Raw genomic sequence first — 288,358 nt, 5'->3', positions numbered from 1 at the left:
ATAGAAAACAGGGAAAATTCAACAGTGCTTAGCATGGCATCGTGTGTTATTTAATACTTGGCAGTAGTAATAATGTTCGTTGGTGTTTATTGAGGCCTTATTATGTGTCAGTCATTAAGTTAAGCATACGGAGTACATTTTCCTTATTAAAACTAAAAAACAAACAAAAAAAATGTTAGGCTCATTTTTACCCCCAATTTCATATAACGGTTAAAACTATGGGCCTTAGTGCCAAACCATCAGAATCCATGTGGTTGTATGACTTCTGGCAACTTCTCTAACCTCTCGGGGCCTCAGCTCTTTTACTCTTTTTCTCTGACGCAAATGGCTTCCTGTGGAAAGAAAATCAGGGTGTGAGTGGGTGGGGTGGAAGGCAGAGATTTTAGATTTTCTTACTCAGTTGTTAGGGGAGACAACAAAAGATTGGATGAGGCGTGAGAGGAAAAGACTCTGCTCATTATTAGAAAGCTGTGTATTGTGGTAAATCAGAGCACAGACCCAGACACTCGGTGTTCAAATCCCCACCCTGCCATTCATTTCCCAGCTGCTTCAACCTTGGGCAAGTTTCTTAGAGACTCCCTGCCTCTGTTTCCTCATCTGTAGAGTGAGATCCTCGTAGGGTTGTTGGGGAGTGTCGTAAAGGGATAGGTATGAACTCTATTACACATGCGTGTGTACTGTGAGTGAGAGTTACCCTATGATCAGAGCCTGCAGTGATCAAAGTGATGCTAGGGCCCCTGACCTCCACCTGCACCAGGTCTGTGTTGCCCAGTCCCCAGTGCATAGAATATTGTACTCAACCTTTGCTCTCACACTTCTCCCCCCAGATGGAGGAGCACCTATATTTCTACCCAGGACATGACCCATTTCATGCAGCCATTTCATGAGACAGGTCCTGTCCTATGCCAGGCCTGCAGAAATGACCTCGCTTGCACCATGACAATTCGTTTTCTCCACTCAAGGGCAGAGTGGGACAAGCAATGACTGACTGGTGGGGCAGAGGGGGTGGGGAGTGGGGCGTGTTTAAAAGCCTGGGACTCGTCAGGCTTGAACAGTAAAGTCTTCTGAAAGGCAGTTTTTGTCCAGCATTCTGTTTCCATTCTAACTCCTTTCATAAATGCCTCCAAAAACATGCTCTGGGCCCTGCTGGGGAGAGGGCTGGCTGCAATACAGAGAGCCTGGTTCCCTGAGGACAATGATCGCAAGCAGATGTCCTAACACTTTCTGAGCAGCAGTGACTTAATTCTTGCCAAATGATGGTGTGCAAAACAACAGCTTAGGGATGGAGGCACTAGGAGTAATTTCTTGCAGGTGACAAACAGAAAGAAAATTATTTTTCTTGAGGAAGGAAACTACCTTTGGAGGGGTGCTAGGCCAGAAGAGGGGAGATCTGCAGAAAATGTGAGACAGAGCCCCGCATCTGGCATCTGAAGACCTAGGTTGGAATCCTGGATCTCCTATGTACTATGGGACAGTATGGAACAGTGGCCAGAACTTTTCTCTCATCTGTGAAATAGGAACCCTACTAATACCTTCCTTGCTTACTCACAGGGTTGTGGAGAGAAAGTAAGTTATAGGAAAACTTGCTGGAAAACTCCATCCATGATTCTGACTCCTCCCGGGGCCTCTTGTTTCTTTTGCTGTGTGTTAAAATGTGTGTGTAAGTTTCCTATGACTTCTGTAACAAATTACCACAAACTTGGTAATTACCACAAACTTAATTCAATACAAATTTATTATTTCACAGTTCTGGTGGCCAGAAGTCCGAAATCAGTTTCACTGGTTCAAAATCAAAGTGTCAGCAGGGCTACATGCTCTCTTGAGGCTCAAGGGAAGAATCCATTTCCTTGCCTTTTACAGCTTCTGGAGCTGCTCTTCTTGAATTCCTTGGCCTGGGCCCCAGTCCTTCATCTTCTGACCCAGCAACATAGCATCTTACTTCTGTTGTGACATCTCCTTCTCCTCTTCTGAGTCAAATGTCCTTCCAACTCCCTCTTATAAGGACCCTTGCGATTACCTTGGGTCCACCATGATAATCCAGAATAATCTTCCCATCTCAAGAGCTTTAACCTATTTAGCATCTGCAAAGTCTCTTTTTGCCAAATGAGAGAGCTTTTACAGGATCCAGAGATTAGCATACAGACATCTTCAAGGACCGTTATTCAGCAGATCACACCTTGTGTGTCCCATAGGATACAGGATGCGAAAAGAGGAGCCAAACTGAAATAGGAAGGGGACAGATAGGCCATATTTCAAATCAAACCCAACCCAATGCCTCTCAGAAGTCCCTCTGTGTACACATAGAGGATAGGCAAGATGGCAGTTGGGTGACAGTTATCCACTCAGATCTGAACCTTAGACCTGTGGTTCCCAAAGTGTGGTTTCCTAACCTGCAGCATCAGCACATTTGGGGACTTGATAGAAATGCAAAATTTTGGACCACATCCCAGACCTACTGAATCAGAATCCCTATGTAGCTTAACAAACGCTCCAGGGGACTCTGATGTTTGCTCTCATTAGCTCAAGTTTAAGCCAGAGTCTTGAGAAGGAAGGTAAGACTAGGCCTGGGGGTGGGGGGCGGTGTTGGATTCTGCAGCAGAGGTTCTCACCACCACCACACTTTAAAATCACTTGGGAGCTTTTTAAAAAATAACATAGGACTCAGAACTTCTGGGAGTGAAATTCAGGCAGGGGTTGTTTTTTAAGTTCCCAAGTGATTCTAATGTGCAATCAAATTGGAACCACTTATAGTGAATGATCACTACCCCACAACTTGGCTTAGGGGAGAAGAGTTAGGAGTCCCTAAATTAGTGGTTCTCAGACTTGGGTGAGCAACAGAATCCCCTGGAGGGCTTATTAGGAAACAGATTCCTGGGCTCACCCCCACCTGCTGATGGCACAGGTCTCAGGTGGAGACCAAGAATGTGCCCTTCTAACACATTCTCAGGCAATGCCAATACTGCTGATCCAGGAACACCACTTGCAGAATCACTGCATTGATATATGCTTCTAACACCAGTAGTCCACTCAAAATACCTTTCCTAATTCCTGTTAAAAACAGTCTGAGAGCATCGAAGTTAATTTGTTAGATTTCACCCAACCCCCCCCCCCCCCACACACACACACACTGTACCCAGTTTTATTATTTTAGGGCAAATGCCAATAGAACTTAATTATTGAGATTATGGTATTGTGGCTTGTAGAAGATGTAAAAAATATCATAGAAATAAAGTTTGAGGGGAAAATAAAGGGAAAAAGACATTAAAAACAAGTAGGATGGGGAAAGAAAACCAAAAATGACGCTAGCTTGCTTCACAAGTTGGTCAAGATCCAACCATGGCATGTGTATGTATGTCTGTGTGTGTGTGTGATTGTGTGTTTGTGTAATAAGGAATAGCACTGATTCAGAGCAGGCTCTTGACTTAGTGAAAATCCTCAACGATCAGAGGCAGTTCTCAACTTCTAATTATTAAGGAATAATTTTCATATTGAGTCAATAATTTAAAACAGTATCTGCCCATACATTGTCTTGGGGTCCTGTCATCTTGATATCTAGGTCCCATCACCCTGAAACCCTCTATTCCAGACAATTCAGCGTCCCTTGAAGGCTCCTGTTAGTATCTGGGGAACCTAAGTAATTGTAGATCCTTAAAATGGCTGAAGAGCATTGACTTCCTTCATTCTTTTTTTTTTAACCCCAACGCAGCCCCTTCACGAGTTTCCTATTAAAAATTTAAAAATTCACTCCCACCAAAAATTTTACAACTCAGAAGTCTTTCCTGAAGACTTGAGGGTAGAGGAAGCTTTCTCCTGATTCATTGTAATTTTCCTGCAGCCATTCCCTTGACTTTCCTAGCCTTCTCTCACCCACTTCTTGCTCTGAGCCTTCTCTGGAACAGAGCATATCCTCATGCAAAACATATCAGTCTCCTTATCTCTCTCCTTCGGAACATGGAGGCTCACCCTCGATTCCAAAGGCACTTATTCAAAGCAGTTCGTTCAAACAAAGTGTTACATTTCTGATGCAATTCAGAGGAATTCTAGTGAACAAAAATTTTCCTTATCTCAGTATAAATATTAGCTATATTCATCTATTCTATTTGAAATAAACTGCATATTTTAGAATAAAATTTGTAGTAAGTTGCAAAGCTAATGCAGAGAGTTGTCATATCCCACACATCCAGTTCCCTGTTGTTAATGTTTTACATTACTGTGGTACATCTGTCACAATTAATGCACCAACAGTGATGGATGATAATTGTTAACTAAGTTGATGCTTTATTCGGATATCCTTAGTTTTTACATAATGTTCTTTTCCTGTCCTGAAATTGTATCCAGGTCGATAGGTTACACTGAATCATCATGTCTCATTAGGTTCCTAGAGAGTGTGATAAGTTCTCAGACTTTCTTTGTTGTTAATGAGTTGTCTAAAGGTGGAACAAAGGTACAGTGAAGGTATCTTAAGACCTAAATACAAACAACATGGATTGTAACAGAATTTATTGTAGAACTTACCTATAGGGATAGACTTGAAGCAAAAGATGACCCTACAGTCTTCACAGCTAATCTCTACTGCTAGACAGCTGTTACTTTATATGTTTAATAGTGTAGCTGAGGTCCTAATGATTGACAAGACAAAGAGACAAAGAATGCTGCATGAGCCAGGAACCTACCCTCTGGTGGCTTTATGATGGATAATTGCTTAGGATTGACACAACTACCTAGTGTGTGTTATATTTATCTCAGTTGCTATGCCATTCTGGCCATTGCTGATGGGAATCTTTATGGTTATATAGTGTAGGCTTATAGGAGACAGCTCATCACTAATTATGAGGCTTTGGTGCTAGCTGAGACCAGTTAGATGAGTTCACAGCATGAAATATCAAAGAGAAAAGAAATGGGGGGGGGGTGCGGTGTAAAGATAGAGTTAGTCTTATTTACATCAACATCTGTATGTGAACTTTTCGGTTGTGAGTAGAACTGGTCAGGTATTTTGCAGACAATCTCTCAATTTAGGTTTGTGTGGTGTTTTTCTAATGATTAGAGTGGGATTATGAGATTTAGGAAGGAAGAGCACAAGAGTGAAATGGCTTTCTTGTCACATCAAGTCAAGGGTACATGCTATCAGCATGATTTATCTTCGATGATGTTGACTATGACCACCTGAGGCAGTGTCTGTCAGTCTTCTCTGCTATAAAGTTGATTCCTTCACCCCCACACACCTTTGTCCATACCGTACCCTATGGAAGGATGTCAGTAAACTCAACCTACACGTGATGGTAGGAGTTGTACTCTACCTCCTTGAGAGGAGGTGGGTATACATAAATTATTTGGAATTCTGCAAAGGAGATGTGTCTATTCCTTCCCCCATTTATTTATTCAATCATTTATTTAAGTATGGACACTTGGATATTATTTTATAATTTGGGTTATGATCCACCATTACATAATTTTGTTGCTCAAATTGTTCTAGCTTTGGCATTTGGGAGTTCTTTCAGTTGCTTCCTGTGTTCTTTTGACATAACCACATCATTTTGTTCTTTGAATTCTCCTTTATTTTCTGACACTACAAGATGTCCAGTTTCGTTTCCAGGTATATTCCCTGCATCATCCTAGACTCAGCCATTTCCAAGGAGCCCTTTTTCCTTTTAGTAAAGAATGGAATTAGAAACCAAATCTGAGCACCATGTGTGCTCACTGTTGCTAGAGTGTCATTGCTTCTAGGCCCTCTTGGTAGACAGAGCTTGGAAATATGAGTGTATATTTACCACTGTGTGTACACATATCCATAATTATTTCTATATTTATCCATCTGCATCTACATCAAGTTAAACATGAGTCCATACTAATGTCTTAGACTGACTCTCTAGAGCACCATATGTTTTCTTCTAGGCTTCCGCCTTGCTTCCCTGTAAACTTCTACTCCAACAGTGAGAGGCCTGGCTCCCACCATCTACCATCTTTCAGTAATTCTGTGAATCAAAGTATGCATGTACAGCAATGTCAGAATTGTTAACCCCTACACCTTTAAGAAACAATTTTATCAATTAGAGTTCAAATGTTTATGTACAGTTTCTTTTGTGTTCAGTCTTACCAACTCCACTCATTCCCACAGTTACTCAGGATGGCATCTTTTCTCTCACCTTCTTCAGTGAGGTATGTCATGCATTTGTAACACAGAGCCTCTTGTCAGTCTGCATTGCACCTTGCAATCTCCTAACCTACTAATTAATTTTTTATTATCTGCCCACATTAAGGTTTACTCTAAGGTACTCTAAGACTCCATGGGTTTTAATGAAATCAAAGAGTCATGTTCCCACAACTAGTGTCATACAAAACAGTGTCTCAGCCCTAAAAAGATTCTATGTGCTTCCTCTAATTCAACCGTTTTCCTCACCCTGGCAACTACCAATCTTTTTCCCATCTCTGTAGTTTTTCCTTTACTAGAATGTCATATAATTGAAATCATAGTTTATACAGCCTTTCCAAGATAGCTTCTTTCACTTAGCATAATGTGTTTATATGTAGCATAATTCAGTGTCTATCCATGTTGTTGAGTGGATTAATAGTTTCTTCCTTTTCAATATCTGAGCCATATTTCATTATGTGGGCGTACCACAGTTTATTTATCCTTTCACCAACTGAAGGACATCTTGCTTACATCCAGGTTTTTGCAATTATGAATGAAGCTGCTATAAGAGTCGCACATAGGTTTCTGAGTTAACATAAGTTTTCAAAACAATAGGGTAAATACCTGAGTATAATTTCTGGATCATATGGTAAGAGTATGGTTAGCTTTGAAGAAATTGTCAGACTATCTTCCAAAGTGGCTGCATCATTTTGCATTCCCACAAGCAATGAATGAGAGTTCCAGTTGCTTCCTATCTGTGTCAGAAATTGCGATTGTCAGTTTTTTTGGGGGGTTAGCCATTCTAAAAGTGGGTCCTGGTATCTTATTGTTCATTCCATTTTTTTTTCCTCATCCGTGTTGGAACATGGCCATTTGAAGAACGAAACAATTTTTCACTAGCCCTGGACTTTACATTCATTTTTCAAGATAGGATTTCAGCCAGGCCAAAGGGTTCAGTAAAAAGCAGCATCACCTAGTCCCTCAGCTGTCCCTAGACCTGTGGAATTTGTTACTGTGTAAACAGAAGCATCAGCTTGTTTAAGGGGAATCTGAATATAGAACAGGGGGAGAAAGTGACCAGAGAATAGAATAGAATGCAAGATCATCTTGGCCAGGGTGAAAGAAAAGTTTGAAAGACTTTATTAAAATATTTATGGTTAAGAAAAATGCAAGTAAAGAGGTAAAAATCGGGTATACAGGAGACAATAGTTGAGAGAAGTTTTCAGTGTATAGTATTATTTGTTCATGAACAAAAACCCGAAAGGTAGAAATCTATCCCTCATGAAATATTTCACAATTACAACGCTCTCTTCATTTTTCTGAGTTAGAAGTGCCTTTATGCTGGGAGCAGCTGGTCAGATGGGGACTGGGAACATGGCTTTTGCCAAAATCACTCTCACTTGGCTGGTACGTGACAACCCTTTAACTCATCAGGTCCTCATCTTGTCTAGTTCTTCCATCAGCCCATGTGGGGCCAGACTAAGGGAAAATGACATCATAGGTGGATGAACAGCATGGTGCCAGGTTGTGCTTTTGTTTACACTGTGTCTGATTTTCAGTTGTGCCTGATGAATTATCAAGGAGCTCTGTTCTGAAGGCATGAGCTATTCTATTTCAGACAAGTTCTTTCTGTTTTGCAGTGGTCTCTGCCTTACTTGGCTCCCCTCCCTCCTTCCTTACATTCCAGGCACAGATCTGTTTACACAACTGTGCTTCATGTCTCAGAGAACTTTCTCTGCTAGAAAAGAGGAAGAGCAAACTCCTGCAGCTAGCCGGTCCCCTCTGCCTTTTCTCTCGCCTGCCCCTCTCCTTCACCCCTTTTCTATACCCTTCTTCCTCATTTCCTTACTGTTATTGTTACTCAAATCTTTGGGAGTCTGGAATCAGTACTGGAATCAGATTCTGCAGCTCATACCAAGATCACAGATCTCTGAGGAGACACCATTGTATCCTCTGCTGACCTCAAAAATCTTTCCGAAATATTTTAAAAGCCAAGAATATTTTTTCTGTTCCAAAATGATCAATTCTAATCTTTTGAATTTTACCTAAAATGACATGAATGAATTTCCAAATATTATGTTGTATAAAAGAAGTCAAATATTAAAAATTACATTACATTGTATAATTCTATTTTATACAAAGTTCAAGAACAGGCAAAACTAAATTATGGTGTGTAAGTCACAATAGTAGCTAGTTTGGGAAAATTGACTGGAAAAGGTACAGAGGAGTATTCTAGATGTAGGAAATACTCCATATCTCTTGATCAGGATGGTGATTGTGTGTTTGTGTGTGTGTGTGTGTGTGTGTGTGTGCGCGCGCGCGCACGCGTGTGCGTGTGTATGTGTTTGTACTTGTATATATGTAAAAGTCATTTTATGGACTACATACAATTCTCCAAAATTCATAAGTTGAAACCCTAACCTCCAATGTGATTATATTTGGAGACGGGGCCTTTGGGAGGTGATTATGTCATAAGAATGGAGCCCTCCAGAATGGAACTAGGACCTAGTTTCCTGTCTGTCTACTCTGCTATGAGGACACAACCAGATGACAGCCATTGATGAAACAGGAAGCTGGCTCTCACCAAACACCAAATTTCTCAGCACTTTGATCTTGAACTTCCCAGTCTCTAGAACTGTGAGAAATAAATGTATGTTTCTTAAGCCACCCAGTCTATGACATTTTTGTTTTAGCAGCCCAAACTAAAATAGTTATTAAGTTGTATACTTTATACTTTTGTGCTTTATGTAAATTATAACTCAATAAAGTATAGGAAAAAAATTTTCCCTAAAACAAATGAACTAACTTGTGAACACTGAGTGCAAAATATTGATCGAAGCTCCCTAGAACATTTCATTTAATAGAAACCTAGAGAGGTTACGTGGCTTGCCTGTAGACACACAGCCAGTTAGGGCCAGACTTTGATAGAGGCACAGAATATGCTAGCTACTTAACTATGGTTTGAAATAATTAACCCTATGCAGGTTTTCTTTATTTTCAAAGATATTTTGTTATTGGAAGAGATTGATCCTATAACAACATCTGGGGCCAATCGACCCCATGAGATCAAGGTAAGAGTATGTCGAACCTCTGATTCTACAATCTGTGGACACCCACACCATCCCCCAGATTTCTGCAGGAAAAAGGGGTGGTAGAGCGATATCAGGACTTAGTCTTACTTCCTCGGTTCATACGTTGTCAGTCCCATGTCTCTGTTCTCCCTTGATCCAGGCAAAAAATACTGCTTCTTTCCTGTTTTCCACTCAGAGTCACAGAGGGGATGTCTTTTGTTCGTTTGGCCTAGCCTTCCTAGATTTGAGACCTCCTACACCTTTTGAGTCTTTGTGAAGCTTATTCACTTTACCAGCCTCTCTGTGTCTGGACTCAGGCAAGTTTCCCAGATCAGCAATCAGATCCTGAATCTGAGGCAGAAATGCCGGCAAAGGTGGTGGCAGCTACAGCCAAATTTCAGAGAGAGCAGTGGCGAGGTCCTAGGGCAAGGCCCTTAGGAGAACTCATGTTCACAGTTCATTTTCTGGCTACACAGAAACATTTCCCTCGTAATTTTAGAGCAAATTCTTAAAATTTTATAAACTTACTCTCCTCTTTACAAATCTAAAAGATCACATGTTTTTCCTTTCTTCCTGAATATTATGTAAGGTTTCAAATAGGTGCTTCTTCATTTTTCAAATATAAAACTATAATATTGTGTATAAATGTATGCATTCTCTCCCTTCCTAAGACTCAGACATGCTACCATAGGCTATGGCCTACTTTGAGAATCACTAGGGTAATATCTTTATTTTTGAATCAAATATGGCATTATCATGCTTGATCGCCTGACTTTCTCACCAAAGTTATGAAGAATTGTTCGTTGATTCCAAAAATAAAAACATCCTCAAGGATGGAGATTTGTTAACAATGGAAATTAACCCTACTTCAAAATGTGAAGCAGTGGCTAAAGTCAGTTTTCCTAAAGGAGGTAACTAGAATAAATGCTCAGTCTTTTAGTGACCATTCTGAAGGAGACAATATTCATTGGTTAAAAAAAAAAAAAAAAAGTCTGTCATATTATTACTTTCTAGCCACATTTTTATTCAGGCCCACAGCTGAGCTCCGCTCCAGGGCAGACTTTTGCTGGAAAAAAGAAGTGACATCTCTGTGAACAAGAAAATACTTTCCCTCTGGTTCTAGGGGGACAATATGCCAAGTGTTTCCAATTTCAGATAATTCAAAGCAGTGAATGGTGGTTTATTATGAAGTTAAAGTCAGGCTTTAAAACAATTTAGATCTAGTTTATAGCCAGAGGAGTGTGTGTGTGTGTGTGTGTGTGTGTGTGTGTGTGTGTGTGTGTGTCAGAGAGAGAGAGAGAGAGAGAGAGAGAGAGAGAGAGAGAGAGAGAGAGAAACATAACAAGTAAGAAAGATCTTCCCTCCCACAGCATCTCCCTCCTCCAGTCTCATCCTATACCCCAGGAAGGAGAGAATAGGGAAAGGAAACTGGATCTAGAAATACAGCTTCAAGTAAGAAGAGCTTAATAAAGTACCATTATGAGCTAAATGTGGGCTCCATGAATCATCATTAACTCAGGGAACCCTTTTTTACTCCATGTCTTCAATGAAGGCATGTGCCATGAGCCCCTGGGATCCCAAACTTCACATGTTCCAAGACACCTCCAAGACAGGTGGGGACTCAGGTACTTGCCTGCCAAGGGCAACAGAACAGCCCAGGCTGGGGAATGAGACACGATACCAGAGGGATCTCCTCAATGTGACTTACGTTGATGAAGGACCAGGAGGGAGCATACATCTCTCTGCATATTTTTAAAATCTGCTTTTTACCTTGAAAGAGAATGTAGAAAGTCTTACTCTGAGCCAGGAGTACAGCCAGGTTTCAGCTGTGGAAACTAAAGAGTAACCTCATTTTCATTTGAAATCGTAATTATTTCTCTCCTCCCATCTACTCTCCAACTTTGGACAAACTTAGCTTGTTTTAGAGTGTTCAGTCCCAAGTTTGCACTCATAGGTCGGTGACTTGAATGATTCGATTGGGTAAAAGGATAACCTAACTTCAGATGAGAAAACATTTGCTCCCAGCTTTGTCATAATTCTTCACAGGAAAGAATGTAAGAAGTGGGTCCTTGCTGCTGCTCAGACACTGGTTCAGGCAAAAAGAAACTTGGAACTGCAATTACAGTGCCATTCCTCTTTCAGGGCTGGGATCTCAAGCTTAATCAAGAATATTGATAATGAGCAGAAAAGCTTCCTGACAAATTCTCAGCTCTAGCGAGAACTAGATTTCATGTGGAAAAGTTTACCAGCTCCTCTGAGGTGGTTGTAAGAAATGCAGCAATGGTAGTAGCCAATATCATGGTAGGAAACCATGGTAGGCAGAAAAATGGCCTCCAAAGAAGTCCATATCCTAATCCTGGAATATGTGAATATACTAGGTTAAGTGGGAAAGTGGTGTTAAGGTTGCAGATGGAATTAAGCTTGCTAATCAACTGACCTTGAGCTGGAGGGACTATTCTGGATATGTGGCGGAATTACATCTACATTTATTTTTTGACCCAGCAATCCTACTTCTAGGAATTTATGCTGAAAATACACCTCTACCAATAGAAAACAATATACTTACATGGGTTTTCATTATACAATTAAATTTAAGAGCAAAATATCGGTAATGACCTAAATATCCTCCTTTAAAAGACTGAGCGAATAAGTGAGAGTACATCTACATAAAAGAATGCTCTGTGGCTCCAAAAGCTGAGAGCCAAAGAGCTTTTCAAACCAAGAGGAAATGATTTTTAAATATATTAAATGAACACAATGAGATGTGAAATGTAAAGAAATGAACAAAGCGAGATGTGAAATGTAAATGAGATGCTATACTTTGTGTGTAAAAGAAGGGGAAATAAGTAAATAGTTTGGATTTTCTCCAAAAAGAACCACAGGAAGATGAAATCAGAAACTAGTGTAACTTAGGGTTTGATAGCATCAGGGAATAAGGGATAATATTACTTTTTCTATAATTTTGGCTTTTGAATTATGTAAATTTTTTACATAATTCAAAAGTAAAATTATATTAAAAGGTTTTTTAAAGCGTTCTAATGCTGTATAAACATAAATACATGATTATACTGCATACCTAATTGGTAACAGAAGAAAATGTTTAGCTTAAGTAACCCAAACATGGTACCCCAAGCATACACGCTTAGTGAGACTTGCTCTCAGGGCAAAACAGTCTGCAAAGAATTCTTCACTGAGTAGTTCTGTTGTTGGCTGTGGTGCTGACATTATGATTCTGAAATGTTTTGAGTATATCGCAGAATAGAGCAAATGGGTAAATACAATGACCTTCTAGAATTCTCATGTGGAAGAAGGGAGATAGAAACATTAGAAAATACTGAGGAAGACCTCCATGGTGTTAAATTTATATAAATTGAACATACCAGTGTGTGTCTGTGATTTTGAAAAAATATGCTATTTACCTGTCTCTATCAAAAGGATTGAGAAGCAATGATGCCTCAGTAACAATGAGTACACCTGGTAGCCACATTTTAGTTTCTAAGTATTTTTCTCCATTAAGAGAAACAAGGAGTCCTTGGGGAAAGGGCTGATTTGGGTCTAGAGCAGGAAAAATAGGAGGTGAGCCCGAAAGTGCTCGCAGACCACTGGTGACTTGCAAAATTTCCTCCCCTAGTAAAATCAGGTCTTCAAAGGCCAAATCCAGCAATTCTTTTGATTTAACTGCAATGTATTTTCCACCATAAAATCTGTACTCTACAGAATCTGTATTTGAGTGCCGCTTTTAAATATCAGAATTTCATCAAAGTGGTGTCTTTCTCATTTTATTTCCTTCTTCTTTAATACAAACAAGTCTTTTAAAAGCCAATCACTAGCCCACCAGAGCATTAAGGATTGAGAGCCTGAGCTGTATCTATATTGTTAAGCCTACAAAACTCCCCTGCTGTAATGGCTCTGCATGTCCAGACCCAGAGAAGTGTCCAGAGCTGACCTAGAAATGCGTCCTCTGTGACATGCCCTTCAGGTTGAGTACGGGTTCTGTTCCTCCACTTAGTTACCCTGGTTCTTTTCCTGGGGAGGAGCAGACAAGCAAAGAGGAAAGAGATTGAAAAGGAGCAGAAGGAGGGTAAAAAATACACTTTCTTCAACAAACATTCAATCTTTTATAGAAAGCTTTGGGAAGCACACACTGAGTTGTATTCCTGACACAGGATGGGGAAGCTCCTTCACAAGTAACTATCAAGTGCACAAAACAAAAAGCAGTCCGTTCTCCCTTCCCGCCCCTGCTGTTACTCCCCACCCCAGATTTTCCTTCCATTCTTAGGAGGCTCCTGGCTCTGTGAAACAAATAGTTGTCAGGGGGCCCTTTTCTGGGTTCACTGCTGTGCAGGGAACTGGGCACTGAGATTTGTTATCACCACACCATTAATTTCCACACACATCTGCTCAAGGATTTCTCCCTGCCTTCGTGGAACATTTGTCTCCATCCAATTCGCATTTTATTGGCCTTGTCTCAATGCTAGCAAGCATTATCAAGCCCTGGAAACACTTGGGAACTGTGTGAGGTAGCCAGTAGGCCCTTGGCCCACTGCCTGTGTGGTCAAGGCGCTGCTCACAGCTTCCATTTCCAGTCAGCTGTAATTCAGGACCACAAACGGCCAGGCTGAAAGGGCTCACTCACTTCTGAGAAGCGTCTCACCTATAGCTCCTCATTTACTGAGTGCACACAGCTCTGCCTTACTGGGGAGGGAAAAAAAGCCGATGACCTTATCTCTGCTTTTTTTGGGTACCCTGGGTCATGGAACATCTAAGTCTACACTTGAGGATGGCTGTTGTTCTATTTCCCAGGGGACCTGGCAGGAGTCCCAAAGGGCAATTTCCCACCCATGCTTTGCGGGGAGGCCCTGAGTAACCTCTGTGGAAACCAGCCCTGCAGGGCTTCCAGCCGGGGCTTCTGAATTGCAGGAAGGGCAGAAAACAATGGTGCACAGATGAGGGTGCAACTCAAAGGATCCTCTTTGAACAGCACCGCATGAAAAACTAGAATTTCATTCTGTGTAAATGTCCTTTAATTACAAACTAGACCTGCAGAGTTCTGTCTGCATAACTGGGATAATTTAGAATGTGCCTGCAGCCCTGGCACAGCTAGGGAATGGATTTTGGCCTTATTTTTAGAATTGTTCTGCAAAGGGTTATAAAAGAATTCTCACTCATACTTCTCATTCCACCTCCCAGCCCCACCTCTCCTTCGTGGTAACTGTATCACACCTCGCCCTTGCTGCCTAGAAATTTTTTGGTCCTCACAACCAATTCCTGAGCCTGTTGGGACTCCTCTGGGTTTGGGCAGAGAGGCAAGAGAGGTCACAGGTTCATCCAGGGTCAGAGGAGTAAGAACCACAAAGCTGGGCTATATGCATTGCCGTGTCAGCATAATGCGGGACAAGGCCAATTTCCCCAGGGGGGAGAAGAGCAAGCCCTGCACCAAGAGAAGAAGAGGGTCCTTTTGCAGAGAGTTTGGAAAGAATTCAACACCCACGGCAAAGTTAGTCAAAGAGAAAGTTTATTAGAAAAGAGAAAATACTCCAGAGTGGGGTCTCCTCTCAGAGGCAAAGAGTGAGCGGGACAGTGAGAGAGACAATGAGAGACAGAGTAAAGGCACTGAGAGGGACCCTGAGTGTTCAGGAAATTGAGTTTATATAATATTCTTTAGAACCTGTGAGTTATAGTTTAAAACTGTTTAACCCATTTTCTTTGATATGGACATACAGTGAGAAAGGGGAAGAGTAGATTGCATGAAAAGGTAAGAATATGCAGAGTGAAAGACCCACTGGCAGGTCTCAGCCTTTAATCCACAGGTTCCCCATGGTTTTAGCCATAGGGAGTGACTGTTGGTTCCTGTTTCCCCTTTAAGGTTGTGAGGAATGGGTTGTTAGCAATCCCAGCAGAAATCTTCCTTTGTTCTGCAGGTGTTCTGGCCTGGCTGCAGGGCTGATCAGCACAATGCAGTCTCTGAATGTGGCTTGAACAACATTTTAATTCTCTTGGCTTCTCCTTACATTAAGCAGATCAAAGAAGCCAACTTCAGGAGTATCATATGATTCAACCTAGAGAAAACTGCAAGCTGACCCAGAACCTAGGATTTTTCTCTCATAGAATGATTTTTCCCTTCTGCTGAGATACTTTCATAACAAAGTTTGGTTTGTTAAATAAATCATGGGGTATAAATTACTATGTACCCATTAAAGTCAGGTTTTAAGGGCATGTGAGAAATAGGTTCCCACCCTTTTTTAAGGAAAGTACAAAACTAGTATCACAGAATTTTTACTTATTTGATTTTTTATTTGTTTCTTTTTTATCAAATATAAATATAAGGTATTTGGGGGAAAGTCAAGCTTTTCTCCCTATTATCCTCACCTTTTCTCTCCTATCTCCTAAAGATAAGTCACTATATTCATTATATGATCTGACCCTGCCTGACCCTGCCTGACCATTTCCTACTCCAACAAGTTAGTTCCTGACTGCACCCCCTTCCCCAGGACTCTCTGACTGATGCAGCAGTCTGAAAACCCACTTAAATTATTAAGCCAGTTTCCTTATAGTTTGGCAGCCAATCAATGTTTTCCTCATGTTCTCCTTCCTTAAATGGAATATCTATGGCTGTGTAGGAATGTGGAAGTACAAGATGGTATAAAACTGCTCACCATGTTACAATTGGGGCTCGACCTTTGGATAAGAATCCACTGAGCTGGTGCTTCCTATTTATAGCCTCGGTGTCCCATATCTCTGTTTGAGAATCCTGTAACATTTCTGGATGCTCATCCCCGATACAGAGACGGTGGTTTTTTGCCTCCCCTGTCTTTGGGGTCTGGCCCCCGGGATGCTGAGAGAAACGGACTTCACCTGGTGTGCCAGCGGTTCTATTTTCTGTAGGGGAAGACGATTCTTCCAGCAAACCCGGGCAGTGGCTCTGAGAACACAATGGAACCCAGAGAGGTGCAGGAATGAGTCCAAGAGCACTGCCCAACTGAGTGGTAAGGACCCGTGTCTCAGGAACAGCCCGTCCGCTAGAGGACAGAAGGGGAATCTGATCAACTCCTGAGGCCACTGGAGTACTCTACATTTGTTAGAGGAAACCATAACCTCTTGGGTTACATAGGATGGAGGATGGAATGTATTTGGTGAGTGGTTGTGTATGACTGAGACATGGCCTATTCTACGAAGTGAGAGTTGAACCTCTATCCATGGTTTCGTGGTTCTGTGGTGAACCTCATATGGCTTAGCGTGGTGTCACTGGATCTCCTTGAAGAGTCTACTCCAGTGATCCGAGTTGGGGTTTTATACTGACTCGCCAATTGCTAAGAGGCACCTGAAAGATCCCCACAAGGGGAGTGACCGGGGCAAAGCAAATCTCTGAGTGTATGTGCGTCACCAATCATGGGTGGAAGATGGGTGGACAAAAGAGAAAACAAACACCTTTAGGTTATATGCTTAAGAATTTCAAAAAGGGTCGATCAGGTTATTATGGAGTTAAACTAAGAGAGAGATCAAGAAGGCATGAAACCATTAGATTGACTTGCCCTCTTTTGGCATTGGATGGCCAGCAGCGGGGACTCTTGATAGATAAGTCATTGCAAAGGTCTCTCAAGTCATTACCAGTCAAACTGGCCACCCAGACCAATTCTCTTACATCGATTTTTGGAAGGCAATAGTTTGCACCTAACCCCTTGGTTGAGAATCTGCCTAGAGGAAAATCGTAGGGTCCTCCTAGCCCAGACCTTGGCACTCTCCCAAGGTCAGTTGAAAAAAAAGAAGTCTGTGTTGCCAGCATTGGGCCAGACCAGCTCCATTCTTCTAGGCCCCCAGGAGCCTATGGTTCAAATGATAGTCAGAGGCCAACTTATTGACTTTATGATTGACACTAAAGCTGAACACTCAGTTATAACTTGGCCTGTGAACCCCCTTTCTCAAAGACAAGCTGCTATTATGGGTGCAACTGTGGGATAAGTCCATCACCCCTTCTTGCAGCCCCACTGGTGAAACCTAGGAGGATGAGAAGTTGTCCACGAATTCCTATATCTGCTTGACTGCCCATAGCACTGATGGGATGAGAATTTTTAGGAAAACTACAGGTTCAGATTACCTTTGACTCATGTGGCCAAGCAGCCCTAACTTTGGGGAGGCCCGAAGCAAGGATCATGTTCTCCAAGGAGAAGAGTGATGCCTGTATAGTCTCATAGAAGGGTCTCAACAGGAACCCAACCTCCCCTTCAAGGTGCCCTGAGTGTGGACTGAAGACAACCCACAGGCCTGCCACATTCCTCCAGTGGTGATGGAGTTAAAACAAGGAGCTGAGCCAGCCTGCTAAAAACAGTATTTCGTCCCCCATAAGACACAAGTGGGGATCCAAAAACATTTAGAGAGACTTATGAAGTATGGAATTTTCTATCCCTGTCAATCATCCTGGAATACCTATTTCTAATGGGAAAGCGGAGACAAGGGCCAGTTGACATGGACATGGCTGCCTCAGGGATTCAAGAACTCCCTGACCATCTCTGGGACAGCTCTAGTCTCAGATTTAAAGGCCTTCCTGGCAAACCAACACAGCTGTATGTTACTCCAGTATGTAGATGACTTCCTCTTAGCAGGAAAGACCTATAAGGAATGCATGGAAGGGATGCATCCACTCCTCTATCTCCTCTGGGAAGGGGGTTACGAGATTTCTAAAAGGAAGGTTCAAATCTGCCAAGAAAGAGTCAAATACCTTGGCTTCCACCTGTCGCAGGGACAACACCAACTCGTCCCAGAAAGGAAACAAATGGTCTGCTCAATTCTTGTCCCTACCAACTGGTGACAAGTCCTTGAAATGTCTAGCTTCTGCAGAATTTAGATACCTAATTTCTTCATCCTGGCCAAACTCCTCTATAAAGCCACAAAGGGGGAAGAACAGGAGACCCTACTCTGGGAATCTACACGACAGAAGTCCTTTGAAGAAATCAAATGGGCACTCACCAACCCCTCTGGACTAGGACTCCCAGACTTAACCAAATCTTTCTTTCCGTACATGCACAAGAGCACGGGTGTTGCAATAGGGGATCTTGGCACAATCCTGTGGTTTCTCTCTCCAAACAGCTTTACTCTGTCACCCAAGACTGACCACCCGCAGCCATGGCTCTTCTAGTGTCAGAGGCTGACAAACTGACTATGGGGCAAGAACTGATAGTTCGAGTACCACATTCAGTAATAACATTACTGGAGTACAAAGGACAATATTGGCTAACTAATGCCCAGAGAATCTACACATCTGCCTAAGGTAGTATGAACCTTGAACCCAGCCACTTTGCTACCCGTTGGGCCCAGCCAGACAGACCGCAATTGCATTGAAGTAATGGATAACTTGACAGACCAGCCCCTCAAGGACCCTGATGTAAATTAGTACACTGATGTTAGCAGCTTTATGAGGGGACCATGCCTTGCAGGATATGCTGTGGTGACCCTATAAACCACCACTGAGGCAAAACCTCTGCCTGAGGAAACTTCAGCACAGAAAGCAAGAGCTCATTGCCTTGACTTGCGCCCTTCATCTGGCAGCAGAAGCGTGTGCTAACATAGACACTGACTCTAAGTATGCCTTCACCACCCTCCCTGTACTAGAGCCCTGTACAAAGAAAAGGGTCTAATCAATTCTGGGAGAAAAGACATGAGAAATTCCAGAACTCTTGGATGCTGTATGGACCTTCAAGAAGTTAGCAGTCATGCACTGCAGAAAACATCAAAAAGGGGACGCCATAACAGCCCAGGGCAACTGCAGGGCAGACCATGTTGCCAAACTGGCAGTGGCTGAGGAGATGGCCAGCCCTATGGCTCTAACTGCTTCCCTGTTTCCCAGTTCTTTAGCCAAAGGGGACCCCAAGTGCTCACCTCAAGAAGCCTGGTGTAATACTGAAGAGCCGAGCCTCCTCCCCAGTGGATGGTGGAAGTTCAAGGACAGGCTAATTGTAGTGCCTGGGACCCTGACCCCAGCTTTTGTAAAGCAGTTTCACCAAAGGACTCACGTTGGTCTCACTACCCTAGAAACCACTCTGGGCCGGAACTTCTACATTCTCTGGCTCTCTAGCATCTCCTGAGTGGTGTGTGAATGGTGCGAAGTTTATGCCCACAACAACCCCAGGAAAGGGCCATGTGCCCCTTTTGAGGAACTTGAAGTAGACTTTACTAAAATGGCTCAATCACAGGGCCTCGGGTATCTCTTGGCCTTTGTATGCACCTATTCCAGTTAGGTAGAGGCTTACCCTGCCTGGACTGAGAAAGCCCGAGAAGTAGCCAGACAGCTCCTCCAAGAAATTGTTCCACAATTTGGCCTACTAATTACCATTGGCTCAGATAACAGACCAGCCTTTGTAGCAGAAATAGTGTGGCTACTAGCCCAAAATTTAAATATTAAATGGAAATTACATACCACCTATTGACTACAGAGTTTGAAGCATGAACAGGACCCTTAAGATTCAGTTGAGAAAGCTATGTCAGGAGACACACCTACGTTGGGACAAAATCCTCCCCATGGCACTATTAAGAATCAGGTCGGCCCCAACCAAGAAGAATGGGTTCTCCCCCTGTGAGATCCCATATGGGAGGCCACCACTATTCATGAAAGAACTATGAGGAAACTTCAAGGAAATTGGTAAATTGACTCTGAGACACCAGCTTCAGGCCCTAGGGATCATGATCCAGACTCTCATCCAATGGGTTAGGGAAAGGTCCCCTGTCAGTTTAATCACTGAAGTTCATTTCTTTAAGCCAGGAGACTGCCTTGATAAAAAGATAGAAATTCAATCCCTAAAATCCCTGTGGAGAGGCCTCTTTACTGTCATTTTGTCTACCCCCACTGCAGTTAAGATTGCCGAAATAACTCCCAGGATACATCACAGCAAACTTAAACTCTCAGCTACAGAGTGGGAATGTATTCCAGACTTGTCCGAGTCCCTCAAGGCAACCCTCTGGAAGAAGACACAGACTGCACTGACAGACCGAGGGTAAAACGTCGGCTCTGCTTTGGTCACATTGGAAGCTGACCAATCTACGCACAGCAGAAGCCTGAGGACCATGTCTCATCAGGATGGGACACTAGTAATCTTCTTCAATTTCGGTGGCTTTAAGACCTCAGTTGAGATAGTGCTCCTCCTTCTCGGGAACTGCCTCCTCCTCCCATGCCTATTACCTCTTATTATCTGGTTAACTACCTCCCTCATAGAGGCTATAGTAAAAGGTAAACTGAAGCAAAAGTCCTCATGCTATGGAAGTACCAGCTCCTGAACCAAGGATATAAGAAAACAATGATGCTCTCTGACCAGCGTGAGGGAGCATATGCTGGAGGTTGGGGAGTGGTGACAGTGGTGGAGAGTACACAGGAACTCAGAGACCAGTATGGAAAGAGTTGACGAAGGCATTGTGGGGAAGTTGGATATGATGGACTCTGGAAGACACATAGTTGTCCCACTGATCTCTGCACCTTTTCTTCTATAGTAATCAAGTTTTCACTGGCCACTTGATCACACACCTAAAGGCAACATTTCCCAGCCTGCCTTGCAGTTGGGTGTGGCCATGGGACTAAGTTCTGGTACATACGATATGAATGAAAGGTGTATACAAATTCAGGGAGGGAAGTCTCCTTAAAATAAAAGGATTATTCCCTTCCTTTCTGCTTTCTCCTCATTTGTGGCTCAGATAGATACGTGATGGCAAGAGCCATGGGTGAGTTCTTACAAGCACAATTCTCTACTTTTTTACACTCACTCTTGAGAATCTACAGATAGCTTTGTGAAAAAGACTTCTTCCTTTAAGGTATTTACATTCTAAGGAGAAGTCAATGAGTATGAAAGCCTTTAAAGGTTGAAAATTAACCATTGTGATCATGTATTAGAAAAGAGAATATTTATGGAAGGCAGGGTTTGGAGAATAGAGCTTAGTAATGGGACAGCAATGGTCTAAGGCACAAGCACTTTTTAGATATTCTTGGTCTAAATAGCTCCTTTTAATCTGTCCCACTTGATGGATGGTCACTGTTGGATACAACCAGTCTCAACTCAAGTGCCCAGTCATCAGCCAAGTGACCATCTAGTTGTCCAGAATCAAACATTGTCTCTTTAGCCACATTCAAGAATGGTCTGCCTAGAATACTCCTCATACTAAGACAATTCATTTTCTTTATTTAAAATGTAATATTGTAATATTACAATATTATAATATGTTGTATTCACAACATATGTTCAAATGAAAGGGCTGATTGCAAATCAATGTGTTCTTTGTGATTTAATTCTTGTAAAACAAGCCACACCTCCAACACAGGCAAATACATGACACACTAAAGAAAAAAATACTGGAACCAAAATAGTTTTTTTTTTTTCTAGTGATAGGATTCTAGATGTGTTTTTATTGCCTTCTTTTTGCTTATATACATTGTTTAATTTTTGTGCAATGAGATTTTTTCCTAATTAATGATATTATTCCATGACATTATTCCAATTAGATAAACTTCTGTTCACTTTGCTTTGGAAAAGGAGGAGTATTCAAGTCCAACAGATGAATCTCCATGGGGGTTCAGTAAACCGTACTCTGCAGGGGACATCAGAGAAGGGGAGAAGATGCTCTGAGAACTGTTAAATAAGGATTTAGGGGACCCACACTAATATTTGGCTCAGGATGCAAACCACTGCCTTGTGGATTACAGTAATTTTCTCATATGAAGTTAAATCTTTACAAGGAAAAATTGCATTAAGGTTATTAGGAAGATTTCAAGTGATGATCTGTGTGAGCTGTTTATTTTCTAACCTGAAGTGATAATTGCCTCTTTGTGACATCATAATTGGTTGCTGGAGACCTGATTATCATGTCACCAACAGAGGATTAAGCCTTCAGGTAAGGAGGAAGCTGCAGGAGCAGAAGAATCCCACGAAACCAGGATTCGATTTTTATGCAAATGTAAAAGTTAATAAAGTCAAAGCAGGAAAGCTGACAATTTTACTTTCACAGTGTTTCTGTTATCCTCCCCAAACAGGTACACAATATTTTCTAGGAGCTGCAAGTTCGCTTTTAATTTCCTCCAACCTAAAACCAACACGCTTTCCGATTACTGAGTCAGTGACAGGACTCACAGTCATAGCACTGTATTTTTCACAGGGGTGGTGGCTGTGAGGGTGGGCCAAGGACAGACTAGTGTTCATTAGGGTTGGGGGGAGGCAGGTGGTGGGAGGCAAGCTTGAGAAAGCTATGACTCTATGGCTAATATTCAGCGTTTAAAGATAAAATGTAGCCAACTATATTCAATTAGCTGATGTTTTTCATAGATATAAACAGAGCTTTAAGTATTTCCTTGCTGAAAGCAATGTTGCTTTGTTTATTCCTTTTTTTTTTTTTTTTTTTTTTTACCAACTGAAATTCTTTGACTTAATGAGTAGATATTTTGCATTGGGATATTTAATCAAGACATTAACATAAGTTGATTTAAGACAAGTTTGAGATCCACTAACAATAATTGTATGGTTGTCCTTCTGGTAGCTGTAGGGCGTCATATTTTGTTCAAACATCATTAAACATCTTAGCTCTTATGGTACAACTTTAACACAATATGAGTTTTGACGTTTTACTAACACTGGTATGCTCTGTGCACCCACCATTCCACTGGAATTATTTATTCCATTCATATTAATTTTGGTCACAAATCTAACTGATGGAGGGGTCTCTGGTATTTAGGTCCACTTTTACTTTCAGGCTATATGTTCTGTTTTCATAATTTGTCAAAAGTCAGACTTTGCACCCTGTGGAGACCACCATTTTCTCCTGCAGCTCGACAGACCCTGTTTATTCTTTTTCTATTAGGAAGGGCACCATCGACTTTCTTCCTCCTCAGTGTTTTCATGTTGTTAAGATCATTGTACATAAGGTAAAACCTCAAATAATGAGAAGGCTCAAGGTTTAGGCTGTGGATTCTAGTTAACAACATACACTGGTTAACTGAGGATTAAAATAGAAAGACTTTTGTTTCACCCCGATTATTGAAAATATATTTACAGGTGAAGGTTCTGGATAGGTGGGCTCTAGTTAATTGACATTTTATTTTATCTGTCCTTTAGATTAGGTCTAAGACATTGTTTTCCACTTAAAAGGTCAGACCTTAACAACTGCAGAAAAGGCATGTGGGCTGTGAATATTACCTCATTGTGGAAGGAGCTGGATCAAATGACTTTAGGGGATGCCAGTCATTCTTTTTTGAGAGTGTAGATTTTCTGTTAATAAGGTTTTCTTTCCTCAACACTTCGAGCTGCTTCAGAAGGTAATTTCACTTTTGCCATGCCTATAACTTAAATCAGAGTAGACTAGGTTCATGACATGATAACCGACAACTCCATATCTCAATGACTTAGCACTTAAAAGTTTATTTCTTGCTCACTCAAAGTCCTTTATTACCCAAAGGCAGCTGTTGTCTATGTGAGGACTTAGAGATCAAGACTGTCAAACTCATAACTCTGCCATCTTCACTTAAAGCCTCCAGCATAACCACCAAAGAAAAGGCAGGAAATGGGAGACTAGCACATAGGCTTTTCACTGCCATATCTGGGAAGATACCTAGTTACCACTTCTGCAAATATTTGTGCCCAGATCTAGATACATGGCCCCACACAACTACAAGGGGCTAGAAAGTATACTTTAATGTGTTTCCATCAGGGATGGATATGAAAACAGATTTAGTGAGCCCATAGAACCATACCTTATACATCAGACTCTTTAAATGCTATGAGAAGAAATAAATGCTTCTGTTGAAAAGGTATGAGACTTTGAAAACTGTAACACTCTATAGAACAAAGGTCAAGGTGTGGTCTTCAGACAACCCACATAAAGTCATATGTGTGCACCCCAGATCTGTAAAACCAGAATCTCTGGGATGGGAGCCCAAGAATCTGTATTTTAACAACCTTGCCAGGTAAGTATTCTATACATTAAACTTTGAGAAATACTGTATAAGGTACTCCTAAAAAAAGGAGGGAGGTTCTACTACCAGAGTTTTAAAAACCGGTGTTCTGCATTATCCACCTGGTTATTCACAAAATATTCTGATCTATGAAAGACCCTGACCGAAAGGCTTTAGAGGGATTTCCAGTCATGGCAGCGTAAGGAGGGTGGCCAAAACTCTCAAAAAACACAGATAAAACTGGACAGAATTGTCTGAAATGACAATCTCAGGGCACTAAAAATCAAACAAAGACAGACAACAAATTTAGAAGCATTCTTAAAAAAAGTGCTTGTGTTTCCAGCAGGAATCTGGTACAGACTCAGTTGGGAATGAAGAAGGTGTCAAAGACTACCCTTGACCAAGAATTCCCCCACTAAGCCCCCAAACCTGCTCCTTTGCTATAAATCTCCACTTGTTCTTGCTGTATTTTGAATTGGGTCCAGTTCCATACTGAGGTCTCTTTTCCTTATTGCAATAGTGCCTGAATAAAGTGTGCTTTTGAATGCTACCTGGCCCTGGTTTCTTTAACGAAGCAAAACCTGCAGCTTTACTACCCTGAGACAAAAGACTCAATTAGGGCAAGCAGTGGACAGATCAGAAATTTAACAGGAAAATAGTAGAAAAGAGAAAGTCATGGAAAGACTAAGATAAGCCCTCCACATATCTCTAGGAGACTGGAAAACTATTCAGCATGGGGAACACCCAAGATAATCTGGAAAAAGTGGAAGTTCAGACTTGAGATATAGCTGCAACTTATAATGTATTCCCCAACCCACACACAGGCCGCTCAGCAGAAGATGTAAGCTTAATGCACTTGAGGTGCTTGAGTGCTGCCTAAGGCATTGCTTGACATATAGCTATATAGACACAGGGCCAACCTTTGGGAAAAGCAGGCTATCTATACATATATACAAAATTTATTTATTTATTTATTTATTTATTTATTTATTTATTTATTTATTTATTTTTAGGATAAGCAACCCTGGATTGACCTCACAGATTGCAAGGGCCTTATCAGGTTATAATCCTTTATTTTTTATTTTTTATGCCTACATCACCTGGTTTTCCCAGGCGGTCCCCCATCCAAGTACTAACCAGGCCCGACCTTGCTTAGGTTTTAAGATCAGATGGGATCGGGCTTGTTCAGTGTGGCATGGCTGTAGACCACAAAAATCTTAGTAGAGACATCTACTGTACACTGTAGGGGAGATAGATTCTAGAGTTTAAGCCCAGGAAATAATGAAAAACAACAACAATCTCAAGAAAAATAAAACAGAATCAAGAATCGCTACAGTTTATTATCTAAAATGTCCAGTTTCTGTTTTAAAATTTACTAGACTGAAATGAAAACAAGAAGGAGTTACTCATACTTAGGGAGAAAGGGAGGGCAATATAATGGGTCCAGATTTGGGATTTAGCAGAAAGATTTCAAAGCACCTATTATAAACACGTTCAAAAAATTAAAAAAAAAAATATGACAATGACTCAACAAACAGAGAAGCTCTATGATGATCAGAAAATATAAAAATAATTAAAATTTAATTTTAAAGTTGAAAATAAACAAAATGAAAAAAAATTACTAGATGGGCCCAACAGCAGATTTCAGATGGGAAAAGAATAAATCAGTGAATTCAAAGATTGATCAATAGAAATTATTCAGTATAAAGAATAAAGAACAGAGACAAAATAAGACAAATGAAGGGACTCAGCTATTTATCAGACAAAATCAATCATGGAAGGAGAAAAGAGGGAGAAAACATTTCAAAAATAACTTCACAAATTAAATTAATTAAAAATATTAATTTGTGGGTTCAAGATAGTCAACAGCCCTCATATAGAAAAAACACAAAGGGATCCCAACCTAGACTCATAGTCATCCAGTTGTAAGCAAAAGAAATTGAGAAAAATTAAGAAATATTTTATATTTAAACACAAACTAGATTGAAATTAAAAGTTAGAAAAAGTATGCCATGGAACCAGTAACCATTAGAGAGCTGGAGAGGCTATATTAATATCAGGAAAAATTGAATTCAAGAAAAGAAATATTACTAGAAACAAAGAGGAACATTTCATCGAGAAGAAATAACAATGACAAATTTATATGTACCTAATAACAGGACCTAAAATTATATGAAACCAAACCTAAATGAATTGAAATAAGAAATTAACTCAACATTTATAGTTGGGAATCCCAATACTCTTCTCTCAGGAATTTATAGAATAGTTAACAGAAAAATCAATAAGGATACAGAAGATCTGATAGCACTGTAAACCAAATTGACTTAACTGACATGTATATAATATTCCACTAAACAACAGAAGAATTAATATTCTTCTCAAATGCACATGGGACACCCTATAGGATTCTATAGTTTTTGCTCCAACTAAATAAAAATTGAATTGGAAATTGATAATAGAAATCTCATGAAACCTGCCATAGAAAGAGTCTCCTTAATCTTTTAGGAAATATGGGAACAAATCTCCACAACCTTGTATTCAGCAAAGCTTTTTTAAATATGACACAAAAATATGAGTGACAAAATTAAAAATAAGATAAATTATTCCAAAATTCCAAACCTTTGTGCTTTAATGAATACATCAAAAAAGTAAAAATATAACACACAGAAGAAGAGAAAAATAGAAAATATAATTAAAAAAAAAAAGAAAAAAATAACGAACTTTAAAAATGGTCCAAGGACCTGAATAAACATTCTTCCAAAGATAATATAGAAATGGTCAACAAGCACAAGAAAAGGCACTCAACATCATTAACATCAGAGAACTGTCAATCAAAATAACATTGAGATACCACTCTACCTGCTAGAATGGCTATAAATAGCCAATAGTAAAAAAAAAAAAAAAAAAAGATTATAACAAGAATTGTCAAGAATGTGAAGAAACTGGAACCCTTATATACTTCTGATGAGATTGTAAAATGGCGTGGCCACTTTAGAAAATAATCTTATAGATTAAACATAGCCACCACATGACCCAGCAATTCTACTCCTTAAATTGTTCTCACTACCAGGTATAACCAGGTATACACAAAAAAAATGAAAATACATATTCACACGAAAACTTACACATGAATATTCAAGCAGCACTAATCTTAACAGGACAACAATGAAAGCAATCCAAATGTTCACAAACTATTGAATAAGAAAAATGTAATTCAGAATGTGGAATAACCATTCAGCAATAAAACTAAATGAAAGATTGATATATGGGACAACATGGATGAAATTTGAAAACATCATACTAAGTGAAATAAGCCAGTCACAAAAGAAAACACATGGTATTTTATTTAGATGAAATGCCCAGAATAGGCAAATCCATGAGGGCAGAAAGTAGATTAGTGATTACCTAGAGCTGGGGTGGGGAAAACTGAGGTGAAGTGTAAGGTGACTACTAATGGGTATACAGTTTATTTGAGGGATGATAAAAGTATTCTAAATTTGATTGCGATCCTTGAGAGTTGCACAACTTTACGAATATACTAAAACCCAGCAAGTTGTCAAAAAAGAAAATCCAAAGTGAATGCAATATGTTTCACACTCTAGTTGGTGTCATAGAGTCTGACTATTGAGCATCCAGTGGGATAAGAAGATAAGTCATCCCCTACAGAGCCCAGAACAGTGCTTACATATATCAGGCAGTCAAATGTTAGTTCGACATTGACAAGTCTCAAAACAGAATTTAAAACAGAACAAATTCCACGTTTTCCTTGTGCTTTATTCTAACTCTCTCTGGCCACTGATATGGAAGACATTTCAGAATTTGTCTGACCTCTGAAGTTAACTTTCTGAATTCTATGAAACCAAGATTTCCAATTGCTAGAATGCCACATACCAGAGGTAACCTGCAGGAAGCCAGACCTTTGTGTCCAGGTGTACAGGATTAGTTTCAAGCCTCCAGGGAGTATTTTGACATCATGATGCTGGGTTGCTTTACATAGTTTCCAGATTGCATTGACCAGAAATTTTCTTCAGCCTGTAGCAGGCTCCCGTTCATCTCTGTAAGCTGCAGATAGATTACCAAAGCTGGTATCATCCTTTACATATCTTATATATGTGCCGGCCTCCTCTGCAGCCCACCAGGCCACACTGAAGGCACAGCTATTCACAGACACACCACAGAGCCTAGAGCCCCAAGATGGTGGTGGCCACAGCTGTTCCCAAACCATTGGTCTTGTCTCCATCAGTTGTCCTTTGCATGTGAATTGGTACTAATGGGGAGACAATACCCTCAGGCCTGTCTGTTCTTTACCTGACCCCTCCTTCCTCTTCTGCAGGAGCCCCAGCTAAGTCTTCAGCCAAAACTCCTGCATATGTGTCTTTTCCTTATTCAACTGTAAACTTCTTGAGAAAAGGGTGTCTCTCTTTAGCCTTCTTTTTATGTTCCCATATTGAGCATCTTCTATAAAATGGGTACTGGTAATGTATCTTTTGGAACGGCTACCACTATTAGCCAGAGACTACCTGGGACTCTCAAAAACAGAACAAAACAAAACAAAAAAACAAAACAAACAGATTTTTTCTGCTATTTCTGGTAGAAGAAAGTAGATTGTAACAACCAAAAGGATTGTTTCAGGAATTTTTTTAAAATTGTAAAACTCTTCTGGGATACATCCAGGACAGTGTGTTGACAGAAGTGATCCTTATGGTTTAATTTGGAGAGGAATGGGTGCTTACCACATTCTCCTGAAATTTCACCTATAGAGATTAATTTTTAGCTCAACAATTCTCCCATTGTGAAAATGTGAATTCTAGAGAAACAGGTGACGCATTAAAGTTACATGGTTTTTACTATTGCAGTGTGAATTAATTGATTGCTTTTCTCACATGACAGATCATGACTCATGAGAACTTGTTCTTGACCAAGATACAGAGACCGGAGCCCACAGGTTTATTAGTGGAGGGCGGTAGGTAGAGCCAGGCAGCACAGCGATGGTGTTGGTACAGAGTGTGCAGGGGGACCCGAGAAGCTGGCAATCAGCCTGAGGACACAAGTACCTCTCAGAAGAGACAGTAAAGGCAAGATAACAGAGGGTAAGAGAGTGCTGAAAAGCAGAGGGAGGCACACCTGCTTCCAAATATACTCAGAGATGTACAGGGCTACTGGAGTACAGGTTCTCCACAAGAATGCTCCATTTCAAGCCTGTCTAGCATGGTAGCCAAGCCTATTGCTGAGGTGTCTAAATCAGCTCACCTTGGTCTCCTGTCACTCCAAGTGGTTGCTCCTCAAATCTGTTAGAGGTTCCTTAAACTCTATCTGAAGTATCCTCTGCATTCTCAGAAATACATTCCTGACTCCTCCCTCACACCGTGATAGATGCTCCCTCAAGCCTACAGCACCTTGGCTTTTTGGTCTCAGAACCTCATCTACCTTGGTGGCTTTGTGCCTCCCCAGTGACCCTCTTTCCCCCGGTGTTGGACCACAAGGGCCTGGAGACCAAAACAATGTTATTTGCCATTGCATTCTCTGTGTTAAGCATAGAGGAGACCCTCAAAAAATATTAATAAAAACATTTTTTGAAGGAAGACATGTTTATTGTATTGTGTTTACAAAAACGTACAGTGGATCAGTCTTTATTTCTCTGAGTAAAGAAACCATCGACTTTGGGGAAAGTATTATTTTCTAAGGGCTTTGCTATAATGGCTTCTTTCTCAGTAGAGAGCTATTTATGAATACGCTACAGGCCCCAGGGATTCATGGTCAGGCCAGAAAGAAGAGTAGAAATGTGTTTCTGAGTGGAAATTTATGACTAGCCCTAATCTGGAGAATGTATAAAACAGTTGGGGGAATAGGATGATGAAATGTGTTCAACATGCGTGAACTGACCAATGAGTGACTTGGGAGAAAAGATGAAGGGAGATCTTAACAAGAAAGGCAGAGCCTGGGCCAAGAGTGCACGGGCTTGCTGAGCACCTACCACAAACTCAGCCTGGATAGGAAACTCGAATTCTCACTTACAATTGCCATCTTCTGATGATGGGGAGATTGCGGCAGGATGGGGCATAGAGAGTAAGGTCAAGGACTTGAGAATGTTGAGCCAAGGGTAGCAGCAAGCAGGGAGGGGTGAAAGTCGGCCCACCTGACAGATGGAGGGCATGGAGTAAATGCATTTTCTGCTCTAAAGGGCTTTGGAAATAAGACATTCCTGTTCCTCTCACATTCTCCTGGAGAGTTCAAAGCCTCTATACACATGAGTTCTCAATTTCCAAGGCACTGAAGCGAAGTAAAACATGTCTTTCCCACCTGTAGTTCCATTGACAAATTATTTACGAATCTAGAAAACCATTTTTATGGCCCTTTGAAGAGGTTCCTTTTGTTCTTTGTCATGTGACTAAAAAGCAGAAGCAAATCCAAACTACAGAAATAACTGCAGTATACCATGTGGGCCAGATAATGTTTGTTAATTCAGTCATCTGGTCACTTTCCATGGGAAATTTTTCTTGGCTAATAGATACACATAAGTTATTTCTTTATCACAAAGAAACGGGCACCATGAGGTTGAATTCCTCCTATACCTTCCCTGTGAGGGAGGGCAGGAATCACACAACTTAGAGCCAGGAACCCTTGAGAAGGACAGGCCACCACTAGGCCTAGGTTCCTGTTGGCTAAAGGGGAGGCCCTGTCTCTTAGGCTGGCCTTTTCTGTAAGGGACCCATGTTCTGTCAAGTCTGGGAAAATCAATCCAAACCCCAAAGGACTAAGATACTAAGAGAAGAAGGCAAAAGATCTCCAAATCTCCAAGGACAACAGCTTGTCAGGGATAACAGCTAACTTATACTTTCTTGTGTGTTTTTTAAACCTTATTTAACTTTGAAGACCGGTTGATTTTTTTTTTTATTTAAATGGATTTAAATAATGTAAATGCTAACAAACAGCCACATAAACTAGAAAACATCATTTTAATTTAAAAGATTCCAATACTGTAAATTTTTAATTAAGTACAAATTAACTTAAAACTCTAAGTTAGCCAGCATTTTTTTTATATCTCAATAGGTACTTTATAATCATGTGTTATTAATATTAGTTTCTCTACATCTTTATCTACAGTATTTACTCTGGCTGAATTTCTATAGCCCTTAATGTTGGAAAACTTGGATTCACTACTAGCATCATTTTATTTTAAATATTTCATTAAAAAATAACTTACACATACACCTCTCTAAGAGAGGTATGATGGAGACAGGGGAGTTTACAAAACAATATAGCAATGCAATTTGGACACTAACCAACTAAAGTAAGCATAGACTCCACAGGTTTAAGGGTGCCGTCCATAAAAAGACTCCCCTCCCTTCAGACACCAGCCCTAAGTTACAGAGTTCCCAGGCTGCCCACACTCCGACTGACTAACTACAAATCCAAAGGTTTCCCACAAACCTCTCAGGTTCAATAATTCACCAGAACAACTCACAGAATTTGGAAAAGCACTGTACATCTAATTGCTGTTTACTATAAAGAATACTAATCAGGATGAGCCAAAAGAAGAGAGCTTTTAGGCAAAATTTGGGCAAGTCCCAAACTCAGAGCTTTCATGTCCTCTGATGATAATAAAGTGGACTTCTGCCACATCGGTGTATGTGTACCAATCAAGAAGCTTAACAGAGCTTCAATGTCCAGAGTTTTTATTGTGGTTTCCTGAAGTAGGCATGGATGATTAAATCATCAATCACATGAACTCAATCTCCAGGCCCTCTTTCCTCCCTGGAGGTTGGGCTGATATCACCTGGTCAAAGCCCCAATTCTCTAATAAGATGGTTGGTTTTTCAGGCATACTCTGTGCTAAATAATCTTATTAGCATAAACTCAAGTGTGGCCTCAGGGACCCTGTATGAATTACAAAGATACTCCCGTCACTTGGGAAATTCCAAGGGTTTCAGAATCTCCCTCCTAGGAACCAAGGACAAAGACCAGACAAATTCTTGTTGCACAGAGAGAATTGCCTTAAACATCAGAGACCTGACTTAGAAGCCTTATTTCACTTCTCACCAGTAGTGCAACCTAGATAAATACTGAAATTTGTCTGAAGGATAATTCCTTCTAGATATAAATTAGATGGGTTAATAAATAACCAGTCAAATATCTGACACAAATTGTCAGTCATTTGTTTATACCATTCATTTACATATTTACTTATTAAGCAAGTATCTGAAGTTATTAAGTGCCAAGCATGGTTTAAAGTGCCACCAAATGTGACCTGCAATTGATTTCCATAAGGCTAGTAGGGAGACATTACCCAAGAATGAATACTTCTGAATCTGGGGAAAATATCCTTCGTGTAGTATTGGAAGTTAGTTAGGGGCAGGGTACAGAGTGGGGTGGGGTGAGGTGGGGTGGGGTGGGGAGGGTGGCTAACATTATCGGTGGCTCCCAATCTGTGCATGAGCCAGGGAAGCAGTGACTGCAGTTGGGTGCCTGTCTTCAAGTCATTCCTTGAATCCTCACACCAACCCAGAGAATAGATGCCCTAATTGAAGGGTGAGGCAAACAAAGAGGTTGAGCTCCATGGACTATGAATGTACAGAGCCAGTGAGTGAGGGGCTGGAATTGAACCCAGTCTTCCTAACCACGAAGTCCACCAACTCTCCCTCCATTACACCATACCTAACATCACTCTCACATAGGACTGTCCCCAAGGCTGACAGCTCTCTGGAGGTTTGGCTTTAGGACGTTCAGGCATTTAAAGGACACTACCTCTTTTAAGGGACAAGATTTCTGTTGAACCTTGGGCAGCAAGTGGACCACATTAAAGGGTGACACGCTCCCCCCCAAATGTGTATTTTCTCAGTTGAACTGGGAGTATTTCTTCACTCATTTTTTCCTTTTTCCATTAGGAATAGAGACTCAAATATCTTTTATCTCTGCATCCACTTCCCCAGGTGAGAGATTAATAGCTAGCCCATAGTATTAGTTATTATTGCTATACATTGGATTACCCCCAAACTGAGCAGCTGAAGACAACAAACATTTATTATCTCACAGAATTTGAGAGGGTTAGTAATCCATGAGTGCTTTAATTGGGAAGTTCTGAATTTTGGATTTCTCAGGAAGTTGCAGTAAAAGTGTTGACTGGGGCTGCAATCATCTAAAGGCTTGACAGGGGCCGGATCACTCACTTATCAACTCACTCAGATAACTGTAAGTAAAAGGCCTCAATTTCTCACCAAAAAGACCTTTCCACATGCCCACTCACATCAACCATGGTAGCTGCTTTCCCCAGAGTGAGTGAATGAGTGATAAGACCGGAGGCAGGGGGCACAATCAAGTCAGGAGTTTCAGTACCTTTTATAACGTAGTCTCAAAAGTAATATACCAGCACTTTTGTTGTATTTTCCTGATCACACAGACTAATTCTGATATAGATATTGGAGAGAACCAGTAGGAGGCATAAGTAATTGGGGGACATCTTAGAGATTGGATACCACTGTCCCCTTTCCCCAATTACCAATGATTCATGTCCCTCCTACATGTAAAATACATTCATACTTTCCCAAGATCCATGCCCCTAACTCTGCCAAATATTACCCCATTACAACATCAGCTTAAAGTCCAGGTCCCATCATCAAAATCAGGCCCAAGTGTGACATAGACAAATTATCTGTCCCTCACAAACCTAACATTTAGTGGAAACAGGTAGAGGACAGCTGTATAGACATTCATATTCCAAAAGAAGGAAAATGGGAGCACGAGGGAGACGCTGGTCCATAGCAATTCTGAAATCCCACTAAGGCAGTTCCTGAATTAGGCCTCAGTTCCACACCTGCCCAGAAATAGTGCATGGATCTTGGTTCCATCCTTTAAGTCATCTTTCTTTTTCATGACAGGTAACACATGATATGTAATATGAGTAGTTTTCTCAGCCTCCTCTGCTTCTAAAGTTAGGGGGACCAAAAGCTTTTTTCATTTTAACCTGTCTGTGTCAACCTAAGGTGATGGTATTTCTGGGGATATAATTCTCTTTAAAACGTGAATCCCATGTGATTCTAATTGAGATTTATTCTGTTAGACAAAAGCTATGCCTATAATTCACTTCAATATAGCCCTTTCCTACCCTGGATTTCTGCTGAGGAATAGTACTTTTAAGCTTCTTAGACATTCTATTGTATGGTTGAAAGGGTCTATGAAACATACCCTTAAAGTTTTAGAGGGCCTTTTCTTCCCTGAATAAATGGTACTCTGAGGCATTATCTTTGATATTCCTGGGGTCTTAACAAAGGATTTTACAGTGACATACTTGTTTTCATCTCTGGATATGCTTTTCTGAGAGTGTACTGTATTTGATCTTTGCTCAGAAGCTATTTCTTAATTTCAGCATCAATTGCCATCTGGAGAGGATGGGAATCTTAGAAAACAGCAAATCTTGGCTCTTTCCCCCACAATGCATGTCTCTTTCATATTTTACTATAAGTAACAAGGAGAAAGAAGGTAGTACTTTCAGTTCTCTGCCTGGTCATCTCCTTTGATATATCACCCAGTTTATTAAATACATTTCCTAACTTCTACATTACAACAGGCAATAGCATTGCTAAACTTTCTGCCACTGCATAATACCAATCCCCTTTCCTCCAGTACCCAGTAAAATTTTACTCACTTTCCTTTAAGTCCTCACCAGCAGCCTCAAATTTAAATTCTTCTTTCTGTAAAGTCCTCCCATTAGCACTCAGTGCCTAGTTCTAAAGACACCCTCGTATTTTAGGTATTTCTTATGGCAGTATTCTACTTCCAGGGACCAAAATCTGTGTTAGTTATCTATTATTGTGTAGCCTCAAAACATAGTAGCTGAAGATGACAAATGTTAAAATGTCTAAGAGTCAGAAACCGAAGTGGTATAGCTAGCTGTGTCTGGCTCAGGCTCTCTCATTTCGTTGTAGTCACATCACTGGCAGGGGTTGCAGCTATCTGAATACTTGGGTGGGACTGGAAGATGATGTGTCTATTGGCAGATTTCAGTTCTTCATTACATGGACTTCTCGTGACATGCCGATTGGCTTTCAACAGAAAGAGTCTTATGAGAGAGAGAGAGAGTGACCAAGCCAGAATCTGCAACGTCTTGTAAAACCTCATTCCAGAAGTGGCATGACATCACTTCTGCCATATTGGACAACAGTGAGTACAACATGGAGATGAGCACAAAGGAAACAACATGAGGTGAAGACCACTGGGAGCTAAGTGACAAGTCTGCTAATTGCTGACACCTGCGCTTACAGGTGTCCCACTGCAGCAGACCCACAGTGGTTTCTCTAGTCTGCTCAAAGCTTGTCTCAAACCCACTATTAATATCAAAGGGTTGAGCCACTTCCTCTTACGAATACTGTGTATATGATCTTAATGTAATAATTCAGTTTTTAAACAGAACCATAAGCTGTTTTCTCTACCTTAGGGGAGGCCAGCAATGCTCTCTGAGGAACTGACGGAGGAAGGGAGCTTAGATCAACACCTAAGTTTCTCCCATAAAAGAAACACACTCCAAACCTACAGTCTGACCTGTGCTTCTGAATCTAATTTGGTGTCGGCTTACAGTTGGGAGGAACCAGAGTGATGGTGGCACCACTCTGTTCACATTCCATTTTTCAGCGTAGAAGTCCTGGTTGTGAGTGTTGCATGGGGGTATATGCCACATGACTCCGACTAAGACTACTATTGAGACACAGGTTGCTAAAGAGGCTCCTTAATTCAAGCCTCCACTAAGGGATGAGTGTTTCTTTCTGGGGCTTGGCAATGCAGGGGGACCTTGTCTTGGTTTCATCTGTCACCTCCCTTTCCAGATGAAACTTTCAGGCAAGTAACCTGGGCTTTTCTCTGGACTCAGGGCAGGCAGGAGGTTTCAGCTCATACTGGGAGCCAGGCCTCTGTTAAGATCACCTTTGGAGGTGCAGATTCTTTGTCTCAGCTCCAAGTGCACTGGGGGAATGAGAGGGCTAATGTAGACTTTAAAATATTTATGTTTTATATTTTTCTGATTTCTTGAACCATAAAAGTATTAAATGTTAATACAAGCATTTAAATATTGCGCTACACAAACACACATACATACGTGATCAAGGTGCTGACAAAACTGGTGGTGTCCGGTGAGAGCCCTCTTCCTGGTTCATAGATGGTGCTATCGTCTGAATGTAGTGTTGCCCCAAAATTCACATGTTGGAATCCTAACGTCCAATGTGATGGCATTAGGAGGTCAGGCCCTTGGGGGGTGATTAGCCCATGAGAGAGGAGCCCTCATTAATGGAATTAGTACTCTTATAAAAGAAACCCCACAGAGCTCCCTTACCCTTTCCACCATATGAGGATACAAGGAGAAATCTGCCACCTGTGAGAGGGTTCCTACCCAACCATGCTGCCACTTCGATCTCAGACTTCCAGCCTCCAGAATATGAGAAATAAAGTTCTGTTATTTATAAGACATCCAGTCTGTGGTATTTTGTTATAGCAGCCCAAGATGAATGGACATTTTTTTTACCATGTTCTCACATGATGGGAGAGGCAGGGAGCTCTCTGAAGCCTCTTTTATAAAGGCATTAATCCCTTGCACGAGGGCTCCACTCCCATGACCTAATCACCCCCCAAAGGCTTCACCTCCAAATGCCATCATATCAGGGACTAGGTTTTAACATATGACTTTGCGGGACACAAATATTCAGTTCCTAGCAATGCTCAAGGAGGATTTTTATTTCCCATGTACTCCAAAGGGTGGTTTTGGCTCTTTCTGCTCTTAGTCGGAAATGTATTCAGCAAAGGTAGTCAGGGCTCAGCCTGGCATGACACCTCTTGATATTTTCCTGTGAAAAGAGATGCAGCTGAATTGCTTCTTGGTAGACAACAATGTCCGCCTCTGTGTTCAAATCCTGGCTTTATCACCTGCTATTTCCACAGCTGTAGCATGGGGATAATAATAGCTACTACTTAGCATTGTTCAATCAGCGAAGACACATGAAATGAACAGCACAATTCTTGACCTGTGGTGGCCACCCAACAAACCGATCCTAGTTTTTTCTCCTTTTTAATTCTGGGTCTAAATAAACAGGAAGCAACTCCAGTTAATTCATTTCTGCTGTTTGTTTAGAAGTTACCCACTTCCTTTCTTGATATTTTTCAAAACGGTTAAAAAAATTATAACAACTTAGGGCAATGTAAACTTCTAGAGGATTACTTGAAACTGTTTTGGAATTAATATCACATCCCTTGAATGCCTTAGTAAGGAAGCCTTACTCCTGTTAAGGTCTCCTGGCAGCACAGTCCTTCGATTCTTTTTTGTCTGAGAAAGTATTTCTCCTTACTTTTGAAACGCAATTTCACAGGGTACAGAATTGTAGGTTGGTGGGTTTTTTCTTTCAGCAACACTTTAAATATTTCACTTTGCTCTCTTCTTGCCTGCCTGGTTACCTGGTTTATGAGGAGTGGAGCATAATTCTTATTATTGCTCCTCGAAAAGTAAGGTGTTTTATTTCCTGTGGCATTTTTCAAATTTTTTCTTTGCTTTCAATTTTCTGAAAGCTTTTCCTTGTTTGTTTTTGTTTTTGTTTTGCATATATCCTGCTTTGTGTTTTCTGAGCATTCATGGTTTGTTCTCTGACACTAATTTGGGGAAATTATTGTTTCAAATATTTCTTTTAAATGTTCCATTTGCTTGTTCTTTTCCATGTGGTATTCCCATTATGTGTATGTCACACCTTTCATAGCTGTCCCACAGGTCTTGGCTATTCTGTTCTGTTTTATTTTTCAGTCTTTTTGCTTTTCAGTTTTGGAAGTTTCCATTGTCATATCCTTAGGCTTAGAGATTCTTTACTCCGCCACGTTTATGCTACTAAGGATCCTATCAAAAGCATTCATTTCCATTACAATGTTTCTGACCTCTATCATTTCTTTTTGATTCTTCCTCAGAGGCCCAACCTCCTGCTTACATGACCTCTCTGTTCTGGTACATTGTCTACTTTTTCCTTTAAAGCCCTTAGTATATTCACCATAGTTTTAAAAAATTCCTTATCTGATAATTCCAATATCTCCGCCATGTCTGATTCTGGTTTTGATGCTTGTTCAGTACCTTAAAACTGCATTTTTTGCCTTTAAGTATGCCTTGTTATTTTTTATTGAAAGGTGGACATGATATATGGGGTGTAAGGAACTATTGTAATCTGGCCTTTAGTGAAGTGGTAGTGAGTGTCGGGGAAGTATGCTACAGTCCTGTAGTGAGGCCCCAGTCTTTTGGTGAACCTGTGGCCCTCATCTCAGAACCTTAAGTGTTTCCCAGTTCCCTGCCCCTGTCTTGGGGGACAAGATAGCTGGAAGGGGCTGGAGTTGGGTATTTCCCTTCCCCCAGGTAGCTTAGGCTCTGGTTAACTATCTTCTGAGGAAAGGCTTTGTTAGCAAGAATAGAGTGCTCTGTTGTATTTCAAAATGATTCCTTTTCCTCTCCCCTTGCTGGAAGTAGAATAGGACTTTTATCTTCACCGTGAGAACCTGGTAGAGTTCCAGGAGATAAAACTCACCAAAGTGGGGGGTTCCCCCATGTCTGGTTCCCCCGGAGTCTTGATCTCTGGGGCTTGTCCACACTGAGCCTCCGGTAATTCACCAGTGACAGTTCAGGGGTTCTTCCCCCCGTACTGGTTCCCTCAGAGTCTCTGCTCGTGGGTTTCCACTCAGGTGAGCTGTGATTCTCCATATCTGCCTGTCTGCCTGTCTCCATTTTGCAGGCGACAGTTTTCCCTGTGACTTTACTTTCGTGGTAAATCTAAGAAGAATTGTTGATTTTTTTCATTTTTCTCAGTTATTAGTGTAGAGTGATAGCTTCTAAGCTCCTTACATGCCGGGTTGGAAATCAGAAATGGCCTTTTTCTGGCAACATCTTCTTGCTAAATGTGTACCCACAATTTCTAGCAAAGATGTGAGAGGGCCTGATGCACTATCCTCAACAACTGCCTCAGGACTCTGTCAGTGTTTCCATGTTGGGAGCTGTGGTTTCCAGGCATGGGAGTGCGCCCTGGGGGAGGGCCAGGCTCTCCACGGGGGCGTGGGAAAGAAAGTCAGAACATTGGGTTTTATTTATTTTTATCTCAGTTTTTCATTTTTGTTTTGGTAGGTTTTACAGTGTACATAGGAACATTGATGTAAAAGTAATGTATATACTTTCTAAATAAATATACATATAATGAGGCTATATGCTCAGACATTCTTAATAATAAAAAATTGTGTTCAAATTAAAATGAGACCACTATTCTAGATATGAAGGAAGTACCATCTCTACTGCATTTGGTACCTTATAAAATACTGTGATGTAGTCCCCTCTTGACAGAGATTTACCCAAATATGTATTTTGTTTAAATGCTTGTGTCAATGAGGCTATCAGGTCTTTGGAATAACATTACACTTCGCACTGATCTCTTAGTGTTTAATGTTCATTCCTTAAATTAAAAAAAAAAATAGATCAATGTTTCTTCCTCTTCACTCCCCTGTAAAGGTTGTTATGCTGGTAAACATAAACTTAGTCTTGTCAGGAGGGAGGGCCTAGAATGCTGGTCTCCACACTGGAGAACTGCCTCCCTTTTTCTTTTATTGGTGGCAGTGGGAGGGAGTGGACATTGGCCAATGCCTACACTCTCTGGGACCCTGAGAGAATCACAATGCTGTTCTTAGGAAGCCAATAGATGGTGCTGTGTTCCTGTGCTCAGGGTGGGGCTAGCATCACAGACAGAAAGCTTGTTCCCAAAGAGAAGACAAAAAGTTGCCTCTTCTACCTGACATTTCAGTTAGGGATGCTCTGACATTGCTGTATAATCACGAAAATAGTGGCAATTTTCAATGGCGGGCATTGAAGTTGGTGAAGATTGAGAAAGCACTTTCATTTTCCTCTCAAACGCCATTTGAAACTAACTTTTGCTTAGGCTACAATTCAGGGCTTGAAGCTAGAAACATGACCAAGGCCGCAAGACACAGCCTACCATGGTGGTGGTCCAAGCAGACCCTGACAGCAGTTCTATGGAACAGCACCTGTTGCGATATATGGCAGGCACCGATTTTGCAAACGGAATGATAAAGATAGCTCTACCTACCTCCGGATTGTTGTGAAATCAAATGAGACAAGTACAGATGAGAAAGAATTTAGAAACTCTTGGAGCTTGTACATGTGGGAGGGCCCACTTGCTGTTCTGATGGCTACTTGGGTCAAACTTCATCAGCTGACCCTCTTCCCAGCCCACCCGAACTCCCCCAAGTGCCCAGAGACACTCCCTTCCTGTGGCACCACCAACAGTATCCCTCCTTTCTTTACTCATGTGCCAAAATGTGCATTTGCCTGATCTACTTATCTCTGGTGACTGACACACCTGAAGAATATTTCTGTTAAGGTTTAGGGAAGGCCAGGTAGAGATATTTAAGGGTAGAGAGTCACTTGGGCCTCCTTTAAAAATTATTGGTTTTTCAACTCTGGCTGTGCATTAGGATCACCTGGGGAGCTTTTACAACCCTTGACGCCACATAGGAACTGTGCCCAGGGCCACATCATGACTCTCATGGGCTTCTTTCTCCAATATATTTCAATAAAAATATATTGAAAATAATATTTTATGACTGCATTGGTATAAAAACAAATATGTCAATATCACATATTGAAACATTTTCTTTGACTTCAAAGTTTATTTTCTTTTTCTGACTTTAAAAAATGAAATTAAATACTTGGTGGGCCCCTAGAACTATGGTGGATCCTAGGCACTGTGCCAGCTGTGCCTAGTGGGGAAATTAACCTTGCTGAGAAGAGCTAAATCAGACTTTCTCATGTGGAATCCAGGCTACAGGGATTTACTAAGGTCTCAGGCCATTCCAGGGTAAAGCCAAGGTCAATGCCCAGTTCCAACCATTCAGAAAGAAAGACCTACTTGGCTGGACTGGTGAAAAATAGACCAGACAGGTCATCTTCCTCTATTCCTAATGGACCAATGGTTAGCCAAGTTAGACCTAAAGAGATATGGCCCAGCCTACCTCAAGCCCCTGATATTTAGGCAGGACAAAGCATCTGTATCTCTTTCATCATCACTCCTCTGAGATTCTGCCCCCTACCTGCCTGAATAGACGTCCCTAACTTAGAGTTGAAGAAACAGAAAGGTCAGCACACCCGTCTTATTTCGAGATGCAGACACAGCCCTGGTGCTGAGGTAAACACTTTAAATGTCCAAGGTCATGGAGATGGCTGAAGTAGGATGTTCCTGAGCCCTGTCCTCACATTTTACTATATGCTGCAACCCCTAGAAGGACCCCAGAAGCAGAGGCAGGACACTCCTGTGAGGGTGTCATCTTCTAGGTCCTTCCCTCTGCCCATGAGCAGGCCCAAATGTAGCCCAACTGAGGATGGCATTATCTGTAGGTCGCCTCAGAGTGGAACCACCAGACACTACTCCAGAAGCCGCCTTGTTTTGGAGACAGGTCCACTGTGTTGACACAGGGCACAGAGGGAGAAGGAAGCAAAGGTTATTAACAGCTGTGAGAGTATTCTGAAATCACAACGGCTTCAGGTGCTTTCACACAAATGCCATCCCCAGAGCCACTGTCATTCTCTCTTTCTCTTTCTCCTTCCCCATCCCTCTTTCCATCAACGAACACTCATAGAGAGCCTACTCCTAAATGTGTGGGACATTGCAAAGTGTGTCAAACAAAGAAGAATAGGCCTGTGGCTGATATCAAGGACTCAGCCCAGTGTGGGAAAAGCCCTGCACACAGGTAAATGACAGAACAGAATCGGCAGGTAACATACGCAGGGATAAAGAGTCAGGGCACATCCTGGTGCCCAGAGGCTGACTGAAGTGGGTCTCTCACATTTGAGTTGAGTTTTAAAGAAGGTTCTTTTGTTGTCATAGAGATAAGGTTGGTAGGTGATGGTGCACAAAGCAGGGCATTGAGGAGAATTCGAGTGTTCTCTAGCAATATTTACTTAAGTGTTTCCCATTATGAAGCAGGTTGTTAATTAACTGGAACCACCTTAGTTATTTTCTCAGTATCCTTTCTGCAAATGCAGCCAAGAGCCAGAGCTGATCACTTAGCCAGAGGAATTCCACTTCCCTTCTGTGTACACCCCCTGAAAGTGAATTATAATTATTGTCCAGAAACCCTGCATTTTCACAGGTTCCTCATCGAAATCACATTGGGAAGTAAGATTGGTGCATGGCTAAGACAGAGACGGAAATATTTCCTGAGAAAATGAAGAAAAAGGTTGTGGGGAAGTAAAGCTTCAAAGGTGATTAACAATATGTTTTCTTTGGAGTGGTCCTTCTCAACCACCACAATGGGCATAGCTCACATGGACTCCTCAGATCTATCGTTGCTGCTGGTTATTGTGGTGTCTCACCAAAGCCATGCCCAGTGAAGTGCAGCACAGACCCAGGGCTTCTGAAACAGGTTTCCATTTTGCATTACTATTTTTAACCATGCATAGAATAAGATTAAAGAGAAATATACCAAATGCTAACAGAATTTTTACGGTTCTTTTTCTTCTCTCTCTCATATTTTTAAAACTTTTTATTTTGACTTAGAGATTCACACAAGTTGGAAAAATAGTACAGAGAGATCCTATGTATCATTCACCAGGTTTCCCCCAATGGTTAAATCTTCCATAACTAGGGTACATTAATTGAAACCAGAAAACTGACATTAGTGCAATGCTATTAACTTGACTATAGACCTTATTTGAATTTCACCAGTTCTTTGTGTGTGTTTCTAGGGAAATTTATCACATACATAGATCTGTGTTCCTGTTTTTAAAAGCTTTTAAAATAAGAATGTGTTTGTCTTATTATAAAGAAAGTTTACTTTTAAATGCTTTGCTGATACTCTCACAGGAAATAAAAATTAAATATGTCAATTGCTAGGCACAAAAATATTTATTGTTAACACACTTAAATTTTAAATCACTGGTATCCAACTACTAGTAATTAAATTAACTAGAATATTTTCAATTGGTGGACTATTGTACAACTATATGACCTATTTGTGAAAAAGGCTGTGATAACATAGAAAGATGCTTTCAGTGAGGTGAAGTGAAAACCAAGCTACAAGACCGTGCAACTGTGGGATGATGGTTATGTAAAAAGAGATAAGTGCATGGAGGGGAAGGAGGAGACAAACAAGACAAAACTGTTCTGGTTACTTTTCCATATTTTCCAAAATATCCTATTGAGAAGGACTTCTGATTTTAACATGTGTCACCTGGGGATCTTATTAAAATACGGATTCTGACTCAATGGGTAGGGTCCTAATAGCAAGGAGAGGCCTCAGATTGTATATTTATAACAAAGTCTCAGGTGATACAGGTGCTGCTGTTCTACAAACCACACTATTTAAACAATGGATTATTTAAAAATGGACCTGTACAAATAACAAAGTGCTTCTTGGGTTTAAAACTGACCTCAAATGCCAAAACATATCAGACAAAAACAAAAAAACAAAAACAGTCCAATAAAACCCTCTCTTCACAGATTCCCCTTGGATTTTCTAAGTAACAGGAAATGAAGACTCGGCCTTGTGAAGCCCTGGATGGTGGAAATATTTTCTCAAGGTGGGAGCGTATTTTTCCACCAGTTGCTAAGTATACCTGCCTTTGGTCCAGGCTGGAGTCTTGTTGACTCATTGCTCTCCACAGGAGGCCTCATTTTGTCCCTTATCAACATGATTTCTAAAAACAGGTGTCTACCTAGACTGCAAAAAGTGGGAAAGCAAGAGCGCAGGCACCCCCGCGCATACCACCCTGTGCTCAGCAACCAGCTGCTTGGTTAAGAAAAGTAACATGAGAAGCAGGGACGCCATTTATCTCCTGGCAGCCGGCGAAGCACTGTCTTTTTCTTTTAATCTTTCAGCACAGGCTATTTCTGTTCTCATGTTGCCAAGTTGGATTACAGTACAAAACTTTCTATTTTTAAAACATCACCAAGTCTTTCTTGTGAGGCAATGAAGCAATATACGATTACTTTTACTTATTTTGTCATTTACTTGAACTTCTAAGTTCTCACACACGTTCTGTGTAGAATATATGGACTTTTTAAAATGTAAAGAAAACAAACTCCATAAGCTCCTTACCTATAATTTTTGTTGTTGTTTCATTTTGTTTTGCTTTTGCCCGGATGTCATATGCAAGTCTCTTTTTTATGAAGTTTTCATACTGTGTTAGCAATTTTGTAATATCTGCCTGATTTCACTCGATTCTTGGAGCAGCCTTGGGAGGGGGAAGGGCAGTTATCATTAATTCCATGTGGTTGGATGGGCTTGCCATGATAGCATCCCCCGACAGTTTTTGTCACTGGTAGACACCCTCTTTCTAGGGCTTGGCCCAACAGCTTGCAGGTACGTTCCATGGTGAAGGCCAATCACAGCCTAAATTGCTCTACAAACACATCTGGATGAAACAGATTCATGGAGGAGGAGGGACAAATTATTCCTAAATAGCGGTTGTATGAAATGGGATTTATGGAGAGCTCCCATCTTTAAATGGATGGCCGCAGCAAACTAACTTTTATCTCTACCCAACTTAGAAAGTGACATGAATGAGAAGTCCATTAAAACCAAACCTCTGATAAACAAATTACAGACACATACACAGTGGAATACTACAGTCTCATGAGAACAAATGCTCTAAAACCACTCTCAATACTATGAATGAACACATTCATAAACATAATGGGGTGAAAGAAACTAGAATACACATCGCATGATTCCATTTACATAAAGTGCAAAAACATAAAACAAGTCTGTGGTGTTGGAGGTGGAAGAGAGTTTGCCTCTGGGGGTGGCGAATGGAAGGGGCTTGGGGCAAGATTCTGGAAGCACCAGTAACATTTTGTCCTGACCTGGATCAATGCTGCTGTGTGTGGGAAACCCTCTGAGCTGCATGGTTACCATGAGCACACACTTCTGTATATCCTATGTCACCAAGAGTTTTTTTAAAGCCTGTTGTTAGTACTGAGAATTGACAGGATGGGGTTGCCTCTGTATCTATGGTTCCCACTCACCCTGGCTGTGCAAAGCCCTCTGACATCATGAAAACTGAGCTGCCAGTTACTCCCTGGGGACTCAGCAGGGACTTGTGACTTGAAGGAGTCTCTTTCTTGGATTTCCAGGATGACAGGCCAGCTGTTTTATCTCTTAAAACAACGATCGTCCTACTGCTTGGTCCTTGCTGCCACTTGGGGCTGAAAGCCATGCTGCCTCTCAGCCTTGCCCTGGGTGACCGAGGACACTGCTTGGCCCTGCCTGACCTCAGAAGGAGCAGCACCACATCCTTCACTGAGGGCCTTCCTGTTGCCATCTCAGAAGGGGACAGAGAATCTTCCCTGCTCAGTTCTGCTCAGTTTGGGGAGGGGTGGCGGTCATTCTTATTCCATTTTTTTCTTTTAGGCCTCAAACGCACGAACCTAACTGGGCAAGGTAGGGCCAAGCAGCAGGCTTGACACTCAGAGGGACTGCTTGTGTCCTCCAGCCTCTCGCTCCCCCATCTGGTGAGCACTGGCCCATGTGAGTTTGGACAGAACTATGTCACTCTGAACAGAAGGACAACTGGTGCTGGCTCTCAAGCTTCACTGTCCTCCGCTGATGTTTGGTCCTTGGAGAGGATAAAATACTGCTAATAAAAAGATTTGTTCTTATCTCCTTTGAGGACTGCCCCGGATCTGGGAACCAGTTGAAATGATCTGAAATTACGTCTCTAGGGGAGAGGTAATTAAAGAGTCTGTTTGAGGGCCCTGTATTAACTCTTTAGCTGTCTTTAAACAATGGGGAAGACAAAAGCATTTGCAGTGTTTCTATAAAAATTCTCACTGGTGACAGTGGATATAGTGAACAAGACAGACCTGGGATTGAATTCTGGCTCTGCTTCTAAACAGCCAGATGAACGGAAGCAAGTCACTGACCTCTGAGCCTCTGCTTCCACTAAAATGGGGGTAGGAAACCCTACTGTTGGGTGATTCAAGGAACTAATGCATATCAAAGGGGCTAGCATAGAGGTTGGCTCATAGCGAGCAATTCATAAGTTATCCTTAAAAGTAATACTCTCCAGGGCTTCTGTGCACTGGACAAATACAAATGAGCCAGGGGCTGCAGGAGACACAGTGCAGAATGAGATGGACTCCGCCCTGCCTCCTGGTGTTTACCTCCTAGTGGGAGGAAGGGCAGGGCTTGGCAGAAAATAAACAATAAATACAACAATAAAAACAACACACTTCTAGAATGTGGTGAGTAGTTGTGAAGGAAGCCAATAAGGTGATGAAACAGAAAACATGGGGATGCCTAGTTCGTTTTAAGTAGGGAAGTCAGGGTGGCCTCTCTGAGGAGCTGATATGACTGAGACCCTAGCGATTAGGATAAACTAGTCGCATGAAGAAGCAGGAGTTGGGGTGGGGTGAGCAAAAGGGGATACAAGAGTAACATGCAGAACTAGAAAAGGGCCTGGGAGGACAGAACAGAGACCACTGTGGCTGGGGAGTGGGAGGAGAGGCTGGCAGAGGACGAAAGTCAAAGGGTTCCGCCTACATTTTGAAGGAGGGTGGGAGAGACAGAATCTGAAATGTGACAGATCGGCAGTTTTGGGATGATGGCAGAGGGAACAAATGCAGACATAAAGCAGGAAGTTGAAAACCCGAGCCTCAGGGGAGGGAGATCTGGAATGGAGATAAAAAATTGGGGGAGAGATTAACACAGATAGCAAGTAGTACCTAAGATATTGGCTTCAACTCTTTTAGTGATAGCCGATAGAGGAAAATGACAGGACTGATTGCAGCCTGGAAGCTTGCCCACATTTAGAGTTAAGCCAAGGAGAAGCCAGCCAAGGAGACTAAGAAGAGGGGATGGATTCAGAGAATAACGAGAATGTGTGCTGTCTTGGCCCCCAGACAGCATGGGGAATTTGCAGCAGAGGGAGTGGTCAGTGCACTGACTGAAGCCAAAGGTCAGAGGAGAAGGGAGCAGTGTCCTGATGTCATAGTATGGACTGGGGAGGTGAACTCGACGTGAGTATTTCAGAGGAAGGTGAGCATGGGACCCAACTAAGGTTGATAATGAATTGGGGATGAGGCAGGATGCTAAAGTTATTCTACTGAACTGAAGTTGTTTGAATTTTCAAGTTAAAAGAGCAAAGCTATAATACCATCTGTTTGAAACTGGGTTTGCGATTGCTAGAGTCTCGGCATTTTCAGTTTTGCTCGGTGAAGATGGCCTCTGTCCTGGGGACTGAGTGAATTCCTAATTCCTCCAGCAGGCTAGAGGGACTCCGGGATGTTTCCCTCCATCTCCCCACCCCCCTGCACCCACCAGTCACACTGCAGCCCAAGGGCACAGTTACACACCCCAGGGGCCACCAGGCCATGCTCTGAACTGCTGAGGCCTTGCAACCAACCGTTCGTACCCAGACCGTCTCCCTTGCTAGGGAGTGGTAGAAGCAGAGGCATCGATTCACACAAAACTGTAAACACAGGATGTGGGTTGTATACTGAATACTAGCCTTTCTGTTTTTTAACCAAAGAGAAAAATTTCTGGAAGCCATCGACTTTCTGGGTGGATCTGAATAAGGAAGGATACAGCTTAAGTCATCTAGAGAAAATTTTTCCAGGTGATATGAAAGAAGTATTTCTTGGGGCTGGGAGTGAAAACCAAGAAGAAAGTCAGGAGCTGTAATGTGACAGGAAATGTTTGTACACGGAAGTGAAAAGTGAAGTCGGTGAACTCTAAGGTGACTTCCAACACTAACGTTTGTGTTTGTAGGTGCTCTATTCCTAAATAAGAGAAAATACACACAAAAGTTCCTGAGGACAATTGCTCACTCATTGAAGTAGTCTTTACTGAGGATTTTCTATGGAGAGGAAAAGTTAAAAATGAATAAAGGAAGCCTAAAATGTTTAAGAATATAGTTGAGAAATCTAAAACCTAATGATTAGTTTCAGACGATGAGTTCAAACCAAGTAGGAGAAGAGAAGCAAAGAAGCTTTGGGCTCTTTCGAGCTGCATATAATGAAGAGCCCTGAGTAAGTGTGGCTGGAGCGCTCTAGATGCTGATTTCTCTCACACATAAAAGAACAGGGTGGAGAAGACAGGCTGTCCGGGGCTGCTAGGTGGCTCTATGAACTTGTCAGTGATCTCCTCTGTCATGCCCGGGCCTGTCCCCATCCTCTCAGGCCAGGATACCATTTATCTTGCACCATCAGCCAAAGTCTAGGGAGAGAGCGTGCCATGTTGGCTCCACTGTGAAGCGGTTTCTTGGAAGTCCCACAGCCACTTCTATTGGCGTCATCTTAACTAGAACACCCATACATGGCCTCATATAGCTGCAGGGGAGGCTAGGAATATCTTTGTTGGGCAGTAATGTGGATTTTTTATTTTGAAAGAAGGGAAGAGTGGCTATTTTTGTTTGCCATAAAATCAAAATATATAAAAATAGGTAAGAGAAGTAATGATTCACTGTACAAATGATATTTTGTTTTACCTCCATAGCAAAGGCCAGCTCCTCTACGATAGTGCTTCAAACTACCTCTCCAAACTTGTCTCCCTCATCACATTCTTAACTGCCCTATACCTCTGCTAAACCAGTGATCCCTTAGTGCCAAGTCTCCACTTCTTTTGTCCCAGCTTGAATTTCAATTCACACACAAGGAACTGTGTGAAAACACTGTGTTAGAAAGAGCAACCTCCAGAAGAGTAGCAGTGTCTCTGAGCACACACACTCACACACACGTGCACTCATCTGGCTGTGCACACGTACATAACTGACCTCACTGGAAGGAAGAGTCCACTGTGCACAGGTTAGAGGGGATGAAGAGCCAGTGGACTGAAAATACAACAGGTAGACAAATTAAATCCATCAGCAATAAGCACCCCCCAGGGAGCAAGTGGCTCCCAGAGATAGCCTCACACAATGGTAAGGTAGCTGGTCTTTTAATTAACCCCCAAAGAACACTTCTAACCTCACATCTTTATGTTCATCCAAAATTCTTCAGAGATACATTTCTTTGACCAGGGAGTCTTGCCTGTGAGCACTTAGAAGGAAAAACTGTCCCTCTCAGTGTGGGAGCTCTTACTGGGTTCCAAATGTCCCTCACAGGGTTTTATGATATCAAGCCTTCCAAATTAAATTGAAAAAGGTAGGTAGATGCATGTATGCCTGTATTTGAAAAAGGGAGCCCAGATTTAACTTTCAGATTCTTAACAAGATCTAGACCCTCAAAAGATGAAGATACATTAGTTAGTTTATCAGTGCTGATTGAACCTACCAGCTTGATAGCAGTTCTAGAAAAACTGAAGATCCAAGGCTGAGAACGAGAATTGGAAAAGAGATCAGGTAGCAGCAGGTTCCAACAGGCTTGCTCGGAATGTCCCCATGGAACACAGGGATCAGGGCTAGATTCCAGATGTGGTGCAACGCAGCTAGAGGCAGAGCCGAGTGGCCACAGCCAGCATACAGTATTAAGGATACAGGTGCACAGAATTCTGCATGGGTGAATCGGGGCGTATCAAGGGTTCTCACCCTGCTCTTAGTTGAGCTAAGCTCTGGTCTCTTAACATAGATCTGGGGGAAGATGAGTAAATTAAAAACTTTACAAAATATTTTGAACAATGGTCATTTTAAAACTCTCCTAACTTGTTTCCATTAAACTGGACCTTACTATTTACAGAGACATGCATTCAGTACATTGCTTTCTGTAAGCTGTTAATTACGTAAAATAATTCAGAGTCAATTTCACATCAAATAAAAACTAATATTCCAATCACCATATAAAACTTTGGTTATATGGAAATTTTTAAATAAAACAGGAGATCCAGTAGGGAGGAAAAGCCTGGAACTACATGAGATTACATTAAATATCCCTTGACTTTTACTATTCTTGTGTCAATGGGTCCACTTCCCTCAAATCTCCACAGTCCAGTAAAGGGTCCAAGAGCTCCACTGAGTATATCATAGGAATTAGAAATAGAAAAGATTTGTATTCTTAGAGGACATGATTTAGATCCATATTTTATTTGTGAGGTCATTCACTAGATATTTAGTGAGCACCTGTCTTAAGAAAAATTATCTAAAACTTGAAAATAAGAAGTAGAGAACTATATGTTTTTTCAATGTCACGTGGTGGCTTTAGCTGGCCTACCCAGGGAATTTTTAAATCTCTAGGAGAATAAACTGTTGTTTGATGTTGCTTCTTACTGACTAGAGCCTGACACTGTGAAGTCACTTGTCCATTTCTGTCCACTAAAGAAGCTAATGAGTTTCATTGCCCTGTGGAACGGGAACCAAAGTTCTTCTAAACTGATAACCTCACCCTGTTTTTCAGAATTCCTACAAATACCCAGTTCCTTAAATTGCTCTCTGAATGAGCATCATTATAACGTCTTCCTTTATTAATGATTTAATATTTATTTAACAAATACTTATCCAAGGTTGGGATGACATCACATTTTGACTTTTTGAAAGTTATACTTTGTGCTGTGAAAAGTATACAGGAATATAAATGACAACTTCTGCCCTCCCTGTCAGTCCACATGAAAAGGGCAGAGGAAATACAGTAGGGAAATCAAATGAGAATAATGATTTATAGCCAGAAACTTAGGGAAATCTTTCGGAAAGCAAGGGAGTGCTTTAGAAGAGCCTGGGCAGTGAGGAGAGGCAGTGGGCTGTGACAGCCCATCCTTATTTGAGGAAATTTCATTTCATCTCTCTTCTTTTTATCTCTTTATGTTTTTTTCCTTTAAAAAAAAAAGTCTCATGTCCTCTCTTCCTCCTTACTCACCCTCATCTTCCTCTTCAGCTCCCATTTATCTTGCCCCCAACACCTTCTTTCTTGTCACTTCTTTTAAACAGACATAGTTAGAGGAATTTGGCAGAGGGGACTTCCCACAGACAGGGAGATGGCCAGAGAGCCCATGTCACTTTTTAGGGAAAATTGCCTGATGTGCTGTGGGTTGGAACTCATTTTAAAAGAAAAAGCTCTGAGGTACCAGAGGATGGGAAAATAGGCCAGGGAGTTGGGCCATCTACATCTATTTATGATGCTTTCATGGAGTTGGCTCTTCCCTTTAATAGACAATTTAAAATGATATCGATATTTATGTGGCATTTATACAACTGGTACTAATACAGCCAACACCTTCATCCTGAGACAGCCAAGGATTGTAAAGATTCTGGTCTGATCCTTCAGATGAGGGTTGCAAATCGCTCCCTGGAGCTGAAATCACTCTGTCAGGGGATGGGGTGGGGGGGCCCTTGGAGCCCAGATGTGGAGCTGTCTTCAATGGTCCCTGACGGCTGGCCAGCTTAAAGCAAGCATCTCTTTTTCATCCACCATTCAGGCCCATTGTCTCTCTACTCAAATTGGATCCCTGAGTGGGGAAGGGAGACCAGAGATTAGTCTCCTCAGCCTACAGATGAGCAGAGGGGGGTCAGGCTGTGATATGGCAGAAATCAAGCCCTGGACTCTCAATTCAAACTGAACTCCCTTCATGGTGCTCTGTCAACACTCAGTAGCAGGAAGAGGCAAGTGAAGTCTGTGCTCTTTAGTGACCCTTGGGACTTGCCATCTCATTCCCCGGCCTCAAAGGGGTGTTTCAAATTAAGTTGTGCTCAGGAAGTTAAGTGTTGTCTGGTCAGAAGCCCCCCAAAATACTCCTCTGATTCGCATCCCTGGCAGTGAACAGTAAGAGATTTATCAAATGCAGAAGAAAAGTGATCATCTCCTACAAAACATTATTCCCAAACTTGGTCTACAAAGACCCTTCCCTGACATAGGGATCTTTTCCATTGCTAGCCTGTCCTCTCTCTGCCTCTAAACTTCTGGGCAGTGTCAGGATACAAGAAAATGGCGTATCACACAATAACTCTGTCCTTGAAGAGCTTCCGGTCTGGCCATGGAGACTCTTGGGCCTGTGCAGTAAGAAGTATCTCCTGAAGTGCACTAGGGCACACATGTGGAGGACAAAGAGATCATGGCTTTCCTCCCTTAAAACTTCCAGTAGTGGAAGCTGTCACTGCCCTTCTCCTACCCGTCACCCTTACCACGTTATTGCACTGGCATCTCTTTGCCTCAGAAAGTTGAGGCAGAATGTGGAAGCCATCCTCAACCAATGAATGCTGAGGTTGCTCAGTAAATACACCAGCATCATTACCCCATGTAGGATATTCTTCCAGAATTCCCAGAGGGATTTCTCCAGGTCCCCACAGCAGTAACTGACTTCACAAGACTTTCCTGGCAGCCTTCTTTTCTCTCTTTCTTCCCCACTCGCATCACATTTGAAATAAACTTGCACTCCAATTCTTACCTCAAGGTCTACCTGTGAGACAGCACAAAGCTACGGTGGCCCAGTCCCTGGGGAAAATGCCTCGCCAGGGCCAGGAAAAGCCACACACCCTTCAGCAAGCAGGCAGGAGAGAAAAGAGGCATGGAAGATTTATGTGTTCATTATTTTGGTCCTGTCACAGAAGCTATGGCATTCATCAAACTGGGGAATTACATGAGGCCACCTAGTAGGGAAGGTGAATCGTGAGTTGAAGTTTGATAATAGTAATAGTGTCATGCACCACATAACAAAGTTTCTGTCAATGACAGACTGCGGCTATGGCAGCGGTCCTATAAGATAATGGAGCTAAAAAATTCCTGTCGCCCAGTGACATCATTGCCATCCTAATGTCGTGGTGCCACACACATTCCTCACATGTGTGTGTGGTGATACTAGCATACACAGCCCCACTGTACTGCCTGTCATATAAAAGTGTAGCACATACGATTACATACATAATATGTGACAATGATAATAAAAGACAAAGTTATTGCTTTATGTATTTCTTATCCTATACTTTTATTGCTAGAGTGTATACTTTCTACTTATAAAAAATGTTTTCCATAAAACAGTCAAACAGTTACGCCCACAGCAGCCTCATACATCTCGTGTTTACCTCATTTCTTTACTGCATTGCTTTCTCTTGTGCTTGATTTAATCTCATGTAAACTGAGCGTAGCTTAAGTGAACTGTGTTTATAAAGTCTACAGTCATGGACAGTCACCTCCTAGGCCTTCACACTCACTCACCACTCACTCACGGATACCCAGAGCTACTTCTGGTCCTACCAGCTTCATTCTATACAGATGTACTATTTTTAAATCTTTTATACCAGATTTTACTGTACCTTTTCAATGTTTATATCTGCTTAGATACAGAAATACTGTTGTATTACGTTTACTTACGATATTCAGTACAGTGACGTGCTGTACAGGAGTAATAGGCTATACCATCTAGCTTAGGTGTGCAGTAGACTAGACTATCTGGGTTGTGTAAGTGACTCTGTGATGTTTGCACAATGATGAACTCACCTGAGGACACATTTCTCAGACTATATCCCAGTTGCAAAGGTGTCATGTTAACATCTAGTGAGGATACACTAACATGCCTGGCCAGGGCTGACACTGGCAGCAGCAGCTGCCTGAGTCCAAAGCTTCTACTCTTTTACTGCCTCTGAGGAAAGAACAAGGAGGAAGAAGTGACCTCTCAGTGAGAGAGGAAGGAGTGAGTAGGGCAGGCAGGAGGGAACTGGGCATGTGTGCTGCAGGGCCTGGCAAATGTGGGGTTGCCGCACTTGTAAACGAGAGGGAGCCTCAGCTTTTGCCCAAGACGGAAAGTCTGGGGATTTTCTAGTCTCTGTTTTCTCAGAAGAAGTATTGTTTAGCTTGCACTTGTACCAAAGCACCACCTCCATCCTCCTCTTTATCACCGAAAATGAAGACAGAGTCTCAGAGTTCCGACTAGATCCTTAATTTGTGTATCCTCTTTCTGGTCCCAACAGAACTTCCGGGGTGATATTGAAATGAGGATTCTTTCACGGCTTCTTAGCTTCTCAGCTTCTTTGCCTGTGTAGCTATTGTTGTATGCTCCTTTTCCTCCCCCATCTACTACTTTCTCTTTCCCTCCTTCCCTTCCTTTTCCCTCTCTCTTTCTATCATTCTCTCTTTTACTTTTTATTTCTTTTTTCTCTTCCTTTTCACAAATATTTCTTAGCTGTCTACTCTTTGTTGAGTACTGTGCTCAAATGAATGGATACGGCATCTAGGGAGTGGCTATTAGTCAGTTTGGGGGGAAATTTGGGGAGTCCCTTGGGGCCAGGACTCTTTCCTGAGTCTGGCACATTGAGTTCTCACTCAGGTAATACAGTTCTGGGGGAGCCAACTTCTGCATGAGCCCCAATAGATGAATCAGAATTCTACCTTAATTGTTAATTCCCACAGGTAACGTGCCTGTCAGGATAATAATGAGCATCAAGCATTGCGCCCAGGGTCCCCTCTGGATACTGGGAGACCAAGTCAAAAAGGAAGAGGCTGCTTTCACACAATAACCAGAGCGAAAGAATTCAGACCTTCGTAGAATAATATCGGCTGTCTTAGAGGATCCAGATATTCCTAAAGAGACATTTATTTTCAACCAGTGTGCTCTTCATTCTAAAGCTTATTTTGTTTAGAAAATCAGTAACAAATGTTAAGAACTGGGCTGTCCCCAGGCAGACTATTGAGCTCCCTGGTACTTCCTCACAGGGGTGGGTGGGCTCTAAGAGTCCCTCCCCCATGAAAGTCACCTGATCCTCAAGGTCCCCCATCACTTTCACCTTGGTCTTGTCACCACGTTTAGTACACGGAAGCTAATTTCTGAAACGCACAGTCTCCAAAGTGCAGTGGTCTAACACAGTTGAGTTTTATTTCTCACTCAACCACAGTCCAGCCCAGGTTCATGGCAATGGGGACGGTGGTCCTCTGTTTGCCACAGTCACACAGAAACCCAGGCTCTTGTCACCTGTGGCTACCCCTCTGCTAGGGCCAGGGAATCCTCTCTCGGGTCTCCCACACGTGGTCAGTGGATGGGAAGGGAAGGCATGGAGAATGGCTTGCACAAGAGGTTCCTCATCCCACCCTCATTTCCTGACCAAGTGAAAGAGAAAACCACAGGCCCCAAATGATGTCACCCATGTTAAATGCCTATGACACCAAACCTAGATCTAATACCTGATCTCACTGTGGCTTCAGCCTCTCCAGAAAATGTCATCTGAATGAGCCAGTCTGGAATTTTCTGTTACATGTGTCCTCTCCACACCCACAGGAAGAAGAGGCAACCTGCATGATAAAAATACTGCCGGTCCCTTGCCTTCACTTTCTTTTCTTTTGTTAATAATTCCCTTGCTCCATCCTTTTTCCTATAAAAACCTTCCATTTGCACAACCCCTCCCTAGGCCCTTATACTTACAAGATGGAATGCTGCCTGATTCATGAATGGCTTAATAAAGCCAATTAGATCTTCAACTTTATTGTTGAATTTTGTTTTTTAACACCAGAATCCAGGCATGTGGCCACAAACAACTACTAGGAAGCAGGGAACATCAAGAAGGAAAATGACATGGGACTGAGCGAGCACCGTGCTGGGCAACAGTGACATGGAGGGCTACTGTAATCATGGGCTCACAGGTTGTTTTGAAGCTCATCCATTCTCACACTGTCTGAACTAGAAGGACACAGGAAGGATCGCTCCTTCTGCTGTATAGACACCAGCCATCTTCCAAACCAGGTACGTACGTCAAAAAATCATTGAGGGCAGCTAGAACCAGAGCACAGCCTGAACGCCTAGCTCACTAACCTACACACACAAACTCCTGGCATGATTCCCCCTCTGTCACACCAGGAACTGTGACACAACTGTCAAACTCTACTAGTCAACTCACATATTGATCTGGCCAAAGGCTTTCACTAAACAAACTCTGATTTCTTAGAGAAGAAATGACTGTACTTTCCCACTTGAAAATGTCTTTTGTCAAATTTCCTTTTCATAGAAAGACTGAAAGCCCTACTGTATCCAAAATGCCAGCTCAGCAGAGGGCGGTTGCAATGTAAACGATGAATGTCTTCCTCACAAATTGACAGAGGGTCATTATCTCTAAACTGCTTTAAGCACCACCAAGATTAGCATCCCTCATTCCTCAGAGCCTGTGTTGATTCAGAAAGACATCACCTCTGAAGTTACAAGACACCCCATTACCTCAGAGTCTGTAGGAGCCCCAGGAGTCTCCAATCAGCTGAACATCAGTGACCCGACCTACTTGGAATTTGGACCAGGGAGAGTTGTGTATAGTCTTGCACAAATCGAGGCTGGATTATAGGATTAACAGGCACTGCTGGGGGGAGGTGGAGGTTTTCTCTGTAACCGACACCAGGCCAGTGTTTCCAGCTTTTGTCTAAGAACCGGTCGCTTAGGAACCTCTGCTGGGTCAAAGAGGCGGTTTCGATGTTTGAAGATTTTAAATGAGGCGAATTATAAAGAAAAGGCAAGGAAATAAAAAAGGAAGGGAGAGGCTTCAGGAGAGGACGCCAGAGAGAGGAAAGTTGGGGTGAAAGCAAGATCAGACATCAGAAGAGGGATTGGCAGAGGCAAAGGCTGGGGTTTCTCTGGTGACATTACCCCGTGGGCTGCAAACCAGCTGCATGTTTAGCCTGAGCTCATCCCTCGCTTGATAATGCCGAGAGTGGCAGGGAGATCAGGATGACAACGGTGTCATGTGTCTGTGCTCCCCCTGAGATCAGAGCTGTCCCGGCTCCTATCTCTCTCCTACAACAAGGCCTGTGTTTCTAAGGGCAGCTGCTCACAGCTTTCTGTAGTTTCTAAAATGTAAACACCAAATACACTCCCCACGCTGTGTTCGGTCTGCCTTTATGTTCAACTAGGGGGATTGGTGTACTGAGATGTGTATTAGGCAGGCTTCTCCAGAGAAACAGAACCAGTAGGATCTATACAAGTGGATACCTATACTAATTAATTATCTATCTCTAAATGCATATTCTCAGGCTCCAGCCCAGACCTGCTGCATGAGACACTCTGGAGATGGCCCAAAAATTAGTGATTTAATCATTTTTCAGGTGATCGTGACACACAGTAGATGCTGACCCCCATTGGTCTGGAGACTAAAAGCCTGAACATTTTCAGTGGGGTTTCTTGACCCTCGGAGATTATGTAAAAGTATCACATACTTACTTGTATAGTTGTCTACAACGTATTAAGGGTTTCTGTATATATTTGACCCTCATGATGGCTCTGTATGAGCTTTGCAAAGGATAAAGCTGCAGCTCAGTAAGATTTAAATGACCTGGTTATTCCTATACTTGTTATAGGAATATCCTAATCCTAATACAGTCATTGTTATATCCTAATATAGTCATTGCCTGCCTGCCTGCCTGCCTGCCTCCCTACCTCTCCTCCTTCCTTCTTTCCTTCCTTCCTTCCCTCTGTCTCCCCTTCTCTCTCCCACCCTTTCTTTCAGTCACTTATCCTCTGTGGTAAATGCAGTGACGCGAAGCTCAGACTCCCCTTCAGAAATGAAGGCCTATTCTCCCCACTGCAAGAAGACTGCCCTCAGCTGTGGGCCCTCTTTGAGATCACCTTGCTTGAAGACACAGAACGAACCTTTTCAGCTATGTATTATCAGGGTGTCCATCTGAACACTGAGGCTCTCCCTCCACCCCATCGACTGCCTTCCCACAGGGCATAGATCATCCTAACAGCCACAGAGAAGCTGCTGCCCATGGCACAAAGAAGTAAATTGTGTCCTCTTGTTCAGGATTAAACATTCACATCTTCTTTTGCCCCTGACAAGAAAGAAAATCCAAGCATGCTTTAGGCATGACAGCCTGGGCACTCAACCTAACAAATATTTTTCTTTTTCTTTTTTCAAGAAAGTGATTCCTAAACAAGCTATGCACCATGAAGCAAAATACTAATTAGTATGGCTTTAGTGTCAACCTTCTTTTTCCAAATACTCATCATTTATTGATAAAGAGTCTGACATGTTAGAGTCCAGGGAAAAACACTAGGCAGCAGGTTAATTGTGAGGTCCAAGGTGATGGCATGAGAGCAAAAGGAAATGAGTCTTAATGTTCTACATCTGCGAAGTGATTTCCCGCTGCAGGGAGGGAGAACTGATGCCTATGGGAATCAGGACTGATGTTGACCTTGGCAATAAAGCTTGGTTTTACAAGTGTCAGCAAAGGAAGAACCACATTTCACCTAACTCATTTTGTCCTTATCCTTGGGGTCGACCCCTCTCTTTACAGATGTCACTGAGAACCAGAGAAGTCATGTTCCCAATCCAACATCACACAGAGCCTTTGGTAAACTTACTTTCTTTTTTGTTATTTCCCCTCCTCCACAAATATTATTAGCCGATAATGCCTACATGGCTTATTTGTCAATATTTTCATGAATTTAAAAGTTTTTGTTTTGGAGGTAACTGAATTGTTTGAAAAAAAAATTGATTTAACATTAAGGTTTTCACCCACTATAAAGGTAATTTTCAGTTTCATCAACAGTTTATTTTAAAATGTTTAACATCCTCTTTGAAATATATTTCTTATTTCTTAGTTATTTACCTTTGAAAATTTAAATTTTTTTTTAAATTATAGCATAATTATATTGTGTTTAATTTTTTTTTGTGTACCCTTCGGGGATATTAAGTACATTCATATTGTTGGCAACTATCACCACCATCCACCTCCAAAACTTTCTCATCTTCCTAGACTAAAACTCTGTATCATTAAATGACTCCCCATTCCACCTCCTCCCTGCCCTTGGCACCCACAATTCTACTTTCCATCTCTATGAATTTGACTACTCTAGGTTCCGCATATAAACGGAATCATATGATATTTTTCCTGCTGTGTCTAGCTTACTTTTAGCTAAGAAGCATAATGTCCTCGGGTTTCATCCATGTTGTAACCTGTGTCAGAATTCCACTCCTTTTAAAGGCTGAATGATATTCCACGGTAGGCATAGACTGCATATTGTTTATTCATTCATCCATTGATGGATACATGTTGCTTTCATCTTCTGGCCAGTGAGAATAATGCCTCTATGAACATGGATGTACAAATATATCTGCAAATTTAAATATAGTTTTTAAAATAAAAATTTATTTTTAGAAAAAAAAGTTGCATTTTTCTACTGGTAAAGCGTACTTCATCATTTTATGGTCTGTGTCTATTATACTTAGACTGCTTGGGGGCCTTTACAAACACCAGCTGTGACTCTCCCTTTCATCTGCTTAATCAATTGCATAAAGATAAAGTGACACTACTGGCTGAAAAGTGGTGAAACTTTCATTTCCTGCTTTATTTCCTGCTTTATTAACAATGTCCGACTGAGGAGGCACTCAGTTCACACTTGTTAGGTGGATAAATGAAGGAACTATGTATTTTTCAACTAAAATACTGTGTGGATCTATTTATTTTTAAAACACATTTATTATATTAAACCAAATCTTCCTTCCATATCTCTCCAGTTATAGACACTATTTTTTGTCATAATAATCACTGGATAGAATCGAGAAGAAATCCTCAGGAGCTGTGAGTTTGTGCTTAAAGAGATAACGGCACCTCTTGAAAATCTAGAGACATTTCCTCTCCCCCTTTGCAATGCTCTTGTCTTTCTAAAGAACCTTTTTTTTTTTTCCTGATAACTTAAATAACTCTTGCTACACTCAAGTTATTTAAAAATGTAAATTATGATCTCTTAACTACAACTCAAGTTTGCAACCCTCTAGCAGATTGTCAAACACAGCGCCTGTGCATCAGACGGCTATGCCGTTGCTGCATAACACCCGCACATCTTAAAACACACAACAGCAAGCGTTTACCTAGCTTGCAAATCTCGAGATCTGCTGGGCCAGGCTGCTCCCAGCCCTGGGTCCATCTGGGTGCTGCTTTTCATTGGGGTTTGGGCTCAGATCTGCTCCACGTGCATTCAGTCTGAGCCCAGCCATCTGAGGAAGCTCTTCCCATGTCCGGGCAGACGTGCAAGGGAGTAAGTGGAAACGGCAAGGCCTCTGCCCAAGCCTGACTAAAGGAAGTCACATGGTGAATATATGAGTGCAGAGAGGGCTGAAGAATTGCCCTCTCTGTACTCATATAATGCAAATTTCCAAATCCAGCTGTGGAAAAGCAGATAAGAACGATTCAGCCTCTCCAAAAGAGCGAACGGTGTTCCGGCAAGCTGGCACTTCAGCACTCAGACTTCCTCATAGATTACATGGACTGAAGATGCAAGAAGGACTCTGCTAGAATCCGGTGGTAGACTTAAGTAAGAACTGCAGTACCTACTCCTTCTAATGTGCTCCTCTGAGGTTTGAACATGCCAGACCTCACCATGGCACCTGAGAAAATGAGGCCCCTGACTTCCCTACTAAGGTAGAAATTGTCACTTTGCCTTGGACTCTTTCCACAGAATCTAATCCTCAAACTGTTCATTAAATAGCAAAAACAGTTTTCTGACTATTGCTAAAGTAAACCTTACTCTTTCCTACAAGAGAAAAGAAAGGTGTACTTTTCTACTTGAGCATGTGACCCCTCCCTGTAACATTAATTAGTGTCAGATTCTATTTTGATTCCATCATTCACCTAGCAGCTGGGGGTGAACACACGATTAGCTCAAAAGCAAACAGCAAGATCTATTCCAGCTGCCGGTTCTGGAAACCAGGTACAGTGCCAAGTAATTAGAGTAGCAATCCTTTAGGCTCATCTGACTGTGGTGAGGCAGTTTCCATCAAAAGCTGACTCACTGGAACAAAGTCTCAGTGAAGTGCCCCAGGTTCTCACAAACATTTCCGACCACACTGTGGTCTACAAAAGGCAGTCCTGCCCTGGGAGGACTGCTGTCCACTCCCGGTAGTAACAGGAAGTATCAGGGACAGAGGAGAGAAGAGAAACCAGGGAACCACCAGGACTTGGGTACTTTTCCCTTCATGAAATCCCTCCCCTTCCCAGAGATTGTTCTCTTTTATAAAGATCTGAGTGATCTTATGTACTGAGATGACAGGGAAGCTGGGCTCAGGGAAGCAGAGTTTATGTAAAAATGACGATCAAGGTTATTAGTAACATAATGAAAATGAACATCAGAAAAAACAGGCAGAGGGACCTATGGATTTGTCTAGAAATGGTTAGAGAGAACATAAAATCTAGTCAATGTTTTTACATTGTTAATCTAATGTGGTAGCGACCAGAATTCATTATTGAAGATGGATAAATGTTGACAAATCTACAAATTGTTGACAAAAAGGCTTAAAATACAAAACAGTGACCTAGACTTGCAGCATTTCTGTTTGTCCCTGAATGTTTTTCCCAAGATTGGATGGTGCTACTCTTCCCTTTAATCGCAATTGTCTTTTGCTTTTAGATCAACTCAAGGTTCGTACCTTCAACATGCTGGACTATGAGCTCTCCCAGAGTAGGTATCTTCTTGATACTTCTCTCACAGGAGTGTTTCAGGCTCCCAACGCAAGTCTGCACATGGAGGGTGTTCACTCTGCATCTTGGCATGAACGATGCATGGTGACACAACCAGGAGAGAACCGTGTGCTGGGGTCTGAGTTCCTATTGAGGAAGAGACTCAGCTACCTCTCCAGTCTCTTTCAAGTTTAGGAATGGAGGTGGTGGCAATGACATAAGTGTTTTTTGTTTAGTGAGAACTCTTGCATTATTCATCTTAGTTACACAAAATTCTCTATTTTCAGCGTCCTGCTGACTGCATCTTCCTGCTATTTTCTAATATTTTTTACTTTCTCTTGTGTTTCCACCAACTGGTAGATAGAGCTCTAGGCTTGATTAGATTGAGACTCATTTCTCCTGGAAAGAGCTCTTGGTGGCTGGTGCTGTGCTTTTCAGTTGCACCCCATGAAGGTTACCCCATTTCTGCTGATATTAGTGTTTATTAGCAGGCTCCATCTAATATCAAGTTACTCATTAATCCCTCATTTAAATGCTTTAGCATCTAGCAGGGACTATTGTCTAGATCCATTATTTCATTGAAGATAATGCCTTTCTCCTAAACAGACCTCAAGCTGGAGCCATAATCCCTGATTTCATCAAATTCTCCTAAGTTTATGGCTGCCTGTGGGTGAAGCTGGGGAGGGACAAAAATGACAGAGGACAACTAAGCAGAGGGATGCCTTTATGATTGGTAAGACACCTTTCCAATTGTCAGTCAATCTGCTGCACCGAGAACTTTTCCACAGCCCAGTGGCATTCATAAACAGTGAGTCCCAGTGTCCCTGCTGCCACTGCCAATACAGGAAGACACTTCAGTGACTTCCTTATAGCTTTTATTCCACCTAATGCAGGTGTAGCTGCCAAAATAGCCATCTCACATTAGTTGCATTACAGTCTGGCTTTATTTAAAAAATCACAGAAGCCAGTCCAAAGAGAGAACAATAGAAGGGTAGCTGCTTCATTGTTCATTGTTCTTGACCTGGAGTCAGACAGCCAGGTTACACAGCTCCTTAGGCTAGTCTGCTGGGTAATTTCATTTGATGACTCTCCTTGATCCCTCTCCATACCCCCAAGCTGGATATCCTCAGTAGAAAGGCAGTTCTGGATACATCACCTTGCCATACAACCTAGAGTTTATCATCACTCTTGCTATGGCAGGTGGTCCCAAATGAAAATTGTGAACTTTATTGTTTCTTGCTCTTCTCCCCTCTGTCTTATTAGTATAGAATGTATATTTGTCAGGTTGGATTAGGTGATAATCTGGTAAAAATCAAGCCTGCAAATCTCAGTGGCTTAACACAAAAAAAGTTTCCTTTTCACTTGCGGTGGGCTGGTGGGGACTCTTGGCCCATGTAGTCCCTCAGGAACCTCACTGACGAAGGTTTTGCCATCTTAATCCTGCATCTGGAAGCTCAGGCTCTATGGCAAAGAGTCTTGAGGTGCTTGAACCAGAAACAAAATTTTTGGCCAAAAGCAACTTAAGTCACTTTTGCTCCTAGCCTAGTAGTTCCCCTCCTAACCATTTACTCTTCCTACGTGCCCAGAATGGAGGGAACCAGCTATGGGCGGGTACTAGCAATCTCCTCCACCGACCATCATTAACGTGCAGAATAAGGTCTGCAGTCATTTGAAGTTTGTATATTGAAGTTAGTCAGATAGAACAGTTTCTGGAATTTAGTACCTTCTTTTATTTACTTGTTTGAAAAATATTTGCTGGACTTTACCACTTGCCAGACATTTGTTCCAGGCACTGCAGACAGAGCAGCAAAGAAATAAGACAACTCCCTGCCCTCACGCTGTTACCTTCCAAAAGAGGAAAGAAGCAGTAAGTGAGTAAACAAATGAATATACTATTCAATTTCAGGCATGATGAAAAGTGAAGCTTGGGACAGGTAAGGAGATGGGGACTATTTCACATAGATGTCAGAAGAGGCTTCTCAGGAGTGGGTCTTTAAAAACAGAACAGTGTGGAGGCAACTTGTGGGAAAATGACTGGGTGTGGAGTGAATGGGTTCAAGAATGGCAAGTCAGGTGCTATGGTGGGAATGCAGTGAAGGAGGGAGGAGCTTCAGGCATGAGGTCAGAGGATGTAGCTGGGACTGAGCCAGAAGGGGCCTTTGGAGCCCAGAAAGAATTTTGAATTTTAAGTGTGACTAGAAGCTGTGGGAGGATTTTGAGCAGAAGAGAGACCTTACTTAATTGATACTTCTAAAAGATCACTCCAACTTCCTGAGAGAAAATATACAGTAAGGGAATGGGGGAAAGGTTAGTTAGGAGGCTCTTGTGTGAGTCCAGGAGAGAGAGATGGCTACGGAGAACAAGACTATGGGGGAAGTGGCTGGATTCGAGACATGTTTTGAAGGTAGGGTTTGACAGGCCATGTGCCCCAAGAGGGCATCAGTAACTCGAGCTCAATCTTTCTGCACCAGCATATTCAGGTACTGGAGAGGCCAGGAAATGTCATATAAAGAGCAGAAGCCCTAGAGCTGGGCAGAATTGCATTTTCACTTCAGCTCCATCAATTGCCAGTTTTATTATCTTAGATAAGTTACTGAAACTCAAGAGCTTGTGAAATGGAGGTAATGATTGCCTATCTCACAGCCTTGTTTTGAGAGTCAGAAGTGGAATATGAAAGTGTTTCTATGTTGCTTATCTTTTACTTTGGAATATTCCACTATGGCAGTTTAATCTGTTCTTGATGAGTTTTTAAACGGCATTCTCAAAAGACCATAATCAAGAGTCCATGGCTATCGCCATGTAATGCTTCCATTCTTGCTATCCCAAGTGTATACATTCAAGCTTTTTTGAAAAAAAAATATCTTTCTAGCTTGAGAGGTGTTAAAAATAATATTTCCCTGGTAAAATTAATAGTGGCTAGAAATAGCATAAGAACATGGTAAGACCAGCAGCCTAGCTCTCTTTGAAATAGTGCCCTGGACTCCTGTTGGTCTAATTTCTGTCGTTAATGGAGGATTCTGCTGCCTGATCTGATTCAAAGGTCAGATGGTCCTGTCCCTGAAACATCACCACATCTGTCTTTAGGAAACCCTCATGCTAGGGACTTGTCAGAGGGCCACAAGGACAAGGAAACTGGATTGCTCTGAACTTGCACAAAGAGCTTATATGAACCCTCTAGGCAGCTGTTGTTCATAAGGGCAACACAGCAGGGAAAGAAGAGGATGAGATACTGGGAAGACGGTGGAGGCTGTAAGTGGACAGGTGTGTGTGTGTGTTGGGTAGAGGCATTTGAGTATGTGTCTGTGTGACTATGTGTATATGAGTCTGTGTGCATGTGTGTGAGTATATGTGCCAGGAGGGGTGTCTGAAGAGAAGACTTACTTCGAGTGGCAGACACATGCTTGCATACAGATGTGAATATCACATTACATCCTTTTCAACATTTTGCAGCTGAACTTCCAAGAAAGGTACCTCTAGTCGGGCCCCTCTATTCCACCTTCCAATCTACAGAAAAAGCAAAATCCTGGCATCTGCCTGTTTTTATGGGATTTACCTTGGCAAGCAGCCACTGCTCCGGTCGATTGCTGATTTGTGGCACGTGAAGATAATGAGGTTAGGTTTCTCTGCCTGGACTTTCTGGAGTCCTCTTGGGCCTGCAGCCAGGTCGAGTGAGCCATCCAAGCTGGTGATGGCATGATGTGGACTACTTTAGATAACTCCCAAGTTATCAGCGGGAGTCCTCAACACAAGCAAGAGTAGCTGTAAATGTCATTTTGAAAAGTTTGACAAATGCGAAATTTTGTCTTCAAGACCTCACTTAGCTTTGTGTTAGTGGGAGAGGGAGAATTTTCTTTCAAATACAAGGAGCTCTTTGGTTGATAGGAACGGATTTGCTACTGGAAGTCACTCTTAACCCATTTAATTGTCATTTCCTGAATACTTCTAAAGCTTTCAGCTTTTAGGTTAGAGAGATGCAAGATGCTGATCTCAGAAGGAAAATCTGATTCAGGCTAGATTCAATCAAAGTATGTTCCAATAACTAAGAGACCCAAGGGCACCTTAAAATACCACACTTGCATCACTAACTGCTTCGACAACTTTCTAACTGCCCTATTGTTTTTGAGTGGCCTTTGCAGCATATTGCATTTCTCATCCAGCCTTGTTTTAAATAAACTATTATTATTTTTGAGATATTCTGTACTTTCCCATAGTCTTAAAAAGATCCTCAGATGGAGTTTGGTGAAGACATTTTCCTTCTCTGCTGATTTCATTTCTTTAAGGTCCTCAGAAGAAACCCGCCTACTTTGGAAAGCATGCCTTCACCTTCAAAGCTTGGCCTGCGGTTTACAGTTTAGTCACTAGATCAAAGATTCGCGTCCTTTTTCTGCAGCAGCATTTTTGCCAGCCTGGTGTCAGGACAGCTAGACTTCTGTCTAATAGTCTTTGTGTCTCGGGAATGCCTCCTTCACTCGGGATGTCTCTGTGCTCTTGTTCGAGTAAGTCTGGCAATGGGCCGAGCAGTTATCCAAAGTCCATTTTACCTGTGAAACTTCCAAAATGCCTATTTAGCAGCTACTAAGATTCTTCAACCTTATGATACCATCTCTCACCCCAATGCTTCTTGTTTTATTAACGGAAGAAGTCAAAGTTCAGTAGAGGGCCCAGGGAGGTCAGAAGCAGGGCTGATGGAAAATTCTATGTGGATTGTTGATAACTTTGTACATAAAGCTGAACATTTTTGAAAATTATCCTGGGGCCCCTAGTTTTCATTTAATGTATCATTATGGAGCAATCATTCTTGATTTATTGATAATTGTTCAACTGGAAGGGATCCATGAGTGCATCCATCTGTCCATTCCACTTTACAGATGAGGACCAGGTAGATTTGGGGACCCACAGGCAAAGACACTGCCCTTTGTCCTTCTTTTGTCTCTTACTGGTCTCAGCATCTGGGCTGAAACCCAGGGTCACAAGTCAATCAGCGTTCTTCTCACAGTGCGACACTGTAATCCCTTTATACCGGTCTCTTCCACCTCATGGAGCAAAGAGGACTTGAATTGCTCCACCAGATTCATAAAGTGCTGTTAACTATCTGTCCCTAAGTTGTCTCATTTGGGGCTCAGAAGCTGTTTCAGTTAGAATTCCCAGATTGGAGGGGCAGATCTGATTCCCTAGTACCTCCCGTCCTGGATTATGAGCTTCAGAGGGAGGCAGCAGTTTCCTGGGCCCTGATACTTTGCCCGGCACATGATGGTCAATCACTAAATACTCTAGAATAGTGAATGAAGTGCCATTACTCCCACCATTATTCCTTCCCTAATCTTTTTAGCACATCTCCAAATCCAAGAAATAAGTAATGGCTTTGGTATTTTCGTTGCCACCAAGTAAACCTGTCTGTCCTTTCTGCTCTTGTCTGCAACACCTCCACCTTCAAAGTGAGGACAGGGCACTGCTAGTAGCTCTAAAATGTGGGTGCATCAGAGCCCCTCAAGCTAAGTTCAGTCAAAGCTAATGCCTCAGGCTTCCTAATTTCCCTCTGAACGAATAATGTGTGGACCAGTCCTTCCTCACTGTTTTACAGCTTCCTGACCCTTGCCCACTTGACCCTGACCCCAGTGAAGTTGGTCATTTGGAGTTGTCTCGTGCTGACTTCTTTGTGTATCAGTCCTGCAAAGTCCACAGCCTTGTTTCTGCAGTTTTTTTTAAAAAGGGTTCATGACCTTGGCATTGCTTTTTAGTGACTTTTCTGGGAACTTCAAAGATCAGAAGCATTTTAAAGCATACACTCTCTTTGGTGACATCAACGAAGCCTTGGTCTGTGAGAACATCAGCCACTACCAGCAGGCACAGCGCCAGCCCTAAGGGCAGCAGGAAGGAGGGTGGGTGGAACAGATGCCGGCCAGCGGGGCTATGTGGGCTTTTTCTCTTTTTCCTTTTCAGAAGGGGAAAATCCAAGACCTGCTTTTTTGGCCATGTGTTCTTCAAGAACGTAAACTCACAGTTCAGAAGGGAAGTGACTCTTTGGGATGATGGATACATTGGTTTAGCTCTTTGATTCGGGGAGTCACAGGGTTGTCTTCCTGCCTACAGTTGGGCACAAGGCTAGGTCTCTTGCTCTATAGCCTCTCTTTTACCCAGCAAGTCTCTCCCCAGAGACAAGACTCTCTGTGATTCCTCGAGATGAGATCACAGAACAAGCTCCTAGAAAGCTTAGTGCACACTCAGATTTTTGTTTCCAGCTCACCCTGTGGATTTAAGCCTAGATCTGGTACAACTAAAGCAAAGCCAACATTCAAAATCCCCATGTTTTTAGAAGAAAGGAAATCATAAAATGCTACCTAGTGTTTTTTTTTTTTTAATAAAGCAATCTCCCCACAAAAATAACTAACTTTCATATTGAAAGTATGAGTGTTTGATGAGAAGATAAGACACGCCAATTGAGGGCGGGTACCTCGTTCCCATCTCGGTCCTGCCTGCCATCAGTCTTCCCCGGGGCTCCCCGCAAAGGCCACCCACAGTAGTTATGCATGCCCACACATGCCTGAAGCATCCCCTTCCCAGAGTTCAGCCATTGTTTGGTTCATCTAAGGTAATTTCCACTAAAATAAAAATTTTCAGACATGAATTTTAGACTTTTTATTCAATGAAATTGTTAAGCCTGTTAGACAGCAGCAGCGGTAACTTGGTATTCTGTCTTTCTATTTCCCTATCCTCTTTTTGGAAGTCTTGCTAGAAAACAACTAAAGTAAGAGAAAGTGGTTAAATGGCCTGAGGCCGGGGGTGAGGCAGAAGTGGCAGGCCGCATCTAGGCAGGTCCCTGGGCAGAGTTGGGCCCAGATATTGAGGGTGGTGTGGGCAGCCACCGTGTGAGCTGCAAACATTCTCTGTCCTTAAAGACCCTGGACCACTTTGGGCAGACTCTGCTCCTCCGTGGGTCACGTAGCAAGTTGACATCCGGTCTACCCAGGGGCTCAGAACTGCCATCTTCTGGTTGGGCCTCTTTCAACTGCTTGGACATCTTGCCTTGCCAAGGCAAAGCCTCTAAGTCCACCCCATTGTACTTTGTTCTAGACTCACAGAGCTCAAGGGGCAGGTACCAGGCCTTGGGGCCAGGTCCTCACCTTTCCGGGTCTCCCCACCCCCAAATTCCCTCTCATCCCTACATTGACGAGAATATCTTCCTGCTGTTAACATATTTCTTTCAAAATAACGTTGTAAGGGTGAAGCAGGCATTCTCCTTCATGTTTCAAAAGGAAAAATTGGAATATAAAGTGATCAGTAACTTGGTCTTGTAGGGATTGGGGGAAGGAGGGTGCACGTCTTGATAAAAATGGCAGAAGGCTGTGGACAGGAAATGGGGAGCATGGCTGGGCGACCCCCGAACCCTGAAGTACTATGAGTTTCTACTCTCCACCTAAAACATACTAGGGCTCAGGTCCAGGGAACCAAACACACTTGGCCTCCTGTGGGCTAGCACTCCACACAACCAAGAGGTAAAGTGAAAAAACAGAGACAGGAGGAGGCAAAGAAGGAGGCGAGTAGCACTCCTTGGGGGTGGCTATGAGCTCACTCCAGGAACTGCTCTGAGCTGAGCCTGCTGGGTCTCTGCCTTCGAGGGCTCCCACCTGATCAGGTGACAGTGACTGTGGGGATTTCCAGGCCTTCCCATGGAGGGAGCACAGGAAGGGGTGGATCCTGGGAGAATCCTGCTTCCCCTCTCCAGGCCCAGGTGAGGACATCAACGTGGGCCTCTCTCCTCAGTCCTGAGTTGGGCTGGAACCCAGCTGCCTTTCTTGTGATGAGGCTGCAGATTGCAATTGCTCGGGACAGGGAGGCCACTAAATAAATACCTGAGGAGTGAGTGAAAGGAGTTTGTTGCATTCGAACACCCCCCCCCCACACACACCCCAAAAGGACTTCAACCCCGGTCTGTTCAATTTTGAGGAATGTTCTGTTTTCTTTGTCACACTGAAATGAACTCCATTCATTTGCTTCAGCAGACAGGGATTGCCTGCTCCCTTAGATGATAATATTGGGTATTCAAAGGTTAAGGAGACCAAAGGAACGGGGAGCAGCTGAGGCAGACAGACAAATGACCACTCCAAGGAGAAAGGAGTGTACTGACTGCTAAGAAGCAGGAAGGGTTCAGGGATCCCAAGACACTTTCTGAAGAGTAAAGAATAAAACCAACGCATTTGTTTGGTGAGCCATGTATTGATTGAATGCAGAGGTCTAGAGGATTCCATAATAAGTAAAAGTTCTCTTCCTCAAGATTTCCTGTTCTAGAGCTGGCATTAGTCATGGGTTCTCCAGAGAAACAGAACCAGCAGGGCAGAGACAGATGCATAGAATGAGCTTTAGTACAGGAATAGGTTCTCACGATTATGGAGGTTGAGAAGTCTCACGGTTTGCTGTCTGTAATCTGGGGAACCAAGAGAGCCGGTGGTGTCATTCTTTCTGAGCCTGAAGGCCTGAGAATGGGGAGGCCAATGGCGTAAGTTCTGGACAGAGTCCAAAGGGCTGAGAAACAGGAGTGATGTGTGTGAGCAGGAGGAGATGGATGCTCGGGCTCCAGCAGAGGGAGCAGATTTGCCCTTTCTCTGCTATTTTGTTCTATTCAGATTGGATGATGCCCACATGCACTGGGGAGGGCCATCTTTATTCAATTCAAATGCTAATCTCTTCCAGACACCCTCACAGACACACCTAATGTTTTACCAGTGATTTGGGCATCTCTTAGCTTAGTCAAGTGACACAAAATCAACCATTACAGAGGGGAAATCAGAATTGAACCCAAACATTTCCATACAGTAGGGTAAGCCTGAAATCTGGCTTCCTTTCTTGTGATGAAGCTGCAGCTTGATAATTTAGAGCTGGACTGTCCTGTATGGTAGCCATGGCCACATGTGGTTGCTGAGCACTTGAAATGTGACTGGTCCAGGATGAGATGTGTTGTAAGTGTCAAATACACACTGGATTTCAAAGATTTACTTAAAAAAAAAATTTAATAATTTTTATATTGAATGTATGTTGAAACAAAAGTTTTTGGTATATTGAGTTAAATAAAAGATATTTTTAAGTTAACTTCAATTACATGTGGCTATTAGAAAATTTAAAATTACATCTGTGGCTTGCATTATTCTAGAAGGAACCTAAGATCCCCTTTCACAGTTTTTCTTAATCCAAAACCTTAGGATGGGGCCTGAGGAGCTTCCAGAATTATCTTTTTCGAGCCTTCCCAATCTGAACCTCAGGCCCTCTTGGTTCTCAGAGTTAGAGCCACCCAAACAGATGTCATTAAAACTATGCCTCTCATAGTAACCCTTCCAAAAAGGGCCTTGGAGAATGGACTCCTCCAAGTGCCTGGAGAGATTCTGCTTCAGAGTGCTCCCTCCTCCAGAGATCCCGAAGCTTGCCTTCCAGTTGACTGATTCTCAGTGTGGTCTGAGGTGTAACGTGCAGAACAGTGTTAGTGAGCTTGGTGTGTGCTAGGCTAATCTAAGGAAGCTCTTCTTGTTGCAGGAATTCTCAGAGCCTTTACACAGTAATGGTACCGTGGCTCTCTGAGAGCCAAACATTTTATGCGACTTTTCCTAAATTTGTTGGGAACAAATCCCTCATGTCTTTTACGAGCATTCACTGAGTATATATCAAGAAAGGCTGTATGGGCTCTACTATTTCTGCACTTCTCCTAAAGGTTACCTGCCTCCCCTGCCCCCACCTTAATCTCACCCATGTCCTCTCCCTCCCCTGCCCCCACCGTACCCCTGGTCTTCTCCCTCCCAAGAAGAAATTGCCAAAGTTACAAGGCACATCACTGCTGGATCTAAGAGGAAATTAGAGCTGCTTCTGCTAGTTTCTAGAGTATTTTGTTCATGCGCCCTTGGCAAAATGGCACTTGATTTAATAACAAGAGGAATTTGCTGATATTCAACCAGGTGAGACTATTTTTCCCTGCCAGGTTTTGAAGTTCTCTTCTCCAGGCCTCAGAAGAACTTAATTGCCTTCTGATTTATATGATTGTATGAGATCTCAAATATATATATATATATATATATATATATATATATATATATATATATATATATATATAAATTTGTGTACTGGGAGTAAGAGAGAGAGCCTTATATCAATGCCTAATTCATTTAACTCTGGGGGAAAATATAATCAATTTCCAACAGACAGCTTTAAGATTTGCAAAGTGTTGGATTATGGACCTTGCTCAATAATCATTTATATTCTTTCTTATCTGAGCCCTAACCCTCCCGGAGTCAGGGTGGTGGAGGGGAAAGCCTGTCTTTGGCTTGGCTGCAGTAAGCCACCAGCAGGCTGAGGTATGGTTGGAACAGGGCCAGGACGCTCATTTTCTTTAATCCATCTTGCTAACATTGGCTGCCATTATACTCCATCTCAGTGCTCTCCCCCTCCTCACCATCTCCAGCTCTGTGATCCCTCCCAAATGCTAAATTCAGGGTACAGCTAAGCTTACAGCTGCTGTCATCAGCTTCCCACACCTGGCCCACTTAAAAAAAAAAATGTCACATATAGGTTTGTCTTGCCATCTCAGGCATTTTCTTACTCTTAGTTCAGTCTTCTTGGTTTGACTGTCACTTAACAATCATTTATTAAACAGAACACAATTGCCCTGTGCCAGGTGTGGGGCTGAGCTGGGCTCCTACTGGGCCTTTACATATAGATGAAACTGTTGTTGTTGTTCTTCTTCTTTTATTTTTAAGGAAGCCCTGGCCTCATTTTATTTACTTCATAATTCTTTTTTTGTTAGTCTTCATGACAGCTAAATTAAAGTTTGATCCTGGTTTGTGTGGGACCGTGTCTGCTGGTTGCCTTCAGAACCCCACTTCTTGCTTTTAATCTCCCTCACTGTCCTGACGCTGGCGGTGCCTCTGCTTTTCTGAAGACCTGCCTTCTGTTCTCACCCAGACGCTCTGGAACTCCTCGGTGTCCAGTACAAGGGCAGGGCCATCGCAAAACGAGGAGCCTTCTCCGCCTCTGAGCAGGGCTGTCATTGTGCTTATGCAGCAAAGACCCAGTTTCAGCTGACGATCTTATGTTGCAGGTCAGGAAACAAAAGACCAATTCAGTTCTTATGAAAATCTGCCAAATTTCCATGCAACAATTTTCCTTCTTGAAATCACTTTCTGTGTTTCCATCACAGAAATGAATTCAAAGGAAAATGAGTAATTGCTGGCCTGCTCAGAATCATTGGTCTGCCACAAGGAAGTGCATTCCTGCATGAATCTATTAATTTTCATTTCCAGGGTTTTCAGATATAAAGCAAATGTTTGATGTAATACACACCACTACTCTGTTATAATTACACAACGTCTTACTGCCTAAATTGGTGAAGCAGTTCATCGATCGGTATAAATTTGGTCCTTAGGAGATTGCTTTTACATTTGTTTGACATATGGGAAAATGCCCATAAGCCTTTTGTAAGATTTCTTGGCTGCTGTTCTCCCCAGAGTTACAATAGTAGTAAGTGCTGCTTCTTGGTGGCCCTGCTGTAATTCTCATGTTCAGCTATGGCTCAAAGCCCATGTGCTTGAAGGGGAGTGAGTGGTGGGGTGTCTCCAATTATGAATAAACTATATTCCACTCAAGGACTGTTTCCAGGGTCCTTATGGAAGATTACTCCCAGCACAGTCTTCTGAGTACCCTCTACATACTAGCCACATTGAGGGTGTGGGTTCCCCATGTCACAAAGAAACAAGAGGCCCCAGATGGAGTCACTGTGATAAGCTTCACCAAGACTTAATACCTAACCTTACTGCAGAAGTAGAATTTTAAACCAATCAGTCTGGAATTTTCTAGTTAGCACTAGCAAGGTCATCTGCCTGATAAGACCTTCTGTCTTCCTCTAAGAGAAGGTGACCTTGCCTAAAATAATCTACTTTTTTAACTTTCATGTCACACCGTGTTTCTGTCTATAAAAGCATTCTATTTTGTACAGCTCCAAAGAGCATTTTTCTTTTGCTAGATGAGATGCTACTCTATTCATGGATGTTCAATAAAGCCAATCAGATACTTAAATTTACTTGGTTGAATTAAATTTCTTTAACATTCATAATTCTAAATATGTCATATTGTATACTTTCTTATTCTACAAAACGGAGAAGTTGGATTCCTGCTAGGCCTGCTAACCGAGAATTTGCTACTCTCACACATAGCCAATAGGAGGCCTGATCAATTCCTAGCTATTACTTTCCTCCTTGCCTAATTCTTGGGGCTACTGGGATGCCACATCCTTTCCCCAGATCCAAGGGCTAAGTCAGACCTGAGGCAGGGAGGTGCCTCGGCTGTCAGTAAATATTCCAACATACCATGATTAGGACTCAGTGCATGCTAGAGTTCAGACCCATGGCTTCTGCCTTATATTTTTGAGAGACGGTCCCCACATCACACCTGTATTCATCTGTTCAGCTGCAGAGAATAGAATTCACTTGAGCTACTTGAAGTAGAAAGGAATTTAGCACAGCCTACTCAGTGTACTATAGAATGCTCGGGACAGGTGAAGAATAGACTCTAGGAGGCACTCCCTTGGCTACCCTCAAAGCCATCCAGCAGAACCAGGCTGAATTCCTGACAACCCCAGGGGGCCTGCAGAAGCAGCAAACAGCCCTTAAACCTGCTGGCTCCAAAACCACTCACCTCTGCTCATTTCACACCAGTGAAGTAGATATCTCAGGCTCTGCCTTTCTGGCCACTTGACTGGTTCCAAATTAAACCTCGCCATTTGCATCAGGAGGTGGACCCTAGATGATGTCTAGTGTCCTAGTTGCAGGGGACTCTGGGGAACTCAGCTGCCCACTTGTGCAGTGTAGGAAGGTATACCAGAAACCAGTATGTTGGAAGGGATGCTGGGTAAACTGACCCTTAAGCTTGGTCAGTTTCCCAAGCAGTAACTTGACCTCCATCTATGTCCATTTTTAGCTTCATAGTCTGCTTAATCTCCCAGGGATCAAGAAACCTATTTCTATTGGCTGGGAAACAGCCACCTGCTGACAAATGTCAATCCCATAACTGTTTTTTATGAAACACTTTAATTTGCATAGTTCCTAATTTTCTGTGAAGTGCCTCTTCTCCTTACCACCCTCAATACAGTTACCATTTTATAAAGTGAATCTCTGCTCACTTTCCACATTGAACCAATCAGAGATCTCCTTGAGTCTATGGGCTAGAAACCAATGGGACTGAATGAAACTCTCAGTGGCTGAAATTGTGAAAAAAAAAAAAAAAATCTCAGGAGCTCTCAGAGGCCATGATTTCTGCCATGAGGACAGAACTGACTCTCAGCAGCGTTTGACACCATTGACCATTTCTGCATCCCTAGAACTTGCCTTGTTTGACTGCAGGACCCCAAATTAGCTTGTCTTCCCTTCTTTCTCTGGTTGCCCCTGCCCAGCCTCCCCCATCAGTTCCTTCTCAAGTCCCTGACAGCTTAATATCTGTATTGTTTCTTGGCCTCTCTGCTCTCAGAGCCCTCCTTTGCCTTTATCTGCTCTTCCCTGTGTCATAAGAGACCTGGCTCTACAGGATGTTTTCCCAGAGGTCTCTGCCAGCTGGCTTCTGCTGGATATGGCCTATTGGAGGCACCGAAGGGAGATTGATGAGGGAGCCCTGGGCATTATCTCCAGGATCAGCTTCATTTCTTCTTGTTGCCACCTCCTGGAGGCCTGCCAGAGTTCAGCTTCTGTCAGATGAGCCCAGCTCCAAGTTTTGTAATACCACCTCCTCTTTGTTCCCAGATGACATAATTGTCTATAGAAAATCTTATGGAATCTTAAAAAAGCAATTAAAGTTCAGAGTTTAGCAAGGATACGACATATAAAATCAAGATTAAAAAAATCAATTCCTAATCTATATACTAGCAACAAACAACCAGAAATTGAAATGAATGTTATTTAATATTACATCAAAAATTTTAGATATTTAGAGGTAAAACTGACAAAAGATGTGTAACGTCTGTATTCTGAAAACTGCAAAACTTTGCTGAGAGAAATTAAAGGAGATTTTAAGTTAATGTAGATATGTGCCTTATTCAAGGCCAGAAGGCTCAATTCTCCCCAGATTGCTCTATAGGTTCAAAATAATCTCAATCAAAATTCAAGAGGAACTTCTTTTTTGTAGAAATTAATAAACTGAGTGTAAAATTTAAATGGAATGTTAAGGACCTAGAATAGGTAAATCCACTCAGAACAAAGCTGAAGGATTAATAATACCTGATTTCATTAATTATTCTAAAGCCACATGTCACTGGCATAAATACTGACAAACAGAATTGAGTCCAGAAAGAGATCCACACATATAGACTATTGAGTTTTTGACAAAGGTGCAGAGACAATTCATAAAGAATGAACAGCCATATAAACTAATGGTCCTGGAACTATTGGGTATTCATATGCAAAAAAATAATAATAATTTTTGATTCGTGATTTGTAACGTATACAAAAATCAACCCAAAATGGGTCATTGTCTTAAATATATGGCAATAAATCTTCTAGAAGAAAGCATAAAAGATCATCTTTGTGACTTTAGGTTAGGCAAAAATTTCTTAGTTACACACAAAAAAAGAATAATCCATAAAATAAAAAATTAAACTTTGCTCTTTGAATGATACTGTAAATAGAATAAAAAGACAAGCCACTGGCTGGAAGAAAATATTTGCCAATTATAGCAGAACAAAGGACTCTATCAGAATAAAGGATTTGATAACTTAATAATAAGAAAACAAACAACTAGTTTTTGAAATGGGCAAAAGAATTTGAATAGATATTTTACTAAAGAAAATATTTAAATGGAAAATAAGCACATAAAAAGATGTTCAACATCATTACTCATTAAGGAAATGCAAATTAAAACCATAGCGAGATAACACTATACACCTATTAGAATATCTAAAATCTAGAAAACTGACCTTACCAAGTGGTAACGAGGATGTGGAACAACTGGATCTCTCATACCCTGGTGGTGGGACTGGAAAATGGTACAACTACTTCGGAAAACTGTTTGGCTGATTCTTAAAAAGTTAAACCTACACTTACCATATGATCTAGCCTTCCCACTCTAGGCATTTACCAAGAGAAAAGATAGCATCTATCTATACATAGACTTGTACACAGATGTTTACAATTATATAATAACTTTGTAATAGTCAAAAACAAAGCAATTCCAATGTCTACCAACAGATAAGTGGATAAATTTTGGTATATTCATACAATAGAACCCTACTCTGCAATAAGAGGAATAAACTGTGGATACATGCAACAACATGGATGAATCACACAAAAAGTTTGACTGAAATAAACTAGACAAAAAGGAGTGTATAGAGTGTGAATTCAGAAAATGTTCACTCATCTTCAGTGACAGAAAGCAGGTCAGTGGTTACAGGAAAGAGCGGTGGGACAAAGGAGCGTGATGGATCTGCTCATTATCTTGACCTGGTGATGTATATAGATAGGTCGAAACTTAGCAAGCTGCACACTAAAAAATTCCTGCATTTATGGTATATGAAAACAACTAAGTCAGACCTTGTTTATCCAGAACCCTCCATGTCCCCTGAAGTGAAAGCCAGGATCCCTACAATGCCTACCTAGCCTCACGTACTCTGGCATGCTACCTGCCCCCAACCTCATCTACTACTCTTTGCCGTGCTCACTCGGCTCCAGACACACTGAATGTGTGTTCCTCATACAACTATTCAAAAATATAGGCATATTTCCACTTTAGCGCATTTTAATTAGCTGTCCCATCTGGCTAGAACATTTGTTACCCAGGTATCTATGCTGCAAGGTCTTTCCCTTAAGCCTTTGCTAAAATGTCACCTTCTCCGTGAGACCCACACTAACCACATTCTTTAAAATTACACATCCGATACAACTACCTCTGCCTGCAATTGACTTTTCCTATCTTATTTTTTTCATAGCACTTACCACTTTCTAATAAAATAGGTAATTTATTCATTTATTATATTTATGATTTATAAATATAAGCTCCACGAAGGCAGAGAATTCATACTGTTCTTTTTCTTCTGATGTATCTCAAGACCCAGCAGAGTGCTGGGCACATGGTGGGCTCTTGATATATATTTGTTCAATGAGTGAATGAATAAATGAATGAATAAATCACTAACACATAGACAGCACTCACTAAGGACAGAGGTAACCTACATAAATACGGCTATAAAATCTGCTTGGAATATGCGGACCAACTTCTGACTTTCATGTCCAGAAAGTTTTTTTATAATTTTATATGATTGTGTTTTGAGCAGTAGTATTTTCAATCAGGAATAATGCCAAAAACATCCAAATGTTTGTTTAATACGGGTGATTTGAAATACATCTTGCTAAAATCTCCCCAGTCACATTTATAAATAAGGACTCTTCATTAATGGCTTGTCTTATAATATGTCAAATTAGAAAAACAGCCATTACTGAGATGTCAAGAATGAATACTCCTTTTTTTCTTTTTTCTTTTTTTTTTGCACGAATTACCCTTTAAGATGATATGGTCAGCTTGGGGAGTTGAATACAATAGGCTGTCTAGTTGCCTCCGTCAAATCTGGTTTAGCTCAACTGAAATTTCATTTTTCACATAGGCAAGTACACTGTTTCGATCCCAACAAGCTTTTAGGTAAGGAGTCTTTAATTTTCTGACACAAAAATGTGCATGCTGTTGTTTTTGATTTGATGTTTCAAGTTCAGAATGCCTACTAGCATTTGTACAAAAATTATCTACAGCAGTGGTTCTCAGGGTCCCCTCTAAGAAATGTCCTTTCTCGGATCCTACTCAGACCCATGAGTCAGAATTTCTGGGATTGGGATCCAGGATTCTTCATAAACAAGCCTTCTAAGAGATTCTGATGTTTGCTAATGCAGAATCAGGACCATCGGTCCTACACAATCATAAGGTTTAGAAACAAATTCCTTATGGACTCATTTTTCCTGTCTGAACTGAAATTTGGACCCTAAAATAAAATCAGCAGAATGATCCCTATTTTTCACAGTTTTGCTCTTTCTTCAGTTTTCTTTCTTTCTTTTTTAACCAACTTTCAGGAGGCATATTGAATTTTAGATAATAAACTCCACTATTTATTTTTAGTAATCAGCAAAAACTCATTAAGACTAGAGAAATAAATGCATTTTTATATGTTAACACAATAGATATACTATGACATAATAAAAATGAAGCACACACATGTGAGTGTTTTTATTAATATAATGTGGAGGGAAAGATGTCGGATGCAAAATAATATGGTATGATTTCATTCATATAATGTTTAAAACAGGCTAAACCAATTGCACTGTTAAAGGATGCACACACAGAGGGTAAAACTACAGAGTTGCGAGCAGGATTACTTTGAAATCAGAAAAGTGGTGGGCAGGAGGAGAGACACGGCAGGGGCCCCTGGAATCCCAGCGAAGCTCTGTTTGTTGACCTGGGCGGGTGTTTGCTTTATAAGCATGTTAAACTCTGCATATAAGTTTTTGTGAACTTTGTATAGTTATGTTTCACAATTCAAAACTGTTTTAAACAGAAAGAAAGGTAGAAGAAAGTTGAGCGCCCACCTGAGCTTAAGAAATGAAATGTGACCAACACAAGTTAAGGGCCCGTGGGTCTCTCCCTTGACTGCATCTACTTCCCTATCAACCAAGGTAATTTTTCGGAATTTATTAAAACATTCTGATTCATTTCATCTACTTTTATTACATATGTGTGTATATATATATAATCTTCACTAATGTATATCATTGTTTTACATGTTTTAACCTTTATGTAATTTTACACTGCATATATCCTACTATAACTTTTTCACTCAAATTGCAAATTTATGTGGATTCTTATGACTATAATCACTTATTATTATAGCTGCATCATATTCTTTTGTATGAATATACTATAATTTATTTAGGTAGTATATAGTGTTGGTGAACATTCGGTTGTTTATAGTTTTTGTTATTATATAATTGTTATTATATAAACAGTGCTACCATGAACATTCTTATGAGCCTCTTTGTGTGTGTGAACATATGTATGTCTATGGATACATACATATGCTATGCATATACCATAAAATTTCATCTTTATGTATGGTAGATAATACTTTAGGTAATTATATAAATTATGGAAGTACATGTGTATATATATACATATTTATATATCTATATATGTGCATATACACACATATAAACCATGTGTTCATGTATGTATTTGTGCATATATACACACCATATACAATGCTTACATTCATCTTGATTAGATATTATTGATTTGTTCCCTAAGGAAGTTGAATCAATTTATATACCCACCAGCAGTACACACGGACTCACACTGGCAGACTGACTGATGGATATGAAATGGACTTGGAATTTGGTTCTAATCTGCATTTTCCTCTCTCCTGACACTTCTGTTTTCCTTGCTGTGTATTGCCCATATATACTTTTTGCCTTTTTTTATATGGAGTATTTCTCGTTTCCTTTTTGAAGTTCTTATTGTCAAGAATGTGTTGAAAATATTTTCCCCCAATTCATGACTTGTCTGTCTAGTCGCTATATTGTGTCTTTTGAGAAATAGAAATTCTTAATTTTAATGGAGCTGTATTTCTTTATTATTCCCTGCAAGGTTTATACTTTTTATGTCTTATTCATTAATGTTTTCCCAACTCAAATTCATAAAAATGCTGCTTCACAGGATCTTGTAATAGCTTTGATTTTCACATGTTTGTCTTTAATTCAGTTGGGACTATTTTTTCTGTAAACCAAAATAGGGTCAGGAATTCACAGCTGTGGCCTGAGTGGTCTGTCTCTTCCTCGCTGAATGGCAATGCCACCACTGTCCCTTTCTCTCTCTACACCACTGCTTAATATTTACCTCTGTACCAAATAACTAAATAATACTGTTATACTGCTCTTTCTCAGTTTTTCAGTTTTAGACATATTCTACCAACTTCCTACTTGACAGGTAAGGATTTAGTTTTCGGCCCTGCCCTTGCATCTCCTCTGCTCTATCTCCCAGTAACTTTGATCATTTTCTTCCCATCATTTTCTCCCTTTTTCTTGGAGTGAGAATTTCTAACAATCAACTGTTAGTTCTTGTGTATTCTATAATTTTCTTATCTCTTCTCTCTACTCTTAGAAGATGTTCTCAAAATTATTGTCCAACTCTCTTAATATATCTATTAATAAGGGAACCTTATTTTTAATTTCCAAAAGCTCATTTTTGTTCTCTCACTGTTCCTGTTTTATAGCATCTTATTCTTGTTACAAACGCATTATATTCTGAGAAGAGTATTGTGCAGCAGTTAGAGGTAGCAGATGGAAAGAGATAAGGGAACCCAGCTAAGGGAACCTGGGAATTCGGGCAAGTAAATTGCCTAGAGTAGCACTGTCCCACAGAAATATAATGTGATCTAAATTATGTCACGTTAAATTTTCTAATAGGCACACTACAAATAGTAAAAGAGGTTGAAATTAATTTTAATAATGTATTTTAGTTAACCAAATATATCCAGTGTATTATCATTTAAACATGTTATTTATATAAAAACTTATTAATGATATATTTCACTTTTGGGGGTATATCTTCACAATTTGGAATGTATTTTACACTTAGGCATGTCGTCATTCGGATCCTCCACATGTCAAATGCTCAGTAGTTACATGTGGCCACTTGTGTAAGACAGTGCAGGTCCACGGGCAGCTGGGCTGAACCTGACGGCTTATTTCTAAGCTGCCCTGAGTCCCTCAAGAACCTCTTCCCCAGCCTGCCTCCTATCCTTCCAGAACTCGCCTCAGCACTGCCCCTCTGGGTTGTGGGTCCTGGCACATCGCTCCATCCAGATCCCTGTCTCTGCTGGGCCTTGCTGGCACTTGCCCTCTTCTGCCTTAATTCTCCTCTTGGACACCATGTTCATTTACTCCCAGTTTCAACACTATGAAAGTGCTACAGGGCTCGGTTCTGTGACAGTCATCCTTCAGCTTCACTTACGACCTCAGCTTTGCCACACCAGCTTTGATACCCCTGGCTGCTGCCCAGTTGATTGATCTCTTAATCTGGCTAGGAAAGTTGCAGCCTGAAGGTGGCATGAAAGGCTGGGGTAGCTCATCCGGATATGGTTAAGTATTGGTTTGCACAGGCAACCAACTTATTTCCAACACAAACTGGGTAGGGTATGGGCTGTCAGCTACATGGTCAGCTCTGGTCACGACTGGCTCAAGAGCTGGAGTAGGCTTGGGTCAGCAGTGTCTAGGACCTGGGTTCTGGGCCTTTGCATTGGTAAAGAGAAGTCAAGGCCGGGAGGAATGCAGTAGGGTCCAGCAGGAGGCAGAAGAGATGCCCCATGCTCAGTGGGCAGAGGCATGGAATGAGGCCCAGGGTGTGCAAGAAGCTCCACCTTCCCTGGAGCCCTGAGGGATGGCCAGGCAGGTGTGCCTGGTGAGTCAGCCCCGGGCTCCTGCTACCCTCTGGATGACTTACAGCTCACACAATAGCCCAATTGTATCCCTGTGTTTAGCTGTGGCCTGGGTTCCAACCCAAGGACTCAGCCCAGGGACCTCTAGGGACAGAGAAAAACAGCTATGAAGAGAGGTCTTTGTGCAAATCTGTCCTGCAGGACGGAGCCTGGGGGTCACGGAGAGTATGGCTACGGCCAAAGAAGGACAATGTTGGACAAGAGGAGATGGTCTCAGCAACTTGATGACCTGTGGGTGTTGGAAAGTGACAAGAGGAAAGCTTATCAAATTGGTGTGGAATTGCCATGCATTTTAAGTAGGTTTTCAGACAAAAGAGCTTGAAAGTGTAAAGTCCAAGAGAGGTTTGCAAAGTCATAAGATACTGCAATGATTTTTAAGCAGCTGGATAATTTGAATGCATTTACCTTTTTTCTATTCACATTACATGTGAAGACCTATTTGAGACTCTTTGTAATAAAAAAAAAATTAAGGGTAGATTAGGGTAGTTGAGACTCTTGGCTCTCTTGGAGCCAATAGCTTAGTCTCCCCTGGAGAAAAGTTTAAACCCATTTTTGCGGAAGGTGAAACTTCTGAATAGTTGTTACTTATCCTACTTGACTACAGGTGTGCTATCACTATGCCATGTTCAGACCAAGGCATAAGGAGGTACTTGCCATTCCTGGAGAACAGGTAGTTAAAATAATGCCCAGGCAGACTGTGGGTGCTAAGATCGTGGAGGTAACTTTTTTGTCTGAGGTCTCTTCACGGGCTTGCAAGAAGTGATTCCTAGGTCTTAGCATCTTGTTAACTAGAGGAAATAGGTAGGGAAAGAATTTTTCACCCCAAAACTGTGTTAAAATACTAAAAGTATGGCCTCTGTTGTCCCAGTTTTCACCAACCTGTAGGCTTCATGTATGACACTTCCAAATACAGCTCTGATTTCTCTAACTTCAACCCATTCCTTAGCCCTGGGTATCCAATCCCACTCAGAGTCTCATGCAATTCTTCCTGAAATTCTCTCCCCTGAGCCGGCTTCTCGGCTCCTGTGAGGACCCCTCATGTGCTTCCAGTGAGCCCTTTCTTGTTGATGTGCACACTACTCCACCTCACGGGCGTCTATAGAGACTCCTTGTCTTTAGCCCATGTGTCCTCCAATGGAAATGCTCGGTGTGAAGGTGGGAACTGTTCTCAGACATATGGAACATTCCCCTTTTCCTTGCCTCCTCTTTCTCCACCCACATTGCTGCACTTCCCGTCATTCTCATCCTCTCAGGAACCCTCCTGCAAATTCATTTTTACCTCAGCTTCTGTCATACATTCACAGAAAAGTCTGAACTTAAATTACCACCAAACTCTGGAGAAAGCTCTCTTAGGTGTACAGCATGCAATTCCTGGACTCTTTTTATCTTGCAGTTTCAGCAGATGTCCCAAAGTATGAGAACAAGTAGGTGCCACCTCCTAAGATGGTACAGTAGGTGTCACGTCCTAAAGCCAAGAGCATGGAGTTAGTGGAAACAGTTCTGCTGACACCACCATCACCATCTAAGAGGGGGTTTTGATGGGAGGGGTTGAGGGTGAGGAATCTTTACTCCCACAGAGAGGGAGTGCTCCCCTCTTACCTCAAGCAGTGTGACTTGGAGGTCATGAGGACCACTTGGAGAGCTGAACTTCATGTCCTCTAGAGTTTGGGAAGAAGAGGGACTTTTGAATTTCACCCGTTAAGCTTAAAGTCTAGCGTCAGTCTTTCCTGGGAGCCGCAGGATAAGACCAGGCTGCGCTGGCAGCAGTCTGCACTTACCTAGAGGGTAATGCAGACTGGGGAACAGTTAATGATCTGCAGAAATGAGGCAGCCTGGGATCATCTTATGGAGGATCCCACCTAAGGAGACTGCCTGGGAGGTGAGGAAGCCTCCACAGAGGAAGCTCAGAGACCTCAGGAAGAGTCAGAGAGAGTCAACGGAGGACAGACAAGGCCCACGTGTCTCAACAGGGAGATTCCAAGAATTCACCAAGATGCCCTATGGAAACGACCAGCAGCTGCATGTCCATTCGTCCTAATCCTAAAAGGACTTCCATTCCTTACTGCCCCTCTCAGCCTGCTGCAATGGGAAGGAGGTGGTGGGCAGAGTGAGTAACATGGAAGAAGCCGCCACACTGTCTTCCACTCTGCAGGCTTCCAGCCAGCAGCACCCAACCTGTGGTAGCTTTCAATTGGACATTCCAGAATCCCACCAGATGGGAATTTTCGATTATTGAAACAAGACTGGTTTTGTGACCAAAGGGGCCAAAAACGTCATGAAAACTGCTCATCAAGATTTCATATGCAAATAGAAATAAAGGAAAGAATAGTTTGAAGGAATAAGGGGACAATAAAGTATTTTTCTGCTTACCCTTAACAGCGACAGATAGTACAGTTAAATACAGCTACTAGCAGGTAATATACATAGGGCAATTTAAAATGATATTTAGACACAAGTCTACAGTACTTCTGCTGTTAAAGGTCAATTCTATTCACTTGTCTACCGGCTCACTGGCTCGGCCTACGCATATTGAAGGCTGTGGGTGCTGTTTAACATTTAGGACGTCATGTTTTACTAAACTTTATCTCTAAGCATCAGAGTTTAGTAAACTCTGCTCTTGGTGTGGCTTACCATGCAGAGTCTGGGATCAAGAACAAGGAGAGCAACCTGCCATTTCCCATCTCACACTTGCTTCATGGCAAACTCTAGGCTCGCTTCGTAGTGAGGTCGCCTACACTGCACGACTTCACGTGTCATTTCTCTCTTGTTCTCCTTCCTTCCCTCTCTCTCTCTGTCTGCATGCTCGAATTTACGTGGGTAAAATGTGTGTATGATGCAACTCCACTTTTATTCCATATATTTTTATTATAATTACATAGGTAATCCCTCATTTACTGTGAGAAACATTAGAAAATACAAATAAATACACAAGAAGATAGCTCTTGGAATCCCAACACCCCCCTTAGCTCTTGCAATCCCAACACTCCCCCCACCCCATATTTCCACCCTTAGCTAGTAGGTACATACATACTTTTAATTATTAGTTGGCCTTTACCACGATTTCTAGATAAATCAGTTTTAGACATCATCAGGTTTCCGCTGAGAAGGATGAGAATTCGGTTTGCTTGCCCATGTCACCTTCCCTTTGCGTACTTTCAGTACCTCACATCACTCTTTTTGTTTCTCTGTGCATTAACTTTGTGCCTTTAAGTAACTTCCACTTTTAACATTGTCTGTCAGCTATTCACGTCAGCTTCATTATCTGTAATTTTAGTTGTACATCGTCAAAGTTGACAACATTCCCGTAATGTCAATAGCCGCTACATTTTCCATACCTTTTCCTTTTAGGGACCTCTGCATTCTCTCTAGTCTGAGGATATTAATTTTGCACGCCTTAGAGTACTTGTTGAATTAGCCCTGTTCGTTCTACTTTTGAACTTTCTCATTTCTCATCATGTTTCCTTTAGGGATTGATTGATTGATTGATTGATTGATTAGTTAATTGATTGATTTAGGTTTTGGCTGTTTTGTCATCTGCCTGTTGAATGCTAGTTTGTTTACCAGAGCCTACTTCAAGTGATAGTTAGGATACCTGTAACTTATCAGAGGATGCTCTTACCAGGTATCCCCACATAAAATTTTACATAAGACATTATGCTATATTCTACACATGGTGCTTTGGGCCCCCACGTAGTGGCTGCCTCTCGTGCAGGTCCTGTAGAATTGGGAACATGCTGAGAACAGGGCTTGGCCTAGGACAATCTTGAATGCGGGAGCTAGCAGTCAAGAAAGGCAGTTGGTGACGGTGTAATAGAAGGCACAGATCGCCACATTGGGACCCATCTCAGAAAATATCATACACTGTTCCCATTCCAGTAGGACTCCTCACCATCAGATGGCATGTCTGGAACAAATATTTATTGAGCATATAGTTTATGACAGATGCTGTCTTAGTCTATTCAGGCTGTTATAACAAAATACTATAGACCGAGTGACTTATAAACAACAGAAATTTATTTGTCACAGTTCTAAAGGCTAGGAAGCTCCATGATCTACCTGCTGGCAGATTCCACCCATGTTTGGTGATGGTTCTCTTCCCAGTTCACAGATGGCTTTCCTCTCGTTGTGTCCTCACAGGATGGAAGGGGAAAGGGAGCTCTCTGGGGCTTCTTTTATGAGGGCACTAATCTCATTCATGAGGGGCCCACTCTCATGACCTTATTGCCTCCCATGGACTCCTATTCCCCATACCATCACATTGGGGGCTGAGTTTCAATATATGAATTTGGGGGGACATAAACATTCAGTCTGTAGCAGACACTGTGCTAATCTTTGGGATTACAAAGGCAAATAAGACACTCTTTGCACAAGAAGCTTGCCACGTTGTGGGAGAGCAAGACATAGACACAGTTCAGTGAGGTAAGTGCCACCAAGAAGGTAAGCACAGGTCCCTCTGGGGTCCAGATTGGGGAGGATATAGTCCACACTGAGGAGGAGCTCAAACCTCTAGAGTGGGTAATCCCAGAACTGAGTCTTGAAGATGCCTGGAGCTAGGTAAGAAAGGGTGGCAACTGAGGATAGAAAGGTGAGCATTCTGGTCAAAGGTAAGGAGGCACAAGAGAACACAGCAAGACCAGGTGTCTGAAAGGAGAGGCTATGACATAGAGGACTTAACACCAGGGAAATGAAGCTGGAAAGTGATATGTTCCCAGGGCTCTAATCTCCATCACTACCTGACAAACCACCCAAAAGAGTGGCTTACAACAATAACCATCATGCATTTTTCTCACAAGTCTGCAGTTTATCAGAGTTCATTAGAGAAGGCTCATCTCTCCTCTACAAGGGATCAGCTAGTTGGCTTGACTGAGTGCAGGAGGAGCTGCTCCAAGAACGCAGGACTCCCTTGTACAGCTGCCAGTCAGTGCTGGTGGTCGACCGGGAGTCTGGCCAGTGCTGAGGGCCAGGAACCTCAGCTCCTTTCCAGGTGGGCCTCTCCACAGGCCTACCCCCCTCACACTGCACAGTGTTTGTGTGCCCAGTGTGAGCACCTCAAGACAGAGCCAAGTGGGGGCTGCATGGCCTTTGATGACCTTGCCTCCAAAATCACTTAGCATCACTTCTGCCTTATTCTATTGGTCAAGACAGTCACAAAGGCCACTCAGTTTCAAGGAGAGGAGATCTACACCCATCTCTTGATGGTCGAAGGGCAAGTTTCAAAAAGAGCATGTAGAACTAGCTATTTTTAGAAATTCAATCTCCCACATGCAGCAAATGTGTGGAGGACAGAGTTTAGAGGGTTGAGACATGAGGAAGGATGATCCATTAAGATACTTATTCAAATTAGAAAGAGCAGAATAGAGAGATGTATTCCTGAATCTCTAGGCTCTGAGAGCCAGAAAGAAAGGCTCAGTAATGAGCGAGCAGCAGCAGCCTTTGGGAGGCGCAGTCTGTGTGGGCTGGCACATGGTGCCCTGGCCTCGGTGCCAGGGTCTGTTGAGGAGAGTCTGATGGCCTGGAGCTGGGAATTGTTTGTGTCTGCTGTCTCCACATCAGTCGGGCCCATGGTTTTGGCGGTCCTGAGGATGCCTGGGGTACCATTCACAAAGGTCTACTGTTGTCACTGATTGACAGTGACACAAGGAGACTCCCAGCACTGTACTGCCCATGAAAAAAGTCTTCCCCAGAGGATTCTGCTGAGGGAGACATTTTGGCCAAGAGAATAAGGTCTGGTCCACTTTCACAACATGGGAACTATTGATGGTGGCCTGTGCAGGAGGTTGACCACCTTGACCTCCAAATACTTGGTACCCATTCAGCTGAGGACCAAGAACATTCAGGATAACATTCAAGAACGTTCAAGAATATTTAAGATTCTTCTCAAGAGAAGAATTCACCTTCAAACTGACCTTCAAATTGACCTACAATGGTCAGAAACTGAGAGGTGAAAAATAACACTGCTAAGTTCAATTGTGAAAGATGAAAATAATTATTGGGAGATCTATTGTCTCTTCCTTCCCATCAATGATTATATAAGTGCCTCCTGCTCTTTGAGCAGCACAAACTTCCTCTCCGCTGGCCTCAGAATATGCCTGTGCTCTCTCCTCTCTCACACTCCTACCAGCGATGTGTGGGGAGTCCATCCTAGGCTCAAACTCCCTTATCTTGGATCCCATTATGTTGGTGCTAAACTCACCTGGCCAGCCAGCAGAATCCCACCATCTCTGAAACCTTCAGAAGTGCGTGAGGACATCTGAGACACGCTCACAAATGGAAATTCTACCTAGGGCCAGTATTGAAGTTAGAAGGCAAGATTGTCATACACCTTTTCTTGATGTCCACAAGATTGAGCCTTCAAAAAATCGAGAGCCCCTTGCCATGACACACATGAAGTGATCTGTTTGAAGAAGCTCATGACTGTGCTTTACACTCCTTGCTGTTGAACGCTCTTATTGTGTTGTTCCCACAATCTCTCTAAGCTTCAGTTTTGTTGCTTGTAGTATAAAAGCATGTGCTCAGATGCTATCCGAGGGCCCTTCTAGCTCAGATGTTTTATTGATGTGCTTTCACACCTTCCAGAGAAAAGAAGTACAGTTTTTAAGAGCAAGAACTGGCCAAAGTCATCGGATGAATCCAGTTTCTTATCTTTCTTCTCTTCAGTGATCTTTTCCTTCCTTCCTTGAGCACTGACTGCACCACCTCGAATTTGCAATTTACAAGTCCTATTTTCTGGCCAGAACTGATTATTCTTCCAATTTATTTACTTAATCTTTCAATATTACCTATATCTCCCAATTCATAGATCCCTTGGATTCTTTCTTTCTTCATCAATTCCTCTTTGCTTTCTCCTTTATCTAATTAATATCCCATAGTTTATCTTTATAACTACAATAGAAGGTATTTAATCCAATGTCTTAAGTTAAAGTTGGGATTTCTAAAAAAAAATGATACATACACCTTTGAACATGTTATTTTAGCTTCCAACATCAAAATGAGTGTTAATTCACCAATCTTTTGAGTTGGGCCTATGCTATTCCTTTGAGAATGGGTTGGCTAATTGAAATTCTACAATGTTTGAATTTCCAGTTTGGTTTTCTTTAAAACAGAGTGAATACCAAATGACACTTGAGAAGCAATCTGAGTGCAATTATGTTCTTACAATATGTAAGCCTGGAGTGAACAGCTGCTGGAACACTTGTAAGCCCCAGACAAATGAAGGTGCCTCTTGTCACACAGACGAGGACGGTGGAGAGCACTGTCGCTGGTGCTTGCCATCCGGTGGGTAGCCCCACCCGTACAATCACTCAGACCATCATACTCCCCAAAGGCTACTGCACAACACTTCTTCCTTCCTCCAAATCTTCACCCCTCGGCCTTCTCTCAATGTTCCTTTCAGCTGATGGCCTTGCCTCTGTCACTGGAATGACCTTAGAGCCGGACAACACCATGAGAGATTCAACTGGATGTTAGATATCTGTTTAAGAGTTATGACGGTAGGAGGACAACGGATGTGAAAAGGATCCCAGATAGAATGAGCCACAACAGCTCTTTGCTGTGAGGATGAAGACCATTCTCAGCAATCAGATGTCAACACTCCAGAAAATGTGGACATCACTGAAGGGACGCACAGTTGCTGAAGGGCCCCAGAAGCACCTGTGGAGGGACTTCGATCACTTCAACGTAGAACTCAGTCTCCTCAGGAAGGAAAAGAGGAGGCTCCAGGCTGACAAATGATGGGGAAATAGAAACGAACTGGCTGCTGTTCGCACTATCTGTAGTTGTGTACGGAACATGATCAAGGGAGTTACATTGGCTTCCATTACAAAATGAGGTCTCTGTTTGCTCACTTCCCCATCAACATCGTTATTCAGGAGGTTGGTTCTCTTATTGAAATCTGAAATTTCTTGGGTGAAAAATACATCCACAGTGCTCAAATGAGGTCAGGTGTTGCTCGTTCAGTATCTCAGGCCCAGAAAGATGAGTTAATTCTTGAAGGAAATGACATTAACTTATATCACATTCAGCTACTTTAATTCAACAAGCCACAACAGTTAAAAACAAGAATATCAGAAAATATTGGGGTGGCATCTATGTTTCTGAAAAAGGCCGATGAATAAGGTGTAAGTTGCCCAGCTACAGAAATATCAACATGTCAGGTGATTCCTCAGACTTATTTGTGATATTTTAAAGGTGTAATCAAAGTTGAAAATTGATTTAGGTGAGAAGCAGGGTAGACTGGGCCACTATACAGAGTAGGTGCATCTAATCAAGTGGAAGCAACTACAGGCCTCCTTGAGAAATGAAACTGCAATGAGGTCCCTGGAATTCAGAGCCAAGAGCTGGGGAGCACCTGCTGGAAGGGGACAGTCTTCAGCCACAGGCAGCACTCGCACCTGCCTGCCTTGGGCAGGAACCCAGTCAATGTTTGGGTTGAGACCTCCCTGACCATAAAAAACTCTCCTAGCTGAAGGCAAACCTAGAAACCCCTTAGAAAAGTCATGTCAACACTATTGGGATGACAATGCTTTCTTTTATAGATAAATATTTCTTACTCCCAGGAAGATTTTGAATCAAATATGGAAATGTTTAAGAGAATCAAGCTATAGTATTAAGAAAATTTGTACATAGTGGGTAGTTTATGTATTTGTGATACAAGAATTTGGCCTGTTAATTTGAAATGTATTATCGAAGTTAGACTATGGAATTTAGGTTATAATCTTAGTAAATGCATTAACAACATTGGAGCATTTAAGAGACTTAAGACTCACCATAGTTACAAGTTTAAATTATGAGATTTCCAAGGATTACTTAAGTACTTGGAAAGGTTTATTTGTTAATTAGATAACTAAAGTACTTAAAAAAGGAAATTGAATTAATAGACTTATAAATGCAGTTTAAAATACTTAAAGAACTTATTTAATTCCATTTTAAAATGAAACTAGACCTTAATCAAGGTAATTAAAAGGAATTGCTAAATGCTGGGTTAATAAGTAGAATAAGATTGGTAAGCTGAATTTAAAAACTTAAGGGAGTACCAAAGATTGGTACCTATATATTCTTTTAACTCAAGTAACCACCTTTTTAGATAATCTTTTCTATATTTAAAAGCCATCCTTGAAGACCCAAAAATCCCCCATTGGCAGCCTCATACTTCTTAGGGAGATAGAGCCTTCAGACAGGCACCCCATGACCATCTGAGGACCAAATCTACAAGCCAACTGTATGCACCATTTCTTCTTTCTTTCACATAGCAACAGGGTTTTTCTCCTTCCATCATTGCCCAGTCCCCCTCCTTCTGTCTTTCCCTTCTTCCACACCATTGGCTTTGCACTAGCATGTAAACGAGCTGGCACAGGGGGCCAGCATCTAAACACTGGTTGAGTGAAGAGTTACATATATGTATGAATGAACAGGGATGTCCAAAGTGTATAGTGGGGAAAGAGTTTTAGTTTTATAAAATGAAAAGTTTTGGAGTTGGATGGTGGTGATGGTTGTCCAACAGTGTCAATGTACTGAATGTCACTAACTATACAATTAAGTGATTAAGATTATACTTTTTATTATGTGTACTTTGCCATAACTAAGAAAAATTGTGGCACAATTTTTCATGGCACAAAAATTTTGCCACAATTAAAAACTGATAATCACAGACCACATGTGTTATCCACTTTGAGGGATTTTCCAGAAGCTCTGTAGTAGATTATTTAGATAGTCAAGAAATAACAACTCTACTGAATGAGACCCTGGCTCATTTTCAGATGACATGTGGTCTTAATCAGGGATGGAGTCACCAGAGCGTCTGTCGCCTCCAAGGCCTGCTTGTGCAAACTCAGGGTAATTCAAAGTTCCACTGGAACCTAGAATACACTTTTTATAGCAAACGTTTCATTATGCCAAGATTTCCTTTTTAGTGTTTTAAAGTGGGATTAGTTTAACTTTAATTTAATTAGAAAAAGATGTTTTCTTCTTATTTTATAGGATCTCTATTTTTTTTAAATTCAGATTAACAAATATTTATCAAGTATCTACTAGGTACAGAACTTTGAGAAGTTTTTAGGTTGGATCATATGAAATTACCAATATTCAACCATATTTGACCTGAAAAAAAAAAAGGGCAATTTCATATGGTTCAATATAGAATTGTTGATAGTCTGATGGGAGAGAAAAAATATACATGGACACCAGAGAAGTTGGCCAGCTAACTACAGCCCAGGTGCCTGACCAATGCCTCAGGTCTTCCGGAGAAGGTGTGGGGCTATCAAAGAGGATATGGGCTCCATGGAGTGTCCAGGACAGTAGGGCTTCATGGGCAGAGGAACTTGCTCCTGTCACAAAAATGGCTGTAGAAGGAGGTGAGCAAACAGAGAAGTGTGTATGCCCTGCTGAGCCTGTTTGTGAAATGGTGAGAATAGTTTTGATGAGAAGACTCCGAGGAAACCAAGGTTCAAAGGGGAATTGGAGCATGTGAGGAGCCCAGCATCTAGACTTCATGTCTCTCCCTGGTGGACAGGATTGAGCCCAAGAGCCTTCCTAGCAGTTAATTGATGAGATGAAAGCAGAGGTTCAGGAAGGATGGATGGGTGAGGGCAGTGTAGTTAAAAGTTACTATTTAGTTATATTGCTTTATATGTTTTGCTCTGCTTTTGAATATATGTTAATAATTGAGATTAGCATATTTTTCATTTCTCTTTTTGTCCAATCTTGTTTGGGCATTGAAGATAAACCAATCATATATATATATATATATATATATATATATATATATATATATGTATGTATGTATATATATGTATGTATGTATGTATGTTACTATTTAGTAAGGCAGAATGCAATAAAAAAAAAAAGAGAGAGAGACTAAATTCCTGGTGGTCGAGAATAGGAAATTATGTATTGGGGACAGGGAAGGACCTTGTGAAGGAAGAGGTGGTGTGGAGTTAGAGTGAAGTGTGGGGGTGGTAGATGAGAAGGCAGGAGCAAGTGATGCAGGTGAGGAGAGTGACAGTGTGCAGATGGAAGTAGGACTGGTTTGATTAAATGCCAAAAAGACAGAACTTAATTTAGGATTTTGAAAGGAAAAAAAGTGATACATGAACCACATCCAGCCAAGCAAGCATTCTTTTTCAAGGGCAAAATAAGGGTGTTTTCAGATCCAAAAGGACTCAAAGCATACAGTTCTTTTCTCTCAGGTTGATTCATTCAGTGCTATTAAGCAAATATTTATTGAGTACCTACTATGCTGCAAACACTTTTTTATTTGGGTTATACCAGTTAACAAAACAAATATCCTAATGTTTGCAGAACTTAATTCTAGCTGTGCGTGTGTGTGTACAGAGTAAATAAGAACAATAGTAAATAAGTAAATTATCCAGTATGTTAGAAATTGATAAGTATTTTGGAGGAAAATCCAAAACAGAATAAGGGGGAACAGGGTGCTCAGGGTAGGTTTTACTGAGACAATTCTGAAGAAATTTTGATGATCTAAATTATGAATTCAGTATTCTACAACATCTGTTCTGCTGTTAATTGACTTCCTTACATTTTTTAATTTGGAAAACATTTTTAATAAGTAGTTTTGATGAAAATATTGACTAAAGATAAAATTAATTTCTATTATCACCAGGAAACCAAGCAAAGTTAGCAGCAGAAATCTTTCTCCTAAATATTTTTCTACCAGTACAACCAATTGAACATTGATTTTTATTGTTTTGCTCCATGCACCTTAAAATATATGATTTTTTCTATGTAGTTTTCATTCAGATAATTCATATCTACTGTAGAAAAATTGGCAAATAAAAAGTGTGAAAAAAAATACAAATGTCTCCAATTCTTTAAAATGATTTCTAGATAGTTTTGTAACCTGCATCACTATCCCCACTTGAATAAAAAAAAGAAAAAAGCAACCCTTAAAGATTTACTAATAAGAGTCAAATGCTCCCCCACGGTGTGGGTAGACTTTTCCCAAAGGTGCAAAAGCACATTTATCAAAGATATCATCTCAAAGCCTCCAACATTTAATGATACTACTGTGGTGAATTGGCCTGATTTAGATGCTATTTCGACATCTATGTTCTAGTTGGGCAAATATTCTTGTTGGTTCCATTGCTTCCACACCATGCCTTGTATTATTATTCTCTGCTATTGATGACTCTTGAAGAGAACTGCTTGTCCTTAGAGAAATGCATTCTGCTAGCATCTGAATCCCATCTGCGACTAGATAGAGTTCTACATTGAAATCTTTTCAATACTGTGTCTCTATGGTTCAACAGTCCAATGTGGTTGGCAGACTGGGATCACTAGGCTTCATTTAGATAATAATTTAGCATACGAATCTATTTTTTCCCTTTGCATTAAGATCTTTTAAAAGCTGTACAAAGTTCTAAGCATTTTACATTAGTATGCAAAGCAGCCAACCTTATCTAAATATATAATCTCTAACAACCGCAATATCAGCCTTAAATAGCTGTGCAAAAAGTGCAGCTCTGCACCAGGTCTTTAAGGCACCGAGGGTTTGGAACCTGGCGGAGGTCACACAGCTGACGACCAGCAGAGCCCAGGCTTGGACCAGGGAAACACCAAAGTCAACGGGTTTGATCACCATGAAGGTAGGACCAATGCCTCTTTGGACTTCAGGTTCCCCTAGCCATGGCCTGTTCTTGCCCTCACCCACCAGCAGGAGCTCGAGGATAAGGATCTGGGCCTCTGGTTTCTGACTTTGGCTGAAGAACCTGGTCCCCAAGCCCAAGAGTTGGCCAAATGCCCACCCCTAACCCTCCTGGGAAGGAGGCCACACATTTTAAAAGCTGTCAAAGTGAGCTTTTATACCAGCTGTTAGGCTCATCCATCTCTAGCAATAACTTACTGTCAAGTAACAGAATCCTTCAAAGATAGAGCACAATGAGTGCTTCCAGTTAGCTTGTACGGCTGGTAGCTGAGACATGAGAAATCCAAATGGAAGTTAAGGCAAGTGAGGACTATTAAAGGTAAAGACCATTCTAATGTTCAGGATCAGATATTTCTCTCTACGACCCAAAGAAAGAACATGCTGTAGAAAGTATATGTTGTCAGTAATGTGAGAATGTGCACAGGATGGTGGGACAGGTGATTTCCCAAAAGTTCCAAGTAGACTAGACCAGTAGCCCTGATGTAGGCGCAACAGCCTGCATCTTAATCTGCAGAGAATATGTTAAAACCGCAGGTGACTGCCTCCTGCCCCCTGCAAATGGGAATCCGAGGGGTTGAGAAACTGCATGGAGGAGCATTTGCTCACAACTGGGACTGCAATGTCTCTAGATCTGTGAAAGCATTGTATTTACAACAGCAATGGCCAGCTTCCTCACAGCACTGGGGACACCAGCTGTTAAGGACAAGGTGTGAGGAACTGAATGTTTGCATCCTCCCTCCAAATTCATATACGGATATCTAATGGCCAAGGTAATGGGGCCTTTGGGGGGTGATAAGGTCATGAAGGCGGGGCCCTCATAAATGGTACTAGTGCTCTGATGACAGGCCAGACAGCTAGCTGGCTCTTTCCACTATGTGGGGACACAGGAAGTTGGACACTGCAGCCAGGTAGTTCTCACCAGAACCTGACTGTGCTGCCCTGACCTTGGACTTCCAGCCTCCAGAACTGTGAGAAATAAATCTGTTGCTTCTAAGCCCCACAGGTTATGGTATTTTGTTAATGCAGCCTAAGCTAAGACAAGGGCAAAGGTTTTCTGGACATCGGTTGCCTTATTCAACTTTTGCCCAGTACCCAGTGGGCACTGTGTTACCAGCTCAGGCTGAGGAGTGTAAGGTCTTCCTCACGTGACACATGGAGGGTGTTCAGCCCCACCCTTGCCAAGGAGAACAAGATGTTTCCCTCTCTAGAGAGGATTATATTTAGGGTGATGGGGTGAATTCGTCAACTACCTGAGGCAGGTGAGCAAAGTGAGTGCTGAATAATACCCAGTACAGCTTTTGGGCCTAGGGTTCTGATGGATATTCAGAGTACATTTGTTGGAACTGCACCTCTTCAATTACCTTAAGAGTCTAATTTCTACAAGCAGAGGTGGGTTGGCTCTAAGTGCTAGGCAAGAACCCTACAGAGGGGCTGATGGAGCTGGAGCTTTGCAGAGGAAGCCTGTGGAGAATGCGTCAAAGAGTTCCCCAAAATAAGGAAAAAGGTCAGGTAGATTATGCGCCACACAGGCCTGTGGTGTATCACTTCACACAAAGTTCATCAAGTGCTCTACCTCAGTTAATACTCACTCAACCCTGGGAATTACATAGATGGAGACCAGCCCCACCTACTTGAGAGCAAACACATTCAGAGAAGCTAGTGACATCTTGGTACTCCCACTATGTATGGCTTTGGGCAGGAGCTCTAATGTCCGGATGATAGACATTGCTTCACAGGACAGCAGCTGGCATCCTGGCAAGGTGTTAGCACTGAAATGATTCTATTTATTAAACCAACAACAAATAAAGCTGACTAATGCTGGATTGTAGTGAGAAAATGGCCACAACTCAACTCATATTTATTGAAAACTAGTATTTTAAAAGAATATGTTAAAGCTTTTCTATCCTCTCAGTTCTTAACTTTGGTTTTAAGAAATTATTTAGGCATTCTGGTACTGGGCAGTAGAAATAGCAGAAAAATTAAATTATAAACCAGTTAGCACATAGAAACCAAAGACAAAACTATATTAGTACCAAAAATGCTTGTTTAGAAATTTGATTGTTTCAGTGGATATAAAGATTCTAATTTTAAGATTTTAATTTATGATTCACTTGCGGAGAAAAGATGGACACTTTTAACTCTTAGAAACATGATTTAATGACATTGGCTATAAGCTTCGTGCAAAGGGTAGTTCTACACTAATTCAGTGGTGCCGTTTATGAAAAATGAAGGCACATTTAGTGCAAATAAATGAGCAGTCACAGAACTGAAAAATGACTGACCTTTAATACCCTTTGCTGTCTGTGCAAAGAGGCAAGGGACCAACAAAACAAGCTTTGTCCAGGAAATCTCTGGACAAGCAGGAAGGTGATGGCAGAAGTGCCACCTGGACACTGCACAGGCAGTCCACACTCCAAACCACACGGGGACCCTTGCCTTGACACCTTTCTGCTTCCACTCTTTCAATAGGCTCATCCTGGGACTATCGATCCACCCTCCACTGGTCTATCTAGTGTCAGGACACCCTTGGGTACTGGATCCTTCATAAATAGTAATTCCAACCTACCCTAGCCAACTGGAGGACTCTCTCACGGCAGTTTGGGACAAGAGTGAAAATAACTGTCAGTGATGACTGTAAGCCTCAAAGGAGTTCCTGAAGCCAAAATATGTATCTGTCTTGTGTCCTGTTTCTTCCTGAATTGGTATCATAAATCAAAGTCTATCTGCTATCTAGGAGGTCACTGTCTAGAGGGATTCGAGCTTAAGGTCCAAATGGAATATGCAACAGTGAGACCTGAAGAGTCAGGAGGAACTGTTCCTTCCACGGGGAAGCTATAGAAGTGATGTGTTCCGTCCAAGGTAGTGATCTACCTCATTCACCTGGACGTCTATTCTTCTAGAACTGGGTGCCTCCAATGTCAGGTGCCAGACACCAAACATTGACTTTATTATCAAACTTCTAATTTATATCAAAGGCAACAAAAAGGTATAATTAACTCATAGGAAACGGGAATGGCAGATTCAGTGCAAACACTCATGAAGTACCTTATTTCTCCTGGAAGCCTCCTCAGGTTGGGGTTGGTAGGGCATGGTCATCTCTAGATTTGCAGCCCTGTGCTACCCTGTACTAGTCATGTGCCTTTGTGCATTTACTTCGTGCCTCGTTTTCTCCAGCTATGTAATGGGGATGATGGCAGCACCCACCTCCTGCGGGGTCCTGGTGAGGAATAAATGAGGATACCATGTGTCTGGCACATTACGACTATTTGGCAAACATTTCCTGATTGAGCAAATGAAAGTCAGACCTGAGTGAAGAGGGGAAAGCCAGAGGTGAGAAGTCTAGCTGACAACAGTTTGGTAAAATATTAACAAAGGGTAAAAAGTTGGGACCAAGCTTGTGATTCTGGTTTCTCCTGGAGTTTCACTAACTAAAATTTATTATTTCAAGACACAAACATGTGGTGGCAGAAAAAGCAAACATACAAGTAATAAATGTGTTAAACTCTTCTCTCAAACCATTTCTTTTTAGGCACTGAGTATTCGTTCAGTAAATGCTGCAGGCATTGCTCTCCCAGACTTCAGTCAGAGTTTCCCCAAAGATAAATGCACACGTCATCTTGTCATAATACTTTTTTTTATTACAATATCCAAAAAACTGAGTATGCAAGTTTAGGAGGTGTCAAGACCTCTTCTTCAACTGTAGGAATGTGCCATCTCAAGACTGTATATTTAAACTATAAAGAAGTTCAAATGTAAAGAAAAAAGAAAACGCGATTTCTTCATAAACATTCTGTGTCTCTTACTACCAATCACATATTCTTTTGTAAACCCTGAAAAACTTCCCTGTAAAGCAAATAATATATATATAATATATATATATATATTTGTGTGTGTGTGTGTGTGTGTGTGTGTGTGTGTGTGAAGTGTTGGTAGCTCCCCTTCCCCAAAGATCAGCTGTTTTCCTTAATCATCTGTATTAGTGTCAACAAATGGCTACAGATACAATTACTTTGAGAATTAAATACATAATTGTAAAATTTAAACAAGCCAAAGGGCAAGAGGAGAAAGCACTAGGTGGATGGCACATTTGGGGGTAAATTACCAAAACATCTTTCTGAGTCACCGGTCCCTCTTGCAGACTGGCCTTCAAGGAAATTCTTTCTTTATTGCAAGCACAGCCCCAAAGGCACTGGACAGCTTCCTCACTACTATCCCACCTGGTGGTTCTAGTATTGCTACCAGCAAATGCGTTCACTCCCTGGAGAGTCTGGGAGCCAGGTAAGGGCAAAGGACACAAATAGGGCTGCTGGGACTGGGGACCTTCGCCTGTGCTGCTTGGTATGTGAGAGCCCAGAGCTCTCCTGAGATGTAGGTCACTTCATCGATGGCGGCTTTGGTGCGTTCCAATTGTGCCCAATGCCTTCTTACTGAGGGGTGCTGATAGCGTGAACAAGTTGACCAGAGTAAGGCTGTTTCCAATGGAGAAGGAATAAAGTGAATAAACTCGCCCCTCTCCCCACTCCCGTTCTCTAAAATTGGCCAGGAGCCAGGTGGCCTTGAACGTGGAGTGAGGGATGGCAAAGGGGAAGAAGATGGAAACAAACGACCTGGACAGTAAGATCAACCAGGTAAAGGAAGCCAATAGGGGATGAGGCTCTGGACAGAGCGGGCCCCCGGTGGCAGAGCCCGTGACCGACCATGTCTTCTTGGGGTCATCTGCTTGGCTCTGGGGAAGTGAGCGCGGCACCACGGCCTGGAGGTGGCAGGGGCCGCGGAGAGGGCATCATTGAAGCGCTCGGACGAGGTAGAGCTTCTCCCCGTGCTCGCTGGTGAAGATGGGGGCCTTTTTGTAGTGCTCCACCAACTCGTCCATGGTGTGGAACCGCCGCTGCCCGATGCAGTAGACATTGTCCACAAGCTGCACCTTGAAATGTTTGTTCTTCCCTGATGCTTTGAGAGACACGGAGAAGTCACTGGGCTGGGGAGGAAACAGAACACACGTTACAACTGGACCACAGACAGGAGACTTGGGAGGCTCTGCAGCCACCGGCAGAGGAGTCAGGTTGATGGCAGAAATACTTTACTCCATGAGCCTGAACTGCACGACCTCTGACGATCTGGGAATTACTACCTGAATCTCCCACTTATCCAAACCCAAATCGCCATACGGCTCAAATGGCGAGGGCTCTGTTTTAATATCTGATTAGAGATATTTAAAAAAACAAAACAAAACGGCATCTGATGTTCAGCATGACCTAGAGGCAGTCCAAGGCTCTGATGTCCTGAATCAAAGAAAAATTCAATTCTGTTTAAGTAGTTTCATTACTCACTGTATTTTAGCGATTTGAAAATTGGCGATAAGAGAATCGTGATGGAATATATGACACCAGTGTTAACCTGGATGTTGAAGAAACTGGGGTTTATCATTGCCCAAGCTATTTTTGATACACTGAGAATATTTTAAAAATGGGTTTGTATATGCGCAGTGACTAGAAATTTCACTCCCCCTGACTTCTTACCACCACTATTAGAGATTCAGTTATCAATTTTTTTCTAATTCTAAGCTATGAAAAAAAAAAAAAAAAATACAAGTATGGCTCATAATATCCCAGAGGAGGCTGGATGATGGTTCAAGCAAAGATTTTATTGAGAAATGTTTAAATTTGTGATTATGTCAGTATTTTACCTATATTTAAATATATTTTAGAAAGATATAATTTTTTATTAAAATTGGTCTTTTATCTCATTTACTAAAACATTATACAGGGAGGACACTGAGAAATGCTCTTTGGGGAATAAAAGTATTGATTAATTTAACAATGATTATTAAACATGAACTACATGCCACATAGGCCACGCCCTGGCTATGTGTATATGAGTGTCTGCAATGCCTACTACATATGTTCTATATGTACCATGGAAATAACAAATAAATAAAAATAAAAAGGTCGCTATACATTTAGTTGGAAAGAATACTGAGGATGCGTAGACGAATCTAAATGTGAATGTGGGGGTGTCACTAGGAGAGCACAGGGAAGGGGGACATCCAGAGAAGAAAGGTTCTGCCTGTTTTGAGGCACTATGCGAATGGCGTGGGGGGGCAGAGGGATGCTGGCCTCCCTCAACGGTTTCAGAATAAAACCCAACCGACCACCATGGCCCTCCACGGCCGTCTCCTTGGCTCCGACCTACAGATCTAATCAATGAGACGAAAGTGTGTTCCAGCCCCATTCCATTTTCACTCCTGTTCATGTTCTTTGAGTGCCCCGCCTACCCAACCTCTTTGGGTCCACCATTCCTGAAAGGCTCAGCTCAAAGTGTTGGCATCCTGAGAAAGTGTCCCCATTCCCAACGCAATGAGCTCTTCCCCTCCTTGGCTTGCTGTAGCGCATGTTAACATCTTTCCAATGGCAGAACACCATGGACTATTCCAGTACCTCTCTGTAATAGATCATTTACACCTATGTCACATCCCCTTCATTACATGTCACACCAGGCAAGTAGGGCCACATCTTACCTATAGTTCTATTTCACAGAGCCCTCTAGATGGTGGGAGCCTAACACAGTACTTAATGGAATCCCTAAACTCCCCGAATTTCCTGAAACCCAGGGACTTACTGTTGCTAAGGGCTTATCAGCCACCACTCCCCCCACCCCCACCCCTGCCCTCTCTGCGTCCCTCCCAGTGGGACATTAACAAACATCCTGGCCATTGTCTGTTGTACCTGAGTTTACAAACATTGGATTAAAAGTGTGCAATTCTTGTAAAACAAGAGATAACTCTATATAAACTAATGAGGATGACTCAAGGAATGGGTGCTCAGAAAACCAGCTCTGGGAAGGGCTGCTGGGCTTACCCAATAGTCACAGTTGTTGGCATAAAAGTATCAAAGACACAATTGTATTTTAGTTTGTTTCCGTGTATCCCGCTGCCTAAAACAGACCCAATAAGAATGAACCTTTGAGCTGTGCAGGTGGGATGAAACTTCAGGTAGAGACAGGAAGATTTATCTCCGCTTAGGCTTAGGCAGTATGTTATTTTCAGAATCACGGCCACTGTAAGGTGGGGGAGGGAGGGGCGGCAGGGGGTAGGAAGGGGGACACGGATCTTGAAAATTATTTTCCCAACTTGATCACTTACAAATGAACTATCACGAATCCTGACATCATAGATGATCGGGTTGACCACTCCTATCAACATAATATTCTAAACAGTACAAAACGACATTCTAAGTAACCGTCTGATTACACAATTCTCAAATTATGACTATTCGTCACAGACCTGAACAACAAGCCAGACACAGGCTGGCCTCCGTGTCCTCAGAACGACCCTCCAAGGTGGTTGCCATGGGTTCTGAAAACAGAACATACTGAAACAGGCTCTGCCTGGCAGGTTCCCCCACACAGGGGCAAGGCTTGTAGCACCGGCACTGCCATCACTGTCACAACAGTTATTAGCAGATTAAGGAACCACCCCGGCCAGTCACACCACATTCGTGTCCAACAGTATTTCAAGTTATGAAGTGCTCAGCCCTCTCCTGAGGGCTTCTGGTGTTCCTTAAAGCAACTTTTAGTGTCAAGCTTCTATTAATTTTTATATCTATTCTGTGCCAGAAGTTTCTGCCGTCTTAGGTCAAGATAAAGGGCAGTCTCACTTTATAGTTTAGCACAGGCCAGGCATGTGCTAGTTTTATAGATTTTGAATCAATTCACAGCTAAAGCAGCACGTTGGTGGAGTACCATGTGAGTGAGTCAAGGTAAGTACATGACAGATCTAATTTTAATTAAGCCAGATAACCAACAGATGACTTTCTGGACAGGGAAATTTGCTTTTAATTTAAGCCCCTTAATTTAACATCATGGTGCGTCATGTTTACGTGCTACAGCAGTAAGAAGGGCGCATTGGAGAAGCCTGAAGATGACCTAGATCAGTGGGCTCACAAGACCAGCAGCGTCAGCATCACCTGCGAACCTGTCAGAAAGAGCAAACTGTCAGGCCCCACTCCAGACCCACAGAATCAGAAACTCTGGGGCAGGACCCAGCCACCTGAGTTTTAACCCCCAGCAATCTGTGTTTGAATGAGCCCTCCAGGGGATCCTGATACAGCTGGAGAACAGAAATGAAATTTGGGCCAACCACCAGCAATGTCTTCAAGTGTTCAGAGCCATGAGAAAAAGATATGAAAGTGATCTGTGGGCTGAGTAGCCCTTTGAAAGTGGGACTTCCATGACCAGCCTCACTCCCAGGCCGTAGATGCTTTTCTGATTCTGGGCCCTGCACCAGACATTCCTGGTGGGGACCAGTCTGATAAAATAGCTAGGACACTGCTGAAAAGAATGTTCTAAGGTCTATTCCCTTCAAATCGAGCCAGTCCCCTAGATTTGATGGAGATGGAGCTACTTCAGACCCCAGACAACTCTGCCTCCAGAGAGAGCACAAGGCAGGGGACAATCCTGGGGGAGGTGACCACAGTCTCTCACATCTGCCGCGGTCCTTCCAGGCTTGCTTTCCAAAAGAGACTTAGGGGAGATGGATAAAAAAGGGCCATGTCACTCACCTCAGCTGGTAGTAGTGTACTGAAATTAAGATTCAGAACTCTAAATTTAAGCTCATCAAAAATTTTAACGTTTTTGCCTGAATTTCTACACTGACAAAGAAGATAAAAATAAACACCAGTCCAGCATTCACTCTCCACACAGGTTTTGGTATGAGGCAGTGATCGACCTGGAGACATAGGTCTCTACGAGGCAGTTAGCATGCGCTTTCTACGTTGGGGCACAGATCTGAAGCCTGTCGAGTGTCCCTCATCGGGAGGCCAAGGTGCTAGTGCGATTTCCAAGGTGGAAAGAGTAGTAGACTTGGGAGCTCTTCTCAGCTAGTGAGGGTCTGAGCCAGCACTCCTGCCTTGTTAAAGAGTTTGTATGTCATCAGAAGTTGGAGACGGGTATTCTTGAGAACTCAGCAATTTCATCCCAGAAATATACTCTAGAGATGCACAGGCACACGTGTAAGAACGTCCAAGAGGGACTATTCACAGTGACCCCAAGGTGTAAACAGTCCTCACGTCCACCAACAGGAGAATGGATCAATAAGTGAGGAGTACACTTCACAAGCAAGGAAATGGGTTGCATCGACGCGGACTACAACACCTCACAGGGAGTGCGGACCAAGAGGAGAAAGAAAGAAAAGAACAGTTTTACTATCCACAGAATTCAAAAGCAGGCAAAAACCAAAAACATGCTGTTGGGGACACATACATAGTTTCAAAACAGTAAAGAAAACGATTACCATAAAATGAACGTCACTTCTAGTGAGAGGTATGGTACAACTGGGAAGCAGATATGGGCATGGGGCACAGCTTCTAGAAGAATCCACAATGTCCTATTTCTTGACCTTCTTGACCTAGGTTAAACAAGGACTTTGAAAATGAAACTTTCTGTGTGTCATGTGTCACCATGAAAATATTTTAAAGATGCTGAGCTTGAAGCTAGGAAACCTGGCTTGGTGATTCACTGGTCACATGATGCTGGCATCCACCTAACTCAAATATTGTTTCCACCCTCTTGCTATCTCTCCCCCTTCCTACCCACTCTTTTGGGTCACCAATTACATGTATGTTAAACCTTTCACTTGGTCCTGTCAATCTTAGATCAGGCTACTGCAACAGAATACCATGAACTGGGTGACTGAAAAACACCAAAACTTTATTCTCACAGGTCTGGAGGCTGGGAAGTCCAGAATCAAGATGCTGGCAGATTTGGCATCTGGTGAGAACCTGCTTCCTAGTTCACAGACAGCCAGCTTCTCCCTGTGGCCTCAAATGGCAGAAAAGGCAAGAAGGGGTCTCTTTTATAATGGCACGAATCCCATCACACTGGGGACTGGGTTCTAGCATATAAATCTGCAAGGGAGACACAAATATTCAGTCTACAGCAAAATCCCTTATGTGCTTCTTTATTTCCTATCCTCTGAGCTACCTTCTCATTTACTAATTCTTTTTTCAGCTATGTTTATTTAATGTGTTGTAAAGTAACTGAGGTCTTCATTTCAGTTATTGTATTCTTTAGTCCTATAATTCCCACTTAATTTTTTTACTTCTAATTCTCTGTCCAAGTTCATCTTGCTGAATTTCTTGAAACTATTAATCCACGTACCTTAAAAACTGTATTTAAAATCCAAAATCTGGACTTCTGTGAGTCTGTTTCTACTATCTAACCTCCCCTCCCCCACCACCATCTTCATTTTCGGTGTTATTTCCTGGTAATTTCTCTTTGAATGCTGCATATCGTGTATGAAAAAACTCTAAGAGACACTCTGAGGTTCTCAGTGGAGTTAAGTGTCCTGCAGAGAGGATCTGCTTCTGCTTCTGTACTCAGGGTGGGGCAGGGCACCTTCACCCAACGTGGTGAACAGAACTGATTATAGTCTGGTTTATTTCCAGTTTGCCTTCACTCCCAGTATTGCTCCTTTCGGGGGTCTACTCTAAAGGCCTGAATCTTTTTCTGGGGCTTTATCTCTTTGGTAGCCCTGACTTCCAATTTTTGTCCTCTTAACTGTGGGCTAATGAATTACTACTACTTTGTTGTTTTTTGTTTGTTCCAGTGTTTTGTCCAGCTTTGCTAATTGTTTTCAACAGAAATATTAGTCTACCATTAGCAGAAGGGGAAACTGGTCATGCGACATTTGGAAAGTCATAAGTTGCCCAGACCCTGGTTCTCTATCAGATATATGACTGAGAAGCAGGGTAGCTGCGGGTGTTACAGGCTCTGGAACCAGGTTGCCTGGATTCATATTCTGGCTCCTTTTCTTACTAGCTTTGTGACCTTGGACAAACCTCCAAATAGTTGTCTGTTTCAATTTTCACAGCTGCAAAATAGAGTTTCTGAAATTGGAAAGAAACTGAGACAGTTTAATAAACTATAGTAATGCCAGAAGTATATGTTCGGGAAGTATTAAGCAAACACTGTCATTTTGTGGGCCTTCTTCAAGTTCCTTTCATGAAACTTTATGAAGACAGCAATCAGCATCTCATCAATTTCTAAAAAGATTTCTTTCCATTAAAATCTCTAGAAAATGCATACGTTCCGAAGCAACTAGAAGAGGTTTACATCTGTTTGCAGAAGCGCCACATTTTACTTCACTCACGATCACACTGTCATCGTTATTTGTTTACATCTGTCTCCCCTCTTAGGCTCTAGGCTTCCTGAGGGGGAGGCTCATTTCTATCTTGTTTTTATATATTCGGGAGGAAAATCAGGGCACACAATAGATGGTTGCTGAACTAATTGGCAAAGAATGACCCTCCACCTAACATCTCATATCTTTGAAGTTTCCTTCTGATTTCTAGCAGAGGGGACAAATAGCACCAATATGATAGCTATTTGTTCGTTCTCTCTTTAAACAAAAAACGGTAAAGGAGGGTCTCTTGAACTTTAATCTTCACTCCCCACTGTCCCCTTTATTATTACGGGGACTGCTCAGGAGGCCTCTATTCTCAGCCTTCCAGGCCCCTCCGTCAGGCTGCGTGAGGGTCTTCACAACACGGCAGCCTGCTCCCCCAAGATGAAGTGATCCAAGGGACAGCAAAGCCACCTCCCTGCCTTTTAGATCCAGTCTTGGAAGTTGCCTATCATGACTCCCACCACATTATTCATTAGTAGTGAGTGACTCGTTAAGTACAGCTGGATGGGAGGTGACCAGGCTCCACCCTTTGAAGGGAGGAATAGCAAAGAATGTGCAGACATCATTTTAAGCCATCACAAGCACCACCTGTTAAAACTCTCTTTTGCTGGACCAGAATCTAATTAAGTTCTGTATTTTTTCTTTCAGTTTCAAAATATCTGCCTTTTATTTTCCCCACCCAACACTCCCTTCAATTCCTATCTTTGTGCTTCCTCTCACTGTCCAAATTTCCCTACCTTTCCCTTCTCCAAACAAAATACCTGTTCAGCATAATTTCTTTTTGCCGAATACTGTGCTAACTTATCAAATCTTCTAACATCAGATCACTTCTTAGCTCTTTCTCTCTGACTATTCCTCCTAGCAATGACTTCTAGTCTCATGGTTTTTGAACCAGAGGCTCTGAAGAATTATCAGTTAGTATAAGCCACTCATTCTACCCTTTTTAGGAAGTCATTTTCCAAGTGGAACGTAAGGATAATTAATACACAGGTAGAACACCAACCTCTCTCAAGGTTTTTATCCTCATTATTGTTTAGGTTTGGGTCACCTATTTGAATATGAACCTAATTTGAGTCCACATCTTCACACTGGGATCAGAGCAGTTGTCAATAAATGACTGACAAATTCCAAATCTGTCAATCTCTTCCACTGTCCATTCCTGTAAGTAATTCTGACATCTTAGCTCTTTGAGTACTTCGAGAAAAGAAAACCAAAGAATACCCTCTTTGATGCTACTTATTTTTAGAAATAGAATCCTTAGCCAAACATCTCTCTCCTTTATAGAAAAAAATGGGTACCAAGAATAGTATGTAACATCCTACATTTCTTCTTCCATCCATCCCTGATAGCTTAAGTATTAGTATGAGTTTCTCCCAAGCACACCGCTGTGCAGAAATAACAGGGGAAGGAAGGACCTTGTTTCCAGGCACTCTCGATTCTGAAATAACCTCATAACTTCTACTAACCTTTTATTTTAGACTTTATGGAAAGATGAGAGTAGACGCCCTTTGTATGGTTCACCAAGACACACCCAGGTGAACTCTGGACCCATTTCCGTTCACACTGCCCTTCAAGCATATATATATATATATATATATATTTAACATTCTATCCTCAAAGAGAGGTCGCCTTGTTGGCTTTCTTATTGAAAGCTATATTATTCTTTCCTTTCAGTTTGGTAAATGGGCATTTTTCTGTCTTTGGAACATCTTTAAGAGACATACTCTTATCCAGAGTAATAGGTCCTCTACCTAACAATCTGAGAACTAATAGGTTAGAGGCAAAATGTACCCACTGATCCAGGAACATTTTGAGAATTACAACCACAGAAACTGAAGAAAATTTTACATGGTTCTCCTATTTGTTTGCAGAACTACCTATGCTTGATTCTGTTATATTTGCAATGATGACAATATAGTGGGAACTTTCAAAAAGGTGAAACAGAAGGTAGTAAGGATGAAGGGAGTGAGCAGGCCAGTTTGTACGCTGGTTTCTACTCACCAACCTAATTTATAATGAACTTCTTTCTGTATTATAAACTGTGTGGGGGTAACTCGATTTTATTATTCTCTGTTGCTCTGGTCCTGCTATTGAGGCAGCGTTAAGAAACTCCTTAGGAACAGTATCATGAGAAATATTGCCAAACAAGCAAAAAGGGAAGCTGAAATGTAAAGGTTACTTGCTAATGCAAATCGAAACCACAAAGAGATACCACTTTGCACCTATTAGCATGGTTATTATGAAAACTAAAAAATAAAAACAAAAACAGAAAACAACAACTGTTGGTGGAGAGGTGGAGAAACTGGAACCCTTGTGCTCTGCTGGGAATGTAAAATGGCGCAGCCGCTGTGGAAAACAGATGGCAGTTACTCAAAAGATTAAACAGTAAGATCCAGAAATTCCACTTCTGGGTACACACCTAAAAGAACTAAAGGTAGGGACTTAAATGGATACTTGTCCATCCATGTTTATTTATAGCAGCATTATTAAAAACAGCCAAAATGTGGAAGCAACCTGTGTCTATCAACAGATGAATAGATAAACAAAATGTGCTATATACATAGAACTGAATAACGTTCAGCCTGAAAAAGGAGACAAATTGTGACACACGCTACAACATGGATGAAACCTTGAGGACATTATGCTTCATGAAAATAAGCCAGACAAAAAAGGACAAACACTGTATGATTGATGCCGTCCATATGAAGTACTTAAATTCAGAGAGACAGAAAGTAGAAAATAGAAAGCTGCCAGTGGCTGGGGGAAGGGGAAAATGAGGAATTAGTGTTTAAATTGGTCTAGAGCACCAATCAGGGAGCATGAAACTGCTCCAGACGTGCATGGTGGCGATGGCTGTACGACAATGTGAAGGTAATTAATGCCATTGAACTTGCCCTTAAAAAACAGTTAAAATGGTAAATTTTATGTTATATATTTTGTGCTACAATAAAGGTCTTTTAAAAAAAGTTTGTGTGCTAGTCTTAAAAGATCTGTGGAACTATGGTAGAAACATCAGAATCATGATAGAGGAAATAAAGCATAGGAATGGGTGAAGACACCCTCTTTTCCCCCATGGAAACTGACGTCCCACTACAGTCAGGGCCCCAGGGGATGCTGAGAAGGAAGGGGCGGTGGAAAAGCTCCAGTACAGCGCCTCTTAGCGAGGGCACAGTGCTAGTACAAAATAACTCATCATTGTCTCCAGATTACCTGGCTTTTCCTGGGAGGGCATGTAACTAACTATTGGAAATGGCTCAGGTGGCTCCTGAAACAAAAAGGTTTGCTTTCCTCTGGCCAGGGGCAGGCAACAATGATCCCCTGAACTTACATACTTCTATGAACCACTTTTTTTACTGCCCTTCCAAAAATGCCTCCAGGGATACTGACTGGCTCTGGCTGGGACACCTACTGGGCCTCTCAGAAAACATATCTGTTGTACACACACTCTCGCTATACACATCTTCAGACCAAAATGTAAAAATTTCCTGAGGAATTCCTTTGTAATGTAAAGGAACTGTTTTCAAAGGACACTTGGCAAGGCCCCCTGGCAGGGCTACAGGGTCACCTGTTTAGGAGAGAAGAGATGTGAGCTTGCCTTCCGGGCGCTTGTCTACGCACAAGAAATGTTTATCAAGTGTCAATCAGAGCCCATTGAAACATTCCTCTATCTGTTCAGGTTCCTCAAAGTCACTCCACAGTCTTGAAGGCCTGAGATGACAGCAGTGTTTTCTTCACTAGTTGAGAAGCCATATCCACGGCAGAAAACGCCGGAGTGTGTCTGCCTGCCTGCCGGCAGCCTGCAGTTTCTCCCCCCTCACTCTGTACCTGTGTGTGCGTGTGTGTGTTGTTAAAAACAAGCAAAACAAAACAAAAACCAGGACGATTCAAAGAAATTCTAACAATTTTTACAGTTTTCTTTGTCAATTTAGTGATCATCAGATTACTGGAAGCCAAGCCTAACTTTTGCCTCTTCCATAAACCAGAAGGAGTTCTCAGAAAACAAACATATTTTCAGCTATTTTGTAGTCACAGTTAAAAGGGAATTGATTTAAAAAAATGAAAAAATAAAAATATGTGTGTGTGTGTGTGTGTGTGTGTATTTTATATTGGTGCTACATGTATTAGCCATGTAAGCTTTTCTAATAATATTAACTGCCCAAAACTTACTTGACTCAGTTTTAAAAAATTTCTATTAGTTTTAAGTATTTTTTGGGAAAAAAATATTTTTAAGAGGTCCTAAGCAATTTTATCTGAGAACGATATAAACATTTAGATAAAAGGTAGCTGATAATCTAAGGGATTTTTATGAAAATATTTCTGAATATTGTTATGGATAAATTATTTACCTTGACATATTATCTTTTTGAGTTTGAAACAGTTGTTCTTCAGTTGCCAGTAGTTACTGGATGCCCCTTTCTCTCCCCATTATGTTTGCAGGCCTGAAGAAAGAGTGTCTGGATGCCCTTGTGGCAGCAATAAGCTGAGGCCATGGCATCTGACCCAAGCTAACTCTTGTATCAGCACAGCCCAGGAGGAACCAGGCAGAGGGTCCACTTAGGGTTCCTAGCACTCTCCTTTGGCTGAATGCTGGTTCCTACACTGAATCAAAATGCACATTCCGGAAAATTCACTCATTAGTTAATGTGAAGAATATTTCTTGGAGACCCACTGAGGTGCCAGGGATTCAATGACCAACATGGTGACACAATATTGTACTCTCCCTGCTGATCTGGTTTTTCATGGGGGTAACCCAGCCACATTCAGAGGCGATTACACCTGAGCATAAAACCACTGTGTGACCTAGGGACATGTGGGGGAGCATGAGGCCCAAGCCTGCAGCCTAGGGATGGCTTCACAGAAGCAAAGGTGGATAGAAGAGACTGGATGGATGTGTGTTCATTAGACTGGTGGGGGTGAGGTAGAGCGGGGGAGGGGAGCTAGAATTTTCCAGACCTGTATGAAGGTCTGGAAGAAGAGAGAGCTGAGTCCAAGAAGCTGACGGCAGGACCACAGGTATAAGGAGGATGAGGGCGAGGCACATGGGGCCTGGAGAGATGCAGGGTGTCAACAACAGAGAGCCACTGAGCTACTTATCAGCGATACGACTGGGACCAGTCAGCCAGTTGCCTGCAACTTCACCACCACTGTGTGGTGACCGATCTGCTCAGCCAACCTGCACCTGTCTCACTGACATGTCACCGGTTAGGTCAGTTTTAAGTAACAGACTGCTCTGTGTTCTGCTTCCTACATTTATCTCCCTTCCCCTGCAAAATGGTTTTAGTACTACGGGTATCCCTCACTTTTCTAAAGTTCATGTTACGCCACATAACTTTACTTCAGTACCTGTTTTCGATAACTGAAAGAAATCTGAAGATTTTCGCTCTTGTGAAAAAAAGTGAAAAGTGAAAACAGAGTTCAGCATTTGTTTTGCTTGAGCCGTTACAGAGGCAGGCATTGTTACAGAGGCAGCATGAACCCAGAGCAGAGAGAGTGGTCTCGCCTAGCTCCTTCCCCAGAACCATACTCAGCACCTCAGCATCCAGCCCCAGAGCTCCGACTGAGTCTGGGAGCATCTGCGCTTTATCTCCACTATTTTGTGCATTTGTTAGCAAGCTGTGTCCTAGGGCAGCAGTCCCCAACCTTTTTAGCACCAAGGGCCAGTGCACCTATGAAAATCTAATGCCTGATGATCTGAGGTAGAGCCGAAGCGGTGATGCTAGCGCTGGGGAGTGGCTGCCAATACAGATGAAAACTTCACTTGCTCACCTGCTGTTCACCTTCTGCCATGCGGCCAAGTGGGGGAGGGGAGTGGGCAGAAAAGCCTGAGAGCACCTAAGGGAGTTATGTTTAGTGTAAAACTGGACATAGTTAAGTATTTCTCTTGTGATGAACAAAATAAAGACATTGTGCATCCAGTGAACTTGACTCCATTCACCATTCATACTGTTTACATGCAAAGAGAAACTCTCGGAAGCTGCCAACATTACTACTGTCTCTGCTGGTAGCGAAGTGGTCTCTTCCAGTGGGTACCCAATAATGGGTAAAATGGAAAGTCCACACTGCTTGTGTGGACTGATGGGTATTCAAAGCGTGGTGTTCTGTTATCTTATATTAAGGAGAAATGAATCTTTTTAATAAGTGAAAATATACTGTGTATACATTATTTCTAATTTATATATGTGGTGTATTTATCATATCATTCCTGCTTTTACTATATGTTAGTGTTATTTAGGTTTTATGTGTTATTTGGTATGATTTAGCAGGTTATATTTTTGGGATTGAGAATGTTCAATAGTTTTTCCATATAACTTTAGGGTAATTGCTTCTTCCCTTTATTCCATTTCAGCTTATGAAAGTTTTCATAGGAACACATTACTTCTGGGTAGCAGTGGAAACCTGTATTTCCTTTCTTTTATTTATAATATAGCAGAAAAAGAACTCCATCCAAAACCTTTCATAATAAATGATGGTTTTGAGGCCGAAATTCAAGTGTCTTCTGTATTACTGAAAGGATGGTTATTCTTTGCTTGCTAAGTCATGACATTTTATCAGCAGTCTGTGCTAAAACAGGCGCTCCTCGGCAGAGAACTCACTTAACTGAGAAGAACTGGGAACTACATCTTTGAACAACATCAAGGGCACAGTTTAGAAGTCCTCCTTGGGACCAGAAAGAAATTATGAATGACGTCCCGAGCAGGTTTGTGACTGATCATGTCTTATGAATTAACTTTAAATAAGACTCTTGTCTTCTTTTCACAGATCCCGGTAAATGGTGTGGGTTTTTTGTTTTTAAGGGCAAGTATTGAGGAGCTAGTTAGGATGAGGAGGCTAAGGTTGCTAAGTCTCTGAGCCATCTGGGAATCAGGTAAGTGACTCAGGTGATGAGGCGTGACCTCACAGGTAGGTGTCCACACTAAATGCTCTTTACAGGTCCTTCCAGTGTTAAGAATTCAATATGTTTAAAGTTAAAAATATTATAAAAATCTAGGCTTAAAACTGCCACTGGGTACTGAACAAGTCTGACAACTAAAAATCATTTATTTTTGCAATTGGAAAGATGCTCACAGTCACCTATACTTTTTCTAGACATCATGGTGCCCAAAAGTAGATTGGGAAGCTTTTGAGCAAGTGACAGCATGAAGAGCTTCTCTCTATCACTCTCCATCTTCTGGGCTGCCTGCGGCAGCTCTCACTCTGCTCTAACAACCAAGCTCTTGCCTGGTCTCTATCAGAAACAGAGCAGATACAGCTAGTTGTTACTAAACTCTGAATGGCTAAAAAAAATAAACAGAAAAGCACTTTGTGAGATCAACTCCAGCCAACAAAAGCTAATCATTCTACATAAAAGTAAACTTTACAATGGAATTATAATTTTTACCTTAAGCACATTTATAATTCTTGAAAATGGAGTATTCTGCAGAAATGGAGTTTAAATAACTGTTGTTAATATGTATAAACCCATTTAGATTGGATAATAGGGACCTAGGGTTTTCAAAGTTTGGTCCCTAGATTAGCAGCATCAGCATCACCAAGGAATGTGCTAAAAAGGCAAATTCTTGAGCCCAGACTTCTTGAATCAGGGACTTTGCAGGTGGGAGCCAGTAATCTCTATTTTACCAAGTTTTCAAGGAGATACTTTACAGTTTCAAACTGATACACTTTATAGTTTGAACATCACTGATCTAGAGAATGATGAAGCTGTCTAAAAATGAAGTTTCAGTTAAAAATTATGACATCTATAAAAAATATAATTTGAAAAATATAGCAAGAACTATGCTAATCTTTTATTCTGTTCCTTCCAGATCAAACAATTTTAATAGATTAAAAAAAGAGCAAGGACTAAAACACAACTATTATTGGGAACACTATGTGCATTAAATCTTTGGCAAGACAGTATTTATCAGAAACAATGTGTTATATGACAAAAAAAAAATAGTATCTACTACTGTGGGACATAATAAATATGAGGAAAATAGGTGATGTCTTTGGAGTAAACAGTAAATAGGTAAGGGCTTACAAAAGAAATGATAGGCTGATGCTATATAGATAGTTACCTTTACAGACCTCATCCTCATTGTGACCCATCACTTTCTGAACAGGCTTTTCAAAAATGTGGGATGTAACAATTGAAAAAATAAAATGCTGACAAGTTACACAACCTGCCGGAATTCTAGTTACTGGTTATTCTTAATTGTAAGTACAGCCTTCTAACCACATCCATGGAACAGCTGTGGACAGATATACAAGGATTCTGATGCACATACAGAGGGCAGGTAGGGATTTTCAATTTTCTAAATTTAATGAGATCTGGATTAGCAGGTGGAGATATGGCAATTACATATGGAGAGTAAGATACAATATCTTTTCATCCTTAGCTGCTAGGGATAAATGACAATTATATATGAGAGCAAGGGAAATGAGAGAGAAGATGGAAAAAAGGAAAAGCAGGAGGAACTGAGATTCAGGACAGTCAAGGACCATGGCAGGATTGTTTGGTTGGTTCATTTATTCATTGATAAAACGTAGGTCTAAAAGATAACTCTGAACTACCCAGCACTTTACGGACACTGTATATCACATGTGGCAATGCGTCTGTTTGTTTTTCCAAAATATGCACTTCTCCTAAAAGACATAGACTTCCTAGGACTCAGAGTTGTTTTTTTAAAATATATTTTTATGTTTTAAAACAAAAAAAAATATTAAATTTTCTTAAATGCAAAGTAAGAGTCAAGCAAAACCCTGGCTTTTTATATTGGAATCACTCAGGACATCTTTTTAAAATAACACACATCTTGAAGAAATAGTCTACAAAAAGCTACTGTGCTCATTTAGAAGTCAGGTATCCTGTGGTAACCTCAATCAAAGGAAGGCCTCAGGCCCTAAAACTGTAAGAAAGAAAAAGGAAATTAAATAAAGATGCATGTGTATCCCGTAGGAATGCTGAACCCATCCAAAACCTGATCCTCGCACACTGCAACGTGCTATCTTAGATTTTGAACCTCAGCCATCACACTGGCCTGGCGGTGACTTTGAAAGCCAAATTCTCACCTTGGAAATGCCACAATGAACAGGAAATAAGACAAGGCAAGACAGGTCAGGAGATGGGGAGATGCTGGCGAGACGCAGAGGCAGCAGACAGCAGAAAAGAAATGTGATAGATTTGTCCATTTGTCCATTTGGACAGCTCCTCAACAGCCGCAGATGACAGCTGAGGACAGACTTGGTTATGAGTGAGAAAAGCAGCCAACCTGGCCTAGTTCTGCTGTCAGAAGGAAAGCAGTAACATGCCTTAGAGCTCCTTGCAGCATCCCTCTGGCACAAGGCAGGCATACCAACAGCAGAAAATGCCACATGTCACAGCAAGATCCATCAGGACAACCAGCCCTGCACACCATAAGGCCACATGGCAGTCTTCAGACCAATGGTGCCATTATGGGTACAGAGCTGCTTCAAGTCCCAGCAAAACTCTTTCTGCCTCCACATACCTACAATTAAAGGCCCAGGCACTCTACTCGTGTGTTGTAGTTTGGTTTTCTAAGTTAAGACAGAATGCAAAAAATCTGGAAAGCCTCCTATAAAGGGTTCAAATAAAATGTCATCAATTAATTTTTTTCACTTATTTAGAAAGTTAGCTTATTCTCTAACAATGTGAGACAAGCAAGATACTGGAGCATATTCAAGTTCTGAGAGGGAACCCACAGAATGCAAGTGCCCCTCTGTATCCAGAGGATTTGGTCTCCGAGTTCAGGCAGTGATGACCATCTGTATGTGCTTGTCCCGTGGAAAAGCAATAGGTCCTTCCTAAGGCCGGCAACCTGGAGATCGCTGTTCTCATCTACCCTCTTTCTGAGGACTTTCTTCTCCCCAAGTCCTCGAGAGAAGGAACAGTAAGTTGGACTAATGTTTCCACTCTGTGGGGATGTTTTAGCCCCTCTCCCTTCAAAGAAGTCTCTTTGAAGTCAAAATTTCCAAATCAAGACTACACTTTTGATTCTCAATTATATTTATCCTTAAATGCTCTGGACCAATCGACCTCTTTATACTGTAATTGGTTTTCCAGAGCTTCCTCTAAATTTCTGCTCAAAGGAGTTAAAAGTGCTGCTGTGTTTAATTCTCTTAAGCCTCAAACATGATCTAAAGGAAGCTATGCGCAGAGCTTGCATCACGTGAGAACAATTTAATGTGATGTCTTGCCAGAAATGATAAACTCTGGTGGCTGGAGAAGAAAATCTCAGTGTTCAGATTTCAGATGTAGTTAATGTTCAGGCACCGAGTGCTTGCCCAAGCACATCTGAGGCAGCCGCTAAACTCCGCGAGCTGCCCAGACACCAAAACGGAGTCTGGTTTCCACCACCATGGGGCTCCTCCCACCTAACAGAAGTACAGATCACAGCCTCTTGAGTCTCTGGAGAATAAAAACATTTCTGTGGCCAAAATTCCTCACAGATCAATCAATATGAGTCTTGAATATGCACTCACTTATTGCGGTATCAGCTTTTTCAGAGGACAATTATAGTACGTAGTATGTATTTACTAGTCATAAAGTTTGCAGTTAAAAAAATTAAACTGAAGCCTGCCAGAACCAATACAAAGTAAGCACAATAAACTCCATCTACAAAACTCTTGCTTTTTTAGGGAGAGTCGGGGTGGGAGGGGCCACGAGGTGTCTCACTATATGGAAGGTGTATATGCAAAGAGATCTACAAAAACTGTTGAGTATTTCCATAACACACATGCACAGGCTACCTTGTGTGATACTGGCCCAATTCTTCCACATAAGCTCAGCACGCACCAGAAACACAGACCCCAAATTTGTCTATTGCTGCAAATGGACCTGCTACAAGTCAGGTGGCCTCAGGTCTCTGATTCTGTTCACACACACAAACTCAAAAACTGCCTTTTTCAATTCTGTTCCTAAGTGCTTTAAAAGCTTTTCAGAGATGAACTCAGCAGTGCTGCCTGCCACAGAGATGACCTTAGGATTATATGGTTCAAAAAGAAAAACAAATCAACCAACAAAAGGCTATATCAGAAACCAGGTGCCTGTCTGGCTGAGAACAGTTGACATGCCTGGGACTCAGAGTGAAAACAAAGTCAACCAACAGGGCCTAGGCGAAGTCATTAACAGAATGGGAAACCCGGAGAGAAAACGATATTTAAGTCTGTAGAACAGAAAGGGAGAACCTTAGTAAAGAGACAAAACAACTTTCACCAACTAAAAATATTTTACTTACTCTCCCAATTGCAAGAATACCTCTCCAGGGGAGTAAATGGCTACTGTAGACAGAGGAGTCACTATACTCAAAGCTGACTTAGGTATATTACAGGGCTGCACCTTATATAGGTGATGTCAATCAATTGTATTTATCGATCTTAATATGAGCCCCAGGTATTCTTTTGCTATTTCCAGTGTATTCACACAATCTGAAAAGGGATGGCATACAACTGTCATGTTGTGTAATATATATACATTTACACACGTTTACTGTTGTCTGGAACCTCTTTGGCACCAGGCAGATCTCGCCACCCCAGGGCACTTACCGAGGACTCGCTGTCCCTGATGAGGAAGTCACCCTCGCGGCCCCGCTCGTTGAGGGCGCACTCAGCCTGGTGACGCGTCACGTTCCCGTAGTACCACTCTCTGCCCGCGAAGCGCCCACTGCCGGCAGGCCCCGGGTAGCTGATCTGTGGGGCGTGCGAAGGGGGCAGGGCGGGCCCGTCACTGAGGACCACTACATAGTTTTTGGGCACAAGGCCGACCTGCCCTCGGGCGTTTTTGCATTTCCACCACTCGGGGTCGTTCTCTGGCTTCTCGATAACCTCCATGGTCTCCCCCTTCTCGAAGTTGAGCTCCTCCTCGGTAACCGAGCTGAAGGGGTACAGCGTCTGGACCACGTGCAGGACGCGGGCGCCCTGGCCATTGCTCAGGGACGCGCCCTTCCGCAGGCTCAGGAAGCTGGGGGACTCGGCGGCCGCCTCGTCCACCTCCTCCAGGACGTAGTTGGAGGGGAACCAGCCGATCTGCCCGTTGTAGCTGCCACGCCACCAGCCATCGCTGCACTTCTCCATGACAGTAACACGTGAACCCTTCACCAGGGACAGCTCGTCCTCCCTCTCCGCCACGTAGGCAAACTTGACGAAGGCCGGGATGTTGAGGTCATAGATGCGGTCGGCGCCACCCCCATTCGCAGGGTACTCGGCATCTGTGCTGGGTGTCGGGGATGCGTCCCGAGCGCTCGTCTTCCTCTTGGTCTTGCCGAGGCCTGTGGAGACACAGCAAGGGCTCAGTGGGCACCTGCACGCGCGGTGGACGCCACCGGGCATCGTTAGGATCCTGATGCCACCTCCCTGCCCATAAAGTACAAGGGGGACAAATCCACCATGGTTAAAAACTACATCACTGTCAGAAAAGTAAAATGTTGCTGGCTGCGCTGTGCCCTTGTGGAGTGACTGAATGTTGAGAATTACTAAAACTCTACTCTTAAAAAAATGCCAGAGTATGAGCAACACAAAAGATAGCAAAACAACAGAAAATTAGTTTCCTTCTGAAATGATTAGAAAATTCTTGCGCCATTCAAAGAGAAAAATACAGTATAAAGAAAGGCACAGACAGAATAGCTTCACATTCTTGGGCAGAAAATTGGACTAAATGAACTCAAAAGACCTGGTCTGAGTGGGTTCAGGTCCCAGCAAACAGAGCTTGGACCCCCCTGCTCACTACCCCCTGCCTCCTCTCAGGCCAGCCCACGCGTCCTCTTCCAGTCCTGGGACAGTCATGTCCCCACAAGGCTTCAGCAGCAGAGTGTCTGTCCCCAGTCGGCAGAAACTGATACCCCTCCTTTCTTCTCTTCTTGTACTTCTATTTTTCTTTAAAAACGGCAGACACATTTCCCACGACCAGTTGTGAAGAGTGAATTAGGAAAAAAAAAATGGCTGATACATTAAGTTTAAGGCAGAGAATTCAAGGGGCGGGTATCTGGGAATAGGGAGGAAGCCGACTCTTCTGACATCTACATTATCTGAACTCTCATAACAGTGCTGTGACAACGTGAGCACCTGTCCCCCAACTTCTGTGGATGGGGAAATCGAGGCTGAAAGAGACCAGGGAACTGGCCCAACCACAGCCAAGTGGGGTGGTACAGACCCATGCTTCCAATAAAAGTAACAGTTGAGAGGCCGATGTGCAGCATGGTTTCTGTGGCAAATAAATGTATCATCATTTCTAACATGATTTCCATGAGAAATGCATCCAGGACTCTGAACTGGGGTGTTAAGAATCTATGCTCACTCCGCCCCACCAGCCCACCTTAAACAGGAATGAATCCTTCCTCTGATTCAAGACAATGAAAATGGCCCCTGTGTCTCCAAGTGTAAATGGAGGTGAGGATTAGGGAATGAAGGTTTGGAGTTAAGAAACGTGTTATGAAGAAACATGAAGCCACATGACCACCGCCACGTGACAGCTAGACCTCAAAGGGAGTAGTATGAATATAAAAAAGGCAGTGTGCGGGTCACGTGCATCTCACAGGGCAGTGGTGCTGCTGTGCATCCAAGGAGCAGAGGAGACAGATATGTACCAGAGCCCTGTGCCCTGGACGGCCCTGTGCTGTCCAGGCTCCAGGCATGTTTCTAATTTGAAGGCAAATCCGTTACCTTTTAGGCAGAGAGGCAGTGTGGGAATCCTGTCCTCACTTTCTCCATGTGGATATATTTTCTACACATCTTCCATTTCATTTCTTCTCTCATTAAAGTCATACCACTTACTTCTCCCAGTTGTAACAAAAACGACTTGAACTCTGATGTGTTTTTAACAAGAATAAATTTTTTTTCTTCTTACAATTTTACACATTTTCCCAAAAGGAGAGGCATATCCTTGCACCTATTTTGCAAAGTCTCCAGCCACCTTTATCTACTACAGGTAACTACTATATTAGCTAACAGACGTGTGTGGCCAACCAGAAGGCCTCACTGACGAGCTTGTACTTGCCCCCTCTCTGCACTTTATTTTGGAAGAACACACTTTACAGTACTTTCCCTTGAGGATTACCCTGCCCAATCAAGAATTCTGGGCATCCTGGGCCATGGACCATTTGCGAGTAGGCCTGCATGACCCAGGAGCCCAAACCATGTAAGACACCATGAGGTTCTAGTCCCTGTCACATTGTACTAACTGACGCATGAGTGCCAGTATGTTTCAGCAAGATTTGGGATGACTTCAAATGATGTGCTTTTCTTTCAGTCCTTGAGTAAATCATAAAATCCAACTGCACAGAATTTATTCAGTATTTAAGTATTCTGGTTGGAGCATGTGCTGCAGCGTTCTTTGGATAAATCACATTATGAATGGGAATATCTAGAATGTGACCATTAGAAAACCTTTCCAATTGCAGGCATGCTGTATTAGGTGATGTTAAGTAATGCATTTTGGAAAAGTGATGACTTTCTCTACAGCTTGCTCAATAATATATAAACTGCAACAGCTTTCCACCAAGAAAGAAGAACAAAGAAGGAATGGAAGTCACTGTTTTTTTCAAAAAGTAAGATACTGTGTCACATGGCATGTGCTCAGGAGTGACCAGGATTTTAACTTCTACATTCAAGATGAGGCTCTAAAAACAGGTTTCCTCAAACCTACAACCATAAAACTATGGCAATTAAGATCTAGAAGAAATCTTAGCTACCGGCTTGCTCAGTTGCTTCAGGTTGCAGCTGTTGGAAATGGGCCTGGGGTCCCCTGCATGTGCTGCCCAGAAGACCCAGTGGGGCACGGGGACCTCTAATACGTCCCCACCCTTAGCAGCTCTAGTGCTCTTTTTGCTCTATCAGGAGTCCTGGGTAGGAGGGTGCTGGACGATGTGCTTCACAAATGAGAAGCGTGGAGGTCTTGGAGAGGGCAAGTGCTCACCCCAGGTCTCCAGGCTAGTCAGCACCCAGACTGGACAGCAAGGATGCAGACCCCTGAGCACGGGGCTGCCTGGAATGGGGCAGGTTTGCGGCCATGGGAGGATGTGAACAAGATCCTTGATGGACCCATTACCACAGCTGTCAGTTACATTAAAGACCAGCCACAATTTGTACAATGAGTTTTATTTACATTTAGTAGCTATAATAAAAAATAATGTGTAACACCAGGAATGGTATTTCTTACTCTATGAGCGGACAGAATTTTAACTGGCAAATAGCTGAATTGGACTTAAACATAAACTACAGGCATACCTTACTTTATTGCATTTCATAGCTGTTGAGTTTTTTCACAAAGAGAAGGCAAGACCGCTCCCCTCAGCAAAAAGATTACGACTCCCTTTATTGTGACACTCGCTTTATTGCGGTGGTCTGGAACCAAACCCTCTGAGTTATGCCTGTTTACTCTTCAGCATTTGTGACAATTTTCTGGCATCAAGCTATTGAATCTCTGAGCCTGAGTTACATTTTCATCAACAATAATAAGCAGATTTTAACTTTCTTGAATAAAATTACACACACCGAAGATTGAGTTCTAATAAAAGTTTGAATGTCATACATTATTAATGTTAGTGATTTTAAAGTCAAAATCTTTTATATACTCCTTTTAAGATAAAGGGATGTTATAACAGATGAATTTAAAATATGCTCTTACTGTCATCTTCCAGCTGGAGTTCTAGAGATTTAAGATAAACGTCAAACAAATTTAGTAGTTGAGAAATATATTCAATCCAAGTCATTTAGACATAATGTACCTAAGTTTTAGGAGCTCTATGGTAAAACCATTTTATTTTTATTAACAATCACATCTGTAACATAAATCAGATTTAACTAGAAATTGTCCTTGTGTTTAAAATGCTATTCATACTAAGAATAGAGATTATTAATTAGTGGGGTTCCCTCCACCTGTTAGAGTTAGGACCTATCATTATTATTATTATTTTTAATTATTTATGCCTACAGCACCTGGTCTTCCTATGTGGTCTCCCATCCAAGTACTAACCAGGCCCAACCCTGCTTAGCTTCCGAGATCAGACATCGGGCTTGTTCAGGGTGGCATGGCTATAGATCATGGACTGTGTGGCTCCACTGCGGAGCGAACACAGGACCTTCTGCATGTAAAGCAGAGGTGCTAACTGCTACACTATGGAACCACATCCAGGACCTATTATTAAAGTCAACTAAAAACTACAAAAGTCCTTTGTAGTAAATGTAAAGGAGATCTCTCAAGATTTCTTTAAGGTACAAAGTGACTGAAATACGTTTTCATATAAGAGTTAAAATATATTTAATCTTTGGCTTCTAATAGTTTTTCATATTGTTATATACATTTAATTTGTATTTAGTTTTTTTAGATATGCTGGCAGGATTAGCTTCCATTATTCAGTGAATATCCAGTGCCAACATTTATGATCAAATATTTAAATATATAGAGGGAATAAACTCAAGTGTACTGAACTTAAGATTTTTTTTTTTATGGATGATCAATTAACATAAATTCAGTGGTTCTCTGTTGTTTTAATCTGTTCAGCAACCTTAATTCCTTCTCTTGTTTGACAAAATTCCTCTCTTCCAGTGGCTTCAGCAGGGCCCTTTCCTACCCCCTGCTGGGCCATGGGGAGGGAGGCCATGGGGGGACCCATGCAGGTCAGAGCACTCCCCAGGGCTAGTGTTGCAGTCCTGGGGGATGCCATCTCTCATCTCTTGAAGCTGCCTGCACTTGTAGGAGTCTACGTGAAGAGTGAAGGAGAGAGCAGGAATGAGGCCCAGAGAGGAAGAGACATAACCAGGGTGACATAAGTCGAGTCCTTTGATCCAAACATACTCTCCGATGATATAAGCTAACTCCTTCTTTAAATTTCCTCCTTTTTTTTTTTTTTTTTTTTTGCTCTGTCTGCTTTTGAGTTGACTTTCTGTCACTTCAATCAAGAGCGCTAAAAAAACAAATAATCAAACAAAAAAACACTCTTTCCCAACTCTCACTCCTCCTCTCCCACCCCCCCTCCTTAAATATGCCGAGCCAACCCCACTTAGAAAAGTGGCGTACAGTCATCCCTCTCATCTCCACGGGGCACGTTCCAAGACGCCCAGTGGATGCCTTAAGACATGGATAGTACAGAACCCTCTTCATACTCAGTTTTTAATTATACATATGCATCTGTGATAAAGTTTAATTTATAAATTAGGCACAGGAAGCGATTACAACAATAACTAATAATAAAACAGACTGCTTTTAACAATAGACTGTAATAAAAGTTATGTAGGCCATTATTAAGTAAAATAAGGGTTACTCGAACACCAAGACAGACGATCTGATAACCAAGATGGCTACTAAGTGACTGGCAGGTAGCATATGCAGTGTGGAAGATTAACATCCCAGACAGAGCAGGATGGCACAAGATTTCATCACACCACTCAGAACAGAGCATAATTCAAAACTCGGGAAGTATTTATTTCTGGAACTTTCCATTTAATACTTTCAGACCACAGTCGACTCCAGGTAATTGAAACTGAAGAAGGTAAAACCATGGGTAGGTGGGGACGATTGAATTTGGAAAAGTTGAAAAGCACAGTTTGGGCGCACCCAAGCTTGGGTGTGGGCCTGAGGGTTGGGTCATGGCGGAGGGACAAGCATCACAACCACATCATGACTACCTGCCAGGCTGGTGTACATTTCCTAAACCCAGAGAATCTTGGGTTTAAAAGATTTACCACAAGAGCCATAATGAGAAATTAGTTACATGCGGGGACACAGACATTAGGCCTAACTGGCCGATACAATCTAACCTCGATTTTCTGGGGTGCTATCAGATCTGACTTAGGATGGGCCCAAATGAATTCTCTGAGGCTGGTATCTTAGCCGTGGTTGTCTGAGAAACCCCAAGGGCAGCTCAAAAGAGTGGGACAGGCTCTCGGTATAAACTGATTTCAGACAAGGCCAGATCTAGGTCAAAAGAAACTCGAGCATCAGTTCCATCACTCAGGGCTTCAGTTACCATCTATTCCTTTTGTCACACAGAAGCTCAAACATGCTAAAATTGCTGGACAAGAATGAGTTCAGGGGAGGAGGGGAAGTGTGTGCAGTAGAGAAGACAGGTGACAGGGCTGTGAGCAAGATGTGAGGATGCCTTGGGGCCGCACTGTGGGGTGGGGTGTCGGGACAGAAGGCAGGGCCATGCTGCAGCAGAGGCATCTCCCGCGGAGGCTGGCAGAACTGTGCTGGGCAAAGCAAAAACCTTATCACCTCTCTTAGCATCCCGTTGGTGAGAAAGGTTCTTTACTTGGGACCATGGCCTCACCATTAGAAACTGGATATTTTTAAAAAAGAAGTTCATAGCCACTTCTGAGACAACAAACTAAATGTAACCTGTGCCAGTTTTTTGGGTCTCTTCCACGTCTCTCTATGGGAACCAACTTCATTCACGAAAAATCCCAGCCTTACTGCTTTTGTCGTTTGGTGCCACAACAGTTGCATCCACACACTGTAAGGTCCTGACACCAAGAGGGGAGAATATACCCTTCTGACAGCCAGCACGTGCTAGAAACAAAGCAAGCTGAGCATAAAGTTGGAGCGAGAGCCTTCTTTCCTCTAGCAGTTAAATCTATCTTTTGAAAATGAAAATCAATGTCTTTTCCAAAAGCTTAGCCAATATGCATCTCGCTGACCAGATCGCAAACAATGTGGCCCGTGGGAAAACACCGTGGGTGCAGGGCAGGACTCCGGCGTCGGCGAATGACTGACTTGCCGTGGGTCTTTTCCTCACAGTAAAACAAGGGTGAATCCCAAAGATCTGCTCGGAACTGAGATCCGAGAATGGCACTATGATAACGTGACGCCACTCGTGAGAAACTCGGTCCTTCCCCTAAGCAGTCTGGGAGTACTCTCCCACTTCTGTTTCAGCACCTGCCTCACTGTACTATATTTACTTCCCTGAGAAAGACCATGTTTAGTCATTTTGTGGCCTCAGGGCCTGGCATTCAATAAATGTTTGCTCAGTTAATAAACCCCACTTCCTATCTCACCACCACTATTTCATATGCACTCCTCCAACCTTCCAGACTGATCTCTCCCATGACACGCATCTATATTGCCAAGAGTGTTGACAGATTACGTAGGAGCAGACTGGTATCACAATTAGCAAACCTCCCAAGTACATGCCACCCCAAGCCCTCCCTATGCTCCTCCCTCCCTCCCTCCCTCCCTTCCTTCCACTTTTTAATAATACTTTGAGGCCCTACTATGTGCTGGGCACTCACTCGTGAGGCCAGCAGCCAAGGTGGGAAGGCACTGCTCCAGCTGTGCTGTGTCTCGAGGTTCTGAGGTACACTAGTTCCTGATCTACCCCCTTCTATGCTCATCTCCAAACTGGAATGAATCGAGATTGACTTTTATTATTCCTAGGCATGTGCACCTTAGGTATTTACCTACCCCTTACCCTGTAACAAGGTGCTCTACTCTGTGCCTGACAAAATTCTCAAGCACAGGCAGAGGGGTAGTCCAGGAAGGGAGGGAGAAAGGAGGCTCATGAGATGGAAGAAGCTGCCATCTCTGAGGCAAACCCACACTGATTGGGTGGGGGCTGCCAACTGTGCCCAGACAGTCCCTTTCCCAGTGGACAAGTTGTACCAGGAGACAGCTCAGAGGAAGAGGTATCAGGGGCAAAGGGCCTCTATCATCATACGGGTCCATGTGTCCAGAACTCTGAGCTGGAATTTCCATCCTTGCTCATAGGAAAGTCTGTCTACTTGTGAGCAGGCAGGCAAATAACATGACCAAACAGTTAAGCCTGAAAAAAATGGTTTAGAAGTATATATAATTTTCTATCAAATGTGAAAGGCAAATGGTAACGTGGATGCCAATGAAAAGAATTTTTTAAAAATTTGGTTTTTAATCTACAATATCTATTTAGTAGTTCTCAGTACATATACTCGATCCATTAGCACAAACATTTTTTCAATATGCAAAAGGTTGTACAAGATGTGGCAGGGATTAGACATGACATTCTGCAATATTACTTAACATGTCAATCCACTGACAAAAGTGCAGCACGCATGCATCTTTTCAAGACCATACCTAAGTAAAATGAAATGGATAAATAAATTAAAATGAGGAAAGGGACAGCACATTGACACAGGTGGCAAGTGGCTGGCAGAGACGAATGAACCATTTCCGCCAGCCAGCTTTCCCAGGTCATGTTCCAAGACCAGCTTCTATGCCTACTAGCTTTAGACCTTGGCGATTCTATAATACCTCTATTCCTTGGTTTTGTCATCTGAAATATAACGATATTGGTGGTACCTGTGGAGATGTTATGAGGGTCTAAAAACTGGGGAACATACTTAGTGCATTTTCTAGTACACAGCAAGAGTCTAAAGGATATCTGTCATTGTGTTTATTGCTATTATTATGTTATCTAATTGTTTTCTTTTCCAGTTGAAGACAATGGCAGAACCAATGGAGAGAAGAACAAGTGAGGCTTTCTCAACAGAGATGTGCACATATCGGGTCCCCCCCCCCCCAAAATGTGCCTGGGGGCAGGTCTCACCTCACTTCGGTCCTCTGGGCCAGGAGTAGCTAAGACATGAGCGTCTCTATGGACAGTTACAGAGAGGATGCTCAATAATGTGAAATGGACCTTTCTGTAGGGAGTAAAGGAAGAGCCAAGTAAGGACAGGCAGAAAGGCTCACGGGAATCACACACTGCTATAAGCAAGGCAAACATCGGTTACTAGGATGCCAGGCCCCATGGAGGGTGCGGGTTCCTTCCCTGCCTGTGCTCCAGGAGGAGGTCTTGGATGTAACTGTGGTCCTGCCTCGGGCCCCTCATTGTTCATCTATGGCTTTGTGGACAGCGCCCAGCCTGGGACTCAGTGGCCTGCTCCTGGCTTTGTGGTGAAGAATCTTTGTAATCTCAGACACGTCGCTCAATTTGCCTGATTTTTTTGTAGAAAAGATTTGGACCAGGTTATCTCCGGGGCCCTTTCCACTATTCTAGAATTCTGCAGATAGCCCAAACTATCAAACGAACTTCACTTTTTAAATTTAACTGTATATAGTAGGCAATGGGAAAAAAAAAAAAAAAAGAAGAACCACAAAGGGACCAAGTGGCCTTTCTGATCTTCATAGCCAACTTTTGTCACTACATTGTTTTTCTTAGCACATTAGGTTATACATTATCAATTTAATCAACTTAATTTAGTAGCATGAGAAGAGCTACAGTTTCACTATTAATACATACTCTATTTCTAAACACTCACTTGTAAAATTTCCAAATCAATCAATGGCTTTACTCCTTAAAAAACCAAAAGTGTAAAATCAAATGAGCTTTCTTGCACACAGAAGCCACAGGATGGCCTGCCTCCATGAGGCAACATGGGTGGCCCCAGCCTTAAAAATTTGCAAAGAGCTGCCCTGAAGGTGGCTTCTCTGGCTGTGAGAAACATTGGGGACAACCAGAGGTATTTACAGAACCTGAGTTCAGAAGCCCGGACAACATTCTAGGTAAAAGAGCAAATGCAGGCTGACGTGCAGAGAAACACCTGGCTGTCTGACACTGGCTGAGTCCACCAATTGGACCCCAGCCCAACTCGGCTCAGGCAGCCCACCTGCCCTCTCATCCAGAGAGGAGCGTGAGCACCGGGCAGGGTGCGCAGGGGGAGAGGAGGCATCAGTGCCAGCCTCACAGCAGTCCGGGACTCAGCAGTAAGCGCTGTAGCACATGCCAGTACACACACGCCCTGTGCCTGCCCCCAGGGGCCAGACACAAAGATGTAATAGAGAAAAGGAACATTCTAGACATATGGACAGGGTCTAAAAAAGAGAACACGCCATACGGGGAAATGCAGTCAGAAACATGGCAAGAAGACTTTACTTTAATTCCTAAGCATTTTGAGTTCATGTTTCTCTATTCTACTGCTTGAGTAACTCTTTTGTTGGGAAAGGGTATTTTCTATTCTCTTTGGAAAACTAAAGTGGAGTAGGAGAATTTTAATAAAAAGTAATCAAGATGCTAGCTGCTGGGAGATACTTTACCTGATGTTCTCTACTTCCTTAGGACCCGAGGTGGGCACGCGGCCCAGCGGACAGAGCAATTCGTTTTCATGCACCCACGTGTAACAGCACACCTGTGCCCCTCACTTTCTAAGGGCACAGGCCCCTTTCTCACTTCTCAGTCTCTCCTGGCTTTTCTCCTATTAGCATTCTTTCTAACAATCTGTTTTTATTTTCTAATTATCCTCCCACTAATCTGTTGTTCAGTTGTTTTACATTTTTGGATCTAAATACTTGGAAGCTTAAGACATACAATAACAAATCCAAGTTTATTTTAGGTGTCTGGTACCACAATGACTGTAGAAGTTTCCATATTATGGGGGCAATACATTTGGCAGGTCATTTCTATGATGAACAATCTCTTAAGATAGAATTCTACAGAATTCAAATTGTGACACATGATACGTAATTCATGTTCATACAGCGGTAGATTATGCAACAGAGACAGCAAAGGTGAACCTGAAGTATTAAATGCAATTTTGAGAACCTAGAGTCCCTGTCTTCATTCGGAGAAGAGATGATAATTTGTTGTTGAAGCCAAAAATCACATTGAGATATCGTAATCTCCTCATGTGTTACCTACAGACTTTTCATGGGGAATGGTTTGGCTTTGTAATGTTTTTTTGGCATGAAGAACCAGTTACTTAGAGTGACTCAGTTTAGGAAGTTTGTTTAACAACATGCAGGGAGATTAACAGTAATTTTCTATTCTTCAAGAACATTCAACCCAGGAACACAAACAAATTCTAGGACAATGTACCATAAAGAATCAGCAGCTCTGACATGTTTTATGGAATGCACAAAACCGTGTGCACATCTGAAGAGCCAGCAGATGCATGTAAGCTCACTCACTATATTTCCTTTCCACATGTGGGATGAGGCACCTGTAGATAGAACTGAGTATTTTCTGGACTAACTGCCCTATGACAGCTTGTACTGATAACAGCAAGAAGTCACCTATGCATTATGATTTTAATTACCTGTGTTGTGTATATACTGACCAAATAGACACAAACGATTAGAGATATAGTGATATTTCTGGGTGACGAGATCGCAGGTGATATATGCTTGTTTTATGTTCTCTAATTTTTTATAACAATTTTTTTATAAGAATAGTTGTATAAAACCCAGACATTTGAGAGATAATGACTCTGAGGAATAGTTGTGTGCAGAAATCTGTGAAATACAAAGAAACCCTGAATGGCAAAGGTGGCTAAAATATTATGCATGCAGCAGCCATAGGAAATGTTTGCTGCTGACAAAAGTGCTGCTGAAATAAAAATCAATTTACAAAAAAGGAGATATATTCCTAGGACATTCAGCTTCTGAGCCATTTTAATTAATGGCACCTGCTCACCGCAACATGAAGGAAGAGGGCAGAGTTATTAATAAGTGACTCCCTTGGGGCCAGGGAGCAAACGATGCTTACTGAAGGACCTGGTACCCTAGCATTTGAGGGACTATAGCAAGGATGGCTGAAAACCATAAGAGCTGTACCAGTGGAAGCCAGGGAGTGACAGAAATCACTGATACTGACGCCAAGTGAGCGTCACTACTCCCGCATCTGAATCCTCAATTCCTGGAGCTGGGGAATTTGTTCTCCACAGGGGAAGTCTTTGGGTGTTCCCTTTCCAGATGCCAACAGCAACAGACATTGAAGTCAGGCAGACCTAGTTCAAATTTCAACACCATCACTTTCTGTGTGCTCCCGAGTCTCAGTTTTTTTTCCATAGGAAAATGAGGATATTATTATGTCCCTCCCAGGGGTTATTGTGAAGATTAAACAAAAATGTATGCAGGCACCAAACGCAGGCACAAATTAAGCAAAGAGAAACCGTTATTACTGTCCACTCTGGGAAAATGCATATAAAATCAGTTTTGGGGTCTTGGTTTGAATTTTTCTGCTATATTGGCTTTTGTTTGGCTTTGGGGTGGGGTAGGGGTGACACCCTTTCTGGAGGGAATGTTGGCTGGTGGAGCTTGCAGACCCCTGAGCACAGGCTGTCACAGGGCCTCCTGTGGGCCTTCCTGCTCGGGAGAGCTGGCGCGACAGCTCTCAAAAGTGGACAGAAGACCTGGGACCTGACCTCAAGATAACACAAAGATTGAAAGTATGGCTGAGGTAGGTAACACGCTGCCTCAGAAATGTCAGGTGTCCACTCTAGGCCCTAGAGAAAACCATTTGCACAGAAGTCCCCAAACTAAAATTTGCTTAAAAATAGGAAGCACATTATAACAAAAATCTGAAGTCTGTGTCTCCTAAAGTTGAGATTACTGCCTGAAGCATTCTGAACATGCCCACTGAACATCATGCTCAAATGCAAACATGTATTGCCCTTGCGGCCCAGTTTCTCCTCCTTCAAAATCCCCCTCCTGTCATCCTCCGTTCCCACTACTAAGCTCAGCACTTATGACATCACCCCTGGGTCACTCTGAGGTTTTGGCCCCAGCCTCCTGCCGACAGACTGGTCCTCTGCAGTCCCTTCCTGACAACCAGGATTAAGACACCTGCTGTCCACCCTGATGGTCCTCTCCTTTGTTCTCCACTTGGGATGTCTTTGGGTGTTCCCTTTCCAAATGCCATCAGGTATAGTACTCAGGGCCTTCACAACACGGCTCACCCCAATCACTCCGGACCCCCCAGCACTCTCCTTCCCTCCAGTCTGCTGTCTCCCTTAATGCTGCTGCACCTTACTCGTGTTCCCCTCCATCGGTTAAGGCCTACCTCCTCTCACAAGTCCCAGCTCAGCTTCGAGTGACCTTTGCATGGATGACTTCACTCAATTCTCAATAATTTCATGAGATAAGTAATTACTTATCCCTTTTTAGAGATTACGAAGTTGAGGCTTACAGTTCAATAGCTTGCCCGAAGCCGCTCGACCAGTACGTGTCAAAGCCCGGACTTGAACATGGGTGGGCTCGGTCTCCAGAGCCCCCACCCCCACTCACCACTCTGCTATGCTGCTTCCTGAGTTGCACAATCCAGCCCGTTTCCAATGGGACAGGCAGGGACAGCGCTACCAATTCAATGGGGACTACGTATTTATGCCTGGGTCACTTCCAATTACATCACAAGCTTCAGAAAGTCAGAAACTACTAAACCTTATCCTTTTCTTTATATCCCATCAGATGAAATAATGTCTGGCCTGGCTCCCACTTCTGATCTGAACATACTTGCTTATACCGTGCCAACCCCCACATAATATTTGTACCCCTATTTCAAAGTCTTTGGTTGATCATTGCTTTCAAAGGTCACTCAGCACGGAATGACGTGGCCTAGGAGGGATTTCCAAGGGACAGAGAGAGGAAGGGACAACTCAAACTCAGATTCGGCTCCCACAGTCATAGGCTGTGGCATTCACTGGCCACATTTCATTCATAACAAACCATGTGCCCTGATTCAGCCTTGCTGAGGACATTTATAATCACAGCAAAGATCCAGTCCTGCATTGTCTAAATAGAACTCCCACCCCCACCCATGCTGCACAACCATGGAGGCTGCGAGCCCAGGAAATCTTTTCTCATCATCGCTCTCTCTGTCTCCGTTACAACAAAAAAGCATATATTGAACTGGCTCAAAACAGTCTGGGCTGAGCCAGCAAAAAGCAGGGATTTCCTCACGTGCACACTAGTGATATGGAGAGAACCTGCTGAATAATTATAGAAAGTTCTGAGTCAAGTACTGGGGGAAAGCATTCGGATGAAGAATCAGTTGTTATTCTCATGTCGTAGGTCTAATCTCAGCAGGTACTCAGTGATACTGTCTGATCTCTGAAAGGCTTATGCCAAATTTAAGGTACTGTAACACTGCGAATATCCAGACAGCACGGAAGCCCAAGTTACGTCTCCTTTGCTACGAGCCAACTTTATAGCCTGCGGTGGCCTCCAAACCACTCATGTCTGACTGTTGCTTTAATGTACAGGAAAGTTCCAAAAACAGCATGAGAACATTATTGTCCCTGAGCCATTTGAGAGAAAGCTGGCAACATGCTATCCTATCATCTCAATACTTCGTGTGTATTTCCACAAAAAGGACATTCTCCTCCACAACTACAATACAACCACCAAAATCAGGAAGTTAACACTGACACATTATCACCATCTAACACTCAGATTCTAAAATTTACTAAAATTTTGTAAATAAGTTTTTCATCTCTAAAATAAAGGACTTGATATCATTAAAATTTCCTCTAACATTCTAAGTGTCTGTCTCTACATCAGTCCCACCGAATGTCCATCTACTAAATCTGATACTCAACTTGGTATAGTAAAAAATCTCAAGTTTGAGTTAAGGTCCCACGTCTTTACCGTATCTAAGACTAACAGTGTCTTCTTGGTGAAGTCTCTTAGTTATTCCAGAGGCAATCCCAGCATGGATATGCCTCTGAGAACCTCATGAGTTTCACACATAGGAATGAACAACCCCCTCCTTATCCAAAAGTTTTAGCTCAAATCAGTGCAAGGGCAATTTTATAGTCAGCATCGAGGAGTTCCTTCCAACAGCCCCACTCTGCTCTCAGGTCTGGCTTGGAATCACAGAGGTGGGAATCTCTGAATCACTGGCAGGTTTCTAATTGTCCTTAGGCATGGTCACATAAGGACAAATGTTCCCGTAGCAAACTTGGCGGGGTGGGGGGTGGGGGGTAGCTCACTTCTGGCTCCAGATGCCTAGGGAAGTGGTTAGCAATGGACACATGTGCCTTGGAACAGACTCTTTTGAGCAAGTTACTAATAGGTTATAAATGGACTTAGCCACTGAACTTCGGGGCTTTGGTGGGTTCCAGCTGCGATCATAAAGTGGTAACAAAACTGTTCTTCAGTAGCCTGAACAAAAATCTTTGAAAAATACCTCCCTGGAAGCAGCTTCCCCATCTCAAAAGATTTACCACAGTGCTTCAAAACACCTAAGCTGCTTGATTTTATAAGTCAGGCTGCAGTATCATAGCCAGACAGTAGCCCAAGCGGAGCACCTCACCGCTGAACTAGAGAGCTGTGTAGTCTGGGCCCTTCAAAATATCAACTGGGCTCTGCCAGCAGAAATACTCTTAACAATTGCTCCTTGTAATCTGTGGAAAAGTTCTCTTTGACTATTCATGATCATAAGCTGAATATGAGAAGCAAACCAGTATATAAATGTTTTGCCCATGTGCAAATAAGAGCTCATATTGTTTTATTCAATTATAAATTATTAAAGAAAAAGAAAGAATGTTAACCCTTTCCTAACAGGGAGATCTTTTTGTCAAAGTCACTAACCAATAATATTACATGTGATTAAATGCCTCATCAATCTCGACACCACAAATGAGCCTAAGAAAGCAGGGGAGAACATTCTTGAGTCAGTTATCTGCACTAAGAGAGGCAAACACACATTTACAACACTGTATCTTTGCTGGGGAGTCCAGTGCTATTTTATTCCAAACCAGGCGTCTGCCAGAGAAATCTTACCATGGATTTGGCAATCGGGTGGATTTCCACAGCAAAACAAATTACCAATGTGGGTGATACCATAAGAAGCTATGAGAGGGTCAGCACATGCAGTATAGTTTTCGATGCTGATTTCACTCTTTCTAATATGTGGTAGAGATAATTTCTGCTGGCTGCATAATTGATCTAAAAACCATATTGTAATTCTAACAGTGCACTGGTGACGATAATGTAAACAGGAAGCCATGAACACTCTAGCTCCAATCTTTTTAGCAAAAGAGACCCCTGGGGGCAGGAGGGGCTGCAGAGTGTTTTCTCACCTTCCTTCTTGACAATGTCATGCCAAGGCCAGCTGTGGAGACATAAGAAGTCTCTCCATTGTGGTAATTCCTGTCAGTGGTGCCTCCCTTCTCTCTGATACTGCTCAAGAGGACCATGGACAACTCATGCGGAGGTAAATGTCCAACAAAAGCAGCCTTTGGGGAGCATGACAGACACATCGAAACAAAAAAGGGAGTGTTTCTCTCAGTGATGAAATAAATGCTGAGCCTCCCCCCGCCCCACCAAGAGCTTTTGAACTATGAATATCACCTGCTACTAATAGATATGGATGTTCAAAATGCAACTGTATTTGTATTTTTACAATATACAATGCTCAGCACAAATGTTTCCAAGGCAATGTGTGCCTGAATGGAGACAAGCCTGGAGCAGAGCTGTCACTCTACAGAAGAGCACACTTCACTCAGCACAGCTCTTAAGGACAAATGAGAGCCAAGGGGGGAAAGTGAAGACAAGCAAACTTTGATTCTATTTAAGGAAGAGCTTTCTAACAATCTGTGTTCTCCAAAAATGGAACTGGCTGACTTAGAAGATGAAGTGTTCCAACAGAGCTGGGTGGCCATCTGTCAGGGGCGGGGCAGCAGGCCCAGCACCCAGCACGGGGACAGGCTGGACGAGCGAGTGTCCTCGAGCATGCTGAACTGATTACAGCTCATGAAAAAACTAAACACTGGGCAAAAGGTGTGGTTAATAGTTTCAATCTGAGGCTTTGTCTTCTCCTTTTCTAAAAACTGAAGGAAAAAAATGATAGGCTATTCAAAGAAATTTCTAGATAATTCGGAGTGCTTGCTTTGCCCCATTTTACTTCTCAGCATTTAATTTGGTTTCTGGGTATTTCATTCTCTTCTAGAATCTTGAGACTATATTTTAAAAAATGGATAAGAAACAAGTCAACGATGTTTAACATCTCCCTCCAAAAAGGTACTTTGGTGGGTGAGAGGCTAAAATTGTTAAATATAAATAAAATTCAGCTCAGGGCACTCTTAAAGTATTTATCTATTGATGCTACTCCCATTTCTTTACCAGTTAACTAGGAGTTATAAACATAGGACAACAATGTTTCTTTCAAGTAACTTGCATGGGAAAAAAAGATGAAGGGATGTCAATTTAGTAAAAGAATCTGACTGCTCATGAAAAATGGAATTTCTACTTTAGGCTCAGAACCTGATAGCTGGTGAGGTGGTGTGATTCATATGCAGGCCTATGTCTCCTTTCTCTTTCCAAATCATGGGCATAACCTAATCCATGCCACAAAAATATACAATAAATGAGGGCTTTCGATGGTTTTGAACAGTTAGTAGACTTTTCAAGATTGCATAACATAAAAGACAAAATTTTGCAACACCCACTACATTGGGTATATAATTTTCTTTTCAGTTTTCCCACTTTATCTTCCTCCCAAATGAAAAAAAAAATCCTCTCGTTAGAGATAAAAAGAAAAAACTCAAGTAACTGTAACATGGGCGATAATACTGACTTAGTTCAATAGCGAACTCTTAAGGGATAACCAGCAGTCTCAGGTAAAACCCATGTGATGCTCATAGAAGAAAGCAACAATAACTTTTTTAAATGGCAGCTCAGTTTAGTCATTCTTCAGAAAGGCTCTCACAGTTATTTTCTCACATAATTTGAAGCAGTAACTACTGCAAGTAAGTCTAATACACACACAAAATACCAAAGCAATATTGGCCACCGTTAACTTCAAGTGATTCCAGGTGGCCTTTCCTACAACCAGAAACTAGGAGAGAGAGTCATCTGGGAAGAAAGCTGGAGGGTGAGCCAACTGAGCTGGACTCCCAGCAGTCCCCAGCTGAGTGACCCTCACAGGCCTCTGACATCACACCGGTGTTCACACAGTCATCAACTCAGCTAACACTGTCCAGTCCTGTGGTATTAAATTCATCCAGGATTCCAAAAGCTTCTCACTATCTCCATCTCTATGCATAATGACCAAATGAACGAGATTTGATGGAATGACACAGGCAGAGCTGTTGACATTTTTGGAAGTGGTAATTCTACTTCAGAACCCTCCAGAATGTTGATGCCAGGGGACAGAAACATGCGCAGGGGTCCAAAACACACAGAAGCGCCAACTCACATAATACTCTCCAAATGCTCAAATCTCCAGGAAATAACAAACGTGACATTTCTCCATCTTGATCTCTTAATTTTCAGAGATGAAGAAAAAAACAACTAGAAAGATGTCAACATTTAAAACAGATTTTTTTTTAACACAAATTAAAAAGATGCACAGCCTCTCCATAACAGGAAGCAGTTCAGCCTTAACCTGGACCCCAATGCGGCGAGCACTCACCGAGTGTGTCCTTCAGGTTCTTCACCAGGGAGCCCTTCTTCAGGCTGTTCTTCCTCTCCACGTAGTTGGATGGCACGTAGCCTGTCCTGTTGGCCGCGTTCCTCACCCGCCACCACGTTTTGGAGTCATCCAGCAGCCACAGGCGCTCATTTTTCTTGATGTCAAGCTCCTGGTCCTGTTGGGCAGTGTAGTCCCACTTTGCTATAACAATAACTTCTTCTGTCATCTTTCATGGAGTCCTTCTGCCAGCAAAACATGTGGAGATGCTCATTAGAGAACCAAACGAAAACGTCATCCTTTGCATCAACTTGAAAAATTATGCAATTGATGGCTTTTATTACAATTTGGCAACTAGTTTTCTCCTGGGTCTTGAAACATTCAACCTTAACATGACCTTTCAATAGGCTTTAGCATTTGGTTTAGAAACGTTAGCCTTATAAAGCAAATCTTAATTTTGTGCAGTGGGAGTTCTGCGTGCTCTGCCAAAGACAAAAACAAACTTTTAAAAAAGTCTAAGCAACAATATCATAATTAAATGTGTTCATTCGATGAAGCAACACCAGCTCCTTGTAGCTGATATGTCTACACCCATTTTCTCAGGATATGCTGGATTTTATGAACATATTCAATGAATACAACAAACTCAAAGTCAACATTAAAATAAATGCAGTCCTAATGTAATGTGATATCCCAGATTGGATCCTGAAACAGAAAAAGAAGGTGAGTGAAAACACTGGTGAAATATAAATAAAGTCTAGTTAATGGTCATACACCTAGGTTTAATCTCTTAGTTTTGACACAGGTGCTGTGGTTATATAAGATGCTGATACTAGAGGAAACTGAGTGAAGGAGATACAGGAATGCTTTGTACTACCTTTGAGACTTTTCTATAAATATAAAATTATTCTTGAAACCTGCACATGGATGTTTATAGCAGCTTCATTCATAATTGCCAAAACTCAAAAGCAATCAAGGTGTCTTTCAGTAGGTGAATGGATAAACAAACTGTGCTACATCCAGATAATGGACTATTACGTGGCAATAAAAAGAAATGAGCTAGGAAGCCATAAAAAAGGCATCAGCACCTTTACTAAGTGCATTACTAAGTGAAAGAAGCCAGTCTGAAAAGGCTACACAGCGTCTGATTCTCACAAATACTCTGTCTTTGACCAAACGTTAGTCAGGCCCCTCTGGACCCTCTTTCCCAATTAGGTCTCAATTTTTGTACTTCTATATCCGCCTGTGCATTGCTCAATTTTAACAAGAATCCTGCTAAGTTAGTTTAGCCAGAATCCTCCACCTTCACCCCGGTAACACCTGATCACATCAGCCTGCCTTCGGGAAGAATCCTGTTAAGTCAGTTTAGCCAGAATGCCCCCCTTTGCCACTGATGTTTCTTCTTAGCAATTTTTTTCCATTCATCTACCCACCACACCGCTCCTTGGCTACAAATATCCACGTCTCCTTCCGGTGTTCAGAACCGAGCCCAATCTCCTGCCCTACTGCAAAACTCCTTTGTCGCAGTCCCCACCAATTCTGACCATTTTTTAACAAGGGCCATGACTCATTTTTTCTTTAACAATTCCAACTATGTGACATTTTGGAAAAGGCAAAATTATGGAGACAGTAAAGAGATCTGCGGTTTCCAGGGGCAAGAGCAGAGGGAGGGATGAACAGGCAGAGCACAGAGGGTCTTCAGGGCAGTGAAACTGCTCTTTACGGTGCTTTAATAGTGGATACGTGTCATTATGCATTTGTCAAGACCCATAAAATGTGCAACACCAAGTGAACTGTAATATACAATTATTCCACAGTAAGAAGTTTATTAGCATCAACAAATAACTACAGCATATTATATATCTAACGAAGTCAATTCTGGAAGTAATAAATAGCAAAGGTATACCTGAAGGACTAAAATAAATATAATTATCAACTATTTCAGCAGCTCCAAATTTCCTAGGTGGAAGAGGATCTAGTCTTTTTTAGGCAGAAAAATTCAATATTCAAGTCCTTCAACCAACTAGAAGTTTCTTCCAAACTAAGAAGAAAGAAATAATGGAAAGACTGACTAAAGCCCCTTCTTCTCTGACAAAGTGCAGCCTCATTATTTTACAGCGATGACTTCAGGATACAGACGCAACCTATACACACTGACTTCATGGAGGCGTGAATCCCATCTTTAAAATAACAAAGACACTTTCCACTAGATGCTAAAGGAATTAATAAATAATGTATGTTCATTTTTTTTCACGAATTAACTTCAAAATTTGTATACTGTACACAACAACCAATAGGATAGAATTTATTATACAAAGCTCATTTCCTTAGACCATTTTGTTATCTACTTTTGAAAAATCTCAGGTCCATACCACGTATCTCTCTATCCTGACCAAACATCCTTCCTTTCAGGTTAGATTTTGAAAATCATAAAGGTAATTATTATGTTTTTTTTTTTTTAATAATAAAAGCAATAATAGGAATGGGGCTCAGTAACATCCCATTTGAATCCTAGGTTTACTTAATTACACAATTTTCAAAAATGGTTTTTAACAAAAACAGCCAACCCATCACTTCAGACAATCACAGCAATTTATTAATTTTCTGCATGGCTTAACCTCAGGAACAGCTGTTAGGTTAGGAGCCAGCCAGGCAGGGTATGTTTCAAGGAACACTGAATATCACGTGGAGTTTAAAAAATACCACCACCTGGGCTGTCCCACAGATCAATTATATCAGAATCTCTAGGAGTGAGGCCTGAGCACGTTTTTACAACTCACGACTCGGAAAGGTCTTAGAAGGGAAATACCAAGTAAGAGGGAACAGAGTCATCAGATGCCTGCATTCCTGGGTCATCAGACCTGTGGACTCTAGTGAAACACAAAAGTTAAGAAAGTAAATGCTGAGTGTACGACACACATCAACTCGTTTAAACAACAGAACACCCACATCTCTGGTATCCTTTAGGACACTAAAGGGTGACAGAGATTAAATGGCTTGTTAAATGATAGAGTCAGGATTTGAGCCCAGGTCTGTCGATCCCCAAATCTGTACTCATGTATTCACTTCTGGGGCTGGGTGCTTGGGTGAGGGTTTAATGTGTGGTCTATATTTTGATAGACTTATTTCAACCTATGAAATCTATGATTCTAGCACAGGTGAAAATAAAAAGTCCCTATGCACCTAGGAAAGGACTTGTTCCTTGGCCACAGCAATGAGTTTTTAAAACTATTCTAATTTATGACAGCTTCCCATCAATATAAAAGCTTTGGGGGCCCAGCCAGTCAACCACAAACTCCTCCACTTTCCTCTAGTGAAGTCTGCAAATCAACAAATCCTTCACTCTAGTACCTCAACCCCAGTCAACAACCATCTCACCCCAAAAAAGTCCACCAATCAACAACCACCTCTCTCCAGAGCTTCTGAATGTCAGCCAATATACGACAGTCCCACTGGCATAATCACTCATCCGCGGTTAAAGGCCAACCAATAATCCCTGAACACTTCTACTTTCCAAACTCAATTGATACTTGATTCCAAAACCTTCATCAGTGGAGCTCTTTGTGCAGGAGACTGACTTGAATGCACACCCTCCTCAGTCAATCAGGAGCAGAGTCAGCTTGTATCAGGGGCAGAGTTGTGACCATAGAGAGCTGGCCCCATGGCTTCCACTATAAAATGCTAAGGCCACTGCCCTCAGGGACAAAAAAGTTGGAAAGAAGAGCATTCACATGGAAAGGGGGCAAATCTAGGAGTGAGCTGAGGAGGTGATGCTGGAAAAACCACCAGGTAAATGTCAGGGAGCTGAGAGAAAGGACAGGTAACTAGGACTTGAGTATGAGGACAAGGAAAAGGAAACTGGTCCCAGTCTCAAAAGACAGATAGGATTTAAAGGGGCGACACAGTCAGAGGAGGGCACTCTAGGCCAAAAAAATGTAAGTAAGAACTAGTGGGTAGGAGCACATTACTAAGCAGAATTAAGAATACATGACTTGAGGGAGTAATTTAAAATAAAAAAAAAGCAAACAAGATATACATTTCTGGATGTTTTCTTTTTTAAAGACATTTCATTGTAAAGTAAAATACGCACCCCCCCCCCCAATTCACCCCAGATTCCTGCCCACACTAATCTTTCTTCTCTTTTCCAGCATGGGCTGAAAAGGCCAGTTGGAGGTCTGTTCTGGAGGCAACTGCCTGTTGGGCAAGATTTTAGAATCCAGCCCTGAGCCCTTGGGAAATTCTTAGGAGCCTGCAGGAATACGTGCTATTTTGCTACGGCTTGTAGGATGGATTGGAATAAGGAGAGACTGGAGGTGGATCATGATCATTCCATGATAAAATTAGACATACAAACTGACTTAAGTTTCTAAATTTCTAAACTTTTCTTTTGAAAAGTCTTAACAGAAGAAAGTCTGAAAAAGTATATTCTAACTGACTGACTGAAATTTTAAGTTAGAGATGGTATTCTGATTTAGTATAAGACGAAATCTTAGCGGTCAGGGCCAAAGAATAATGCATGTTTATCACTGTAGCTTAGGTAGTTCAAGAAAATCGAATTTTTGCCTTCATTGCCCATAGCTATTACCTTGGCCTAGCCAACAAAAAGAAGAGACACAAATTTGATATTACACAGCCAGATCATATCTTATATGTCACGTCACTGCTCTAGAATAGAGCTTAGCTCTAGAATAGAACCCTGTGTTACAATGAATAAAAGAAACTCAGAGAACCAAGTCAAGCTGCTTTTTCAAGTCTTAGGTGGAAGAAGAGTAAAACGAGAAAAAAAAAAACGACTAGAAAAGCTATAAAAATTTTCTTGGCTCAACAGTTCTCACTAACTTCTAAAATAACATTAATCCTATTCTAGGGTGCTATTTTCTTTCTAAAAACAACCCTGCTCACTGCATCCTGCTGGGTTATGGCTGGGTTACGCACTCCTCATGACAGCCAGTGTTCCTACAATATCCAAAAATGGTCACAGATATTTTGAACGAGGTCTCAGGGACTAGGCTGAACCACTTGGTCTTAATGGCCAATAAAAGACATGAGCCAAGAATCTGGGATTGCAAACTGAGCTGAAGTACCTGTATGTCCACTTTAGACTTCAGCTTATCCTGTAAAATGGGAATAAGAATCCTTGCCTAGCCTTGCAAGATGCTCAGGAAAAGCCTGATAATGTAGTGTTTGAGTGTGGGGTTTAGTATCCCACAGATATGGGCTAGTCTCGCTATGCCACCTTAGCGCAGCTACCTCTTCCGTAACATGGGATGATAACAGGACCTCACTTAGGAGTTTGTGAAGCCCTGAGCACACTTCCCAGCACAGAAGGGACACGAGCATGAGACCCACAGTCATAATTAAAGCCCTCTCTATACTACAGCAGCAGTCCTCAACCTTTTTGGCAACAGGGACCGGTGCTCCCATGAGAATGTAATGCTTGAGGATCTGAGGTGGAGCTGAGGCGGTGATGCTAGTGCTGGGGAGCGGCTGCAAATACAGATGAAGCTTTGCTCACTGAGCCACTGCTCACCTCCTGCTGTGCCGCCCAGTTCCTACCAGGCCATGGACTGGCACCGGTCTGAGGCCCAGGGGTTGGGGACCTCTGTACTACAGCACACTTTGTAAATATAAGGTGGGGCTGCGTTCCAGGGACCCCTTCCTTCATTCAGTCAGGATTTACTAAGCTCTTACAATGCAGGAACAGTCTTCCAAGGCACCAGGGTTTCTTGGTAAGCAAGACAGACCAGATGTCTGCTCTCTTGTGACTCAAGCCCCAGGCACAAGGAGTACCTCCTCAGAGACACTAAGTAGGTGGCAAGTTGCTACAGCAGCAATAGGAAATGAAAACAGTGAGTAATTATGCTAAGGCCAGTCCCCAAAGGGAATACTTTCTATGTTCTGATCCCTTGGTGTCTATGTGCAAATATTTAAAAATAGCACATGTGCATTAAGGAGACCTACTCAAAGCAGACTCAGAAACAACTAAAATATCTTATGAAATTCTTTATTAAAGTTTCAAGTTGTGTTGTAGATAAAAGACATGCTAGATACCAACTAATCTGACAGGAGTTGGCAGGAAGCTGGGGTAACCTGTGGGGGAATAGAAAGGCCAGTTGGTGGCTTTTCACAGCAGTGTCACTAATTACAGCTAATATACTTCAGCTTGAAGTAGGACACAATATGGACTCTAGTGGCAGTTCCAACTCTCAGGAAGTTAATTAAGCTGTGACAAAAGTCAAGGTCTTACCACTTTCCTAAGGCACAAAAATACACTACATATAAAGAAGAAAATAAACAATAGCACTAGGCTTTTCTCTGCAGCGAGGGAAAGGTGCCAGTAGGAGCTGCCACCCAGGTGGCTGAGGGGCACATGGCTGTAGTATGAACAACTAACATTCACCGTGTGCCCGCATGGTACTGTTCCACATGTGTCAGCTCATCAAATGTTCACAGCAAACCTCTGAAACACAAATTACCTACAGATATATTTAACAAATGATGAAGCTGGGCAAAGACATATTAAATAATTCGTCCAAACCCACAAAGCTAGAAGATCCTGAGCATGGTCCAAACTCACTAGAACTACATCTTATCACAAAGCCCAGGCTGTAGATACTACCTTCTACTTCCTGGCAGCATTCCTATGCAGCAGAATTTTGCAGCACAACTAAAAAAAGAAACCCCGAGGGTAAGGTGGATACTGAGAAACAAGAACTGAATTTCAATTCCATTTTGATGAACCATAAATGAAACTACTAATGGAGAAATGGCAGTAGCTCCCAATTGTCCAGGTGTGATCTGGGAAGGGCCTCGTTGGTTTTCTAATATTTTGGATGAGAAGAGGTGAAGGGAGGCTAGAATAGTTAAAAGGTAGAAGTTTTCCCAATTCTAAAATACAGGGTTGACGAGCGGAGACCCTCTCGCTGACCACCTCCCTCCCATGGTGTGTGGGGAGCAAGCACCTCCGCACTGCTGTCGTCTGCCTCTGGGGGCAGACTGCCACCTTCCTGCAGTGCTCCTGCGCACATGCGACTGAACAGTAGGTACAGGGTCAAGTCACTAAGACCCCACCGACCTTTTCTCCATGGGTTATTTTGGAGAGGGTCTTTTTAGGATTTGTTTTCTAATTTTCGTAGGTTAACAGGCAAAGCTTGTAGCCCACCAAGCTTCTACGTCTTCGAGTTTGTGGAGGTTCCCTTTGAGGCCATCAACGTGACCATTTCTGTGTGTTCCTCTCCAGTTGGAGAAGGCTGGGGTGTGAATCCAGTCTCTGCACCAATGAGGTGGGTGACAGCAGGGAAGCTGTTTAACCTCCCTGACCTCCACTTCCGTGTTTGTAAATGGGGCCCGCGCTTCTGTGAGGAGGAAACGTAGCAACGCACAGGAAGTGCCTGATACCTGGTTCATGTGGGGTAAACGTCTGGCATTCTTGCGCTTCTTCCATCCACGTGACACCGAGTGACAAGACCCCTTGGACTTGACTGAAGCTTCACAGGGGTTCAAAAATAGATTTACACTCAATTATGGTAGTGCCATTTAAGAAGAAAGAGGAAACTTAAAATCACAAGGACAGTAATTCTCAAAGGTAGTGACATAAAATTAGGATGGCACAGTCCTGCGAATCCAATTTAGGGAGGTTACAAAGAGACCCCGTGATTCTTGGTTAGACCCCAGCTCCCACTGGGGTAAGTTGTTCAGCCTAGAGAGGATTTTTCTGTGTCCACAGCTCATGAGTCGCACAGCTGCACAGGCAAATTATTTTCAAAACATAAATTTAGACTATTTGTTGATGTTTATTCCAGAGAACCAGCAAGTGAGAAAACACACTTAAGCACCCAGGATGGGGGGTCTTTGGCTGTTTCTCCTCCTTTGCTGCCAGCCCTGCCCTGACCCTCCTGGTCCTTCTGTCAGCCCTGACTGGGGTTCAGCGAGCATGCTCGCTCCCTACTTCCAGCTCTAGGGCTCCAGTTCCCACGTGTCTATGTCTCAGGCTGCTGGCTCCACTGTCCAGCACATGTGTCCCTGTGACCCCGGAGCAACATACCCCTGGGTCTCTTTTTTGAAACTGTGGTAAAATACACTTAAAGTTGGTTAAAATGATAAATGTATGCTAAGTAATGTCCTTTTTTTAAAAAAAAAATCCCAGGATCCCATCCAGGATGCCATATCACTTAGTGGTCTTGTCTCCTTGGGCTCCTCTTGGCTGTGACAGTTTCTCGGACTTGGCTTGTTTTGGTGACCTTTACAGTACTGAGGAAAACTTGTCAGGTATTTTGTAGAATGTCTCTCAACTGGGACTTATCTGATGTTTTTCTCCTCATCAGACTGAGGTTATGGGTTCGGGGGAGGAACATCACAGAGGCAAAGTGTCACCGTCACTGCATCATATTGAGGGTACATACTATCTACATAAGTTATCACTGCTGATAGTGGCCTCGAAAGCCTGGAGGAGGTCGTGTCTGCCAGGTTTTCCCACTGTAAAGTCGTTCTTTTCTCCTTTACCGTACCGTGCTTTTTGGAAGGCGGTCTCCAAGCATAGCCCACACTTAAGGATGGGGAGTTATGTGCCATCTCCTTGAGGGAGATAAGCTACAACAATTATTTGGAATTCTGCACAGATTGATCTCCTCCCTCATTTTTAAAAATTTATTCAATCATTTATATCAGTATGAACTTACGGATATTTTATACTCTGGGCTACAATCCAATACTTCTTATTTATTTTGTTGCTCAACTTGTTCTAACTTTGGCTTTCAGGATCTCAGTTGGTGCCTGTGTCCCTCTGACACACCACCATCACTGTGAGTATGTGCGTCCTCACTGTGAACGTGTGTGTGTGTGTGTGTGTGTGTGTGTGTGTGTGTGTTGAGCACATCCTTACTTACTATTTGGCACCACAAGACACTCCAGGCTCATCCTGTATCTCTCTTGCCCACTCTCAGAATCAACATGGCTGATTTTACAGTAACCAGCAGAACCTACATCCCACTCTGTACATCTCACACATGAGAGTTCTTCTGTGCTGACTCTAGTCCAGCTCCTGGGTCACAAAACTGTTGAAGAAAGCAAAGAAGCTATTCTGTGAGGATGATGCTGTTAGATCTCAGCTGGTGGAAAGTACCAGCCTTCCCTCCTTCTAAGTAATGCTTCTAAGTAACACCTTCCTTGCACTGGTTACCTGACTCATTGCTCCAGTGTCTGACCCGTTGATATCCCAGCCCCCTCCATAACCTTCTCCCACCACCGTTTCTCCCGCAGCCTATTTCTCAAGGCTCGGTCCCACCCCATCTCCTCACTAACCTGCCCCAGGCCTCCCTGAGCCCACCAATAGTCTCTGCTGCATGTAATTCATGGGACTCCACGCAGAACTGAGCCAAAGCTACTTAGTAACACACGTCAGTGCACTTAAGAGATTTCAGTGGCTGTAATCGGGGGTCCGACATGGCTGCCAAAAGCAGTGAGGGGGCATTTACCCTGCCCCACACCTGCCCTGAGGCAACCGGATTGTGGCGGAAGCACTCCCAACCCCCGTTTCAGCCTCTGACCGCTGGCTCAGGCCAGCCCTTGGTGCTGCCCAGCAACTCACCCCACGTCCCAAGCGAACTCCCCCTCTCCCTTGGCGAGGGGTTTGTTGGAGCTCCTTCTTTTCCACCCACTAATATCTCCTCCTTTTCCCCGTCATCTTAGTTGATGAATGACCATGCTTCTATTTCACTGCGAAAAACAGGGCAATTAGATGGAAATGTCTACTGGTGCCTGGGCACACTCCGGTGTCCCTTTTGTTCCTGAGGGGAGCATGTGCGCGCCCTTCTGAGGCCTGTTCTTTATGCACTGAATGCCACTCCCTCTTGCCTCCTGAAGATTCTATCCCCCTGCTCCACTGCGTCATGGAGTTTCCTCTCTTTTCCGGATCACCTTACCTGCACGCTGACAGCTGTCACTGTCCACCAGCCCTTTCCTGAACACATCCCTCACCCGGATCCTTGGCCATCACGCAGCCCTGCTGTCCTCCCTCTCTCCTTGACTCTTCCTTATCGGTCTCATGTTTCTGACCTAGAGAGGCAGGAGCAGCCGGGCTGTCTGCGGGCCGCCGCCCTACCTCCTCGCCCCCTGGATGAGCCTGTCCACCCTGCTGGCTCTGAGTTCCAGCTGCACACAGGCTGCTCTCAAATGCAGGCCTCTGCCCCGCTCGCTCCCAAAACATCAGACTTCTATGCCTGACTGCCTACCGACCATCTCCACCTGCATGTCCGATGTGTGTTTCAGACTTAACATGTCCAAACAGAAGTCTTCATTCTCTTTATCGAGAACAAATCAGATAGAGAATGACAAAAACCTCCTGTCTCCTGCCATGTTCCCTTCTAAGCAAATGACCTAGAAGACAACCATTCACCCAGCTGCTGTCAGGCCAGAACTCTTAGACTCTTCTCTCTCGCTCCATCCACTTCATCAACAAACCCCGGAGGCTCGCCTTCAAAACACGGCTCGAATCCCACCAGTCCTCGCCCCATCCACCGCTCCAAGCCAGCAGCACCTCCTGCCGGGACTACTCCCTCCTTCTGGTCTCTGTTTACATCCCTCCAGCAACTCCAGTCTGTTATCCTAACAGCATCCTCGTGATACTTATAAAATGAACAGTGATTCGTGTCGCTCCTCTGTTTCAACCTCACTGCAGCACCACACTAGTATAAAATCAGACCAGGCCAGCTACTACTGCCTTTGGGCCTCTGGACCCATGCCTGCTCCCTGCAATGCTCTTCCCTAGACATCTGCGAGCTCCTGTTCTCTCAATTTGTTCAGGCCTCTGTTCAAATGCCACCTCTTCTGCTCCTCTCTTTTTCGTGTCCCCACCCTGACTAAATCCAGCTCCCTGCTCGGCCCAGCCCACCCTGCCAGACCTACCAGGCTATTGTCCGCACCCCTCCCCGACTCTTCTCTCCAGGCACTGACCAGTAGTTCTTCACACACATTTTTATTGGCTGATTGTCTATTTTCTCTGATGGAATGTAATTCCTTGAGGACAAGGTCTTTGTCTCCTTATGAACACAGCACTTCAAAGGGCCTAAGCCCATGATATACCCAGCAAGTACGCATGTGAAGGAGTGAACGAATGAATAGCCCATGTAGCTGCTGATGGCTGCTCCACAAGAATCCACTTGTGGATGTAAGCCATCCTATACTGAAGCCTAGTTTGCTGTTGGATTTGAATTTAAGATGCCTCATCTAAAACAGTTTCACCTTTAGATGCAGTCATTGTTATAATCACTCTACATAATAAGAGCTCCTGACTCATGATGGAAGCCACAGAAGAATTCCGATTAAAAATTTAAATTTTATACTATTCCGCTTCTTTGAGTAAGGGAGTGAAACCACGTGTAATATACATAAACATTCATGAAATTCAGATCAATAATGAAGAGTGAATCTTCCAACTCTTCGTAGCAACTGACTAGTACAGCAACAGCTAATGAAAGAGAAAAGTGTAGCAGAGTTCATTAAATTAGTAAGAAGGCACAGTCTAAGACTAGACTATTCCCAGCAAAAATAACTACTGTCAATAAAGTTCCAGCATTAAAAACTTTCATCTTTTCATCCTCCAAATTTTTAAAAAAAGGCTGTTGAACACTGAAACAGCATAAAATGGATGTGACCCTTTCAGCAGAGCTCTAAGATTCCCATTTATGTGAAAGCACTGACGTTTATCAACGGTGGTATCCACAGTCAGCGCAGTAAAAGACGCTGTTCTAGTTAAAAGAAAGTCTAGATGCTCAAGGAGGAGTTATTGATTTTCGCAGATCAAAATATAACGAAATAAACCTGTAAAGAAAACTGCTGTAAGTTCATATAATGACAAAGTGGTATCTAGAATATATAAAAACTCCTACAATTCAAAAAGAAACAGATCAACAACTCATTTGAAAAGCAAGCGAAAGACGCCGTCGTTGCACAGAAGGGTGGCGTACATGGTGAAAAAACATAGAAATGCTCAACCGCATTCATAATTGAGATTTTACACTAGCTGAATAAAATGAAAAAGACTGATAATAAACCGTTAGGAAGGCTGTGAAGCAAAGGGAACCCTCATATTCTGGTGGAGAAAGTACAACGGGATACCTACTGTGGAAGGCGAGGTGGCACTACGTTGCGAAGGTGATACCGACACGCTGTGTGAGGCGGGGACTCCGCGCCCAGGTGTCGGTGGGCGAGAAACTGGCACCTGTGAGTCGGGGGCCTGCACGACAGTGCTCAGAGCAGCGCTGCTTATGACAGTTACAGAAGAGAAATAAATAGCCCAATCAACAGGAGGGAGGACAAACGGGTAAAAGTCACACACCTCAGTATCGCGAAGCAGTGAAAGTGGAGAAAGCTTCCCCAAAGGACTGCATCCCACATGGTTCCATTTTCATAAAGCCGTGAAACAAGCAAACGTGACAATGTTGTTTAGACTCATGCATGTATGTGGGGAAGCTAATTTTTTAAAAAGGAAGGGAATGAGTGGTTGAGTAAACAAAGTAATGAGGGAGAAGAGATAAATTACCCCAGAAGAGTTCTAAATAAATTATGCAGAGTCTCCTTTCTGGAGGAGGTAGAACTTAATCCCTGTCCTCTTAAGTGTGGGCTGGGCCTAGAGACTCCCTTCCAAAGACGACAGTGTGGGAAGGGGGATGAGTAACTTCACGTGGAGAAACCTGAGGAGCACGGCCTCAGCCGGGTGATCGGGTCACCATCACACTGGTCAGTCAGACAGTTAGCATGTACCCCTCGCTACGATGTAATGAAAATGGCACTTCACCTCTATGGTCTTTCTCCCCCAAACTCACAACCCCAGTCTAACGATGAGAAAAACACAGCTGAGGAACACTCAACAAGTCCTCCTCACAACCATCAAGGTCATCAAAAAGACACCACTATAAGAAATTGTCACAGCCTAAGGACATGTGACGAGCACATGTAGAGAGGTATCTTGGGAGGGACCCACGGTACCTGGTAATTTGCTCTAACGTGCACCACATACGGTGTTGACACAGCCACTGCTGCCTTCTCCTGGTTACGATTCATGGTATATTGATGCTCTACCTTGCCTATCCCTTTATTATCAACATACATATATATACATTCGTGTGTGTGAAACGTGTCTAAAGTGTGCTGGGATGTGACAGGCAGACAGTGAAGACCCACAGAGGAAAGGACACTGAGTGTTGAGACGGAGGGTGCTGTGGAGACAAGTGAAGAAGGGCCCCAGCCCGGGGGCCTAGGACTGTACAAAGGGGTCCCAAGCCCTTTATTAGGTCATCCATTCCAAACGGGGCTCCAATTATTCTCAGGAATAAGACATTTCTGGTTTATAAGTTCTATATCTGCATAAAAAAACCTGAGTGGTCAGGTATTCTATATGCCAGTCTCTAAGTTTTCTATTCTTGAGATGGTCAAAGTGTTAGGCCTCCCCACAAACGTCACTTACACTGAGAGTGAAACACCCCAGGGAACAAAACTCGGCCTCAAGGGCTCAGCCCTCAAAGGACAGGGGTCATCCTACCGCCCAGCCCCAGAGCCTAAAGGATAGGACACAATCATCTGACTCATGAGAAGACGCATGGGGATCTTGCAGTTCCAGGCACTAAGCCACAAGGGACTTGCGCCCTGAGGGCGGAAGGTCTGGTTCTGACGCAGAGCCCATTGCAAATGTCTTCAGGGTGTGATGTGACTGACAGAGCAGGGCTAACTTTGCATGTGTTGCCTTCCATAAAGTTAGAACTATTTCCCACCCCTTTTGTGCTCTGCAGGTGACCTAGAAAACTAAGGGCTCTGTTGGGGGGAAAAAAAGAAAAAAAAACCTAAAAGAAGAGAAATTACTTCTCTTTCACACAAAATAATACAGACTCGGCGAAGTGACTTTTCCACTGACCCTCAGACACATTCTCCAGGAGCCCGCTATTCCCAGAGCTGGAATCGCCAAGGCAGAGAAGACGAGGTGTGGAGAGAAATGACCAACATGCCCATCTCTGGTATGTTCTAAGCACCACAGTGCCCACAGCTGCGTCCTGTTTCTTCATCATATTTTGTCAGACTTCTATGCCTAAGACCAGTCTCCCTTGAGGGTTAACTCTCTATAAGGAACAAAAATCAGAATTGCCAATAAGCACTGCAATTAGTCATAGCCTGAAATTCATTCAGTCTCATGAATTCTATAAAGTACGACTATATGACAATTCTGAAACGGAGAACCTCTGATAAAAGGTCCCTTTAAAAGATGATGGATGGATGCAAACCCCACAGAGGTCCAGACCCCTCAGTCCATTCCAGGTGGATCTGGAGTGGAGCCTGAGCTCCTAGTGACTCCTCAGAGAAAATGCATGTTTCAAAGTGGCCTGGAGCACAGAGGGGGTGAACTTGGCACAAATGCAAGTGAGGCATTTCTAAGAGACAGAACACTACATGTTGACAGTCACCTTCCCCCTCTCTTCTTCCCTTACCTATGCATTCGATCCCAAACTACCCCCTCATCTCTCCAGCTGGCAGGGGATATAAAATCCAGGGTCCATGTTAGCAGTTTCCGAACAGGCTGAATAGGGTGATTTGAGAAGCTTTTAAAATAAAGCATGAATATCTGGGCATCCCAAGATATAATTCCTGGAGCTAAGACCTGGGCCTGGGCTCTTCACACAATTCTGAGAAGAAACCAAGTTTGGGAGCAGTTATGATGGAAACGTTTACACCAGTGCTTCTCACCTGCATCAGCACATCTAAAACTCTGAGGAGCTTTTGCAGTAGATATCCATCTGCCCACTCTGGGTTGGTGGCTCTCACGTACAGCCAGCAGGCACTGCCTTACAGAGCTCCCAGAGGCCTGCGTGCTTGCTTCTGGAAAGTGAGGAGTGGAGCAGAAGCCGTGGTGCCTCCATCCCCACTCTATTCCCAAGAACCCCCCAATCATGTGTCCCACTCCCACTATGCCTGGCTCCACTCGGCCAGCAAAAGCCAGTGACATCGTCGGCTTGTAGCCCTGGAAGTCCCTGGTCCCCTTTCCTGGAGTTGAGACTCAGGTGGAAGATGAGCTCCTGCATTTGCTGCAGCCAGGGAGGAGGAGGCGTAATTGGGGTCTCCAATACCTGATCGCCTTTCTCACAGAATTCTGTGCGGAGCAGCATCCAGAGTTGTGGACCCAAGCTGTCCCTGAAGTCTTGTCCCTAGAATTCCAAGATCACAGACCCAGCACTTGTCTAGTCCCTCCAAGTCACTGTCATGGAAGCTAGAGCCTAGAGGTAACATGCAGCCATGAAAAGCACAAGGTCAGCCCCTCCACCACACACACTTGACACTTTCTCCATGGACCTCCGTTCCAGGTATATGCTGAAAGGCTTGAGATCTAAATACAAGGAAAATATGACTGACATTTTACAAAACTGTCTTAAAAATGAGCTTTTGGTTTTAAGATGTCATCTGAAGATGCTTGTATTTAGCTTCTCCCACACAAGAGGCCTCCACTAGACCCAGGAAAGGTGGTCCTGTCTCAGGCCCTGGGGATCAATGGCTTTCCCTAGCTCTTCCAGTCTTGGCATGGAACATCCCTCTTCATCACTGTAAGCACGGCAAAACCTACAATGAAACCCCTGGGTAAGATAATATCACGGGCTGTATGTCCACTAAACAGAACAAGTCCGATGGGGGCAGGGGGATCTCGGATCTGCTGCGTGTCCCACTCATTCCCCATGAGCACTGCTGGGGGCCAAGCAGAGAGCAGCATTCCACAGACACACCCCAAAGCGCTCTGCCCCCATGGGCAGGGGCTGGCCTGAAGTTCACTGAGGCCGTGGGCTGCCCCTGACCGCAGCCAGCCCACATTGTGGCCTGAGCAGGCCTACACACAGGAAGTCGGAGAGCCAAGGGCTCCGTCAGGGAACCACCACAGTGGATTCAACAATTAGGAACTCCCTTGCTTCTTGCAGAGAGCAGTCAGGCTCCAATCCAACCAATCCACTTGTCAATGTTATTGTTGGTCAAGTTCAGCTCTTTGAGAGGCTGAGAAGGCCAGTGTCATTTCACGGCAAGATGCAGGGTGGGCCGCCATCATGGACCAGACAAGTGGACGCGGTCCCTCCCCCAGCAAGAGGTCAGGTGCGGGAAACTCTACTCAAAATATGCTTTTGTCATTATCTGCCTCGTTTTCACAGTATCAAAAGCCATTCCCCTTAAACTATTATCTTTTATGGTCTGATTTATTCATAATATTTCCATAACCACTTTAACATCTTGGAGTCAGTATTATTTCCAAAGAAAACATTTACAGTGTTATCAAAAAAGTCAACAGAAGAAACAATTCTGATAGGCAGAAATCTAAAACTCAAGATGCGTTTTTTGCGCTCTACACTGAGGCACACCAGTGACAGAAGAAGGCGGAGGCGGGAGGTCCCAGAGACCAGCACCAACCCTCCACCCAGTGTTCCAAGACCACCGGACACATCTGCTGTGGAAGACAGTGCTGCAGTGTTCCATACTCAGCCTTCGGGTTGGCACGCACTACTGATAGGGCCGTGAAGTATTCTCACACTGCCGTAGCTATTTATTCTTCAACTTTACCGAGGTATACTTAACATAAAAAGTTGCACGCATATTGAACATATACAATTTGATAAATTTGAACCTGTGCATACACCTCGATATCATCACCACAAACATGGTAATAAACACATCCATCATCTCCAAAAGATTGACCTGTTCAAGGTCTCATCTGCTAATATGCCCCATGCCTTGCAACACACATGCATGCAGGAGAGATATACTTTTTGTTTTTCTGGAGGAGGGAGGCTAAGGAAAAACACTGCCTCTCCTAATTTTGGAACCTCAACTGCAGCAATGGCCTCACTGAAAGCTCTATGTGACCCGTTTCTTTGTAGTGTTCTCTCCCATCTGTATCATCTACATGCCTGGTCCAGAGACTCAAGGTGAGACACAGAGAGCACTGCTAGGTCAGTGTGTCTACAATCCAGTGTGCAGTCACAGGTCACTGTCCTATGCCATGCCCAACGTGGCAAGTAAAGCAAACTCTCCTAGTTCACTTCCTTCTTTTATAAAAGGGGGATGGGGGGCGGTAGCCACGTCACCTAGTTTTACAATTTATAAACATTCATAAAAAAATTCCTTTGTAAACTTTAAGGGATAATTCAGAGAATAACAGAGCAATGACTGGAATGTATGAATTCAGCTTCTACACTCTGTCACAGGGGAGGAAAAACGGTGTGTGTGTGTGTGAGGGGGGGTCAGGGATTTGCTTTATCTGTTTTTAATTTGTTTCTCCTGCTTTCTGGGAAACCACACTGCTAGGATATGCTGGCATGTTATCTAAGATAAAAAAAAAAAAATGCTTGGCTAAACTCTGATCATCACTCCATCTATCAGAAAATGATGTTTCATTGAGTACATAAAAAACTGTTTACTGCAATTTCTTGAAGCTTTGCTCTGTATAAAGTTGCTGTAAGAAAAATAATGAACTCAAACTGGATTAAAGACTTGAATGTAAGACCTGACACCACAAAACTCCTAGAAGAAAATGGAAGGAGTAAGCTCCTTGGCATAGGTCTTAATGATAATTTTTTGGATTTGACACCAAAAACAAAGGCAACAAAATAAAACAAGCAAACAAAAAACCCAAGGGGGACTACATCAACCAAAAGCCCTACTCAGCAAAGGAAATCATCATCAAAATGAAAAGGCAAAGTATGGAATAGGAGAAAATATTTGCAAATCACATCTGATAAGATGCTAATACCCGCAAAATATAAAGAACTCATATAACTCAGCAAAATAAATAAATAAATAAATAAAACAATCCAATTAAAATAAAAAGAATATCTGAATAGACATTTTTCCAAGGAAGACTTACACATGGCCAGAAAGTACATGAAAAGGTGCCCAACATCAGTAATCATTAGGGAAACGCAAATCAAAACCGCACTGAGCTATACTGCGCATCTGTTAGAATGGCTGTCATTCAAAAGACAAGAGATAAGTGCTGTGGAGAAGACCTTTTTGTGTACTGTTGGTGGGAATGTAAATCAAGTCACTATGAAAAATAGTATGGAAGTTCCTTAAAAAAAAATTAAAAATAGAATACCATATCATCCAGCAATGCCATTCCTGGTTATACATCTAAAAGAAATGAAAACAGGATATTGAAGAGATATTTGAGCTTCCATGTTCACTGTAGCATTATTCACAATAGCCAAGATATGGAAACAACTTAAGTGTCCATCAACAGATGAATGAAGTTATGATATGTACATACACGTATATATGATATGTACATACACGTGTGTATAAAATGTGATATATGCACACATACAATGTACGTGAGCACACACACAATAGAATATTATTCGGTTATGAAAAAGAAGGAAATCCTCTCATTTTTTACAACATGGATGGACCTTGGGGGTACTACGCTAAGTGAAATAAGCTAGACAAAGACAAATACTGCATGATATCACTTACATGTGAAATCTTAAAAAAAAAAGTCAAACTCATAGAAACAGAGAAGTAGTGAAGTGGTTCCCAGGAGCTGGGGTGTGGGGGAAATAGGGAGAGGTTGACAAAAAGGTATAAACTTTCAGCTATGGACAAATAAGTTCTGAGAGTCTAATGTAAAACACGGTGACGATAGTCAAGAATACTGTATTACATAACTGAAATTTGCTGAAAGCGTAGAACTTCAACATTCTCACAAACATAAGGATAGATATGTGGACTGATGTTGGATGTGTTAATTAATCGGATGGTAGGAATTTTCTCACAATGCTTACAGATATCAAATCACGATGTACACTTTAAATATCTCATGATTTTGTCAATTACACCTCAATAAAGCTTAAAAAATGATGCATGCAGGATTGCTGCTAACACTTATAATCTGGATAGACATACCTGACAGTTTGCGAAATCCAGGTGTCATTTACTCAGCATGAGTCTTGCCACCTAAGCTACCATCTACCCCTGCCTCCCGCCATCTCACCAACATCCTTCTACCCATTAGGCTTCTCTCCTAAAAATGTCTCCAAAAAGTTTTTCAAAAGATTTAAAATCTTTGGCATAGCATACAAAGCTGTCCACATTTTCTATCCCTAGTAAATGCTAGCCAGTCTCCAACAACAGTGAATCACAGTTCATTTTCAATTATATATAGGAAGAATTAAGTGCAGATTTAACATTGGTTAACAATTTCAGTGTGAAAGGAAGGGATTTGCCACCATGCTCTTCCCATGGTCTCCATTCCCCGATGTGGGCTGGGTCCAGGCAGGGGAGTCTCGAAAACCTGCTCCTTAACCTCAAAGGGCAGGGGGCTCCTGGAGATGAAAATAGATATAGGGCAGGGAAATGTGTCACCTGGAAACAGAGCTTTGGGGACTCAATTCAGCCCGCTCTGAGATGCAGCTTGGACACCCCTACTCTCCTCAAACTGCTTCCCTTGGCCCAGGTCAAGGTGTGGGTCTAGCTGGGACTGCACAAACCTAGAGCACCTATGAACTGGAAAATGTGCCCGAGGCTGACGCCCCACCTACCACTTCAGCAGGCTGCATTTTTAGTCTTTCCAAGGCCTGACAAATAGTAAAGATGACCAAGCTAACACTTTCCCTGCTGGCACTTGCTCAAAGGCCGCTGACCAAACACGTATATGCCTGGTCCCCTACAATTAATGCTTGAATGACCTGGAGACTCTAGGACCCACTAGGCTAATCCATCCAGCCTGCCCTGTGCCTAGGGCACCCATTTTGCCTCTGTCCGCACACCCCCTCACTCTTTAAAATTCACTCCAAGCATAGCATCCTCTGGTTTTTCCAGACTCCGCTCTGAGGGTCAGTTTGCCCTCAGTTCAGCACCAGAGACTCACTGTAAGAACATCACCTACAGCAGTTAGCAGAGACCCCGAGCTGTCAGGGTCCTGCCCCATCCCCCAAGGCCGTGGGAAACAGTGTCTGGAACTATATTTTATCTATTTTCGGAGCTGCTAAAACACAGTATAAAACAGTCACTGCAAGAAAAATAGTTTAGAACCCAGCTGGTGCTCACAATAAACATTTATTACATGAATGGCTACATCTAATGATTGTCCCACTGAACATTTTTCTAAACCACAAAAGTAATTTTCGGTAAGTAAATTCAGGGTTTCGGTGTGGATCTCATGAACTTAAAGTAACATTTCTTTAAAATTCTACAGGTATAAATATTTCTAAGTGCATTTTCATGATAATCTATGTGTGGCTTTCTACCTAATCACACCCAAGCATCACTTCTTGTTAATACTACAGTAACGGACTCTGACTGGGTATCTGTGCAGCCATGCTGCCTTGAGTGACCTTGGTAGCCCACTGAGTACTACTTTATGAAAGAGGACTCTGATCATAACTTAATGTCACTGACGATCAAGACCTTTCTAAAGAAGCACCGTCAGACTCTGTTATTGATGAATTACTAATGAAGTCTTATGATCAGATGTGAAGATTTGCACGGATATCCATCTTATATTGCCATGAAATATAAATGTGGCTGCATTTATGAAGGAATAAGTCTTAAAAGCTTCCACTGCAATGACAAATAAAAAATTGAGTCACCATGGGTAAGAGGTTTTTTTTTGTTTTGTTTTTAATGTAATGGAAATCTCCTAGGATTGGACGTGAAGCAGCCCAGTGGTGTCTGTCTTACATAAGATCTGGAAGAAACACCTGGGAGTGCCCTGTCATTGCAGGAGAACATATAAGCTGGTAAGGGCCGGTGTCATGGGAGGGCGGGTCAGATCAGCGTAAGGTGCAAGGGGAGGGGGGACAGAGCAGGGCTTGGAATCAGGCTGCACAACACGTGCCCCCCAGGGCCTAGACCAGGAAATTATAATGAACAAAATGCTACATAAATGGGACAATGTGTCATTTTCTCTAAAAGAAATCATGAACTATAATAAGGCAAAGGCACTCAGACACTCAATCCTACCCTTACAAAAGGGTGTTACATATTAATTCTATGCTGTTCTGGTTTACATACATCAAAGGGGAACATAACTGAAATTAAGACGTCCCCCTCCCTCACCAAAGAAAAAAAGGTAATCGAGGAGAAAAAAGAAAACACAATTACAAAACTGTTAGTAGTCATTTTAGACCAAATGAAAGAAAATTCTAATTTATACTAAACTAATAAACTTACGGAAATCATATCAAGAGGATTTGTGGTCCAAAGTTACTGATTCAAAGATAGTTCAAAAGAATTTGTAAACAGCAGAAGCAAAGTAAGGTTTGAAGGAACGCTGATGACTTGGTGGTGTTATCTCTACAGGTGCCTCCATCCTCTGGAGGTGAGATTGCACCTTCTCATAAAGCTCTGCTTACCGCCCAGCCAAAACAGAAACACCGGGTTACCTGGACTACCAGACAGCATTTCTTATATTCTAAATCAAAGGTCCCAATGCATATTTGAGGGCTAAGAAGTCCTTCTGCTGTGCGGGGACATGTTTTTGTTCAGTATCTGTTATTTTAGGGCCCCTAGATCTCAGAATCCACATGCTGTGCTAGATATGGTTTTGTTTTAACACACACACGTAGATTTCTCATACCAACAGGTAAAACTTTCCTCAGAATCCTTTACCTGTTTGCATCTTTTGATGTAGACATCTCTGCATCAAAGTTGGAAAGAAACCTTCACTAGACTGACAGCACCTAAAGGCAGCGCTTACTCATTTTCCTACCCCCAGGGCAGCACACAGAAGCCCGGCTCACCTGGGCTCGAGAACTACCTGCTGGGCCGAAGACCTGAGACATGAGGCTGTTTCGTAAGTTGAAGGAGCCTGTGCTCTGCTTCCTGGCTACTCAATGCCAACCCAGGCTAAAGCAGGAACAGTGAATCTAATCTTTGAATCGAGGCCCTTGAAAACAGAAATTGTATGTGGTGTATCAAATCAGGGGTACGTTTATTGCCATTTTGCTAATGTAAAACCTACTCTGCAAATTGAGCATTTGAGGCCAGAGTAGCATCCTATTCCACCTGTTTTAAGTAGAAAACCACACACTTACCTTTGGCGCTCAGTTATGAGATGGCTGGCAAAACACAGAACTCCACAAAAGGTGAATTTTTCAGCTGATTACTCCCCTGAAGTTACAAAGCTGCGGAAATTCTCCAAATTTTCAAATACAAGTCAAATTTCGGCAGAGACTTATGATCTGGAAAATCACTTGTAGAAGAGGAACATATGAAATCTGAAAAGAGACAGAAAGAACCATATATTAGGACTGCCTTGCTTGAATTTAAGTAACTCCTTGAGAAATAACTATTTGCCTGAAACTAATATTTCTAATAAACCCCAGGGGAAAAAATAAATAAAAAAGCTGCTTTGTATCTAACTTATCTCTATCCAAACGAAAACACTCCCACCTCGCTACCTTCTACTCCCTGGATCAGCTCTCAGGCCGTGGTCAAGGGGAGGTCAACCACGTGCTCTGTGGAGGGAAGGGATGGGGAGGATGGGGAGAACTAGCCATAAATGAGGGACCGTAAGTTCTTCTTCCAGCCCTCCTACCTCTCGGCCCCAACCTGCACCTTTCAAAGGCTGCCAAAAACAAAAGGGAGGCTGCCAAGTGGGAAGGAAGCCAGTCTGGGAGCCTAACTCTGGGTTGCAGAGAGCATGGATACTACCTAGAGACTTGTGTCTTGGAGTCTCTTGCACTGGCCACTTACTGAGGGAGGCCTGCAGGAAATCTGAGAAGAACCTTCCCAAACCACAAGAAGCTCAGCCAAGAGAAGCCTGGCAGAGGTGACCTGCCGCTCTCTCCCTCCCGGGGGTGGAGTGTGCTGTCGCCTTGTGTCCACTCACTTGGGTAACTACTTTCAGTCCTTGCCTAACATCTCTGAGGGACCCTCAAGCTCTGTGGACCTCCAAGTGAGTTCACTGACATTTCTAATTACATTTCAAACCCACAGGGATCTGTCCTGACAGTTCACTCAGAGAAGATCTATTAATTCATCCCTAGCGTGATTATGACCCAAAACGTTAAATACCCCATAGAAAAAATCGAATTCTATTTTAGTCAAATAGAAAAAGATAATTCAAGTAGGGCTATCATAAAAATGTTATAAGGCAAGTTCATAAATTTTTATTAGAAACTTCATTCCCCTTTATGTATTCTCTAGCATTATCTTAAAGGCTGCGTGATTTTAAAAAAAAAAAAAAAAAAAAACTATGATTTAATGCAAGGAAAAGGTGATAACCAAATACAATGGGAAAACGAGAATTGGGCAAGATGGTAAATGTATTCCAGGCTGACTATGCCCGTCTCTCTGCTGAGTGTTTACAACGAAATGACAGGTTCTTTCAAAATGGAATTTTTGATGTCTGAACTGATACTGAGGATTCTTATTTTTTTCACTGCTGGCCTTATACAAAAAGCCGCCAAATAAACACAGCCATGCTCACAAACGCTACCTTTGTATTAGTATATTCTGAGGTTCTTTTAGATGTAAATTTTACTTTTAAAGTTTTAAATGAAAAGTGAATGTGCCTGAAGTCAGATCTCCCTAGACCAATGCGAAGGGATGTTGGGGTGACGCCAGGCTGTCCAAATTAGGGCCTCCCTCTGCATGTGTCATGCTCTCACAAATGCAACATCTGACACCCCCAATAACCTGCCAGGGTAGACAGGAATACCTACTTTTACACATGAGTTAATTTCTCAGGGAGGTTCAAGGTTTTCCTTCACAGGCTGCAGAGTTAGGAATGCAGGCCTTTAACTCTCTAGATCTACCAGAGCAACAAAGAAGCTAGTTAGGAGCAACTCACACACCAGCCCAACGGGAAAGACCAATGGCCTGGATCCGAGTCCTTTGGCACAGGGTGTGGTGGACAAGATGGAAAAGTGGTATGAAAAGAGCAGGGTCTGAACCAGGGGAGACGCGCCAATCAAAGTGACACCCTTTTAAAGCCCATTTAAAGGTGCTGATGGCCACCTGGGACACAGGTATGAAAAATTAAGGCTGCAGTGTTGTCACTGAGAAAAACACTTCACTGACAAACTCAATGCACTAAGAAGACACCTTAAATAGAAAAAAAAAAAAAAAACCCGGCGTGCTCGATATCTGTCTGTGGGTTTAAGTGACGTCTACCCACTGTCTATGTTTAGTGTGGTAACCCCTTGCTCAAAACCTGTTAAGGACAAGTACTGCAAATCAGGTCCTAAGTAGAATCTGTGATCTAAAGCCATCACAAAAGCACACACTTTTGTGCAAAAAATAACCTCAGACCACAAGACAAGTACAACAAGGCACAAGGTCACTGGGGCTGCAGAAGGTCCTCGCGTAAGATTCATTCACACAACACGGTGTAGGCGGATGGAGACATCTGAAACACTGTGTGCTTTCCTTTAAAACTGTTTCTCCGCTAGCACCATGTGCAGCTCCCCTAAGAAACAAGAGAGAAGGAAGGAGGCGTGGACAGGAATGAACACTAACACGAAAGGTATTTTTTTCTCTACATTAACTTGGATCCTTAATAATACAAAATTGTAACCAGTGCAAAACCCAAGGGATTAACTAAATTCTCTGTAACACTGAGATTTTCTCTTTCTCAACTATGTTTTGATACACCCAAGCCACCTGACCTGGGGCTCTCTGTCATCTTTATGGGGGCGCTGAGCTGCCCAGGCCTCAGCACCTTGGTCTGCAAATCCAGGAGCACTGCCTGCCTAGGCACGGGGCCCGCCACCAAGACGAGCGCTGTCCCAGTCCAAACTCCCAGTAGCTGCCGCAGCACCAGGCACAACGTCTAGGTGGTCCTGGGTTTCCTTCCAGCCTTTGTCTGCATGGGGACCAGAGCTGACATCCATCACTAATATGCTTTCCTCTGGTGCAGGCATTTAGGGCTAATAAGAGGGTATGTACCCCATTCTGTTGGAGGCCTGAAACTGAGCCTTTTGGTCACGATAACACTGGACAACTGCCCCACTTACTTTAGAGCTGGCAGATTTGCCTGGATGACTCGAATCCCAAAGGCTCATTTTCGGAGATGACCCCACCTCTCCTCTCCCTGCCTCGCAGAGACAGAGTAACAGGAGGGAGGACATGAGTGTGTCCTGGTCCCAGGCCCCTGGTCCACCTTCACTGCAGCCACATCCACCATCATCTGGGAGATAAATCTTATTGTTCAGCTCACCAACCAAACCACCAGACACCCACAGATAGAATTCGAACCCATGCTGGTCTGACTTCAAAGTTGAGCCATGCTTTCTCCTCACAAAGATCACCAATCAAGGTGATTTCAGTCCTGAGACTCAGGCAAGGATCAGTTGCCACCGCCATATGACTAGAGCACCTGTTACGTTGGGGGCCAGCTCTGGCCTCTCAAATCTGGTAGGGGCTGAGTTATGTTGTAACAAAGGAGCAAGCCCACAAATGAGCACAGCACCAAACTTCCAAAGGTACTTAACTTCTACAGGTACTGTTTCCTTTAGATGTTAATGCGGGGGTTGGGGGAGGACCTGGCGGGGTTAGGGCTGCACACAACCTAAGGCTGCAGGTTACACCAAGAGTGCATCACATCAGCACCATATATACAACAAACATGCCAAGAGAACCACCCAGACTCCTAACCTGCAGACAGAACTAAAGGCAATTGTCTTTCTCCTTTTATTTAAAAATAAAGAAGAAGAAAAAAAAAAACACCCATGTGAGATTACGTTATAGGCCGCTGAGCTTGCAAATGCTTTTGCCCTTTATTCTCCACCCGCCACACCCCAATGTGACACTTCTCTTCAGACCAAGTAGATACTGAGGTGGGTGTCCAGTTCAGAACAATTATGGAAGGTCAGTGCCTGACCACAAGAGCATGTGGCCAGGGCTGCCTTGGTGACCTGCAGCAGAACCAGCTATATTTCATGCCTACTCAACTATCTGATGGAGAACTTTATTCAAGAGGGAAAATGCTGGTTTCAGACGTTGAACGAAGTTACACAAGAGTCTCCTTGAATGTTCTGGCTAAAGTTCAAGGCTGCTTTCCTCCCCCATGTGCACTAGTACAGAGTAGCTTGTAAATGCTTATTGAGCTGACACTCAAAGGCTCCCAGGGATGCATCTCAACTACCCTTTATCATCCGAGCACAGTGGCTCCCAGTCAGGGCTCAGCAAGCACTGAAGACCGCAAGCTAGTTCTCCAAGTTAAAAAAAGTCCCACTAGAATTAAGATTCTTACCCAAGATAAAACTGGCCTAAATAGAAAAAATATCAAGGTTTTCTGCACAGGGCTGGAATTCTGTCAGTTCCAAAGGATCTAACCGGTTATCAGAGAATAAGTTAATAAAAATGGGGGAGTGGGAGGAGTACTAATTTCTAACTCTCTGTACAGCCTCAAAGAGACAGCACATGTGGCTGAGGTGGGTGTTTGGAGAGGAGGGTAACTGGTTACATGCTAAGCTCTGAGGGTTCCATGTTTCAAAATACGGAAGATTTTCTGCCTTCAAGTGTCCCAGGCCTGATAAAAGAACAGACAGCAAACAGAGGGTCAGCCACATATAGTGAGACCAGAAAAGGTGGCCAGAGGCCATGGATCAGGAGACCAGAGGTCCAGACCTGGCTCAGCCACCAACACCCTGTAGGATTCTGGGCCTCAGTTTCCTCATCCACAACCCGGCACTCCCTCAGCTCCAATCCTGTAGCTTTGAGGCATGTGGGAATGGACCTGAAAATGGTCAAAGATTGATGGTGTGGTGCTAAACATTAAGTAAAACTTATCTACAGTACCATGACAAAAAAAGTCATAATCCAAATCTTAGTAGGAACTTAAATTTTATAGTCTGCAGCCTAAAAATCCTAACGGATAGAAATTTGATTAGTGACACCATTTCCAATGGTTTGTAGAGATTTTTGTGTATATATTTGATGCTAACCTCTTAAATATAACATATTCCATTCTCCAAAAGTTCTGTTGAGGTGTTACTCTTAAGACTTTAGCACTGGTTCGAATCAAAATTTTCAGAATCAGCACAAACACCTTTCTACACATCTTGACAATGTAACTTGACAGCGGAACATTTTTTAAAGTTCACCAGCATTTTTATTAAGTATCCACAGTATTAAGTCGTTGCCCAGGCAACTAATTATACAACCAATAAAAAGAACGCCGACAAAAATAAACCTTAAACTGCACCTATTGAAATAAATGTGTACAACGCCCCTTTAAAAAAAAAAAAAAAAAAAAAGACAGAAGGAAAGACAGAAACAAAAAAGGCAGACAGACATACCAGACAATGAATTCTTATCTGAGATCACGTCAATGTACCAGGTGATGCAAAGTTCTCCTCTATGAATATGCGTAAGCATTATTTTGACTATTTTGCTGAAGTTTTTGTCCCTTACCTTTTGGGGATGAAAAACTGGAAGAATGAAGGAAATTCTTCAAGAAAGGCCAAGGTTAACAGCAGGATGGGGTGAGCAAATCCTGTTTTCCTGTTTTTCTGTCTCTTCTCTGTTATCTACCTCTCCCAATGTTCCTTCGTTCTCTCTCTCACTCGCTCACTTGCTCGCTCTCGCGCGCTCGCTCTCTCTCTCTCTCTTTCAGTAGAACTTTGAAAAGCTAGCAGGTAGGCCACCGTACAAACTGTTACAGTAGTTGCAATATACTTCCACGGTGGAGTATTATTTTACTTTAAACTTTATTCTTTTCTGTAACATTTTTGCAACTATGTTTTGCTTTAGTAATTAAGACAAAATGCTGTTAGAATTTCTGCTTTCTGCATTTGTCTTCACTGTAGTGTTCTGAGCAGGGATCCTGGGCCTGGACAGAGAAGGAGTTCCCCGCTCCCCGCCCCCAAGCATCCTCCACAGCACCTCTCCTCTCCTTTCCTTGTTCTATCTTCATCTCAGATCCCCACCACCTCCGTCTAGAAAGCGCACCTCTTATTCACCCTCTCATCTTTGGGAACTCTCCCTTCAAACTCTCTCTCTCTCTACTCTCTGCCCAGCCCACCCCAAGGCTCAGGGGGCAGGGTGAAATCCCACCCCATTCAAGAGGATGTTTGCGCACCCTCCTCTGGGAAGAATTACCTTTAGCAACTTACAGCACTATTACCATGAAGCTGTGTGCATTCCCTCCGTTACAGTCTGAATTGCATCCCCCAAGTTCGTACGTTGAAGTCCCAACCCCCAGTACTTCAGAATTTAACAGTATTTAGACATAGATCTCTAAAGAGGTGATTAAGTCAAAATGAGGCTGTTGTTAATCCAATATAACTGGTGTCCTTAATAAAAAGAGGAAGAGACAACCAGGGACGCACAGGCACAGAGGGGCAACCATGTGAAGAGGCAACAAAAGGGTGGCCGTCTGCAAGCCAAGGAGAGAAGCCTCAAGAGAAACCAAACCTGCCGACACCTTATCTTAGACTTCCAGCCTACAGAACAATGAGAAAATCAATTTCTGCTTTTTTAAGTACCCAGTCTGTGGTGTTTGATTACGGCAGCCCAAGCAAACTAACATACCATCTCTACTTTACTAGATTGTCAACTCACGAAATCTCGCCACAAAAAAACACATACAACAGGAACTTGGAAAACATGTCCTAAATGAATTCAAGAAGGAATGGATGCAAAGAAACAAAAACAAACCACCAGACAACCCACTATAGTGCATCTTTCGGCTTTCTTCCTCCTGGGCAGGAAGGAAGTTTTTGCTCACCTATTTTTTCTTTAAAACCCACCACTGAGAACACATTTCTGATCCTCCAGAAGGTCTGTCTTCCCTCCTCTGTGCAAAGCCCTACTGCAGTATTCATCAAACTAGAACATAATCATCATAATTTGCATTTTAGTGGAGATGTTTAACCAAATGCAACATGGAAAGGATATATCTTCCCAGGTACCTTGGCACTCGATCTCAAAAATTACGGACCTACAGCCACCTCACCTCTTGCTAGGTGACTTTAAAAACAAATCCCACACAGAAATTATTTTATCTGTGAACATTTCAGTGCGTGTGGCCAATGGATAAGCACAGCTCCATCATTACACCTAAAATAATTACTTATCCCTTAATATAAACCTCATATCACTTAGTGTTCCAATTTTCTTGATTGTCTTGTAAATGTATTTTTATAGCTGATTTATTTGAATTGGGATCCAAATAATATTCACGAATTATAATTTCTTGTATGTCTCTCGAGTCACTTTAAACCTATTTTATTGTAATGACAATTTGTTGAAGAAACTGGGTCATTTGTGCTGCAGAACACCCAGCATTCTGCACATTGTGGATTTTGTTTCACTGCCATTTTACATGTTCCCCAGCGTGGCATTTCCAGTAAAAGGGCAGTTAGCACTAGGGATTCCTTAAATGCGAGGAGACTTTCTCAAGGGCAGGGGAGGGGTCCTACACTGACCACATGCTTGGTACCAAGAAGCAACCCGACTGATCAGTGATTTAGTAAATGCCAAAATAAATTGGAGGTGCTAATGTATCAGTAAGTCCAACCCTCCTCCTGCTCCCAGTTTTAAGGAGGATACTTCCCAGGGTCAAGGGCATGGTGCGTCCCCTCTGAAAGTAAGAAAAAGCCACATTCTACCCTTCCGACTGAGAAAAAGTATATAAAATTAAAGGCTAAAAGTTATAAAAGAATCTAAGCATTACATGATATCATGTTCTTCCTCTTTTTTAAAAAAGATTTTTTAAAAAGTAACCATCTCAGACAGGTGAGCACTGAGTGGGGGCTCCAGGTGGTGTGGGTTCACAGATGGACATACGCACACCAGGAAGGTAGCATTTCATACCCCAAACCACCCTACTGAGAAAAACGATGCCATCTGACACTCAAGTCAATTACATACAGATATTCATTGTATGGTACCAAACAGTTTTTCCCTATATTTTTCTATAAAAAAATTATACTTTTTCTACAAAAAAAAACCACTCCTCTGTTTTTAAAAAGCTAAGATCTGTCTATAGCAGGATTATTCAAATCAGAAACCCTTACTTCCCTTGCCCTTGAAGTACAACACCTCTGTTATTTTAGAGCCACACGTTAATTTTAGAGAGAAGGACACCAAATCTGCTAAGCCTGCATGTGTATCACAGGATGGAACCTTCTGGAGAGATCTATTCCAGTAGGTCGGGTCAGGGGCTGGGATTAAGGTGCTGTGTCCCCAAGTGAGCAGGCTACACGGACGGATGCAAGTTTGAGTATTCCAGAGACCTGAAAGGTTGAGATCACACCATTGGCCTTTAAGAAACCAGAACATGAGGGTCCGAGATACAATGCTGTACAGCAACTACATGAAGGTGCTGGGTCAACAAAGACTGGGACTAGCCCCTGACCCCTGGTATTTGAGAAGCCCTGGAGCATAGAGAATAATCAACCTCTGGAGAAAAGGGCTGAGAATGACTTTGTGGGAAGGTTGTTGTTTAATTTTGTAACTTCCTGGTAACTAAAAAGCCTCTTACAAAATGCACTGGCTTCTAAAAAACTGTGAGGGAAAAAAAATCTCCTTGAATTTTATCTTATTTCGCTTCTGATGGGTGCCAAATCAACTTGATTTATTTCTCCTATTTTAGAGTAGGGGTGATACTCATATTCGAGTATCCATACACTAATTAGCATAAAAGTCCATAAGATGAGAAACAAAGTGGGAGCTGAGTAAATTCAATTTTCCCATAAAAAAAAAAAGGTCTAATAGTTATAAAAATCTAACTTACAAAGAACAAAACTATGGTTATTCCAATTGAATAGAAATTTCAATATCACTGTTTTTAAAGGATATTTAGTTGCTTTTGAATATTCCTTAAATGGTCAAAGTATGTTCACCCACATTTTCACCAAATGCTAGATCCTTTCACAATTCTGCACCCTTGTGTCTAGTGTTTCTCCCCCAACAGCGGGATGGCCTCATCCCTCCAGGTTCCAATGCCATCATCCCACCAAATCCAACCTGTTGTTCAGGAATGAAATAACATGTTCCCTCTTCTGGGAATTCTATAGGAATGCCCTGCACTCTTATGGAAATCATGCTTTTATAATCATAAACTCCCCATTTCCACAACTACCTAGACAAGAAGAGCCTCCGGGAAGGGAAAGCCACATGCTGGTGTTCGTATGGCTTGGCATACAGAAGGCTCTGAATAAAATGACTCCTATCAGATATTTATCATCCAATAAACTTTCACATCAGTAATTAGAGCTGTAAGGTCAGCTGCAACTGTCCAAGACCCTACAGTATCCAGTGCCATAGGGCCCAGAATCATCTCCCAAATTTAAATTCAAGAGACCTTGAGGATCCCTCCCACAACTGTGCCTAAACCAGCCCATGAGCATCAACATGGAACCTTAAATACAGATAATAATGGAACTGTGCCAAAACCAAATTATGGTTCTGCCTACGAAGTATATTTCCTAATTTTATTGCTGCAAATTTATTTTTCTTGAGTATTTCATTTACTGAATAAATTAGCAATGAGCCAATGAGAAGGAGTGAATCAAAGCACACTTCTAAATTCTAAAGCTCAAAAACATATATATGACTTTCTTTGGCAGCAGCCCAATTAATGCCATCCATAAAGCCATTCAAACACTGTGTCTGGGCTGAAATCCAATTAAGTCATTTCTGTCTGAATATCCCCAAAGAGCCTCCCGCTGAGCTCAAAGTGGAAATAATCATAAATGCCAGATTAGCTGCGTAAGCACTTCCAAAGCTGAAACTAGACAAGAGCATGAAAATCGACATGCCCAGCCCTTTAACTGGGCGCGCACACACACGCACACACACACAAGAAATGGGAAAAAAAAAAATTCAATGACCATCTGGCAGAAAGTCAAACCCATTTCCTTGTCCAGCCAGGTCTTCTCAAATAATCCTCACCTAGGGGAAGAGTCAAATAAAGCTCTGATCCACTCATTCACATACATCATGAAATGATCAGCTTCGGTTCCACAAGGCAATTTTGAGTGCAGAGTTAACAGACTCAGGGAGAGAGTTCAAGTTTTCTCTGAATTCACCATTTTACTTAACCAAACCCTTAAAAGAGTACACCCTGAAATTAGTAAATCCTAAAATTCACAACTGCTTCTATGTATAAAATTTCTCCCCTAAAAATGTGCAAGCAAAGAGAAAACCTCATGGAGAGGCTGAGGAACAGAACAGACTCAGTGATGAGCTGAATTTCTGCTTCACCTGGCAACCCAGTACTCAGATTTACAACTCAGTAAAATACAGAATAACTTCAGGTCACATCCATTAGCTGAACACTTGAGTGTTCTAACCACACATTCCAGGAACCAAAAGGATCCCCCTGGCCTGCTTATTCATTCCAAACAGACCCCACCTGAGACCTACGGAATCAGAATATCTGTGATTTGTAAAAGCCCCTAGATGGTTACAATGTCAGCCCCAAGTAAGGACCACTACTGTAGACAAGAGAAGAGAAAATGAAGAAAGGCTCATTCAAGAAACTCCTATTCTCTAAACCTGTACTATTTGAATGCAAGGCTTGTCTGAAAGAAGACTAAGCAGGTAATGAAGTTGGCCATGCTTCTGCATAAGATGTAAAGGACACAAGGACCTTGTTTTAAACTAGAAGCAAGTCCCATCTCTAGATCTTACTATATATTGTTGAGGCTGCTACTTAACCTCAGAGACCAGGTTTCCTTGGAGACGGTATCAGTCACACCCTGTTGGTAGAAAAAAATGAAAGTCATACTTATTCAATGAAAATGTGTGGCACATCTGCTATGTACAAACACTGTACCTAAATAAGGCACAGCACAGATGCTCATCCTTCTCATGGAACTCAGTCTGGCGAGGGGCCCAGGTCAAACAAATAAACCAGTGCTGCTTTATTCTTTATATGTTCCAAAAAAACTCACCCATAAAAAAAAAAAAATCAACTAAACTTTTCTAAGTGACTTCTAAAATAGATTATGTGCTCTCCAAAATATCTATTAACATTATCCTTAGAATCTAAAAATTCTAAGGAGACAAGCAAACTGAATGTATACATAAACATAATAATTTTAGATAAAAAACAATTTCTGATGGAGTAGAAAGTAGGTCTAATCTCTTTTTCCTGAGAATAAACTTCCAACAGTTAAAGAAACATCAGTGTCCCCAAGGAAAACTAACTTGAAAAATGACAAGGTTCCCTACACCTCATCGTCCCAGTTCTATTTTCTCTTCTAGACAGAGTTCATGGTAAGTTACTCAACAAGTATATTTTGAACCCTACACACAATAGACAAGACAGACATGTGCTTTGCCCCCACAAAGCAGAGGAAACAGACAACTGGATGGTAAGAGCCCAAGTAGGGCAATTCCGGATGCTACAGATCATCATTACCCATCACCTCTGTATATGACACATGGAATCGGACAGAAATGCCCACTGCAGAAAATGGAAACACACGTTAATAATTCCTGAAACTGCCTTACCTTTCAGGCAGCACCACACCTGCAAGCAGTGCCCAGCCTCTCATATCTGGGCAGGAGGATTTCTGAGTGGAAGTAGGTGCCTCACTAATCCTCCCAGCCCATTTCACCAGTTTTAGTCCATCGTTCCGCTTCTCAAGAGTTCTCAGTTCTGATTCAGTCATGGATAATCCCTATCACTCAGCCACTCATCACCTGCGAATCTGATATGCAGGTTTCCAGGTTTTCATGCAACCTGCTATACAAATCATGGCCAAGGATGGGGGATGCATCTGAGACCTTCCTCAGGCAAACCATCCCTGGGGTGTGGCAGTCCAGCCCACCCCCATCCACACAGCAGTGCTGCCAGCAGGGAGATGGGTCTGCTCCCTGACTCCGGGCGCAGCGCTGGCTTTGGAATGAAATGCCAGTTCCACCCCTGTTGGCTCTGTCTTTGAGCTAGATGGCTTACCATCTCTAAAGCTGTTTTCTCACCTTTAAAATAGAGGATAAAGAGAAAAGAGTCGCCTTGCAGATATGCTGTTTCCATTAAATAGCATAAAAACACCCAGCAATGTTCCAAATACTTAATAGGTGCTCAAAGAAAACACAGCTCTGTGTCCTCAACTAGCCTCTCATTATAAAAGGAGAGTGGTCTGAGGGCCACCCTGCCCCAAACACCCAACCTGCCAGGTTCTTACACAGAGTAGATAAGAAGCCAGCTGAGGGGTAAGAGGACAATGAGGTAGAGGTAAGAAACGTCCCTTCCCTTCATTTGGCAATAAAACTCAACTCTCTTTCCTTTGTGCCATGGGTTACTGGCCCTCTACTCAGAGCCAGTACATGACAAAGGTCTGTGCGTGCTCTGTCCCCCCTTTGCATTCTGGTAACGTTATATACTGTCTTTTGTGTAAACAAACTACAAAAGTAAAAGACAAAACTGTCCCCCAACTAGGTGTGGTGTGTCAAGATGATAAGTGGGCAAAGGAAGGCAAGTCAAGCGAGCTGGTGAGTGGATACAGGTAGGGGCAGGGTCCCACACAACATGGTGAGAGCAGATGGCCACAGACTCATCCCCAAGGACACGATGGCCCAGAGGCTTTTAATGAATGCCCAGGGTCAGAGGGGGTGCCCAAGGAGAGAAGGTACATTAACACCAGATTTAAGGAACACAGTCATAAGTGGTCCGACCTTATCCATATGCCCTGCTGAAATCGCACCATCCTGTACCAAGAAGAGATGTCGACAGGCTTGATGCCCCTACCTTTTATCTCCATTTAGTAGTCTCTTTCTTGATTCTGCTTCTTACTCTATTTAGAAAATTAGAACATTTGCCTGTCTCCAATCTTCTAGCACTTCTCTTCTTCAAAGCCACTCAAATTATATCAACAGGAATATTCTGCCATCCATATCCGCCTGGAAACACTCATAATTCATCCGAACCTTGAGCTTTGAACGTAAAGTAGTAAGGCGCTCTCCTACTAATTTTTCTCCCATTTCAGCTTCAATTCCTTTTTGTTGACATTTGTTCTATGTGCCCTATTTTGAAGATTATTCTTTTGGACAAAAAATAAATAAATAAATAATCCAACCCAGATGTGCATGAAAGTTGATCAATCCTGCTCCTGCAGCTGATCATATCTGACACCAAGCACCAAACCTATGCTCTTGGTCCATCTCTCTCAAACAGACCAAAATCAGGAAGAATATTTTTTTTTCTCAGGCCTTAGAATGTTGAGGCCAATCTCACCTCTCCTGGGTTTCAGCCTTCTATGTGCTACTTACACACGTGCAAGCCACTCTCTTACTTAATCCCAAATTATAGCCTATCTTCCTTCACCTTCAGCATGCAAGTTCAGAGACTATATGCCTCAGAGTTTCGCGCACTAAGGAGGAAAGAAAACAGACCAATGAAGTGGCGATCATTTACTCAGCACGATGGGGTGCCACCAACTAAGTAAGCACTTTTCACATGTTATCACATTCAGTCCTAACACCAGGATGACACTTCATTATCCCCATCCACAGCAGAGAAGCTGGGGGATGCCCAAAGGGGGTTGAGTGCATGCGTGCAGTGAGAATTTGAAGCCCTCTGACTTGGAAGCCCTTGCGCTTGACCTTGTACATGCTGCCCCTCGAGCCAGAGACCAAGAAGAATCAAACTGCACAGCGCAGCCCGCTGAAGAACTGCACCAACCCTTCCTTCCGAAGGAGTGCGTGCTTAGGGGAACCTGGGAATGATCTCTGTCAAACACTGGTGAAAGAGAGGCTTAACTATGTCATGTGAGCACAGATATCCCTTCTAAATGATAGATTTTCTAAAGACCAGAAGTGAACTATTCCAAAGAAAGTTCTTCAGGGAATGCTAAGATACGTTCCAAAATGTGTTGAGCTCCCTACCCCCTCTTTTTTAAAATTGTTGTCAGTAACTGTTTTCAATCAAATTTTCTACTAGCCTTCATTAATCTGGCCCCTCCCCCCATATCCAAGAACACAGCTGGTGGGGTGGCAGAGGGGCAGTCTAGGTAAGTACCATCAAAATGACTCCTTGCAACAAATATATTTTACCCACCTTTGGACCTGCAATAGAGGCAACCATCCACCTTCCACCCCGGGCCTGAAAACTCAGTAACCTTTGGGCCTCTATTGCCTCATTTACTCACTTGTAAGCACAGGAATTAGCTTTTTAATAGACTTTTGACATAATGCTATTTTCTTTTCTTTATTTACTTTAAAACAATAGGAATTTTTCAAAAAGCTCATTTGTTCAAGCTTGGCGTGCCACATAATGGGAAGAGCTAATGAAACATTAGGATTTACAAACCCAGATGAATCTGGGAGTTTAGGATATGATAAAGGTGCTGGCTCGAGTCACAGGGGAAAAGCTAAATCAGGGGAAACGATAAATGACAATTATCCGGATACTTTGGTAAATCATCTGGAAGAAAGTTGGAGCCACGCTTCACACCCTACAACAAGATAAATCCCAAATGTATCTAAGGTTTATGGTGAAAACATAAAAGTATAGATAGGCATATGAAAGATTCTTTACAGAACTTTTTTTTTAATCTATGACTAAAAATTCAGAAACTCCACAAAAGATGGATGAATTCCATTACATACATATATAAACACTTACATGGCAAAATACACTCTAGGGAAATCTGAAAGATGAATTAAAAGTTAGGTGAAACTATCTGTAACTCATAACCCATTGGGCTACTTTTCCTGATACAGTGAGAGCTCCTTCAAATTGATCAAAAGAAGAGACCAGCAAATCAGGAAAACAATGGACAACAGAAAAGGGAAAGAAAATACATGACTTGCAAAAATATAAAAAGCTGTTGGACTTCATTTCACTCACAATAAAATAAATGTAAACTAAAATTACACAAAACGGTCACCTCTCATCCATCACAGGGCCGAAGATCAAAAAATGTGATAATAGCACAAAATCAATGTTACTTTCCTTGTTTGATCATTGTAATGTGATTATGTAAGAAATTAATGATTAAGGAAGCTAGATAAAGGGTAGAGGGGAATCCTTTGTACTATTTTTGCAACTTTCTGTAAGCCAAAATTTATTTCAAAAGTGAAAGTTAAAAAATTTTTTTAAATGTTAAGTGTGATCAAACAGCAGGCATATTGGGAGGTGGTGAGGAAGCAGGTCTTCTGAGACACTGGTGATGAAAGCACAAACTCACCCAGCTCCGTGGAGCGCAACCTGGTAGGATCTCAAAATGGAAAGAGCCTAAACATCTGTCAATAAAACAGTTAAATAAATTACGTCTATATACCAAAGTACTATTTACTTTTAAGAAAGCAGAAATGCCTCTAAGTTCTAAGTAAGAAAGATTTCAAAGACATGTGGTTAACTCAGAAAAATAAGGTAAGAACACTTCAGAGCGAAAATAATTTGATCTACGAAGACATTTACCTACTCATTTGCTGCCTACTTAAGCTTCCTAGAAGTACAAACCCACTGTTTATCCTTACCGAAATTCATCACCCGCATGAACTTAATTAACTTTTGCAGGTTCACCACAGGCTTTTCTGTGTCAATAATCCCTAAAAAATATGTTTTTAAGCCAAGTTACACAAAACTTTGGGGAACCTCATATCTGATATCTATTCATATCTAATGATATAAAGACAAAAGCTATCTCATCTCCCATTTCTTTTCTCTAAATCAGTCCCTAAACTCTAAGGTTGCTTTTGACTGATTACGATATAATTCACCATAAAAATTCACCAATTAAAGTAAAATTTGGTGGTTTTCCTTATTTTTAAAAAATTAATAATGGAGCGATCTCTTCATATGATAAGAAACAGGGAGAAAATAAGACAAAAATAAAATGATTCGAATGACCTACTACCTTTAGTTCCAGAACCTCTGGATGAACACAGAAGAAACCATGAGTCTTGCCTCTGATGAGGACATTTGTATACCTGGGACAGGAAACAGGCTTCCCTTGATAGATGGTTTCAGTTGCCCTTTTTTTTTTTAACAAAAAAAAATATATTACTCTTTCAAATAAAAAGGGTTTTTTTTCAGCAAAATAGTAATAGTAGAGAGACGAAAACAAATCTTACAACAAGCTAAACTTAACTCAGAATATTAACTCTGATACTTATGTTTAAAAACACATCTTCTGGAGGTAAGAGATGATTTAATATTGGCTCTGAAGTAGATGAATCACAACCGTAAATTAATGAAAATGCAGTTATAATTTTGTTCTCCCAGGAAATGAACTGAATCAGATTAATCCAGCTAGTCCTCCTACAGAGTCAGACCTTACGTAGGATGATTAAACTGCCTGAAAATATGTACCAGTAGCTTCAGAATCTTATGAAACCACAAGTCAATGAGTCCACACTGAATGACTGAAAAAGTTTTTCAGTGCCAAGTTTATAAACTGCTTTTCTTTTCTAGAAGCATCCTGTTTCTACAGGAAGGCAGAAGCTGATGGGGTTCTGCATTTAAAGTGCTTTGTTTCCACTGACTATGGTGACAAAGGCTCAACCTCTGTCCCCAAGCTTAAATGCAGCAGACTCACAGCGAGTCCCACCTTGGTCAGGGTTCCCTGTGAAACTTTGCATTACTGCCTGCCTCTCCCATGGGCATAAGAGGCGCCCCAACAAGGCGAGGACCAGGCTGCTGCCCATCAGTTCTGAAGCCCCTGACATGCCGTCTGAGCATGGTTTCCCTCACGTGTGCAGAGGAGCATTTAAGAACTTTCTTCCACTTGCCAAGTCCGACTGACAGCTTGCTACTGGGGTAGGAGACTCTTCCTCCTTAGCAAGACCTGGAAACAGGTTTTGCCCTTGCTCGACACAACACAGAACTGCACAGCCCGTGGTCCCTTCCCGCCCTGCAATGGTCACTTCAACACTCATTGCCCAGAAATTGCACAAACTGTTTTTTATTTCTGACCAGAATAAAAAAATGGCCAAGGCTTCAGAAAGAACCTTGTCAATATTTAAGGGCATCCCCACCAAACTAATAAAAAGGCTGAAAAGGGGCTTAGGATTTTCGAAGGTTCTGAATTTGGCAAGGGAAAAAAGGCATTATAAATCAACGTCGACTTTTTTCTTGAGCAAGCAGAGAAAGGTGTTGAAAGAAAAGGGTTGGTAGTATAAGATGTGAGTCAAAGGCCTAAAAAGGATAAGTTTTTATGTCTTAGGGCCATAAAGTTAAAGCCAAAAAGAGGTTTTGATGACTAAATCTATTTCTGAAAGACTTCCCTGAAGCCATCATCACACACAGGCTCCCCCACTAGCAGCACTGAATCAACAACAGAAAACTGCTGAAGCTCACAAGAAAAATGTTTTTAAAAATTTATCCTATCAAACTAATCCCTAGGAGGGCGGACAAACCTATGAACTTTCGTCACTGTCTGTGACTCTTCTAGTTATACGGTTGCATTCCGCGGAACCAAATTTGTATTACGGTTACATGTGTCGAGAAGTGCCTATTGTTCCCCGCCCCCCAATTCATTTAACTTACCTGATGAAAGTGGAGGAAATACAGGGTAAAAGGAGAAAAAAAGAGCAGTATTGTTAGGAACTTCTAGAATGACACTAAACTACTGGCTCCTCTTTATTACCAAAGGCAAAAGGAAATCTAAGATCTGAAGTCATCAAGTGCCCGTCACAGGACCAGATACCATCCACCTTAAACACTTGCTTTCTACGCCCCATGCTCAAGCTCCCAGGCTATCGCTCTGCAAACAATCAAGTGCACATCGCCAAGGCCCCAGCTGGTGCCTTCCACGTGGAAAGAGGCGCGCCCCATTCATCCACATCACATTAAAACCATAATGAAATTTCATTATTCGCTCCTCTTTTTAGTTGAAACTGAGTTTTTCATAAGATGTTAAAGGGAGGCAATGGAAAATACAGAAATAAGAAAAATTCATGGCACCCCTCGAGTTATCCCAGATGTCATCAATGACAAAGTAACTTTGTAAGAGCAGCAAATCTTCCCATTGGTCACCTACAGTCACGTGTGCCTTTGAATAAAAATCTTTCATAAATGGACAGTATATCAAGATCAACTGTGGAGCCATGTGCTCGCCCACAGTGACGCTGATACATCAAAATTTTAACTTCAGTCACTTTAAACCATCAAGCTGGTGTTCCACATGCATGCACCTAACAAGAAATCCTGTTTTCCTGAGACCTGTAATCAAGCAGTTTACTTCACCCTAAATACTTGGTTGCACACATGAACTAAAGTGGAGCACTCAAGTGCAGAATTCTTCTTCTCTTTATAGAAGCACATATTATTGATGTTCTCGTGTCTTTTCATTTTAAATGATTTATGTTTTCTTAAAGTCCTGGATGTAAATATCGAGTTTTACTGAGAAAGAAAAGAGAAAAGGGGAGAGGAAGGGAGAGCAAGAGAGATGGAGGAAAAGAGGAAAGAAGGGAGAGAGAGGGAGACGACCCAAGACTTCAAACACCTGGGTGAACTGAGCAGGCTTCTCACCAGTGACATACCTATTGATATGTGGGGCCAGATAACTCTTTGCTGTGGGGGCTGTCCCAATTGTTGTAGAATGGTTGGCAGCAACCCCCGCACCCTCCCTTGAGTTGTGGCAATCAAAAAATATCTCCAGACAATGCCAAATGTCCCCTAGAAGATGAAATGTCCCCTGAAAGGTTGAGAGCCACAGAAACAGAATACACGCAAATTAAACAGACTGAGTTTGGGTTGTTTTTTTTTTTCTTTAATGGCAAAAATAAGACAGGAATATTAATGTATTTTCTAACCATTTTGGAATATGATTAAAATATTTAGGTAGCAGTTGCTATAATTACCATTTCTATGATAACTGAATAGGCACATTCAATTTAACTCAATGTCACAATTAACTAAGTTACAATATACCATGTAATTAGAAGATAACCTTTAAATTTTAGTTTCGGAAGTGTAAAGTATGCTACTGTTTATTTAAGAAAATGAGAAATATTAAAAAGTAAGTATGTAACTATGGATGTATGCATTTGCTTTCATTAAAACGCACTCAGTAAAAGGAGGGAGAAGAAAAATAATCCTTTTAAAAATAATGACTGAAAGAGACAGGGAGAGAAAAGGATAAAAATACAAATAAGACTTCTGGAAGTATATTTCTTTTGGCTCTGGAACCATGTAAATGATTTGCATAATTATAGCCCAATATTAACATTTTTAAGTCCTAAAAAAATGAGAAGCAGAATGGAAACACATTAACCAAGTTACGCATTGAGTTGGTGGCATAAATAAAGAGAGGAATCACTCTGGAAGACGAATACACAACAATTTGACTGTGCTTCCCTAACGGGATGAACCCTAAGAACAAAAACATCTTCAGCTGTTGTCAGCAGTCAAACTGTTAGTGATGACACTGGCAGGGTTATTCTAATTGTTTACATGTGTTGTATATAAATAAAATAGGATAATCAAGCAAATAAGTAATCATATTAATATTCCTAGGGCCGAAAATTTTCAGCATAAAAGAGATACAAATATAAAATCAAAGAAGTAAAATATCTTGTGATTCTATTTTTGAATTAGAAAAAGCAGTATGAATTTACAATAGATTGTTTAAAACAAAACAAAACAACAAAAAACCACTTCTGTCCACTGAAAAGGCCCAGACACAATGACTGACCCTGTGAAGCCATCCTGCCAGAAAATTAAACCAGAATCTGGGATAAAAAAGCATGTTAAACGATGTCTAGTTAGCAAACTCCAGCTGTGGAAAATCTACAGGACAAAAGACCTAGTTCCCCCAACAAACCAATCTGCAATTTAATATAATAAATAAGTCATGGGGATGTGAAGGATGGCATAAGGAATACAGTCAATATAAACAAACGAATAAATAATGAAATAAATAAATAAGTGATAATAAGAGGATAGAGAAATAAACAGGTCATTCAACTGCAAGGGATGGACCTTATTTGAATCTTGGTTTCAAAACTAAAGTTAAATGAGATTTTTGAGACAGGTAAGGAAATTTAAACACTGGTTGTATATTTGATAATATCAAGAAATTATTGTTACAGAGATATTTAAAGATGAAATAAATTGATGTCTGGGATTTGCTTCAAAAATAAGCCACTTGAGAATGTGGGAGTTTAGGTGAAACAAGACTGGCCACTGGTAACTACTGAAGCCAGCAGTGGGTACGCAAGGATTTATTCTATGAGTATCTCTAACAGGATATGATTATTCTTTTAACTAAGAGATCACATCTTACAATTTGAGAGTCAAGAGCATCAAAAAAATGTGACAGCTTCAGGGGACTTTAGAAACCACAGGCTCCAAACCACCTTCTGCACTGAAAGCTGGTAAAGCCACTATAGGGTACAGAGCTAGTCAGTGGTGAGGTCAGGATGGGTTTCCCAATCTCCTGTCCCTCCAACTATCCAGGCACTGCTGGGCAGTCAGAAGACTAGGGAAGGCCTCAGGAGACTCGTACAGAGCCTCTCACATACTCATAAGATTGCTTTTTACAATCAACTGCTAAGACATTAAGCCTCTCCCTTTTGCTTCTAAATATAGTTCCAAAGAAAATTTTAAAGTTTTTTTGGTAGTTTCAACTCCCTCTACCCCTTGTGCACAAGAATAATCAGTTCATTCAGTAAAATCTTGAGAATTTATTCAGATGTTAAGTATATAACAGATTAAAACATTCAATGTCCTATCAAAACACAACTACCAACAGCAACTGTGTCATTTTTGCATCAATCAAACTATATACATCCTTCCAGCTCACAGGCTGCAATGAGAATGTGTGGCCCTGATGTGCCTCAATTACAAAATTACAATAAGTAACACATATATCAAGCACTTACTTATAGAGGTCACTGTGATCAGTTCTATTATAAAGCGAGTCAATTAGAAATGCTCCTTACCCTAGAGAAGTTCACTCCCTAAAACAAATTAACAGAGAGTACTATACAAACATAAACTGTGCTGATATCCAAGTAAAGACAGAGGCCGTCGCAAGGACAGTAGACAAAGATAAAACTGCTGGGAACACTGGCTGGAGAGGACTAACAGGGAGAAAAGTTGTTCACTACATTGATATCGTAAAGCCCCCATGTCCTGTGCACACCTCCTACCCCCACCAGCCCCAAAGAACAGCCGTCCCGAAATTCACGGAGCTACACTCGTGCCTATTCACTTCTTCTTCTGGGGTGAGGACAAAAACAAGGAGGTACGCGAGGCCAAACAGGAGAAGAGATGAGAGTGGCCAGTTTTTTATCAGTGTGGCTGTAACTTACATCACTTCCCCAGGCTTCCCCTGATGAAATCAAAATCTTACAAATTACTAGCGTTTAAATCCTGAAGGGAAGAATTACAAATCTGCTCTAAATCCTTCATTTAAGAAATGAGAAAAGGAAGACAAGCAATGGTGCAGCCCGAGGCCACATGGCTCCAGGGCGGCTCACATAGGTAGGTGCCTCCTTCAGTTATGTTATTCAGGGATATTTTCCCCCAAGTTTTCTGAGCTGGAGATGACAGCACCCAAGGAGGGTTATATAATTCTTATCAGTTTCTAAAGACAACAGAGGTGTTCTTTAGGTTTGTAACTGCGTTGATGGGAAAGGGAGGGTGGCTGGGTTCTCCCTGACTCCCTAGAACCCCTGTGGGTGGAAGCAATCCTTGCCAGCCACGTGGACTTGGGCTGCCCAGCCAGACCCAACTCAGAGGTCAAAGCAGCAGGACTGAACACTCCAGCCATGCCTTGCCTGGCACACCATCTGGTGACCAAGAGGCCCACCTGGAGAGTAGACTTAAAGAGGGAGTCCATGCCCACTGAAGATGAGTGCCACCTAGTTACACCTCGCCCACAGGTGTGCTGAGAACAGAGGCCAAAGCCCAGGGCTCCAGCAGCCTGCTCCCGTGCTGAGCACCTTTGCTTGAGAGTGAGGACAAGCTGGGGGCAGTGAGATACCCATCAGGTGGCGACGTGCTAGGCAGCGCCACCTGGTATTCTTTCAAGGGGCTAGGAGACGGGCCCCAGCCATGGCTCCCCTCAGGCTGGTGGAGTAGCAAGAAGGGACCAGGGGAGGCGGCCAGACTCCCAGGATGTCTGCCCAGGGATTCGTTTTGCAGCATACTGCCCAGGCGGGTGACTTTACCCGTCCAAGTGCCACCCGCCAGCCTACGGAACCTAGCAGCACAGAGATTAGCATCGGTTACCCCTTTGAGTCAGCAGTGCAAGATCTACTAAAAATAGGTGGTAAGCAATTACACAAGCCACAGGAAGTAGAGAAATGAGCGTCTGTAATTGTAACCCAATCGACAAATTCTAATGACAAGAGCACTGTTTCTTAATGGTTTACTTTTATGTCTAAATGTGCAGGTCTATTTATGGGCTGATTAAGAAGAAACAGTTTGCTATATTTTTAGCTCACAAATCAACTTTTAATTCTACCCCATCGACAAATAGGAAACAACATTTTACACAGCAGAAGCAATAAAAAGTCAGATGTTTTGAAGAGAAGCCAATTCTGTTCCTTTGCACTCACCGTATGACTGACTGTATGTACTACCCTGTTGGGCTGATTCCCATGCTCCTCCTCCAAGGAGCGACTGAAGACAAAAGTACACAGCCATTTGTGGAATTTCAGTTACCTGCTTCTTGTAGCCAACCTGTTCTTCGATATCTGGTGGCTAGGGCAGTGGTTCTCCAAGTATGCCCTCACCAGCAGCATCAGGAAACTTTCTTAGAAATGCAAATTATTGGGGCCCACCTCAGACTCCAGAGGCAGAAATTGGGGGGAGGAGGAGGAGGAGTCATCTCTATCTTAAAAAGCCCTCTGCTTAACTTGGAGCAAGCTCAAGCTCCGAAACGAGCCACAGGGCTAGATTCTCACAAGAGATCATGATGGGAAACAAATGATTTACAATGTGTTTCTCAGACATGGCATCACCCATGTTAGGCTGTTCTCTTGTAAGAGGATCATTTTCATCAGACAGACTCAAGTAAACATTTCTTCTGTTGCAAAGAACTCTTACTTGTACCAAAAGAAATAGGTTAGTTTTTTCTCATTTAAACACCTGGCTTCTAGTGAACACAGGACTGCAACCTTGGTCATCGCCCCTATGGGAGCCCAGGGCCCTGTCAACCAGCTGAGGAAGGTGGGTGGGGCACGCTCAGGACCCGGAGCAGCCTCAGCCTGGAGGCCTGGAAGTGTGCGTTCCAGAGATCACAGTCACCATATATTTTAAAGGTGAATTTATCTGTGTCCATTTAGAATTCTAAGATGACTATGACCAGAATATTTTTAAGAACTCAAACCAGTAGACAGGAGATCACTGCCCTGACAACTAGCTTCCTCTGTCAATAACACACAGCGTTTAATACAGACAGCTTTTGTCTTCAAGCACAGAGTACTGAATCACGGTGGGTTTTAACTGATTTAAGTAAGCTCTCTATGAATGAAGAAAGGAGATAGAAACTAGGAAAAAAAGTATGCATTCTGTGGATAAAGACCACTGAAAGAAAACAAACAAAAAATAGGAAACCCTAGGAGTAGGCACTTTGGAGCAAGTTAGTAAGCTCTGGGTTGCTCAACAGAAGTCTTATATAACCTACACTAACACCATAACATATAGTACAAATCCATATACGTGTGAATATTAAAATATATATTACTTATATTACTTGTTAAGAAGAGATTAAGACAAGCAATAGTAGTTTCAGAACTTACTGAGAAAAGTTGATTTGGATAGAGTACGATTACAAGTATTTAACCACAGGAAAAAAGAAACCTACGCATACGTAAAAGACTAATAAAAACAGTGGCAAACAAACGCCGTCTCCTCTTCGCATACTTTTAGCAATGGCTTACTCCGCCGCAGAGCATTTTACCGGTGTAAGAGTTTCCAGGGCACTAAAATTCTTTAAATCGATGACAGCGATAACGCCTGTTTTTTGTTTTATCTGCAAATCACATAACTGATTACAGAGACTCATTTTATTCAAAATGAGTCTCCTTCCTGCCAACCTCCCACTTCCCAAAATTCAAATAAACAAAAGTGGAAAGAACTCAACTCTCTAAGAACATTTTATGTTTACACAGCCAACGTCCTCCTTTTGGCATCCAGGTACAATCTAGGAAGCACTTCATCCCAAAAGCATTTGCCCCCAGCAGGGAGTAAAGGAGCACAGGAGTCCCAGGTCCCCTGGGTCCTGCAATCAGCCTGGAGTCAGGGGTGTGGATGTGGTCCTCACATGCAGAGGAGGTGGGCTCGCCCAGGGTCCCAGCTCCTCTTACAGCACGGGCACAGGTCCAAAGTAAAGCAAAACAGCACCAGTCTCAATCTCCCCATCCCACCAGCTCCCAGTCGTCAAGGGAAGCTAGTGCAGCCTTGTTTCCAGCATGAAAAAACCTGGCTGGCTGGATGCCCCTGTGGGAGGGGTTGGGGTGGGGCAGTCACCCTCCTGCACCCTGTGAGGCGGTGTCTCTCCTGCAGTGAGGGTCAAGTGAGTCTCACTGCCATTAGTCTGCTCAAGCTGCTATAAGAAAATGCCCTAGAGTGACAGGCTCAAATGACAGAAACTTATGTTCTCACAGTTCTGGAGGCTGAAGTCCCAGGTCAAGGCCTCACAGATCTGATTTCTGGTGAGGGCTCTGATCCTGCCGTGCAAAAGGCCACCTTGTTGCTGTGTCCTCACAGGACAGAGAGAGAATGAGCTCTCTGGTGTCTCTTCTCATAGACACTAATTCTATCAGTTTAGGGTCCCACCTTTATGTCCTTATCTAACCTTCAAACCTTCATTACTTCCTTAGTGGTCCCACCCCCAAATACACCACACTGGTGGTTAGGGCTTCAACCTATGGATATTGAAGGCAGAGGTGGGGCGGGGTGGGGGGGGGTGGATAATTTAATCCATAACACAGTTCAGTCCAAGGGAGGGAAGGGAGGGAGGGAGGGAGGGAGGGAAGGCAGGGGAAGGTACAAATCCAAAGGGGCAGAGGGCAGGACTTGGGGGAGAGGGGCAACCAAATAATGAAAGATAGCAGTTGAGACGGGATGCAGGCAGGTGAGGCCAGGCCAAGGTCCACCCAAGGCAGACATCATTCACTGTGAACTGGTGGAGCTAGGTCCTTTACAAAAGGATTTATGTTCGAAGTGAGCTGTGAAATCCCCTAGCATCTTAGACCTGGAGAGGAACAGAAACACAGAGGTCAAGGCCGACCCCAAGGCTAGAGGCAAAGTCTCAAACCCGGAGACTTTTCTAGATGGGCCTGAGCCAGCATCTGCACCCTATGCCCACCCTGCCCACTGGCTGTTCTGGGGCCAAATGACATGAGTGCTTAGACCCACTCCGGGCACAGAGCAGTGCTCAGTTAGTGATGTCAGTTATCACACAGACTCAGCATGTTCTTCTCTGGTATCAAACCATTGGCATATATATATATATATATCTTTCTTCCCTGTATCGGGTACTGAGACTGCCTGCAACTTACCGTTCTGTCCACAACACTAATCATGGTTCCCTGCACGGAAGGCACGCTCAATAAAAGGCTGGATGAATGGATTAATTAACCGATAGAGAAAATGTACAATGGAAGGGACATGAGAATAAGGCAAATGAGGCAGAAGGGAAATTTTCATTGACAGATGGGCAAAGAATGAACACAAACAGACATTTCTGAAAAGATGCAAAAAAAAAAAAAATAGACAAAAGACAATAAATGCTGGGAAAAGGATAGTCTCACTTAAATAATTTGTGTCTCCCTGGAACATCTTTCTAAACCAGAAGTATTTTGCCGCTACCAGCTATAAGCATTTATTTTCTTCAGAACAGTAAATAATAAATAAATACATAAATAGCTACATCACTTACTAGGAATCAAGCATCCTACACCCAACCTCCACTAACCCCAGCAGTGACATTTTGCATGTGACCAAGTTCTCCCAGGCTTCTGCATACAAAATGCAATGGCAAACATCATGGCACAGAGGCAGGGCGGCCCCAGGCTCACGGGAGAGCAGACCTCGGTGCCGGGCGGGAGGGCTGCTCACATGATCGGACACCTGAACTGACACTGGGCTGGTCAGATGAGCTCGAACGGCTTCCACTCTACTGTGCTGCTTTACATTCGTGGCAGAAAACCTGTCTGTGCGTCCACTCAGGTTATGAGAAGGATTAAACCAGGCAGCATTAGAGTACAGTTTTCTCCAGGTGTCTTTTGAGTCACTTTTAACTCTGTTTAAATTTTATCATTTGAATAAAAGGAATTTCCCTCATATATCCTCCTACGTAACAGCGTTATGATTACTTTCTCCTTTGGTCACTGACATCTCAGAAGGAACCTTCCAACCAGGATCTCTGGTAGGGAGGAGGAGACCATCCTCTGCTTCTTCCCCATCTGGACATAAACACCACGGCCACCTCAGACTCCGAGCGACACTGCAAAGAACCAAATGCCTGCTCCATAAAGCAAAGCAGGATGGCCAAGTTCACTCATGATGTCCTAACTTCACCCACATATCCTATGCAATCAATATTTTAGGATGAAATACTTGTGTGCATCGTAAGAACACTGAAATGGGAAATGTCAGAAGCAGTGGTGACTTGGGATCCCTCACCCTGCCGACTCCTTAGGGGCTGGAACAGAGGCCGACATCAGGCCCAGAGCAGGGAGACGGGCATTCTTGCCACCCCAGGGGCCAAACTCTTCTTGCCCTTTGTTCTCAATCTTTGTTTTTATAGTTTCCATTGGATTAAGTGAGAATCTTTTATGAAAAGCACTTATAATGACCAGATCCAAAGACGCTCTCAATTTAAATGTTAGTAATTATTATTATTATTATTATTATTATTATTATTATTATTATAGGAATGAAAAGAGTACATTCGGGCTCACCTATGTTGTAAAAACCCAAAAACCTGCTTACGCTGCGTACCCCTCAACCCTTCCACACTGGGCGTGAGACGGCGAAAACGGAGCGACGTTGCCCTATGCAGCCCCAGCACACGGCTTTTTGTATGCAGCAGAAACACAAATGCTTCTTGAACTTAATATTCTCCTTCACGTCAATAAAACCAGGACCAACACTTACTGGCCTGAAAAAGCTGTGTTAAACAGCTTGCTATGTAAGCAAAGTAATCCTTCCTCTCCCCTTAACCCCAAACTCAATCAGTAGGTGGAAATACTTCTCACTGCATCTGCCATTGGGCTGGGAATAGGGACGTCATCTCTCTATTAGAAATAACATAGTAAACACTTTCCTGAGAAAAAATAGATGACATCACTCCCGAATACCGTACAAAGAACTTTGGAGGCCCACTGCAGAAGGGAACTGCCACTCAGCTAAAGGGCATCTGGATAATTACAAGGTGACCTTAAAATGCAATGATGTTCTATCATCATCAGGGAGAGAGGGATTTCATTTCATCCTGCAAATTCCAAATATATTCAAATTTCTGACAGTTACAAGGTAATAATACAAAGGGAAAAGAGAAATGACTACAACTTTCTGGAAAGAAGGATCTTCGTTTCCAGGTCTGAACCACATCTACGTGAAACCACATCCCCGGCCCAGGGAACAGCCCACCTTGCTGTTTCTCCCTACACACGAGGTGGGGTTTTCACTTTTAACCTTTTACTAGAGAAAAATGTAATCTGAACATACTTACATGGGGCCATTACGTGAAATATTTATTGGGGTTCTTTGTGTCAACGTATTTGAGAGCCCTCAAAGGAGCAAGGTGAAAAAAATACACCATTACTCTCCACCAGCGCTGCCTCCCAGGTCACTCCACGCACTGCACGTTCATTTGCGCCACTCGGGTGTGCAAAGTTTACAACCGGCAAGGAAGGTGGCTCAGAAGGTCAACTCTGTGTTATTTTTACCCTAAATTAAAAGCCTGTGAGGATTCCAGAATATAGGCCCCATTTAATCACTCACTCTGCCTTTTACCTTAAGTTATATCACAAGCAACTCAAATTGACCTGTAGAACAGTTAACATCTCAGTAACGTCTAAGCAAGAACAAATGCATACAGAGACCGCTGACCATGCCTCTGCCCTTCCCATCTTCTGGGTTAGAATGTAAAAGCTATTTAAAACTCTGTTCTCCTCCCTCAAGCCCGCCTATCCAATCCATCGTTATAGCATAATAGTTCTTCTTCCAAAATATCTTTAGGTGATTCCTCCTTTTCCCTCAATTCCTGGTGTCAACTTCATTGACAAAAAACTCACTGCCGCTGAGCCCATACCCTCCAGGATAAGAACAGCAGCCAATGTTTGTGTGCTTGGTGCATGTCAGGCACTGTTCCAAGTGCCTTACACACAAGCTTCATCCCGTCACAGGCCCATTTCCCTGGTGGAGAAGCAAAGTTTGAGCGGTGCTAAGCACTGGGGTGTGCGGAGAGCCCACGCGGGCAGTCCGGCCTGGCACCCTCACTCAGAAGCATCCCAAGCTGTCAGTCCCCCCCGAGACCACATGCCCACCAAGTCAAGGCCCGGAGGTGCCTCTGTGGACTGTTCCCTAAATGCTCCATTGCTTCTTCCTACTCTCCCACTTCTGCTCCTGCTCCCCCACCTTTGAGTCCTCCCCAGACATCCAGGCTCAGCTCAGGCCATCACTCATTAAGAACCCCGTCCTGACCCGGCTTTCCCTCCTTTCCTCCCTCCCTCCCTCTATATTTTCTGAAGAATCTTTCTCCCCACCAGCCAGGGTCACACAGTGCATAGTGGTCCTGGTGCCGGCAGCTGAGTGTCCCTAGCCAGATACAGACACTGAGAGAAATAGCATCCACACCACATGCTGCCGGGTCATAAAGACCACATGAAGAAAACACGCCAGGTAGGCTGTGTGCTCAGAGGAAAAGCCACACACATGGCAGCAAGGGGCTTCTCTCCACCCTTTTTGGGAGACTCCCTGGGGCTGGTCACAGTGCTGCCCAGACCTGCCTCTAACAGCTTACATCTCTCCCGCTCTGTCCCCCAAAGACATTCGAGGTAGCTTTGCTCCACCCACTGCCCTGCCTATGCTGCACCTCTCCCCACTCAGTCCTGATCCCAGCAGCACCTGAGTCAAGTGGTGGCAGTAGCGATGGGGACAATATGACTGCTCTCCTTATAAACAACTGCCATGTGAAGCCACAGACACAAGGGTGGGGGAGCAGTGTCCTCATGAGGCAGAGGCTGGAGCTACGCAGTCGCAAGCCATGAACACCCATAACTGAGGCAAACAGAAGCTAGGAAGAGGAGAGGAAGGGCTCTCCCACAGGTTTCAGAGGGGCTGTGGCCCTGCCTGCACCCTGACTTCAGACTTACAGCCTCCGGAACTGGGAGACAACATGTTTCTGCTGCTTTAAGCCCCTAGTCTGTAATACTTATTACAGGAGCCTGAGAAAATTAATACAGCTTGTTTCTGGGAGCATGCAGACTGCCTCTGAGGCCAGACCATGCCATCCTGCTGATATGGTCACTCCCCCCTCCCCCCGTCCCCCACAGCCCGGCAGCTTTTAAGGGACATCAAGGAGCCAAACTTGGGATTAAAAACCAAATGATTTTCTCTTCAACTTTAACTACCTGGCCCTTTTTAAATGGTAGCAAAAGCATAAACAAAGCACGATAGCGCATGATCAAAGAAATTAAAAACCTGTGATCAGACAAGTGCTTTTCTATCTCTGGGGAAGGAACTATACTGCACTAATCACTAGACTCAGTGACCACAAAACAATGTTCTTTGGAATGTGTAATGCTGTGAAGAAATACCAAAGGAAACGACTTAACCATTTACATAAAAAAATGCTTTAACAGGAAACAACAATCACCTCCAACGGATATGCATCAAAATTCAAACATCAACACAGGACAAAACAATCATAACATCAGCACCACCAACAACCACTAACACACACAACTTTATACACATAGCACCCACAAAGCATGGACTATATGGAACACCTGACTAATTACCAAGCACGCTTCAGAAATGATCAGGGGTCCAGGCAAACTCCATGCATCCTCACGGGTCCTAAACTGTCATTAGGGAATACTGTAGCAAAGGACAGCTGAGAGCTGCATGGCACATGCCATGAGGTTCAACTCCTTTATTACCCCAGCAAGGTCCACCCACCTATGGGGAGAGAGGAGACTTGGGTGGGGAGGTGGCTGCCCCAGGATGAGGTGTATCTTTTCTATCTGCCCTCTATCCTCATCCTCAGCAAGAAGAGCATCTGGCACATTGACTAGCTCATTAAATTGTAATAAAATGATCCTGCAAAGCCCAAACCTACACTCTTAGTTTGGAAAGACTCTATCACAACAGTCCCCAGGGATAATCCCTGAAGCACCATCGGCATTTCTGAGCACATCCTACATGGACCTCGGGTCAGTGGGAAATGCCCTCCATCTCTTTGCAGGTTGAGGATAGTCTGTTCAAAACAAACACACACGCAAGAGGGACATTCAGGAAAGCCACTTCTCTAATGACAATCTACAATGCTCCCCAAAGGAGAAGAGGGACAGGAACCAGCCAAGCTCTGGCTAGGTTCCAAAGGTTCTTGATTTTTCTAAACAGCACTCAGAACATTCCTCACTGCCATTACTTCCCATGTTTAAATTACTTCATATCACTTTAAAGAAAACCCAATGTTAAGGCATGCATGCCACCTTCTTTTTGGTGCAAATTCGGCAGCGGCTGAGATACGGGCCCCTTCTGTCTTCCGGGCTGCTTAGTGGAAAGCACCATAGAACGTTATTTTAAAGCCACCTTTCAGAGCTCTTCGGTATCTCTTCCTTGCTTACAAGATCCAAGAAGGCATCTTCTCCATCTACCTTATTTGGCTCTGATGTTCCAGGTATCCAAACAGGGCCCAGTGCCTGGGAGTAACTTGCTGCCCATCTGTGGAACGGAGCAGTTACAGATGCATCAGCAGCACATGAGGCTTGTTCTGACACCTGAAATAAAGATGCAGCTGCCACCTTCACCCTGTTAGGGACACACAACAGTTGGGAATAACCACCCCTTCGTCCACCAAAACTGGCCACTCAGGACTGTCACAGATAATGTACTAGGACAGATCATTCAAAGTCAGTTCTGGGAGGCAGATGCTGTTGCCACGGGTGCTGAACAGAAGCATACCACCTCTTCCTGCCCACGTCTACCCTCTCCACAGAGAGCCTCGGCCTTCTGTGCCAAGTCACTTCGGCAGGCAGGATCCCTGTGCTCTAAGAGGTTATCAGGCTTTATCGTCTGACATCCTATGAGCTGAGCTAAAGTGGCCATGCAAATGAAACTGTCCTAACAAAGTAACTAAAACCAAGCACTACCGGTAGAATTCAGGAGTGGGATTTTGTGTAGGATTTAAACTAACATTAATAATTTAGAAGTGAGTGCTCAGTACACAGAACCATTCTCCCCAAGTCCTCAAAAGGCCTTCAACCCAAACATCACCAGGGGTGGAAGGCACGAAGGGAGTTTAAAGGGGATGCTGAGGGCACAGGGGGAAGACAGATGATGCCCCCCCGCCCCAATCACACACGCAGGGTCTATGGGAGGCACTAGGGTATGTGTCTGGTGAACCAACCAGAAGAGTCCATCATTCGGCCAGGGGCCATCCATCCTGTCTGCAGATGGCCAACCAGGAAAGTCATCTTCCTATCAGACTGTTTAGAACTGGTGATGGGAGGGGCAGAGAAAGAGACCATCCAGTGACGGGGCTCCTGCTCTGATAGAAACCTAAAAGCAGCTTCTCGCAGCCACAGGTGAACCTCACTCCCAATGATCTCTACATTGGCCATTTTGTTACTATTATTATTACTATCATCATTATTATTAAAAATTACTGGGGTGACATTCATTAAAAAAATAAATTTCAGGTGTACAATAACAGTATGTCATATATATATTACATTAATATATATATTACATTATATATTACATATAATGTAATATATAATGTAATATATATTATATAATATGTATTACATTATATGTAATATATACTACATTAATATATATTACATAATATGTATATGTATACATTATATGTGTGTATATATATATATTACATTGTGATTTCACCACCCAAAGTTAGATTTCCTTCTGTCACCAAATATTTGACCCCTTTTACCCCTAAATATCTGCCCCTTTTCCCTCTCGTTTACTACTAATCCACAGTCCGTGTCCAAGAGTCTCTGTTTCTCATGTTTGTTTGTTGCTCGTTTTCTTCAGAAATCAGTCATGGTCATAGGTTCACATGTGGCCATCCCTCTCTCCCCATCCCCCGGGGCTCATCTCTGCTCTAGAAGGAGAGTGAGGAGTGGGCAGAACTCAGCCCTGGGGAAGCAGGTCTTATCTCCAGGCCTCTCTCTCAGCTTGAGGGACTCTGTAGGCCTCAGGTCTTCAGGTCACTTGGACCCTCTCACACTGATACCAAAGAAACTGGCAGCTGTATGTATTTAATCTCAATTAAAAGCATTTATAGGAATAAACAGGAAACAGTATATTCAGCAAACAGTAAGCCCGACTACACTATCAGCATCCTTACAGACTCAGACTGTGGCTGGAGAAACAGACACCTATACAGACTGTTATCCTGTGGAGAGGTGATGGCTACCACTAGTCATAGATGACACTGATGCTGGGTTATCACTTGCCAAGCAACAGGCTCTTGTAAGGCATTGCTCTTTATAAACCTAACGACTATATTAGGAGATAAGTACTACTACTGTTTCCATTTTTCAGATGAGAAGACTGAGGCATAAAGAGTCTTCCAAGCTCAAAGTCACACAGTGCCAAGGGGAAGGTTGTGATTCATGCCAGTGAACCACAGTGGACTGCCTGCCAAGACTGAGTACATGAGTATTAAGAGACAGATGGACACGAACGAGGAGGAGGCCTAGGAAGGAGACACTGATTCTAGTTTCAAAGGGGAGATGCCATTTCAGCCCTGCAATGTGGCAAGGAGGTGAGCTGTAGTAGAGATGGGGGAGGTGGTCCAGGCATCAGGAACGGCATGTGAAAGTGCACAGCTTCGTTGGGCACAACCAGTGTGACAGTGTCCATGAAATGTACAAGTGCCAAGCAGTCGAAGATGAAGCAAAAGTCATATTTTTAAGGATTTTAAAGAACAGTGAGGGGTGCGCCTCCACTTTATCCTCCGTGAAATGGGACTCAGATTTATAGGCAGAAAAGTGGAATAATTAGATCTCTAGTTTAGAAACTCAATCACTGCAGCAAAGAAAGAGTCTGATGGGAAAGAGAAGAATATAGAAGCAGGAGAACAAGAGGACCACGGCCAGATGAGAGACGGAGGCCTGACGTGGGCAATCGGCGGAGAGCAGGTCAGTCTTTCCAGGCGGAGTGACCACCCACCACTTTCTGCTCTATGACCTTTGTCTCAGTGTAATCATTAACCACACCCTTTTCAATTCAAGGGTGTCCTGATGTAGGTAACAAAAATCTGGTTGCCTGACTCCACAACCTCTTGGACATGATGCAGAAGCAGGACTTGAGGATGAACGTTAGAATTTTAACCCAGATACCAAATAAAAATAAGGGTGGCTGAATGTGTGTTCTTTAGATAAATTTACCTGAAATATAATATGAAAATCATATTAGAAATGTGGTCGTAGAGATCAGAATATTTATGACGATCAGGCCGCAACCTAATCTAGATGCTGAGAAGCAAAGGTTTTAATACTGACAATTTCACTTTAAAATGTTTTCAAATTTTCTACTATGAATATTCATTATTCTTGGTTAATCTTACAATCAGAATTTTTTTCTATTAAAAAACCTATACTTCATTTCCAGTGAATCCAAACTACGCCTAGTTAAAATTATGCTATATAATGAAAAAGCAAAACCAAATAAATGGGAGAAGGAGTTAATGCAAAGAATAGAACGAAATTAAATAATGGAAGAATAGCAAACGCATCGAGTCCAGAGAGCTCGCTCAGCTGTGCAGTACCTGGGAGCATACATGATGTTACGTAAGACAGCAGGCAGGGGTGTCTGATGACAGCAGGCAGGGGTGTCTGATCACACACGGTTCGTGGAGGCGGTGGTATCCCCAGGCTGGCTTTCTCACATCAGCTCCTCCTCTTGTACAGCTAAGAAAATTAATCCCATCCTACAGAACATACAAACTCCACAAAGCGAATGTTCTGCTAGGGATGCACATGTGTAGCTGTGTGAGTGTATTACACCATGGACTAACCAAGAGGTGCATTTCAAAAGCTGCATTCTTTACTCCCTCCACCTGCAGGTGGAGGACAAGTTTTCTGTCCTTTTCATCCACCATGAGCTTCGTCAGCGAGCACAAAGCACGAGTGCTTCCTCTGTTGTGTCTGCATTGAGGGAGCCACACATTCTGTCCCAGGAAACCAGTCAGCTGTAATGCTGCAACCTTTCGCTGAGGAAGTAAATGGGGACGCTTCCATACTCTGATAAAGGAATGTATAACAATTAAAGCAGCCCCTTTTCATTAATGCAAAAAGATTTTTGAAAAGAGATCAAACTGATGGTTGCCAGAGGGGAGGGCTGAGGGGCTGGGTGCAAAGGCGAAGGAGAATATAGTCGATAGTAGTGTGATAGCTTCGCAAGGGGACAGATGGTTACTAGACAGTGCGGTGATCATGTTGTAAGGCATATAATGTCGAATCAGTAGATTATAAACCTGAAACTAATAGAATACTGTATACAAAGTATACTTAAAATTTTTCTAAATGAATAAATAAAAGCCCTGAACGTTGGTCTATTTTGTTCTCTCAGGAGTAAGTCTCATAAACTCATTTTACTAACCATTCCTAATAAAATTATTCTCAGTAATTTCTTAAGTCTTAATATTTTTAACAAAATCAAATTTCTGAGTTTGAAAGAATATCTCCTCGGGGCATAGTCATAAAGTTCTTCTCTTAATAACCGTGATTCCAATTTATAGACACAACCAGCACAGTCACAAGGACATTACCTCCTACAGTCCAAGGAAGAACACGCAGGGACTCCAGCAGACGGTGTGCGGCCAGTTGACGCAGTCGCCAGCGCTGGCCTTGCTTTGTGGAGGCTTGCTCTGGAAAAACCCCACTGGGAGGCTACACAGAACCAACAGCTTCCCCTCTGCCCTCAGCTGCCCTTCTCCCCAGACCCACAACAGGTGTGTTGCTCAGGACGCCACCCTCCTCCCCACGAGGATGGCCCACTGATTGGCTCAGAGTGGGCGTCTGACCAAACTGGACCATGAAGGCCCTCCCGGAGAGGGCGAACCCAGAACAGTGCCTCTGCCGGATGCACGCCCTCCCTGCTGTTGGTAGAGGCCACCTCCCACACGCCTGCTGGGAAAAGGGACAGCCAGTCTGCAAAGTGCAGACAGAGGCAGAGCTTAAAGGCAGGAGGGCTTTCTAGGTCCCCTGTGCCATGCCACCTATGCTCTAGACCAAGTCCAACACGCCGGCCACATCCCTTCCTTAGATATCTTTCCCTGTGACAACTTCCTCTCTTGCTTCAGGGAGCTCCGGAGGGTCTCTGTCACCTGCCACCCTGGCAGCTCCTCCAAGCACAATTGAAGAAGGGAGAAAAGGTACAGATGCAAAAACAGAAGCTAGGAACCACATCAAGTCCAGGTCTAAAACAAGAAAGCAGAGGCTGAGTGGATCCGCAAAACCAATTTGCTGCTGCTTGAATCTTGCCAGCCATTGCCCCAAGGCCAATCTTCTCTTCCACATCAAGCTGTGAAGGAAAGCTTAGCATTTTCAAAATGCATATGGTCGTTTCTTGCTTGAAGACAGTGAGCAGTCTGTAGCAGGGCTTCAAAGAGCGGCTTTGTCTCTCCACTGGCAACATTACTTACCAGAGGGAACCACAGTCCCCTCACTGAATCTTTACGCAGCAGCACATGGACGTGAAATGCTCATGTGGGTGTCCACTATCACCTACAGTCCAGCTGCAATGGCCTAATTTCTATTCATTTCCATTAGCAAAAGCCGGTCACGTTAAACTTCATTTCTTGTTTTCCATACCTAGCAGCTAAGTGCAGCCTGTATGACTGGCACATTACCAATGGTCCATAATCCACGCAGAGAGGCATTCACCAGCAGCTACCACTGTTTACCCACCATGTGCCCAGTGGCCCCACGTCATTTTATTCCTCCCACACTCCTGAAAGTCCCTGTGCCAGATGCGGCATGCAGGTGGCAGAACCACTGTCATTCTGCCACACTCTCCTGTGTAATGCTGGGGCTGAAAACCAAAAAGCCTCATTTCCCAGGCCTTTGCCAGCTGTATTCTTGGTTTGGTTCTGCTGAAGAGAGGCCCTGGTACGACGTGGAAAGGCAGGAGGAGGAACGGCGAATCCTTGCCCACCTCCGTGCTGGCTCCTGGCCAGGCAGATGCTGCTGCAGCAAGCAAGTGGCTGCCGGCTCCAGCTGCCACCATAACGAGCTGAACAGGACCATCCACTCAGGCTTCCTGCTCAGGGTAGCAGGGTGGGGAACACTGCTCCAGGCTCTAGGGACACTCCAGCCCTTGCTTTGTTCCTCCAGACCTAGGGCAGCAGCAGCTTTCTTAGTGTCTGATCTTAGGATAACACATCTTCCCCCTTTGGCTCCTCTAGCCCGTCACACACTTTGTAACCATTCCCTGTACTAGATCCTGCCAGTCTGAAATACCTCAGAGATTCCAATTTTCCTAACAGAGAAGCCCCGAGGGAGCAAGAACAAACCCACAGGCTGCAGTAAAACAGAGGTCATCTGAAAAATGAGGTCAGCAGTAGTGACTCCCAGTTGAGTCAAAATAGAAAGAAACCAGAGGTCTGTCCCGCCCCTCACCACCTGTCACCTGTGGTCTGATTGCTAAAGGTCCCTGGAGCCTGGGCAGAGTTGATATCACCCAGCTGGGATCCCTGAACTAGAACCAGATGGGCCAGCTGGAAGAGGAACACACTAGTTAGCCAGTCAGCCACTCAGTGACCAAACCCAGAAAAAAAATTTGCAAGTTCCTTTTTCCGGTCATGTTCAAAATGTCATAGAGGTCCTTTCTGGGCCAGAGGACAACTCAGGACACTTACAGTTCAGTAGTCCTCCACGGGCCGGAAGGCCAGTCACAGGAAGCAGCCCCTGACCATAGCTGGGTGACCCTGCACCAGCCAAGATGGCCCTCCTGTCATAGGCTCAGTGACAGAGGGTCCTGAACCCCTCCTCCTAATTTCTTTGGCTCCTTCCAAATGATGTTGAAATTTCAAGATATTTGGAATGTTTATAGAAATAAGGGACAAAGGTAGGAAACTGAGTTTGTTACAGAAAACCCAAGCTGTATGATAGCCATAGTGGGAACAAAAGTTGGGGGTCTCCCATCCCCTCTCCGGACACGAAGGGGAAGTGAGAGCTGCTGGTGACAGCGGACAGCACAGCGGACAGCACAGCCTACCTCCGGGATTCCCTGGGGAGGGTCCGAGGGCCGCATGTGGCCTTCTCCACTCCCACTTCTCTCCGGAGGTGGCCTGCAGTAAGGGACATGCTTGGTAGGTGCCATGCCAAAATAACCCAAACCAAAATAAGGTGGGTCCATGGCTTCAAATTAGTCCCTCAGTGGAAGTCATTAACACCCTAAGCAACTGAGAGTCACAATCACAGCTAATATTGTTTTCTTTTGTCTGTTTATTTTGTAACCACAAAACCAAAGGGAACCTTGACAGCCAGTGATTCCACGCCTCTCATTTACAGATGAAGAGATTATGCGCATGATTAGTGTACAAAGAAAAAAAATTCACGTTAAAAGAATCCTAGTGAATCAATGGAGCTCCCGAAACTCACTCAAGAATTAGAGGTGTGTCCACTTAGTTATGCAAACCAGGCACTGAGGTCAAAAGGAAAAAAACAACACTAATTTTCAACAAGGAATAATTAACTGATTATTTTTTCACTTGAAAGCTGCCAAGAGGCAGACAGCTCTGCCTATCGCGGAAGCTATTTAGGTAAGCTATAAACTCATAAATAATGTTTAAAACCCGAGATGAGAAAGAACATATAAAGGTGTCATGATGACATTGAGAACAAAAAGCAAGTCAGAGGAAAAATAATTAAGTTCAAACAAACCAATCTGAAATTAAATTAAAAAATTACATTCTGGTTAAAAATAATATCAAGAAATGGTATCTATCTGAAATTTGCTTTACAGTAATCTAGTGGGGTGCACAGTGAACAGAAGGCGAAGATGAACAAGACTGGCTCCAAACTCCTGACTCGAAGCCAGTGATCCGCACGCCATGGTTCAGGATACTGTTCTCTACGCTCTGAACTTTTCCATTATGAGAAATTAAAAATCCATATAAAAACAATCAAATTTCCATCTAATACACACCCTTGCACCACACAAAGTGCAAATCACTCAGCACAGGACTGACATGTAAACACCAACCCCCAACGAATGATTTTTTTTTTTTAACAAAATAAAGTTAAGCCAAAATCAGATCACAGGATATTCAGACAACATGGTATGACTTAATTTCTAAATGGATCAATATGGTAATGATTTTAGAAAGCATTTTTAAAAATTACCCATCGTGTAAAACTTCTTAAGCATTATTTCATTAGCTAAACATGTACCTTAAAAGAAATGCTTCAGAGATGATATATCATATATTACTCAATCAGTGTCCCACAGATGCCTCATACAAGTTGCTAAATAAATGTGAGCTAGAACAGAATATGCTGGGGGACACAGGATTTTGTGATGCCCAGGCAAGCCCCAGACAACTTGAGACCTGACTCCCAGCCTTCCCCCATGGCGGGAGACGGGCTCTGCAGTAAGGTCTGTAATTGCGTGACTACCTCTGGCCACAGCTGACCAGACCGACTCTGGACACCTGCCCTAACAGACAATGGAATCAAGCTCTGGGACCCAGAAACCTCATTTCAGGGACCCACACACCAAGACACAAAAAAGACCACTATGCCTTTCACAGGTGGGCCTCACAATGCTGACTAATGCTCAAACAGAAAACACCATTGGTCAGACCATTGCCATACTTAGCAGAATAAGAGCCCCATCCTTCACTAAGATACCTCTCAAATTAGGATTTCTAGATTTGCCTTTCATTTGCTGTCTCTGGTGGCATATTTCTACTGATCCAAATGGAGACTCTCCACCCCCACCTCCCACCCACCAAACTAAATTAGTTAAACAAATGATTACTGAACTACCCAAAGGAGTTTTAAGAGCAAAATCAAAAGTCCACAGCACTGCCCATTGTCAGCAAGCCCCTGCGCCTGTCCATCTTCTGTGCTGCAGGATCCCCAGGGCCTAAGACAGCACCCGGCACAGAGCACATGCTCAAATACTCACTAAATGGGTAACTGGAGCTTCAGATCTTTCAAGGAAAAGATATACAGCATTTAAGCTACAGGATGTGCTAAAAGGTCACTGCTGTGGTCTGAGTGCTTGTGTCCCCAAAACTTCATGTTGAAGTCCTAACCCCCAGGTGATGGTGTTAGGAGGTGGGGGGCCTTTGGGGTGATCAGGTCATGAGGGAGGAGCCCTCGTGAATGGAGTTAATGCTCTTATAAGAGACCCCACAAAGTTCCTTCACTCCTTCCACCATGAGGACACCGAGAGAAGCCTGCCAGTGGAAGAGGCCCCCGCCCAACCATGCTGGCACCTGGATCTCAGACTTCCAGCCTCCAGAACTGTGAACAACAAATTTGTTTATAAGCCCCCCAATATGTGGTATTTGGGGGCTCTTAGTGAAGGAGAGGAGAGATTTTAGGCATGAACTGGCACCGATTCCAGATGCCACTGGAGTCTATCTACTGAACTTGAAGTTACCTACTCAGCAGGTTACTCATGTACTACAGATGGTCAGAGCAGAGCACAGGAAACAAGAGGGCATTCCCAGGGAGAAGCTGGTACTTCCACCAAACAGTGAGAAACTCAGTACTGGAGGACAGAAGACTGCATGTGTCCATGTGAGAAGTGACAGGATCGAAGCTGGCCGAAGAAAGCAGTCCTGGGCCGTCTGTGGGAGGCTGGTGGGAGGGACTCAGCGTGTGCAGACAGACTGGGCAGGACCAGAAGACCAAGGTGCACAGAGGCCAGGCAGCAACACTGGCTCTAAGATGACACTAAGGGGCCGCGACTGGGAAAAGGAGAGGGGGAAGAAACACCAATTCCAGAAAGCCCAGCCAGGAAACAAAACTGTAGTAGAAAGTTAGAATGCCTCTGAGCTCCCTGAACTAGGTGGCAAGAGTTTTGCTGTTTCTTCTTCCGATTCTTCTTCTACAATGATGACCCAGTGCAGAGCTGACAGTGACACTCAGTCCTGGCTCAGTGTAGTTGTGTGTCATGTCATGAGGCTGACCCCAGTGCTGGGCGGGGAAGGGAGCGCCTAGGCCCAAACGCAATCACCAGGAGACTGGACCAGCTCTCAAAGGGACAGAAGGGAAGGCAGGGAAGTGAGAAGTAGGCAGCACCAGCATTCACGGGGAAGAAAGAAAGGACGTTTCCTTTTCCTTTACCCTCACTAAAACGCAGGCAGATGGGGTAAGACGTTTAGTTCTATTCACTCCAATGGGCTGGAAGGTTCTCTCTGGGGACTAAGTAAGCAAGCTGAGTGTTTGAGCTGGGCCTTGAGGAAGTTAAAATCAACAGTCTAAAGCCTTGGTTCTCACACTCAGGGCCAGAAAGGTCAAGCATTCCCAAGAGGCTCAGAGAGGCTGTTAGGAAGATACCGATAAGAATTTCTAAAGCAGCACATGCCATTTGCTTCACACACCACCCTCTCCACACCAGGGAGTCTGCCTCGGGAAAGTGGGACTCGCTGGCCTCAAGGCTGCTGGCAGCTTGGTGACAGGGGGCAGCTGACACACTGCAGCTCCCAAGGACTTTGAGCTGAAGAGCTCTTGTGCACATCTACAACCCCTAATTTTTGGAGAGTGGTAGGGAGGGAAAGGAAAACGAGGTCTTCGAACTGTCCAAGGAGGGAGGAAGTCAGTCTGAGAAAGTTTCTGGAATCAAAATTTTCTGTAGGGAAAAAGAGATCTGAGTGATGGACAGGCCTCACGAAGGAAATGGGGCTTTGAAGTGGAGAGTTTTTACTTCAAAAAGAAAACCAGTTAGCCAGAGATAGTGGCCAGCAGTGTGAAACCAAGGTGTGTGCTTTTTCTAGAAAGGTTAATAAAGTCAAAATACGTCTCAATAGCTTCCACTACAGACTGAATACTTGCGTTTCCCCCAAAGTTCTTATGTTGAAACCTTAAAACCCAGGATGAGGATATCTGGGGCCTTGGGGAGGGAAATGATTATAAGTCTCGGTGAGGCCATGGGAGTCTAGCCCCTATGATAAACACCTTTATGAGGAAGAGGCCAGAGCCCCTTTTCTCTCCGCCTTGTGAAGATACCACCAGGAGAAGACAGCCGTCTCCAGCTCAGAAAGGCTCTCATCAGGAAGTGAATCAGTGCACACCGATACTGGACTTTGCGGCATCCAGAACTGTGCGAAATAAATGTCTGCTGTTTAAGCCACCTTGTCTACGGTATTTTGTTATAGCAACTGGAGCTAAGACAGCCTCTATTTAAGAAACATTAGGTCTAGAATAAAATTATCCTTTAATCATGAGAAAGGAACATAGTTTCCACCTGAGCCATATGATGAAAAAGAATGAAATATTTGTCCAAAATGTAACTTAGATTCATGTTTCTTACTATAAAGTCAGAATGAAAAACATGAGAGGATAGAAATAGTGACATTAACATCCGGATTGTCAACACTGAAAACTGAAATTATAGGCAATCTAAAAACCTATTTAATGCAATATAGCCTACTTCCCCAAAATAACTTTCTTGATTATCTGAAATATTACAAGGCTAAAAATACTTTTTCAGAAAGACTTTTCTTGCCATGCTAACATAAAGATGTCTGAATGTAAAATAATGAAAAATAACTCAGACTACTAAATATCAACATCCACCTGCTAGGCAATAAAGCCTATGATGACTTAACAGATGAACTAATCTCTAAATCATAATCTCATCATTTAAAATGAATGGCCTATGTTTCTGGGGAATATCTATATCCTTTAGAAATGATAGACCCTCTGTAGCCTTCTATTCCTAAGGAAATTATTTTAAATGGAATCCATTCATGATCACGAACACACCTTACAGCAAATTTCAGCATTCCTTAGTTGTAGAAAATCACTGTATTTTATCACTGATACATACACACCTCAGAAAGATAAAAGCCAGATGCAAATACCATCCTTTAAAAAGATATTTAACACAAAACAAAGCTAAGTCTGTTTTAACTGGTCACACAAACAGAAATTTTAGTCATGCCCTTAAAGTCTGAATAATGAGTAAGCTACATCCAAAATATTACAGTTTTAAAAATTCTGATTCTTAAAAATTTCTTTCCCAACCACGCCCCACTCACACAGCTCCTGGACACTCTCTTTCACCATTTCTTCTTGTTCTTACAATACACCTTTTCTTTATGTATTAGTGTTCTACGTTACGTAATTAAACATATGCAAAAATACATATATAATGTCATGTGCCAGGCACCATTATCAATGTTTTTACTCATTTTAATCTTCATAACAACTCATTTTCCAGTGATGGCAACTGAGACACCGAGAGGTGAGGTAATCAGCCCAACTCACAGTCCTAGTGGTGGGTCAAGATCTGAACCCAGACACTCCGGTTCTAGAATCCTGGATTTAAAATTATAAGAGAAAACTAAAAAGTCAACATTAAGAATACGGAAATGAAGACAACCTACTGGATGGGAGAAGATATCTGCCTATGATACAACTGATAAGGGGTTAATATCCAAAATTTATAAAGAACTCATATAACTCAATACTAAAAAAAAAAAAAAAAATCCAATTTAAAAATGGGCACAGGATCTCAACAGGTATTTCTCCAAAGAGGATATGCACAGGGCCAATAGACATATGAAAAGATGCTCAACTTCACTAATCATCAGAAAAATGCAAATTAAAACCACAATGAGGTATCACCTCACACTTGTCAGAATGGCTATCATCAAAAAACCAAAAACAACAAGTATTGGCAAAGACATGGAAAAAAGAGAACCCTCGTGCACCATTGGTGGGATTGCAAATTGATACAGCTGCTCTGGAAAACAGTTTGGAGATCCCTCAAAAAAAATTTTAAAATAGAACTACCTTATGACCCAGAAATTGCACTGAGTATTGATCCAAAAAAACCCAAAATACTAATTGGAAAAGACAGATGCACCCCTATGTTCACTGCAGCACTATTTACAATAGCCAAGATATGGAAGCAACCTAAGTATCCATCAATAAACAACTGAATAAAGGAGTTATGGTTCATATATACAATGGAACATTACTCAGTCATAAAAAAAAGAAAGCCTACCACTGCAACATGGATGGATCTAGAGGGTATTATGCTAAGTGAAATAAGTCAGACAGTGAAAGATAAATATTATATGATTTCACTTACATCTAGAATCTAAGGAACAAAATAAATGGACAAAATGAAAACAGACTCAGATGCAGAGAACATTTTCATGGTTGCCAGATTAGGGGTAGGGAGGGACTGGGAAAGGCCGAGTGAAAAGGGTGATGGGATTAAGAAGTGCAAATAGGCAGTCACAAAATAAGTCATGGGGATGTGAAGTACAACATAGAGGACATAGTCAATAATACTGCTTGTAATAATTACGTATGGTGTCGGGTGGATACGAGACTAATTGGGGGGAATCCCTCATAAATCATCTAAATGTCTAACCACTGTGCTAGTCACCTGAAACTAATACAAGAATACAGACGTGTCATACAAGGCAGGGAGACCAAAGACCATGTGAAAAATTAAAATCCTCATTTTTCTCTGGTTTACTTCCTAAATCAGTTTTACTGGCAATGCCTTGATGTGCACGGTCCTCACTATGGAGGCACCAGGTCATCTTGGCTCCTCGGGGCTGGAGCTGCATAGACCTGCAGGTGCCTCTCGGCCAGATCGACCTGATTCCATGGTCCCACAGGACACAGGATAGTGTGGCAGCAGCTTCGGCTACATATAGCATTTCTTAGAAAACCTGCAACCACAGATGCCCATCTTCTGTAGTTGAGTTATTCTTCTGTAAGGTATTATAATAAGCAGTCACAATTTTTATGCTATATTTAAACAGTTTGTATTTCTAAGCTTCCCTAGAAATGTTACTATATTTTTCCTACATTTGCTTTCCGAGAACCAAGAACTGGGCATAGTGAGAGTCATGATTAGTCAACAGAGGATAGAGAAGAATGTAAAATAAGAATGCATCAGCTGTTTTACAGAAGAGGAGTGTTCTTAAATAGGGCACAGCCAGCTGGGGGACCGAGGGGTGGGGAAGCTGCCTCGGGCTGTCCTGGTGTGGTAGAATAAAAAATAGATTCGGTCTTGGTGCCCAGTTCCTGGCACAGAGCTCTGAAAACCCTTGGAATTTCCTGAGTGACAGGAGTGTCTTTTATCCATAACCAGCCCCATATGATCACTCCCACATGTATAATAACGAATTGAGTCAGGGTTGGCTCTAGGACAGCTTCAGGATGAGGGCCGGCCAAGAAAAGACCAGCCACGTGATTAGAGGGTGGGAACTTCCAGCCCTACCCCTCAACTACAGGGAGAGGAGGGGGCTGGCGATTGTGTCGTAAAAACTCTGGAGCTTCAGGAATGATGAATGCACTGATGTGCTGGGAGGGTGGTGTGCCCAAAAAGGGTACCCAGGCTCTGCACCCTCCACCCCAATACCCTGACCCATGAGCCTCTTCTGTCTGGCTGTTCCTGAGATGTATCCTTGGTAATAAACCACTGACAGTAAAGTGCTTTCCTGGCCTGCAAGTTATTACAGCAAATTATCAAGCCTGGTGAGGGGATCATGGGAACCCCAAATTTAAAGGCAATGAAATCGATCAGAAGTACAGGTGGCCCAGGACTTGTGACTGGCGTCTGAAGTGAATGGAGCCCTTCTCCCATGGAATCTGCACTAACACTCAGTAGCAGTGTCAGAATTGAACTGAATTATTACAGGAAGCCCAGCTAGTGTTGGAGAATCAGAGATGGAGCATGTCCAGCTGCACCCTGTTATAAGGATCAAATACACACCGGATTCCAGAGACTTGTGCAAAAAAGTAAAAAAGGGAAAAAATTTAAAAATCGAATATCTCATCAGTAATTTTTATACTGATTGTAAATTTGAAATAATACAGGACTAAACAAAATACATTACTAAAATTAATTTCATCTATTTCTTTCTACTTTTTTAATGTGATTACTAGGAAATTTAAAGTTATACATTTAGCTCACACTTGTGGCTTGCATTATAGCTCTACTGGATAGCGTTATTTTAAATGCTTTCACTTCTAAAAATTTAGGAACTGAAACAGAAACAAATAGAAAGCAAGTAGCTACCCAAGGATAGGGGTGAGGGATGTAACAGAGGAGAAGGAGTTTATATAGCCTCCTCCCTCCATCACAGAGAAGGCGGCCAGCCAGCCTCGTCCCAACGAAGTGAAAGAGCAAGGACTTGAGTGAAGGAGCTTCACCTCCTTCCTCCCTGCACACCAAGGTCAGCAACTTTTTCTGGAAAAGGGCCAGATAAGTATTTTAGGCTTTTCAAGCCATACAGTCTCTGTAGCAATGGCCCAACCCTGTCTTGTTGTCACAAGGACAACCACAGACCATATGTACATGAATGAGCCTGGTCGGGTTCTAGTAAAAAATATTCACAAAACAGGCTAGAAGCCGTGTTTGGTCTGCAGACCACAGTTTGCCAACCCCTGCTCTATACTGTTAAAAACAAGACAACAGGCCCAAAATGGAGTCACTTATGCTAAGCCCCACATCACCAAATTGAAATATAACTTAATTACAGCCTCAGCTCCTCCCAGAAATGGAACCTTAAACCAGTTAATCAGGAATCACCTGACCAGCACTGGGAAGGCAACTGCCTGGTGGACCCTGCCATCCCCTAAAGGAACGTGACCTTGCCACAACCAGCCCACTTGCTAGTATAACATCCTTGTTTCTGCTCCCTTCTGCCTAGAAGTCCTTCATTTTGCACAGCTCCTTGAAGCTCCGTCTATCTATTAGACGGGTCGCTGCCCAATTCATGAATTGTTTAATAAAGCCAGTAGGATCTTTAAAATTTACTCAGTTGAATTTTATTTTTAACAACACCATGAAGAGAAGATATTCTGAAATACATGATTTTATCCAATGCAACAAAATATAACATTTATAAAGGATACCTTTCAAAATACTAATTGGATTATTGCTGAAACAAGGTTTGCTGGGAAACTCCAAATCTGCAAGTTAACTTACTATTAGGTATCTAAGCTTTTACTGGACATCACAAGTAGGCCATTTAAGTTTTGTCACTACAACAGTTAACAGCAAATTACATTTGGTTCAACGTTATGATGAATGTGACAAAAATAAAACTAAAACTATATATTGAAGGAACATACGGTGGAGTCCATGAAATGAAACACAGGGGTTTAGGCTTCTAGGTTTTCAAAGTCTGCCCTACTTCTCCAGGGGAAAGGGGACAACGCCATGACCCTGGCACGGACGTGTGTGTGGCCCTGAACTGGCTAACCCGACACATGTGGTGTCGCACATCTGGGCAAATGCCCCTCGGGGTGGCAAGAGTTAAACCAGAGTGTTTCAGGGTTCTCTTTGTAACCAACCTCGCCCCCTCTCTGGACTCCCAATTTCGACCAATACTCAATAGGTGGCAGGAAAATGGAGAAAGAAGAATCTGGTCAGTTATTAACTTGAAAACTATTAAAAATATCAACTCATAAATCTAACGAACATCACTCACAACAGATGGAAATAATTTATGGGGGAAAAATCAGGTGGGGATTTAAGTGTGGCTGGCCAGACCGTTCACCTGGAGACCCCATGCTCCCAGGTCTGACCTGCATGAACCACCCTGAAGGCGGCCTGGTGGATAAACACAAAGGGGAAGAGGAGCATCCAAATGCAGTAAGAGAGGGAGAAATACATCAAGTTCACCCCACCCTCCAGCGGCTCCAACCAGTCCAGAGCACAGGCAGGCATTTCCCCATCAGGAAAGGGCACCACATTCAGCGTCTCACACTGCCATCCCCTCACTCGCCATGCTCACCGTCCCTCAGCAAGCCCCTCTGCTACCCCCTTCGGTCTTTCATTTTGTCTAAAAATATTTTTAAAGGGTATACTACAAAGTGATTTCAGCCATATCTTGAGCCAAACAGGAGAAACATCATAAACACCCAATAAAGACGTAGGTTTGTAATTTCAGGGAATCCCACTCAGTGGCGGGCAGAGTCAGACCCAGGAGCAGTAGGAAGAGGTTACACTTGCCCACTGCATTTCGTCAGTCACCTACTGCTGGGTGACCAATCACCATGAACTTAGCAGCTTAAAACTACTCGTGTTTATCATCTGTTTCTGTGGGTCTGGAGTTTGGGCAGGGCTTACCTGGGCTCCTAATTGGTTACTGACAACAGAGAGCTGATACACACTAGATAGAGAGACAGAGAGAGACAGAGACAGAGACAGAGACAGAGACAGAGACAGAGACAGAGACAGAGACATACACACACACCCTATCAGAACAGAATCTTCCTGAGATCATTTCATCTACCTGTTCCAGGAGTTGCAAATTTACTAAAAATATTTGCAATTCTTTCTGAAAATACCTTGAGATCAGATTACCAATTTAGAGTAGTCCTATTACCCCTGTCTCACTTGGCCAGTGACCAAAAACAGGATATTCCAGCTCTATCACCCACTCTATGTCCCAAACACAGCTCCAAACACCAATCTATTATTAACAAAAAGTAAACTCACTCTCAAAGAGAAAAGACTTGCTATGGCTAAGGATCTCCCATGCACTGTCAGAGTCCATTCAAACAGGCCACCAGCCAGAAGGTAAACTCTCAGAGTTGACAGCAGGGCCCAGCCTTGGGACTGTCGGCGAGTCCTAAAACCAGTGAGCACTGGCAGAGTCCCCAAAATTCAAGGAGTGTGTTAACGTCAGCCTGTTTTAAAGGACATGGTAGTCACAGATGTACAAATTCTAGTCAATTTGTTTTTAAAACAGCAGTGACACTGTTTCATAATTACTGTGAGATAAGGTCCTCAAGAATACATTAACTCAAAATGCCTTTATGAATGGGCCATTTAGACTCTGACTTTCAAAAGCAGTGTAGTTTGGGTGAAATCGATATTTACACACTACTGAAAATCGGTACGACCCTGCAGAAAGGCATGATGGCAACACATCAAGAACCATAAAGATGTCCACACCATTTAACTCCGCAACCCCTCTTGGAGGAACTTATGCTAAGGAAAGGAAAAAAAAAAAAAAAGTGCTCAAAGATGGACACAGGCACTCATGGGGCAAAAATTTAAGTGACCAAGTCAGGAGACTGTCCCTACACTTGATAGACGTTTCGATTCTATGAGATATCATGTGGCAAGAAAATGTTTTTATAAAGATCACTAATAAAGTGAGGAAAATGTTACTATTAAAAAGAATGTATAAAATTGTACAAATGGTTATGAACACTTACAAAGGACTAATTCCAAGCATGAAAAGTTTGTCTTTTAGGATACTATTTTCAAGAGTTAGTTAGTATACTGTCTTCATCATTAAAAGAAACCACATGCACACGCACACAGAGCAGTGTCAGATGGCTGGGATCATTTTGCCTCTGACGCGCCTCTCTCAGTCAGAAGAGATGAGCTATTGAGTTTGGAGGCAGCTTAGTGACTGCACCTTGAACAGAGCAGGCCGCAGGCTTGTGTGGGGACGGAGTCTTGGAGTGCGCAGACAGCCACAAAACGAGGCATGCCCACTCAGGTTTGGCGCCGAAATAATTAGGGATGTGGGTGTCTGCCCGTGTACTCCCACCAACCTGTACAGTGAAGATGCAAAGCCAGCCGACACTGAGGGTCACTGTACATGTGTGCAAACACAACACACCCATGTGAAAACTCTCCAAAGAGAGGTCTGCCACAACTACCCCTCAGATAAATCGGTTTCTCTCAGTGGCTTACCTCTTCTGTTAACCAGGATAAGGCAGCCTATAGGGCTGTGGTGAAGATACCGTTAGACAACACATATGAAACATCAAGTGCTCAAAAGTACCAGTGATTTTTATTGTCATGTCAATACTTTAGGGCTGTGCCTCCACACAGTTTATCACCCGAAGGTAATTTCCTGCAGCTGGTATCAACAATTTCATAGATGGGGAAGTTACACTACAAGCCAGGCACATGCCACTCTTTTTCTAAGTTATTTTTTATTTTATAACATATTTCTGTTAAATATGGGGTCAAAACCTACAGGGACTATTTTTCCAAAATGCCCCTGAAACACGAAAAGTCCAACTCTTTTATGTAAGAGATTTTTAAAAGTCACTGGCATTTTCTTGATACAGCAAGTTATTATAAAGTCCTAAGTACCAAATCCACAACCCAACCCAATCACTCTACTGTTAAATAATCACCAATTCCAGAACACTATTACATGAGGGTTTTTATTAAAGTAATAAAATGAATATATATTTTCCCACTATGACAACTTAAATAATTAAATTACATTTACAAAGACGATGTTTCAGCTTTTTATCCTATTTAAATAAAATTCTTTTTTAGATGTTTCTTTTGGAGAACACATTTCTGTTTTATCCATTTGGGGATGGTTTGTCATCACTGCACAATGGGTTAGGCAGCAAAATTAAGTGACACTTCTGCAAGGGCCATGTAGACTGGCTCTGGCCCAAGGCCTAGGCCCCAATAGCCTTATCACCAAATAGGGCAGCACCTGGTCCCCAACCAGGCCCTGCTCTCCTGTGCCACCCCCCCCCCCCACGTCAGACCAAACAGGCCTGGAGACTCCTCCTCGAAACGCTTTTATGAGTTTTCATTTTATGCAATCACATTAAAACAGTTATTAAAATATTATTTAATATACAAATTTGAGACATAGTAATATGTTTGCCTTTATGAGCACACTTAACAAGAGAGTGTACCAGGTCTAATAACGATTGAAATAATGATGAGAAGTAGTTTGAATTTCAACATATCTGCAACCAACGTGATGATATGAAAATACCAGTCATTTCCCTGATGACTGTGGCTGTCACGGGTGTGCTGGTTACATTAACAATGAAAAGAAATAATAAATTTCAGTTAAACGCTAACGAAATAAAAACACTAGTTTTTTCCCACCCCCTAGTTCATAGACCCCCTAAAGTCCATCCACTCAAAGCAGGGCCCCTGGATTAAGTACTCAGACTTTGGGGAACCGCCTAGAACTCCATTTAAGGTCAGGAATACAGGCCATTGATTCAACGAATTCCTAGGTTCCAGACTTGGGGCAGGGCTGCAGGACAGGCCTCTCAGAGCAGATGGCTCTTTTGTTGCCCTGAATAACAGGACCACCTGCTGAGATAAGGGGGCAGCCCAGATCTGGACCTCTCCCCATTCTCTGATGCCCTGCCCACAATTCACTATGCTTCCTTGAACAAGGCCTCTTTCAACTGGAGAGCTGGAAGAAAGCTCACCTATGGAAACTATGCTTCTAACAAGCTTGCGATAAAGAAAACCCAAAACCAGCGAACCTCAAAGTGCCATCCTTAAATAAATGTCTTCCAGCAAAGTAGGGGAGCCCTCATGTTCATGTCAAGTGCTTTTCTACACAAAGCCACCAAAATTCACATAACAAATTAGTCAAAACTTTAGGAAAAAGACAAGATTTGTAAAAAATTATCAGAAATCTGAAGATCAAAACAGAGATCATAAATTATACTTTAACACACAGGCATGGATTTAAAGAAAACAATGTTCAAAAGAGCCACGGCAGATGTCTGTATTCAGTCAATTTTAATAACCAAAATGTACTAATGTGAATTATATTCATGTGAATGAACACACTGAATCTCTCTAATCTGTGTAGCTTTGGTGAGGGTGAACAGTAACAGTCTTCCCCACAAGGGGCCTTTCATTCCCCTACCATCCAATGATACCATTATTGAGCAGGGGAGGAGAGGTATAAATAATAAAATGAAATGAGCCTTAACTACGACCCTTTCTATACCCAAGAAAAAGATCAACCACTCTTCTTCCTATTGAGATTCCCTGAAACCTCTGGTCAGCACCGGAGTGAAAGGGACCCTCGGGGGAGTTTCCCTAAGCCGACCCCTGAGCCCCTTCCTGATCCAGATCTCCACTCATACCTAGAGCTGCACTGCAGCACCTGGGCAGGTATAAGAGCCACCAGAGCATGCTCAGGGCAGCAGACTCACCCTGTGTCTACAGAGGGAAGTGCTTGCCTGGGATGACACAACCACAGGAGTTCATCAGGGCACAGCACTTCCTCCAGCTGAGAAACCACTACGGCCACTGGCCACTGCCCTCCCACTCCCACCAGGGGACCTGCCTAAGAGCTAAATGGCCATCTCAAAGCATGAGGCACAGGGCCGTCCTGGAAACCAAGACTTGCTGACAGATTTTATTTGCCCAAACTTGAACAGAGTCCACAGGACACTCTAATTGTCACACACTCATTCGCTCTCTCTCACACTCACACATGTAACAAAGTCATTTTCAGACAAGCCTGATTCGATGACCTCGCTGCTCTGGCCCAGACCAGGTTCACAGCAGTAATCCACTCTCTCCCCATCTGCTGGAACTCTGAAGGGGGATCCCATTGAGAAAGAGGTTACCCAGAAAGCAAAGAATGTCCCTGGGTTTTAAAGAACGTGAGCCACCTGAAAAGATATCCAGAAAGGGTTAAAACCCAGGGGTGGGGCAGGCAGTGAGGACAGAGACCTTCTGCAGAGGAGCCGAGGGACTAGATGCTACTGGCAGGCAAAAGGTGTGGACAGCACAGAAGGGGCTGGGAGCGTCATTCTGGACACATCCACACATTCGGGAAGAAAAAGTCAGAAGGGTTCGGATGCAATAGACAGCAATGGGTCTCAACCTGGAGATGCATCAGAACCGCCTGGGCAACTTGTGCAACAAGGAGAAGTCCAAACCGAACCTCCCAAGGAGGCTGAGTCAATATGTCCAAAGCCAACCTCAGGGATCCATGTTCCCAATTAGTACTCCAGGACCACATTCTAGAAACACTGCACCAGGCTGGAGTAGCTCCCAACTTCCCTCCTACGGAACCTTTCCCAGGGCAGCGATGCAGCGCCATCCAGGACCACTGAAAGTCTTCCTCTTGTATGGAGAACAGATAAATCCCATGAAGAATTCCAAATACAGTAATGCCCCTTTCTCTGCGATCTGCTGTGCACGTTTCAGTTGTCTGCCACCAGCTGTGGTCCAAAAATATGAAATGGAAAATTCCAGAAATAAATAATTCCTAAGTTTTACATTGCACGCCATTCTGAGTAGTGCGATGAAATCTCACGCTGTCCTGCTCCGTCCAGCTCAGGATGTGAATCGCCCTTTTGTTCAGCATCTGCGCTGAATACATTCCCCACCTTTTTGCCTATGAGGATCTGGGTTATTATAGCCACTGTCACCATATCACAGAGCTTGTGTTTGACTAACCCTCATTTTACTTAATAATGGCCCTAAAGCGGAAGAATCGCGATGCTGGTAATTTAGCTATGCCAAAGAGAAAACTAAAGTGCTTCCTTGAAGCGAAAACATGTGTATGATACGATGAAATATTTTGAGAGACTACATTCACATAACTTTTATTACAGTATGTTGTTATATTTTATTAGTAGTAATTGTTGTTAATCTCTTATTGTGCCTAATTTATAAGTTAAACTTCGCCATGGGTAAGTATATAAAGGAAAAATATGTATATAGTGTTCAGTACTATCATCTGTGGTTTCAGGCATCCACTGGAGGTCCTGGAAGGTATCCGCACAGATAAGGGGAAACGACTGTAACTAATGTAGATACAACCCCTTGGGGAAGCAAAACATAGCTCCTCCTCTTTTAAGTGACCTCCTTCCAAAGATCAGAGTATAGACACAGAAAAACCCAACTAAAGTACACGGAGAAGGCCCACAAACACCACCACAGCCAGGTGGTCAGTGTCATTGGCAGTGAAAATTCAGTGACAGTTAAGTACTCTTGATACGATGCAAGAAAATGGCACTTTACACCTTTGTGGTGTTCCTCCCCACAACCTGTAACCCTAGTTTAATCATGGGAAAAATAGCAGACAATTCCCAGCTGAGGGACATGCCACACAATACTTGACCGGCGCTCCTTGAAACTGTAAATGTCACAGAAACAAAGAAAGTCTGAGAAACTCTCAGTCGAGAGGAGCCCAAGGAGACACGACGACTAAGGGTAATACGGCATCCTGGACAGGACCCCGGGACAGAAAACGACATTAGGGAAAAATTAAGAAAACTCAAATAAAGTATGAACTTTAGTTAACAATACTGTGCCAATATCAGTTCATGAGTAGTGACCAATGTACCATGTAATGTAAGATGTGAATAAAGGAGAAACTAGATGATGGGTATATGGAACTCTTGATCCCAACTATGGAATTTTTCTGTAAAGCTAAAACTATTCTAAAATTAAGAGGTTATTTAAAATGTATATGTACTACATACATAAATACATATATGTGAAGCACAAAATGAGTGACTTTCAACATTTACAACTGTACTTGGAAAAGTAAGTAAAAACTACTCAATGGGAGGGAAACATGCTTATTGATTAGCTTAACACAACAGAAGAAGGTTGAAATGATACAGTGTTTACTGTTCTTCAAACACAGAATATATTATGTGTACTTGAACATGTTATATAAATTCACTGCATGAGTTTGTAGACAATAAAGAAATCTTGCTCCTTTGAATAAGAACCAACGCACACTTATTTAACCCACATGAAATTCTCTTCTTAAGTCCCAGAGAGCCAGGAAGCAATGAGTGCATCACAAATCTCATCTCTCAAATTAAATTTTAGTTATTTTCAAACTAAGTTTACTTGAACACTAAGCATTAATTATAGTGTATCACAAATTAATTACAGTGTATCACAAAAACTATTTTACACTAATCTGTGTCATCAGAAGTTAAAGGAAATGTAAACTGGTTCAGTGTGAAATGCAGGGCAAATCACTAATTAGGATCCTAATTGTTTTGAATGCTAATATTATGTTGTTTCCACATGCTAAACAGAGCTAAAACAGAAACACCAAAATTGGGCCACCTCTAGAAAAGTTCTGTACCAACTTGCTGTCAGAATGACACAATGATTTGGGTATTGGTTTAAGCAGAAGTCAAGAATTTGAAACACTAAATTTAGGAAAAAACAAAAACAAAAAAGAACATCTATAATGAAGAAAGAGTTTAAGTTTCAACAGAAACAAACTAAAGGAAATACACTTCAATCTAGATAGACCATCAGTAGGATAAAAAATAAATCTGTATAATGTCTGCACAGGATTGATTTACAATATCCATTACTAATCCAGACAAAGTAGTAATTTGACTAACTAAATCTTTTCTAGATGAAAATGTAATGGCATCATGCATTTATGCCATTATCAACTTTTTGTAAAGAGGAATATGGAAGTATGTGTGCTACCTAACTCCAGAATTCCATTAAAAGCACAAACAAGTAGTTTTACTTATTTTTTAGATTGAAAGGCCTAAAGCAGATAAACAACATATAAGCAGAGTTTACATTATCTGAAAATTATGGACCAAGTGATGTCCAAATCAAGTGTTCACCCTAAACAAACTGATTGCATGACCCTCATCCAGGCCTTAGGAGAACAGTGTCAACCCAGAGAAGACAGAATGGGGTGCTGGTCCCGGCTATGGTGGTGACAGCTGTTGACAACTGGCAATGGGACCGTCCCTGCTTAGCTGGCATTCCCCTGTCTCCAGGGTTGCCTGTACACTGATGAGTTTCTAAAGATCTCATGTAAAATATTACCCTTCCCTGGACTATCTCAAATGAATTATCCCTGGCACTGGGGACTTTTCATGTGTTGTCCCTTGTGTCTCCTACAGGACTCCACACAGAGGTAGTGAGCAGTCATTCGGTACACTTGCTAACTGAGATTACAGTTGACTGTGAACCTGTAAAATCTATCTCCAAACTGGTTCGTAAGCCCCCTGAGGGCAAGTCTTTGTCTGGTCCACCTTTCCATTTCCATAGCACCTGGCACGGTGCCTCTTCACAAAAGTATTAATTGTGTGACAATTTAGTCACAGCAAAACTGGGACAGAGGTCCAATTTATAGGTCAGATCAGGAGGAATAACGCAGCTCTTTCCATATCCCCACACACACCCTCTAAGTAGACACATGAAAATAAGTTAACGGCAACGTAAACTTACCATGTAAGCCGGTTCATTCCACTCTGCTTTGATGAAGCTTCTCAAATAAAGAAGGGAACAGTTCATGTTTTTAAACAGGGAATGGCAGAGCAGTGAAAGGATTTTAAAACATCAGAACTAAGCCCTGGTTTCACAGAAGACAAAACGGAGGTTGAGAGAGGTTACAAATTAGCTGTGCGACTTGAGCCAAATTAGTAGCAGGTGAAATGAGAATCTAACATCTCTACTCATGTGATGCAAGATTTTTGAAGCTCAAATTTAGACGAGCTATTAATGAAGTTCCGAATAAGCCTGTTTTAATCCAGCTCCTATTATAATTAAAAGTCAAGACCTTATTGCGTGAAGGCAAACATTTTATTTTGAGGGAGGAGGAGATTTTAATAACATATTACAAAGCCTTGGTTCTGGGGCACCTTGCACACATCCTAGACCTACTGTGCTGCTAAGAGCATGGGCCTGAGGCCATCCCTCGGCCACTCACCAACAAGCGACCCACACTGTCCTCATCTGTACAATAGCTGAATAACAACACCTGCCTCCCTCTACCAACGCTGTAAGAATCAAATGACACAATGCAGTCACAAATGACAACTGAATGTCTACACTTTTACAGCACATAACTTCAGAATTTTCGAATTTGTCCAAAGAGTTACTATTAATTTTAGAGGTCTTTCTCTATCCACCTGAGGACGGGAGGGTTAGGGGGGGGGGGGAAGAGGGCTGTGCTCTTAACTATCTCCACCAGAATTTCGAAGTGATAATTTTGTGTTTATCCTAGTAACAGAACAGGAAGAAGAGAGGAGATAAGAAGCAACGAAGTAAAAAGGAAGAGCAATACAACAGGAAATGATTTACACAAAAGAGATCTAGATAAAGCCCAGGAAACTTCTAATTGACAGCCCCTCAGAATTTCTAGGCTTCTCCAACTTTAATCAAGTAAGAGCCTGCTTATTAAAAAAAGAAAGAGCGAACGAGAAGAATTGCGGACGAGACATCAACATCCCAGTCCACGCCAGCTAATAGGCAGCTTTGCCACTAACCCAGACGCTGGGAGTCAGACTAACAGCCAAATTATAATTTTCCCTTCCCTTTTCCCTAAATAAGGTCTAATTTGTGGTATTTTTGTTCTATCTCCTCTGAAGAGTTTATTTTTTAGAACTAAATAAAGTAGGAGGCAACATTTGAAAGCTAACAGATAACCAGCTTAAAGATAATCAGGCTGAACCTAGACTCTTATGAACTTTAGTGATAACAAAAATTTTTTCTACAGACTATCACAGCTGTAAGGATTCTGAGCTAAGTAAACAGATGTCTTTGATTAGACCAAACTCTGAAAATCAATTACTTATTAAAAGCAGTTGATAAGGGACCCCCACCTTGTAAGTAAACATTCAAAGGGGAACAAATGGGTTTTTATCACAGTTCAGCAAGATATCAAAATGTTTCCTACAAATCAGTATTTCATGTTTATAGTGTCTAAATATGAAGAAGCAGAAAATAAAAAAGCAATATATGTCATGCTTTATCACCAACATAACAGATAAACCACGGTTAAAGCATCCCCCTGACACATTTAATTGCAGAGATGTACAGTGTTTAGCTCCCTAACAAGGTATTATTTTCATGTTTATAAAAAGAGAAGAAAAAAATAATCTCCACAAGGGCAACTATGTGAAAGAATACCTGTGTCATTAATTTAAATGTCTCAGCAAAGTAGAGCAGCATTCACTTACATTAAGGTTGCTGAAATACCGACATTCTGGGCCAGGTAATTCTGTTGTGGGGACTCTCCCATGCATCATAGGTCATTTAGCAGCATCCCTGGTCTCTACCCACTAGATGCCAGGAGCAGCCTCAGTCATGATAATTAGAAAATGTCTCCAGATGGTACCAAATTTGCTATGGGCAAAACTGCCCCCAGTTGAGAACCACTCATCTATATACCAGAGTGGAGGGTCAAGTCTCAATGAAGTTTTTTAAAATGTTACCATTTGGAAAGATATTTTTGTATTTGCAAGTGTGAAATAATTTTATTTCTTAATCCAAACCTAACAGTAAGACCCAAAAATGAATGGGAATTTGCAAGTATTAATATATACCACGTTGAAAACATGTTCTTCTGTCAACCTGTAACACTTATCAACCTGACACATTAAGGAAAAGAGAATCTACTTTTCTTTTTCGGAAGGCGGACTCAGCTTTCCCAGGTCAGGGCTGAGAACACCAGGTACAAGGCACAATCAAGTTTAAGCAGCACCATATTAAACACTTGAGCCTTAATCTGTGATGGAACAACAGAATTGCCGTTCCACTCAGGCACGCTTCGAAATGAAAATTCCGACAGGAGAATATCCGTTTCCCCCTCTTTCCCTTTTGTAGAAGACAACGGCAGTTCCTTTACAGTCGCCAGTAGCTCATATCTATAGAACCTACGACAGACCTAATAAGGAAACTGTGAGAAGGGAACTAGGCAAGACAGATGGGGGAGAACGTCTAAGTACAAGCTAGGTGGGTCCAAAGGTAATAACTGAAACGCGTGAAGGGAAAACCATATGAGTGCAGGCAATGAAGACAGATGGAAAACAGACTACTTTCAGATAAATGGTCAGGGTGGGAAGAGCACAGTAAGAGAGTCACATGCAAATGTGAAACACGGAGAGACCCAAAAGAAAAATCTGTTTTTACATCTGTCTCGCCAGATATACATTTCTTTAAAAAAAATAAAAAAAAAAGTTTGATGAAAATTTGCTATTCACCTGTTATCAAATTTCCTGAAACTATCTCTAAAATAACTCCCTGACTCCCCTTTTATTTCTTGCTCTCTTAAAAATACTCAAGCAGCTCCCAGATTTTATGTCAGTGTCCCCAAGCTGGCTTCCATCACTCAGAGCAATAAGAGAGCTGTTTATCACCAATCCAGACCTCCCCCGCAACACACACAGACTTGACAACAGGGATACAAGCTTTTAAAGTGATTGTCCTTAAAATGAACACAGCTGGCAAGAGGAAACGAGAAAGAGCGTCTCTTTTGTAACTAGCCTCATAAGTGACATAATTCAAATATTTGTTGACTTGCAGACATCCTTAAATACTGAGCCAAAATTCATAAGGCATTAAACTGAGACATCCTTTAAGGAAAACTGATGTGGATATAGAGGGGCTTTGTCCTATACGATGGTCCACTGGGCCTTTTTAGGCATCTCACTATGATCCTCCTTCTTCTAACATTTCTCACTGGCTGGCTGTCCCCACTGTTGCTGGGAGAATTATTCAGCTTGTTTTAAAGTAACTACTTCTTTACTGCTACTTCTCCTGGAACATGCTGCCTACAGAGATGACCATGTGAGAAGCAGCTTGACTACAAATCAATAAGCCTGTGAATTGAAAGAAGCTGTCCAAGTGGTAGTCCATCTGAAAACCACCGTGTCCCCAAGTCTTAGGATATACTGCAGCTTCCCCCAACAGAGGCACCAGACTCCTGACTGTGTCTCAGTTCCACCTAATCTGAGAAATGGCTGCTAAGCACTTTGACGGCCTCAAAGTCCTTCCAAAAACAGAAGGGTAGATGGTCTAGCACTACAAAACGTGCTCGGAAGGGCAGCCACTGTCGAAGGTCCCATAAGAACCTTATGACATAGGTCCTCGAAAAATCCAAACTGAGACTTGACCAGGCCTCGCTCATGATGTGAAAAGTAGATTTTCAGAACATCTTTCAGATGCTTTCGAGACCTGCAGAGATGTCATAAAAGTACAAAGGTAAAGAACTTGGTGTGTTGGGCTCCTAGGTTTTCTGCAAGCACCTACCTACCCACTTTCACTTTCAAAGTTACTCATCAAGAAAAAACAGCAGCTGCTTCAAAGGGCCTCCAACAATACTAGAACTTGGGAGCCAAGTGGAAGAGTGAGGAAGCACTCCAGCTTCTTCAGTCCCCACAGTGGAGGAGACAGGGTGGGGACCCGCAGAGCTCTGTATGCAGGGGCACAGTCACACGGGCCTGTATGATGGTACCTGCATGGCAGGCTTGCAAGTCATTCTCAAATTAAACACCGTTACTGCAAATCAGAACATCTCTTCACTTCCCCAGTCACAGTGCAAATCCTTCAGCAGCTATTCTCAACAGGTGGTGCCCATCCCAACATGGATCACCCTAAACTCAACAGAAAAGCAAATTCACAGGTCCCACCCCAGACCTCTGCCTCACACACTCTGGGTAGGTCCAGCCACCCGAGGCTTAAGAAGCCCTCCAGGCAGTGCTATCACCCATCTCAGAGCTACAGAGTTTGCCCTTTGGAGGACCACTGCACTAAAGGCAGAAGGCAAGGAGAAGCTTGGAGAGAGAAGCAAGGCCAATGGTGCTCAGCAATGCTCCTCCGTGACCCTCCATAGCCATCCCCGCAACCCATCCCGATCCCCATCCCCACCTCTTCCACCCCCACCTCCACCCTCTAGCCAGAACAACTAGAGAAGCTCTTAACTATTTCTTAGGTCCTTCCAAAACTCTGTACTTCCTTCACAACTTGGTTGATAAGAGGTTCCCAGCTCCACTACCCAAGCTCCACTCCTGCTTAATGATTTTTCCATCAACGCTTCTCAAAGCTCGTATCATAATTAAAGTTTATGGTTGCGTTTATGTATTTTCAGATACAGCTTAATGATGAGATGGTGACCTAGCTTAGTGATGAGATTCAGAAATCAGGAGGTCTGAGTCTGTCTGAATTCCAGATGTGCTAGGTAACCCTAACACTGATGTAACTTTGGGCAAGGTAACTTGTTGTCTTTTCTGTATCCTTATCTAAAAAGACAAAAAAAGAAAGTAACCACACTCAATTTTTGAGAGAATTCAATGAGTTATCTTTTGTGTGCAATACTTAGAACAGTAATTACAATGTGTGACATGTTTGTGTGTTAAGGGAAAAGCTAATGATCACTAAAAAAATACGACTTGAGCTTATGTACTTATAAATCAAGTACTTAACATATATCAGAAATATGCTGAATGCCAATACCCAAAAAAAGTTATTTTATACTGGTAATTTAACCTCTAGAATTCAAAACACATTTTAATATATATAAAACGTACAAAGTATTTTCATTATATGTAACCAAATCTGGTTTTAATACTCTAAAATTGAGTGTGTGAAATACTACATTACTCTCCAGAACTACATAGATTATATCTTTCCCAGTAAAGAATGATAATTACAATTAGCATTATTCTAAGTTGTTCTGCTGACTTTCAAAGTATCTCAACTTTGGAAAATACAGAATAAATGAAGCTTAAGACATGAGAAATGTATATAGATCGGCAGTGTCCAGTACTGCAGCCACGAACCCACGTGGCTAACTGAACGTTCCAAATGTAAGGAGGTGGCGTAAGGAAGACGCAGGCGACAGCCGGATTTCAGACTTCACACAGATAAAACAATGCGAATCATCTCATCGGTGTTTTATGTTGATTACATGTAGAAATAAAAATATTTTAGATCTATTGGGTAAGATAAAGTATATTCTGAAAATTAATTTTCCTTGTTTCTTTTTTACATTTTGAATGTGGCTACTAGAACATTTAAAATGACATCTGTGGCTCACATTGTATTTCAATGGGACAACACGTTCCACATCAAAAGACACATAGCTGTTTGCACGCTCAGACTCTCTCCTCTCATAAGAGTCATGCAAAGTTCCAAGGTGCAAAGCTGTAGTTGCGTAGTGACACCATTATTGCAAGGGGTGACACCGAATCTGCCCCACGTACGCAAGTCTTTCAAAATAAACTGATTATAAACTCTGGCATTTTGTTATCACGATTAGCAAACTGTCATTCAACATGTACCCACAGGTGATTATACTGGCTCGAAGTATTGGGGGAGGGGTACATATTTAGAGGCTGGGGGAGCACTGAGGGCTTGGGACATTGACCTGAGGGCAATGAGAGCCACCGATGGCCAGACTTGAATATTAGGGTGAAGAGAGGAGGCTGGATTGGCAAGAGTGATTAGAAAGGTATTTTGACAGTCCAAGTGAATGAGGAAATAAAGAGTACAGCAGGGCTCAGATGTAAAATCTTTTGGAGGTAAATCAATACAATTTCAGATTTGGGAGGTGAGGGAGATTCAAGGGTGACCAAGTGTGTTGACGATGGGATAGTAACTGAGAAGATGGGCAAGTCAGGAGATGGTGTGTGTGGTGTGATATTCAAACTTTTATGTGGAAATGATCAGTAATAAGTTAGATAGTTTGTATGACTGACTGACTGAATGAATCAGGAGCTGAATACACAGACAGACGTGGAGCTGGAGAGCTGCCAGTCAGACATCCCCTTCCTTATGGGATCACCTGGAACTGGCCTAGGTCAGCACATATGCGCAGTGCTTGGGGTGTAGCTCACCAAGCAGGGTCATGCACAACCACTGAAGGGACACTCGCTCACGAGCTGAGGACTGCAGAGTCACAGCGACAGCAGGCCCAGCGCGGACGGCCCCGCTGGCCTGTGCTATCGCCAGCCTCGTCCTCTCACTCTGCTCTCTTCGCCCAGGCCCAGGATATGCTTTTGTTTCTATACAAAATCCAGCACTTTCCATATATCTGATATTTTATCATGATCCTGTTGCAAAAAAAAAAAAAATGTGCCTGCAGTTGAATTCGCCATACGTTAAGGGGCAGTATTCGTCGAGGGCCAGTATTTGTAAATGGAATTAAGTCAATGTTGCTGTTTCTCCTTCACCTTTCTACTTAAAACCCGATCAGCATGGAACCCCAGTGCTAAAGCTTCTTCCCCATCTTGAGGTTCCCTGACAAACAGTGAGCTGCCGTTCCCTCCTCCCTTCTGACTGCTCTGTAACCATGCCTGGCAGGAGTCCTCAAACACACAGATGCCAGATCTGGGTGAAGGAAGCATCAGGACTTCCTAAAATAATCAGCCTTGTTTTTGAACACAGAGCCACACACTGTTATAAACTGAATTGTCCTCCCCAGTGTTTGCATGTTGAAGCCCTAACCTCCAATGCGACTGTCTTTGGAAATGGGCCCTAAAGGGGTGGAATTAAGGTTAAATGAGGTCATACGTGCGGGTCCCAAATCCAATTGGACTGCTGTCCTCATAAGAGGAAGAGACACCGGAGAAGAAAGAGCCTGTGAGAACACAGTGATAAGGTGGCCATCTACAAGCCAGGAAGAGCAACTCACCAAGAATGGAATCTGCCAGCACCTTGATCTTGGACTTGTCAGCTTCCAGTCTGAGAGAAGCAAATCTCTGTTTCATACTCAGGCTGTGGCCATCTATTAGGGCAGCCCTAGCACACCGATATGCCCACTAAACAGGAATCAGCACCTTTCATCTTACTGGCTCCTAGCAATGAAGCAAGAACAAAAGTTCACTGAAACAGCTCCTGTCTGCTCCCAGGAAACAGCTCATCTTTAAAGTCAACTCACATGTAGAATCAGCCACCACCCACACCTGCTCACACCTGCAACATGGCAAAGGCACTGCACAAGGTCTATGACAGACACTCTGCTCCACCAGCACATGCTGGTAAACCAGCAGCCTCACAAAAACAACTACATCCAGCACCATGCTGGTGCTCCTTATCTGCTGCCTGCTTGGCAGGAGAGCGGGGTGCCAAGGGAAGAATTTACACCCAAGTTCAAGCTTTGTCATCCCTAGCATTGTCCCTGAGCTCCAATCTCCTCACACAGAAATAAGGGCTGGAGCCCACTTTACCATCATATTTCAATGTTAAATATAATGGCACATGTGAAAAATAATTTGTAAACTATAAATTACCATACAGACTTTATTATCTTTAATTTTTACCTGACTATGGCCTTTTAAAATTTGGTTAACCATTGACCAGCAAAACCATCCCACTCTTGGAAAACCATCTCAAAAGAGGAAATTGCAATATTTAAACTCAGTGCACGTGAAGCTTTTTTTCTTAAAAACATTCAAAACACAAATGGTAGAAAGAAGGTGGCACTAAATAATTTACCGAGCCAGGATAACAAATGCCTTGTCCAGAGTTAGTTTCCAACTCGGGGTGACATGGACAATCTACTAAAAAGTAAAATATCTAGCAAATCCACCAGGTGGTTATGTAGTTGGGTTTTTTGTTTGTTTGTTTTGCTTTTTGTTTTTTTAAATTTTAGCCTTAGGACTATAAATGATTCCCTTGACAGAGAATTTACCAAGTAGAGGCTACCAGGCTAAATTCTCACATTGTCTGGACATTCTGGGGACAAAGACATTCACCATATCAAAGAGGTTTTGAGCAAAGGTACAAGGGTTCTGGGGATGACCCGACTCCCTTCTCAGTGGAAGCCCAAAGCCCTAATAACTCAACAGGCTCAGAACTTAATGCTCATGTACTAAATCAGTATTTGTTGGTCATCCACATGTTTAAGTTATGAACACACACACACACACAGTTATGAACACAAAGAAACCATAGGGAAGACTGTGATAAATCCTTTTGTATATCTATGTGTGTAAAACTTGCTGACCTTCATAAGCATACATACTTTGGGATCCACTCAAAGTGAAATGAAGGAAAAGAAAAAACAGTGTTACTGTTTTAAATTGTGTTTCTAAACAGGCCTAAAGAAATAAAAAACTATTTTTATTTTAACTGCATACTTTTGATAACCCATTAAAAGAATGCGTTGACCTCTCTTTCTAAGTTGCTTTAACTCAGGCATTTACCAACACGCTACATGATATCATTTTTAACTTAAGCTCTTTGAAAACACGCCATGAAGGGTTTCCATCACTCATTTTAGGAAAGAGAAACAATTTGAAAGTCCCATTTGCAATCTCTCCAGATGGGAAAAATAATTTCCTAAGCCTCTGGGGTGAGTTCTGGGGAGTTTCCAGTTCATTTGTGAAAAAAAGTTAGCTTACTACTTTTCCGAAACATCGTCCACTGCCCTCTTCTGCAGCTTCAGTGAGCAGTCATCAGCCTTTCAGGCAGTCAGCCTCATTTTTTAAGTTGGAGAACCGTGTTCACATGCCCTCTTGCCCCCAGCGCACCCTGCAAGCCAGTCTGAGCAGTTAAGCACGTGTATTCCAGAGAGCAACACAGCCTGATCTTACCAGGGCAAATTAAGCTAATGCAAGTGATCAAGTAAAGGACTCAGGCCATTCCGGCAAATTGGGGACTTTTTAAGGTATATGAAAAGGTTATCCAATGGGTATATGCAAGGAAGATTTCTGGTATACTTAATAAGGATAGGGCATTTCTTAAATCCTGTGTACATGAGATCTGCTATTGGTAGGAAAACCTCGATAATCCCCTCAATGCAAATGACAGAGGGTGGGAATGTGGCAGAGTCCACGAGATCAAGGATGAGGACAATTTAAGTATGTACCAAGTAATAAAGCAGAACTCGAAGCTTAAAAACTCAGCACAGCCACTTGAAATGCACCTTAAACCAGTCCCGCCCATTTAAAAAGGGCCAGTTTCTCCACAAGTGAGTCGAGGGGGTGATGGAGCAGTCAACTGTCCAGATGGCAATTTGCCACCCAATTTCATCCTTTGTTCCGTAATCAATCCTGGTGAGTGTGTATGTGGCAGCTGAGAAGCTCAGAGCCCAGGTGGGGCCTCCAGGAGAGGAAGCTGAATCAAGCTCCACCAAAAGCTTACCACTGCTCAATTTCAGCTTCAAGTAGGTGCAGCCAGAAAAACACTGAGATCCTGCCACTTTCTTCAATCAAAACTACATCTAACCAACCTTGAGAGAAATGTTGAGGTAGGATTTTCCCTTGTGGTCACTGCTTCATAAGCATGGTTAACATCCTTTCTTGGGAAATCCCTGTTCCAAACATATCAAAACCATCATCTCCAGCCAGACCTCCAGGGTAAGTCCATGCCCACTTCACATGTCCGCTGACTGCTATTTTCTTTATATAAATGTCATCTCATCGGTGCTTGAATCCTGTTACTAATTTACCCGTTTATTTAGGAACACTGGGTAAGTGAATTATGGGAGTGCTCAGAAGCAAACTTTAGATCTGTTGTGATAAGTTAAAACAACCCAGGTTAATTTCATTTTCAGTCATTTTAAGACTTGAAAAGCACTGTTGCTAATGACAGAAGACATCAAATGCCATGCTCTAAAACACACCCGAATTACTCTCATTCCGACCAAAATCCCTCCCCAGAAGCAAAGCAGGGAGGAAACCAGGGCTGGGCCTGGACCAGGAAGGGCTTTCCCTACCTGTGCAACTTGGGCAAGCCACGCCCACAGGCCTCTCTGGGTTCAGTTTCCTTTTGGGTCAACGGAAGGAGTGGGCCTGCGCGAGGGTTTAAACACCTGAGTCCCCAGCACCGGGGGGCCTGTTCACACCATCATGCAAACAGACACAAACTGGGTAGATTCAGCCTTAAACCTGTTGGCAAAATTAACAAAGTCAAATAAAGGGGAAACTGCCAACCTGAACTGTCTGAAGCGACAGGCGCCCACTCCACACACGTTCCCGCTTTTGTCCCTAAAGCTGTTACAATGCTAGCTGAAGTCAGGTGCCTGATGTTCACCAGCCAATGACCCCCAGCATCCTGAGCAGACCTTCCAAAGCGATTGTTACTGTCGACAAATTAGAGCCTTTCGCAAATTAAACCCCTTCACACAATGACATGCTAACTGCACTCACACGGGAGTTACTGTCGATGTTTTAGAAGTCACACACCAGATTCTCCCAGAACCATTTGGTGGTTAAATCGCCCTGGATAAACCCGGAGGGCAGAGTGCGGTGAGAAACTTTGTTTCAGGTGCTGTAAGAGTCCTGTAAATCCGCGACGGGACGCAGAGCCTGAGACCCAGCACAAAGCGCCCTTCGCCCGGGCGAGAACCTTCTTTATGCGATGTGACAGCAGCTTTGTGCGGGATCATACACAGTTCAAATAAACACATAAGTTCTCCCGGCTGTGCTCGGCCTCCCTCGTCTCCGCGCTGGGGCCCGGCGATCTGAGGCTATTCTTCGCGGAGACCGCCACTCCAGCGTCCTCGGCCACCACACAGTCCCATCCCGGCTCCAGGCCCGCCGCCGGCATGCAGGCCGGGCGCTCCTCGCGCGCCCAGGGGTCTCCGGTCCCAGGAACCCCACTCCCAGGCCCCTGCCTCCCAGGCCCCTGCCCCGCCCGCGCGCGCTCTTGGCTGCACCACCGCCCCAGCCTCCAGAGGGTGGGCGCGGATCGGCAGAGGGAAGGTGCGGAGTCGGGAGGTGCCGGCAGCGCGCAGCCATGGGGCCAGGCCGCGGCGGGGCCGAGGGCACCGGTGGGGCGCAGAGGGCACCGGTCCCCTGGCCTCTTCCCCGGCGCGCCCCGCCCCGCGAGCCGCTGCGCTCCAACTCCGCCGAGCGGCCCAAGTTTGCTGCCCCCGCCCCAAGCTCGCCGGCCGCGCTTACCTTGCAGCCGGCCACCCGCCGAGGCCGGAGGGCAGCGGCGCGGGTCCCGGGGCGGCGGCCGCGCCGCGCTCGCCCAGACGCCGCTCTTTGTCTGCGCCGCTCCCTCCTCCCGCCGCTCCGCAGACGCTGCCTGCCCGGCCGGACCCCGCCGGCCCGGGCGCCGCGAGCCTCCCGCCGCCGAGCCTCCCCGCCGCCCGCCGCCCGCTCGGCCGCGCGGCTCGGGCCCGACGATCCCCGCGGCGGCGGCGGCGGCGGTGGCGACCCCTCCCCCGGCGCGCGGCGCCCGCCCCTCCGCGCTCCTCCCCCTCCTCCCGCCGCTCCTCCCCGCGGCGCGGTAACACCGCCCAGGGGCTGGCCCGTCCCGCGCGCCGGGCGGAGCCCAGACCCACCTGGGGTCGCGCAGGAACTCCGTGGCCCGCACGCGGCCAGGCTGGGAATGGCACCGGGGCAGGACCGCGCTCGGGGATGCTCAGCTCGCTGCGCGCGCGGCCGCCCGGCCACCGGGAGACCCAGGGCGCAGCGCGGGGCTGGAGCTGAGAGGTGGAACGGGTCCTCACTCCCAAAACGGCTCACACGGGGAGTGGGGCGGGGGTACGGGTAGAGGACAAAAGAGGAAGTAAAGGCAGCAACTTCCAGCCTCCGGTGACCGATGGGTGGTCTTTCCATCCTCTTTTTGTTTGTTTGATTTTCTTATCACGACGCTCTAGTTGTTTGGCGACCGCCGCCCCCCCCCCGCCCCCGCCGGAAGCATTCCCACGGCACTCTGAGCAAAGCAGGCCTGTTGTCCATCAGAAAAGTGACTTCCATAAAAATGTCACTTCCTCTCTGTAATTGCCTGTGTGCATTTTTATTTATTTGACTTCTATCTATTTACTTTCACAACCAAACACTTTTTACTCCATCCTTCGCGTCGGAAACCCTTCTGAAGAGGAAAGGAAACCTGATCTCTGCTGCCTCCCGCGCTGATCTGGCTCAAGCACACCCACGGGGCAGAAAGAATCCTGTCTGGAGCTGCGGGAATGTAGGCCCCGGAAGGAGTAGTCACTAGAAGTGGGACTGGTCCAGTCACCTGGCCACATGTGGTGGCTTACCAATACACAAACCTGAGGACTAAACCCAAGAAGGAAGAAGAAAGCCACAAACAAGGTTCTCTTTCACTGGCACATGCATCCAGATGTCTGGTTCTCCAATCTCCTTCCCATATGGCTTCCCAGAAGGAAATCCTGCTATTCAAATGACTGATTTCCTGGTGGAACAGCCGGGATCCATATCAATGAGATTCTTTCTTAGGCTTCTGGCTTTGCATTATTATTGAGGCTATAATAATTTACCGAAGGTGACATCGCAGTATCATTTGAATCACTCATCCCTTTGCCTTGCTCCCAAAAGGAAGTACCAGAGAAAGGTAGCTAGAGACAATATAACTTTGGAGTCACAGTGCAGGGTGTGACTATCTGTTTCTCCAGCTGTGGAACCTTGCAGTAGTGTTTCTTAACCTTTCTAAAACCTATCAGATGGGGAGGTAATGTTGACCTAGCTCCTATGTGAGTCCCTGGCATACACCCTGGTAGTAGGGAGCACTCAGCAGGTCACCAGCTAGAAGGAAGAGCACTATTCTGAGCAAGGATGGATCCAAGATCAGGAAGCCAGACAGACTCTTTCCCTCTTTTGACCTGGGGAAAGAAGCTGCTTCATCTTTTTGTGAAAACCTTTTCTGACTGATAAGGAAAGCAGTTTAGTCAATGGTCTGACCCAATTTTAAATTAGTTTACTCAAAATAGGTATAATAACATTGACCCAGTTTTTAACTTGTCTGCTTTATAAACTTCCCTTGAATCTTGGTACTTGACTGCCTCTTTTCTGATTCTTTGTAAAGTCACCAAAGACATTCTCAATCTAAAACTTAATGTTCCTTTCTCAACCTTTATACTATGAAGTTTTCCGAAGCATGTGGCATTTCTGTTCTTTCCCAAACTGTGGCCATCTTTCCATTTATCTACCTTTCTGACTCACCTATCTATTTCCAATGTAAGGTATGTTGTCCTCCCAAACTCCAACAGTGATATCCCAAAGCAGACTTTGGCCCTTTGTTTTTATTCTAATATAAACCTTTATTTTTCTTTTTTTTTTTTTCAAGAGAGTCAATCATTTTTGGTGTGCTTCCAGTATAGACGTTCAGACGTTTAGTGATCTTGTCCCAGGTCTGTAGCCTTAGCTCCCCAGCTTGTCTGCAGTCCCTCTGGGTGGCTCTTCATTTCTTCAGGCTCACCTCATTCAGAGTGAAATTCATCTTCTTCCCAAATTAGCTCCTCCCACAGTCTCAGGCTTGGCCAAGGGTCCACCCAGCACCTCAGCTCCCAGGAGAAACTTCATTACAATTCACTTCCTCCTTCCTCTCTCCATGCGTTCCCCAAGGACCATGAGGAGGGGGCTCTAGATGACCTTGGGATGCCTCTCAATCTAAATCCTGTTGATTCTGAGTCCTCGTGATTCTTAAACACCTCTTTGATTGCACCTTCCTTTCCATTTCCAGTGCAACACCCTAAGTTTTACAGGATCCCTAATAATATTTACAATGTACCTTCTTTTAATTCTCCACATACATCAGCTCTAACACACACATGATAGTATTATCCTCATTGTATACATAAAAAAGACTAAAACAGTAAGTGAGGGAGCTGGAATCAGAACCACATGTACTCGGCTCCAAAACTCCCATTGTTCCCACTGCACCCACTATCTTCTGCCTGGTCTCCCATTACTACCTCCCATCCCCTAAATTAATACTGGATATCAATGTCATCCTGACCTTTCTAAAATTGCTTCTATCTTGCCCCTCCACTGTTCAAGAACTTCCATGGCTCCCCATTCCCCACACAGTTTCTCAAAAGATTTCTGACAGCAGAAGGCTTGAGTGTTCGCTCCTAGGAAGACTAGGAATTGAGCACTACTAAGAGGCCTGTGTTTGTTTCCCAGGGCCACCTTAACAATTACCTCTCACGGGGTGGGTTAAAACAGAGAGATGTATTCTCTCCGAGCTCTGGAAGCCAGAGTCTGGAAATTGATGTGTCTACAAGTCCATGCTATCTCCCAAGTCTCTAGGGGAGACTCCTTCCTGCCTCTCCCAGTTTCCTGTGGCTCTAGGGATTCTTGGGCTTGTGTCAGCATCATTCCAGTTGCTGCTTCTGCCTTCATATGTCCTGGTCCCCTGTGTGTCCTCTCCCCTCCTCTCATCTTATAAAGACACTTATCATTGGATGAGGGGCCCCCCCAAATCCAGGATGATCTCGCCTGGACACCCTTGTGACATCTACAGAGACCCTTTCTCTAAATAAGGTCACAGTCACAGGTTCCAGGTGGACACATCTTTTGGAACCACCATTCAACTCACGACAAGCCCCAGCCTGGGGAGATAGCTCTTTGAAAATGATGTTTGATCTAAAAATGTGTATATTTTGCATTCTCCTCCATTAGTATGTTCGCATTTGTTTTACTATTAAAATGTCTTCAATAATGAAGTGTTGAAAGTACAAAAAGTATAAACCTTTTCCTCTAAATCACGTCTTCATTTAAACCTGAAATTTATCTTCCAAAGGCCTCTTGAAGTTAGGCCTGCCGTAACCATCTGTTTATTTACCCTACCCCAATATAAGCTATGTGCTTTGGTCACTCTGTTCTCCCCACTTTGCCCACTTATTCACACCAATTTTCTCCTCCAACAGTCTCTCTTCTCTTCAAAGTTCTATTCAAGCCCCACTCTCACCTCTTCTTGGACTCATAGAAAGCATAAGGCGAGATTGTGGGTGTTATGTTTGTCCTTGAGAGGCCCACAGCCTGCCTGCAAGCCTGTGACTCCAGATCACTTAACCTCTGGGCCTCGGACAGCAAAGTACAGAACTGAGGATTAAATGAGACAATGTAAACATGTCTCAACTGTGTTTGACACCCGGTAAATGCTCAAATCAGCTGTTACATGACCTTCTATCTTAACTCTCCATTCAATTAAACATACCAAGTATATTTCTATTTGTAAGGCATAAAGATCAATTCTGGAGAAACAAAGATAAATTGAGTTTTTAATCTCAGAGGAAGGATAAAATCAGTACACAAATAACTACAATATAGAGCTAAATATGAAATTACCAAACAAAACATGCTCTGAGAATCAGAAGTGGCTTTAGGCTTTAGGCAGTGACATTAGAAATGGATGTTGAGACATGACAGGGCGGAAGCTACCACATATCCAGCCCCCATCCTGGTGATGGGGAGACCCCTGTCCAACCTTGGCAGGAGGCAGGATGGGTCCTATGACCCTCCAGTCTCAGAAGCCCCATGAGAGTGAACAGACTGGAACTGGCAAATGGAACCTTCTCACTCAGGACTCTGAAGCTGGAGAGAGTAGCAAAGAGGAGGGAAGATGAGATTTGGTTTGTCCTTGCTGGAAGAGTCCCAGCACTTTCCCACAGAGGTCATGAACCTGCTCCTTTCTCCCCACTTCCCAGCTTTTGCAGGCATTCCCCTCCACAGCCACTTGATATCCTTCCAGTAAATTCCTCTTCTGCTTAGGGTGGCCAGAGGCACTTTATCTTGCAAACAAAAATCCTGAATGATAAAAATAATAGGATTTTGAAATGTGAAGACAGACAGGGAGGAATTTACCAGTGGAAGGAGCTTAGAATCCTGAAGACAGAGAGGAGGTATGCGAGAGGACCCCATGAGGACAGAGAATGCCCTGTTTGCCTAAATGGAGCAGGGGATGCTGGGAGAGGGCCCTAGGAGTCACCAACTTGTGGACATCATTCAGGCTTGGGGTCAGGAGAACTCACTGTGCGCACACACCAAAGAACACCAGGAGGAAGCAAGAGTAGTTAGAAGTTTGTATTATTTAGGTAATAACCTGAATTAGAGTGGGAAATGGTTTAGGAGAAATTGAGAGGAAAGACGCAAAAGGAACGGACAACTGATTGGGCATGGCGGGCAAAAGAGAATGGATATCAAATATAATCTAAGGGTTTGAATGTGGGTAGCTGCAAAGATGATGGTGCCAATATCAAAAACAGAAAAGTTGGGTTTACTGGTTTGGGATGGATAAATAGTTCTGTTTTTTATACATTCAGTTAAATTTAATGAATATTTATTGCCACCTACTACATGGAGAATGCTCTATAGGAGGCACAGAAACCAGCAAGTTCTTGCCCTCAGGGGACTTTCTGCTAGAAAAGTAGCTATTAGTGCTCTAAATATTCTTTTGGAATAATGAGCCCTATTGCTCCGTAATTGTGTCATCTGTCTTAGTATCCATATAAACACCCTGAGGGCAGGGACCAAGTTCGACTTTTCTTGGAGCTCCAACGCCTTTTCCTGCATCCCCAGTATGGAGCAGACGCTTAATAAATCTTTAATGATGGCCAGGAATTCCACACCTTTATGAGTTTGCCAAAGGTAACAAAGGGCAGGGAACAGAAGAATGCAAGCATTAGTGAAGGGACCTAAAAAGAGGGCTTTAGAACGCACTATAAAAATTTCAAACCTAGTAGTGATAGAGTTGCAACTTTCAGTATTTCAATTTATCTACATTAGCATGAGGAAAAGAGACAACATGACTCTTAAGATGGCATGATAATTTCCAATACCTTCCCGTTACCTCTTTAGCCTCAAAATGGGTCAGACAGGCTAGAAACCCATGGAATTCATCTCACAGTGACTGACAAGATTAAGTTGTTGTTGTTTTTTTAAATCACAAATTCAAGGAGTAAAATTCACACACACCCCAAACGCTATAAAATTGAGTGTGCAATTTAGGGTAAAAAAAAAAATTAGAGGAAAGTAAGTGTGCTCAAACTCTGCCCTATCTTTAATTTTGTCAAGGAACTCTTGCCACAGTGGCAAGTATATATGGTAACTTTAAAACTTGAAGACCGCTTGCTTTGAAATATAAAAATTATCAAACCTTAAATTGTTTTGAATTATTAATGGCAGGGCGGACTTGATTTTACATAAGAAAAAATTTAAGATAGATCCATACTTTAGAAAAACTAAGTGAATTTTACTCAAATTTCCGTTTCAGAATCTGCCTTTAGGTGAACATCACATATGAAACATTTCTGTTAGATACAATAAACCCTTAGTGTTAAGGGTAGAAAATTTTCAAATGACCAACTTCTGCTTCCACTGTTTAATGTTAAACAGGATGTAGTTCTAGGAGATATTCTGTGCAAAGATATGCTAATGTTACGGGTGTCGTTATCCTGTGTTAAGATATGTTAATGGCCAGCCTCTGCTTCTGTAAACCTGCTTGCTTGCTAGAGGGGGTTTGGGGGCTTTTAAAGCTATTCCTTCTAGAGGCTTAGGGCTGATTCTCTAGTGGGGAGAGTCAGTTGCAGGCTGGCTAATAAAGGCTCATAATTAATCTCAATTGGCTCCGTGGGTCTTAAATTTGATCGCACCACAACATTTGGAGGTCCCAGCGAGATTCTCCCTTAAAAGAAAAGGGGAGCATCTCCTAAGACTCATGACCCCGGCCACCTTGGGCGAGGACCTGCTCTGTCTAGGGGACGGCCGCTGAAAGACATTCCTCAGCCCCAGATGCCAGGCAGACTCGCCCAGGAGGGCAGGCAGACAAAAAGTACAATTCTGTAACAATTGGGCACAAGCCATCTGGAGCAGCTTCACCGGTGAGTCAGACTACACTACACTTATCCAGGTTTCTGGGTATCTGTCAGGGAACTAGTGGAAGGCTGGACGCAGCAATACTTCCCTAGTTCGGTCAAGGTCTGAGACGTCAGACTTGACTTCTGGTATTACAGGTATTCAGGTTTCTGAGTATCTGTCTGTCTGTGAGCCCTAAGGTACGTCTGAGTTTTGGCTTAGACCTATCTGCTGGTAAGCCCTAGAGTTCGTCTAAGTCTCGGCTCAGACCTGTCTGTGAGCTCTAGGGTACGTCTAAGTCTCAGCTTAGACCTGTTCCTGTCTGTGGGCCCTAAGAACTAGTGGAAGGCTGGACGCGGCACAACTTCCCTAGTACGGTCAGGTCTGAGACGTCAGATCCTGACCCAGTACCTTACTGATACGCTAGCGTTTTGTGTTACTTGTAGTCTGTTTTGTCTGTCTGTCCGGACTGGTCAAAATGCACTGTTACCTTCTAATTGTCTTGGCTTTCATAAGCATACTCTGTATATCGATGTGTGGTATTTTAATTCTTTCCTTAGATCTGGCCTCCATGGCCCTGTCCGATTGGACGCTAGGTCAGAAGCTGATCCTAGCCCTGGCTTATTTGGCTTTTGTGGGGATCTTGCCTGTTTTTACTAACATGGGTCAGGCTTCTTCCTCAAATCGTCCTACCCCCCTTCAGTGCCTCCTTAACCATTTTAAGGATTTTAGGAGATGAGCCCATGCCTACGGAGCCAGTGTAACCCCCTTTGACCTTCAGAGATTCTGCCAGTTAGATTGGCCCACATTTGGAACAGGGTGGCCATCAGAGGGGTCACTCAACCTGCAAACAGCCTTTCAGGTGCGGTTCTTTACCCACCAGTTGACCTGGGACGACCGTCAGTGACTCCTCCAGGTCCTGTTTACCTCAGAGGAGCAGGAGCGGATCCAGAGGGAGCCTGCAAAAGCTAGAGGCCAACAGGCAGCCTTCCACCGACCCGGCCCGCATCCAACAGGTTCTCCCGAACACCCGTCCGTCTTGGGACACTAACACCGACCAAGGTAAGGAGGCTCTCCAACGGTATTGCCAGCTTTTTTCTGCTCCAGGGCCTCCGGTCTGCCACCCGATGACCCACTAACTTATCTAAGGTAAGCGAGGTCATCCAAACTAAGGATGAGTCACCGGTGGTATTCCTGGAACGACTCTTAGAGTCATACCGGTTATGTATCCCTATTGACTCGGAGGACCCTAATAATAAGAGGGCTATGAATTTAGCCTTTGCCAGTCAGTCGGCCCCAGATATTAGAAAGGAATTGCAGAGGATAGAAGGGTTTGAAGGAAAGAACCTATCTGAGCTGGTCGAGATAGCCCAACGAGTATTATGTAGATATAGCACAGACTAAGAAAATGACCAAGGTCCTGCTTGCAACCATGCAAGAAGCCCAGCCAAAGGGACAGCCAGGAAAAGGCAGAGGCTGAGAACAGGCACCCGGGCGAACAATAGACTCAGGAGAGTTGGGTTAGAAAAGGACCAGTGCACATATTGCAAGAGAAAGGGACATTGGAAGAATGAGTGCCCTGAAAAAGAACAGGCCCCCCAAAAGAAGGCCCCCCTCATCCTCTTTGAGGATGCAGAATAAGGAGGTCAGGGCTCTTACATTATGAGCCCCCGGGAGCCCAGGGTAATTTTACAGGTCAAGGGCAAGCCTGTGAACTTCTTGGTGGATATAAGAGCTTTGCAGTCCCCTGGATCAGTGGATTTCCAATGCTCCAGCCCTTGGCCAAATCCAGACGCTACTCTATTTATGGATGAAAGTAGCTTTGTCTTAGGAGTCAGGTATGCCGGAGTTACAGTGGTTACCATCAGGACACAAGCCCTATGCCATAGAACTCCGGCTCAGTGGGCTGAACTAGTAGCAGTGACTCAAGCTCTGCGGTGGGGTGAAAACAAGACTGTGGCAGACAGCAAAGAAGGCTGCCAGAAAACCAGTGGGGCCAATTGACATTCTGCCCTATCGCCCAGGGTGCTATTGGACACCCCTACCTACACTTCAGGAGAAGTTAAACTATGCACAGGAGAAGTACAAAAAAGAATCTACTGAGTGGGTTAGGCTCCCGGACAGCCGCATTTTCATTCCTGAGGCCTTGAGCCAAGACCTTATAACCCAGGTTCACCAGAGAACTCATTTGAGAGAAACCAAGTTAATTAAACTGTTAAAAAGAGACTATTACATACCAGGGCTGCAATAAATGGCCAAACAGGTATCAGCCCAGTGCCGCATCTGCGTGGACAGGCACTGGGTAAACATTGAGAGTTGGATTTCACTGAGGTCAGCCCGGGAACCTTCGGATTCAAGTATTTGCTTGTGTTCATTGACACTTTTTCAGGATTGACTGAAGCCTTCCCCACCAAGCAGGAAACAGCTCAGGTAGCAGCAAAAAATTAGTCTCAGAAATAGTGCCTCAATTTGGCCTGCCCATAACACTGGGGTCCGACAATGACCCGGGTACATTGCCCAGACCAGTCGATCTTTAGCCAGAGTTCTAAAAATTAATTTAAAAATTACATTGCATTTATAGGCCTCAGAGTTCAGGACAGATAGAAAGGATGAATAGGACCTTAAAAGAAACCTTAACTAAGTTCAAATTAGAAACTGGCAAGAACTGGGTGAGCCTCCTTCCCTCCTCAATGTTGAGGGCACAGTGCACTCCCTACTCTAGGGAGATTATGCCTTGTAAATTCATGTTTAAAAGACCTCCTCCACTTCTCCCAAACTAGGGAGGATGGGCTCACAGAGGTTCGTAACTTCTCTCTTCTTGGGTCTTTGCAGGCTCACCTAGTGCGGCAAAGAGCTCACCAGTTGGTCTCTGTGGCCAGAGTCCCAGCTCAGTCTCTTGCCCAGCTGCAACCTGCCTCACCTGAGCCTCCCTGAGGGGGAACCTTCCTGGTTTTAAATGTCTTTTCTGAATGTAAATATTTAAATGGAGTTTTTGTTTGTTTCAACCATGGTTTCAGAATCTGCCTTTTATACAGCTTAGTTTCAAAATCTGTAAAATTGGCTAAATATCTTGGGTATTGATTCATACATGTAAGACTGATGTGTTCATAAAATATAGATAATTGTATAGCTTTAGGTAAAAACCTGCTGTTTTCATGTTAATCATTCAGGCATTATTAGAAATAGCTTAGCTTTGGTCAGACCAGGGCTCAGGAACAGAGAGCAATGCCGAAGCACAGGATCTTGGTGTGAGAGCGTGTTTAACTGGTCCCCGTGGTTGACTCCTCTGCTTTCCTCTATCACAGGACATTATTGAGACCTTGTATAATTAATTGGTTAACTACGTATGTAAAAAAGGGTGCAGGCAGTAAAGCTCATGGTTTTCAGAACTCATTGCCCACCGCTCCAGGTTGACGAATCAATGATTTGAATTCCCCTAGAAAATTAGTGGGGAATGTTAAGGGTAGAAAATTTTCAAATGACCGACTTCTTCCATTGTTTAATGTTAAACAGAGTAGTTCTAGGAGATATTCTGTGCAAAGATATGCTAATGTTACGGGTGTCGTTATCCTGTGTTAAGATATGTTAATGGCCAGCCTCTGCTTCTGTAAACCTGCTTGCTTGTTAGAGGGGGTTTTGGGGCTTTTTAAGCTATTCCTTCTAGAGGCTCGGGGTGATTCTCTAGTGGGGAGAGTCAGTCACTGGCCGGCTAATAAAGGCTCATAATTAATCTCAATTGGCTCCGTGGGTCTTAAATTTGATCGCACCACAACATTAGTTAATCGGGATGCCTCGGGAAAAAGCTGGTCTGCTGAACTAAACTTTCATTTTGGTTAAGAATTAACCAGAAAGCCCTGTTAGCTGGAACTGAAGTAGAAATTTTAAAAAATATCTGCCAGCTGATATCTCACCTTAAAAAGTGACCATAATGCCTCAGAGTCATCATTCTGAATGTACATGTTTAAAATGTTCAGAACTAAATGTGTAAAGATTAAATAGAATCTGCACTAGGTCAGAGCCATGTGCTAAAATTATTTTTTAAGTAAATAAAACATCTGTTTTCCTGCATTTGCTCCTTTTCCCCCAAAAGTAGAGTACTATGTTGGGAGACTTTCAGTTAATGAGGGTTCCAATTACTTAAAGTCTAGTTCTTCAATGTTTTACAGGCATGTTTTAGAAGGGAAGACTGCTAAAATATAAAGCGATCGTCAACAAGAGTTTTTGTAGTGTGGTGCTCGGAAGAGCTCTACAGTCTGTGAATTTGATGGAAAATTTTAAACTGGAAATTGCCTTGATTGGTAGTAATTTATGTCTGTATGATATTTAAAGATGACAAACTGATTAAGAGCAAAAATGATTTTTTTCTGGAGTATCTCATACAAAGTTGACAGCTAATAATTTTTTTTTTTTTGAAGGAATGGGACGGAATAAAAAAATCGACTAGTAAATTTTTTATGCAACTGTATTTAGCAATGTGTGTTTTAAGTTATTACTTTTAATGCTATAGCCACTCATTCATTGTGTTCTTACCACTTGCCAAGCTCATTATCTGACCCTCACAACCTAGAGAGTGGGGCATGATGATCCCCATCTCATAGAGAAAGAAACAGAGGCTTAAGCTTCAAAAATTTGTCTAAGTTCACAAAGCTAACAGGTGGTTGTGATCTCGCATACAAATATTGGTTCACAAGATAACTGAGTAATGAACATATTGCACTTATTTAAATTTCCCATTAAATCAAAAAAAATTTTTCCCTGTGAAATCACTTTCCCATTGAATTCTTAGCAGAGTTCCTCATAGTGCCCTATTTCACTTTAATTTCATTAAACACTTGTGATATCTGCAGGAGTATGGAATACAAAGAAATGAAAATCCCGAACTTTGGACTGGGATGTGGGGTTCAGGGTGACATAAGGTGCAACTCACACCCATGTGGATTCAGGCTTTAGTCTGCTGGGGCTGTCATAACAGAATACCACAGACCGGGGGCTTAAACAACAGAAACTTATTTGGAGACTGGAAGTCCAAGATCAAGGTGCCCACAAGGATGATTTCTCTTGAGGCCTCTCTCCTAGGCTTGCAGATGGCCACCTTCCCGCTGTGTCTTCGTGTGACCTTTCCTCTGTGAGTGCATCCCTGCTATCTCTTCCTCTTTTTAGAAGGACATCAGTCTAATTGAGTTAGAGCCCCCTGCTTATGACCTCCTTTAATCTTAATTACCCCTTTGAAGACGCTGTCTCCAAATACAGTCACATTGGGGTTAAGACTTTAACATGTGAATTAGGGGTGGGGGCACAATTTAGTCCAAAACACCTACCAAATAAAGTATTTGCACTCAAATCCTTATCTCAGGCCATGAACCCAAATTAAGACAGTCATATACCAATCCAAAGTTGTTGTAAAGAATACACACACACACACACACACACACACACACACACACACACACAAACCTGGTTCGACAATGCAGGGATTACTGAGATCAGAGAATACCACCAAGCATCCCAAGTCCAATTCCTTGCTGGCTTGGGTTGCATAACTCAAGAATAAAAGTTGGGGTGGGGGTTCTCCTTAAAAGAATGCACCCATAGATTCAAAGCATTCTGCTTTTTCTGCACCCAGTTTCTTTCTGCCAGGCTGTTAACTACCATTCTACACAATGTCAGGTTGGGAGCACAACTAATCTTCGCCAATGGAGAGGCATTCAGGAGACAGACTCCCCAGCGGAGCTTCATCTTAGGGAGGCCGCATATAATGTGTTTCCTAAAGCAGTTCCATGGCTGCCCTTTCAGAGTCCTCCTGTCACGACTACCTTTCAGACTGAGGCTTATCTTCACCCCAGTCACTGTGGTGAATCCCCGAACCAGAACTCTCACAACCTGTGGTCTGAGCAAACCACACATCTTGCAGGTGCATAAACTACAATTTTTCAAATATATTCAGAGGCTATGGTGATGAATAAACACAGATTTATTTTGCAGTGTTATTGAATTCACCATAGCTTTTAGTCATGTGGTTTTCTAATCAAAGGATATTTAAATGACTACAATTAATGTGAAGATACTTGAAAAAATTATGTTTATGTAAAAAGGGATCCTCCTACTCAAAATTTTGGAGTCATTCTAATCCGTAACAAAGAGACATTTCTAACTCAGCTGACCCTCCGTGGACAAGGCCTATAAAAGCAACAGTAATCTACCTCCTGTTCATAGCCCCTTCTTCTCCTGAATAGTTTTCTTAACCAGAATTGTCCTTGCCCACAGTTCTTTTATTATAGTTTTCCACATCCTCTACTTTCTCTCCTCTGTCTTACTATCTTCTCGCCAATATTTTAAATTCTGGTCAGATGATCTTTCCCTGCTCACCTTTATCAGTATGTTCCATGTTCCCTAATCCCTTATTCTGATCACTATTTCATTAAAGGCCTTCTTAACCCCATTCACAAGTATTCCTACCAGGTTTGAAGACCTTTACCCAAACACAAAGGTGAAGAATTAGATCAGAGAAGATTCACTGAAGTCTATATGCATTCTTAAAGGTTGGCTGCACCCAGTGTGGCAGAGGCAGCTGGTGCCCAGCCATATCCCCTTGGAATGCACCATTCCTGCCTACGGGCCTAACTTCTAACCTTCAACACCTGCAATGCTTTGCTTTCAGATTCTCTCTGGCCAGTAGTACCTGTTCTACCTAGTGCTGGACAGGGCAGATATGCCAGGACATTTACACCTCCCAGAGTCCCCTCAACCAGTGACTGATGGGGATTAGTTGACAAATACTCCAGGTCCCTCACCCCTCTGGTGTGTATTCTATACTGACTCCCTGAGTTCTGCAGTGCAATGAAGCTCCAGGTGTCTAAGTAGTAAGCTGCTTCATAACAAGTCTTATATCGTCTTCCTTCCATCTCTTGCATCACTACCCATCACTACCCTACTCCCCAGATGACAGGTCCTGCGATGTCTTCTCAAATAAGCTTCTTGTACTCCAATCCTTGTCTCAGAGATGGCTGGTAGGGAAACCTAAATTAAAATACCCTGGCAAGTCTTTGCTCTGATACGTGTAGAACAATCAATTTCTAGATTAAAGAAAAGAATATTTTGGCTACCTGCTCAGATTTTTAATTCCATTACCTGGAGTTGACACTCAAATAGCTGTGACCTGGACGAACCACTTAACCTCTACGTGACTTAGTTTCTTTATTGTAGAATAAGAATTCGGACTGGAGCAGTGATTTTTAAAGTGTGGGATTCCTCTGAGGTACTTTAAAAATTCTCCAGACAAAAGTGAAATCTGAAAAGGCAAAGGTACTCATAAACTCATTTGAGTTAAATCACAAAATTTCAGGGGAAAGGGAAGAATACACTATTGGGTATCAGGAGATAATTCTCCATGGGTGTCTTATGTGTCTGCTCAACTTGCCAACAGAAACACTGACCACCTTTATTCCCAGTTGTCTTTTCTAAGATGTTGTATAGCAAAGTGCCTTGGAAAATAGAGGCAATGTGTCCCAGCAGGCCAATGGCAGGTTTCTTTACTGTCCAGAAAAATAAAGATTATGTTCCCCTCCAGTGCAGTGTTTGAGCAGACTTGTTAGCTTGCAAGCCCACTTTAAGAAACTCAAGTTCTCTGAGCTTTGGATTTCTCAGCACTGATGTAAACCCACTGCATGCACAGCATCTACTGGACCATCCCGCATTACCCACCCTCCACCCAAGACTTGGGAAGCAAAGGAACGAAAGTAGAATGAAGCTCATGCTATTTACTGTCTGGGAGTGTGAAAGCCTTTTGTCTCTAATCCAGGAATCTCAAATTTTCTGCCAGCATTTATGAAACTATGGCAAGCTAACTTTTTAGCTCATGAGCTGGGTAAAAATCTCAGGCCCTTCTTAGTATTTAACATCTGCAAAATGTTCCTAAATCCTGTGCTATTGGTGTTACCAGTAGAACGTGGGCTGATAGGTTTGTACGACATAATAATTACCATCGTCCAAACGCAGAGTCTAAAATAGAATCTAAGGGTACAGATCTAAGGTTCTGAAATAATTGTTTGAAGTCTGAGATTAGTAAAATCTCTACATTTAAAATAGGCAAATGTATGGATGTTGATAATTTCTCCATTTTGGTTATTTTGTATATGTTCTTGCAGGCAAAGAAAAGGGATATTTATCACTATATAAAACATTCGCCACAGACATATTAGGAGAAGAAAATTTTAACCAGGTGGAATGCGCATAACACATCACAAAAAACCTTATGAAAATGTAGCAATGTCTGTATCATGAGTGATAGCCGTGGTAGAAAACCCATTCACATAAAATCATTTCCAATACGTGTACAAGTGGTATATTTGCATAACAAGGCCCAGCTGTTACATAAAAGGCAACTGTGTTTTCAGTGTTGGATACTGTCATACAAACTGACAACTTTATTAAAGGATTGTCTTTTCATTACAAACTTTTCAGTTGTTGACAATCATAAATGTGGTAGATTCCAGAAATTACTTTTTATGTTGAAGTTCACTGGTTACACTGAGGCAAGGCATCAACATAAATGCTTCGAATGAGACAGAAAATTACTGCTGTGTAATACAAACATCTTTAGATAAAACATTCAAATATAGCATGATTGCGCTTCTTTGCATATCTTCTAATATTTTTAAAGAACTAAATACGGCAATGTAAGGCCCCCATACTACCATGCCTAAAATTACAGTTAAAATGTCAGCAATGAAACTGAAAACTAGTTTGGACTTAACTTCCAAAACAAAGGAAATTAAACTGTTTAGAAACTTCAAATTACTATCTAACAAAGAACTACGCATTACTGTATTATTTATATAGTTTTATGTTGTTCAAAGTTATGCTTGCAAAGTCTTTTCTACCCAGTGATAATTAAAATTGTCTGAGGTATTTAATCAACTGTCTCCAAATTTAAGAACTGTCAATTAAGACATAATAGCACTTATATGATATTGTTAAATAAAACTTGCCTTCCTATTTCTCTGTCAAGTTTCTGAATTAGGCTAATTAATGTGAATCCTAGAAAGCTTTCTTGAAAACTTTTACCATTCAGAACTGTTTGGTTCTGTCTATGGCCATGCCACCCTGAACATGCCCAATCCTGGCTGATTTTGGAAGTTAAGCAGGGTCAGGCCAGGTTAGTGCTTGGATGGGAAACCACCTAGGAAGACCAGGTGCTGTAGGCGTGAAAAAAAAAAGAACTATTTGTTTCTGTGGATTATGATTGTTTTAATACTCTATAGCTACACTGAGGCGGGGTATGGGGAGGGACATAAGACTGTACCTGATATTCTTAAGTCTCAATCCCTAAATTTTATATTTCAATTATTATTCACAATGATTTATTTTTGAGTAAATGTTATAGATTTGAATATGTAAAATTTATGCTAACAAAATACCATATTTTCTGTTTTACCTATTAGAGTCCTGCCTAAGATTTTATATCTGTAAGAAGCTTCTGGGGGTAAAAAAAAATTAAAAAATAGACTAACTGATTTCTAAGGTTCTTCTATGTACTCTATTCCTCTAATTTTGCACTTAAAATTAATTTCTTAATTTTTAAAAATGATTGAACTAGAAGATTGAAATAATATTCAAATTAGAAATGTATTCATTCAAAAGATACACACTTGAACTTCCCCCCCCCCCCACACACACACATTCTTGTCTTATTGTTTCTGCATTACCTTCTCTAATGCTGTTCAATTGCATTATTTAGTCATATCTGAATCAGATGTGCCAACTATTCTGGTTATTGAGTTTGTAAGTTCTCATTTCCCCCTCTAGCTCATTGCCTTTGGTCTAGTCCACTGTTTGTCCATACTTTTGCTGAAGGATGGACGAAATTATTTGTGAATAACAATAACAAGCATAGTAAGTAGGTAATTTCGGTATTTTTGGTAACTGATAAAAAGCTTTTAGTGGAGCAAATATTTAGAATTATTGGCTGGGACACTATTTTAGCTTTTCATGCTGCCATATGAAAATGTTAGTAGGATAAAAGATTCTGGGGAAACTTGGTATCACACAGTTGAAATACGCTGTATCTCTGATCATGACGTTGTGCCCCAGACTATGTATTAGTTATCTCTTGCTGTGTAATGAATTACCCCAAAACTTACACTTAGAGCATAATTCTTTGCACATTCCAGATGCGCACTTCTGAGTCAAAGATCCTCATGAGGTCACAGTCCTGTCATCCAGAGCTGTGGTATCACTGGAAGGCTCTTTGGGTTGAAGGATCTGCTTATGCAGTGGCCCGTGTGTTGGTGGGATTCGGGTCCACACAGGCTCTTGGACTGAGGGCCCAAGTTGCTCACTGGATGTTGGCTGGAAGGCTTCCCTCAGTTCCTTTCTATAGGGGGCTCTCCGTAAGTCAGCTCACAACGTAGCACCTGAATGAGCAAGAGGACAACCTGAGAGGGTGCCCAAAATGGAAGCCATAGCCTTTTAGAAACCCAGTCTCAAAAGTGGCATTCTATCACTTCTTCCATATTCTCTTTATTAAGAGTGGGTGACTAGGTCCAGACTATACCTTTGGTGTGGGGAGCATTGGCACCAGGAGAACTGGTCACTGGAAGTCATCTCAGAGACTGCCTACCACAGGACGCAATGCAGAAAATGTGTGCTTCTCTCAAAGTTCCCACGCTCCCTGTGAAGCCAGCTCCTACCCGGTGGAGAGCAGCCTGAGTGAGTCCAAATCACGTAGAAGTAGGTCTATGTGGCCAATACCTCAATATTCCTGAAATGGAAAGGAAACGACAGCTTCTCTATCCTCATCTTGCCAGCCTTTTGTAGCCATCCAAGTCAGAATATGGGGATGGTGGTGGCAGTGATCGAAGACACAGCCCACACCTAGGTCTATCACAGATGCTGAGCATCTTATAGAGTGCCCCACCAGAGCTGGAAGTGGCAATGCTCTGTGCACACCATAGACCACAGTCCAAGAGGCCCAGAGGCCTCTCTTCCTCTGTAATCATTCCTTGTCCCTGCCCATCAGATTGTACCTGGCCTCACTGAATATATAGTGACTTTTTAAGGTTAAAAGAATCTTTTTCCCAAATTAGGATTGACATACAGCAGATACACTGCAGCTGGGCCTTCACTGCCTTGATGAGCTGCTGCGGCAGTTTCTGGGGCTTGCTAATTGGTGTGCCCAGGTTTCAGTGCTGTGCTTGCTTCAGCTGCTACTGAGAACGGCAGCTGACGGTGCCAGGATCTCTGCATGGCCCAAGTCCTTGCCTCTCCCAAGTCCCTGCCTCACCCAGTAGCAGCAGCTGCACGGAAAGCCACCTGGGCAAAGCTCAATTACCTGAAAATAGCATTTGCATAATGGGGTTAAATAAAGCACTGGCTATATGTGTGGAAATTGTATGTTTACATGGAAAAACCTCTATGAGTTAACTCATATCTTGAAATGCAGAGGAGACAAGAGGACATGATAATCTCCATTTGGGGACAATGTGGAATATCATTCCTCTTAAAAACACCCAAGAAGGGTGACATAGAACAATGGGCAAGGAAAGCTTTGGTTTTCAGTAATTAGCATTATAACTCAGAACATATATAGTTACAGACTCATTCCAAGTGCAGATTGTTTTTATTGTTGTTGTTGTTGTTGATAAAGTTAAATTAGGATTATTGTCTCTAACTAGCTTTTACAAAACCTACTAAGTGCCAGAGCCTTCGTATTCTGCAGGAATGCCAGTGGCAGCAGCAATTTGATTTTCTGAGGTTTCAGCTGCCCCACCTCTCCTCCTTACAGATTGCAGGGAAGGAGAGAGTTATGCCAGGAGCTATTTTAAGGCTATATACGTTGCTAAAGATACATACACATTTTCAGCCCAAATTTATAAACTTTTATTGCCTTGAACCTAAAACTGAAATTGAAAGTTAGTTGGTGGGTCCTTCTTTGCATCTTAAACATTCTTTTTAAGTCTTTAGAAACTATCTTTACCTAAAATGCAATGAAGTCTGAAATATGGTAATTAGCTATTTATAATGCAAACAACTGGCAGTGTATCCTCATCAGATGCTCAATAAAAGTATCAGAGATATTAGATTTCCTCTCCAAGAAGCTCTCCAAGCACACATTATTTTTGACTTCTAAACAGTGCATAAGAGACACCCAATTCTCTTATTCCTGGGTCATAAACTCAGGGGATTTATTTTCCACTTTGAATGAAAGCTTCTGGCAAGCACTCAAGAGAAAAACTTAAAGGTAAAACCAAAGAGAGACTGAAGGGCAGATCCGTGATATGGACAGTCAAGGCATCCGGAAGTCAGACAGCTTGGACAGGCTATTGGCATCCGGGTTGCTTCTTTTATGCCTAAAATGATTCCTAAGTATCTCCATTTTCTATTTTCAGATTGTAAAATATTACTGATTAATAAATAGTAAAAACACAGGATGTTTTTATTGAATATAACTATACTCCTTTTTACATAAAGGTGATATACCAAACTTTCAATTTTCAGGATTGACAAAATAAGAAATTAATGTTTTTAAACTGACTTCAAGTAGCATTATTTTTTAGTGTGTAGATCTGTTTACATCTATTGCACTCTTTCTTACCAGATGTCTTCTGCTCAATACTTTTGAATATCTTTCTTTTCATAGAAACATATCTCTGTCATTTTGATGAAGATGAGCAGATAAATGCGGTTAATGGACACTTGCTCTGCAAGCTACTGAGGTCAAATTTATCTGTCCCATGGTGTAAAAGGAGGCACAGATAAGCATGAGCCCACAACTCTTTATCATGAGTTAATATTGCAAAGCACGAACCCGGTCATCCCCATTCATTCCCTGTATGTCCTTGTATCCCCCACTCTGTGCTCTAGGGCATTCCACATCAATGCCTTCTGGGAAGGATCAGAGGGCAGAGCACAGGGCAAAGTGTCAAAACCAGAGGCCATCTGGACTAATCCAATAGATTTAGAAGTTTTATGGTAGCTTTTGGTTCCCAACAAAGAGAAAGAGAGAAAGACGTGAGAGATGAAGAATCCTGTGCCATACTTCTCCTGAGCTTGGCACAAAGGAAAGAAAAAAGCCCCACAGAGATTCGAAGAGTCAGAGATTAAAGATGTCGTGAGCCCCCTTTCTTGAGAAGAGCCCTAGGAGGTGCTGAGACCCTCCATCTGAGGCCAATCTAGTGGAGCTTTAGATGGCTTCCAGATTCCTGCAGATGAGTGCAGGAACAGCAAATTAGCCCATGCAACAGAGGATGGTATGGATAGTATAAAACAGATGGCCGACCCAACACCGTGTCATGTGAAGCTGAAGGTGGGACTCCATAGCAACTGCCTCGACCAAGAAAGATGGATGTCCCCTGAGTGCCAGCTAGGGCAGATCTCACAATCTTCAGAGGCCCCCTGTCCCTTCCCCCAGCCTGTCCCTGTAATCTGATGCAATATATATGCAGACCAACCTCAGGAAAAATATGTGCATGTATCTAAGGGACCCCTAAAGTCACTAAGGTTAAGTTTCTGTCACCTAAGAGATAGTACCCTCTAAAGAAATTTGCTTTTAGTTACAGATTAAGGTTCCTTTGGGTTTCTGGGTACAGGTTTCTACCTGCTATTTCTATAGATTGTTCCTATGTGAAGCAATACAAGTTCCCCAACTTCCTAAAAGAATACAAAACTGATTCTAAAAGGACATTTTCATATTTGCTCAGAGAATGTTTATCATGTAGTGTGAGGTAGTACTTTATTTTTTAACAGCTTTGTTGGGGTATAATTCACATTCTATAAATTTTACCTGTTAAACTATACAATTTGATAACTTAGGAAGCATTTATGCACCCAAGAAACCATTACCACCATCAAGAAAAATTCTTCAACATCTACAATGGCAAGAAATGGTGGCTGAATAATGGCCCCAGTGACTATTACCTTATGTGGACTGCTACCCTATGTGGACTATTACCTTATACGGAAAACAGGTCTTTACAGGTGTGATTAAATTAAGGATCTTGAGACAGGAAGATTATCCTGGAATATCAGAGTAGCCTTAAATGCAATCACATGTATCCTTATAAGAAGGAGGCAGAAGGTAATTTGGGCATAGACAGAAGGCCGTGTGATAGAAGTGTGATGAAAGCAGAGTCAGAGAGAGGATGCTGTGTGCTGGCTGTGAAGTGGGAAGAAGAGACCAGGAGACTACGAATGCAGCGAATCAAGCACCAGATGATGGAAAAAGCAAGGAAACAGATTGCTTCCTAGAGCCTCCAGAGAGAACTCGGCCCTGATGTCAACCCTATGAAATTGCTTTCAGACTGCTGGCCTCCAGATCTACAGGAGAAAACATTTCTGTTTTTTGAATTCATAGTACTTATTGCAGCATTCGTGAGACACTAATAAAAGTATATTTTGACTCACTTGAAGTAACAATTTTATGGCAATTAGATTGAACCTGAAGATAAAATGGACCAACGACCTGGCTTTAGTGTCACTGAGGTGTCCCGTCTCAGCTCCACATACTCTGACGTCTGACTAACCAAGGCCTCCATTTCTTTGAATTTCCATCTCTCAAGGAATCAACTATGTAAGTCTGTTTTTAAAAATTAGATATCTACTAAATCTTATACAACCCAGCCATTACTATCTTTTGGGGGTATTTTTTCCCCAGGGGTTTTTTAAATGTGTATTTTACTTTCACATTTGGTTGTACTTTTTACTGTCCATACAGTTTTTCACAGCCTGTTTTACTCAAAATATTTTCTCCATGTTGTATTATAATTTTTATAATTACCACTTGCAATCCACAATGCACCACAAAGGGAATATGCCAGAATCCAACTGTTGGATTTTTTTCCTAATTTTTTCATATAAACTCTTTAGTAATTGTTCACATTGGGGAGTATTTCCTTAAGCTAAAATTTTATAAATGGGGTTACTAGAACAAAGAAAATGAATATATTTTTTTTACTCTTTATACACATTTCCAAATTTCTTTTAAAAAATACAATTCAGTAACAATAAATGTGTAGATATCACTACACTTTGATCAGAATTGGATAATATCTGTTTTTAAATTCAATTTTAAAAATAGAAAATGTGGCCACTTTGTTGTTTTCATTTACCTAACTTCACTTACAAGTGAGAATCACTGTTTTGTTTTGTTTTACCATATTTTTGTCATTAGTTTTATTTTCTCATCCACACATTACTTATCTGCGTTCTTTTGTGCTTGGCTATCAAGTTTTCAATGTTCTCATTTACTCATCTGAACTCTTTATCTAATAAACATATTGAGCATTTTTTTTTTATCAAACTTGTCTCAGTCTATAGTTTTCTTTTTAGGTTTTCCATGCAAGTGTTAAATGTAGTCAAATTTTTTTTTTTATGACTTACTGTGTTACTTATGTGTTTAGGGCACTCTTTCCCTTTTAGGGTTTAAATAAATATTATATTCATTATATTTAAGTTTCTCCTGTGTTTAGCTGTTTTTTTTTTTCTTCAAAATTTCAAATAAATTCCGCTGTAAATGAAAATACAATTCTCTTTTCTCAGACTCTCACCCCAGTTCTTCCTGCGCCAAATCTTTGGGCCTCCACTGGCCGCGGTGCCGTTTGCTCTGTCCACTTCTTCAAGCAGAAACTGGAACGATTTTGTGGCAGGCAAAGAGAAGGAAGGGCTCATGGGTACACCGTCCCTTCCTTTGGCCTTCTTTGTGCTCTCTTAAATAAAAGGCTGCTCGCCTTGGCCTAGTTTCAGCAGAAACCACCACAACATTCTGGCACAGTCACCCATAGTCAACGTTGGACATCTTTCTAATTTAGGAAGAGAGAGGTGAAAGAAGTTGCAGTAGCTGAGATGTGTCAAGCCTGGAAATTACCTTCTGACACTGCATTGTGAAAATGTCTGCTGCCTGCCTGGGAGACTCCCTCCTTGGGCCACAGCTCTGTTAGCCTAGGGGTGTGTCCTTCCCTTGAGGGAGGGACTCAAGCCTTCCTGAGGGCATCCGGTGCCTCAGAACTTTCCCTCTAGCTCTCCTGTCTGCCCTTCCCTCTTCCCAGAGTCCTGGAACTCTGATTCCTGAGTGTGGAAACTTCTACCAGTCATTATGATTCTCACAAACTTCTCTAAAGAGCTTTTAAAAGAAAATAGATGGCCATTTCTCTGACAGAGTTTAATTATTATCCTGCCCTAAGGCATCAAGATGGATTGGGTGACATCTCAAAGCCCTTCCAAAGGAATGATTTTGAGATATCTAAAGCCATTTGTCTAGACTGAAAACAAGGATGTGGAGAAAGCCCCCAAAGTCACATTTTCCAAAATTTTACTTAGTTCATCTCACCTCCTCTTAAAGCTCTGCTAACATGCAGTCTCAGCCCACTGACATCACATCAGCCTGTATATCGAGATTTGGTGAATTTTCAGTAACTATATGCCCCTCGCTTGTCTTGATGACAAGAAATGGCAAGGGCGAACTTTCCCATTAGCTGTGGAAACCAGTACCACAGGGGGCAGACACCAGCCCTAGCAGCCTCACTCTTTATTATTATTTTTTTAATCTCCCTTACCACCTTTACTACGGAAATTTCAAATCTTATCCATCTTTTACCATTCACTTAATACCATTTTCAAAGTAGAGAAAAGTGAGACCTCTATTCTCTCTCATTATGAAAAGTCATTGCACTCATTTATATCAGGACTTTGTTTCGATTCCAACTTATTAAGGGTTATCAAGACTTATGTAGAGAATCTAATACCGACCCTAAATTTGGTTCTACATTTATTTTATCAGTGTTAGTCTTTTCTTTGCAAGACAAATTTGGAATCTTAAAATCTCTTTTTTGAGTCTGTATTATCGTTCATTATTAAAATAATGCTTTACTTTGGTTAATGCATTTGTGAAAAGAGGTAAATGTTCTCTCCTTGAAGACCTATATAATTTAATTTAGGTGACTTAACAGTAATATGAACAATTTGATCAATTGATTAAATGGATATCCCTTTGATTAATAAATAATCAAATAATTACAACAAATAATTACAACTGTGTAATGAGAATACTATACAAAAAACAATACCTTCATTGGAAGAAATATTGTCTCAAGAGACGATCATTCCTAAATAATGGAGAAAGGTGTGTCTCATTTAACAAATGGTGTCAGGATAAGTGTTTGGAAGTTTGGTTGAAAAATGTTCCTCCCTGGTAGCAAAGTCCAGTAATTTCCCTCTGGAGTCACTATCCCCTTCCTCTTCGAGCTTTAGTGGAGCTTTAGTAATAAACCCTTCGAGCTTTAGTGGAGCACCTCGATTGATGTCAACTTGTGTGCTCCAGCCCCCTGACAAATTGCGCAACTTCCTGAGCACTTTTTTTTTTTTTTAAGAAAACTGCAGTTCTTCATTTTTTCTCCCTTTGCATAGACCAGAATTCAGAATCACTAGTGACAAACCACCAGTGGCCATGAGGCGAGGACAAGAGCTTGGAGGATGACAGAGTGATTAAAAGGAAGGAACTTGAGTCCCTGAGCAGAGGCTCCTATTCTTGAACTATCTTAGGCCCTTGACAACCATTGGCCATCATGTAAGAAAGTAGTTGTCAAACTGAGTGAGTAATTGAATATTAAAACTGGAGGTCAAGGACAAAAGATACAAGAAATTCATAGGAAAGGAAAGATGATTAGGTCTTGAAGATATCATATTCTAGTAATAGCTCTCAGTAAGTATTCATATCAATATGAATTGCTCTTGAACATATGAAAGAACTTCAAAGTACTCCTAATAAGAAAAATCAATTTAGCATTTTTAATCTGGGTATTGGCAAATAAATACAAATTGACAAAACAGAAACCACAAGCTTCAAGTGAATAAGCAAGGAAAGGCTGCACATAAAAATCATGCAGAAAGGGAAATATATATTGAAAACAAGTCAGTATTTTCACATATTAATTGTCAATGTTGCCAATATAATGACGAAATATGTACATTCCAAAGGTGTTGTGATACCACCCTATGGTGTACCATACAATTGTATTTTGCTAGCCTTCTTCAACCTATTCTAATGAAATGGTTCAAAATACAGCAAAGGCTGTATACGTAAAGAAAGTCATAGTAATATCATTAATAATAGTGAAAAATTAGAATTGAACTGTTCAAAAAAGGGGGACAGTTATTATGTAACCATTTTGTAGAATAACACAATCATGTAAAATAACCTTATAAAAATTGCAACAAATGATAAGAAGACTGACATAATTTTAAGTGGAAAAAGCAAGATTCAAACTGGATTACATTAATTTTGCATTTATGCTCCTTATTGAGGCCCTGTATCTCATCCCAGATCTGTCTCTTCAGTGCAATCCTGAATTCTAGATGACCATCTTTACTTGCATACTCCCTATCCTTCTCCAATAAATCTTCCACACTTCTGCCAAATTTATTCATTCACTGTTGATACAACAAATATTTATTGAGTTCTAATCACTAGCCAGGAATAGTTACAGAAGCAGGGGATAGTCCATTAAACAAAATAAAGAACCTTGATCTCCCAGAGCTGATATTCAAGTCAGGGGAGACGAAAAAATAAATATGTCAATAAACCATACAGTATATTAGAAGGTAGTTAGTGCTGGGGGGAAAAAAGGATTCTACTGTTCAGACTGTCCCTAATGGTTGAGTCCCATCTCCCACTTCTTATTACAGTTTTTGATTGAATTACAAAAGACCCGAGAAGGCAAATATCCCCGAATGATAGGAGCTGTGTTATGGTGATGGGCTTCTGATAATTTTCCCTGCTCTTGTAGCTGAGTTATACTGTTTAAACAGCTTTTAAAATTTGAAAGTCCATTATTTTTTCTTTTCTTCAAAATTAACTTCAGAAGAATTGCTTGTAAAAATATCACATGAATATTGGCTTTTTGGTTTACACGCAACTGCTAGTGATGCTTTATCATAAAAGTACTGCAGTGATTCTCTTCCAATCTTTACTTAAACACTTGTGATTTAATGTTCTTGTTGCCTTTGGAATGAGCCAGTTCACAAATTAATCCAAAACAACAGTACACAGTCTGTAAAGCGAAAACTGAGCCTGAGGCAGGGACATTTAGACAAGAAACTTAGTTCCATGTGAAGCTTAGGAGGTCACTAGTGTATTTGTTTCTGGGCACATGGTGAAAAGAGAAGTCCTGAGCCCCAGCTTCTTTAAATATCAGGTGACTGGGTGGGACCTGGGGTCCGGGGAAAGGTGGAGACAAAAACATTTCAAAGGAAGCGTGACATTCGACATGTCTAACATGAGGGGCTTGCTGCACAGAGTGGGAGAGTAACCATCCTGGCATCAAATTCTTGCCTCTGTGAACCTCGACAAATTTCTTAATTGACACCTGTTTCTTTATTTATAACTATGTCTTAGAGCTTAGCATGTGTGTAAGAATTTTGAAAGTTTGGAACGCACATGTGCCTACAGTGCTCTGCTCTCAGTAAATATTAATTTCCCTTCTTTTTGCTGGGATATTATAACATTCGAGGTGTTATTGATCTAATAAATCCACATGTGGAGGTGGCTTGTAAAGATTTTATTGATATCAAAGATACCTTAACACATAGCCTGGTTCTCAAATAATATGGCTGAATATTTATATAACAAGAGCTGACAGTCATAGAGTGCCAGCTAAGGTTCTAGGCACTTGATATATATTTACACACAGCCCTTCAGGCAGGAACTGTGAACATCATCCCCTCCTACAGTGAGAAAAAGGGTGCCTGAGAGGGGAGGTGGATGCCCTCAGGTTACAATCAGTACCTAGGAGAGGCAGGTTTTGAATCCAGGCTGTCCAGGCCTTTAACCACTGCACACTCGACCCTTCTGTGGGTGTCTATCTACTCAGCACAGGGTGGAAAAGTCCTTATCACATGGCGCCCACATCCTAAAAACACAAGTGGATCTTGTTGAGTCAGTCCTGTTGACTAGGCTCCCGCGAAGATCTTAATTCACTGTGACTCCAGCACAGCTATTTTCACCCTTCCTGTGTGATTATCATGCTAACAATGACATTGGCAAACACATGACACAGAATGAAATAAAGCATTCTTGGAAGGTAGATTTGCAGCAGGATTGTCATTGTCTCCCAGCTTTCCTCAACTCCCTTAGGAAGCCCCAGCCCTACTCAGGTGACTCCAGAAAACAGTTTCATTCAAATGTCATCATCTACACTCTCTGCCAACCATCTCACCAACTCACGTCTCGCCACTTTAGCTCAATCAACATAGGCAAGTCAAAACCTTGAATCCTTCAACAGAGGAGTGTCAGGGTGTCAATGTCACTTACTTTAGACTGGAAGGTGTTACACTTCAGTGCACTCATGTGAGGGCAACCGACAGATCTTCAAGGCTTTGAAATGTCAAGGCCCTGTATTCATCTATTTCACCATTGTTGACATCTGACTGACTGAAAATTGCCTTTGAATCTTGTTCAAACATTTGAACTCCTCCATCCTATTGTTTCTGGTCCTCAAGAGAATGTCAACAAATAGTACAAATCCGATGTCTGTATTGTTAATTCCTGTGTATTGTCTACTTTGCTAGAATTCTACCCTAAATTCTGTGCATAGACAGAACAGAAACCTTTGTGCAAAAATTTCAGTATGCGTGAGCACACGAGATGGTAGGGGTGTTTTTGCTGATGAAATTGAGACTCCTCCAAGATGGGAGGTAGTGTCCACTCAATAAATGCCATATGCCTGAATTATGCACTGTATGAAGTGACAGCAGGGCTGTGGAAGGAGGAGGAAGGTAATTGGCTAAATTAAAGTTTAGATTAGAGTTAACCCTCTTACACTCATGATCTTCACAGTGCAATCTGAAATAAGCTAAAACTCTTTGGGATAAAATATTGTCTGGTCTATGTTTGAATTCTACTACCCATTTCCAAACCATGCCATTTCCATGTATTGGGCTCACAAACTTGAGTGGACACTGGAATCTCCTGAGGAGCTTATTAAAACACAGATTGCTGTGTCCCCTCCTCACCCAGAGTGTCTGAATCAAAATTGTGGGTGGGCCTGAGGATTTACAGTTCTAACATTTCCCAGGTGATACAGATGCTGCTCGTCTACAGACCACACTTCGAAAGCCAATGTAACATAGTCTATGTTACATGGACTGTCAGGCTGTACTAATTACTATAAATCCAGTAGAACTGGATTAAGGGTAGGAAAGGAATTGGATTAAGATGAATTTGGGCTTGAGTCCCAGCTCTGCCAATTACCAGCCATGTGGACTTGGAGAAATTATTTAACCTTAAGGAGCTTCAGTTTCTTCACCTGCTAGAGATGCATAATGAGAGCTACCCGGCAGTGTTGCAAGAATACAAAGGCCATATAGATTCCACAAATATTAGCTAATAGGATCTCTGCTTCCCCAGACTTTGGTCTCTGCAAAAGCCTCGATTACATACAATAAAGTCTTTCAAAGCACTAGCCTGCTAAGCATTAATCTATACACCAACAAACAGGAATATGTTTTCTGGGACATGCCGGCTTCTTATTTATATTAATATTACCCTTTTGCTTTGGTTCCTATTTGAACAGACCACAAAATGGGGGATAACAGTTCTATATTGACTATGTCTTTTAAAAGAGAATACCAACCCAAATAACAATGGTAAAGAGCCTAGAATCATAGTACAGACATACTGAAAATTTCATATCAAATATGTCACCTGTTAAAAGTTTGGTTCTCAGTATTCACTGGTGGCAAAAGTGACCATGCCTCTATAAGTTATTTACAGTAGATTCTGCTATTTTCTTGTGTTGCACAAAGCTATGTGGGAGTCTCATGAGTAGATCTGCGATTAAGCCTCTCCCAGATAATTCCCTCCCATGATAATTTCCAAGAGAAAATTGGGACCAGTCCAGAGATGAGTCATCTACAATGACGGAGAACAGAAGCTCAGAAATGTGGCTCAGTCCCTTCCCAGGGTCCTGTCAGCCCAGTCATTTCCATATCTCATTTAGTTAAACACAAGTCATTCAAATACCTTTTTAAAATGTTCAAATTCATACCTATCTTGACTCAAAATTTGGGTGACATGTTCTCAGCATTATTCACAGTAGGCAAAAGGCGGAAGCAACCCAAGTGCCCATCAACAGATTAATGGATAAACAAAATGCAGTGCAAGCACAGAATGGAATATTCAGCCTTAAAAGAGAAGGAAACTCTGACACTTGCTATGATACAAATGAAACAGGGGGACATTAAACTAAGTGAAATAAGCCAGCATTAAACACTTAAAGAATTGCAGGGTTGTGACAAAGCACAAGTAAAGGAATATTTATTAGTATGTACATGCTAGGTAACGTACACAGATATGTCTCGTATGTTCCTTCAAAACATTCCTGTATTGTTACCCGTCTTTTGCAACTGAATAAATCAAGGCCCTGAAAGGTTTTTAAAAATCTAAATAAGATTCCACAGCTAGTAAGTGAAAGAAGTAGAATTTGAAAACAGATCCTTTGCATTTCTTCTTATAATCACACAAGAAAGGCGAAAATAGCGTGCCGGAGTCACAGTGAATTAAGATCTTTGTAGGAACCTAGTTGACAGGACTGACTCAACAGGATCCACTTGGATATGATTCCATTTATATGATATACTTAGAGTAGTCAAATTCAGAGCCAAAAAGTAAAATGGTGGTTACCAGAGGCTGAGGAGAGGGGTGCGGGGTGTTAATGTTTAGCGGTATGGGGTTTCGGTCTGGGAAGATGAGAAAGTCTGAAGATTAATGGCGATCCTATTCGCACGACCATGTGAATGTACTTAATGACACTGAACCGTACCCTTAAAATGGTTAAATGGTAATTTTATGTTATGTGTATTTTACCACAAGAAAAAAATTAAATAAAAAGGAATCTCAGGTGCGTTCAGCTCAGGGTGGGGGAAGTTACTAGATAAATCCCAAGGAGTGGAGGCTATATCCACTGGTTTCTAAGTCCCTCTCTTTTGTGAGGCTGAATCCATCATGGTGTCTAGAGGCTGCCTGAACCCTCATCTGCTTTAAATCTAGTAGCGGAAGGCAGTAACTGCCGTGAGAGAAGGACATTGTCCAGATGAAACGATGGGCTTATATTAAAGATATGTTTAATAAGAGCCCCCAAATTTTCTCCAGTGTCATTGGAAGTAGCTGTTGAGAGGGGGTGGGAATTAAATCACTTATTTCCCCATGCAGCTCAGGCAATGCTGGTTCTTACATTCACCGGCAGATTCTATGCCGTATTATTGAATCTACGGCAAGTCCAGGGACATTCCATCAAATGAATTTTACTGAAAAATCTATTTTGCAAAAGTGATAGAAGGATCCACTCCCAACCTGCCCCTGTGCTCCCAACTCGCTCCTGTGCTCCATTTGGCAGGATGTGCTTGTGGGCAGAGGCAGCAGGAATGCAGAGTCCCACCCATATTTCTCAGCTACGCTTCCCTTTGGCATAACCCTGTCTGCATAGCCTTTCCTTCTCTCATACGTGCTCTTTCTAACTTATACAAATCTAGGCACAAAGGAATCCACAGCTAGTTAAAGAAAGGCATTAAACACTTAAAGAATTGCAGGGGTGTGACAATGCACAAGTAAAGGAATATTTATTAGTATGTATGTGCTAGGTAATACACACAGATATGTCTCATGTGTTCCTTCAAAACATTCCTGTATTATTACCCGTCTTTTGCAACTGAGTAAATCAAGGCCCTGAAAGGTTTTTAAAAATCTAAATAAGATTCCACAGCTAGTAAGTGGAAGAAGTAGAATTTGAAAACAGATCTCTTGCATTTCTTATTACTGCTAATGGGGAAAAAAACCAAACCAAAACCAAACCAAAACCAAACCAAAACCAAGCCAAAACCAAAAAAAAAAAAAAAAGCCCCACAGTGATCTTCCGTTTCCTTTTGTCATTTCTGGTCAACTTTGAATATCTAAGCTACTGTGAAGGAGAGATTGGTCAGCATAACGATGCTTCAATATTTGTTTTTAAATGTAACAAAGAAAGTAAGAAAGGTGGAAAAAATTATTGTATGAATAATATTTCTATATAATTTCCTGAACTGATTTCTTATTGTCACAAATTTAAATTGTTTCCCTTTTCCCCTTCTTATTATCAAGGCAGTTGTGTGGGAATTCTCTCTTCTAGCCCCTCAACTCCATTTTAAATGAGGCTTCCATTTATTAATTTTTGCAATGCATATTGTTAAAATATGCTCCAGAAGTTTTTGCAGTTTGCATCTCCATCAACAGGGCACGGGAAATCTATTTCCACAAGTCAGATGCTATTATTTCTAAAAATCTTGCCAATTTTATTAAAAAAAAACACATAGTATATACTTATTTTATTTTACATTCTGTGTTTTATTTCAGGTGAATGTTAACATATAGTCACATGTTTAGCAGCTGTCTAAATTGTTTTAATTGAGTGAGTATGTACATTCTTTGTCCATTGTTATAATACAGTGTTTTTGATAGTTTTAAGAACTCTTATGTATTAATTATAAAAGACCTTTTTCACATTATAGTTGGCCTTTTAATTTTTTCTTTCTTTCTTTCTTTCTTTCTTTCTTTCTTTCTTTCTTTCTTTCTTTCTTTCTTTCTTTCTTTCTTTCTTTCTCATACCCAAGTACATCAGCCACTTTCATATTTGTAGATGCAGGCACCCACATAGCTGTGAAATTGTGTCAGTATCTCTGTGGTGTAAATTCCTACGACTGGAATTACTGGGTCTAAAAGTAAGTGCATTTAAAGGGTCGATAGCTGTTACCAATTACCTCACTCATTTAATGCTCACAACAGTTCTCTTAAGTAGATATTATTGTCACCATTCAGAAATCAGGAAACGGAGGTTCTGATGACAACTTGCTCAATGGTACACAGCAAGTAATTGGAGGAGCTCAGAATGGAAGCTATGTCTCTAGTATTTACCCACTATGTATACTGTTTTTGGTATATTCTACAAAGGGGAAACAAACTTTATTTTCAATTTCTCAAACTTTTCCTTTACCAGAAATTGGGAGTGTAGGGATCAAATTAAACAGTTTATTTTAAACATCAAAAGAGAATGTGATCTAAGTTAGGAAGTGAAATCTAAATTTGCTGCCAGCTGATGGTCTCAGCACTGACGCCTGCTTCAGCATCTAATGTATCATATTGCTTAGAATAGGTACTGAGTTCTATTTTTAAGGGATGGCCCTTCCATGTCGAATCACAGAAAACACATTCCTGTATCTCAATATTTTTAAAAATGTCTCTGAGTATTTTAGAACTGGTAGAAAATCTAATAAGAAAAAAATTGCAGGCATTGAAGAAAATAGATTTTCTATTATATTCTACACAGTAAAAAGTTTAGATGAAAACAATTAAGCAAAAAAAAATGACTTCGGCTTGTGGATAATATGAGAATATATGCAATATTACTTATTACTCTTTTTCAACTGAGAAATAATGTGGTATTTCCAAATGGCATAATGTAATAAACTTTTCTGTCACAGTAAATATCTTTAGCTACTGTCATTGGGGTAATTGAGCATTTCAGAAAAGGCTTCCAGAAGAACTGATAGAAGATACCAAGGAACTTGACCATTTCAAAGATAATATCTTCTAGTCCGTTGACTATACATGATGAAAGCTTCTTGTGCCAGTAAAAAATCTCATCTCTTAAAGAATAGAAATGCCTCTTCTGGTGCAAAGTAGTCTAATAAGATATAATAGTTACAAGAGAAGAAAGAAAGTGACAGCCACGATTAGGGATCATTGATCCGGTATCAACAGTCCACTCTGGACGATCACAGAGGGTAGAAACGGGATCAACTTGCAGTGCCTGGGGAGAAAACAACAACAGTCTGGAACGTCATAATTCATAGGTTCTAGGGCACACCCCTTCCCATCTATTGACACCTCTGACATTGGGACATGCGGTACAAGCAGTGGTATCTTACAATCGATGGCTTGTCACAGTTAATTGCTTGCAGATGTTTCTTCCTTAGTGGGACAGAAAATAATGGTGCATCTTTTAGCCACTAATGTTCTGAATTCGATGAAGTAGGAAGGACAAATGAACAAGGCACGGACGACCTTATGGAGGAGCAGGTGGCAGTCACTTGTACCCAGCTATTAGTTTATTATAATTACAGCATCAGGGCTAGAACACGAGACTTGGAAGCAAGGTTAAAGGGAAAGAGGGTATTTGGGGAGAAGGAAAGTGAAAAGGATGATGCAGTTACTTATTCATGGTAGAATAAGTAAGACTGTAGCGTGAACCCAGTGTGGGAAATTGCCACATTACTTCATCTTTCAGGAACAAAGAAGCAGTTTATTTTTAAAGAGCGTGTTCCACGTATTACATTAGACCCTGAAATCCAAGTAAATCAGGGTTTTTGTAGAAAATATGGTATTGTTTTGAACATAGTGTTTGTATCTATTGATTATGATTTGTAACAATTAATACTCAGATGTAATATCTAAACAAAACACTTACATTCTACAACATAATTATAAAACTGATTTTCTACAAAACATTGTGAAGTAATGTGGAGTCACACAGCTAGGAAGGAATAAGAAGAGTAGGTTTAGCATTTGAGCTAGAATCAATTACAACCTTGTTAATTTGGAAAAGTGATAACAGGACACCAAGCTATGACATGAGAGACCCTAGACTCAATCTTGCCTGAGCCTCGCTCCATCTCTGAGTAGGAAGTCAGATGAGATGACAGTAAGGTCCTTTCCAAACATATATGATCATTGCGCAGAACAAGGCCACCTGATCTAACAACTGTCATCTAAGGCTCAAGAGGAGGAATGTCATAAGGGAGGCATAAATACTGCAAGTGGACTGATATGTTAACCCTGGTTGGGATGGAGATGGGGAAAGGCTTCGTGGAAAAGCCTGTTTGTGATGGGCTTTGAAGGTGGGATTTCATGAGGTGGCTATGAGAAGGTGACGTCGGGGCACAGTCCGTAGAGAAGGGAAAGCATGTGCAAAGGTGAAGTGGCAAGAAGTGCAGTACTTAGAATAGTGGCTCTCAGTTCTGGCTGCATATTAGAATCACCTGGAAAGCTTGAAACGAGCAACACCTGGTCCGCGTTTCCCTCACACAGCCAGGGGCTTGCCTTCGGTGTCCACTCGGCCCGGTGCACGGCCACGCGGTTCTTCCCCCCAGGTCAATGGAATCGGACCTTTTGAGGGTGGGGCCCAGATGGTGATATTTTAAAACATTTTTTTCAAGTAATTCTGGTGTGCTGTCAGAGTTGAAGACCTTTGATTTTTGGTACAGCAGGTAGAAGAGTTTCACTGAAGTTCACGGTGTCAATGAGGAAGGTCAGAAAGCATGGAGAAATAGATCAGGGTCACTTCCAGAGAGCATTTGTGTCAGTTATGATCCTGGCAGGAAACAGAATCCAAGCTAGCCAGGTCAAGAAGCTGTGGCAGTGATGAGGAATTCAACAAGAGATATGAAGGCATTCAGTGAGTGTCAACAGATGGAAATCCATCATCTCTAGATCTGGAGAAAGAAGGAGCCCAAGAAAAGCCAGACCCTGGATGAGGGACCAGTCAACAAGAGACCCTGAGAGTGGCCCTAAGAAGGGAGAGGGTGGGGAGAAAAAACAAGACCCTTCTCTTCTCATCTTTCTATCTCTGGCTCCTTCTCCCCATTGTCCAAAACCAACTGGAAGCCACTGGGTCGGCTTCTCAGAGCACAGACCCAGGCATGGGATGGTGGGAGTGGAGAGGGAGATGGCAAATGGAATACAGTCAGCGTTGTGTTCAAGGCAGTTTAGAAGTTTTTCCTGAATTAGGTAGGCAAAGTGAGCCACTGGAGACTCATGATGAGGAAATTCATGATTAGAACCTTGCCTTTAAAATGTTTAAGCTGCCATGATATTAAAAATTAACGTGGGCAGGGAATATATGGTCACGTAGGTTGTTTAAGGCCAGAAGGACTTGGCACTGCACTGCTTGGGTCAGAGACTCTCCTGGGCTGGCTGGTGGTGACCTCCAAGAGCGGTGGGTGTCCTGCTGGCAGCCGGCCTGACCTTGGCCTGCCTGTACAGTTCTCGCTGGCTGCAATTCCATGCTGAAGAACAAAGGCCTGTCTGTTTGGAAACCAAACGTATGGGATTGATTCAGCCTATGTCAACGTTGAAGAACTAGGAAAATCTTGGCGAACGCATAAGAGCATGTCGATTCTGAATTTCTGCGTGGGACTCAGGAATGGACGGTTCCTTGTTGTACACGTAGGAGGGAGGGGAGAGGTTTCCCACAGCAACTGGCCTGGGAAAATAGAGAGGTGAGAGGAGAACCCTGGCCCAGGGGCTGGGCTCCGCATTTTTGCGAGAGAAGAGGACCTCTTAAGAGGGCAGAATTGCATGCTCTCCACTGGGGTCCCATGGAGGCATCTTCTGAGGGCAGTGAAGTTGAAACTGTTTATAAACGAACAGTTCCCATGGTGCAGAGGGTGCAGGCCCCAACCTTTTGCTATTCCTGGAGAAAGAGGGCAAGGGAGAACATTAAGGATGATTCTTTCAGTTTAACATGGGCAAAAAACTCTAACACTCAAAGTTGCCCAACAAAGGAATGGGCTGTCTGGAGAGGTAGAGAACCCCCACCCTCACAACTGCCCAAGTCAGTGTCCGGTGGGTGCATTTATGACTGATGTTTTGGAAGACATTTCTCAAAGGGACCAGAATGAAGGTTGGATTAAGTTACCCACTGTTGTGGACTGAATTGTGTGACCCCAACACTTAAATGTTTAAGTCCTAATCCTCTCTATCTCAGAATGTAACTATATTTAAAGATGAGGTTTTTAAAGAGGTAATTAAGTTAAAATGAGACCTTTAGGATGGGTCCTAATCCCTTATGTCTGGTGTTTTTATAAGAAGAAATGTGGACTCAGACGTGCACGCACAGACAGAAAGGCCACATGAGGACACAGCAAGAAGGTGGCCATCTGTAAGCCAAGGAGAGAGGCCTCAGGAGCCACCAACCCTGACAGCGCCTTGATCCTGAACTTCAGGACTGTGAGAAAAGACATTTCTGTTGTTTAAGCCGTCCAGTGTGTGATACTTAGTTATGGTAGCCTTAGCGATTATAACACTCATAATCTTTCTAAAATATTACTATTTGATTTGAAAATTAAAAAAGAAAAATTATTCACTGGAGTCTAGAATAACACTCAGGATAACAAGTCTTGGCGTTTCGTAAAACAGCAGGAGCCTCAAGCTGTAGTTGCACATTACTTAGCTTAAATAATTGAAATAGAAACATGTCGCAGAGGAGAGATCATATGCAGGATGAATTCATTCATTAATGAGTATCTGCTGAGGGCTTTCTGTGTGCCAAGAACATCAAATCAACACTATGAGCAATCAGCTGGCCTGGCTGCAGCACACAGGGCTCCTGCAAAGAGGCAGCTGCAGCTAACCCAGCAGCTGGGCAGGTCAAGGGCTTCCAGGTAAGTGGACACTGGGCATCTGCATATTAGAATGCAGGAGCAAATAGCTCTTGTGTGGAAGAGAAAATTGACTCTCTCTGCACTCTCGTAACTAAGAGCAAAGGGTGGAAGTTTCTGAGAAGTAGATTTTAGTGCAGCATTAGGAGACCCATCAAATTCTCCAGTTCCATGAGGCTGAAATAGGTTTCCATGTGGAGGAAAGAGGTCTGCAAGCGCTGGCTTTGCAATCACCTGTGCGAATGCTCTAGTGGGGTCCAATTGTCATGAGATGATCTAGAGCATCACAAGGAGCTTTTGGACCTGTACTTTCCCCATGGTTTAGGACAATTAATTTCACAATAGTGTGATAGAAAGACTGAAGTGGAAAAGCCTTTTATGAAGCCATTGAAATAATTCAGTACTGAGAGCCTATGTCATGAGCCTACATCAGGAAGTAGAAAGGAAGAGCCAGATGTAGTGAGGGCAAATGTGCCAGAAAATTTCTGTACGCTCCTCCGCCCCACCTCCACAGTTACCCTGCTCTCTCCCCCATTAAGCTGATTTGTTTGGGTGGCATCAGTGGGCTTCCTTGCCCTCTGGAGTCTGCTTGGATTTCCAATGGGGAGCCCAGCAAGAGATTGGAAGGAGGGAGGAAAGAGGAGAGGGCTCAGAGTATTTATTCCCTGGGTCTTCCTTCCACTGAAATAGGAAGTCATTGGTCCTCTCTGAGTGGCTGATTCTACATCTACATGATTCTTTCCCTTCCCTTGGTCCTTTCCCTTGGTCCTCCAGGCCTAGAAATGGTGGCCGAGGGCCTGAATTCTCGCACTTTCCTTTATGGTTTCCGCTTCTCACACTTTTGTAAATAAAACCTAATTTGAGCGTGTCATCTATTTTCTGCCTTCTTTTCCCTGACCCACACAAATTGCATAACTGGATTTGGTCAATAATGAATTTTCTGTAAATCAGTGTATTTCAAAATGCACTTTAAGCATCAGGGGGAATCTTCATGGGTCGTCAGCCAGAGCAGCTCTATGTACCTCCTGGGCTTCCCCTGAAAATTTCATTTCTAAAAAGGATTTCACAACTGACTCAGTTTAAAAATCTCTGGGGAAAAGAAAATGACGCTCTCATTTTAAACATGGGTCAAGAATAGAAGTTCTCATCCAGTCTCTGCCACAGACCTCAAGCTGCCCAGGGTCTAGTTCATTTCTTGGGCTGTAACTTCGCAGTACAACATATAATGGAGTCTTGGCATTTTCTCCTTTAATTTGATAAATGTGCATGACCAGCAAGGTGGAGTGGCTTAGTGTTTAAAAAAAAAAATCCCACTTAGCATTCTAAATTATTCAGGTAACCGTCTACATCAATCAAATCAGTTGGATAATTACCAAATCTGCACTTCTTTTTGTATTATTTAGAGCGAAGATGGGATGACGGGGCGGGGGGGGGGGGTGGAGAGATCAGAGAATGTTGACTCTACCTGCATTTTCACAAAGATGATGGAAGGTAAAGCCACTTAGACACGTCGACCAAGCCTACAGGAGTCTGGCAGCAAATACTTGTTTTTAAGACGGCTCCAAAATGTAAACATCCAGACCAGCTGTCTGTGCGTCCTCAAGACTAGACACTTTGGTAAGAATGCATTCCAGATGTCTAGGAGAGAGCAAGTTCTGGCTGTGTGTAGTGTCTGCCAGATGGGTACTAGAGTAATCAGCGGTCACTATAAATCATGTAAGTTTCTAACTATTGTATTGTATACCTGAAACTAATATAAAACAAAAAAGAACAACTTTAAAAGAACATTTAAAAAAATAAAAGTACTTAAATCCTTATTTAAAAAAAATAAAAAGAATGGACGTTTTGGTCGGAATGTACTCTGGATGTCTACAAGACACCAAGTTAGGGGACCAAAAAATACTCACACCCAATGCAGTCTTAAGCACAGTGTTAAACAGCATCTGTCATGTGGGTACCTGCAACTCAATGAAGAAGCCAGAACAGAAGTGAAATCTAACAGGAAAGGCAGATGTTGAGAGTGTGGGCGAAACAAAAATACACCGACAACTAGCATTTGAAGACAAAGTCAAGAATCTCAGAGTTTTGGTTCAAAGTATGAGTTCTGATTTCTAGAAAAAATAAATGTTGCATGGGAGGGGGTGTGCTGTTGGGCAGCAGCAGGCACGATCTCTCCATCTGAGCTCCGTGGCAGTCTCTGGGTGAGGGACCCAGACAGCCTTCAACTGTCGGAAGTCTGCTCAGTCCATACTTCCATGTCTGGTTGCTATTTTTTCTCAGCAGGCAGTTTGGAGAGAGTATGGGTGTGGGCCTCAAAAGAGCTGGGTGACAGTCCACTGAGCTTCACTAACCAGGAGCAAGATGCTAATGGCCTGACGCTCTGGCAGGATCTAGTAGAAGGGAAGACAGTGGGCCATGGTGAGCTGTCTTTGATCTGCATGGCCCCTGCTATGTAAACTAGTTTGAGCTTGGAGGCAGGTGAGACCTCTTCCCAAGTGCAGGTTTGTGTGGATTTCAGGCTGGCTCTGAGAGTAGAGGGATGAGTAGGTGAAGGGATTAGATGGGTCCACAGCTGAGGGACCTTGGGATGGGGAACTAGCTGAGCCTCGCCAGACTTCAGTTTCCCCATTGGAGAGGAGGGCTTGGGCTAAACGATGTTGTCATTCCACCATTGCTCATGCTCTATGACTTTATATCTACTCATCCATGAAGTACTAATTCTTCTCTCTGAACTAATTACCCAGAAATTATTAATAGAGTTCCTAATATACTAAGCGATCATCCTTTTTCTTTCATTTAAAAAAAAATAGGAAATTGAGATGTAGATGACTGGTTTTCATATACAACTCTTCTCAATTTAAAAAAACATTTCTTCTAACCAAACCTAATGTGTAGCTTTGAGTTGCTTTTTATATAGAAAGCAGTTTTTTAATGGATGGTACTTCAGCCATCCACTAAAGTTAGCTCAAAGGATTACTTTCCAAACTTTAACCATTCCACAGACCATGGAAAAGTCCCAGTTCTGTGCTGGGCTGATCAGATCTAAAAGTTTGAAGGTCAAAATTTACTCAGAATCCTCAAGTTTGGATATCCTTTTTGAAAGAAAAAAAAAAAAAAAAAAAACACCAGGTAGGATTGTCAAGAAAATAGAGACCATTTCACTTCCTTTATCTCAGGCCTCTTTCCAAGGTGGGTCTGACAGTATTTCCATGTAGGAGCTGAAAGCTGACTCACAAACCCGTGTTTTCTGTTTTCCAGAATCAAAAGCCGAAAGGTTAAAGGGACAATTTAACAGGGCAATGGGGCACAAAACTGTTGATGTTAGAATTTCAGTCTCTAAATTAGAGGCAAAGTTGGGAAATTCAAAAAAATTTTTTTTATAAAACAACTGTTAAAATACCATGTGGAGTCTTAAACAGTGAAAAGTCCATAGTTCGGAGAACTTAAAATAAGAATAAAAATTATCTACGAATCTCCAGCATCTGGTTAATTTTTTTTTTTTTTAATTTAAATCTTCCCTGGCTTTGTTTCTCTTCCCAATCACGTGAGGACTAATGTCTCTCAGGCAGAGACATTTCGTCAGCCTGGCAGAACAATGTAAGTGACATCAGAAACTTTCACCAACAAACAGGGGCAGGCGGGTGGTGTGATATTGACGTAAACCTGTATGAGGGCTTCTGGAATCCAACAGGGTGACCTCATTACATTATTTCAAGTGAGCGGCCAAGCCAAGGCTACATAGAGTCATGAAAAGGTGTCATGATTAAATTGTCTTTGAAAGACTGGTTTAGTGTAATAATATAAAATAATTGCAAGTAATTCTTTTTCACATGGACCAAGGCCTACAGAATTTTTAGGGAGACAACTTATATAAAAACGATTTGTGATTAGAACATACTGTACCCACGAAATATGCTCTATTAGAATTGAGAAGGAAAAGTGCAATATACTCCAGAAAGTCTTGCGTTTATTTAGAAGCTTATCCGATCAGTAAAGTAGATTTAGTTTGACCTCTTTATTGCTCACACTAAGGCAGTGTTTCCTTTTGTTTGAGTCAGCAAGGACACTGAGGGCAATCCCAAAACTTCAAGCCTCTGGGGGCCAGTCTGGGAACACGCACTCTGGTGTCACGCATTCTTCAAAGTGGGCTGCTTCTTAGAGCCAGCCGGCCCTGCTACAGGCAGCGTCCTGTTTCTTGGCCTGAGGGTCCTTGCTGCTGTCTCCCTGAAGAAAAGATCATCCCTATGGGCTCTGGTCTAAGCAGCCAGCAATGTATACCGGACAATAAACACGACCGCAGGCCCTGACGTACCACTGCTAGAGCACAGATGGGACAGATTGTGGTCGCTCCCTGACTGAAGGCTGACATTTTGTCACACACAGAGGCCGTGTTCTGACCACCACCTCCTGTCTTTCCAGCCTTCTCCCCCAGGTCCCTCAAAAATTCCAAGAGCCCTCTGACCCCATCAGAAATTCTGATTCTGCCATCACTGATTCTAACACCCCTTCACTCTCCCTCACCCCATAATGTCCTTGTCTCCAATTTCAGGGCTTTTGCACTGGTTGGTCTCTCTGTCTGGATCATTCTTCCTCCAAATATCCATATGGCTTACCTCACTCAAGCTGCTGCTCAGATGTCACCTGGAAGCCTATCCTAACCTCTTTAATAATTACACATCTGTCTCCCCAATCACTCTGACCCACTTTTAAGAATGTTCTCCTAACACAGTCTCCTTCCGACATAAAACCTCAAATGTGTTTTTTAGGTTTGCTATCATTGTTTATCTTTCCTCCCAGCTGAAAGGAAAGCTCTGTGAATGGCAGAGAGTTTCTGTCTACACTGACACGTTCCAGACACAGAAGACAATCCCGGACACTCAGCCAGCGCTTGCTGAAGTGAACACGTGATGGGTCCTGTAGAGATGCACTGAGTCAGCAACTCTGCTTCTAGAATAGAAGCCACTTGGTTCTGCACAAAAATCTGAGCTGGAAAGCCAGTGTGAATTTGCTCACTTCTTTGTAGACACATTTTTACTTCCCTCTTTCAGAATGTCAATTGTATCATTTCAAATCTATTTTGCTACAAGCAAAATTGAATCCAGAGAGTTCCTTAAGAGTTAGTCATGCCCTATTCTTTTCATCGAAACCATAAATGTCTTAGCAGGTAAATCTCTACCAGGTATTATACAATACAAGCACAATTTCCACTAAGAAAGTTGCTCACTTGACATTTGTTCTTCATATTAGGTAGTTTTAGAGACATGAGAGAAATTACATATGCAGTCGATGATTTTATATGTACTTAGTCCCCTTGAACAGGCCAACTTACCCTAATAGGTTGTGTATTGTTAGGCTTATGGCTGAGAAATATGGATTTCAATTTGTTCTGAAGACACGTGGTGAGAGGCAAATCCATAAAATATGAAGGCTTATAGAAAAACATGCTAAACTCTCATTTACTGCACTGCATTATATTAATTTTGGCATATCATTTAAAAATTCTTAAATATGAGAACAATATTTACCTATTTCTTATTTTTCTACACCAGAGACATTTTGAAGTGAAAGTTGTCATTTTCAATGTTCTAAAAATAATCTTGAATGAGCAGTGTTGTTTAATACTTGTTAAGTAGGGAGAATGTTATTAAACTTTATCTCCTGAATGATGACTGATTTAAAAAATAAACATATTAAGGATAAAAGCATGTAGTATCTACATACAAAGGCACATACAGAGTGCATTCATTCACTGGTGATTAAGTGTTGGGTACTGTGCGTGGAGCAGGGAGCATGCCGTGGAGAGTAAAATGAGTACTGTCCTTGATCTCTTGGAGCAAGTGGGGGAGAATATGTTAAATATGCTGACATCTAAAGAAATACATGATGGCTGGTTTTGATAAGGAAACTGAAAGTGTTTGAAGGGGATGTGAGCTGCATGGTGTCAGAGTCAGAAATTATGGCTTAAAGATGAAAGCCAAATAGGAGGCAGATACCTGAATTTCGCACAATCACAAACACACGCACATACCACATACAACACATACACACAACACACACACATGCACACACACTTATACATATACATATATAAATGCATACTATGCGATAAGCACACACATGCTCACAGAAACACAAATATGCACACATGTATGCACATTCATGTGTACATACACACACGCACATGCATTCACATACATGCAAATACACATGCACATGAACACACTAACATCTATATACTAACACATATACACATATACACACACATCCGCTCATATACACATACAAACATACATACATAGACCCATGCACACATATATACACATACACACACATGCACACACCCACCATACACATAAACATACACACATACACAGATGCATGCACGGTGCACACCCAAACACATACACACCAGGGCCAGGGTCCAGATTATGTTGGCTTCTGTGGGTTAGTTTTGTTCCTTGCACAATGGGAAGTCTTGAGGTTTGAGGTGGGGAGTGTCATGATCAGAGACAGCTCATCAGATGGATTGGATGTGAGGATGAGGAATAGAACAGGTCATGGTGAATCCCCAAATTTCTATCATGATTAAATACTCAGGTAGCTTCAAATGTGTCACAGATCAAATTGTTTTAGGGGTATGGACTTCAAATGATTTCAAATAAACCAGGAATATTAACGTTGTTCTGGTTATACCATGACAGCAATGGTCAAGTTGTACTTTTAATAAAATCCAGCAAATATGTCTATCAGAAAACAAAATGTAATTTTTCCAATTTTTACAAAGTGAATTTAGTAGTAATATTCCTGTTTACGTTCTAAAACTACACGTATTCCATCTGGCATAGGCCCCAAGTTAAGGCTAATTAGAAAGACCACACTAATCCAAAGCCTACTGCAGCTAACTGTGAATAGGATGTTTCTGAAAAAAAGAAAAAGGCAAAAAATCCCAAACCATTTCTTCACAGATACAACATGAGTTATTCAATAAGGCACTTAAAACACATTTTATCAAAATATATTATAAAATATTTATTCTAATTACCTAGTTGTATTTTTCAGTCATTGTGGACTATATAGAGTTTTAATTTAAAAAATCCTCAGTACAGTATATGATTTTAAAATAAAATAAAGAGCTTATAATAAAAATATTTTCCTGTCCCACTTTTTCTGGAAGAAGTTTTAAGACATTTATAGACTTTAGGTACAATTATTTTTGGAATTCCTAACATTTTCCAAGTCAAAAATATTAAAATGCATTCACATCCTATTAAATGTAATTTTTTGGCTCTAAAAACTAAAATAATTTTTATCATTCTACTTTTGAAATGACCTATCTTCAAGTGACTCTGCAATTGTGGTACCCACTAGGGGATTTTTAAGAAGTAAAAAAACCTGTATACAAATTGTTTTCAAGTGTATTGAAATTTTCATGCATATGGAATTGAATAATTCATGAAGTTGAACACTTTATTCACAAAGAGGTGAATGATGTTATGGCCCTTTCCTTCTCCCACGTCATGTTGCACTGTTACAAAGATGACAGTCTTTGTTACTCTGGAGGGACAAAGGCCATCATGACAGGTCCTTTCCCCAGGGCTCTGGCTAAAGCCTTATGATGTGGGGAGGAAGGGAAGACTGACCGGGACTAACAGAGTGAGCAGACACCCTATGCTGCATTCAGAACTGTGCTTTGTGCTCTAACCTAACTGCAGTCCCTGTTTAGATGGAGATAACACTCCCAGGGGGCATTGTAGTCCCCTCAGAACAAAAATGGCCCAGCGTACCTGTTTTTCAAAATTTTTCAGTCAGCCCAAATACAATTGAATTTAATGGAATCTTTGCTACAAATCTGTAAAAGAGATAAAATAGAAATAAAAACAGAGTTAAGTCTAGGAGAAGAGAAAGCGAATAAAATATTTAATCATAAAATACTGAAATCAGCCATGCTCCTAAAATGTACAAAATTAAGGAACTGCCCTATTTTAATTTCTTTCTTCTTGATAAAACACATGGTGTTTATGAATTTTCTGCTGTCTTTTTCATCTTAGGTCTCTGCTTTCAAACTATGAAAGAAACTACTTGGTAAAAAGGTAAAATCTAAGTAATAAAACATATGCTCACTAAATAAATATTTTCTATAAGAAAAAATTGCACTATTTTACTTTCCACATAAGACTTAGTAAAACTTTGGACAAAGGAAAAATCATATACATTATTTAGATTTTAAAAAAAGATTTCCTATTTTCCAGCAAAGATTCTTTTTGGATTTTTGCTGTTTAACGGTCTGACCATGGGACTCTCAACCTTGGCACTATCCAAAGTTTGGGCTCTATAATTTTTTGTTGTCTTAAAAATCTACTTTTTTTTTTTTTTTTTTTTGGCCAAATGACCTGAAATTTCAGAAGAAAAAAAATAATAAAGTTGACACAATGATATGTTTTATAGACAATGAATCATTTATAAATATTAATTGGGCAGTTTTCTTTTTGATTTTTGCTCTGTTTTGTTTGAAAGTATAACTCAGGGTCTGAGAGGTGTGGAGTCAAACAGCCTGGACTCAAATCTTCATTCCTGCCCTCACTGTGATTGTGACCTTGGGCGCTTTATACTCTCTTTGTACCTCTAATTCATAATCTGTAAAATGGGGATTTTTTAAATTCTTCATCTGTGATTTTGAAATCTGAAGCATTTGAAAACAGAGATTTTAGGCTAAATCTGGCCTGATTCAGCATGAGGCTACTTATTCTTTGCCTATCCTGGCGAATGTAAATACCATGTGTTTCGGTCTGGATGTATCAAGTATCATATTTGACTGAGGTGCTTCTCCAGACTGTGCTAGGAGCTTTGGGTAACATATGATATACATGCTCTATTTCTGGTCTACAATCAGAAAAATTATGAATTCTGAGAAATATCTTGCCCTCAAAAGATTCCAATAAGGGGTTATGAAGCGAAAGTGACCACTCTCATTTTGCAGATGAGAAAACGAAAGTTCAAAGTAATAAATTTACCTGACTCAAATCATGTAGCTAAAACCTTTAGTGACAGCTGACCTGGAGCTGGACGAAAAAGCCAGTAGTTTTAAACCCTAGTTCTATCCTGACCCTCCCCCCAGTAAGAACAATGCTTGTGTAGCTGGTAAGCATATCACGCATATTATGATGCATTTTCTGAAGCAATTATCCTTCAAAGTATAACCACAATGGATGACTTTTTTATGACCTTTCCAGTTCCACCCTTGGCAAACCAACTTCATTGTCTTGCAGGGGATTATTCCAATGGCTTCCTAAGTATTCTCCTTGCTTTCCTCCTTGCTCCCTAAGGGATAGTCTTAATACAAGAGATCCCTTTATATCGTGCATCAGAGAATGTCCTTGCTCTGCTCAAAGTCCTGCAATGACTTCTCTTCACACAGAGCAGACAGTCCTTTCTGTGTCCTATGAGGCTCTACTAATCTGGTCTCCCAGGGCCACATGACCTTATTTCCTATGACTCTCTACTCCTATGTCCTTTTTTTTCCCAGCACTTACCAGTTACACTGACACAAGGGGAAGTGTAGCATGCAGCGCAGTTGACCTGTCCCATTGTCTCAGGCCTTGCAGTGGGGCCTTTGACAGCCAGCTCAAACACCTGCAGCTCTCAGCCTTAGGACTTTCTTTGGACTCCAGAGGCTCAGAAATTACAAGCACTAGAGAATGGATACTCCTCAACTCAGCAACTTTCAACCACTGACCTGAACTAGTAGATAAATACCCCAGCTCCCTCACTCCCATGGGAGGCACGTGTTCAGGATGTCTCTCAAAGATCCTCAGACAGATGGACACCATTGACTGGTTGGGTTAAACAACAGACATTTATTTCTCACAGTTTGGGAGGCTGGGAGTCCAAAACCAAGGTACCAGCCAATTTGAGTCATCCAGGTAAGAGCCAAGCTCTTTTTCCTGGTTTGTAGATGGATGTCTTCTTGCTGTACTTTCACATGACAGGATGAGAGAGATAGACAGACAGACAAACACTAATCGCACCATGATGCTCTGCGCTTACGACCTAATTGCCCCATGGATCCCACCTCCAAACATTGTTGCCTTGGAGATTAGGGCTTCCACTTAGGAATTTAGGGGAGAACACAAACATTTAGCCCATTGCATGCACACTTCGTTGGCTTCCTTCTCTCCCCTGTCCCATTTCTCCGGTCCTCTCCTGGAACTGCCTTTCAGATAAACTACTTGCCATAGCCTCCTTCTTCTTACTAGGGCCTACTCTGGGAACACTCCAACACAATAGGGCAGCAAGGATGACTTCCAGGGTGCCATTTACTGAGATCGAGGACACTAGAAAATTGTTCCGACCTAAAAAGCCACGTTTTAGATGCTTTTCTGTCTTCGACAGTGATAAATGAAGATTTCACAAAAACGAATTCCCTGAGATCCATTGCCTATGAATTAATCGAGTTAACAGGATAGTTCGCAAAGAACTTTTTCAAAGGAAACAGTTGTTTAAGAATTGGTTAAGAGCCATTTAAATGATCTGATCAAGGAGAAGGCTGCACCACAGAGAAAGTGGCTCTCAGGGCACAGGGTTACAAAGCTGTGAAGCATAGCTGGCATGGTGAGCTGCCGAAGGTCCCTCCCATCCACAGCAGCTTGGCACTGAGCTAACAGGCCCCGAGCGACACACACACTCAGGAATTGCTTCTGGTGTTTAGTATTTAGAAGCCTGAGTCAGTTTTTCTGAATTTTGAAGCAAAAGACCACAGGCCTTTGCCTTCTGAGCTCCCAGGATATGCCCTGCTCAGTGATGACAACACTGTGGAAACGGCATTGACCGAAGATGTTCCTTATCCCTGCTCAAATTTCTTTCGTCTGAAACTAAAGATGAGTTTCATCAAGATACAAGCTCTTCTCCACTGGCTGGAAACTTGGCTTGCTGTGTTTTGATAAAAGAAGCAACTGTGCCGACACATCGTTGTGTATGTATCCTTCAGCGATGGGAGATAGGGTACAAGATGCCCCTGGCGGAGTATTTAAGCACAGTCCCTAAAAGACAGAGTTCTTGATAAGAAGAAAAGAAAGGAGGAGAAAAGTTGGCAACTATTCAATCCTGTGGAATTCCCTTCCATAGAAGTCGGCAGCTGGCAAGGGCAGGAGTTTCATGGTAGAGCCCAGTGCCTCATGTTGGATGGCCGGGATCAGCTTGTGCCAGTATTACCCTATAGCATAGAAACTGGAAACAAAACCAAAGGATAACAGATAATCAGAGAGTCATAATGTCCCCAAAATGCCACCCAGGAGTCCCCTCTGACAACAGTTTCTGAAAGAAAAAGTGGGCAGAATATAAGCAGTTAGCTGGGGTTCTAAATTTATTGACACTGTTGATAAGGACTATGGCTTATCTATACTTCTCTCCCTGGTGTTCAGAATATGATTAGTTGAATATTCAAGAGTAAGCTAAAGTTAAATGGAAATATGGTTTTGTTTTTGTTTTTGTTTTTAAAATGCCTCAGAGGAATAGGGGAAAAAAATCCTAGGACTGAATGTACTATTATTACCATTTATTCTTGTTCTAGAATAAATGATTTTAAAATATTCATCCTCTAACATGGCAAGAATAAGAGTCATTTGGTTCCAAATGCTCCTGTGGTTGGAGCAAGGCATGGGTATCCTAAGAGGACAGGCCACCCTTCCCACTGGTGGCTTGCGTGGAAGGCAGGAGTGTGGTCAACACCCAGGGAGAGTCTGTTCTGCAGATACGGCAATGGTGGCCTGGGGAATTCAAGACCAGACCCGGTTGGGAGACATGTTGCTCCACATTTACACTGTGAAATACCAAGTGGCAAATTCCACATGACCAGACAATAACTTGCAAACCCCATGTGGCCATCATCCACCCAGTGCAGTAAAACCTGTGAGAGGTCAGGGGAGCCAGCATCATGGGCAGCCAGATAACACAGTGTCCTGGGTCACTATGGAACCAGTGTTAAATAGTGCAAGGGAGCTGCAGGGACAAGAAGATGTGTGATAGTCATTACAAACAGACCTTGTCTCCCCTAACTCTGCCTGAGCATGTGCACACACACAGAAGGTCTGCCCACAAACCCGAGTCCCTCTCTCCTCGTCTCCATCCTCATATCCACCACTGTGGCTCAAGGGCTTACTTTTTCTTGCCTGGAAAAAGCCAACAGCATGGTCCTCTGGCCTCTTGAAATGATTTCCTGCTGTCTCCCCATGTTTATGTTTCATCCTAGTCACAAGAAACTACTTGCTGCTGTGAGATGAAACTCGTTTCTTCTGCCTTCATGCTTTTGTTCCTGCTGCTACCTCTGTGCGGCAGCAGGGTGTTTTCCTCACCTGGCCTCCACTGTCCCCTCTGCTCACCTTTTAAGACTAAATGTCTTCTTTGTGTCCTCTTATGATATCCTGGGCAAAGTTGGTGCTGGATCTCCTGTCTCAAGCTAACTCCTGGGCCTAGAATAGTATTTACCCTAAGTTCCAGTAACTGCCTACTTGCCCATGTACCCCCATTAGCCCTCCAAAGGAATTTGTCTTGGAGACAGTATTTTATATTGAAAATACAATTTTGGAGACAAACTGACTTGGACTCTATTTTTTTTTTTTCATTAAAGAGATAAAATATTATGTCAGTAGAGGTAGATGATGCATGATTTCAGATGAGTAGTTTTGAGTATAGTGTTTCGCTCATATTAGAGGCACAATAGGTAGTAGTCGTTACACTTATCTTTCCGTTTTCAGTACGGAGTCCAGGGGCTGACATGAAGTATTCACTTGGTAAAAGTAAAGAGGAAAGTGAGTGACAGTTGGGTCAGACTCTGCCAGTGGGCCACCCCATATGGATTTCTCCTGCGGTGTCTATTCAGAGTAGAGCCATGAAAATGCCCCCTTCATGACTGTTGCTGCAGCGGGAGTGGCAGAGGCAAGGGTTCTGATGACACAGAAGGCCACAGAGCAAGGTTTCAGGGAAAGCCATGTTTTTATTTTCTAAAAATGAATGGACTCTGCTGGCACATATCTTTTGTCTTTGACTTTCGTCCTATTCCATGCATGTGATTCTGGAGGTTGAGCAGCCACCTTGTGACCATGAGAACAAATGGTGGAGCAAGAGATAGTCTTCAAGTGAAGTCCTAGACCTCTAACATTCGGATTCTTTGTTTTGTGAAGCGATAAATCCCTCGCTTGTTTAAATTGTCGTTTGATGGTTTCTTACATGTTTAACTCAGTTGCCCTAAATGAGGGGAGTATAATTTTATCTCACAGGGGTCATTTTCCCAGCATTTAAGATTCATTGTGACTCAAGCTGAATTCATCATATGTATCCCACCTTCACCCCACTTTATGCTAATTTCTTGTATTGGTCTGTGGGCAATGCGTACCTGGTCATTCTATTGCTTCATGTGCTCTCTTTTCTGTCTTCAGTTCCCTCCATCTCCGTGAAGCTGTCTCTCTCTATTCCATGATGAGCTTTTCCATTTCGAATTCTCATGGTGCTTCAAATCCTGTCATCCACACTGAATTATGTAGTACTTATTATTTTCATGTATGCACAACTTGGTTTTATGTATACTTTCTGCACTTGTAAGACAAAGACCATGTCTAAAACATCTGTATTTCAGAAGTGAAGATTTCACCCCTGAGCCAGATATGCAGTTGGCACTTTGCAAAATTCTCTGGCTGATTCTGTAGTGTCTTTTCAACAAGTTGCCATGGCAGTCCTGACTTGCGGCTTCCTCACTAGTATCAATCAGCAGAATGATTAGTATTGAAACTAAAACTAGGCAGTATTATTAGTCTTAAGTAACACATCCTTCATTTCCTGAAATCCTTACCTCTTTTCACCAGTGTCACACCAACAGTGACTTTTCTCAAGAGCAAATGTGGCTCCCCAGGTGTCCTTACTACCTAGCATGTTGCAAGCACTCAAATTGTGCAAAACTTGAGGGCTCCATGGCGATGAATTCCTTGTAGCCCTTGTAGTCTACTACAGAAACTATAGTTATGTGCGTCTACCATCATGGGCAGCTGAGATGGAAGCAGGGATAATGCCCGGGTAACAACTTCAGTATGGGATGAAAGGAGAAATTAACCAGAAGCTCAAAAGCTGTAATTTAAAAGACAAACTCCTGTGAGTGTCAGCATGAAGGAAAGTAACGAGTGAAATGGAGATAAAAGGTGAGCACATGCACATATTTAGAAAGGCTTCTTGGATGACATCTCATCTCGCAGCCAGACATTTCTAGAACTACTGCCCCATGCGACATGTGCAGCCCACGCAGCACAGCTGGAGAAGTCGGCGTGACCAAGGAAACAAGAGCCACCAGACACCAACGTGGCGATGTCTTCACGTGACTCAAATATATAGACAAGTCACGAGTTTTAGGGCTAAAAAGGAGGCAGCACATTTGGGATGGCTGTTACAACCGTGCTGGGCACGCGTCGGAACATGATGGTCCCCAAACTAGATTTTGATTTTCTCTCAGAAGTTTTCTCAAACTGTTGTTGGGGGACGTTTGCCTTATAACTCTTAGGGTGTTGGAAGTGCTGATTTCTGGGCCCACCCGCCCCTCCTCTACGGGATCTCTAAGGGGGAAGCCCAGGAATACACTTTCATAAACAAATCCCTTGGGGACTTTGACAACGCATTCAAGTTGGGGAAGCACTCCCCCATGTGCGTACTTCCTGGCTTTTGAGTTCATTTGGGGACATAAAATAAGAGTGTTCCAGGAGGCTCTGAGGAACAGAACAGGGGGTGGGGATGGGAAAGCTGCCCAGTGAGGAGACCGAAAGAGAAATCAAATTTCCCACAGCATTTCCTTTCAAACAGAACATCTTCTCTATGAAACAAAGCCTCTGGGCTTGCACTGTCTCCCCTGTCTACCACCAGGCAGATAGCTCCTGTGGTTGTTTCGGGAGATTCTAGCCAAAGTGCATGTGAGCTTATGCAGAATGCTGGCCTGAGGTGTGTGTCCTGGTTCCCCTCCCTCTCACCACTGAGATACACACACAGCTAAGCCAACAGGCAGGAATTTCTGGGAAGATGACACACAGGTGTCCCGCTGCACACCATCTCAGGCCACCTGTGGTCCTCAGCTGCCAGCACGTGTCAGAGGGAAACTCTACATGCACTGCTAAGTGCATTATTAAGTTGTTTAAAGTTGTAATGTCAATGTGCTTATTGTCAAAAAATTAAGCAATACAGAATGATATTAGGTATATTATGTCCCTTTTTTTTTTTTTCTGCTGTCCATAGGAATGCGGGCTTGGCATGATATGCACATCCCTTTTGATCACTTTCTATGTATATAGAAATCTACGTACATACAGCCGGCTTACACACATGTTAATGTGATGGGAGAGTTTCTGATGATTTAAAAGGATGCTCCTTTCTCCTCCTTGCAGGTATTCTTATGGAGACTGTCACCAGGGCTTTCAGTCTAAGCTGCCTTCTTGGCCACCATGTTGGCTCCTTTATCAAACACCCCTCGACTCCAAGCCCAGCATTTGCTCTGTGATGCTGGGCTAGGACATAGCAAGTTACATTCTCCGGATTCCATTTCCAGGGGCTTCTAGGTGGTTGGTTTCTGCCAATGGAGCTCTAGAGGTTGTTGACTGGTGGGAGAAGGGACTTCTGTCCTGTTTGTGACATCAGCCGTGCCCAGAACCAAGGACAGAGAGGACAGTGGCTATAGCCTTGGGCTTCTCTCAGCACTACCAGCACCAGCCTGGCTCGGTCCCCTCAGAGCTGCCAAGACAACCGTGCCACATTCCCTCATTTTCAGATCATGCCCCTTCTTCAGAGTCCTGAGTACCAGGTGCCTAGACTTCCAGCCCAGAACCTGGGCCGCAGTTTCTGCTGCTACCACCTTTTATGTGCGTTCCCTCTGTCTCAGGGCTGGGAGCTGCTTCCTGAAGTTATTCCTCTCCAGTTGCCTCTGAATCTTCTTTTTGCATTTTCAGCCTTCCAACACCCACATAATCAATTTCCTCTATTACATCCCCCTGGTTTGAAATATCTAGTGTTGTTTCTGTTTTCCTGAGTGGCTCTAACTGATGTTGATAAGCAGATTTTGTAGAATAAAACAAACAAAAAAAGAGTTTGATTTTACATGAACCAGGCTTTGTTCTGAGTAATAAGCTTTTGGGTATAAAGAGTGAAGGCTGTGAAACACTGAATATAGAAATGGACAATGGCCAGACCAAATATAAAGTTAGAACTTTGACCCACAACCTGCAGCAACTAATCCAGGAAGTCAGAATACTTTTCAAGTAACTGTCCAGAAAGCCAAATAACAACCCCTATAATAACTAGCCCCAAATGGCCAGGACTGAATCAATAACTGACAGCTGTCCTAACTTTTGCTCCTGTTTCTAGCTTAGGACCAGCTAGAGAAAGCCAAACACACACCCCTAACTAATCACATAGGACACCCCATTTCTGTCCTACCTCTAGCATCCCCAGGCCAGCAGCCTCCCATCAGGATATACTTGAGCCTTCCTTTTTTCTACCACTGAGTTTTCCTGCTCCTCTGCTGGCCTTTGAGCATCTGGCAAAACCAAGCGATGGAGGCCAACTCGCTTATCATTGCCCACTGTGAATAAATAGTGCTAGTTGGTCTTCATTTCTTTCCCCAGCTAAAACCATGATGTTTATAGCCAACACCATGGAACAGAAGAAAACATGGATAGACGATAGCCATTTTTTCTCTAGAAAGAGAACTAGAATTGCAGGGCCATAGGCAGAATAGGATTGGGGTGACATTTTTAAGACATAAGCAGCAGGGGTCCCAGAGAGAAGCCTCCATTCTATGCCTTGCTCCTCCAGAGGCAAAACCTACACGGGGAGGATGGTTTCCCGGGGTGAAATCTTGGAGGCTGGAGCTTTCAGAGCAATGTCCCAAATCTGATATGACACCTGCTAAGCTTCCATTTGAACAGAAGTTTCCCAGGGCAGCCTTCTAGGCTGCTTCCTCTGTGGGGGCAGTGGAAGAGCTGGGGGTACTGTCCTGAGAAGGCCTGAGTTGAGAGTGCTGTGGGTGCCTGTGCAGGCTCATGCCAAGGCTAAGAGTTATGGTATAGCAGCAAAGGTGGCCAGGACAGAGCATGCAGTCACCCTCCTCTGATGTCCAGGCCATACACAATGCCCCGGGAATTTCCACTGCCCCAGGAAGGAAAGAGAAAACAAGGCATAGGGAGAACCATGACTCGACTTCAATTTAAACTTTGAATTTCCCACATTTGAAATAGTTAGATTTGTCTTCTGCCATCAGGAGAAATGAGCTAAAATGGTTCCTGTGAGCTAAAATGGATTCCGCTGTAGAGATGTACAGAAGGATGTAGTTCCGGATGCTTTATATTGAATAACAGCATAAGATGTATATCATATCTAGTATATATATTTTTTACATAAATAGAAGTATCCTTAATATTAACTATAAGTTAGTGTACTGTAAATATATTAAATATTAACCACAATAATTTTTGAGAACAATATTCCACTTAAAATATCTCAAATGTCTTTTTTGTTTAAGTTTAGTATGAAATTATAATTTATTTAGCCAGCTCTCAATAAATTAACATCTAGGCTATTTCTAATTCCTTGCTACTACAAATAATGCTGCAGCGAACATTGTGGTAGACAAATTCCCACCTGGAGATGTCCACACTGTGTATAATCCCCCTGATTAGGTCACTAGTCTGTTGACTTGGAGTTTATAAAAAAGGGGACCATCTTGCGTGAGCCTGACCCAATCAGGCAAGCTTTTTTTAAAGAAAGTGAAGCATCAGAAAGGTACTCTCCTGTTGGCCTCAAAGAAGATGAAAGCTGCCTTCAGTTCTACACCACAAAGAATGACCAGAATCAGCTTCAAAGGGGACCATAAACCACAGATGAGAACTGCAGCCCAGCTAGCACTTTGACCAAAGCCTTGTGAAACCCAGTTACCACATACTCAGACTTGTGGCCCACAGAAATCATGAAGTAGCAAATGGGTGTTGTATTAAGTCACTAAATTTGTGATAACTTGTCATTCAGTAAGGAAAAATGAATACACACATCCTCGTGTATTTTTATCTATATACCTTTGACTGTATAAGGAAACCCAAATTAATTTTCGAATAATAAGACACACACCTAAATCTGGAGAATGTAATTGTTTTTGAAATGTATATATAAACTGGGTTTCTGTAAATTACATGCTATTTCGTTTTTTGAGGATTTCTTCCATGTAAATTTGTGTAATGGCATGCTGTAAAAAGTCTGCAATTGGTAAATGATAGAGCAGCTAATACTGGACTAACCTTCCTGCAGATAACAGTCATAAACTCTCAACAAAATGTTAAAGAAAATAATTATATGAAGGCACTCAAGAGCAACCAATAGCAAAGAACAACTAGAAGGGATTTGAGTTTTGAAAGAAAGGAAGCACAGTTGGAGAGATCCATTTTATAAAGATTCTTTTCAAGGGCATTCTCAGTACAGGAGCTGGGAACAGCAGGAAGTCACAGTTTGGGCTACCTAGTAGCTCCATTTATCATGGTTGCAAGAATAGCTAGAATTGAAAGAAAAATCCTGGAAAGGAAAAAAGCACAGAGAGTGAGCCCTAAATTCTACACATAAACTCCCACCAAGTTTATGTTCATGCTCTTTGGATGACCACTCAACTGTTCATACTCATGGGCATTTCTCAAAATTCCAGTAGAAAACAAGAGGTGGAAGAGATCTGACCAAAGGTGTTGGCTGCTGACCCCTTAGAAGAGACAATTTGGTGTTTGAGTCCTGACAACCTGGAGAGGTATGGTAAACATCTTGAGCTCTCCACTGAAACCCCAGGAAAGTCATGCCTTAGGAGTAAACTGTGTCCCAGTACTAAAGGATCCATACCACTCAGTACTGGGGGAAAAACCATTCTAAGTCTACCCCAACGAAGCATGAAACCAAGCTCAACAAATTCAAAGTGATCAGTTGCTGATTTCATTATCTATTACAACAAAACCAACATTCTTTAGAGTAAGAGAAAAGAATACAGACTTTCTGCAAGGAATTCTCTATAATGTTCAGCATAAAATTTTTAAAAAATTATTCAGCATAAGAAGAAACAGAAAAATGAGAATCATAGTCAAGAATAAAGTAATCAATAGAAAGAGGACCTGAGATGTTTCAGACATTGGGGTTAGCAGAAAGGATTTTAAAGTTGTTAACATAATGATGTTCAAAGAACTCAAAAGAGGAGATGGTCATAAAAAGTGAACAGTTGGAGAATCTCAGCAGAAAGATACAACTTAAAAAAGATTAAAATGAACATTCTAGAACTGAAAACTATAGTATCTAAGAAGAAAAATTCAATGGATGCTATTAGCAGCAGATTACAAACAGATAAATAATATTTATGTAATCCGTACAACAGAAAGATGAAAGATTGAACAGGTGAACAGAATCTTCGTAACTTGTGGCACATAATCAAGCAATCAAGCATGCATGTAACTGGAGCCTCAAAAGGAGAAGAGAGAGAAATCGGGGCAGGAAATATATTTGATGAAATAATGGCTAAGATATATTGCAGATTTGATGAAAAACATCAATGTTTAGTGAGCTCCAAGAATCGCATTGGAACCTAAACAAGATAAACACACAAAAACCAGGTGTATGAATATCAGGGTCAAACTTTCAAAAAATAAAGAGAAAATCTTGGAAGCAACTAGCTGCAAGAATAGTATATTTGAAAGAGTAAAGAGCACCAAACAATGAAACATCTTTTTAAGTGTGAAAAAAAGTAACTGTGAACTCAACATTCTATACTTAGTAAAAAAAATTATTTTACAAATTTGAATGAAATAAAAAACATTTTCAGATAAATGAAAGCTGAGAGAATTTGTTGCCAGTAGACTTATACTACAATGCCAAAGGAAGTCCTTCAAGCTACTGGGAAATTATACCAGATAAGACCCAGATTTATAGAGAAATGGAGTGGTAAATGTGAGTAAATTTTTTTTTTAAATATGATATTTTTTACCTTTGAATTTCTTGGAAAAAAAAAAAAAACCTGACTGTTTAAGACAAAAGTTATAGCATGGCACTTTGTGGTTTTTATTTTATGTGAATGGGGAATATACGACAATAGCAGCACACAGAAAAGGGCAAGTGAAATTTTATTGTTAAAAATTTCTCACAACTGATGACCAGTGGTACAATATTTGCTCTATATAGATTGTGATAAGCTCACAATATATATTTGTTCTCTAAAGTAACTGCTAAAAAGATAATAGAAAGTGATATAACTAAAAAGTCAACAGAGGAATTAAAATCAAAGTTAAAAAAATACAATCACTTCAAAAGAGGACAGAAAAGGATAAATAGAGAAACAAAAATCAGATGGAACAGTAGAAAATAAATAGCAAAATGGTAAACTTAAAATCTATCATGTAACTAATTACACTTTATGTAATTGAATTAAACACTTAAATTCAAAAGCATTTATCAAAATGATAAAGAAGATACAGCTATATGCTATCTGCTAGAAATGCAATCAAATTAAGAGGCAGAGGTTATCAGACTAATAATAAAGCAATACATTTATTAAAATAAAGCAATAATATTGATAATAAAGATACATTTATATGAGGTATCTACTAGAAATGCAATAAGAACACTAACTGACTAAACACAGAAGGTTGGAAGAAGAGACATCATGCAAATGATAAGCATAGGAAGCTGTGAAACTATATGACTAACAGACAAAATAGACTTTAATACAGGATTATCACTAGAGATAAAGAGGTACATTTTAGAAATATGTATGCATCTAATATGATAATATAAAAATATGTGATAGAATTAAAGAAAAGTGGAAAATACACCATTATAATTTGAGATTTTAATACCACTCTCAGAAACTAATAGAACAACTAGGCAAAGGAATTGGTATGGATATAACAGATTTGAACCACAATGTCAACCAACTTGACTTCAGTTGAGAACTAACTACAGAATAGACATTCTGTTTAAATGTTCACAGAAAGTTCATGAAGCTAGACCACAGGTTGGACTATAAAATGAGTCTCAAAAACTTTCAAAAGATTAAAATTATTTATCTAACCATATAGAATTAAATTAGAAAGAAATTTAAATGAGATACCTAGAAAAATTCCAAATATTTGGAAATTAAATGACATACTTCTATATAACCCATGTGTCAAAGAAGAAATCACAGGGAAATTAGAAAATAGTCTGAATAATGATTAAAACAACTGATCTATTTTAGGAGAAGGAGCTAAAGCAGTGCTTAGAGGGAAGTATAGCTTTAAATATCTATAATAGAAAAGAAAAAAATCACAGGGAAATTAGAAAATAGTTTGAATAATGATTAAAACAACTGATCTATTTTAGGAGAAGGAGCTAAAGCAGTGCTTAGAGGGAAGTATAGCTTTAAATATCTATAATAGAAAAGAAAAAAAGCCTAATATCAACAGTCTAAGCTTTCACTTTAAGAAGCCATAAAAAGAAGAGCAAATTAAAGCCAAAGTCAACAGAAGGAAGGATATACTAAAAATAAGAGCATAAGTCAATGAAAAAAAAACATAAAACAATAATAAAAATAATGAAACCAAAAGCTAGTTATTTAAAAAATTTAATAAGCTTGATAAGCCCCTAGCAAGAATAATCATGATGAAATCATACAAAACACAAATTATAAATATCAGAAATACTATCTTCACAGATCCTGCAGTCATTTGAAGGATAATGAAATATAATAAACAGCTGTATGCCAATAAATTTGATAACATGAATGAAATAGTCAAATTCTTTGAATACACAAAATAACTGGTACATGAAGAAATAGAAAAATCTGATAGTGCTATAACTATTAATTCAAAAATCCAACAATTCAAATTTATAATTAAAAATTTAGCCACATAAAAATCTTTCAAGTTTAGATAATTTTACTGATGAATTTATTAGACAGTTAATAAAAAATAATGCCAATCTTACACAAAGCCTCAGAAAATAGAAGAGAAACAAACATTTTCCAACTCTTATGGGCCAGGATATCACTGATACCAAAACTTGACACATAGATTATATGAAAAGAAAATTACAGACCAATATCCCATATGAATATTGGTGCAAAACTCATTAACAAAGTACTAGTGAATCAAATTCAGCCTTATTTTATATATCATGATCAAGTGGGGTTTGTACCATCAGAGTTTAGCATGAGGAGATGAAATAATGTAATTTATATTATCACCAGGCTGGGGAACAAAATGGTGATCATATCAAATATACGCAGAAAAAGCAGTGGATAAAATCAAACCTTATTCATGATCAACATTCTCCACGAGCTAGGAGTAGAGGGAACTTCCTTAAACTCTTTAAAGGACATCTACAAAAGTCCTACAGCTATTGTATTTAAAGGTAAAATATTGAGTGCTAGGAACAAGCAAACATTATGCTGTAGATCCCAACCAATGTGAGAAGGCAAAAAAAAAGAAAAAAATGGGACAGATTGAAAAGTATAAAACTGACTAGTCTCCGTATGATTGTTCATGACACCTACAAAACAACTAATAGAGCTAATAATTAATTTAGCAATGTCACCACATTCAAGGTTAATATACAAAAGTCAATTTTATTTCTTTATACAATTTAATTTATCACAAATATTTTATTTTATTTCTATATTAAATTTCATCCAAAAAACCTATAAAATACTTTGAACTAGATTTAACAAAAGATATATAAATCTCTATACTGAAAACAGCAATATATTGCTAAAAGAAATAAAAGATGATCTCAAACGAAGAGATATGTTACACCTATGGACTGGAAGAATCACAATTGATAAGATGGCCATTCTCTCTATATTGATCTATAAATTTAACTCAATATCAATCAAAATCTTATAGACTTTACTATACAATTTGACGTGTTAGTTCTAAGCATAAAGATTAGAGTAGCCAAATTCTTGAAGAAAAAAAAAAACAACATTGGAGGACTCACACTATTTGAATTCAAGAGTTTCTATAAAGTGACATTAATTAAAATAGTGTAATATTGGAATAATGACAGACAAATAAATCAGAGGGATAGAACAGAGAGTCCAGAATTAGATCCACACTTAGATAATCAATTGATTTTTGACAAATATTCCTAAACGATTTAATGAAGAAACAATAGCCTTTTAAAAAAAATGAGGCTAGAATACTGAGTAAATGTGTATGTGTGTTGGGGGATGGTGATGAGAGGAACTTGACCCCTACCTCACACCACATACAAAAGTATATTTAAACAGAATAGATCTGGACCTAAGATCTAAAATTCTAAAGTCTCTAGAAGAAAACAGAAAAATATCTTCATAACATTGACATACGCAAACATTTTTCAGAAAGAGCACTAAAAGCACCAGCCACAAAGGAGAGAAAAATGAAAAACTGAACATTATAAAAATTAAAGATCTCTTTACAAGACCACTAAGAAAATAAAATGCAAGTGACATACTGGAGAAAAATATTCATTATATTTATTCGACAAAGATCTAGAATATGTAAAGAACTTCAAATTAATAATACAAAAGACTGACAAGTCAAAATAACGAGCCAAAGATCTGAGAAGATGTCTCCCAAAGAAGATATCTGAATGGACAATAAGCTCATGAAAAGGTCCTTAGAACCAAGGAAATGTAAATTAAAACTCCGATTTCATATCCATTTGTATGGCTGAAACTGAAAAGCCTGGACACACTAGTGGCGTGAGGATATGGAGCAACTGTAATTCTCCTGCTTTGCTGGTGCCTGAGTAAAACAGTACGACCACTTTGGAGAAGTTTTGGTAGAAGTTTCTAGTAAAGTAAAACAAATACTTATGCCATGACTCAGTAATTCTACTCCTATATATTTGGCCGAAAGAAAGGAAAACACATTCCACAAAAAGGTTTATACAAAAATGTTTACAGAAATTTTTCCAAAATAGCAAAAGATTGGTAATGATATATCCATCGACACATAAATGGATAAACAAATTGTAGTGTATTCCTACTCAGCAACAGCAAGAATGAATCTCAAAATAATTATGTTGAGGAAAAGAAGCTAGACACAAAAGTGTATATACATTGTGTGTTTCCATTTTAGGTAAAGGAAAACTGATCATTGAATTGGCAATCATCGATCTGCTTTCTGTCATCAGAGATTAGGATTTACAGGGAAGGCCTACAATAAGTTACAGAAATTCCATCAGACATATGATTTCACCAACTTACAGAATGACTTAGCTAGTAGTTTGGATACTGGGAAGCACAACCCCAGGAAGTAGGGATGGAGAAAAGTCATGGAACTGTCTTTTAGAAAATGCCCCTCCTGCCTTGCTCCCGAGCTCCTCTCTCTTTCAAAAACTTCATGATGTTCTAAACCCTTCTCTGCCCCCAACCCAAGGTTACATATACCCCAATTACTCCAGGATGCAAAGCTCCCCTGGGTCTGTTGTTTTCCACGCTACAGTAATTTCTGCATATTTATGATATTTGTAGAACCAAAATATCATCGGAATTATGTGAATAATGGGTTAATCGTACTTTTAATGCTGTCAATATTAACATTAAAATGTACCTTCTAAAATTATTTTTATTCTACCCATGGTAAGGACCACACTCTGTGGGAGCTGACTACACTTAGTTTGGGTATGGAGGAAAGATGCTTGATTGAGAGAAATCATATTTATGTGTGAATGGCTGCAACCTCACACTGATCTAGCTGGTCCAGTGTGACTTATCTGTCTACATTTGAAGTCTTTGAAATATTCTCCACTTCCTTTCTTCTCTTCAGCAATTCCCAGTTGCCCTCCTCTAGTTTCCAGATACAGGACTTTTCCAAATGGTTAGAAGGGAATATTTTCTTGAAGTCTTCACTTCAAGAGATCGGATAATAGCATCCAGACAACATGCCTGCTCTTTCAGCTCTGCTTTGGACTGTAGTCTACTCTCTGGGCTTTGAGACCACCCTAACCCCAGGATTCCTGGCCAATTTCTCATGGTTGTGCTGCACTGGCCTTCCCAGGCCATTCATGTCATGAGCACCAAATCACACTGCAGGGCCACCCTTTTGACTTTCCCCCACCAGGGGCAGGCCTCCTTTCCTCTAATGACTCCAGTTCCCTGCACAGACTTCTCATACTACCAACTTATAGACTCTAGAAGGACTTTAAGCCATTTTTATTTTCCTCACTTTGAATTCCAAAGATTCCCCAAATTTCAAAACACACACTTGTATACACACACACACACAACTTTCTCAAAAATGTCTTTGGTAGCCTAGGATTTCTGCTGGTGGAGTGTGTTAAGAAGAGCAGAAGGGGTTTATAAAGGAACTGAATTTGTGATAAGCAGGAGGTTTAAAATCAGACACAACCCCTCTTGACATGCTGTGTAGATTCTCTAGTAATATGGCATTTTTCTGGGCAGAGCTGCCTGGCTGGGCCCCCTGGAACCCAGGATACTCATTATCCACTCACTGGTTTTACATGCCATCATCTTTGGTGCTGCCACTATGGCTTGATAGCCCACGTGACAGAGGCCATGGGTGGGAGCATGTTGCCTGAGACAGACACCCCTAATCTGTAATGAAATGCTGGTCTGTGAGATAGATATCATTCTGGGCTCCTGAGAGCATGCCATTGCATACTAATATTTCACCATGATCAGCATTCAATTTCTTCGGGAATTAAAACTTCAAACTTTCTTCATCATGCCCATTTATTTAGTAACTTTGGAAATAAACACTGGCTTTAGGCAGAACTGCTAAGTAGACACGTCTTGGTGATTCCTACCTCACTGTTCATCAGACTTTCTTCCTAGGGCACCTGGCACTTAGGCTCCTGTCTCCTAGCTTCCTCTGTAAGATCTCCCACTCTAAGCTCCATAGATGGAATCTGATCTTTGTACCCAACCACTAAATACACACACAGTAAAAAGTTCTGGTATGTTGTTTAGTGGATAAAAAGATATTCATATTGTAGCTATCTTAGGATTATAACTCTAAAATTATATGTATACAGTGAAAAAGAGTCAGAAAAAAATCTGAGATGACTGATTCTTCATGTTTTAAAACCTATCATAAATAAATGTTTTATGGTTGCATTTTTTAAAATTGGGCAAAATACACATAAAATAAAATGTACCAACTTGACCTTTTGAAATGTGTGGTGCAGTAGCATTAAGTACCTTCACACTGTTGTGCAACCAACATTCAGAACTTTTATCATCTCACAAAACTGATGCTCTGTATCTGATGAACAATGACTTCCATTTCCCTTTCCCCAGCCTCTGGCACCCACCATTCCCCTTTCCATCTCTACGAATTGGCCACTCTAGGGACCTCATATAAGTCGAATCATACAGTATTTGTCATTTTGTGACTGGCTTTTTTCATGTAGCATAATATGCTTAAGGTTCATTCATGTTGTAGCATGTGTCAGAACTTCTTTCCTTCATGAGGCTGAATAATATTCTATTGTGTGTTTATGCCATGCTTTGCTTATCCATTCATCTGTCTATGGACACTTGGATTATTTCCACCTTTTAACTACTGTGAATAATGCTACTGCAAACATGAGTATACAGACACCTCTTTGAGATCCTGCTTTTAATTCTTGTGGGTATGTACTTAGAAGTGAAATTACTGGATTATATGGTAATTCTATTTTTAATTTTTTGAGGAATCATCATATCGTTCACCATAGAAGAAACACCATTTATATACCCACCAGGAGTGCACAGGGTTCTAATCTCTCCACATCTTCAACAATGCTCGTTATTTTCTGTTTTGGATTTTTAATAGTAGCCATCTTAGAGGGTGTGAGGTAGTATTTCATTTTGGTTTTAATTTGCATTTCCCTAATAGATAATGACTGAGCATCTTTCATGTGCTTATTGGTTTTTTCTATATGTTCTTGGAGAAATGTCTATTCATGTCCTTCACTCATTTTTAAAACAAGGTTGTTTGGGGTTTTCTTTTTGGGTAATAGGAGTTCTTTATACAGTCTGAATATTAACCCTTTATCATCCTTAGGCTTTTCATATATGGTTTTTAATATGTTGAAGTAATTTCCTTCTCTTTCTAGATTTTTAGTGTTTTTTAATCATAAAATTATGTTGAGATTTGTCAAATGCATTTTCTGCATCAATTGAAATGATCACATGTTTTTTTCCTTCACTCTTTTAATACAGTGTATTATATTCATAGATTTTTGTATGTTAAACTGTATTTTCATTCCAGGAATAAATCTTACTTAGTATATAATTCTTAAACTTACATGTTTTAAGGAGAAAAGTTCTTTGTTGAAGACAGTGGTTAATAAGAAAATATACTCTTGAAACAATAAGAAAAAATCCATTTTCCTTCTAACTAAAAGACTGCAACAATTCATACAATGAAAACACATGTTTGACATACCAAAAATATGGCATGTGGTGCTCCTGCTTATCACACCCGGGGTGCATGGCTGACTCCTTTGGCTTTCTTCATACAAGTTACTCCTCCTCAATTTAACTCCTTGCTTTCCCACTTTCACCTTCTGCAAAGAAAGTTAAAATCTAACAAGTTTAACATAGATGTAAATGGATAGCTAGAACTTCTTGTTTAGTCAGAGAATGGTCCACAACTAGGTCCACTTTATTTGTTGCCTAATTTCAGATTTTGGTTATTTTAAAGTAGACTCAGATTTTACCACTGGAAAGACCCCGAGGGACCATTTTACAGATTAAAACACCAAGTCCCAAGGAGATACATTTTTGTCCAAAG

General features: G+C 42.2%; 1 protein-coding gene and 5 pseudogenes across 6 annotated transcripts; 2 read left to right on the top strand and 4 right to left on the bottom strand.

Annotated features, from left to right (window-relative positions):
• Positions 1-22,674: 22,674 nt before the first annotated feature.
• Positions 22,675-22,944, bottom strand: LOC107509603 (annotated as a pseudogene).
• A 2,262-nt stretch (positions 22,945-25,206) lies between these two features.
• LOC118606063 lies at positions 25,207-25,325 on the bottom strand (annotated as a pseudogene).
• A 64,130-nt stretch (positions 25,326-89,455) lies between these two features.
• Positions 89,456-90,008, top strand: LOC107509606 (annotated as a pseudogene).
• An 8,163-nt stretch (positions 90,009-98,171) lies between these two features.
• On the bottom strand, positions 98,172-224,634 carry NCK2 (NCK adaptor protein 2). Of its 6 annotated transcripts, XM_036224017.1 has the most exons (7): positions 224,460-224,632; positions 223,274-223,445; positions 220,247-220,409; positions 157,874-158,056; positions 135,828-136,069; positions 117,280-118,001; positions 98,172-99,534 (listed from the first exon to the last, which is right to left on the bottom strand). In XM_036224017.1, the coding sequence occupies exons 5-7, from the start codon at positions 136,051-136,053 to the stop codon at positions 99,340-99,342; spliced, it is 1,143 nt and encodes a 380-aa protein (XP_036079910.1). In that variant the 5' UTR covers positions 136,054-136,069; positions 157,874-158,056; positions 220,247-220,409; positions 223,274-223,445; positions 224,460-224,632; the 3' UTR covers positions 98,172-99,339. The 6 variants fall into 6 exon arrangements, with proteins under 6 accessions (XP_036079910.1, XP_036079912.1, XP_015997760.1 ...); XM_036224019.1 differs by lacking the exon at positions 220,247-220,409 and having other exon boundaries at positions 135,828-136,066; positions 224,460-224,634; XM_016142274.2 differs by lacking the exon at positions 220,247-220,409.
• LOC118606002 lies at positions 121,654-121,769 on the bottom strand (annotated as a pseudogene).
• Positions 224,635-240,191: 15,557 nt separating the features above from the next.
• LOC118606113 lies at positions 240,192-240,310 on the top strand (annotated as a pseudogene).
• The last annotated feature ends 48,048 nt before the right edge of the window (positions 240,311-288,358 follow it).

The sequence above is a fragment of the Rousettus aegyptiacus genome, unplaced genomic scaffold, assembly GCF_014176215.1.
Source record: "Rousettus aegyptiacus isolate mRouAeg1 unplaced genomic scaffold, mRouAeg1.p scaffold_m13_p_7, whole genome shotgun sequence".
Classification (NCBI taxonomy): Eukaryota; Metazoa; Chordata; class Mammalia; order Chiroptera; family Pteropodidae; genus Rousettus; species Rousettus aegyptiacus.
This window is presented reverse-complemented; position numbering and strand designations above follow the sequence as displayed.

What these genes read in the sequence shown, in the direction of transcription:
- NCK2 (XM_036224019.1), bottom strand. Translation starts at nt 136,053, where the DNA reads ATGACAGAAGAAGTTATTGTTATAGCAAAGTGGGACTACACTGCCCAA. An exon ending in GAACCTGAAGGACACACTCG is followed by an intron (nt 118,002 to 135,827) that starts GTGAGTGCTCGC and finishes GTGTCTCCACAG; the next exon opens with GCCTCGGCAAGACCAAGAGG. An exon ending in TCAGGGACAGCGAGTCCTCG is followed by an intron (nt 99,535 to 117,279) that starts GTAAGTGCCCTG and finishes TTTCCTCCCCAG; the next exon opens with CCCAGTGACTTCTCCGTGTC.